The sequence below is a fragment of the Rhinolophus hipposideros genome (genome assembly GCF_964194185.1).
Source record: "Rhinolophus hipposideros genome assembly, chromosome: X".
In the NCBI taxonomy this organism is placed as follows: domain Eukaryota; kingdom Metazoa; phylum Chordata; class Mammalia; order Chiroptera; family Rhinolophidae; genus Rhinolophus; species Rhinolophus hipposideros.
Window position 1 is genome coordinate 51,590,739 of NC_138046.1, and position 288,358 is coordinate 51,879,096.

A 288,358-nucleotide genomic window follows, 5' to 3' on the forward strand; every position below is an offset into this window, starting at 1 on the left:
GGACATCAACTGCAAAAAGAATGCAGGAAAACCCACAGATATGTGGAGATTAAACAACATACTTTTGAAGAACAACTGGGTCAAAGCAGAAATAAGAGGAGAGATCAAAAGATACACTGAAACAAATGAGAATGAAAATACATCCTACCCAGATTTTTGGGATGCAGAGAAAGAAGTTTAAGAGGGAAATTTATATCATTACAGGCCTATCACAAGAAACAAGAAAAATCCCACATAAATAACCTCTTGTTACACCTTAAAAAACTAGAAAAACAACAAATGAAACCCAAAGTCAGCAAAATAATGAAATAATAAAAATCAGTGCTCGCTTCAGCAGCACATATACTAAAATAATAAAAATCAGACCAGAACTACATGAAATAGAGAACAAAAATTCAATAGAAAAAAATAATGTGACAAAAAGCTAGTTCTTTGGAAAGATTAATAAAATTGATAAACCTTTGTTTAGGCTCACTAAGATGAAAAGATAAAAGACACAAATAAACAAAATCAGAAATGAAAGAGGGGAAGTTATCACGGATGCCACAAAAATACAGAGGATCATCCAAGAATACTATGAAGGATGATATGCTACCAAATTCAATAACCTAGAAGAAGTGGTCATGTTCTTAGAAACATATAGCCTTCCTAGGCTGAATCACGATAAATTGGAAAATCTAAATACACTGATCAATAGCAAGGAAATTGAGTCAGTAATCTGAAACCTTCCCCAAAGCAAAATGCTGGGACCACAAGGCTTCACTAGTGAATTCTACCAAACATTCAAAGAGGTTCTATGACATGCTCTACTGAAACTCTTCCAAAAAATTGAAGAAGAGGCAATACTCCTTAACTCATTTTATGAGGCCAACATTGCCCTGGTACCAAAACTTGTTAAGGATAGCAGACAAAAATAAAATTACAGACCAATATCTCTGATAAATACTGATGCAAAGATCCTAAACAAAATTCTAGCAAGCCGAATGCAACAATGCATTAAAAGGATTATACATCATGACCACGTGGGGTTCATCCCAGGGGCAAAAGGATGATTCAACATATCCAAATCAATTAGTGTGATATACCACCTAAATGAAATAATGAACAAAAATCTTATGGTTATATCAATAGATGCAGAAGGAGAGTTTGACAAGATGCAACATCCATTTATGATTAAAGCACTTAATAAAATAAGTATAGAAGGAAAATACCTTAACATAATAAAGGCTAGATTGGACAAATCCTCAGATAACATCATAATTAGTGGTAAAAAAACTGAAGCCCTTTGCTGTACGTTCAGGAACATGACAGGGCTGTCCCCTATCACCTCTGCTTTTCAACATAGTATTAGAAGTCCTAGCCAGAGCAATCAGGCAAGAGTGAGGAGTTAAAAGCTTCCAATAGGGAAAGAAGTAGTTAAATTGTCACTTTTTGCAGATGACACGATGCTCTATATAGAAAACCTAAAAAACCCACTGAAAAGTTATTAGAAACAATAAACCAATACAACCAAGTTGCCGGCTATAAAATAAATATGCAAAAGTCCATTGCATTCCTATATATTACCAATGAAACCTCAGAAAAAGAAATTTAAAAAAGCCATCCTTTTTGCAATTGCAACAAAAAAGAATAAAAATACCTAGGAATAAACTTAACTAAGGATGTGAACCACCTATATACTGAAAAGCATATGACATTTTTAAAAGAAATTGAAGACACAAAAAAGTGGAAAGATATTCTGTGTTCATGGATTGGAAGAATCCATGTAGTTAAAATGGCCATATTACCCAAAGCAGTATACAGATTTAGTGCAATCCCCATCAAAATCCCAATGATATTTTTTTAAAGAAATAAAACAAAAAATCATCAGATTTGTATGAAACCACAAAAGACCATGAATAGCCAAAGGAATCCTAAGAGAAAAGGACAATGCTGGAGGTATCACACTCCCTGACTTCAGGCTGTACTACAGGGCAACAATAATCAAAACAGCATGGTATTGGCAGCAAAACAGACCCATAGACTCATGGAATAGAATTGAGAATCCGGAAGTAAACCCACATAAATATGGACAGATAATTTTTGACAAAGAAGCAAAATACATACAATGGAGTAAAAACAGCCTCTTCTATAAATGGTGCTGGGAGAACTGGAAAGACACATGCAAAAAGATGCAACTAGACTGCTATCTGTTACCATGTACCAAAATTACCTCAAAAGGGGTTAAATACCTGAATTTAAGACATGAAACAATAATCTGCATAGAAGAAAACATACGTACTAAACTTATGGATCTTGGTTTAAAGAGGATTTTGTGAATTTCACTTCAAAGGCAAGAGAAGTAAAAGCTAAAATGAATGAATGGGTCTATATCCAACTAAGAAGCTTCTGTGCAGTAAAAGAAACCATCGACAAAATAAAGAGGCAACCAACAGACTGGGAGAAGATTTTTTCAAACAACGCCTCCAATAAGGGGCTGATATCCAAAATATATAAGGCAATCATACAACTCAATAACAAAAATACAAACAATCCGATTACAAATGGAAAGGGAACCTGAATCGACATTTCTCCAAAGAGGACACAGAAATGGCCAATAGACATACGAAAAAACGCTCAACATCGCTAATCATCAGAGAAATAAAATAAAAACAACAATGAACTATCACCTCACACCAGTTTGAATGGCTGTCATCAACAAGACAAATAATAACAAGTGTTGGAGAAGATGTGGAGAAAAAGGAACCCTCATTCACTGTTGGTGAGAATGGAGATTGGTCCAGCTGCTATAGAAGGCAGTGTAGAGATTCCTCAAATAATTAAAAATAGATAATGATTGTCAACTATAATTGTATGTATATGTATATATATATATATATATATATATATATATATATATATATATATATATATATACATACATACATATATATATACACACACACACAGTCACAAGGAAAGGAACACAGCATAAGGAATAGAGGCAGTGGAAATGTAAGGGGTCTATGCGATGTCAGAGGGGTAGTAGTTTGGCAGAGGGGGGTTATCACTTTGTGAGGAGTGTAAATGATAAATGTCTAACTATTACATTGTATTCTACTCCTGAAACTAATAAAAATAATAATAATTAAAAATAGAATTACAATACAGCCCTGCAATCCCCCTCTTGGGTATCTACCTAAAAAATCTGAAAACATTTATCCGTAAAGATATATGTGTTCTGATGTTCATTGCAGCATTATTTATGGTGGCCAAGACCTAGAAACAACCAGTGTCCTTTGGTAGATGATTGGATAAAGAAGATGTAGTATATATACTAAATGAATACTATTCTGCCATAAGAAAAGGTGAAATAGTTTGTGACAACCTGGATGGATCTTGAGGTTATTATGCTAAGCGAAATCAGGCAGAAAAAGTAGAGACCCATATGATTTCAGTGATATGTGGTATATAAAACTGAAAATAACAGAAACAAGAACAACATATGAAGAAAGAAAAACACATAGACACAGACAATAGTTTAGTGGTTACCAGAGGATAGTGGGGTAAGGGGATGGTAGATGAAGGTAAAAGGGATCAAATATATGGTGATGGAAGGAGAACTGACTCTGGGTGGTGAACGTACAATGTGATATATAGATGATGTTTTGCAGAATTGTACACTTAAAACCTATGTAACTTTACTAACAATTGTCACTCCATAGATGATGTTTTGCAGAATTGTACACTTAAAACCTATGTAACTTTACTAACAATTGTAACTCCATAGATGATGTTTTGCAGAATTGTACACTTAAAACCTATGTAACTTTACTAACAATTGTCACTCCAATAAACTTTATTTTTTTAAAAAAAACAGTATGTGATTGAAGTTGTCACTCATGTGGTATATAAAACTGGAAGCCGCAAACAAACAAAAACTCATAGACACAAACAACATTATGATGCTTACCAGAGGGAAAGGAGGTAAGGAGAGGTTGAAAAGGGTAAATGGGGTAAAATATATGGTGACAGAAGGAGACCTGACTCTGGGTGAGAACATACAATGCAATATACAGATGATGTAATATAGAATTGTACACTTCAATTTCATTAGCTAGTGTTCACGCCTATAAACTTAATTAAAAAAAGAAAAAGATATTACATGCAAGTGGAAACCAAAAGAGAGCTGGGGTAGCTATAGGTATATCAGACAAAATAGACTTGAAACCAAAAATGATAACAAGAGACAAACAAGGTTATTATATAATTCTAAGCGAGTCAACTAAACAAGAAGACATAACAATTGTAAATATACGCACACCCAACATCAGAGCACTTAAATATATTAATCAAATACTAACAGACCTAAGAGAAAAAAAGGCAACAATAAAATAATATCAGGGAACTTCAATACCCCACCTCCAGCAAAGGATAGACAGAAAATGAATAAAGAATCACTGGACTTGAACCATACTTAAGACCGAATGGACTTAACAGACATACAGATATAAGCTGCGTAACAATGTTTTAGTCAACAACACACTGCACATATCATGGTGGTCCCATAAGATTTTAATGGAGCTGAAAATTTTCTATCACCTAGTGACATTGTAGTTATCCTTGTAATTTTGTAGCACAGTGCATTACTCATGTGTTTGTGGTGATGTTGATGTAAACAAACCTACTGCATTGTCAGGTGCATAAAAGTATAGCACACACAATGATATATAGTACATAATACTTGATGATAAAGTACTATGTTACCAGTTTATGTATATATTATACAACACATTTTATCATTATTTTATAGTGTACTTTTTCTACTTATCAAAAGAAGTTTGCTATAAAACACTATGCCCAGTTATGCCAGCAGCAGCCTCATCGTGTTTACCATTCCCTTTATTGCATCATTTTGTTTTGTGTTTGATTTAATCTCCTGTTATTTTGTTCATTATGACGCTTAAACACACAAAATCCACTGATAATGTTGCCAGTAAGAGACTGCATTAATTGATTGACCTGGAAAGAAAATTAAAAGTGATTAAAGACTACAAAGGTGGAAAATCAGTGATGGTTATCACCAGCTAGTCAGGCATGTTCCATTACACCATATCTATAATCTTGAGGAACAAGAACAAAGTGATTAAATCTGTTAAAGGATCTGCTTCATTGAAGCTAATGGGACTAACAAAAATTTGAGATGGGCCCATATCAGACATGGAGAAACTTCTTTTTTTTAAATTAAAAAAGAATTTTATATTAAAGTTTATTGGGGTGACAGTGGTTAGTCAAGTTACATAAGTTTCAGGTGTACAATTCTGGTGTATCTGCTATGGAAGGCAGTGTGGAGGTTCCTCAAAAACTTAAGAATAGAATTACCATATAGCCCAGCAATCCCTCTCCTGTGTATTTACCCCAAAAATCTGAAAACATTTATCCATAAAGACATATGTGCTCCGATGTTCATTGCAGCTTCATTTACAGTGGCCAAGACATGGAAACAACCAAAGTGTCCTTTGGTAGATGATTGGATAAAGTAGATGTGGTATATATATACTGCCATAAGAGCAGATGAAATAGTGCCATTTGAGACAACATGGGTGGATCTTGAGATTATTATGCTAAGCGAAATAAATCAGACAAAAAATTGTCGAGAAACTTCTAATGACCTAGATTGAAGACCAGACACAGAAGTGCATCCCTTTCAGCATCATGGTAGTCATAGCCAAAGCAAGTTTGCTTGTGATATTGAAAGAAAGGCTGAACCCATCTATGATATTGAATTTACTGCTAGCTCTAGTGGTTTAAATGATCCAAAATTCATTTCTGATTACATAGTGTTAAAGTAAATGGTGAATTTGCTAGTGCTGATGTAATGGCAACTGAAGAATTTTTGGAAACTCTTGATAAGTTGATTGAGGAGGAAAATTACTTGCCAGAGGAAATATTCAATATAAATGAAACGTCCCTCTTTTGGAAAAGGTGCCTGGAAGAACTTTCATCTATAAAGGTCAAGTCAATGCCAGGGTTCAAAGTTTTTGTTTATGCAGTTTATCACATTGATCAATTTGCATATGATTAACCATGCTTGTGTCCCTGGGATGAACCCCACTTTGTGGTGATGTATAAGCTTTTTAATGCATTGCTACATTCGATTTACTAGAATTTTGTTTAGGATTTTTGCACCTGTATTCATCAGAGATATTGGTTTGTAATTTTCTTTTTTGTATTATCCTTACCAGGTTTTGGTATCATGGCAATGTTGGGATGTAAATGAGTTAGGGAGTATTGACTCTTCTTCAATTTTTTGGAAGAGTTTGAGTAGGACAAGTATTAGATCCTCTTCGAATATTTGGTAAAGTTCACTAGTGAAGCCATGTGGTCCTGGAGTTTTGCCTTTGGGAAAGTTTCAGATGACTGATTCAATTTCCTTGCTCTTCATCAGTCTATTTAGATTTTCAGTTCTTCATGATTCAGCTTAGAAAGGCTATATGTTTCTAAGAATTTGTCAATTTCTTCTAGGTTATTGAATTTGGTGGCATATAGTTATATGGTGATGGAAGGAGAACTGACTCTGGGTGGTGAACATAAAATGTGATATATAGATGATGTATTACAGAATTGTACACTTGAAATCTATGTAACTTTACTAACCATTGTCACCCCAATAAACTGTAAATTTAAAAAAAGGTTTTAAGAACAGAGTAACAGTCTTCCTTGGGAGAAGTATTGAATGCTAAAAAATGAAACCCTCTGTGATCTCCACAGTGAGAGCCACAGGGCCTTCAAGCATATCAATAACCACACACTGTCAGTTTACTGCAGGAATAATAAGAAATTGTGGATGACCCAGCTCCTGTCCCACAATGCCTTCTTGAATTGTTATGCCAGTAAAATGGAGAAGTACATTTTGGATAATATATTTCGAGATTTTGTATATTCTTGATTATTTTACTTTACATCCTCATTTTATTGGTCATCTTCATCCCAATATCAAAGTGATGTTTTCCTCTCCAAACACCACCTCTTTGATTCAACCAATGGATCAAAGAGTTGCAGCATCTTTTAAAGCCTGCTACTTGAGGAGGATCTTTGCCCAGGCTATCGCTGCAGGAAAACACTGAGGAAAACACCGAGAAGACACTGATGCAATTCTAGAATTATTACATCTATGAGTGCATCAAAAACCTTGATTGGCTTGGGGTGATGCCAGAAAGGAGAGTATGAATATCATCCGGAAGAAAACAATCAAGAGATTCATCCATGACTTCAAAGAATTGCTAAGGATTAGGAGATTGTACAAGTCAAAAGGGCTGTGGTTGAGATTATAAACAACTTTCACTTGGGTGTGGATGAGGATGACATTTAGGAACTCCTAGAGGTGGTTACTGAAGAATTGACTAATGAGGGGTCATTGAAACGGGAACCGGAATTCATAGATGAAGAAGAGGCAAGAGAAAAGGAAACTGCAGAAGTAAATGAAGAACCCTGAAGAGAATTCACAATGAAGGGTTTAACAGAAGCTTTTGCAGACTTCAACAAGGTCCTTAATATGTTTGAAAACATGGACCCCAACACCAAAAGGTTTTCATTAATAGAAAGGAATGTTCATGGTGCATTATCTGCTTACAAGCTGTTCTATGATGTGTGTGTGTGTGTCTGTGTGTGTGTGTGAGAGAGAGAGAGAGAGAGAGAGAGAGAGAGAGAGAGAGAGAGAGAGAGAGAGAGAGAGAGAGAGAGAGAGGCGCAAACCACCATGGACATATTTCTAAAAAGAACTATACCTCCTCAAGAAGAACCTCAGGCAGGCTCTTCAGGAGGTATTCCAGAAGACGGCATTGTCATCATAGGAGACGACAGTTCCATGCATATTATTGCCCCTGAAGACCTTCCAGTGGAACAAGATGTGGAGATGGAAGACAGTGGTACTGATGATCCTAACCCTCTCTAGGCATAGGCTAATGTGTGTATTTGTGTATTAGTTCATAACAAAATTTTAAAAGGAAAAAAAACAAATTTTAAAAATAGAAATAAAATCTTACAGAACAATGATATAAAAAAGAAAATATTTTTGTACAGCTTTACAATGTGTTTGTGTTTAAGCTAAGTGTTATTACAGAAGAGTTGAAAAGTTAATAACTAAAAATTCTATAAATTAAAAAAGTTACAGTAAGCTAAATCTAATTTATTATTGAAGAAAGAAAATATTTTTTATACATTTACTGTAGCCTAAGTATACACTGCTTATAAAGAGTATAGCACTATACTGTAATGTTCTAGGCCTTCACATTCACTCACCTCTCACTCACTGACTCACCAGAGCAACTACAAGTCTTGCAAGCTCTATTCATGGTAAGTGCCCTATGTAGATGTGCCATTTTTATCTTTTATACCATATTGCACTGTACCTTTTCTATGTTTAGATATGTTTAAATACACAAATACCATTTTGCCTTCAGTATTCAGTACAGCAAAATGTGGTACAGATTTGTAGCCTAGGGGAAATAAGCTATACATATAGACTAAGTGTGTAGTAGGCTATACCATCTAGGTTTGTGTAATTTCACTCTATTATGGTCAAACAACAATGAAATAGTTTAATGATACATTTCTCAGAATGTATCCCCATTGTTAATGGATGCTTCACTGAATACAAGACATTCTGCCAATAAGAGCAGAATACACTTTTTTTTAAGAATAAGCCTCTTTATTGTTAGTTTTGTCTTCCATTCAGTGCTTGAGAATATAGAATCATCTCTAAAAGTTTATGCTTTATTAACTTCATGAGGCACCAGAAAAATTCTTTCAGTATCATCAGGTTAATTCAGCGCCGGTACCTTCAGTGTCTTAATATGATTCTCTGACTCACTCTTTTCTTTCTTTCTGTTCTTTTTTTAATTTATTAGTTTCAGGTCACTCTTTTCTTTCTTGAAGTGCTTCATCAGCTCCTGGATATTCTGTTTGTGTTTGGTTTTCACACTTTGCAGTCATGAGGTGAGATCTTCCAGCTCCCTCTGGTGAACATCTCTTTCCAGCTTTAACTGTGTAATGATTTTAGTCGTTTCTTCATCTTTGGATTCGGCCTGTGTCTTGAGGTCAGAAAGGTTTTTGAGCACCTCTTTCCTGGCTCTCTGTTCCTCAGCCAATTTATTAGCGAAATCTGCCTGGATGGCACTCAAGTCCTTGATGGCCTCTTGCATCTTGAGAAGTTGAGCTTTGTCCTTGGCCTGGCTCTTCCTCAGCTCTGCCACTTCTTCCTCCAGGTGAGCTTTCTCAAGTTTCATCTGGCTTTGAATCTTATTTTGCTTTTTCAATTCACTTTCTAGCCTATGGATGGTGGCCAGGGAATCCTTGACTTCTAGTTCAAGGTCAGCTTGATGAGCCAGAACATCACTTAGTTTCTGCTCCTTACAGTAAGTTCCTCCTCTTGAAGCACACATTTCGTTATGACATTGTTCAATACCTTCTGAAGATTCTCGATTTGTTGCAACACTGCATAAAGCTGGCTTTTCAATTCATCATTTTCTTTGAGAATCTGCAGACTTTGGGAAAGAATCCACTTCCAAGTTCATTCATGTTGTTGGAAAAATTTAGTTCTGTGAACTTAGGGCTTGGGTCCCTGTTTCCTTGTTAGCTTTGGCATTGTTCGGAGCTTCTAAAGGCCACCCACACTCCATGGCTCATGGAATCCTCTGTCTCTGAAGCCACCAACAACACAATGAATCTTTCCCATACTTTGAATCCCTCTCACTTCCCCTTCTCCAGAATACACATTTGTATCATGCATGTGTAGAATATTCTCCAGAATAAATCACATGATAAGCCATAAAACAAATCTTAGCAAGTTTAAAAGATTGAAATCATACTCATTCTGAAACTGGAAATCAAAAATAAGAAACTGGAAAAAATTACAAATATGTGGAAATTAAAAAAAAAAAACGAAAAAAAAAAAAAAACCACACTCCTGAATATCCAGCAGGTCAAAGAAGAATTCAAAAGTGAAATAGAAACATATCACAAAATACATGAAAATGGAAAAACAACATACCAAAACCTATGGGATGCTGCAAACATAGTTCTAATAGGGAAGTTTGTATTGATAAATGGCTATATTGAGAAAAACAAAAATCTCAAATAGACAATCAAATTCTCCAACTCAAGGAACTAGAAAAAGAGAACAAATTGAGCCCAAAGTTAGCTGAAAGAAGGAAATAAATATCACATCATAAAGTGATGAAATAGAGACCAGGAAAATAACATTAAAGATCAATGAAACTAAGAGCTGTTTTTTTTTTTTTAAGATAATATGATTGATAAACCTTTAGTTAGGTTATCCATTAAAAAAATGGAGGACTCAAATAAATAAAATTATTAATGGAAGAGGAGACATTACAACTGACTCCACACAAGTAAAAATGATAATGAGAATGCTATGAATAATTATATGTCCCCAAATTGGATAACCTACATGAAATGGAAAAATTCCTACAAACATACAATTTACCAAGGCTAAATCATGAATAAATAGAAAATATAAACAGACCAACAGTGGGTATAGAGATAGAATCAGTAATCTAAAACCTCACAACAAAGAAAAGCCCAGGACCTGATGGTTCCACTGGTTAATTTTACTTAACATTTAAAGAAGAATTAATGCCAATCCATTTCAAAATCTTCCCAAAAATAAATAGGAGGGAATACTCCCTAACTCATTTTCAAGACCAGCATTACCCTGGTTCCAAAGCCATATAAGGACACTGCAAGGAAAGACAACTACAGATCAATATTCCTGATCACCACAGATACAATAATTTTCAACAAAATATTAACAAATCAATTTCAACAGAACATTAAAAGGGTCATACAACATGATCAAGGGGGATTTACCCCCGACATGCAGGGGTCATTGAACATGCACAAATCAGTAAATGTGACACAACACATTAATAGAATGAAAGAAAAAATCACATGATCATCTCAATAGATGCTGAAAAAGCATTTGGCAAAATACAACACCCTATCATAAATAAAAACTTTCAACAAGTTGGGTAGAGAAAGACTATATAATTCAACACAGTAAAGTCTACATATGACAAACCCACAGCATCACACTCACCAATAAAAGGTTCAAAACTTTTCCTCTAAAATCAGGAACAAAGCAATGGTGACGACTCTCATAATTTTTTTTAAAGTTTATTGGGGTGACAATTGTTAGTAAAATGACATAGATTTCAGGTGTACAAATCTGTTACATCATCCATAAATACCATTGTGTGTTCATCACCCAGAGTCAGTTTTCGTTCCATCACCATATATTTGATCCCCCTTACCCTCATCTCCCACCCCCCACCCCCCCTACCCTCTGGTAACCACTAAACCATTGTCTGTGTCTATGAGTGTTTGTTTCCCATTTGTTTGTCTTGTTCTTTTGTTGTTTTTAGTTTATATACCACATATCAGTGAAATCATAGGGTTCTCTGCTTTTTCTGTCTGACTTATTTCGCTTAGCATTATACTCTCAAGATCCATCCATGTTATCACAAATGTTCCTATATCATCTTTTCTTACCGCCGAATAGAATTGCATTGTATATATATACAAATAGAATTGCATTATATATATATATATATATATATATATATATATATATATATATGTATATATATATATATATATATATATATATATATATATATATATATATATATACCACAGCTTATTTATCCATTCATCTATCGAAGGACATTTTGGTTGTTTCTGTCTTGGCCACAGTAAACAAAGCTGCAATGAACATTGGAGCACATGTGTCTTTATGGATAAATGTTTTCAGAATTTTTGGGTAGATACCCAGGAGAGGGATTGCTGGGTCAAATGGTAATTCTATTCGTAAATTTTTCAGGAACCTCCACACTGCCTTCCCTAGCAGCTGCACCAGTCTGCATTCCTACCAAGAGTGTATGAGGGTTCCTTTTTCTCCATAGCCTCTCCAACACTTGTTACTATTTGTCTTGTTGATGGTAGCCATTCTGACAGGGGAGAGGTGATATCTCATTGTGGTTTTTATTAGCATTTCTCTGATGATTAGTGATGATGAGCATTTTTTCATGTCTATTTGCCATTTGTATGTCCTCTTTGGAGAAATGTCTCCTCAGGTCGTCTGCCAATTTTTCAATTGGGTTGTTTCTTTTTTATGTTGTTGAGTTTCATGAGTTCCTTGTATATTTTGGATATTAGCCCTTTATTGGAGGCACTGTTTGAAAAAATATTCTCCCATTCAGTTGGTTGCCTCTTTATTTTGTCGATGATTTCTTTTGCTGTACAGAAGATTTTAAGTTTAATATAGTCCCATTCATTTATTTTAGCTTTTATTTCCCTTGCCCTTGGAGTCAAATTCATACTATGCTCTTTGAACCCAAGGTCCATAACTTTTCTTCTATGCAGTTTATTATGTCAGGTCTTATGCTTGTCTATGATCCATTTTGAATTAATTTTGATAAATGGTGACAGATAGCAGTCCAGTTTCATGCTTTTGCACATGGCTGTCCAATTCAGCCAGCACCATTTATTGAAGAGGGGGTCTTTTCTCCATTGTATGTTTTTTGCTTCTTTGTCAAAAATTTTCTGTCCATATCCATGTGGTTTTATTTCTGGGTTCTCAATTCTATTCCTTTGGTCTACGTGTCTGTTTTTCTGCCAATACCAAGCTGTTTTGATTATTGTAGCCCTGTAGTACAAGCTAAAGTCAGGGAGTGTGATACCTCCACTATTGTTCTTTTTTCTTAAGATTGCTTTGGCTATTCGGGGTCTTTTGTGGTTCCAAACTAATATGATGCTCTTTTGTTCTATGTCTTTAAAAAATGTCATTGGGATTTTGATGGGGATTGTATTAAATCTGTATACTGCTTTGGGTAATCTGGCCATTTTAACTATGTTGATTCTTCCAATCCATGATCATGGAAAGTTTTTCCATTTCTTGGTGTCTTCTTCAATTTCTTTAAACATGTCTTGTAGTTTTCAGCATATAGGACTTTCACATCTTTGGTTAAGTTTATTCCTAGGTATTTTATTCTTTTTGTTGCAAATGCAAAATGAATTGTTTGTCGTATTTCTTTTTCTGAGATTTCATTGTTCGTATATGGGAATGCAATGGACTTTTGTACGTTGATTTTTGTAGCCGGCAACTTTACTGTATTTGTTGATTGTTTCTAATAGCACCTTGGTGGAGTCTTTAGGGTTTTCTATATATAGCATCCTTTAATCTGCAAAGAGTGACAATTTAATTTCTTCATTCCCAATTTAATGCCTTTTATTTCTTTCCCTGCTCTGATTGCTCTGACACGGACTTCCAACACTTTTGAAAAGCAGAGGTGATAGGGTCAGTCTTGTCGTGTTCCTGAACGTAGAGCAAAGGGCTTCAGTTTTTCACCATTAATTATGACATTAGCTGAGGGTTTGTCATATATGGCCTTTATTATATTAAGGTATTTTCCTTCTATACCTATTTTATTAAGTGTTTTAATCGTAAATGGATGTTGTATCTTGTCAAATGCTTTTTCTGCATCAATTGATATAATCATATGATTTATGTCTTTATTTTGTTTATGTGATGTATCACATTGATGGACTTGCAGATGTTGAACCATCCTTGTGCTCCGGGGTTGAACCCAACTTGGTCGTGACGAGTAATCTTTTTAATGCATTGTTTTATTCAATTTGCTAGAATTTTGTTTAGGATTTTTGCATCTGCAGTCATCAGAGATATTGGTCTGAAGTTTTGTTTTTGTGTGTTGTCCTTCTCTGGTTTTGGTATGAGGGTAATGTTGGCCTCATAAAATGAGTTAGAGAATATTGTCACTTCTTCAGTTTTTTTGGAAGAGTTTGAGCAGAATTGGTATTAGATCCTCTTTGAAGGTTTGGTAGAATTCACTAATGAAGCCATCTTGTCCCGGACTTTTGATTTTGTGAAGGGTTTGGATGACAGATTCAATTTCCTTACTGGTGATCTGTCTGCTTAGATTTTCCAGTTCTTCATGGTTCAGCCTCGGAAGGCTATATGTTTCTAAGAACTTTTCCATTTCTTCTAGGTTTTTGAATTTGATGGTATATAGTCCTTCATAGTATTCTTGTATGATTCGATGTATTTCTGTGATGCCTGTGATAACTTCCCCTTTTTTATTTCTGATTTTGTTAATTAATATCTTCTCTCTTTTTAGCTTAGTGAGTCTAGCCAAAGGTTTGTCAATTTTGTTATTCTTTTCAAAGAACCAGTTCTTTGTCACATTAATTTTTTCTGTTGTCTTTTTGTTCTCTCTTTAATTTAGTTCTGCTCTGATTTTCGTTAGTTCCTTCCTTCTTCTGAACTTGGGTTTCATTTGTTCTACTTTTTCTAGTTCTTTAAGGTATAACGTGAGGTTAGTTGTTTGAGATTTTTCTTGTTTCTTTAGATAGGCCCGTAATGATATAAATGTCCATCTAAAAACTGCTTTTAGTACACCTGCAAAATTTTGGTAGGATGTATTTTCATTGTCAATTTTTTCTATGTATCTTTTGATATCTCCTCTAATTTCTTCTTTGACCCGGTCGTTCTTTAAAATTATGTTGTTTAATCTCCATGTATTTTTGTTTTTTCCTGTTTTCTTTCTGCAGTTGATATCCAATTTTAAAGCCTTGTGATCAGAGAATATGCTTCGTATGATTTCAGTCTTCTTAAATTTGCTGAGGCTGAGTTTATGTCCCAATATATGGTCTATCCTTGAGAATGTTCTATGTACACTAGAAAATAATATATAGTCTGATGTTTTAGGATGAAGTGCTCTATATATGTCAATGATGTCCATTTCATCTAATGTGTCATTAAGGGCTGCTATTTAGTTATTTTCTGTTTGGATGATCTATCCATAGCTTTCAATGATGTATTTAACTCCCCTAGTAAAATTTTGTTTTGGTCAATTTCTCCCTTTAGTCCTGTTAGTAGTTGCTTGGTATATTTTGGTGCTCCCTGACTGGGGGCATAAATCTTGATGACTCATATGTTTCCTTGTTGTATAGTCCCCTTTACCATTGTGAAATGTCCATTTTTGTCTCTTGTTTCCTTTTTCACCCTGAAGTCTGTTTTATCTGACATCAGTATGCTACACCTGATTTTCTCTGGATACCATTTGCTTGGAGTGTCAATTTCCACCCTTTCAATTTGAGTCTATGCTTGTCCTTGTAGCTGAGATGTGTCTCTTGGAGACAGCATATGGTTGGGTTTAGTTTTTTGATCCAATCTGCTACTCTGTGCCTTTTTATTGGTGAGTTCAGTCCATTTACGTTTAGGGTGATTATTGATATGTGAGAATTTCCTGTCATTCTATCTTTAGTTTTCTTGTAAGGCTGTGTCTGCAATGTTTTTTTTTTCCTTTTTGTTGTTGTCTATTATTTTTGTGTGGTGGTATTCTATGATGTTTCCCTCTGTTTCTTCTTTTACTACAGTACATATTTCAGTTCGGGATTTTTTTTTTTTTTTGAGGGCTTGCCCTTAGGTTTATGTAAAAGAAAGTTTGATATTTAGAGTATTCCGTTTTCTTCAGCACACTTACTTTCTCCATTCCCATATTCCGGTTCAGGCCTTTACTCTCCCTTCTTTTTTTTTTTTTGGTTTTGGTTGCCACAAATTGTCCCTGTTGATGGTGGTTGAATAGTCTCCTTTAGTATTTCTTGTAGTGCACATTGCATATTAGGAAATTCCCTCAGCTTTTGTATGTCTGGAAAGGTCTTTATTCCTCCTTCATATCTAAAGGATATCTTTGCTGAGTATATTATTATTGGCTTATAATTTCTCTCTTTCAACAGTTTGAATATTTGGTTCCACTCGCACTAATTGCAATGAATAACCAAGGCAATAAGATCAATTGAACAGAATTGAGAATTCAAAACTTAATCCCTACAGATATGGTAAACTAATTCTTGGTGAAGGACCCCAGAATACTGAATGAGGAGAACATACTCTAAACAATAAATGGTGCTGGGATACCTGGATAGCCACATAAAGAAAAAAATGAAGTTGGATTGTTATATTACACCACTCCTCTTGTGAAGGAGGAACTGTTCCATGTTGTAATTGCTGCCAGACACACCAGCTAAATCCTAGCCAGAACAGAGATTGCTTCCTGAAATATCCCCATAGATCAACCCTTACTCTGTGCCTCACGGTGCTGGTTTATGCTGTTTCCTGGAATAGGCCATTGCCCTGCCCCAGATAAGCATGTAAGGTGTTTTCTCCTTATCTGGGGCAAGTCATGCTCCAGTACCCCTATCCATCCTTCACTGTCAAATATAAATCCTTAGCTCCTACCACATGGTACAAAGGATCTCCATTGTGTCTTGCTTTCACCTGAGACAAGCCTCTTATGTAAGTTACCTAAAATTCATAATGTAATGATGGAGTTGTCAAAGTCTTCCTAAGGTCTCTCAGCCCCAGTAAATTTTACATACCGTGTTTCCCCAAAAATGAGACCTAGACAGACAATCAGCTCTAATGCGTCTTTTGTAGCAAAATTTAATATAAGACCAAGTCTTATCTTATCTTATCTTATCTTATCTTATCTTATCTTATCTTATCTTATCTTATCTTATCTTATCTTATCATATTACATTATACCCAGTTGTAGAGTAAAATATGACCAGGGCTTATATTAATTTTTGCTCCAAAAGATGCACTAGATCTGATTGTGTGGCTGGCTCTTATTTTCGGGAAAGCATGGTAACAATTGGTGGTTCAGCCAGAAAAATGAAAGAATGGGTTTTAAGAAAGAGGCATCCAACGTCATCAAAATGGTGGCATGAGGTGAGCCTCTGTAAATCTTCCCTGGAATTTACAACTAATCAAACAACTATAACTCCACAAAGGATTCCCTGCACAGCAGAAAGGCAAGATGAAGACGCGCACTACTGAATTCACCTAAAGGTGGGCAAATCGAGCAATCAGGGGAGGAGAAAAGGGAAAAGTGTGGAGACGGAGTCGGGCGGGCACAGGACGCAGACCTCACACAGTGCTCCAAGGTCACTGGATCCCGGAACTACCGAAGCTGAGGGAAAGGAAAGACGTCGCACTCCTAGGGCTCCACTTATGGCCCACAGGGCTGAGGGGACAGCATATAACATGGCCGAACCGAACGCTCACAAAAGAGACCACAGAGAAAAGACTGAGGGAAGAAGGCTGAAAACAGTTTAAGCTCTCACTGCCAGAGAGTACTGAAGCCTTAGGCACTGAGACTGGCCACCCCCTCCCTACCCTCACAGAGCTTGCCCTGCCTCCACCTGCCCAGTGCTAGAAGTGGAAGAGTAGCAATGTCAGATCAAAAGAACAGAATATTTGCTGTTCTGAGAATTGTGGACCGCACACACAGATTCGCAAGCCAACTAGTTCCGGCAAAGGGGAGGGAGCTGTGGAAGCAGGACGGGCTGTGGTGGCAGTCCCCGCCATTGCTCTGGGCCACCTGTCGCAACTCATCCCGCTGCTGACACCACCTATCTGGGCGGATTCCTGCAGGAGTAAACAGAACTGCTGAAACATAGGGGTACTGAATCGGGTGAAGGAAGAGCTTTCGAACTTCAAAAACTCTCCGCATACACACACGGACACTGCGCCTGTGACCCAGGGGAATGATTAACAGAGGAGAACCTCGTCTCCCAGGGAATCCCCCCATTGTACGAGAAGCTGGAATAGTACAGAAAACACATAGCATTACCGTGTGAGAGAGAAAAAATGGCTATAGATGGAGAGAAAATAAAACATTCTACCAACAAGAACTGGAAAACAAAAGAAAGACCTCTTCCTATCAACCTGTTGCAGAAGCCACTCCTGTAGATGTCTAGGAAGAGAAATAATAAACCAGTAGTTGCAATGAATAACCAAGGCGACAAGACAGCTCAGATAGAAAGTGAAAAGTCTCCAGAAAAGGATCTTAAAGATATGGAAATATGTGACTTAAATGACAGAGAATTCAAGATTGAAGTTCTGAAAAAAACTCAAAGAAATGGGAGAAAACACAGAAAGGCAGTTTCATGAACTCAGAAACACAATCAAAGAACAACATGACCATTTTACAAAAGAAACTGAAATTTTACAAAAAGAACCAAATAGAATTTCTGGAGATTAAGAATTCAATAGAAGAAATTAAGAATGAAATAATCTGCTTAGGTAGTAGAGTTGACCAGACGGAAGAAAGAATCAGTGACATCGAACATAGAAACCTGGAAATTACACAGATGGAAGAAGAAAGAGACTTGAGACTTAAAAGAAATGAAAGAATTCTACAAAAACTTTCTGACTCTATAAGAAAGAGCAATAATAGAATAAAGGGCATCCCAGAAGGAGAAGAAAGAGAGAACGGAACAGAGAATGTATTCAAACCAATTGTTGATGAGAACTTCCCAAACATGTGGACAGAACTGGATCCTCGAATCCAAGAAGCAACTAGAACACCTAATTACCTCAATCCCAACAGGCCTTCTCCAAGGCACATTTTATTGAAGCTGTCTAAAATCAACGACAAAGAAAGAATCCTCAAGGCAGCCAGGGAACAGAAGACGGTAACCTACAAAGGAAAGCCCATTAGTTTCTCATCAGATTTTTCAGCAGAAACTATACAAGCGAGGAGGGAGTGGAACCAAATATTCAAACTAATGGAAGAGAGAAATTATGAAACAAGAATAATATATCCAGCAAAAATATCCTTTAGATATGAAGGAGGAAAAAAGACCTTTCCAGACATAGAGAAATTGAGGAAATTTTCTAATACACGACCTGCACTACTAGAAATATTAAAGGAGGCGATTTGACCACCATCAACAGGGACAATTTGTGGAAACCAAAACATAAAAAGGGGGAGCGTAAAGGCCTGAAACGGCATATGGGAATGGAGACAGTAAGCGTGGTGAAGAAAATGGAATACTCTAAATATCAAACTTTCTTTTACATAAACTTAACAGTAACCACTCAAACAAAATACAGAACTGAAATATATACTGTACTAAATGAAGAAACAGAGAGAAACATCATAGAATACCACCACACAGAAATAATAGACGACAACAAAAAGGCAAGGAAACAATGGAGACACAGCCTTACCAGAAAACTAAAGCTAGAATGACAGGAAACCCTCACATATCAATAATCACCCTAAATGTAAATGGACTGAACTCTCCAATATGAAGGCACAGAGTAGCAGAGTGGATCAGAAAACTAATCCAACCATATTATGTCTCCAAGAGACACATATCAGCTACAAGGACCAGCATAGACTCAAAGTGAAAGGGTGGAAATTGACACTCCAAGCAAATGGTACCCAGAGAAAATCAGGTGTAGGCATAATGATGTCAGATAAAACAGACTTCAGGGTGAAAAAGATAACAAGAGACAAAGATGGACATTTCATAATGGTAAAGGGGCCTATACAACAAGAAGACATAACCAGTCATCAATATTTATGCCCCCAATCAGGGAGCACCAAAATATATGAAGCATCTACAAACAGAACTCAAGGGAGAAATTGACCAAAACAAAATTATACTAGGGGACTTAAATACATCATTGACTGCTATGGATAGATCATCCAAACAGAAAATAAATAACGAAATAGCAGCACTAAATGATACATTAGATGAAATGGACATAATTGACATATATACAGCACTTCATCCTAAAACATCAGACAACACATTCTTTTCTAGTGTACATGGAACATTCTCAAGGATAGACCATATATTGGGACATAAAATCAGCCTCAGCAAATTTAAGAAGATTGAAATCATACCAAGCATATTCTCTGATCACAAGGCTTTGAAATTGGATATCAACTGTGAAAAGAAAACAGGAAAAAACCAGAAATACATGGAGATTAAACAACATACTTTTAAAGAACGACTGGGTCAAAGAAGAAATTAGAGGAGAGATCAAAAGATACATAGAAAGAAATGACAATGAAAATACATCCTACCAAAATTTTGTGATGCAGCGAAAGTAGTTTTAAGAGGGAAGTTTACATCATTACAGGACTATCTCAGGAAACAAGAAAAATCCCAAGTAAATAACCTCATGTTACACCTTAAAGAAGTAGAAAAAAAAGAACACGTGAAGCACAAGGTCAGCAGAAGAAAGGAAATAACAAAAATCAGAGCAGAACTAAATGAAATAAGAAGAAAAAGACAATAGAAAAAAATAATGTGACAAAGAGCTGGTTCTTTGAAAAAAATAACAAAATTGAGGAACCTTTGGCTAGATTCACTAAGATAAAAAGAGAGAAGACACTAATTAACAAAATCAGAAATGAAAAAGGGGAAGTTATCACGGACACCACAGAAATACAATAGCCCATTCAAGAATACTTTGAAGGACTATATGCCACCAAATTCAATAAACTCACAGAACTGGACAAGTTCTTAGAAACTTATAGCTTCCCAAGGCTGAACCATGAAGAACTGAAAAATCTATACAGACCGAACACCAGTAACGAAATTGAATCAGTCAACCAAAACATTCCCAAAAGCAAAAGTCCGGGATCAGATGGCTTCACTAGTGAATTCTACCAGACCTTCAAACAGGATCTAACAGAAATCCTGCTCAAACTCTTCCAAAAAATTGAAGAAGAGACAGTACTCCCTAACTCATTTTATGAGGCCAGTATTACCCTGATAACAAAACCTGGTAAGGACAACACAAAAAAAAGAAATCTACAGACCAATACTTCTGATGAATACAGATGTAAAAATCGTATAAAAAATTCTAGCAAATTGAATACACCAATGCACTGAAAAGATTATTCATCACGACCAAGTGGGGTTCATCCTCGGGACACAGGGATGGTTCAACAACCGCAAATTCATCAATGTTGCACATCACATAAACAAAATAAAGGACAAAAATCATATGATTATATCAATTGATGCAGAAAAAGCATTTGACAAGATACAACATCCATTTATGATTAAAACACTTAATAAAATCGGTATAGAAGGAAAATACATTAACATAATAAAGGTCATCTATGACAAGCCCTCAGGTAATCTCATAATTAATGGTGAAAAACTGAAGCCCTTTGCTCTACATTCAGGAACACGACAGGGCTGTCCCTATCACCTCTGGTTTTTAACATAGTGTTGGAAGTCCTTGCCAGAGCAATCAGTCAACAGAAATAAATAAAACGTATCCAAACTGGGAATGAAGAAGTTAAATTATCACTCTTTGCAGATGACATGATGCAATATATAGTAAACCCTAAAGACTCCACTAAAAAGTTATTAGGAATGACGAATACAGTAAAGTTGCTGGCTACAAAATCAACGTACAAAAGTCCATTGTATTCCTATATACTAACAATGAAATCTCAGAAAAAGAAATACAAAATACAATTCCCTTTGCAACTGCAGCAAAAAGAATAAAATACCTAGGAATAAACTTAACCAAGGATGTGAAGGATTTATATGCTGAAAACTATAAGACAATTTTGAAAGAATTTGAAGAAGACACAAAGAAATGGAAAGACATTGCGTGCTAATGGATTGGAAGAATCAACATAGTTAAAATGGCCATATTACCCAAAGCAATATACAGATTTAATGCAATCCCCATCAAAATCTCAATGGCATTTTTAAAGAAATAGAACAAAAAATCATCAGATTTCTTTGGATCCAAAAAGGACCCCGAATAGCCAAAGCAATCTTAAGAAAAAAGAACAATGCTGGAGGTATCACACTGCCTGACTTTAGCTTGTACTACAGGGCTACAATAATCAAAACAGCATGGTATTGGCATAAAAACAGACACATAGACCAATGGAATAGAATTGAGAACCCAGAAATAAAACCACATAAATATGGACAGATAATTTTTACAAAGAAAATAAAAACATACAATGGAGGAAAGACAGCCTCTTCAATAAATGGTGCTGGGAGAATTGGATAGCCACGTGCAAAAGAATGAAACTGGACTGTTACCTGTCACCATGTACCAAAATTAATTCAAAATGGATCAAAGACTTAAGGATAAGACCTGACACAATAAACTGCATAGAAGAAAACATAGGTACTAAACTTATGAACCTTGGGTTCAAAGAGCATTTTATGAATTTGACTCCAAAGGCAATGGAAGTAAAAGCTAAAATAAACAAATGGGACTATATGAAACTTAAAAGTTTCTGCACAGGAAAAGAAACCATCGACAAAATAAAGAGGCAAGTGACTGAATGAGAGAAGATTTTTGCAAACAGTTCCTCCGATAAGGGTCTAATATCCAAAATATACAAGGAACTCATGAAACTCAACAACAAAAAAACAAAAAACCCAATTGAAAAATGGGCAGAGGACCTGAAGAGACATTTCTCCAAAGAGGAATTACAAATGGCAAATAGACATAAGAAAAAATGCTCAACATCACTAATCATCAGAGAAATGCAAATAAAAACCACAATGAGATATCACCTCACCCCAGTCAGACTGGCTATCATGAACAAGACAAACAGCAACAAGTGTTGGAGAGGCTGTGGAGAAACAGGAACCCTCATACACTGTTGGTGGGAATGCAGACTGGTGCAGCCGGTATGGAAGGCAGTGTGGAGGTTCCTCAAAAAATTACAAATAGAATTACCATATGACCCAGCAATCCGTTTCCTGGGTATCTACCCAAAGAATTTGAAATCATGTATACATAAAGACACATGTGCCCCAATGTTCATTGCAGCTTTGTTTACGGTGGCCAAGACATGGAAACAACCAAAATGTCCTTCGATAGATGAATGGATAAAGAAGTTGTGGTATATATACACAATGGAATACTATTCGGCGTTAAGGAAAGATGATATAGGAACATTTGTGACAACATGGATGGATCTTGAGAGTATAATGCTAAGCGAAATAAGTCAGACTGAAAAAGCAGAGAACCCTATGATTTCACTGATATGTGGTATATAAACCCAAAACAAGACAAACACATGAGAAACAAAAACTCATAGACACAAACAATAGTTTAGTGGTTACCAGAGGGTTAGGGGGGTGGGGGGAGGGAGATGAGGGTAAGGGGGATCAAATATATGGTGATGGACGGAGAACTGACTCTGGGTGGTGAACACACAATGGTATTTATAGATGATGTAATACAGAATTGTACACCTGAAATTATGTAATTTCACTAACAATTGTCACCCCAATAAATAAATTTTAAAAAAAAGAAAATTGACTAATTCTTGGCTAGACTCACTAAGATAAAAAGAGTGAAGACACTATGTTACAAAAGCAGAACTGAAAAAGGGAAGTTAACACGGACACGAGAGCAACACAAAGGATCATCCCAGAATACTATGAAGGACTATATGCCACCAAATTCAATAACTGAGAAGATATGGACAAGTTGTTAGAAACATATAGCCTTCCTAGGCTGAACCATGAAGAACTGGAAAATCTAAACAGACTGATCATCAGTAATGAAATTGAATCAGTCATCCAAAATCTTCCAAAAAGCAATAGTTGTGGACCAGATGACTACACTAGTGAATTCTACCAAACCTTCAAAGAGGATCTAATACCAATCCTGCTCAAACTCTTCCAAAAAATTGAAGAAGAGACAGTACTCCCTAACTTATTTTATGAGGCCAACATCACTCTGATATCAAATTCTGGTAAGGACAACACAAAAAAAGAAAACTACAGACCAATACGTCTGATGAATACAGATGCAAAAATCCTAAACAGAATTGTAGCAAATCGAATACAACAATGCAGTAAAACGATTATTCATCACGACCAAGTGGGGTTCATTCCCAGGGCACAAGGATGTTTCAACATCCGCAAATCCATCAATGTGATACATCACATAAACAAAATAAAGGACAAAAATCATATGATTATATCAATTGATGCAGAAATAGCATTTGACTAGTTACAACATCCATTTATAATTAAAACACTTAATAAAATAAGTATAGAAGGAAAATACCTTAACATAATAAAGGCCATCTATGACAGGACTTCAGGTAATCTCATAATTAATGGTGAAAAACTGAAGCCCTTTGCTCTACGTTCAGGAACATGACTGGGCTGTTCCCCTATCACCTCTCCTTTTCAACATAGTGTTGGAAGTCCTTGCCAGAGCAATCAGGGAAGAGAAAGAAATAAATGGCATCCAAATTGGGAATTAAGAAGTTCAATTATCACTCTTTGCAGATGACATGATGTTATGTATAGAAAACCCTAAAGACTCCACCAAAAAGCTGTTAGAAAAAATCAACGAATACAGTAAAGTTGCTGGCTACAAACCAACGTGCAAAGTTCCATTGCATTCCTATATACTAACAATGAAATCTCATAAAAAGAAATACAAAAAATAATTCCTTTTGCAATTGCAGCAAAAAGAATAAAATACCTAGGAAGAAACTTAAACAAGGATTTGAAAGACCTATATGCTGAAAATTATAAGACATTTTTAAAAGAAATTGAAGAAGACACAAAGAAATGGAAAGACATTCTGTGCTCATGGATTGGAAGAATCAACATAGTTAAAATGGCCATATTACCCAAAGCAATGTACAGATTTATTGCAATCCCTATCAAAATCCCAATGGCAATTTTTAAAGAAAGAGAACAAAGAGTTGTCAGATTTGTTTGGAATCACAAAAGACCCCGAATAGCCAAACCAATCTTAAGAAAAAAGAACATACTGGAGGTATTGTTCTCCCTGACTTTAGCTTGTACTGCAGGGCTACAAAAATAAAAACAGCATGGTATTAGCTGAAAAACAGACACATAGACCCATGAAATAAGTCAGAAAGAAAAAGCAGAGAAACGTATGATTTCACTGATATGTGGCATATAAACGAAATCCAACAAAAGAACAAGACAAACAAATGAGAAACAAAAACTCATAGACACAGACAATGGTTTAGTGGTCATCAGAGGGTAAAGCGTGTGGGATGCGGGAGATGAGGGTAAGGGGGATCAAATATATAGTGATGGAAGGAGAACTAACCTTGGGTGGTGAACACACAATGAGATTTATAGATGATGTAATACAGAATTGTACACCTGAAATCTATGTAATTTTTCCAACAATTGTCACCCCAATAAATTTAAAAAAAAAGAAAGAGGTATCCATGGGAGAAATCCAGAGTTTGTCATCTACTTCTATGTGGGGAGGAGTGGCCTATCTGGTAAATATATGTGGAGTACCAGATGAGCATCGAGATGCACCAAAAAGTGTGGCTGAATTTATTTATTTGTTTAAGGTAGTATGCATTATTCACTACGTCAAGGAAGGAAAAGTACATGGCTACAACTATGGTCTGGCCCCTCTTATTGCAGTTCAGCTGGATACTAATGCCCAGCTACAAGCAGAAGCCAGGTTTAGAAAATTAGAGGAATAACTGAAACTAATGTGTATATATAAATATAGATATAGATATAGATATAGATATAGATATAGATATAGATATAGATATAGATATAGATATAGATATAGACATAGACATAGATAGACAGATAGATATAGATAGATATCTATATATATGTGTATACATATAGATATCTATATATAACAAATATATATGCAAATATATGTAACCTGCAAATACATTGCATATGTTATATTATATCATATTATATTATATATTATACATATTATATTATGTTATGTTGTTATATTATATTATATTATATATTATATTATATCTAGATGCATACATATATAGATCTATATCTATATATAAATAGATATATAAATATAAATATAAACATAAATGTATAGCTATAGATACATAGATATACCGAGGGTGCCAAAAAATGTATACACATTTTAAGAAAGGAAAAACTATAATAAAATTGTAATACTCAATATATACGAATATCAAAAGATGAATACAAGTCACGTTTGACTTCTGCAATTACAGGAGGTGCTCAAAGTGGTTACCATCAGCAGAATTTTTATACAGTATTTTTCTTAAAATGTGTATACTTTTTTTGGCACTCTGTGTATGTACACAGGGTGTGCATATACACAAAAATGTATGCATGAATGTTCATAGTAGCATTATTCCTAATAGTCCAAAGTGGAAACCCATAATGTCTATCAACTGATGAATGGATAAATAAAATGTAGTATATCCACACAATGGAATATTATTCAGCAATAAAAGGAATGTAGTACTGAAGCATGATACAACAAAATATCTCAAAAACATTTTGCTAACTGAAAAGAGTCAATTACAAAAGACCGAATGATGTGTAATTCCACTTACATGTACTATCCAGAATAGGCAAATTTACAGAGACAGTATATTAACAGTTGTTAATGGGTGGAGGGGTAACAGTGCGTGAATACTAAAGGATATGAGATTTCTTTCTGGGGTGATAAAATGTTCTAAAATTTGTTTACTGTGGTGCTTGCACTAAATGTAAATATATTAAGAACCTTTGAATTGTGTATTTAAAGCAGTGAACTTTATGGCATGCAAATCACATACCAATAAAGCTGTTTTTTAAAAATGAATATATCATGTAAGCAGTAGGTTATGTGAGTCTGGATCTCAAAAGAGTGTTTCAGACTGGAGATAACTATTTGGATGTTGCCAGTGCATACATGACATTAAAATGCATGAGAATAGATGTTATCATTTAGAAGAAATTGTAGATAGAAGAGACATAAGGTACTGGAATCTATCCCTGAGGCATTACGAAATGTAGAGAGGAGAGAGATCAGAATAATACAAAAGAGAAGAGTGGAAGAAATGAGACCAGTTAGCTGAGTTGTATATTTTTCTATAGCCACAATCAACTGCATTAGCGATACAGGAGACAAATCAGGAGAAAGTAGTACCCCAGAAGTCAAGAGAAGAAACTGTTTCAAAGAAGAGGGAGTGTGATCAATTTTGCCAAACATTGCTGATATGTTAAATAAAAGAAGACTGAAAAGAATTGGCACTGTATTTAACAATGTATAAGTCACTGATTACATTGACAAGAGCTCTTCAAATCTTTCCCTGGAATGGTGAAGATGAAAGTCTGACTGGAATTAATATAAAATTGATTTGGTGAAGAGGAGTTGTAGAGACTCCATTTGATACATGAGTGGATAATGTGGTGGGAACTACTGACTGTTTTTATTTTCTCAGTGAAGTAGAATGCAGGTCATTAGGTGAGAATAAGAATGAGGGAGAAGGTTTTAGAGGATTAAGGACAGAGGAGAGAATATGAATTTTTCATCTTCCTAAACGTAAGTGGGAAAAATGAGTGATCTAGGGAAATGGAGTATAAGTCACTGAGTGGTTTTCAGTCATGAATTAAAAATGAGACCAGTTGACACAGGTGTGTATTTTCCATAGCTACAATTAGCTGCACTGATGTGGTGTGGAGGAGATAAAGTCTTCAATTACAGCAAATTTGTGATTTTTCCAAGCTAAAGAAAAGCATTGGAGTAAAGGGTCCATGCAATGGGTTATGTTGATACATAATGAAATATTGTCTTAGAAAGTAAGAGATTGAGAACATTTTTGGGTGAAGGTGATGGGCAGTAAAAAGGTGTTAGGATGAATGAATTGTGGGTTCATATGAAGTCAAAGAATTGTTTTAGTCTAGTGATAGAGTCAGCTATTAAAGTGAAGGTGGTGGTCTGTAAGTGGGACGATTGAAACTGAGCTTACGAAAGAAGTATTGGTAATGACATAGCAAGAGATTCGAAAGTGGGGGATTATCAAGGAAAAGGGAACAATTATCTAAAAGAGACAATTGCTTGGAAGCTACAACAGGGCACAAAGGAAAGGATCAGGGTACTGAGGAAGGGATTGTAGGGAGGTTAATAAGAGATGGTTAGGAATTTCTGGACTTAATCACAGCAATAATAGTGCTTTGTGTTTCAAAAATTTCATTTCTTTGATTACATTAAGTTGATTTTTTTTTCATGTGTAGGTGACAGGATAACTAATTGTGCTCTTAATTTGTTCTCACTGAATTTCCTCTTCCCAACTTTATGGAGGGTTCTTTTCTTGGGCAGGTACAGACTGCAGGTTACATACTGCAACTTAAAGCAAAAATTGTCTCAAAATCTCTTGCAGGATTTTTTTTTAAGCGTAAACTCTTTGACACAATTATGTTAGGGCCTTCTCATAAAGGGAAGGGAAAGATGTAATTACATGTTATATCGAATGAGGTGGGGATAGAAGAACAAGAACTTAGTGGAAGAGAAAGATTCATCAGGAATAAAGGATATGAGGAACTGTGCTTACTAAAGCAGCAGGGACCTGTGCCCACCTAGCACCCAGAGAGGCAGTGTGATCACAATGGAGTTGACCCTGGGTATCTGAGCTCTGACAGATTTCCATGGCCACACATGACACAGAGGTCTGAGTCACTGCAAGACACTAAAGTAACAAACAATGAGTGTATTAATGTTGACCAATGTAGACTATAGACCAGTGGTGTATATCCCTGAATTTTTTGATCTCACAAATCTCCATACAAACCTAATGGATGGATGAAGAATGTCCAAATAATAATTAAGATTAAATTTCCTCTCAGACTGGTGGAGTAAGAAATGGAGTTCAAGTCACAAATGCTCCTATATCATCTTTCCTTAACGCCGAATAGTATTCCATTGTGTATATGTACCACAACTTCTTTATCCATTCATCTATCAAAGGACATTTTGGTTGTTTCCATGTCTTGGCCACCGTAAACAAAGCTGCAATGAACATTGGCGTACACGTGTCTCTATAGAGAAATGCTTTTATATTTTTGGGGTAGATACCCAGGAGAGCGATTGCTGGGTCATATGGTAATTCTATTCGTAATTTCTTGAGGAACCTCCACACTGCCTTCCATAGCGGCTGCACCAGTCTGCATTCCCACCAACAGTGTATGAGAGTTCCTTTTTCTCCACAGCCTCTCCAACACTTGTTACTATTTGTTTTGTTGATGAAAGCCATTCTGACTGGGGTGAGGTGATATCTCATTGTGGTTTTCATTTGCATTTCTCTGATGATTAGTGATGTTGAGCATTTTTTCATATGTCTATTTGCCATCTGTATATCCTCTTTGGAGACAACATGGATGGATCTTGAAAGTATAATGCTAAGTGAAATAAGTCAGACAGAAAAAGCAGAGAGCCCTATGATTTCACTGATATGTGGTATATAAACCAAAAAGGACAAGACAAACAAATGAGAAACAAAAACTCATAGACACAGACAATAATTTAGTGGTTACCAGAGGGTAAGGGGGTGGGGGGTGGGTGAAGAGGGTAAAGGGGATCAAATATATGGTGATGGAGGGAGAGCTGACTCTGGGTGGTGAACACACAATGGGATTTATGGACGATGTAATACAGAATTGTACACCTGAAATCTATGTAAATTTACTAACAATTGTCACCCCAATAAATTTAATTAAAAAGAAAAGAAATGGAGTTCAAGTAATCATTTTTTGCTTTGATTTGGTTTCTGCAAATTCAGGTTTGTGGAGTAAAATTCATAAATAGTTTTTGCATTGTCAAAAGTATCACCTATTTTCTCAGCCTGTCATACAATATTGATTTTACTTGTAGGGAGAATATTTTCATTTTTGTGTAGTCCAATTTACTTTGAATTTCATTATATTTATTTCACACTGTCTCAACTTGTTAGACTTAATTTCATGGTGTTGCATGCTTGCTTTTAGACTTTTGGAAAGATGGTCCCATTTGGCATACATTATTTTTAATACCAAGTCTTTTTATTTTGAAATAATTATAGATTCATAAGGATCTGTTAAAATAGTACAGAAAGGTCTCATGTACCTTTCACTCAATTTTCCCCAGTGACAGCATCTTACAGGACTATGCATTTTAATGGCTACTGTTCACCTGTAAGTCAGATACACTCTTTTATCTGCTAACAAATACCTCAGGGAATGCCTGCAATTAGGTATATCTGTTTGTGGGAACATAATTTAAATTTCTGGATCAAAAAGTATGTATTATCAAGCTTCGATGACTGACCACTAAAGCTATCTCAGGATGCCACAACATAGTTAATCTTGTGACTAAGAATCATATTCCAACATTTAAATCATATTCAAATGTTTGTACAGAACAGCCAGTTGAATGGCTTGTTTTGTGCTTTTCTTATTATTAAACAATCTTTGTTATTACTCGTGACTCTTCGGTAATTACTAAAGAGGCCAACTGGACTCTTACATGTTGCTTTTAAAGATAAACAAAGCTTAACAAGGAACTATTTTAATTTTATTTTGACCTATCCTTTGTTTCTTTTCAGATTTATAGGGTTAAATCATTTGAAATCACCCAAAATAGGTCATTACCCTTTGGTCACCAGACACAGACGGTACTTTGATGAATATAATGGATTTGTGAATTTTAAACTGTTGTAAATAAAATAGCAATAAGGACAATCAAGGTAAAAAGAAAAAGGCCCATTTCTCCCTTTCAACTCATGTTTTTATTGAGCCTTTTTGTATGTTAAGCACTAAATGAGGCACTTTGATATATAGGGTAGCAAAACTATCAAAGGAAACCTGATTTTTTATTCATCGACAAAGTAGGCAGTGGACTAACTTCTGAACATGTAAATCCATATAGAATCAATTTTAGTCCCTTAGGAATTATTCTTTTCGAATTAGTTGACATGGTTGTTAACAACATAATATGTGACATGATTATTTTCTGAAACATCTTTGGCCTTTAATTCATTAGCTGTTTCCACTCAATTTTTGGAATTAAATAGCAGCCATACTCAACGGCCTTGTTACCTCCGGGAATCTGAGTATCCTTAAATAAGGGCTAATGACCCTATAAATAAAAAAGTGCTATTATATTGGAAATCACAGTGTTGGAAAAAGATTCAGTAAATAGACTTGCAGTATTGGAGTTTATAAACCCACTGCCCCCTTAATTGTGACTCTTACTCATAACCTACCCTTCCCCATCTTTGGTAAATGATCCCTAGGGCAATGTCCTCTCTCAGCCTTGGTGCATCATCTTGCCCATTTTAATTTCAGTCTGTGATATTTTTGCTCCTTGGCTCATAAAATTGTCCCTTAAAAGTCTTTTAAGTATGTGAGCCTTGAATCAAGCTGATTCACTCAATTTGACTGCAATGAAGCAATTTGAATTTAGCCTCTAAAAGCCTGTACAAGTTTGTCTGTGTAACTCAACTCCTGAATGCCTGGACACACTTGACAAATTGGGACCACACCCAGCTGGTCCTAATGGGAAAGCTTGATGAAATCACTCCAGAATGTTCCAAGACAATAGATATTCATGGGACCTTGACTCTAATGATTTTGTGACCTGCTGAGAGAAGCGCTGCTCCTCTTATGGCCCCAGTTAAAGGGCTCAGCTTCCCTGACAACCTACCATGATTATTTCATCTTCCATTTTCCACCATTAGCTTGCACTAAATCCTTTCTTAAATGCTAAGACATTATAAATCTATACTCTTCTCTTTGGATAAGGTTAACCTTTGGATAAGGTTCCTTTTTTCTCCACTGGAATTCAGGACACTGGGGTGGGATGGGAAGGAAGTGAGCATTAAAACATTCTTGGGTTTTACCCACACCACACGAGTCTGTACATCTGTAAAATTCCACACATTTAGAGTAAAATTAATCTGTTTCTAATCCCACCACTGAATCCAGAAATATTTTTAGCCAGATTAATATATACCTACTTGGCCAGAATTCCTTATGGAACAACAGGTAGAATCTCTAACACCTTCCAATTAGCACATTATTACATACTTTAAAGAAACGAATATTCCTTGAATGAGTACTAATTCTGAGGCATTAGACATATGTATTTCAAATAATGACATCAATCAATAATTTTAAAAAATTTATTTTTAGAAGTTGAACAATGATTCATTGCAGACTTTCTGATGAAACAATTAGCAGTCTCAAAGATGATTTCAATAATTTTGAAAGAGCACCGTGTGAACACAAATCAATTTAAATAGGCACATTTTTTAAAAGAATTGGAATACATAAAAGATCCCATGGAAAACACGTGGTGTTATTCCTAGTTTTATGGATACTGTGTTAATTAAATAAGTCCTGGAAGAAAATACTTACTGATAAATTTATCTATAAACTGGTAGCACTGACAATATTAAAATTTACCTATTTGTATGGTGTGTGTTTGTGTGTGTGTGTGCGCACACATGCACATGTTTGTGATTTTTGCTTTGCTTATTTTACTGTTTTTATGATTATCCTTTCTTACTGTTTCCTCTGAGCATCTTACCTTACTTCAACAGACCAAATCACTCAGAGCTTTTCTTGACACTCCTTTTCACACATCACTTTCCAGTTTTCAAATATTTCCAACAATGCCTTTTATTTTGGACAAGGACTTTGGTGGAAAAAACTGAAGTACACTAAAATGAAACTGTACTCTATCCCAGTTCTACTCACAATCTACCAGAACTTTAATGCTTCAAACTAGGGCTAGGGAAATTAGCTTGTCAAGAACCCCTCCACCACATTTTTGTGATGGCCCGGGGCTTCCAGGTACTGCTGCTACAAGGTGAAGTGTAGATATACTTTCTTCTATTATTGTGCACTAACTATGAAATTTGATTGTCCCTTCACTTTCTTGTTTCAGCTGGCAAAGTATATAAAAATTCTAGATGGATCGATACCTAAATAAGAAATATTCATTACCTACAAAGCACTTTAAATATTTTCAGTCCTTTCTATTTGACTAACCAACATTTCAATGTCCCTTCTTAACATAGGCCCAGCTTCCTTTCTTTATTAACACCTTGTCCTTTAAAGGTCAGTTACACATTTTGCAATCTCTCTAGCTTATTTACTTTGGGACATCTCTGTAGATGTAGCTCACCGTTGTCTATGTTTACTAGAATAACAGCCACAAAGCACAATGGGAGTTGACTTCCTAATTACTCTCTTATTGCCTTAAAAATATGATTTTAAGATAAAGCTTATTTTTGAATCTTAACTTTGAGTAAATATTATGAAGAAAAAATGAATTCTTAAAAGACTTTATTCTACATACTACTTAAATGAGAAAATTTTCTGAAATTCAAACATAGCAAGCTCCATTTGCTCAGCAATGAGGTACTTGCACAAAGTTCCCCAAGGCCTTTTTGGTGTACAAATTTATAATAATGAAGACTACTTCTAAGGAAATAATTTGACATAAAGTTTTTTTCTCTTTAAACTACTGCATTTAAAAAGTCATTCGAGTTGTAAACACTCAAGAATAAACCAGTTTTAGGATCACATTATTGTGTCACAGTAACAGGAATGTGAATCACATTTAATTCTTTAATTCATGGATTCAGGTTCTCCTACATTCTCATTATTGAGCTACTAAACTCTTGATATCAGTTGCTAGGAAAATCCAAATCATCATTCCTGGCACCAACGTGCCAAGAAAATAATGTGTTATCATGAAAACACATATAATCAGCTGCTTTTGTATTTTGGTTAACCAGGTAGTTTGAAAATTATGATCCCACCAGCACTGTCTTCAGATTTTAGAAGCAGAACTAGAGGAATTATACTGAGGTATACTTTGTGGTAGTTCTGTTGCCTCTATTGCCCCAGAACTAACCATGTTATTGAGGATGGATATGCAGAAATTATGCTTTATACCAGGTAGCAGTTACCATAGGTGACCACAAACACCACTTGTGTATGGCATCTGTAACACATAGGGGTGAGAAACTAGCATGATTTTTACTACTCTGAATTTGTGGACTTAGGTATTTGAGTAAATTGTATTTTTTTCAAAATCTCATTTTTTTAAATTAATTTCCGATCTTACAGAAATATAAACATAAAAAACAAACAAACAAAAACAAAACCAAAAAAAAACCACGTTTTAGTCACCAAAGTTATTTGTTACTTTTTTAAGGGAAATTTTTATATAATTTAATCTGGGATTGGGAAAATATTTAACGCTATCTGATAGTCACACAGTTGGCCAAATAAGAATTTTGATAAATCAACTAATCTGTCCTTGCGGGTAGAATTTGACGCCTACTTTAAAGTATTAAACAAAACAAAACAAAACTAACTCTATAGTACATGTGTATAGGAGTTCAGTATTGTATTCAGGCTTGCAAGTGTATTATTTGGTGGTTTTCACAAAGCTATTGCACATATATAGGGGTTCTGAGGAAAATAAAGCTTCTGAGGTTTTCTTCCTTTCTTCTTACTGGGAGAAAACCAGCTTAACACGGGGTGAGAAAAAACACAACTGGTCGCCAACTGTGGGCTTAACTGTCACGGAGCAATGAGAAAATACTTTACTACTTTAAAGGCTTTTTCCCCTTTATCACTGTGGTTTTCTCCAGGCATGCAGGTTGTTCAGCTTTAGCCTTGTTTATAGCATAGTCCTATTATTTTCATTTCATAATATAAACTTTGGTTCTTCACACTTTGCAATTTCGTATATGGTTTGCTGCTATTTTTATTTTTTCTGAAAAACCTCATTCAATGCCAATTCTTCTGAAAACTCCTTAAAATCTAACTCATTACCGGGTTCTTTAATCCATGTTATAAAATCTGAATACAGATACTGTCCAAACTGTCCAAAGAATAATGTTTGAATTCACAGTAACAAAAGTTACAAATTTTGTGCAAAAGACATTGTACACCATTGGAGTACATAGAGCTTGCTATAGTTAATTTTATATATAAAGCTGCATTTCTCATTAAAACTATTCTGTGCTACATTAAAAGTAAAGTATCTGATTTAATTTTTCCTTAATAATAAAACTGAATGCTCATTTAATGTCAGAAAATTTAAGATGCAAATTGCTTATTTATGATGTTTGTAAATGTTGTAATAAATCATTGGAACCTTTTAAACACCATAATTGCTTTGGAGCTCTTCAAGTTTTCCAAGGGTCATAAAGTAAACCCGGCTGTGGCGATTGCGCAGGGTAGAGGTAAAAAACAGCTTTAAAAAGAGAGAAAGAGACTCCATCAGTAAATGTTTAATATATTGTAACCTGATATTTAATAGATGCAACTATAATTTCAATTTATCTACATCAACAAATTAATATATTGAGTCATACTGTTTTTCAGAACAGGAGTTCCTCAAATTAAAGAATAAGAATTTAAAATAGTATGTAGTCTAAGTTATATATTACAACATTTGTTCATTTTAATTTTATTAAAATAAAACTAACATACAATATTATATTAGTTTCAGGTGTACAATTTCATGTGTACAACATTTACATACTTAAAGAAGTGATCACTATGATAAGTCTAGTAACAATCTGACACCATACAACATTAGCATTGCAATATTATTGACTATATTCCCTATTCTGTACATTATATCCCCATGACTTATTTTATAAGTGAAAATTTGAACCTCTTATTCCCTTTCATCTTTTCCTCCCTTTTAAAAAATTTTCAACTACAGTTTTCATTCAATATTTGTTTCAGGTGTATAGCATAGTGGTTGACACAAATTCTAGCACATAATTAGGTGGTCAGCAAACATAAGTACTTTTCCTTCTTCTGTTACTGGAATATGTTAAAAACTACAAAAGGCAGATTTACTTAATCATTTTGTTTCAAATATATTAATATGAACATAGACAATAATGGATTTTGCACCCAACAAAATAACCGCTAAACTTTGAGGTTATAAATATCAGTATTTTTAATTTTTCTGAAAAGTGTTTTCTTTTTTTTTTAAATTCCATCATTTGCCAAGTCAATGTTTCTACTGCCAAATGAAAAATTGTTCTTATCCAGAGACAGTTTTAGGGACGCAGAGAAAAAACCGAGAGTGGTTAGATGGGTGTGTGGGAGGGGGTTGGGGATAAGGGGAAAGGTGAAGGGATTTGGAAGCAGCTGGTAACCACAAGATGGCCTCAGGGATTTTTGAAAATTAATTTGGGGAAGGTATTCTATAATGTTGTAAAGATTTTGTTGGGTATCTGATGGACATGCGTTCTATTTGGGAGACCACCTCAGGGATACTGTGGATACCTGATCATGGCATTGTACACCAGAAGCTAAACATTAATGAATGCCAACTATAATTTTATATATATAATGTGATGGTTCAGTGTGAGGTCGGAGGGATAGTGGATGGGGGGAGGGGGGTTCACAGTATGAGGGATATAAATGATGAACGTCTAAGTATTACCTTGTTTTGTACACCTGAAACTAATAAATAAATTAATTAATTAAAAAAAAAAGAAAAATCGTTCTTATCAATAGTATGCCAATTTGGAAAATATAGCATAAATATGTTTATGGTCAGAAGGAAAAGTATATAAATTTCCTTAATTTTCATTGCTTGCTTTATTTTTTTCTCTAACTGGAGGATGTAAACTATACCTTGTCACCTCGGGTACACAGAAATCTCAGCTTCTTAATTGACCTGCGCTTCAGTTCACTTTCCAAAAGACTTGATTGCAAAGAGCGGACTTCAATTGCCTTTTGCCCCCATCCTGTGGTTCGCTGTGTACACTCATAAGCTACAATAAAAAATTAAAAATCAGAAATTCACTAAATATTTCTATCAGTGATAGAAAATTATAAGCACAGTCAACATTTGATTATTAAGGAGCTGATTATTACATTCTTTTTTTCTTCTTTCTATAGTCAGTCATTTAGCCATTATGCTGCCCAGCAGTGGTGTTAAAACCAGATATCTATTGTCAGCATTGTGACCAATACTGAATAACTAGATCTCAGTTAGTTTTTTGTATTCATATTATCCAATACCACAGACAAAGCTAAGAGTTAATTTTACCCTGTTTGTAGAAAGCCAAATCTACCCACAGCTATTCTTTATTTTACAGTCTAGTTGAGGTATAGCATTCCATAATGGTTTGGAATTGTGCTCAAGTAACATACATGGAAACTTGACAAACATTCAAAATCAAAACTTAAAAAATGACTTGCTTAAATAATGATTTTAGCAACTCTAATGCAAGTCAATGAATTACTATATTATAAAAAGAAATAAAAGTAATTTGGACTGTTAATGCTCTCTCTTGCTCAGGAACTTTTTGTAAGATTTCAACTTTTGTACTCTGGTTTATGTTACTAGATGACAATAAAGATTATACAATTGCTTAAAAGCAAAAAAAAACTAATTATGTAAATAGACGTATAGTTAGCTAGTGCTATAAGTTATTTTTGACACAGGTAACAGTATTATTGTTAAATGTTTAACTTTCAAGTTGATATTCTTTATGTACCTTATGGGGAGGTAAATTTCCATCAGTAAATACAATCCTGTACTTAAAATAACATTGAAATTTTGAGTCAAGTTAAAATAATCTAGAAAACAAGGCACCTTCATTCCCATATTAACATGACTAAAATTAGAATTCATTTCATTAGACTTTCCCTTTTCTTCTATTATAAAGGCAATAAACTCTGCATTGATATAATTACATTATAATTAATTTTTTTTCCCTTATTTTCTCAAAGGTACTAGGATGCCTTTGTTTAAACAAAATCTACCTGGCATACACACACACACACACACACACACACACACTCATATGTATATATATACATATTAAATATGCATAGAATAACTCATGAAAAAATTATTAACCTTTTATAAAAGTGAATTTTTATAAGCAGTGTGAGCCATTTTGAATCTCTCAATTAAAACTTGCCACACATTTATTTCTTGCTTCCTTTTACATTACAATTCAAAATATTTATGTGTATTAAATTGACGCAAAATTGTAATTAAATTACAATCATTTTATTCAAATAATGGATGGAGACTTTATAAGTCCAATTGCAGACTAGAATTAAAATCACTCCAGATATAAGGGAAATAAGTGGAATCCATGGCCTGAGTGATGGGAATGAGTAATAGATTTTGTCTATCTAGATTTGAATTTTTTCACCTATGTGAATACATCATTAAAATGGAATTTTAGTTATCAACCACACAGAGTGAAATTTTCTAAACTTAATGCCCAGGTGACTTGCTGAGTCCAAGAACTCAGTTCATATGACATTACAAAATCTCCACCTTAATTCTAAAATACACCAATCTGCCACTTAACCTAGCTACTGAGCTAGCTTACTTATGAGATAGAATCCAATGATTTAGAGTGGGAACACTTAGTTTTACTTGCTGTGATTGTTAAGCCTGTATATATATTTTTGAACATCCAGAGCAACAATCTTATTATTGAAAACATTTAATATAACCTAAGGAAATGTAAATTTCAGATTGAGGAAATCTGGATCTTGGTTAGTTTTAACTAACAAACCAATTGTTTTTAGACAGAACAAGAAACTAATTGAATATGGAGGTATCTCAGGAATCTGAAAATGGAACTACCCTATGATCCAGTAATTCCACTCCTAGGCGTCTACCCGGAGAAATCCAAAACGCCAATTCAAAAATCAGTATGCACTCCTATGTTTATTGCAGCACTTTACACAATAGCCAAGATATGGAAACAACCGAAATGCCCATCGGTAGATGACTGGATTAAGAAGCTGTGGTACATTTATACAATGGAGTATTACGCAGCCATAAAGAAGAAAGAAATCTTATCATTTGCAACAACATGGATGGATCTAGAGAACATTATGTTAAGTGAAATAAGTCAGAAAGAGAAAGACAAGTACCATATGATCTCACTTATATGCGGAATCTAAAGAAAAGAATAAGTGAATGAACTAATCAGAAACAGTTTTGGGCACACAAAGAAAAAACCGAGAGTTGTTAGATGGGCGGGGGGTGGGGGGATTGGGGATAAGGGGAAAGGTGAAGGGATTAAGAAGCAGCTGGTAACCACAAGATGGCCTCAGGGTTTTTTGAAAATTAATTTGGGGAACGTATTCAATAATGTTGTAAAGATTTTGTTGGGTATCCGATGGACATGCGTCCTATTTGGGAGACCACCTCAGGGATACTGTGGATGCCTGATCATGGCATTGTACACCAGAAGCTAAACATTAATGAATGCCAACTATAATTTTATATATATATATATATATATATATATATATATATATATATATATATATATATATATATATATATATAAAACGTGATGGCTCAGGGTGAGGTCGGAGGGATAGTGGATGTGGGGAAGGGGGTTCACAGTGTGAGGGATATAAATGATGAACGTCTAAGTATTACCTTGTCTTGTACACCCGAAACTAATAAATTTAAAAAAAAGAAACTAATTGAATTCCTTAATACCAGTGTTATACTACAGTCTTTAATATACTCTCAGAATAGCCTTAATACACAAATCAAAATATCATGTTCAAATAATGTTATAATTTATTTTACACATAAAACGGTGGTTTTCAAATTCTAGCAACTTAAAATAGCTTTTTGTTTTAGATCCAAAGTTGTGCTAAGGACAAGAGCTGTACCAGATGACTTATGATTGTCTAGTAGCATACATATAAAGGTTTGTTGAGTTTCCGATTTGAACTGAATTTTCTTATTCTAACTTTTGATTAACACATTGATCAGAAAAGTACCAATTTAATGGTTAGATCAGGATTCATTATTTTCAGATTTTATTCCTCAAACAAAGGTAATTTGTCACTTAAAATGGTTTTAAACCCTCTGTGAGTTCTTACATGTTTGAAGAAATTGGAGGTTTTCCCAAAAATCCTTAACTATATGCATGCAAAAATAAATGATTCTAAAGATGCAGTGCAAAGTGTCATCACCCCATAGTGAAACAAATTTCCATTAAAAGTCAGTTCTTTCAAACTGGACTTACAGCCACGTGAGGATTATATTTAACCATTTAGTAAAGATTTCAGAAGCTTCTGGCTTCTCTATTGACAAACTACCTCTCTCTCTCACGCCCTCCATTCCTCCCTCCTTATCTTTCTGTCTTTCTCCCCTTTATTCTTTATTTGTTTCATTATACTCCTCCTCCTTTCAGGAACATTTATCCTCCATCAAACTATTCTAGTCTAATATTTTTACTGTTCATATGCATTTGGTTCTCTATCTAGAATAACTTCTGTAGTCACCAAGCCTCAGAGACATATAGACGAATCTTAAGTTATTCAGATTTCCCAGATCTGCAGTCCTGCGTTGGTCAGGAAGAAAAAAATATCCTGGCTGATGACTGGCCTGATGAAGATGAATAGGCAGTTTTCTTCATGTTGCCATCTGGGTGCTACCTATTAGGCATTCCGGCCAGTAATATTTATCTCTTTTGTAAATGAAGGATGATGAAATCTTAGTGACAACCAATATATCATATATTCAGTTTTTGTATTTAATTATTCATAAGAATATTACTCATTAAACATAACAGTATTCACTGTATGAAATAGAACCATTTTGCTCTGCTTTTATGACTATTTGTCAGTCTCCTAAGAAAAAGTTAAATCCCAAAATCAATGTGATGTCATGAAACATTTTCAATATCTGCAAGCAAAAAGAATGAAAATAAAATTGTACATCATTGTGGAAAGGAATTCCTTCCTATTTTAATGATATGATTATTGCAAATAAACAAGACAGCCAAAATCAGTCTCTTTGTAGAAGCCTGTGGATTTGTTAAGCCTATGACAAGGGAACAAATATGTAGTATCCCAAATTAACCATACGCCTACAGAAAATGTAATACTTCAGGAAACAGAAGCTTCTATGAGATCATCTGAAAGAGGAAAAAAAATTATACATACCTACTGAAGATGGTATGTCTTTCCACACTTCAAGGATCTTCTTGAAGAGTTGTTCATTTGCTTCCATAGACAGGTCTTCAGCATTAAAGGTGAGCATCATGCCAATTCCCAAGGAATTAGGTAAAATGATGATATTCTGTGGTATAATGATTTCCAGGGGTTGGAATTATGTTTCATAAGGATTTATATGTCCAACATTTTATCACTACTAATTTAATTGAATCAGATTGGTTGAGCAATAAAGATCAAAAAGGGGTTCAAAGTACAGGGAAGAAGAAAGAATTCTATCTCAATATTAAACAGTATGGTATCGAACCCTTAAAAAGAGCCTTGCTTATGTCATAAAGTAATCACTGTTTAGTATTCTCCTTTATATTTAGGAGAAATCTTTTCTTGAAAATACAGAGATATATTTCCAACACTGAGAAATTCATTAAAATTTCACAAAGTATTACGTAGAATGATAGAAGAAACATTACGTGTTTCAGAGTTTGATTTCAGTACATTAATGAATACTTTAGTAATGAATGTGTGAATACAGTAAAAAATACACAATCACTGGTTATCAGAAATAAAAAAAATAATTTAAAAATAGCTTGAGCTTGAAATTTTTACAAGGTGCAGCTTTATAATATTCTTCACTGCTTGAAATATGTTGCCCTCCCTTTAGAAAAAAATATAGGATTTCTTATCCAATTTATGTAATCTTAAAACACCGTCAATATACAAATTTGGAGACATATTAGGTAACATAATATTAAATACTAAGAAATATCTAAGAATTTCTAAATTTCATGATGCATAAAACAATGTGAAAAAATTTGCTTAAACTGCAGTTATCGCCATGTTAATACTATTTCCCTGAGAAATGAACAATTATATTCCTCTATCATTTCTCCTAATTAGCAAGTTACGGGAAAAAAAAGGTCAGAAACTATACTTGCCAAACCCAGAGTACTCAGGCTAAGTGCTTGAGGCCATGTCTCAGCAACAACAATCCTTAACACTAAAATGGGGATCCAGAGGTGAAAAGCAATTTTTATGCGTTCCCTGGGCACTCGCATGAGCAACTGAATCAGAAAAGAGATGAAGGAAGAGAGAAAAAGAAATTGCAAGAAAGAAGGTTGTCTCAAAAAAAATCTATTTAGAATAAAGGTGGACTTCTGTAAATCCAGGCAGCCTGAGAGGTAATTCTCTTGCCTCTCAGATGGTTCCTGAAGTAACCAGATATTCTTTAACACATGTGGCTACTTTGTAGCATTATAGCTTTTCTAATCTAGCAGTTTTGAAAAAGTATCATTTTTAGTATATGTTGTTTCAGAAGACACTCTTCCCTTATATTAGAGTCTGTTCTCTTTTAATGGGTCAAGACACTAGGGTGTTTAGCTAAAAATACAATTTTTGAATATACTGAAGGTATCCTAATTAGGTCAGACAATTTAAAAAGAAAAAAAACTCACCTTCTCTCCTTGCTTCCACAATAATTTCCTGATTGCTTCAAAAGGAAATAATTCTCCTTGCTTAGTAATCAAGTGGAACACAGGGTTTAATCTTTCTGAATAACTTTTGAAATAAATGTAAACTTGGAGCAATGCTGCAATGGTCAATACTGCACTAGCTTCAAAATAAAGCTGTCTCACATAACATTCAAAAATAAGATGCAGGAAGCTATGAGACACTCCAACTGAAGAATACTATAATACTTACATTAAAATTAAACTGATTTCTAAGTGTCTTTGGCTTGGCTTGGTTCAGTATTTTCTACATTATGAACAGGGTGATTTCTATATAATCATAGGTGACAACTGAGTGATCAGTTAATTATATTGTTAATTATATTGTTACTATGACCAAACTTTTTTAAATGACTCCACTAATGATTTTACAATGGCTCTATGTAATTGTCAGAGATGTATGAGATAATCCTGCAAGTTATGCAAAATATCACATTAGTGATTTAAAAGTACAAAATGTTCTCTCTTGGACTTTTGTATAATGTTAAACTGCTAAAATTTTAGTTGTTGACAAACAGGAATTAAGAAAGGATAAAATCGATTTGTTGTTTCAACCCTTCCTTTTAAATATAATTTTCAATAGGAAAACATGATTGCCACCAATAAATTTGAGACACAGGCAGAATTATATTTTGTATGGTGTGTGGGGGATGGGTAGTACTATATTATGTTTCAGCTCTTTATAGAAATGATGCATACAGTATTTTTACAAATAACCATTTCTTAGATGTGTCATATTTTCATTATTTATAATTATTTAAGAGTTGAGATGCATTAGCTTTATAATGCTGAATTCCTTGATCAGAAATTTTAAGTATAGTTGATATTATAAGAGAACACTTTATGATCATTTCCTATATATCACAGTTCAAGTACTATAACATGGATAAAGGGAGATGTACATAAAAATGCTGCAATCCTGGTGTATTTTTAAAGAATCTGCTAATAAATTATGGGGTGCAGGAGGATTAAAGCAAGGAATGCAAAGTCATATGCCTATTAGTGGAAGTCATTATAAATACATAAAGGTGAATGGATACAAGATGCATAGCATACTCCATGTAAAAGGAGGCAGGCACAAAGCAGTTCCATTGATAACGGCTAGTTGGTAACGTGTGCCTGGTGTTGTCAGATCTTTTGTTTATCAACCGAAGTCCCGATTAAGTGTAAACTCTACTCATTTAAGAACACACAAAAAGCACTGTGCCAGACCAACACTATTTATCTGTAGCACAGAATCAGCTGTCTGGACTATGAAGCCATTAGTGATTTTTGTTTATGCATTTTACTTTCTGGCACTCTAGACTTACCTTTTAGGTCTCAGTTCTAGTATAGCTATTGATAATCATATTTTTAATCTTTAAGAGTTTTGACAGTTGTTGAAAACTCAAATTGTGGTAAACAATAATTTCCAGGGATCTTACGTTATTTGGCAGGGTCACATCAGACATAACCTCAGATTCTGCATCAATGATGTGATATCCATCTGCTGAGCTGAAGAAAATCTTTAGTCTTTTTTCAGAACCAATAGCCAGGTCAACTGTCACTGGCTTATGACCAAATGTTGGAAATACCTGTAAACATAAAACCAAATAGAGCGAAAAGGCCAAAAATGACACTCTAAGGCAAAAATTCCCCTGCCCTTTTGTTTAACAGGTTTATAAAACCCAGATGATTTTTAAAAAATTACACCATGTATTTAGAAACTTATATATTACAACTATTATTAGGTCTGGTACTACAATAAGAACATACTTATATTCAGGTTCTCAATAATATTGACTTTCCCTTCAAAGCCCAAATCTCTAATAATCATAAGAGACTTGTATGGCCCTGAACCCTGTTTGCTGTTTTTAAATTCCTTGCCTTGAGCTTCAGCAAATGAAGGAGCTCATCTGGTCTCTTAAAACGGTTCGCTGGATCAGCTGCCTGTATTTTTGCCAGTATTCGTATATAGGCTTCATAGGACATGTAGTCTCCTTCAGAGTCTGCTGATTGATCAATGCATACTTGGTGGGGAATGAAAAAGGCCAGACACGTTAACCTACCATAGATTGGATGTACTCTAGGCTCCTATGGTTCCTAGTCCAAGGAAACAAAAAGCCAAACAGGATTCACTGCTAAGTTCAGGTCACAGTAGAGGACTGGGCATCACAGGATTCACCATACTGTAGCCATGAGGTAGGATTCAAGAACTGGAGTGAGGACTTGGACGAGGAACTGTGTATCAGGCTAGACAGAGTGTTGGTACTTATCTTCTTTGCTTTCCAGCTCCATACCAGGCAGCTCTGACCAATCAGCAGACACCCAAGAACAAACCCATATCCAAATACTGACAGCTGACCCAAGGCCCAATTTAGGGAGATCAGATCAGGGATGTGATTTATGTCAGGGAAGGCCCAGATTGTCTGTATAGTAGTCTATGCTAGTTATAAAATAACATATTTATTGTTCAAATAGACATTGACGGGTAGCCGTAAAAATTAGCTCATCTTTATTGTATACATATGATGTTTTGGCATACAATATACACCATGTGAACAGATCTTGACTTAAGACACAAAAGAATTTCATGAATACCTTGCTGAGGTCCATCATGATGTGTCCTTATCAGCACTTTGTAAAAACTTGTCCATGGACCACCTAGTTCAAAATTACCTGGGACATTTGCTAAAGATTCCCAGGCCACACTCCAGACATATTAATTTGGCCTGGGGTTGGGTCTGAGATTCAAACTTTCAACAAACGCTCCAGATGATTCTTATGCATGTCCCAGATTAAGACTCTATATAATGCTACCAGTTCATTAATCGGTCCTTACTATGGAATAAGTATAATACAATCTTATTTATGTGGAATTCTGAAGCATTATAAAATGATAATACAGGTAAAAAGAGTCCCCAGTTTATGAGATGTGGCTTAAAAAACCATCAGCAACTTAACTGTTTAGGATGCTAAATTGTTACCTTAAGAGGCTGATCCATAGAAGTTCAGTTAAACCATAATAAAGATGGAAATAGTACTGGTAATCCAAATAAGCCTAACCACCATTCCTTGCAATAGTTCTAGAGAAAAATGTGTTTAGAGTTCCAGCTTGGAAGGAATATACACCCACCTTTTCCTCCCCACCCCCATCTATTGTAGCCCTAGTAATTAAAGGCTTTCTCTTCCTTCATTCTTCTATCATTGGGTTCCCCCCTCTACCATTGCCACACCTTTCCTTACCTTCCCTCTGCTCTCCACCCCCACCCCCCCGCTCTAAGATTGAACGAGGACTTTCTCAACTTCAAGTCATTGGAGTGGCACCCAAGGCCTGTGTTGGGGCTCTAGAAGAGAAGGTCTCCGTGTTGACTACAGGTATTGGGAGTGAGGAGCTGGTGGGGAGGTCCTCTAAGGGAAGGAAGGGGTCAGGGATTTTCCTCACATTCTCCCTTGCTGTGAAGCCTGTGAATTGTCTAAAAAAAGGGTTAAATGATAATTATTGAGATGGCATATTCAAATTACATTAATTGTAGAAGGTATATATTTCTGCTATTATACACCAAAATATTTTTTGCTTTACAATTTCTCAAAATGAAAAACATATTATCAAAAGGAAAAGGAGATCACTTACTTTAATAGCAGTGCTTTCATCAAAAGACTTTGGTGCCCAAGCATAAAGGTGAATTGAAGATTTCAAAGCAATTGCAATATATGTTGTTTCTTCATGTTGGACTACAATGATAAAATACAAAGAAGTAACAATGCCACAGAGTTAACAAGAACACTCAAGTATTTGTATTTGTCACAGAAGTCTAATAACCACAGCGTAAGAGCACAGATCACATATTTTTAGAGAAGTTATTTGGTTACAATTTGATGCCCCACCCAAAGGCAACAAAATTATTATACAGTTTAATGGAATGTAAGCATTAGCCTTAAAGAGCACTTTAAGTCATACACTGCAAACTGTAGACCACTGATCAAAGAAACTGAAGAAGACCTAAATAAACGTAAAGACTTCTTTTGTTCATGGATGAGATTTAGCATTGTTAAAGCGCAATACTATCCAAAGTGATCTACATATTCAGTGCCATCTCTCTTAAAATTCCACTGACTTTTAATGCAGAAATGCAAATGCTGATTCTACAATTCACATGGAATTTGAAGAGGCCTCACATGGCCACAACAATCTTTAAAAAGAAAAACAAAGTTGGAGGACTCACACTTCCCAATTTCAAAACTTACTGCAAGCTCCACTAATCAAAACAGTGTAGTACTGACATAAAGACAGGCATATAGATCAATGGAGTAGAGTTGGGACTTTATAAATAAACCCATACATCTATGGTCAATGATGTCAAGATCATTCAACAGAGAAAAAAAATAGTCTCTTCAACAAATGGTACTTGGACAACTGAATATCCACATACAAAAGAGGAAAGTTGGACCCTTTATCTTACATCACACATAAAAAATTAAGACAAAATGTAAGAGCTAAAATTATAAAATTCTTAGAAGTAAATATAGGAATAAATCTTCATGGCAATGGATTCTTATATTTGACACCAAAGGCATAAGTAACAAAAGAAAAAAATGTATTAAATCGTCTTTGAATGCTTGGTAGAATTCACTTGTGAAGTCATCTGTTTGGTTTTTTTGTTTGTTTGTTTTTACTTAAAGATTACAGGAGTGACAATGGTTAGTAAAGTTACATAAGTTTCAAGTGTACAATTCTGTTATACATCATCTATATATGATGATTGTTTCAATTTCCTTGCTGTTAATTAGTCTATTTTGGTTTTCAAGTTCTTGGTGATTCAGTCTAGGAAGGTTATATATTTCTAAGAACTTACCCATTTCTTCCAGGTTATTGAATTTGGTAGTATATAGTCTTTCATAGTATTCTTCATTGATCTCCTGTGTTTCTGTGATATCTGTCATAACTTCTTTCATGATTTTGTTTGTTTGTGTCTTTTCTCTTTTTTGTTTAGTGAGTCTAGCCAGGGGTTGTCAACTTTATTAATCTTTTCAAAGAACTAGCTCTTTGTTGCATTAATTTTTCTACTGCCTTTTAGTTCTTTATTTCATTTAATTCTGCTCTAATTTTTATTATTTCTTTCCCTCTGCTGACTTTGGTCTTCATTTGTTCTAATTTTTCTAGTTCTTTAAGATGTAATGTTAGGTTGCTTATTAGGGATTTTTCTTGTTTCTTGAAATAGGCTTGCAATGATACAAACTTCCTTCTTATTACCACTTTTGCAGCATACCAAAATTTTTGATGTGTTTTATTTTCATTCTCATTTGTTTCTATGTATCTCTTCATCTCTATTTTTTCTTTGACTCAGTCCTTTTTTAGTAACATGTTGTTTAACCTCCACATAATTGAGATTTTTCCCCCAATTTCTTTTCGTAGATGATCTCTATTTTCAAAGTATTGTGGTTGGAGAATATGCTTGGTATGATTTCAATATTCTCAAATTTGTTGAGGCTAATTTTGTTTCCCAACATGTCTTCTATACTTGAGAATGTTACCTGTGCACTAGAGAAGAATGTATAATCTGGTGTTCTTGGAAAGACCCTGTAAATGTTGATTATGTCTATTTTGTTTAACGTATCATTTCAGGCTGATATCTCTTTATTGATTTTCTGTTTGGATGATCTATACCCACTGTGTATTTAGGTCCCCTACTATAAATTGATTTGTCAGTTTCACCATTTCTTCTGTTAGTAGTTGTTTTATATATTTCGGTGCTCCCTGACTGGAAGCATATAGATTGATAAGTGTTATGTCTTCTATGTTTTGTCCCCTTTATCATTATTAAATACCCATCTTTGTCTCTTGCTACCATTTTTCAACTCTTCCAAAAAATTAAAGAAGAGGCAATGTTTCCTAATTCATTTTATGAGATCAACACTACCCTGATACAAAAACTTGGTAAGCATAACACACACACACAAAAACAAACAAACAAACAAACAAAAAACAAAAAAAAAACTACAGACCAATATCTCTGATGATAACAGATATAAAAATCCTAAACAAAATACTAGCAAATCGAATAAAACAATACATTAATAAGATTATACATCATGAGCAATTTGGGTTCCATCCAGGGGTATAGGGTTAGTTCAACATATGGAAATTGAACAATGTGGTACATTACATAAACAAAATAAAGGATAAAAATTGTATCAATAGATGCAGAAAAAGCATTTGACAAGATACAAATTCCATTTATAATTAAAACACTTAATAAAATGGGCATAGAAGGAAAGTACCTCAACACAATATACCATATACAACAAACTCTCAGCTAATATCACACTTAATAGTGAAAAACTAAAAGCTTTTCCTCTAAGATCAGGAACAAGACAGAAATGCCCTGTGTCACCACTGTTATTCAACGTAGTATTGGAAGTCCTAGCCACAGCTATCAGGCAAGAGAAGGAAATGAAAGGCATCCCATTGGGAATGAAGAAGCCAAATTGTCACGTTTTACAGACGACATGATTCTTTATAGAGAAAATCCTAAAGACTCCACCAAAAAACGATTAAAAACAATAAACAAATACAGTAAACTTGCAGGATACAAAATCAATTTACAAAAGTACATTGTGTTCCTATAGACTAACAATGAAATTTCAGAAAAAAGAAATGAAAAAAGCCCATTCATTCTACAATTACAAAATTAAAATAAAACACTTAGGATAAACTTAATGAAGGATATGAAGGACCTACACACTGAAAACTATAGGACATTATTAAAAGAAATTAAAGAAGACACAAAGAAATGGAAAGATATTCTGTGTTCATGGATTGGAAGAAACAATATAGTTAAAAACTGCAATATTATAGATGATGTATTACAGAATTGTACACCTGAAACCTATGTAACTTTACTAACAATTGTAACCCTAATAAACTATAATTTGAAAAATGGTAATATTATGCAAAGCAATACACAGATTTAATGCAACCCCCAGAAAAATCTTAATGACATTTTTTTAAAGAAATAGAGCAAAACATCATCAAATTTGTATGGAATCACAGAAGATCCCCAATAGACAAAGCATTCCTGAGAAAAAAAAAAACAAGGCCAGAAGTATCATACTTCCTGACTTCAGAGTATTCTATAAAGCAACAATAATCAAAACAGCACGGGACTGTCAGAAAAACAGACATACAGACCAATGGAACAGGACTGAGCACTCAGAAATAAAACCACATATCTATGAGCAAGTAATTTTTAAAAACAGGAGTTAAAAACATACAATGGAGGTAAGAAAGCCTCTTCAGTAAACGGTTCTGGGAAAATTGGAAAGCCACATGCAAAATAATGAAAATAGACTGCTATCTGTCACCGTATACCAAAATTAACTCTAAATGGATTAAAGAGCTAAATATAAGACAGGAAACAAAATATCACATAGACAAAAAGACAGGCACTAAACTTATGGACCTTGGTCTTAGAGAGGATTTTATGAATTTGACTCCAAAGGCAAGGGAATTGAAAGCAAAAATAAAGGAATAGGACTATATCAAACTAAAAAGCTTCTCTACAGCAAAAGAAACCATCATCAAAACAAAGAGGCAACCAACCAAATGGGAGAAGATATTTGCAAGCAATGTCTCTGATAAAGAGCTAATACCCAAAATACATAAAGAATTCCGACAACTCAATAATGAAAAAAGCAAACAATCCCATTTAAAAAAAATGGGCAGAGGATCTGAACAGACAGTTCTCCCAAAAAGACATACAAATGGCCAACAAATATATGAAAAGATGCTCAACTTCACTAGCTGTTAGGGAAATTAAAATCAAAACCGCAGTGAGATACCACCTCACATCTTTTAGAATGGCTATCATCAACAAGACAATTAATAACAAGTGTTGGAGAGGTTGTGGAGAAAAAGGAGCCCTCATAAACTGCTGGTGGGGATATAAATTGGTACAGCCACTATGGAAAACAGTATGGTAGTTCTTCAAAAATTTAAGAATAGAGTTACTGTATGATCCAGCAATCCCTCTTTTGGATATCTACACAAAAAATCTGAAAACATTTATCCATAAAGATATATGTACCCTTATGTTCACTGTAGCATTATTTAAGACAGGGAAACAACAAAAGTGTCCTTTCATAGATGATTGGATAAAGAAGCTGTGGTACATATGTACAATGGAATATTACTCAGCCATAAGAAAAGATGAAATACTGCCATTTGTGACAACATGGATGGATCTTGAGACTACCATGCTAAGCGAAATAAGTCAGGCAGAAACAGTTGAGAACCATATGATTTCACTCATATGTGGTGGAATATGTAACGGAAAGCAACAAACGAACAAGATAAATAAGCAAAAACTCATAGATAAAGACACCAGTTTAATGGTTACCAGAGGGTTACCAAGAGGGAGGGGGAATGTAGGAGAGGGTAAAGGGGGCCAAATATATGGTGATGGAAGGAGATTTGATTTGGGGTGTTGAACACACAATGCAATATATAAATGATGTATTATGGAATTGTACACTTGAAACCTACATAATTTTATTAACCAGTGTCATCCCAATTAACTTAATTAATATTTAAAAAAATAAAAAAAAATGTAGATAAACCAGATTTTATCAAAATTGAAATGTTTGTGCATGAAAGGACACTGTTAGAGAAGTGAAAAGGCAACCTATGGAATGAGAGAAAATCTTTGCAAATCATTTATCTAATAGGGGTCTAGTATAAAACGATTGCTTAAGATTCAACAACAAGAAGACAAATAACCCAAGGAAGATACACAAATGGCCATTAAACACTGACAAAGATGTTCAATGACAGTAGCCATCAGAGAAATTCAAATTATAACAATGAGATGCATGCAACATTTCACCCACTTGAATGCTAGAATCAAAAGACAGACAATTGCAAGTGTTAACAAGGATGAAAAGAAAATGGAGCTTTCATACTTATGGCAATGTAAAATGGTGCAGACACTGGAAAACTGTCTGAAAGTTCTATCCAAGAGAAAGAAATCTTTTATTCTCATGTATAAAAACATGTATGAAAATGTTCATACCATCATTATTCCTAACAGCTAATAAGTGGAATGAGTGTAAAAGTATAAATAACAGATACATTAAAAAAATGGATAAACCGAAGGTGATATATCTATAAAGTGCAATACTAGTCAACAATAAAAAGGAAGCACTGATACATGTTGCACAGGCTACACAATGGATGAACCTTGAAAATATGTTAAGTGACAGAAGCCTGTCACAAAAGACCTCATAATGTGAGATTCCATTTAAATACATTGTCCAGAAGAGACAAATCTATAGCAAAAGAAAGTAGATCAGTGGTTACTGTGGACCCTGAGAAAGAAGATATCTACTGAGAAGGGTACCTGGTGGCTAAGTGGGCTGAAATTTAAAAGCAGAGCCTAGCAGCCATTTCTAAATAGGGGCCTCTTACATAAACCATACTTCAGGGAGAAGCCTGCACTCAACTGCCTGCCTCCCACAGTCAACTGCCTGTCTACTCTGTTTCTGTTAGCTGAGCTAGCTCTTATAAAGGAGTTCCTGGAATTGTATTTCAACCAATAGGACTGAGGCTTTCCTCATCCAATCCAAACTGTGCAGCTATATCCCCAACAACATCTTCACCAACTCATCAGAGTGCCCCATTGTGACTAACCAGGACAATGACCTTCAGACCAATCAAACTATGAGGATTTGAAGTCCTCATTTGCATGAAGATGAACCAATCAGGGACCAGGGGTGGGGACTTCTGCCTACTATATAAGTCAGCTCCCCTCTGTCTTAGACAGTGCACTTTCCTTTTCCATGGAAGAGTAAAGCCTATGTTTCCCAACTAGATCTGAAACACCAAATACATCTCACTAGAATAGAGTGGAACAGACCAGCACAACACAGAATGTTGTGCACCGGTCTGGAGAAGTGGAGCAGACCAGACAAGACCAAAGCAGAGCTGTCTAGCCTGAGAGGGGCCTCACCACAAGGCCAACTCACAGCCAAGCTGTTTCACAGCCTTGCTGCTTCATACTTGAGCTATAATACTTTTGAGCTGTTACACAGTTGCACTGTATCACAACTGAGCTGTTTGCATTGAAAACAGTTTCCTTCTTTACCACATCCCTATTAGGGATTCCTATTGGCACTGGAATTGGCACCAACGACCATCAGTTGACATTACCTAGGATTGTGAGGGGAATAATGTGAATGTAAGAGGCACTGAATGTGGAGTGACTGCTAATGGTGGTCGGGAAGATGAAAATTAAATCACGGTGATGGTTGCACAATTCTATAACCATAACCATTTAATTATATACTTTTAAATGGGTACATTTTATGGTATGCAAATTATTTCAATAGAGCTTTTACTTAAAGAGAAAAATGAATAAAATAGTATATGGTTTTCTTTCTAGCTAGACCTTCTGTATCTTATGGGATATATTGTCCTACCTTCTAGATTTATACTTTGTACTAAAACCTCTCTTACTTCACGGGGACATTGCCTCTGTCCTCTCTAGCCAGACTTATCTGAAACCAATATGTAAGGTCTCTCTCTCTCTTCTAGCTTACACTTTTTTTCCTTTGCACTGTTCCCAGATGTTCAAAGAAGCATGATTAACTTGAAACCTATATAATTTTACTAACCATTGCCACCCCAATAAATCTCATAAAAATAAATAAAATAAACCCCCAATAAGCGAAGTAATTCTACTGTTTCATCTGTCAGTAGGACAAATGTTTTTCTTTAATATGAGAACTGGGTTGGGTTTGAATAAGGTCAGCCAGGAAAACTAGACTTAGCTAGTCCTAGCTCTTCCATCTACCAAGAGCACAGATTTGCAAGATGGTTATCTTTGTAAACTCTCTCTTATTGAACTAAAAAATTTGCAAGTTGGTAGGAAACAATTCTCCTATATGAATTCCTGGGTTAACATCTGGGGATGTCATTCACTTCTGGCTACCACATTTACATAATATGACTTGAAGGAAAGTGGTGATACATGAAACTAGAAGAAAGTAGTATATTTAATGTCTAATTTGGGTGTTCATTTCTCTCTTCAATGGTGTATGTGTACATATGTACACACATATGGAAACCTATCATAGGAAAACCTCTTTATATGCAGAACAGACATTGTCAGTCAGAATAGAAATATACTGATGCAACTCATATTATGTGATTCTAGCTATCTCTTACCTGTATCGTTAGTTCTGTCTGATGGGGCAACTAGTGAAGAAGAAGAAAAATGAAGGCCTAGAATAGGGGGATTTGCTTCAGAAACAGAACAGAATGGGATAACATTATTTCCCAATTGTTAACAGATGAAAGCAAGATTCTGAAACTCTGGAGTCATTACTCCATTTCACAGTGGATGGTTGTGAGGAGACAGGGGATATGAAAACACTCTAATAAGACAGGAAATATTTAGCAGTTATATTCATGAATCTGGACAGTGGGAGTGACAGCCAGCAGATCATAGAAGAATTTTCCTTTTGATTCATCGTAAAGTTTCCTGGTCAGTATCAAGAGGGGTTTTGCAATTAAAAATAAAAAGAATTATTATGTGATTTTATTTATTGCTGTTTCAAAGAAAGATGTCATACGAATCACTATTCAGGTTACAGAAGATACATCAAGGATATTTATATAGTTGAAGTTAATAAAGAGACCGGAAAATAATATCAGTTCATCTGGATTAATTAGAGTGACTGGGGAGAAAAGAAACGAGAGAAAGTAAACCAAATTTAACTTCAATAGCTATTTAAATCAATCAATATTTTCCTCAATAACAGCCATAACTGTGGCATAAAAGACCTGGAAGATGTTTCAATAAAATTCACTCATTTTTGTATATGAAGTTACATTTTTTTTCTTTCTCTACTTTCCTTTCACAACAATGTACTTCACCAAATGAAGGGAAGCAAAATTTGTCAACCTATATTCAACATGAAATGGGACTTACGAACACTGAAGTGCTCACAGCCTGTCAACTTATCAATAGCTTTGCAGGCTTCCTCTGTCTTTAGCATTTCCTCTTGTCTTCTTTTACTTTCTGGATCATTATTCAAAATCTTGTTCCTCAACCAGGTCAAATGATACACCCGAAGTCTGTTCTTACGTCCTGATAGATAAAAAAGAGAGTGTTTCAATTCAGTCTAGTTTGCATATGTTAGAAGAATAAAAAAGTAAAGGTATTTTGCCTTTTAAAGAATTTTTTTTTGCTAAAGTTAAAGGCACTTACACACACTTTCTTTTACATAAACTTAAGGGTAACCACTCAAAAAACATCCAGAACTGAAATATATACTGTAATAAAAGAAGAAACAAAGGGAAACATCATGGAATACCACCACACAGAAATAATAGACAAAAACAAAAAAGGCAAAGAAAGAATGCAGACACAGCCTTAACAGAAAATTAAAGATAGAATGACAGGAAATCCTCACATGTCAATAATCACCCTAAATGTATATGCACTGAATTCACTAATAAAAAGGCAGAGAGTAGTAGATTGGATCAAAAACTAAACCCAACCATATGCTGTCTCCAAGAGACACATCTCAGCTACAAGGACAAGCATAGACTCAAAGTGAAAGGTGGACATTGACATTTCTAGCAAATGGTATCCAGAGAAAATCAGGTGTAGCCATAATGATATCGGATGAAACAGACTTTAGGGTGAAAAGGATAAGAAGAGACAAAGATGGACATTTCAAAATGGTAAAGGGGACTATAAACAAGATGACATAACAGTCATCAATATTTATGACCACAATCAGGGAGCACCGCAATATACCAAACAACTACTAACAGAACTAAAGGGAGAAATTGACCAAACACAATTAAACTAGGGGACTTAAATACATAATTGACAGCTATGGATAGATCATCCAAACAGAAAATAACGAAATAGCAGCCCTAAATGAAACATTAGATGAAATGGACATCATTGACATATATAGAGCACTTCATCCTAAAACATCAGACTATACATTCATTTCTAGTGTACATGGAACATTCTCAAGGATAAACCATATATGGGGACATTAAATCAGCCTCAGCAAATTTAAAAAGATTGGAATCATACCAAGCATATTCTCTGATCACAAGGCTTTGAAATTGGATCAACTGCAAAAAGAAGCAGGAAATAAAAACAAATACTTGGAGATTAAACAACATGCTTTGAAAGAACGACAGGGTCAAAGAAGAAATCACAGGAGTGATCAAAAGATACATAGAAACAAATGACAATGAAAATATATCCTACCAAAATTTTTGGGAAGCAGCGAAAGCAGTTTTAAGAAAAAAATTCATATCATTACAGGCCTATCTCAAGAAACAAGAAAAATCCCAAATAAAAATCCTCATATTAAACCTTAAAGAACTAGAAAAAGAAGAACAAGTGAAACCCAAGGTCAGCAGAAGAAAGGAAATAACAAAAATCAGAGCAGAACTAAATGAAATAGAGAACAAAAAGACAATAGAAAAAATTAATGTGACAAAGAGCTGGTTCTTTGAAAAAATTAACAAAATTGACAAACCCTTTGCTAGACTCACTAAGAAAGAAAGAGATAAGACACTAATTAACAAAATCAGAAATGAAAAAGGGGAAGTTATCACAGACACCACAGAAATACAAAGGATCATCCAAGAATACTATGAAGGGCTATATGCCACCAAATTCTATACCCTAGAAGAAATGGACAAGTTCTTAGAAACATATAGCCTTCCAAGAGTGAACCATGAAGAACTGGAAAATCTAAACAGACTGATCACCAGTAACAAAATTGAATCAGTCATCCAAAACCTTCCCAAAAGCACAAGTTCGGGACCAGATGGCTTCCCTAGTGAATTCTACCAAACCTTCAAAGAAGATCCAATACCAATCCTGCTCAAACTCTTCCAAAAAATTTAAGAAGAGACAGCACTCCTAACTCATTTTATGAGGCCAACTTTACCCTGATACCAAAGGCTGGTAAGGACAACACAAAAAAAGGAAACTACAGAGCAATATCTCTGATGAATACAGATGCAAAAATCCTAAACAAAATTCTAGCAAATCGAATACAACAATGTATTAAAAAGATTGTTAATCACAACCAAGTGCGGTTCATCCCTGGGGCACAAGGATGGTTCAACATCCGAACATCCATCAATATGATACATCACATAAAGAAAACAAAGCACAAAAATCATATGATTATATTAATTGATGCATAAAAATCGTTTGACAAGATACAACATCCATTTATGATTAAACACTTAATAAAATAGGTATATAAGTGATATACCTTAACATAATAAAGGACATATATGACAAGCCCTCAGCTAATCTCATAATTAATGGTGAAAAACTGAAGCCCTTTACTCTATGTTCAGGAACACGACAGCGCTGTCCCCTATCACCTCTGCTTTTCAACATAGTGTTGAAAGTCCTTGCCAGAGCAATAAGGCAAGAAAAAGAAATAAAAGGCATCCAAATTGGGAATGAAGAAGTTAAATCATCACTCTTTGCACATGACATGATACTGTATATAGAAAACCCTAAAGACGCCACCAAAAAGCTGTTAGAAACAATGAACAAATACAGTTAAGTTGCTGGCTACAAAATCAACGTACAAAAGTCCATTGCATTCCTATATACTAACAATGAAATCTCAGAAAAAGAAATACAAAAAGCAATTCTTTTTGAAATTGCAGCTAAAAGAAATAAATACCTCGGAATAAACTTAACCAAGGATGTGAAGGACCTATATGCTGAAAAGTATAAGACATTTTTGAAAGAAATTGAAGACGACACAAAAATGGAAAGACATTCCGTGCTCATGGATTGGAAGAATCAACATAGTTAAAATGGCCATATTACCCAAAGCAATGTACAGATTTAATGCAATCCCCATCAGAATCCCAATGCCATTTTTTAAAGAAATAGTACAAAAAATGTCAGATTTGTTTGGAACCACAAAAGACCCCGAATAGCCAAAGCAATCTTAAGAAAAAAGAAAAATACTGGAGGTATCATACACCCTGACTGTAATTTGTACTACAGGGCTACAATAACCAAAATAGCATGGTATTGGCAGAAAAACAGACACATAGACCAATGGAATAGAATTAAGGACCCAGAAATAAAACTACATAAACATGGATAGACAATTTTTGATAAAGAGCTATAAACATACAATGGAGGAAAGACAGCCTCCTCAATAAATGGTGCTGGGAGAATTGGATAGGCACATGCAAAACAATGAAACTGGACTGCTATCTGTCACCATGTACCAAAATTAATTCAAAATGGATGAAAGACTTAAGCATAAGACTTGACCCAATAAACTGCATAGAAGAAAACATAGGTACTAAACTTATGGACCTTGTGTTCAAAGAACATTTTATTAATTTGACTCCTAAGGAAATGGAAGTAAAAACCTAAAATAAATGAATGGGACTATATTAAACTTAAAAACTGCTGCATAGCAAAAGAAACCATCAAAAAACTAAATAGGCAAGCTACTGAATTGGAGGAGATTTTTGCAAACAGTGCCTCCGATAAGGGTCTAATATCCAAAATATACAAGGAACTCATGAAACTCAACAACAAAAAAACAAACAACCCAATTGAAAAATGGGCAGAGGACCTTAAGAGACATTTCTCCAAAGGGGACATACAAATGGCAAATAGACATATGAAAAAATGCTCAACATCTCTAATCATCACAGAAATGGAAATAAAAACCACAATGAGTTATCACGTCATCCAGTCAGAATGGCTATCATCAACTAGACAAATAGGAACAAGTGTTGGACAGGCTGTGGAGAAAAAGGAACCCTCATACACTGTTGGTAGGAATGCAGACTGGTGCAGCTGTTATGGAAGGCAGCGTGGAGATTCCTCAAAAAATTATGAATGGAATTACCATATGACCCAGCAATTCCTCTCCTGGGTATATACTCAAATAATCTGAAAACATTTATACATAAAGGCACGTGTGCTCCAATGTTCATTGCAGCTTTGTTTACGGTGGCCAAGACATGGAAACAATCAAAATGTCCTTCGATAGATGAATGGATAAGGAAGTTGTGTTATATATACACAACGGAATACTATTCGTCAATAAGAAAAGATGATATAGGAACATTTGTGACAACATGGATGCGTCTTGAGAGTATGATGCTAAGCGAAATATGTCAGACAGAAAAAGCAGAGAGCCATATGATTTCACTGATATGTGGTATATAAACCAAAAACAACAAAAGAACAAGACAAACAAATGAGAAAAAAACTCATAGACACAGACAATAGGTTAGTGGTTACCAGAGGGTAAGGGGGTTGGGAGGTGGGAGATGAGGGTAAGTGGGATCAAATATATGGTGATGGAAGGAGAACTGACTCTGCGTGGTGAACACACAATGGGATTTATAGATGATGTATGGAGAATTGTACACCTGAAATGTATGTAATTTCACTAACAATTGTCACCCCAATAAATTATAAAATTACCCATTTCTTTTTCTATATAGTAAATTAATATTCATTTTTAAGGTTCACGACTACAATATTTCCAGGCCGAATAATAGGATTCTTACTCATGTGGGAATGTGAAATACAATTTTACATGACATGTTTTGAAACTGCTAGAATTCAGACATCAATGTCTGTTGCCATTCTAAAATGGTAAAATAAGTTTGTACTCTAAATTAGGCATATTTCTACACTGATGTTCTCAGTACGATTTGATGAAAACAATAATCCACATTTGAGAGAATCTTAAGCATTAAAAAGGGCGCATTTGGGTTAGAGAAAGCACATCCACAGAGGATTTTCTCCTCTAACCAAAACTTAGTGAAAGCAAAGTTAATCATATTTAGAAATATGCATAATCATTAATTAATGTGCAATACTGCTATTAGGTGTGGACAGGAAGTATGTAAACATATATAGATGACTATGAGTAGCATCATTTTATTCTAAAGTCAAATCATTTTTTTTTACTTTCCCATACTTTCATCTGTCATGTTTTAACTATTGTCAGCTTTAATACTAGCGTTTTCCTGATACCAAGTACTGTTTAGTAATCACAGTCATTGCTAACATCCATTTACTTGCTCTCTTACCTTCAAAGGTTCATGCTCTGACTGACCAAAGCTGAGAAATTGAACTACTACTGTGTTTCCCCGAAAATAAGACCGGGTCAATTACCGTATTTCCCCGAAAATAAGAGAGGGTCTTATATTAATTTTACCTCCAAAAGACGCATTAGGGCATACTCTCAAGGCATGTCTTATTTTTTTTCATGTACAACAATCTACATTTATTCAAATAGTCATGTCATGTTCTTTTGGAACATCGTCATAATGTACTAAATGCGTCCATCTGGCTGACAATCTTAACTGGGGCTTATTTTCAAGGTAGGTCTTATTTTCCGGGGAAAATGGTATGTGGGAAAAGTAGAAAGGCCTTAGGGGGATCCATTCTTGCTACTAACCCTATCAGTAGGCCCTTATAATAAAGTTGTGTCAGGGACAGAAAGTATCAATTTTATCCAATTAGTGTTCACTCCGTTCTTTGTGATGTTGGCTATATCATAAAAAAAAAGTGTATTGTGGATGTTAATGTGGTCTTGTGTGCATAGGTGGGTGAAATTGTGAGTTGTAAAGTAGTAGGTAGCTATTCAGAAAAGACTTGAAAGAATGCAGATGGCATGTTTTTTTTCTTATCACTGACCTAGGTTAGGTATATTACAATCAAATATCCAGATACCAAAGGAGAGTCAGAAGTTACTTTAAGTTGTAAATAGGTAAGAAAATACAAGTTGGAAAAAGCCTGGTGTCCCAATTAAATGTTTTATTTAAAGTGCTTTCCTATGAACACTTTCACCTGAGAAAGTCCTTAGCCCAGTTTGCAACCTAATTAATCTATATAATTACTCAGCTAATTTTAGTTCTTAAACAAACCGGAGATGGTAATCAGCAAATTGAGTGGCTCTACAACTTGAATCTGACGGAATGGTCTTCTTTTTATAAGTTTAGTAATATCTGCCTTTCCGCTTCTGTCCATCAGATACAGATTAGATCGGGTTCCCAACAGCAAATTCACTCCTGTTCACATATAAAAAGAAAAGTGCTATATTAGGTCAGATTACATTTTTGTAATTGAATTTATGTTAGTATTGTTACTATTTCTGCCATGCCAATATTCTGATGTATGTAAAGGTGACTTAACATTTTAGTCTAATGTTAACCTCATTCTGTATAACAGTGGAATCTCTACCAACAGAACAAAATTTCATTGAAATACATAAAAATATAGGAGATAAACTCTTGGAAATAGTCTACTGGCTAGTGTCTAATGTGCCATGTCACAAATAAAACTTTATGCATATATCAGCACCCTTTAGTAGTATCCCGAACTTTATAAAAATCAATCAACTTTTTTGAAAATTGCCATTAAACACTGAGGATGTTTAGCATATGCAAAGACTTTGATTCAGTTGATTTCTCATTCCTAACTATAACTAAGGACTTTAATGCTTTTAAAGTAATTATATGTAAACTGATTTTAAATTGAGTGATTCTGTGTTCATGAATACATTTAAAAACTGATATTGCTAAATGCCTATGAAATTAATTCCTATTGTTATGTATTTAAATTCCTATACTCTATTATTTGTCTGCTGGCCCTATTCACTCAAATATAAGTACTGTTTTAAAAGACCAGAAAGACAGGACTGAAACAGGAGATCAAAGTAAAGTCAGAATATACTTTACACCAGTGTAGGAGTTTCCCCCCATATCCTAAGACACAGGAGAAAATCAGCAAAGTCATGTAAGAGAGAGTACTTCAGTATCTTCCTTCTACTTGGAGAATGCAGAGGTTGCCAAAAAATATATACACACTTTAAGAAAGGAAAAAAAAAACTTTATTAAAATTGTAATACTCAATATATACCAATAACAAAAGTTGAATACTAGTCATGTATATACATTTTTTTTGGCATCCCAGTATTTGTGCTCTAAGGTTGTAAGGAAGAAAGACAAGGGTCTCTGGCTTCATTTTCCCACTCTGTCCTTTACCAGTTCTCTAAGTAACAGCCAATGACAGGTTTATGAACTGTGTATTCCTCCCACAGGGGAAGCAGAGAGGGAGAAGGAAATGCAGTAAATTTTGACTATAATCTTTTATTTTTCAAAAGAAATTTTCACAAGTTATGAGTTATTGGACATAAACTGGGTAGTTGCCTAACTGAAATGATAATGAAGTAAACTTGGCTTTCTTGTAATCTGACACATTACCAGAACCTTGAGAATGACGTGTTTTTTCCTAAATTGTTCAATCCATATAACTATGTCTGCTACACTGCTCTATTTTTAATTTGAATTCTATCCCTTGTTCAATATACAATAAGTAAAATCTATGAAATTGCAAGTTGGAGGTTGGCATTTACTTTGGATTTCTCTCCTCCTTGTGTTCATTTATTGTTTCATTTATGACACAGACTGGCTTGACGTAAAATATTGTCTCAGCACTACCAATGTTATTATAATTCTTCTGGAACAAAGGATTGAAAATGTCTATCAGAGTTAAAAGATTATAGAAGGAACTTCCTTTGCAAATCCTCAAGATTATTTTAAAATAAGAACCTGCAGAAATATTTCTTATAATATCTCATTAGGTATTACATGCTGCACATGCCCTTAAATTAAAAAAACACTAAGCTCAAATTTTCAAAAATCATAACAGTCCAATTTTATATGTTAGCCCAGTTTATTCAGGTTAAAAATACAAATAGAACAAAAAGGGGGGAGGGAGCATCAATTTAATCATCAAACTGCATTCAGTCAAAATAAATCAACAAAAAAAGAGCAAATTAACCCTATAAATACCTACAAATACACACACACACACACACACACACACACACTTTCTTTTTGGTAATAATGAACAAATATTTTACATCTTTGATTTTTCACAACATTGCTACATAGATAAAATATATTCTTTAAAGGACTATATTGTTGTATAAAACCAAACTCACCCCACAAAGAACCACAGCATATCTCAGAAGTGAATTCCTTTTCATACATGTGGATTAGTGGTTTTTTACATGCAGGAGAGACATACAGTGGGTTAACATTCACTTCAGAGGGTTTCTTAGGTGATTTCTCAGTTACTTCCACTAATCCAGCATATACTGTGAAGAAGTAAGGGAAATATATTTAGAACAATTACTAGTGTATACACCATACGTGTTGAGTGTTTCCACAAATGAGACACAGCCTAGAAAAGTTTCTTTGCCTTTATAGTATTTTAATTTTTTACTGGAGGTATCATTTGTGTAACTCCTAAACCAACAGATAACATATGTCATGATGGTTAAAATATATCAGAACATGAATGTATCTCGTTTCTATGATTAGATTGCAAAAATGACCCAGATGAGGGACTCAATTTCTCAACTGTAGTTCAAAAATGTAGGCGCCATAAAGACTCAGTAAAGAGGAGATTTTTAAAGCACATATCCATCTGGATTTATGTCAACTAAGTATCAGAATGATTTGATTCTTTTCAGATTATGAACCAGTGGTCAAACACTGTATTTAATATGTGAACAAACTGCATTTGGAGGCAATATTAAAAACACTTACAGGTGGCACTAGCAAAGTCAGCATTTGCAGCCCTCCCAGAAACGTTGGAAGGAGATGAGTGGCTGGCAGAAGAACCCGATTCTGTTGATGCTTCCGATATGTCTATACTGTCATTCTCACCATCAGGTGCTGTACCCACAGCACCTGAGGTAATGACATTTGAAGCCTCACTTCTACCAAGTGACTCCTAAAAATGGAAAATTGATTTTGACTTTATTAGGAGACTAACAGTGAGAGAAATATAATATGCTTAGGGGCCATTTGAAAAGTAGAATGAATTTTACTAACAATTGTCACCCCAATAAACTTTAATTAAAAAAAGAGAAAAACAGAATGCAAAATTTGTAATATCTATAATTCTGCACCATTATAAAATCCACATTTACCAGATAAACTCAACAATGTCATCAGAAGATACAGAAATAATCTATATTGAGACAATTTGATATCAGAGTAGAAATTCAAGGAGCTTAAAAGTCCCTACCTGTACAATTTGGGGACCTAACATTTGTGGAATTTTTACTATATACGATGTGTCCTGCTGAGCATCTTACTTACAAATCGTTATCAATCCTTACAACAACCCAAAAAGTAAGTATAATTATTTCTATTTTATTTATAAAGAAACTAAAGCTTAGCAAACTTGAATGTATTCAAGGTCACAGAGATAAGTAAGGGAGCCAGAGATTGAAACCAAAGTCTGATTCCAAAGCTTACATTCAGCTATGCTATGCCCGACAACCATTTGAAAATATTAAAAGCACCAGTTTTGGGGGTATCAGTTCCAGTTTGTGAAATGGCAAAACTACTGATGGGAAATCAACCAACACAAACTCAAGAGTGTGAACATGCTTCACTAAAAATGTAGCTGGCTTTCATTAACTTACAGGGAAGAAATTCAAGGATAAAAGCCACAAAATGTGACAGATTTTATGTGGAATGCTATATCCTGTGGAAAAACATACCAACTGTTTTTGGTAAGCCTGTCTGTTGATAAGCAATTTGTGTGTGTGTGTGTGTGTGTGTGTGTGTGTGCGTGTGTGTTTCTAAACAGGGATACTTGGCTTTGAGAGAGTTGTGCTGCCCTTTCAAGATTTGTTTTTATGACTTTCCAACCACCAAAGGTCTCTGTGGCAACACATCCTTTTTAAATTAAAAAGAAAGTAAGATACAATCACTCTGTAAATGTCAAAAACATTCCTTAATGTAACTGGAGGTACACAGGTGTGCTGTGAAAACTATGTTGGGACATCCTGTTTTAATGTCTTTAATTTAGATTGGTAGGTAGGTAGGTAGATAGATAATAGATGATAGAAGATGATAGATAGATAGATAGATGGATAGATGGATAGATGGATAGATAGAAAGGTAGATGATAGATAGATATAGACAGAGACAGACATACATTCCCACTGATACTGCTTTCCTATTGGAATCCATCTAGGGAATTTCCTTCCTGCCTTTCTTCTTTGTTTTCTCCCTTCATTGATTTGTTCCATAATTATTATGTGCCTATCATAGACCAAACCCTAGGTTGGACCCTGAGATTGGATGAGTGGGTAAGGAAAAATAATCAAGGATAGATTAAACAGTGTTTCTGCATTTTAAAAGTTCACAATCTACTATGACAGAAAAGCAAGTAAACAACCAAACTATAATGTCATAAGCACTAAAATGAAACTATGGGCAACATTCTAGCAAGCACAGTGGAAGGGGTATATAATTCTACTTTGGGAAATCAAAGATATGAATTAGATCATGAAGGATGACTAGTTCACTAAGCAGAGAAGAGGTGAGGGGGCAGCCTTATGAACAAAGTAAACAGCTTACATAAGGGCACTAATTCATGAAAGAGAATGGTATCTTCTAAGTCTGTTTGTGTGATAGGATACCAGGCTTGGAAAGTAGATTGGCATGATGTTTCCTCTGTCTGGAATCTTACCGTGTTTGCAGATATCCAAGTACTCCTCACTTATCAAGAATTAATGCTCCAGAAAATGTTCTCTGTGATAATTCCTATTGATCTAGCAACTATGAAGCTACTTGAGTATTTTTAGACCTATTTATAAAGCTAGTAAAGCTTTTGTAAATGACAAAATCATTATCTAAACATAGTTTGTTACTTAGGTTTTATTGTATGTGTTAATAGTACTCTAAAAATTAAAATAGAATCTAGCAATTCCATTCTAGCAATTACACATCTAGACATTCCATTCCTAGATATACTCATATAGCCCAAATAATTGAAAACAGTAACTCGAACTATACTTGTTCATGAATGTTCACAGCAGAATTATCCATGATAGCAAAAAGGTGAAAATAACTCAAGTGTCCATGATCACATGAATGGATAAACAAAATGGGATGTATTCACATAACAGAATGTTATTGAGTCTTAAAATGAAAGAAAATCCTGACACATACTACAACATGGATCAACCTTGAAAATATTATGCTAAGTTAAATAAGCCAGACAGAAAAGGACAAATACTGTATGATTCTGATTATACAAAGTACCTAGACAAAAAGTAGAATAAAGGTTACTAAATATTGGGAAGCAAGATAATAGCGAGTTAACTGTTTAATTGTTTGGGATGATAAAATATTTCTAAAAATGAATAGTAGTAATAGTTGTACAACATTTTAAATGTATTTAATTTCACTGAATTGTACACTTAAACTAGAAAATCTTATGTAATGTATATTTTACCACAATAAAAATGTCCTAAGAAAAAGGTGTGTGTTAAGAGACACTATCTCAAACATGTGATCTGAGTAATAAAGGAAAACAAGGAAGATAGTTTTGTTCCTCAAAGTAAAATAGGAACCATCCAAATGAGAAGATGTAAAGATCTATCTACAGCTACAATTCAAAATATTTAAGACTTTGGGATAAAAGTTTAAAACATGGAATTGCTGGAAATGTGACATACCACATGAAGAAACACATTCACAACGAGAGGAGCTAATTCTTTTCAAATGGTGCATTACCTCTTGTTCATGTTCGAAGTCCTCAGATGCTGGTCTCTCCAATTCTGGACCATCTCTCTCTGAGCAATTTTCTCCTTCATTGAGTTCAAGGGCATCACTCTCTTCATTGGTTTCACTGACTCCTCTACCCCCATCATCCTTTTTGCCTCTTCTTCTGCTTCCTATATTGGCTCTATGACCTTCTTGGTCTCCAACAGTTGCATTGCCACCACTGGCTGCACATCTTCCATGGCTTCTACTGGCTCTCTGGCTTCCATAACTGCTGCAGGTTCCTTCTCCTCCATCACTCTCATCTCTACCATTTTTCTTCCCACCTCTGCCATAGCTTGGCCAGACAACAAGATTCAGTTAATGACTGGGTGAAAACCATTCAGTAAAAACACATTTGAAAGTCATCAAATTAAACAGAATTGGGATGTGTCTTATACACATTACCATCTCTAAAAGATTTTTGCTCTATGTGAACACTACTTCACATAGATATGATAAAGATGAGAAAAATGCCCCTATGTCCTTTCAACCTTAGATATTGAGTTAACCCCATATCCATCGTCAATCCCCTGGCGACATTTGGATGGCAAATGGGAGTGAACGTGAATCCTTTATTAGGAACACATGTTAGGTTGGTAGCAAGAATATGTATTTTTTCTTAAATAATAGATTATTTCATGCATTAGCAACTTCATAGCCACATGAATGAATAAGCCTTCTTGGCTCAACCACAACATATTTGAATAATTCTTCTTGTAATATATCTAATTTACGCTAATGTTAACACGTGCCTTGATCTTTTAGCACGTGTATTGACTGCTTTGCTACAGAATCCCATTGATTGTTCTACTACCATCACGAAGTTCAATAATATAGATCTTATTAAGCTAAGATAGTGATTTAGTTAGTTCCTAAGAACAGCAAGCTTAAAAAAATTCTCAGTGATGTTTTGCATAACAGACATCATAAACATGTACTTATTATAATTCTAAAACAGAATTTATTTGGCTATGGAATTCCTGGTCAATTTTTAGTTCGCAAAAAAGAAAAAAAAAGTTGAATTATCTATATTCTGTTCTGTCACGTATATCCCCACCAATAACATTTAAAAACAATATGTAGATTTCAAAATTATAGAGCAAACAATTTTCCCACTGTTAATTATTTTTTCTAAATCTGGAAAATATATTATGCAACTAATCTTCTGTAAGAGCAGTTTAAATACAAACCATGAGCATATGTAAATAAGAATACACTGGCTGTTTAGAGTAGGAGCAAGGGTCTCTCTCTCTCTCTCTCTCTGTATATATATATATATATAAATATATATATATACACATATATACGTATATATATGTACACACACACACACACACACATATATATACACACACATTATACAGCAGACAACTGTTGGTGTGTCAAAAACACTACTTCACTAAATATTATCACTTTGGGCAGCTACTCTATAAGAAGATAAAGTTGAATGAGTACTGAATTTAGTTACAGCATTTTTCAGAATTCCAAAAATAATGCCATATTTGTAAGTTGAAGCTTAAAAAATATCAAGTGAAAGTCAAGTTAGCGATCATTTTTTTTCCAGCAAATTTAGAGATTCTGTTCACAAATACTAGGGCTTCCTCTTACAGTTATTAAGTAGCACACTACTAAATTTGTCACCCTACTTCTCATACTCATTGCAGTTTTACAGGGTAGGCTGATTCAGCAGCATTGATTCTAACAGCAGCACCAAGACAATTCCAGTTCTAAAGAGCCTTACAAATATTTGAATAATAATAAAATACTATACACAAAAATGCAAAATAAATTGTTTTGTATAAAAAAATAAAATATATTATTGAAACTTAACCATTTACCACTATGCAAGTGCAATTCCTTCACCCTCTTAGTAATACATTTTGAAAGTAAATCAAAGATGCATATAGTGCTGAAATTATAAAACATGGATAGTGCAAGTAATGGATAAAAACCAACCTTGGCCAACTAGTAGCATCATCATGATTATTGTCTTTGTCATCAACAGCCTCATCATTGCCATCGTCACTAGGGTCTTCATCAACATCATTAGCCTGACCAACTTGTATATCCAAGGCATCACTGCCATTGTCATGGTCATAGCTATCTTCATACACATCATCAGAATCATCATCATCACCATCAGTATCAACGCCAGCATCATAGACTTTAACATAATCACCATTTTCTTCAGGGGGCTGAATGACAGGTGTGGGAGTTAACCAATCATTCCGGAAGATTTCAGAGAGTGCATTATAGCCTTCCCATTCATTTGTCAAGTAAACTGGGGGTGATATTTTTCCTACTTTAAATCCATCTGGAACCTGTGTACAGAAGAAAGGTTAATGTAGTCTCTAGTCGCCTTCCATTTTCTTCTAGATTGGAAAATTTCTGTATACTCACATAGCAATGAAAATCTATCTGTGAAGGATTAATTTAAAATTAAACACTTTAACCCTCCCTTCAAGTAAATATTAAAATATGTAAATCAAAAGAAACTGAAAATGAAAAAGGACATAAATGTGTTAAGAGTTAAACTAGAAACCTACATGGATGTCAAGCAGCAACTTCTGATCAATAGTAGAATAAGGCGGTGACGACTGGGACCTTCTCCCAATTACAGGACTCTCTTCCTCAGAAGATTCTGTGGAATAACCAGAAAACATTAGTAACAGTGGTGATCACCACTATTGCCTTCATTTTTATAGCGTGCCAGTTCTATCCCTTGGTATTTTTTCTTGTAGACTCTTTCCATTCAAGAAATATCACCTGATAAATTCTCATGGGGCCAGAATCCTAGGTTCTATTTTCAGTGGTAGTGACAGGCTCAAGGTTTTTACTGTCTGTAGAACTACATGACTTTTCTGTTTTCAATATTAAGGATGCACTAGCTAAGTATTTCTATTTGTGTAAGAAGGTACACAGTGAGATGGGTAGACCAATAGTTCTATTAAAAATATTTATATCAAGAATAGGAAGGGCTGAGTGGTACCAATGGCCTCCTATACTAACCAGAAAAAAAAACAGCCCAACAATGTATTAGAAGATGATAGATTAGACAAAATTCTCAAGAGGAGAGTTGACTCTGCATTCTTAATCACACAATTCCCACTCAGGGATGTAGCCATAAGCATTTCAATACAGTTGAAAAGTGAACTAAAAACAGACAAAGCTGAGCTCTTTTTATAAAACAGGGAACCTTTCCATAGGGGCATTGTGCAACAGAACTTTCTGCAGCAATAGAAATGTTCTGTATCTTTACTGTCTAATACAGTAGCAACTAGCCACACATGACTATTAAGTAGTGTGCCTGAGGGGTTGACTTCATAATTTTATTTAAATTTCATTTTAGTTTTAATTTTAATAGCTACACATGGCTAGTTGCTATCACAATGCACAACTCAATTTTATAGTGTAAATACTTCCATTAAAAGTGCAAATTTGTCTGGATGGGAAGTTTGGATTTTTGATGTTAAGGTTTGTGTTACAGTAAGTAACACCTGGCATTAAAATGCAGTGGGAATACTTAGATCTGGGTGAGTGTACTTAGAAAAAGCTTCACTAAGGCGACAGGTCCCCGTTCACTGTTTTTGTGTGCTTGGATTTTAAAAATAAATAGTACTATCCCTCTTTTATTTGTATAGCCTTGGTAGATATAGTCAAAGTATAGGGACTACAAATCCAGAATGCATGTATTTGGATACACTGCTATCATTTGAGAATATTACACTGCACACATCCTACAATTTGTGTCCACGTCTTCTGGCACTATTGTACTTTTTAAATTAAATTTATTGGGGTGACAATGGTTAGTAAAATTATGTAGGTTTCAAGTGTACATTTCTATAATACATCATCTATATATCACATTGTGTGTTCACCACCCAGAGTCAGTTTTCCTTCCATCACCATATATTTGATCCTCCTTACCCTCATCTACCACCCCCTCACCCCTTACCCTCTGGTAACCACTAAACTATTGTCTGTGTCTATGAGTTCTTGTTTGTCTTGTTCCTTTATTGCTTTCAGTTTTATATCCCATATGTGAGTGAAGTCCTGTGGTTCTGGACTTTTTCTGTCTGACTTGTACTTTTGCAGTTTCTTATCTTTCTGCAGCAAACCATTTTCTCTCAAATCTCTTGTTGTGTTATTAGGCTAAATAAGAAGTTTGGGTGAGTGTTTGAGATTTGGAGCACATTTATGGTAAGGTGTTGTGATTTCCTGCATGATGAAGTATGCAATCTCATGGGAAACTTCAAATGGTCTATGTAACACACATAACAAATAACAGAATTTTAGAACTGCAAAGATCTTTAGCTACATAGATGCTATCCATCCCATGCTCCCTCTCACTGCTGTTCATGACTGCTTTGGGACCTAATGCAGAATTTGCTTATTAAAAAAAAAAACAAACAATGTGAACAAACCTTAAATTTTTAGTTGTTTGCCCAGTATTAGAGAAATTGCCTCAGGTAAAATTCTTAAAGCGATTCTTCATGCAGGCTTATCTTATTTCTCAAAAGATAATATTTATGCAGGAGGGGTCACTACTATTTAAAAGAATTTTGCCATTATCTAAGTCTCCTAAGAAGAATGGGGTTTTTAACTTCAGGTCTGTCAGTATGTGATTTTACACCTATACATCCTTTTTTATTAACACTTAAATAAAATTGCTATTAATTATTAACAATCTACTAATTGTTTACTAATTAATTGTTAATTAGTTTATATATAGTACACCTATATATTTTATAACTATCATTTTAATTAAATCTGTATGCTACATTTTTACAGAAACTTGGGGACTTTGCTATTTTATTCTTGCTTAACATACTTGGGTTGTTTAAAGGTAGATAACATCAGATTTTATGATCCAATGCACAACTTTTGGCTTTGTTTATCCAATATTTCACAAATCTATAATTTAAACTCTCTCAAATCATGTCATAAAACATTTTTTTGAAATTAATATCACAATTAGTTAAGCTATTTTCTATGATTTTATTAATTTTTCATGTATTTTGAGTAAAAACATCAATTTGCAACATTTAGAAATGTTTGTGAGATACTGTATATCTTTTTTTCAGGAGGTTAAATAACAAACTGATAAATAAAACACATGCTTGCAAGTATTTCATCTAAAATTTCAACATTCTAAACACAGCCTATAAATTTTCGCCCATTTAGCAGCTTCTCCCCAGTTCCTTTCCCATATTTTTCACACATTATGGAAACTAAAGTTGACACACTCCACCTCCCTAGACACATTCCCAGCTACTACTCAACTGAAAGAAGAAACTTCAGAAAAATTATTTTCCATTTCTCATAGGTCACCAATGACCACTGAATTGCCAAATCCAGTGGCCTCCTGGTTTTAATCTTACTTGGCCTCGCTGACACTTTTGAATAATTCCTTGTTGAACTTTTTTCTTGACTTCTAATGTAAATTGTGAAACATTAACTCCACGTTTTGACTGTTCGTGCTTTTAATCACCTGATATTGCTGAACAATTCTGAGGATTTTGCGAACTCCTTTGTCTGGTGTCAGTAGGCTTCTGAGCTTGTTCCAAAGGAGATCGCTGAGGAACACTAATGAAAAGACAGAAAAAAAAATGTGTCATGTCCTAACATTCATGTACAACTCAACATCAAGGCCAACAAAAAGTTTTAAGCATATAGGTATATATCAAACTGAAAAAAAAAAGTAGAACTTAAGTAATATTTTCCAATTTCCATTTTCCCCATAACTGCTATTTTATCTAGAACAAAGAAACAATTTCCAAAATATGAAAATGTATTTCCATATAGTACCGTGTTTCTCCGAAAATAAGACCTAACCATAAAATAAGCCCTAGAATGATTTTTCAGGATGACAGACCCTGAACATAAGCCCTAATGCATCTTTTGGAGCAAAAATTAATATAACACCTGGTCTTATTTTCGGGGAAACATGGTATAAGTTTTTTCACATATCTTATTTATTTCTAAAAATTCTTATAAACTTTCTTTAATCTAATATTCAGACATTATTATTACCTGGATAACACAGCAGTAAACATAATTTTATAGAGATGTGAGGATTTCTACATGATAAAAGAGTTAAGTAATTGTTATGTCAGATATTCCACTACTATTATCCTGATTTCAAATGCTTGGAATCCATATTTCTTTAATGTTCTATTTCTGATATAGATAGATACTTAGATGGACAGATAGAACACTTTAGTTTTTACTATTTAAATTCAGGGACTTTGTAGATTTTTTTTTTTTTTTGACCACTGCTGCTAAATTTTATAGTTGCTTTAGAATTTCTGTGTAGGAAGGATGATGGTTATTGACTTAGGCTTGGAACAGACAAGAGTCTTTTCTATGACACAAAATTTCAGAGAAAGACTCAAGTTGCATTTAAATCAATTTTGTAAATTTTACCGTATTTAAAGTTAAAATATTTGCTAGTCATAAATTCAAAAATACTTTGGTGACATGGTCAACAAATTCCAGTTTAATAGCAATATCATTTTTTATATATTGGGTTTTATTGAAGTCATACTCCATGATACCAAAAACAGATACACAAAACTAAACTAGTATCGTCACTTTGTGGTCAGAATGACCATGACAACTCATTCATTGAATTCAGAGGAAGAGGAAATCCCCAATCTTGGTTTCAAATTTTCCAAAATTTCTACACACCATTTAAATCTAAGGACATAAATATATGGACTTTTAAAATATATCACAGTAAGAATATGCGTACTACATACTATCAACTCTAAGCCAGTTGGCCATACAGCCCAGTATCTTGAATATAGTAATTACTCAATAAATATTCACTAAATAACTGTGAATGAATATAGCCTATGTTCTATTCATTATTAATTGGGGCTGAGAGTATGATTTTCAAGGAAAATATACATAAAAAATTAGCTTTTAAATATAACACATTGCATTCAATATCGAAAATATGAACCATAACCTCTGAAAATTACTGAAGATCACCAATATTACAGAGATAAATATAAAATGGCTGGCATAAACTATCACTGATATAATATATAGCTTTAGGTTTGATTTTCCCTATAGACCATTTCAGTCTTGCACATTCTGTGGCATTAGCTTCTGAGGTTAGGGATTATTTTTGTGTGTGTTTTATCATGTATTGCATGAGAAAATGTGTAGGTGAAGTACATGATACACATGAAATCACACTTCTTTTTATTGTAAATTACTATTTGAAAGCTGTTAAAGAATTCATTGTTGTGGATTAAATTGTGGATTTTCATTAAATTGTGGATTTTACGATCTAATCATCAAACTAAATGACACTAAGATTGCATATGTCCGAATATGAAAGATCTGGTTAATAATGGATTGTTGCAATTAAGGTTTTAAATATGGGACATTGATGACAATGCTGTTATTAATATTTTAATTTTGACTTTACACATAATTTCGTGTCAAATAAATAAGCTTTAATTTTCCATGTGATAGTAAACTATGAGTAATTTGAATACAAAATTAAAGACAAATACCTTGAAGAGAACTTGACGTGGTGTGCACGATCCTGGTTGTAAGACATAGAAGTAGATCTTTCTTGGACCTCAAAGACACAATGTGATACTTCTATAGAATTCTCCATCATAAATCATTTTGAGTTATTAATATACGGGAAAATGCCTTTCTTCAGATAGAGATATTTTCTTAAAAATACAACTTATAAAATCTGATTTTTATAAATACGAGGTCCGACAATTAAGTTCGAGAAGTCATCCTAGAAAAAGTGCTACATACCTCATTGCTGAATATCACTATGGTCACCTTTGAAGTACTCCCATTGGGAAGCTATGCACCGACGCCAGAGCCTAGTTCACCCTCAAAGCAATTTTGGAACTCTCTTTCTGGAATGGCCATCAGAGCTGTTGTCCTATTACCCTTGATGTCCTGAATGTCATCAAAATGTCTTCCTTTCAATAATTCCTTTATCTTCGGGTAAAGAAGGAAGTCATTAAGGGCCAGATCAGGTGAGTAGGGAGTGTGTTCCAATACAGTTAATTGTTTACTGGCTAAAAAGTCCCTCACAGACATTGCTGTGTGAGCTGGTACATTGTTGTAATGCAAGAGCCATGAATTGTTGGTGAAAAGTTCAGGTCATTTTCGTCTAACTTTTTCCCGCAGCGTTTCAGCACTTCCAAATAGTAAGTCTGCTTAACTGTTTGTCCAGTTTGTACAAATTCATAATGAATAATCCCTCAGATATCAAAAAAGGTTAGCAACATTGTTTTGACTCTTGATTTGGACTGATGGAACTTTTTTGGTCGTGGAGAATTGGCTGACTTCCATTGTGCACTATGACGCTTTGTTTCAGGGTCATATTGACACACCCATGTTTCATCACCAGTGATAACATGGCCCAAAACATCGTCTTGTCTCTCCAAAGGTCTTGGGAAACTTCGACTCTCCTTTACTTTTGTTCATAGGTGAGCTGCTTTGGGATCATTTTTGCGCACACCTTTCTCATGCCAAGATTTTTAGTTAAGATTTTCCTAACGGTTGCTCTATCAATGTTTACTTGTTTTGCTATGCTTCTCACAGTCAGCCGACGATTTTGGTGCTCGATTCGATGACTTTCTGCAATGTTTTCATCAGTTCTGCTCGTTACTGGCCACCCTGACCTCTCTTCATTAGTGATGCATTTTCTCCCTTCAGAAAAACGTTTAATCCATCTGTACACCGCCATTTTCTTCATAGCATTATCCCCATAAACTGGGACTAACATGTCCCTGATTTCACTTCCACTCTTGCCAAGTTTAACAAGAAATTTAATGTTTGTTCATTGCTCTAATTCAAGCTCAGACATTCTTATGATGGAACACAAAAACACGCAACAACATAAATGAATGCCACTCAGCAAGACACCACCACATGTTGACCCGAACACAGCTAAGAGACACTGATATACCAAGGTTATAAAACCTTACAGAGCTGTGTGCACAGTGCTGCCAATGTAAGTGCACGGTGGAAAGTTCGCAAACTTAATTGTCATACCTCATAGATCATATTTTCATAATTACTTATAACATTAGAACTGCTTAACCATAACTTCTAATGATATCCTTGAATTTTAATATAATAACAGTTTCTGGAGATCATATAACCAAACACTCTCATTTTATTGAGGAATCTGTAGCCCAGAGAAGGAAAATGACTTTCTAAAGAATTTTACATCAAGTCAAAGAATATCTATAATGAGAATGTAGGGCTCCCAACTGCTAATTTAATGTTCTTTTTATGTTTTTGTTTTCCTTTTTATATCAAGTCCAAATGTCTCACTCAGAATTTAATTTCAAACTTCTCTTTCACTTACCCTTTTTAGGTAACTCTAGATTTTCAAAAGGTGTAATACATACATATACACATCATTAAAATCCCTCAAGAGTAAAAAATGTCCCATCTTAAAGAAAGTATTTTTCACTTTACAATTTGACAGTAATGTCAGTGTTCCAAATATGTTTTTCAATTTTAAAGAATTAATCTGAATTTTATTAATTATTCATTCATGTAATACAGGAAAACACTTGAAAAAGAGCCCATGTAATAGGTAAGCTTCCATCAGTGGGGCACGTTTATTTATTTATTTATTTTTTTTCAGTAAGAAAAAACCCTTCGCATTGCAGTTTTTTATTTTCCTTTTTTTTTTAATATGAGTTTTTTATATTAGTAGATAGGACCATGGAGTGTTGCCTTACCTCATTTAGTTTTGTATCCCTCGGTTACTGTTCAAAATAGTTTTTAGCTATCCAAAAAAATAGATCATTCTGCTTTTCAACAAGGCAGTCAGACTAGATTCTTTAGAAAAGAAAATTTAACGTGTGACAATTTTTTAAAAATCTGGGATTTTCATGCTGATAATGTCACTCCATAGTTTCTAGAAACTATACTAACCTTACTATTTATTTTTCTATGTAGTGACTTATCAAGATTATTTTGACACTCCAACAAACAGGTAAGAAATGAAAAATGTTGTCAAGCATTCACATGTTTTGCTAATGAGTATTTCCAAATATAACCAGATGTTTGGCAGTATGCAGGATAAGCATCATACTGACTTTTTCCACTTTCGATTCAGATAGCTGGCATGATATAGCCCCAGTCTAGGCCTCTTGGTTTATGAAGATGACCTCAGAAAGTTTATTGGCAGTAGTAAACCAGAGGCCAAAACTGCTTGGTATAGATAAATGCCCCAAATAAGAAAGGATAATACCTAATATGAATTGTTTGTATTTGGTCTGAAAATGGGGAGAAGAAAATGACTAGTAAGAACAGCATATGCTAAGGCAAATGATGTATTCCAAACCAATCAAACACAGCTCATTATATTTCCTACTTAAGGTGCCATGCTTACCGTAATAACTACTTTGAGAGTAAGAGTAAAATCATCATTTAATAAGGCAGAAAGGGAGAAATATTACCAATTGTAACTAAGTAATACAATCCAGCTTATGTTTCTTCTGCCAGTGGTTACTATTTACAAAACAGTATTCTATTATTCTCTTCAGAAAACTGTTAGTATCACAAAAAAATATATGCATTTAAAAAGGATAATTGTCCACGAAAGACATCACAGAAGACTACTATGAAGCATTTTGAAGTAAGAGATATAGCGATCTGGGGCCCTTGTAGTGATTAAGAACAATAATGAGATTCCTGACCCACTATCAGTAAGACAAGAACTATTTTTTTTGAAATTTTTATTAAAATATAGCTAACATACAATATTATATTACATTTATATATTATTTAACATTTATATACCTAAAGAAGTGATCACCACGATAAGTCCAGCAACCATCTGACGTCATACTTTGCTATCACAATATTATTGACTATATTATCAATGTTGTACATTACATCCCCATGATGTATTTGTTTTATACCTGGAAATACCTGGACCCCTTATTCCCTTCACCTTTCCCTTCCATTTTTATTTTTTCAGTTACAGTTGACATTCAATATTATTTTATATTAATTTCAGGTGTACAGTATAGTGGTTAGATATCTATATAATTTCAGAAGTGATCCATCCCCCTGACTAGTCTAATATCCATCTTGCACTAGACATAATTATTACCATATAATTGACTTTATTGCCTATAGTTTACTTTACATCCCCATGACTATTTTGTAACTACCAATTTGTATTTCTCAATCCCTTCACCTTTTTCACCCAGCCCCCCAAACCACCTCCCATCTATCACCCTGATAAAACTAGTATCCATCTAACACCATACAATAGTTATGATATTGTTGACTGTATTCCTTATGCTATGCCCTACATCCCCATGACTACTGGGTAACAACCAATTTGTACTTATTAATCCCTTCCCCTTTTTCACCCACTCCAATCCCCTGTCTATCTTGCAACTATCAAAATGTTCTCTGTATCTGAGGTTATTTCTATTTAGTTTGTTCATTTTGTTCTTTAGATTCCACTTATAAGTGAAATGATGACATTTGTCTTCCTCTGTCTGACTTACTACACTGAGCACAATGCCCTCTAGGTCCATCCATGTTGTTACAGATGGCAAGATTTCATTCACTTATTATGGCTGAGTAATATTCCACTGTATATATGTACCACTTGTTCTTTATCCATTCATCCATTGATGGACACCCAACTTGCCTTCATATCGTTGTTATTGTAAATAATGCTGCAATGAACATATGGATGTACATATCCCATAGAAGTACCACTTTTCCCAAAGTGGTATTTATCTTCGGATAAATACCAAGAAGTGGAAATATTGGGTCCTGTTTTGGTTTTATTATAGCCTTTGTTTTAATGTCTATTTTGTATGGTATAAGTATTGCAAACCAGCTTTTTTTCCATTTCCATTTTAAAGAAATCTTTTTCCATCTGTTTACTTTCAGTTTGTGTGTCTTTCAATCTGAAGCAAGTCTCTTGTAGGCAGCATATGTATGGGTCTTGTTTTTTTATCCATTCAGCCACCCTATGATTTTTGATGAGAGCATTTAATCAATTTACATTTAAAGTTATTGTTGATAGCTATGTAGTTAATGCCATTTTATTATTCATATTTTTTATCTTTTTTGTCTTAAATGAGTCCCTCGAAGATTCCTTGTGATAGTGGTTTGGTGGTGATGAACGCTTTAGCTTTTTATTATCTGGGGAGCTCTTTATCTGTCCTTTGATTCTAAATGATAGCTTTGCTGGGTAGAGTACTGTTGGTTGTTGGTCCTTGTTTTTCATCATGTTGAATGTTTCCTGCCCCACTCTTCTGGCCTGCATGTTTCTGTTGAGAAACCAACTGACAGTCTTATGGGAGCTGCACTGTAGGTAACTAACTGTTTTTCTCCAGCTGCTTTTAAGATTCTCTCTTTGTGTTTAATCTTCGGCATTTTAATTATGATGTATGCTGGTGTGGGCTTTTTGGGTTTATTGTGTTTGGGACTCTGCACTTTCTGGGCTTGAATATCCATTTCCTTTGTCAGGTTAGGAAAGTTTTCCCTCATTATTTCTTCAAATATAACTTATATAACTTTTAAAATACCATTAAATATCATTATTTCTGACTGGTTCTTTTTTATGTTTTCTATCTCCATTTTAATTCCTTGTTCTCTGTTTTTCTTCTGATACACTAAGGATGAGAATGTTGATACACTTGATGTCCCAGAGGCCCCTTAAACTGTCCTCGTTTGTTTGTATTCTTTTTCTTTTTGCTTTTCTGATTGGGTGTTTTCTGTTACCTTATCCTCTACATCTCTGATTCAATCCTCCGCTTCATCTAATCTACTGTTCATTCCTTCTAATGTATTCTTCATTTCAGTTATTATATTCTTTATTTCTGACTGTTTTTTATTAGTTTCAGGTGTACTAAGCAACAGAATAGACTTTTTGATCCCTTATAAAGTGATAATTCCCCTCCTCCAAACTACTACCCCTCTGACATCTTATATAACTTTTACAATACCATTGACTATCTTTATTTCTGATTGGTTCTTTTTTATGTTTTCTATCTCCATTTTTATGTTTCCTATCTCTTTGTTGAAATTCTCCCTGAGATCACTGAGCACACTTCGAATCAGTGTTTTGAACTCTGCGTCTGGTAGATTGCTTGTCTCCATTTTGTTTAGTTCTTTTCCTGGAGCTTTGCTTTGTTCTTTTATTTGGGACATCTTTCTTTGTCTCTCCATTTTGGCTGCCTCCCTGTGTTTGTTTCTGTGTATTAGGTAGGGCTTCTACGTCTCCCAGTCTTAGTAGAGTGGCCTTATGTAATAGGTGTCCTGTGGGGCCCAGTGGCACAATCTCCCTGATCACCAGAGTCAGGAGTTCCAGATGTATCCTTTGGGTGGGTTGTGTGTGTCCATGGGGTTGCTGTTTGTATGTCAGTGGGAGGGATTGACCTTCAGGCTGACTGGTTGTGAGGACTGGCTGTGACTAAAGTGGAGGAGCTGTTGTGCAGGGGCTGACCCTACAGCACAGGATTCACTTTAGCACGGCTCTGGTCCTTGTCCAGTGTCACGTTTTGGTGTGCCATCCTTGGAAGCAGTCAGGTGATGCTTGGCTGGTTCTAAAGCTGGCCATCGGGCATGTCAGCCCGGGGGCCTCCTAAGAGAGGCCCTATCACAGACCCAGTTCAGCCACAGCCTATGCCCTGCCTAGGGTCACCTGGAATAAGCCACAAAGCAATCTTCAGATGGCTGCCATCTGCACTGTACTTGGATGTGCCTCAAGAGGCCAAGCTGTGAACCAAGGCTGGCTGTAGCTATTGTCAGGTTTAGGGCTACTCAGCCAGAAGTATAGAACATGCTGAAGCCAAATGCTGCTTGTTTGGGTTTGTGAACCTTTGAGAGAATTTAGGACAGTCTGTAGCATGAGTCAAGAAAGGCCATTTGTATGGAAAAGTCACTGAAAGCAGCTTCGGTGTGCCAGAAAGTTGGATGTTGCAGGATCTCAGAATCACCAGGATGGGGTAAATAAATGGTGTTAGCTAGGCTGATGAAGACTCAGATATGGTGACTTCCTGCTTCTGCATGCCAGGTGAGGAATGGGCTCAACGAAGAAATAATAGATTCTTTCAGACTATCTGTCTGGAGAAAAGCTGATACTTGAGCCCTCACCCTGAAGCCAGATATATGTTACTCCCTGTACATCCCTGGCCTTTTTCAAGCTGCTGCCCCAGTGATGGAGCTGAGAGTGAGTGAGTCTGTCAGCGAGTAATTCCATGGATGGGCCATTTAAGAGAAGCACCTGGTACTTCACTCACACTTTTCTCACTCAGCCACCATGTCTGCTGGTTTTCACAGCCAGAAATTATGAAACTTCTGTCCCAGGCACTGGAACCCTGGGCTGGGGAGCCTGGTGTGGGGCTTGGACCCCCCAACTTCTCGCTGTTTATCTCCACAGCTGAGATATCCCTCCCAATTTTTAATGATCACACATGAGTGTCGGACCAGTGTGTACCATGTCTCTGTCCCTAGTACCAGTCTCTAGGTGGCTTCATCTGTATCTCCTTAGTTGTAGGGCTTTGGGTTCAGCTAGACTTCAGGCAATTCTCAATGATGGCTGTTCTGTAGATTAGTTGTATTTCTGATGTAGTCGTGAGAGTTTGCATGCACAGCATTTACCTACTCTGCCTTCTTGACCAGACATCCAGGCAAGAATGTTTGAGTTCTTCAGCCATCCACCTAGTTGTCTTTAGTGACCAAGTAACTTTTAGATGGCTAGCTGTTAAAATGCTGTCCATGATGATACTGCTTTGTCCACACAGTACTGAAACTGTAACTTGAGCCTCACTAGTATCATGTGCTAAACAGCTATTAATATAGTCATGAGTATAAAAGCCAACCTAGATACCAGCACTGACTTGATTATTTCATACGTGTAAGAAAATAAATCACAGATTAGATGAACCAGATCCTGTCATAAATTACATCATAGAACAGAGACAATCAATGAAAAAGTTATGTGCAGTTGAGTATAAAGAGATCTTGAGATCAAAAAGTTTAAGAACTACTGCTTTAGGCACTTATTAATGTTAGAGCAACACATATTGAAAAACTTACCTCATTTCCTTTAGGATTTTGGAAGTATGGCTGCAATGGTTCTATTTGGACTTCAGCCTGAATTGAATGAAATACTTCATCATTGTCTGATGATTCATCTTCTTTGTCCTTTTGAAAGAAAAGGAAAATAAGTATTTCAATTGTTGTTAAAATGCAAATTATAGGAGCAACCCCATAATCCTGATATATAAAGGAGTAACTTTCAAGTATTAAAATTTAATTAAAGCAGTAGTTTTTAGTAGTTTTTGGTTCTGGATCTCTTTTAGAATTTGAGGAATGCTACAGATTCTCCATAGAAAACTTTATACAGACATACTTGTCCACATATATTTTCAGGGGGATCATTGACCACTTGCAACTCATCTATTAGACCCAGGTTAAGAATCTCTGGTCTGAAGCTTAATTCATAACCCCAAACTGCACATTTACTATGCAGTTGTAACTACAAAGTTTGGTCCTCTTGTGCAGTGGAAGATCTATAATACAGGGCTCTCCATAATTGAGCCCTGGGAGTTTACAAAAGTTTGTTTTCCCATTTAAGCCAATCAGTATTTTTCTTCTACTCTAAGAGAGTAGTGAAAACATGTTTTCTTTGCCCCTGGTGAGTTGAAGCACTCATGTATGTCTCTAAACTCTAATAAATTTTCAGTTATTTCAAAAGACCTATGACTTTTACTATAGTATCAGTAATTTACTTTCCCTTTAAAAGTGGCACATAAAGAGAGGAATGCTTGTATAAGATCCTGTGGTCATTATTAGTAACTATTAGATCCTGTGATTAGTAACTATTATTTATTGATTTTTTCTTCAATGTCAGAGTGACTTTTCACATATACAATATATTCAAAACATTAAATAACAGTAACTATGTGCATGCTACTAATACTATGAGTTTTGAACGGATGCATAAAGGTATTTTTCACAAATGCAAAACCCATTAGATCTAGTTGTTACTAGAGCTCATTGAGAATAGTCATTAGCATTTTAAATGCCCTAATTACAGGCAAATATCACCATTCTAGACCCATACCTCCCCTTTTCTATCTGGTCTCTTTCTTTCCCTATATCCCACATTTTAGGGGACTAGACATCCACTTCCCATTTTAAGACTTTCTTCTCTTGATGCTTTTACATTTCCTCATACAAAATATGTCAGGGAAATAGCATTTGTTCAACTGACTCAAAGACATACACCAAAAGACTTAGAGGTTAGAGGAATGAAACCAAGTTTGTTTCTGTCTTTATTTTTAATAAGTTACATCAGAAATTTTGAACTTTGAAAGTAATTTTTAAAGATACAAATAATTATTTTAAATATGCACATGGTGTCCCTTTATTCATTAAGGAAATAATAGGTAGAAAACTAATAATTAAAGGTGTATCTCCACAGAGATATTAAGCAACTACCTGTATCATTCAAGCATAATTTTCTTTCTCAAACTTAGTCACAATTATCTGGAAATTTCAGGATAATTTATCTGAATCATAAATTATTTAGTTTATTTTCTCTGGGATGCAAGGAACATTTATTTCATTTGGTTTTACAGAGGGAAAACGTAAGTATGAACTAGCACATTTTCTCTACAAATTTGATTCAGTGAAAATATCAAAATCTCTTACATTTGCAACTTGTTTCAAGTCTTCCTCATGTTGATTAAAGATATCCTCCCATCTGTGTTGGCGCCTTCGCCTGTGGGCTTCTAAATCTGAGAGCTCAAACTCTTCCGGTCTCCGTGATAACTTTGTCCGGAACCTCTTTGGTGATAGTCTTTTTGCCAGTGCCTGCCTTAGACTACAAACTTTTGATTTTTTCTTCTGAGCCTGTTCTGGTTGAGAGTAAAACATGTTTGATGACAGGTTTTCCATCAGGGTTTGCAGTGGACCAAGTGGCTTTGAGTTATGTGAGTTTGGTGCTCGAAGTAAGTCTCTTGATAGCCCCTCTATCAGTGCTTGAACTGAATCAACTGCCTGTGGGGGCTCTAGTGCGCAGGCCTGTGCCTGGGGTGACCCTTTGGTTTGCCCCTCTACTGGAATGAGTACCTGAGTATCTAAATGTAGTGGCAACAGCACGTGGTGGTTCTGTGACAGTAGGGGCAGGAACACCTGCGCATGTACTCGTAATGACTCAGGTTCCTCTGCCTCAGTCTCTGCCTGTGTGGGCTCAGCAGCCTGTTCCTGTAAGTCTGGCTGTTCAGGTACAGGGTTCTGCTCCAGATGCTGTTCAGGTACCTGGTTCTGCCACTGCTGTTGTTCAGGGGCCTGGCCTTGCCTTTGTTGTTCAGGTTCATGACCTTGCCCCTGAAATTCTTCTGGTACCTGGTCCAGATCCTGAGGCTCTTCTGATGCCTGGGCCTGAGCCTGCTGCTCTTTGGGTACCTGGGCCTGTAGCTGTAGAGGCCTCGGTGCCTTAACCTGAGCCTGTAGTGGCATGAGCATCCAGGCTGCCCTCCGTAGTCGTGGAGGTGTCTTAATCGTCATCTGTAGGGACCTAGACGTCTTAGCCTTAACCTGAGCCTGTAGTGGCATGAACACCCGAGCTGCCCCTTGTAGTCGCTGAGAAGCCTGGGTTTGCCCTTTTAGACACCTAGGTGCGTTGTCCTGAGCCTGTAGTGGCATGAACACCCTGGCTGCTCCCTGTAGATGCTGAAGTGCCTGGACCTGTGGCTCTTCTTGATCAGGTAACCACCTTGGCTGAGAGGGTTCTCCATGTAGGACTCTAAGTGGTCGACATCTACTGCTAGTTGGCAGTCTCAGAAGCTCATGAGTACAAGAAGGTCCTCTAGAAATAAAGATACAGATGTTTGCTTGCCATACAGTTAGAATTGTGAGTGGAGTGAAGCCATTCAGGGGAAATGCTTTATTTAAAAAAAATGGGTATTTTCTGCTATTAAGATATTTTCAGTAAATCTTTCTTGAAACATTCCTATAATGTCTAAAATCTTATTTGTATTAATACCATATTCACTATTAATGGTCTAACAATCGACTTGATCATTCAATTGCCAGAAATTAAGGAATCTTTTAATAGTAATAAAAACATTTCCGTCAACATTTCCACTCAAATATCTTTTGAAAGTAGAGATCTGTTATTTGTTGATGAGAAAGGATTAAATTTTTCTGAGTCCAGTGCGGAAACTGACTATCTTACAGGAGTTGCTAACATCAAATTCTATTTGTAATTTGTCTAACGCACCTGAATCTTCTCATGGTGTACTGCTCCTTAATAGCTTCTTCTCTTTCAAAGATCAGAGGTATTCCTTTATATGAAAGAAAAAATAATGCGTAACCATCAGCATATATTAATTTAATCTGGCTTATCCAATTTCCACCTTTTATTGCACAGGATATTGTGTGAATTTACACAGACAAGAAGTAACCTTTCATATAATACCTGGTTGGTACCGTAGAGAATATCTTAGTTCCTAGGTCCATTTTTGCAGCTCAGTGCAGCTATTTAATACAGACTAACTTCTCTGAGCATAGGGAAGAAAATTTAGCAATCTGATTGCTACAGTTTTAAATAGAAAGAATTGAGAAAGGCAAAGGGAGAAAGGGACAAGAAAAACTCAAGATGGTTGGTGAACATGGCTTATAGGTGTGTGCTCTAGATGTAAGGATTTTATGGCTTGGGCTCACACCTATCTTTGGCTGTTTCAATGAGAAGGGAAAAAAATCTAAATTCTGGGTTTTACAGTTAGCACATTGAAACTGTTCAACTTCTTTCCTGTCAGCTGTTCAGTACTGTAATATAAACACAAACAAAATAGTACTCTTTTGAATTCTGTATATTAAAATGTTTAGGGCAACTATATTTATGTCTTCCATGTGATCTCCATGTAAACGTGACTTCTTGTAGGTAACATTCTGGAAAACTTGCAACTCTGGGAGTTAGCAAATTCTCAAGTAGATGAAGGATCTTTCTATACCCATTTGAGACTGGCTGGCTTTTGTGATGTTCATCCAAGGAATTCTCTGCCATGGCTAAATAAACTAATTCCTGCTGCTTCTGACTCTAAAATAGAATACATATCATTACACAGATTGAAGAAGCTCCACTGCAATCAATCCTGTAGCTAATCTGAGAATACCTGCTATCTTTTTCAGGTTCCCCCTTTTCCATTCCATCACCACTCTCAACCCTGTCTATAGTGCCCCAAATCAAATGTGAAATATGCCATACAACCTATAAGGTAGAAACAACCTTCTGTGCAGTTTCCTTTGGATTTGATGAAAACCCATTCTGTCATTTTGGCATTAATATATAGAAGCTTACTTTTATTTGTATAAATTAATTCATTTAATTATATCTTATAGTTAGAGATTAGTACATAAAACAAACTTTGTATGGTGCATAGACTTCAAAATTTAAAGTCAATAAATGGTTAATCACAAATCCGTTTATCTCTTTGGAGTTAAAATGTCAGCCAAAAAAGAACCGGAAGATAAAGACTTTGTTATTTTATTTCTTTAGTTAGGAGTTTATTTTTTAAATAAAATTGGCACATCAAATAATTCTTCTTGAGGCTTTGGAGGTCTTTGTAAATATGAATACTTACCACTTGTAACTGGCAATAATTTATAATCTTATAAACATATAGGTGATCAGGTGAGAGATAATGAATTAAGTGCACATGATATATTAGTGGAAACACTAAGTATCAAGGGCTTCAGAATTTTACTTACAACCTATTTTTTTTAAAAAAATATTTTTTCCTGAAAAAGCAAATAAATTCCATTCTTATCTGAATATTCATTCCAACAAACCAAAATTTCATGTATTCTACCTTTTTTCTGTCTCTTTTTAATGATTCCAGTAAGATGCTTCTTTAGTGACTCAACAACATGTCCTTCATTTTTTATATTCCTAACAAATGGGTGATGAAGCATGTTTGCAGAAGTAGGACGAAATAGGAAATTTTTTATCATGCACTTTTCCATGAAATTGTGGAACTTGCGGGACCTAAAATAAATGAGTCAAAGAAATTAAAGAGCATTCTCAGACTTTCCACACCTCCGCCCACCCCTACCCACATGCCACTCTGAAAGTCATGTTTTTGGAGAGAGTTGCCTCTAGTTACAGGTGTCTTTTCAATTGCCAAATATCCTGCAGCTCAACAACATACATTGCACAGCAATGCTATTCAAACATCAGAGGAGATAAGTAATTGGCATTTTTTTTACCCAAATGATAGTAGAGACTTCAATGAGTTCAGAAGTATGTACATGGTGGGATGGCAATTAAGTAGTAAATATGATATATGTAGACCATGAAACTAGATTGGTCAGCCCATAGCAGTCACACATTGAGGCCTGAATGCTTCACTTGACTAAACGCACTTTGAACTAAAGAGGTATAGATATAATGATCCAAAAATGGGTGTTATTGGGCCTAACTAATCTTATAAAATAACCCATGAAAACAGATGTGACCAGAAAGACTGAATCTGTGGTGTTAAATGGAATCACAAGCAAGAATGTCAGCAGTCAAATCGTAGTCACCACTTCTACGAGGGCAAGCAGTAAATGCTAAGAATAAGCAAGAACATCAAGTACTAGATCAAAAAGCTTTATTGAGAAGGGTTCCCAAGCTTAGTTGGCCTGGAGCACCCTGGGAGAACAAGTCTTCTTTTCCAGTTCTGTCTATGGATGTTTAGTTCAATGGGTCAAATAACGGGCTTATCTATCACAATCACTGACTACCTACCTAGGTACAGTGAAAAATGTTACAAATAATTTCCATTGGTCCATCTCATCACTGGAGAAAAACTGAATATGCCATTAATGCCAGGGCAGTAGTGTCATCATAACATATTCGTACTCTAGAGGGTATTATTCTAGTCGGCTAGCTAGCACTTAATGAAAACTAATCATTTAAACCCAATGCTTAAGGCATTGGTTATTTAGGAAATATTGCCCAACAAGGATGTTGAAACAGGACTGACCAAATTAATGAAAACTTCTTTGCTACATGAAAAAAAAAAATGCCATGTTAAAAAAAAATGCCATGTTAATGTGTTTGGGATATTAAGTCATTTGTCTTTACCATCCACTGGATTTCACTTTGGGAGCAGATTCCCGCAAAATAACGAAGAGAGCTTCCAAGGGTTGAAGGTTACACAGTGCTGCAAAGGAAAATAGGTAAATTTAGAATGAATGAGAAGGGTAACCACAGAGAATACTCCTCATTCCACAGTCTTCTCAGTGTTCTTTCACATACTGTGTTGAATAGATACTAAGGAATAGAAAAAAAAAAGTAGTTACAGGAAAAGCTTATTTCAATGCAAATGGCCATTTATAAAAGATCCTAAAGCTTCACTATTGCCAGGTGTGACACATCAATAATAAATTACACTAGATAAAATTTTTGAAATGTGTGATTGATTATTTATATCTAGAGAAGTAAACCAAAAGTGGAGACTAGCACTTTTCTGTGTTTTTGTATTGCAGGTATCTATAGCTGTAAAAATAGAATAGGTAATTATAGACTGGAAAAGTCAATCAGATTAGTACCTAAGCAAAACAAGGTATAAAAATAATTTAGTATTCTAAAAAGATGAGAAGAATCTTTTTTGGAAGCTGACATTCCTAGGAAAATGTAGTCACACAACAGCCTAGCCAACTTTCCTTAAGGAAAGTTGTCTTTCCTTAAGGAAAGAAGAGTTTGTGAGATTGTGCCTTTCTGGGACTCTGTTCCATCCTTGTGTTTACACCTTAAGTCTCTCTGTCTGGTCCCCAAAAGATGGTTTGCAGCCAAAGACGCGTAAGATATCTCACGGGAGATACAACCTAAGCCAGGCGGAACCAAGTGGGGATCCCAAATGAGCTGCCTTGGACAGGTATGGGAAGGGGCCTTGCCTCCCCTTCCCCCTGCTTGGGAAAATCTATTGCCGGCTCTGGCTTTCGGCCTGCACCTGTTTCCACTTCTCTCAACTGAGTTGTTACAATGTGAAAGACATGATCCTGAAAAGGTACATGCTTTAAGTAAAAACATCCTGGGACCTTGTGCTTCTGCTGTTTAAAGACAAAGGGTGATTGGAATAAACATTTTCTGTTATGAGGTCTGAGCCTCACAGATCGTGTAAGAAACAATGTTGCTTTCTTGTAGTTGTAGACCTATCAATGAAAACCTCCAGCCAGCTCTATTCTGGGCTCCAGTCCTCTGAGACTGAGAGACCCCTGGACTTCGGAGAGATTTAACTGCATTAAGTCTCTGTTTGTTTCTTGATTAAAAACTTAACCCAAACTGCCCTTGTTGCACAGGACATGACAGGAAAAGAGGTAGATATAGTAAAACTATTAAGGACATACCCTCTAGGCTAAGAACACTGGGTTCAAATCAGAGGTCTGCCTTTGTGACCTTAGGCAGAGCTCCGATTTAAACCTATCTGTGCCCCACTTTCACAATAAACAAAACAAAACAAACAAAACAAAAAACACATAAAAACGAAAACGCAATGGGAAATATATCAAGAATTCCTTCAAAGATTTGCTGTGAGGATTAAATAGAAACCTACACGTAAAAGTGCCTGGTACAGAGTAGGCACTTAATAAATATGAGCTAATGATATTATAATAAAGATTTTAACTGTATGGCATTTCAAGTCTGTGCCAAATTACTGGACTTTCATTCCTTTATTCAGAAACACAGCCCCACAAAGGAAAGCCTATTCCAATATGTGCTATATAAATTCATTACCTCATTGGTTTGGGAGTTCTGGGCTTTTCTATAAGTGTTTAAGTATGTGTCTCACTTCAATTACTTCCTCTTGTGTTTTGATTAAAGAAAACTGGCAGTGCAAAAAATTCCCAAAGGAGAGCCATAGTGTAAATCTCACCTAACACTACATGTGTGTCATTCATGTGAGAAAATTTGATATAAATGCCTCTTTAAAGTCATCCTTCCTCTCCCAAAATACATCTCCTGAAAAGCTACAGTGCCAAACTTGCCTGTCATAGCAGTAGAAAAATACTCCCCAGAGTAGTTTCATTATAGTGATATAAAAGCAATTGTCCAAAGGTCAGGGTTTTGTTTCAAATACATGGTATAAATTAATAGAAAGTGTAGGTTTATAATTGAGGGAAGAATGAACCCCAAACTGCAAAGCTCAGGATCATATTTGACAGCATCCATACCCTTACTGTGTCCAATCAGCCATTAGATTCTGTCCTTTAAAAATATTGGAAGTGAATTTGCACAATATTATGCAATTGTTACTTATTAACATCTGAGAACCATTCAGTCAACTAACATCTTCAGGAGTCAAGCGTTAGGGCATAGACTAGGTAAGTTTTCATTCAGGGACAGGAGAAGACCACAAAACAATGGAGTACAAAGTGGGTACAAAAGCTATGGTAAACAGCAATTGTGGAGGTTTCCTATAGGGTTTAATTTCAGGAATGCCAATAAATGCCCTTTTCACACCATATCTCCTAACACTGCCTACATTTTCAACATTAAAGGATAATTCATTTAAACCTCCTTAAAAAATACATATCTGGATTTCTGGTCAAGATGGTGGAGTAGGTAATGCTGTACTTGCATGCTCTCATGACCACTTCAAAATTACAACTAAACTACAGAACAACCATCATTGAAAATTGCCTGAAATCTAGCTGAAATTCTACAACAAAGGATATACAGAAGTCACCAAGAAACTAGCAGCAACATTGGAGATGTGGAACAGTCTGGTCCGACACCCACATGTGGCATTTAAAAAACTGTGAGGGATATCTTGGCTGCAGAGGGTCCCTTTAGGAGGGAGTGGTCCCAGCCCCAGCCCAGCTCCCCAGCCCAGCTCCCCAGCCCACGGTTCCAGTGCCAACGAGAGAAGTCCCCGCAACTTCTGGCTGTGAAAATCAGCAAAGATTGTGGCTGAGAGAGGCAAGGGCGGCTGCAGTCCCAGGTGTTCCTGTTAAAGGGGCCATACGTGGACTTACTCACTGACAAACTGACTTCCTATGAGCTCCAGTGCTGGAGCAGCTGGAAAGGTCATACAGGGAGGAAATGAATTGACTGGTTTCAGGAGGAGGGCTAGTGGGGCAGCTTTCTCCCAGGGAGAAGGGTGAGCAGAAGCCATTATTTCTTTGTTGAGTCCTCCCCACTCCTGGCATGCAGACGCAGGTGGCTGCCATATGAGTCTCCATCAACTTGACTAACACTGTTCACCCTGCACTGGTGATTCCCTGAGACCCACCTAAAGCCACTTCCAGTGGCTTTTCCATACAAAAGGCCTGTCTTGGCTCATGCTTCAGGTTTTCCTAAAATTTCTCAAAAGTTCACAAGGAGCATCTGGCCTCAGCACGCCCTGCACCTTCTGTTGTGCAGCTCCAAAACCTGCACCAGTGGCATCCACCCTTGGTTTGCAGATTTGATTCTTCCAAGCACCTCCAAGCCCAGCGAGAGTGGCAGCCATCTGTGGATTGCTTTGTGCCTCATTGCAGGTGGCCCTGGACAGGGCACAGGCTGTGGCAGAACTTGACCTGTTGCGGGACACTTCCCATGAGGCCCAGGAGCCTGCACGCCCAGTGGCCAGATTCAAACAGAGCCAGAGTACCACAAGGCTGCCTCCACAGATGACAAATACAAAGGGAAGATTAGACAGGTACCAGAGCCCTGCTAAAACAAATCTGGCTCTGTAGGGTCAACCCCTACACAACACTCCTCCACTGTAATCATGGTCAGTCTTCACAACCAATCAGCTTGAGGATCAATCCCTCCAATTGATTTTCAAACAACAACCATGGCTCAATTACAACAGGAGGGCACACAACCCACACAAGAGACACACCTGGAGCACCTAGCTCAAGTGACCTATAAGACTTCACCACTGGGTCCCACAGGACAACTCCTACATAAGGACACTATACTATTACTAGGAGACTAAGCATCTATACTATGACTAGGAGACAAAGGACACTATACTATGACTAGGAGACAAAGCATCTCTACCTAATATATAGAAAGAAACACAGGGAGGTGGCCAAAATAGAGAGACAAAGAAACATGTCCCAAATGAATGGAAAGAACAAAGCTCCAGAAAAACACACACAACTAAACCAAATGGAGACAAGCAATCTACAAGACGCAGAGTTCAAAACCCTAGTAATAAGGATGATCAATGATCTCAGGGAGAACATCAACAAAGAGATAGGAAACAAACATACAAACAATGCAGACAGAAAACATAAAAAAGAACCAGTCAGTAATGAAAAACACAATAACTGAAATAAAGAATACATTAGAGGGAATCAATAGATTAGATGAAGCAAAGGATCCCATCAGCAATTTAAGATAAGGTAGCAGAAAACACAAATCAGAGAAGCATAAAGGAAAAAATATCTAAAATCATGAAGACAGTTTAAGGGGCTTCTGGGACAACATCAAGTATACCAACATTTTCATCATTGGGATACCAGAAGAAGAGAGAGTGCAAGGAATTCAAAAACTATTTGAAGAAATAATGAGGGAAAACTTCCCCATCCTGGTGAAAGAAATAGATATACAAGCTCAGGAAGGACAGAGAGTCCCAATCAAGATAAACTCAAGGAGCGCACACCAAGAAACATTAATTAAAATGCCAAAGGTTGAAGAAAAAAAGAGAATCTTAAAAGCAGCAAGAGAAAAGCTCCCTACATGGAAGCCCCAATAGACTGTCAGCTGATTTCTCTACAGAAACTTTGTAGGTCAGAATGCATTGGCATGAAATACTCAAAGTGATTAAAAACAAGGAACTACAACCAAGATTACTCTACACAGCAAGGCTATCATTTAGAATTGAAGTACAGATAAAGAGCTTCTCAGATAAAAAAAACCAAACCAAACCAAACAAAAAAACAGTGACAACAAAAACTAAAATTGTTCATCACCACCAAACCAGTATTACAAGGAATTTTAGAGGTACTTTTTAAAAAACTAAGAACAAGTCATCAAAATGGTGGTGTGAGGTGAGCCTCTGGAAATCTCCCCTGGAATTACAACAAATAGAAAAACTATAACTCCAAAGGACACCCTGCACAGCAGACAGGCAAGATGAAGACTCTCACTATTGAACTGACCTAAAGGTTGGTAAATTGCGTGAGAAGGAGAAGGGAAAGGACAAGTGCGCCCACAGAGCTGCTCAGGCACAGGATGCAGACCTAGCTCAGTGCTCCAAGCTCCCTGCATCCCAGCACTACCACAGCTGTGGGAGAAGGAAGAACTCGGACTGCTAGGGCTCCATTTATGGCCCACAGGGCTCAAGGGACAGCATATAACAGGGCTGAATCCAATGCTCATGGCAGAGACCTCGGAGCAAAGACTGAGGGGAGAAGGCTGAAAATGGTGGTTTAAGCCTTCACTGCCGAGCAGAGAACGGAATCCTTAGGCACCGAGACTAGCAGCTCCCTCCCCACCATTCCAGACCTGGGTCCGCCCCCACCTGCCCAGTGCTAGAAGCAGAACAGTAGCACTATCAGATCAAAAGAACAGAATATTTGCAGTTCTGAATACTGTGGTCCACAGACACAGATTCACAGCACACCAAGTTCCAGCAAAGGGGAAGGAGCTGTGGAAGCAGGACTGGCTGTGGTGGTGGTCCACGCCATTGCTCTGGGCCACCTCTTGCAATTCACTCCACCCCTGGCCCCACCTATCTGAGCGGATCCCTGCAGGAGTAAATAGAACTACTTGAAATACATGGGCTCTGAATCTGGTGCAAGAAGAGCTTTGTAACTTCAAAACCTCTCTGCATCCCCAAAGAAACGTGGTGCCCTAAGACCCAGGAAAACTGGTAACAGAGGAGAAGCCCGCCTACCAGAGAATCCCTCTATTGTGTGAAAAGCTGGAATAGTGCAGAGAAAACACAGCAATACGGTGTGAGAGAGGAAAAAAAAGGCTGCAGTCAGAGAGAAAATAAAACATTCTACCAACAAGTACTGGAAAACAAAAGAAAGACATCTTCCTATCAACCTGTTGCAGATCCCACTCCTGTAGATGTCTAGGACGAGACATAATAACTTATTAATTGCCATGAAAAACCAAGGCAACTAGACAGCTCAGAAAGATAGTAAAACATCTCCAGAATTTGAACTTAAATATATGGAAATATGTGACTTAAATGACAGAGAATTCACGATTGCAGTTCTGAAAAAAAAACTAAAAAAGATGCAACAAAACACAGGAAGGCAGTTTAATGAACTCAGAAACACAATCAAAGAACAATATGAACATTTTACCAAAGAGATTGAAATTTTATAAAAGAACTAAATAGAATTTCTGGAGATTACGAACTCAATAGAAGAAATTAAGAAGAAAATAGCCAGGTTAGGTAGTACAGTTGACAAGATGGAGGAAAGAATCAGTGACTTTGAAGATAGAAACCTGGAAATGAAATGCATGGAAGAAGAAAGAGACTTCAGACTTAAAAGAAATGAAAGAATTCTACAAGAACTTTCTGACTCCATCAGAAAGAGCACTATAAGAATAATGGGCATACCAGAAGGAGAAGAAAGAGAGAAGGGAACAGAGAATGTATTCAAACAAATTGTTGATGAGAACTTCCCAAACTTGTGGTCAGAACTGGATCCTAGAATCCAAGAAGCAAATAGAACACATAATTTCCTCAATCCCAACAGGCCTTCTCCAAGGCACATTTTATTGAAGCTGTCTAAAATCAACGACAAAGAAAGAATCCTCAAGGCAGCCAGGGAAAAGAAGATGTTAACCTACAAAGAAAAGCCCATTAGATTATAATCAGATTATTCAGCAGAAACTCTACAAGCCAGGAATGCATGGAACCAAATGTTCAAACTGTTGAAAGAAATAAATTATGAGCCAAAAACAATATATCCATCAAAGATATCCTTTAGATATGAAGGAGGAATACAGACCTTTCCAGACATACAGAAGCTGAGAGAATTTTCTAATACACAGCCTGCACTACAAGAAATACTAAAGGAGGCTATTTGACCACCATCAACAGGGACAATTTGTGGCAAAATAAAAAAAGGGAGAGTAAAGGCCTGAACCGGAATATGGGAATTGAGAAAGTAAGCATGCTGACGAAAATGGAATACTGTAAATATCAAACTTTCTTTTACATATTCTTAAGGGTAACCACTCAAAAAAACCAGAACTGAAATATATACTGCAATAAAATAAGAAACAGAGGAAACCATCATAGAATACCACCACACAGAAATAATAGACAACAACAAAAAGGCAAAGAAACAATGGAGACACAGCCTTACCAGAAAACTAAAGATAGAATGACAGGAAATCCTAACGTATTAATAATCACCCTAAATGTAAATGGACTGAACTCACCAATAAAAAGACACAGAGTAGCAGATTGGATCAGAAAACTAAACCCAACCATATGTTGTCTCCGAGAGACACATCTCAGCCACAAGGACAAGTACAGATTCAAAGTGAAAGGGTGAAGTTGACAGTCCAAGCAAATGGTATCCAGAGAAAATCAGGTGTACCCATAATGATATCAGATAAAAAGACTTCACGGTGAAAAAGATAACAAGACACAAAGATGCACATTTCATAATGGTAAAGGGGACTATACAACAAGAAGACATAACAATCATCAATATTTATGCCCCCAATCAGGGAGCACCAAAATATACAAAGCGACTACTAACAGAACTAAAGAGAGAAATTGACCAAAACACAATGATAGTAGGAGACATAAATACATCATTGACAGCTATGGATAGATCATTCAAACAGAAAACAAATAATGAAATAGCAGCCCTAAATGACACATTAGATGAAATGGACATAATTGACCTTTATAGAGCACTTCATCCTAAAACATCAGACTATACATTTTTTTCTAGTGTACTTGGAATATTCTCAAGGATAGACCATATATTGGGACATAAAACTAGCCTCAGCAAATTTAAGAAGATTGAAATCATACCCAGCATATTCTCTGATCACACGGCTTTGAAATTGGATATCAACTGCAAAAAGAAAGCAGGGAAAACCACAAATACATGGAGATTAAACAACAAACTTTTAAAGAACCACCGGGTCAAAGAAGAAATTAGAGGAGAGATCAAAATATACATAGAAACAAAAGAGAATGAAAATGCATCCTACCAAAATTTTTGGGATGCAGTGAAAACAGTTTTAAGAGGGAAATTTATATCATTACAGGCATATCTCAAGAAACAAGAAAAATTCCAATAAATAGCCTCATGTTATACCTTAAAAAACAAGAAAAAGAACAAATGAAACCCAACGTCAACAGAAGAAAGGAAATAATAAAAATCAGAGCAGTACTAAATGAAATAGAGAACAAAAAGACAATAGAAAAAATTTATGTGACAAAGAGCTGGCTCTTTGGAAAGGTTAACAAAATTGACAAACCCTTAGCTACGCTCCCTAACATAAAAAGAGAGAAGACACTAATAAACAAAATCAGATATGAAAAAGGGCAAGTTATCACGGATGCCACAGAAATACAAAGGATGATCCAAGAATACTATGAAGGACTATATGCCAGCAAAATCAATAACCTAGAAGAAATGGTCAAGTTCTTAGAACATATAGCCTTCCTACGCTAAACCATGAAGAACTAGAAAGTCTAAACGGACCGATCTCCACTAACGAAATTGAATCAGTCATCCACAACCTTCCCAAAAGCAAAAATTCGGGACCACCTGTCTTCATTAGTGAATTCTACCAAACCTTCAAACAGGATCTAACACCACACCTGCTCAAACTCTTCCAAAAAATTGATGAAGAGAGAGTACTCCCTAACTCATTTTATGACACCAACATTACTCTGATACCAAACCCTGGTAAGGACAAGACATAAAAAGAAAACTACAGACCAATATCTCTGATGAATATAGATGCAAAAATCCTAAACCAAATTCTAGCAAATGGAAAGCAACAATTCATTAAAAAGATTATTCATCACAAACAATTGGGGTTCCTCCCAGGGGCACAAGGATGGTTCAACATACACAAAGCCATCAATGTGATACATCACATAAACAAAATAAAGGACAAAAATCATATGATTATATCAATTGATGCAGAAAAAGCATTTGAAAAGACACAACATCTATTTATGATTAAAACACTTAATAAAATAGGTATAGAAGGAAAATACTTTAACGTAATAAAGACCATATATGACAACCCCTGAGCTAATCTCATAATTAATGGTGAAAAACTGAAGCCCCTTGCTTTAAGTTCAGGAACACCACAGGGCTGTCCCCTATCACCTCTGCTTTTCAACATAGTTTTGGAAATCCTCGCCTGATCAATCAGGAAAGAGAAAGAAAAAAAAGGCATCCAAATTGGGGATGAAGAAGATAAATTGTCACTCTTTGCAGATGACATGGTCCTATATATAGAAAACCCTAAAGACTCCTCCAAAAAGCTATTAGAAACAATCAACGAATACAGTAAAGTTGGTGGGTAAAAAATCAACGTGGAAAATTCCACTGCATTCCTATATACTAACAATGAAATCTCAGAAAAAAAAATTCCTTTTGAAATTGCAGAAAAAAGAATAAAAAACGTAGGAATAAAATTAACGGAGGATGTGAAAGACCTATATGCTGAAAACTACAAGACATTTTTAAAAGAAATTGAAGACACAAAGAAATGGAAAGACATTCCATGCTCATGGATTGGAAAACTCAAGATAGTTAAAATGGCCATAATTACCCAAAGCAACATACAGATTTAAGGGAATCCCCATCAAAATCCAAATGGTATTTTTAAAAGACATAGAACAACAAATCATCAGGTTGGTTTGGAACCACAAAAGACCCCAAATAGCCAAAGCAATCTTAAGAAAAAAGAACAATGCTGGAGGTATCATACTCCCTGACTTTAGCTTGTACAGGGCAAGCATAGTACAGGTCATCAATAATCAAAACAGCATGGTATTGGCAGAAAACCAGACCCATAGACCAATGAGAATTGTGAACTCAGGAATAATCCCACATAAATATAGACAGACAGTTTTTGACAAAGAAGCAAAAACAATACAATGGTGAAAGGACAGACTCTTCAATAAATGGTGCTGGCAGAATTGGAAAGCCAAATGCAAAAGAATGAAACTGGACTGCTATCTGTCACCATGTACCAGAATTAATTCAAAATGGATCAAAAACTTAAGCATAAGACTTGACACAATAAACTGCATAGAAGAAAACATAGGTACTAAACTTATGGACCTTGGGTTCAAAGAGTGTTTTATGAATTTCACTCCAAAAGCAAGGGAAGTACATGCTAAAAAAAATGAATGGGACTATATCTAACTTAAAAGCTTCTGCACAGCAAAAGAAACCATCGACACAATAAAGAGGCAACCTACTGAATGGGAGAAGATTTTTGCAAACAGTGCCTCCGATACAGGGCTAATATCCAAAATATACAAGGAACTCATGCAACAACAAAACCGAAACAACCAAGTTGAAAAATTGGCATAGGACCTGACGGGACCTTTCTCCAAAGAGAACATACAAATGGCAAATAGACATATGAAAAAATGCTCAACATCACTAATCATCAGAGAAATGCAAATAAAAACCACAATGAAATATCACCTCACCCCAGTTAGAATGGCTATCATCAACAAGACAAATAGTAACAAGTGTTGGATAGGCGGTGCAGAAAAAAGAACCCTTACACACTGTTGGTGGGAATGCAGACTGGTGTAGCCACTGTGGAAGGCAGTGTGGAGGTTCCTCAAAAAATTATGAATAGAATTACCATATGACTCAGCAATCTCTCTCCTGCGTATCTACCAAAATAACCTGAAAACATTTATACATAAAGCCACGTGTGCTCCAATGTTCATTTCAGCTTTATTTACAGTGGCTAAGACATGGAAACAACCAAAATGTCCTTGAATAGATGAGTGGATAAAGAAGTTGTGGTACATATACACAATGGAATACTATTAGGAGGTAAGGATAGATGATATAGGAACATTTGTGACAACATGGATGGATCTTGAGAGTACAATGCTAAGCGAAATAAGTCAGACAGAAAAAGCAGAGAATCATATGATTACCATATGATATGTGGTATATAAACCAAAATCATCAAAAGAACAAGACAAACAAATGAGAAACAAAATCTCATAGACACAGACAATAGTTTAGTGGTTACCAGAGGGTAAGCGGGGAGGGAGGTGGTAGATGAGGGTAAAGGGGATCAAATATATGGTGATGGAAGGAGAACTGACTCTGGGTGGTGAACACACAGTGGGATTTATAGATGATGTAATAGAGAATTCTACACCTGAAATCAAAATAGACTTTAAAACAAATTCTGTAACAAGAGACAAAGAAGGATCCAGTCATCTCACTTCTAGATATTTATGCAAAAAACCCAAAATGTTCCTTTGAAGGGATGTGTGCTTCCATATTTTCATTGCAGCATTCTTTACAATAGCCATGTTGTGAAGGCAACCTAGGTGTCCATTAATGGTTGAGTGGATAAAGAAGAGTTGGTATGTATGAGTATAAACATGGCATCACTATGGTATATACCTGAAACTAATATAATATTGTATGTCAATTGTAATTGGAAAATTAAAAAAAACAAATACATTAATTAATTATAAAATATATTTCCTGATGGGTCGGAAATATTAAACTGGGGTAAATTGAATTAGTTTAAATAATGTGGTTCATTCATAAAATATGTTGAGATTTGAAGAAATCTGAATACTGAACAAATGGTTCTCCTGATGGGACGGTAGTAATTTTGAGTCACGAGACACTAATGTAAAGATTTATGCTTGTGTACGGGACGGATACTATAGGAAATAGTATTAGGAATATAAACATGCATGGCTGACAGTATTAAAAATATTCTATACCTCACCCAGTAGAACACTAAAATAGGTAAAGATATGATTTAGATTAAGGTTGAATTGGCTGATGTAGGTCCTTAACAAGGAAGGAGAGTTAGAACAAAGTGTCAACACTGTTCTGTTTCTCCACCAAACAACAATGCACTTTTCTATAACATTTAGAGAAACTAGGAACTGCCATCTATTCAGTATTAATTGGCCTATGATAGTCTGATGTTTAGGTAACTACTAGCAATGTTCTGGTCTTGGTTTGAAGGAAGACCTATTAAGTTTGAATTTCTACACAGAACCTAAGGATTTAAGAAGATCTTGGTGAGCAGTGGTCCAGCTCTTCTGTCTTCTGAGAGCCCCTACAGCACCCTTTCAGTGAAAAGTTATTCTCCCTCTTTTTACTTCTTTGAGATAGACTCACCAAAGAAAGAAGGGAATTTTGTGACCTGGAGCTCAGAGGCATTTATCACAGAACTACCACATTGGAAGGCCAAACACTCTGAGATGATAATTATCATAACCTGAAGTATTTCTGCAGTGAAACTGATGTCAATAATTTCCATAAAAAGTTAATACTTCAGGCAATAAAGGAGACTTGTGAAAGACTCATTTTTTTTAGCAGTGTGGCTATTTCAAGTTGCTCATGACCAAAGTTGCACCATTCCAATCACTTACTCAGGCATGCTGGTCCTATTTTCTCTCATTGTGAATTAATAATCTCCTGGTCCTCACCCTTCTCTTGCAAGAAGTTTGCCATTTGTTTACTCTGTGCAAAACTCCTTGTCCACATTCCTGTGAGCTTGCTCATTACCATTGTTTTCTCCCATGATTTAATATTTTAGAATAAAATATGAAACCAAAAAAGTGAACCAAGAAGTACAAATCTGCAAAATGTAGAAAGCTACTTTTTGAGAAGATGTTTTCTGAGGAATGCTCAGAAACAATAGAAAATAAAATGTACTACTTGATGCAGCCATGAATCCTAATCAAATACATGTATCATACTAATATGAAGTACCATATTGTGTATTTAGAGAGAGAGAGAGAGGAAGCGAGAGGGAGGGAGGGAGAGACGGAGGAGGGGAGAGAGAGAGAGACAGAGAGAGGGAGAGAGAGAAAAGAAGAAGGATAAAAAGGAGAAGGAAAAGGAGAATGGGAAGAGGAGGACGAGGAGGGGAAGCCGCTGCTCAATCTAACGTTATCTAAGCATATTTCTTTCACAGAGAAATAATCTAGCAATGATGAAAAATAATATGCATCTTCACAGTCTCATTTCAATTTTACATATGTAGCATGTATAATTTTCTACATCATTTATTTTTTACTCATCCAACATAGGCACTTTGTAGACTCTTTGGACACTAGAAGAAAAGCAGTGGTAATCTGATCTCCACACCTATCCCAGCTTTAATCCTAACCCCTACTGTGAAATTCTAAAGGACACCAGTAATTCTTAAAAATTATATTACTAATATTTTACTTCCTTGAAATTGCCCCCCATTGGCATTGAAACACAGTACTAAGATAGTCCAAACTTATAAAGCTTGGTGTGTGGACACTGCACACAGATCATGCAGGAACATGGGGACCTACTGGATTTGCTTGGAGAGGGAGAAGCAAAGCAATTTTACTCCCCTACCGTACCCCCATCACACACTCCAGGCATTTCTCTCACTTCTCATCCAACAATACCAGGAGTGTGTTTTTCATTTACAGCTTTGCATTTAGGTAATTAAGACAGCAAATGTGCTCTGCTTATGGGGCCATACATTAAATGGCTGTCAATCATTTATACCCAAGTTCACATTCCATTTTCGCTTTCCTACCAGAAGGCAGTAGCTTGAAACAGGATGCTGACAGGTCATTTAAATGATTGAGAGGAGGGGTAAACAAGAGGAAATGGAGCCTTCTGAATTATTAAGGGTACTGGACTGACTGAAAAGAGCAAGGAAGGCACCAAAGGTAAGCTGGATTTACTCCAAAGGGAAAAAGAAAGCTTACTTTCCAACACTATTGAGGATTGGCTCAATTTCAATGAACCACTAGAAGATTTTCTCAACTGTCACAGTCTGAAATAGTAATAGTGTATGACTGTAAATGTTCTAAATATTCCACCAGTCAATATGTATCAGAACACTTTTAGATTCTTCTTGGTCAGGACCAAATACTATTGTGGCTAAATTTAAACAACACTCAATCAGCCTAAAATAAGATACATAAAAGAGAAAAAGCACAGACTTTTTATAGACATATCTGGCCATTCTGACTACAGCATTTGGTAATCACTGAAAAGGCCATCATTTACAATTTGGCAGAGTGTGGCACCTGTGTGGCCAGTACAAGCTCACTGGTACAAGTGGCAGATTTGTACATGTTTTTTTCAATTTTAATTCATTATTAAATGAATTAAAATTTTAACTTTTTAAAAAATATTAGTTTCCGGTTTACAAAACAACATAATGATTAGACATTTATACCCCTCACAAAGTGATAAGGCTCCCTCCAAGTCTATTAACCCCATCCCGTGATTATGCATACACACACACACACACACACACACACACATTTAATTATAGTTGACATTCAATACTATTCTACTTTAGCTTCAGCTGTACAACACAGTGGTCAGGCATCTATACAATCTATGAAGTGATCCCTTGCTAAGTCCAGTACCCACATGGCACCCTACATACTCTTTACAACATTATTGATTATATTCCCTATACTGTATTTCACATCTCCATCAGTATTTTGTGACTGTCAATTTGTACTTTCCAATCCCTTCACTTTCTCCCCCATCCCCAACCCCCCCTTCCTGTCTAGCAACCCCATCTGTTTTTTCTCTGTGTCTCTTAACCTATTTCTCTTACCATTTGCAACAACATGGATGGACCCAGAGATGTTAAGAGAAATAAGTCAGACTAAGAAAGGCAAATACTATATGACCTCACTTATCTGTGGAATCTAAAGAACAGTATAAATGAGCAAACAAAACAGAAATAGCCTATGGTATTCCCTAACTTTTAATAAATATCAAACATTTTTACTTACGAGGAGCGCCTTCAGCCATTTCAATAGCAGTGATTCCCACGGACCACACATCACTCTGCAAAGGAAAAGATGGCCCCCACAATGTGACTTAAAATGGGAAATTTATAGTATTTAGAATCTCAAAACAATCTTTTGCTTGGGGGGAGTCAATGCCAGAGCTGTTTTATGGGTGTTCTATAATGAAGCTTTATTACAGACTGATGTTATAGGAAGACATTATCTGAGCTTGTGACCAGCTTGTATTGTACTACACAATTTGATATGCGATGGGGTTAAGTGAGAAGAAAATTTATCTTTGATGTATTGCTATTGTTGATTTAACTGAAATACCAAAAGGAACTTGTTGTAAAGAAGTCCTTCCTATCACATAGACCTACTACCTTTGCCATCTTAGATAAATGATTTAACTCTCTTTCAATTTCACCCTATGTAAAATGGAGATAATAATGGTATCCACTTCATAGTGCTGGTATAAATTTTAATTAAATTATATGTATACATTCAGCAGTTGTTTGAATATAGTAAATTGAGGATAGAATTATTATAATTTTAGGAAATTATATTCAAGGAGGCTCTAGGAAATTATCCTTATGACTATTAACTGTACTTTGTTTTTTAGAATGTGGAAACAGCACAAGGCTAGAGGTACACTGTCTGGCTGGATGACTCCTAACCAGGTTAATTGAATTATTAGAACCTCATTTTATAGATCTCTTAGCTTCAAAAGTTTGTTGTGATCTAAGTTTAAGCTTTCTTTCAGTTACATGGGGCTAAAAATTAAAAGTAAATCATTAATATGGGTGAAAATCCTTGGAAGACTATAAGAAAGTTACATCTACAAAGTATTATTTTTACAGAAGGCCACTTAAACAACATTATGCTTCTATAGTCTCCATAGCTACTAATAGCACTGGACTATACACTATAGAAGCTTTCAATAGATCTGCTTGCAGATCAAGCAGAGGGCATTTAAGGGAAAAGGGAAAGAGATGAAACTTGAATTAATCAACTTCAAGTATCCAGTCCTAGGTTCCACACAACAAAACCACAGTGAATTGTTTGGATGACTTATGATGCGGAGAGTGAGTGTGGTTTTCCAAGTCTATAGCAAATGGAGAGTTTTCCTTCCACATCAGCTTTTTGAAATGTGTACATAGATGTATATTGTCCAAATTTCAGCTTCAGTGGAAATTTTAATAAATAGCATGAATTATTACTTAATTTGTATATTCCACTGATCTTCTGTGGTTAGAAGGTGAACCATGCCAAGTATTTTCTCCATTATCCGTAGCAATCAAATTATTATTTTTTTCTTTTTGGAGCTAGGTGACTGTGGGGATTAATAATTGACTTTACATTTATACATTTTTAAGTTTGCAAAGCCCTCTTTCCCTGAAAGTTAAATTCCATATAAAGCCACATAATATTATATTTTACCAAGAAATTGCAAGCAACATGAATTAGACATTCTTCCTCAAATACGGGTAACTCCCAATTGTCTATTTTGTCTACATTCTTAGAAAATGTTATTTTTATCCATGTAATCAAACCACATATTGGAATAGTGGTTAGTTTTCTCTTATTAGCGTTTAATGTGAAAAGAGTTGCTGTCTGAATTTTAACTCTTTTATTTTATCACTTTAAAGTAAACATTACTCAAAAGTCCTTTCCAAATTTTGATTCCCACTATCTAAATCTTCACACTTACTCTGTAATCATAGGAACGTCTTGGGTCCTCGTCACAGTCAATCACCTCAGGTGCCATCCAGTATGGTGTCCCGATGAAGCTATTTCTCCTCCCATTAGTTCTGCTCACCTGGGCACTCACTCCGAAATCCACTGCAAAATTCAGCATATGTCAAAATAATTAATCAGTAACAAAAACTCAATAAGTTATTGCTTTAACTTGGAAAGCCAATACAAAAGCCACAATGGATAACAGATTTTTATTCCAGCCCAGCAAACTTTACCATGAAGCCTACTCCAGGAATACTGGGAAATAGGCCTTTTCTGATATTTATTTTGGAAAGAGACTCAGCAGTGCTATTATAAATCTACAGTAGGTTTGGCTGAATGTTTACCATGAATATTAAAAATAAAGTTCCATCAGTACACTCTGAACCTCAGAAGTGATAACATATGTAGTATTTGGACCTGCCACCAAGCTGGAGGAAGACCAACACTATAAGCAACATCTAAGAAATCTAAAACCTAGTAATACTTTATTAGGAAGCCTCACTCATGACATTAGACATTCCTATCACACCGATACTATAAATGAGTTTTTTGCTAGAATTTAGTTTAAGTTCTTCTACAGATCTTTTGAATCAGATGCAAATATTTACTGTGGTATTCATATCTTAGCTTAGAGTATAAAAGTTCAGCCTTCTATTCATCTGTGGGATACATTATATGAAAATATTTAGTATGGTATCCTCAGAAACAGACAGAAAATGGCTAAAGTAGACTGGAGTTATTTAGTCCAGAAAAAATAAGACAGGGATAAAAAATGGAGTATATTTTCTAATTTAGAATGGTTTCCAGGAATCAAGAAGATGGAGAACAACAATGACTAAAAAGTAACTTGAAGGATTTAGGAGAAGAAAAGAAAAATTAAAAAAATTAAGAGCTTATGGAGACAGTGGAAATGTGATGGCTCGGTGCGATGTCAGAGAGATAATGGATGGGGGGAGGAGGGTCCACAGTGTGAGGGATATAAATGATAAACGTCTAAGAAAAAAAAAATATATATATATATATATAAATCTCTAAGAAAGTCATACCCATTAGAATGGCCACTATATACATATATATATATATATCTAGATAGATAGATAGATAGATGTATATGTATACGTATCAAATGTATATGTACACATATGTATACAAATGTATACATTTGATGTGTATACATATATATGTATATATGTATATAAACTGAAAATAATATATTGCCAATGATGTGGAGAAAATGGAACCTTTGTGCATTGTAAGTGCGAATGTAGAAAGGTATAATCACTACGTAAAACAGTATGGAAATTCCTCAGAAAATTAAAAATAGAATTACTGTATGACCCAGAAGTCTCACTACTCCTGGGTATGTACCCAAAAGAACATAAAGCATGATTGTGAAGAGGGGTTCCACAGCCACGTTCACAGCAGCATCAATCACAGCAGCCAGGAGGTAGAAGCAACCCACGTGTTCACAGATGGATGAGTGGGTAAAGAAAAGATGGTATGTACACACAATGGGATATCATTAAGCCTAAAAAATAAGGAAATCTAGTCAGGTATTACAACATGAATGAAACTTGAAGGCACTAAGTGAAATAAGCCGGTCACAAAAAGACAGATAATGTATCATTCTACTCATATGAAGTCTCTAAAGCAGGCAACTCAAAGAAACAGAAAGTAGAATTGTGGTTGCCAGAGGCTGAGGGAAGGAAGAAATTCAGAGTTGATTAATGGGTATAGAGTTTCAGTTTTGTAAGGTGAAAAAGTTCTAGAGATCTGTTGCACAATGTAAGTATACTTAACACTATTGAAATGTACACATAAAAATGGTTAAGATGGTAAATTTTATGATGTGTGTTTTACCACAATTTTTAAAAAAGTTCTATGTATATCTGTCTTTGACATTACAATACCACATCGAGAAATGTAATATAAAAATAACTATAAATGGGTGAAGGTGGTCAAAAAATGAAAGAAAGAACTATCAAATATACACAAAAGCATGGCTAAAAAAAATAAGAGTTTAAAACAACGAAAAATCCATAATATGTTAACACCATCATTGGGTGTTGTACAATCTCATTATCTAGACTATTTTTGTGTTTTTTTTGTTTGTTTTTTTTTCTTTTTAAATTTATTTATTAGTTTCAGGTGTACAAGACAAGGTAATACTTAGACGTTCATCATTTATTAGACTATTTTTGGAGAACAGGTTAAGTCAGAACTCAGCATTTTCACTATTCCTGAAGGCCAACTTTAAGGAGCAATGAGTACCTATGAAGGCCATAAGTTGATATGTGACATTCATGGAAGGAAATGAAAGGAGAAAAGACCAGAAGAAACAGTGATCACTGGAAGAAAGGGTGGGGGGGAAGAAAAGTTGAAATTACAAATAGAGATGAGACCTCCACAGCTGCATAATTTAACCTTTTCTTTAATGATGTAGGGACCAGAATATGAGGATAATTGGTCAATTGCCATTTCAATACAATCATTTTCCAATCTCCTTCCTTTCTGTTACTCCCTTTGACTGTCATTGGAGTTGCCCTCTGCAACCTTCTCTTTATAAAACGTTGCTTAAAAATATGCTGGAATCTGAGAAATCAAAAATCACATGTACAAGAGTTATGTGTAATACAAGCCTGATTAAATTCTAATCCAATGCTAAAAGGTCTCTCCTACAGAGTAAAGTAAATGAGCTTTAGTGCATGGACTTTGTGACAGATTTTTCAGTGGCTTTTCACTTACTTACAATTTCTCCTCCGTGTTGCAAATAGTAGGGCTGGCCAGCAACTTGATCCAAATATACGGGAGTTCTACCACATGTAAACATAGTGTGTAGCCTTGTGACAGAATATCTATCCTGCACATTTGAATGTGAAATTCAAATTCTCCTCATGTATTTTAACACAGTGTCTTAAAATAGTTTCTAGTTTTTTAGCTTTTAGACATAAAAGACATAATGTGTTTTCTTGAAAATACTTTTCACTTATTTCAAGAACAATTACCTCATGTTTCTTCTACAAATATTCAACGAAAAACATTCTCAATGAATGAACAAAATCTATTCTGGTTGTATTTGTTTAGCAGGAAAATGAGAACTATCCTAAGGTCATGCTAGAGACATGGTAGGCAAGAACTGATATGATTAAAAAATAATATAGAATTTGATACCAGTGATTTATGTTTGTATCGATGAAGTTATCTGCCACATGGTATTTAAAAACCAACCAACAATATTTACTTTAAACTTTAAAAGATGTAAAATATTTTTTCCTATATGACTGTGTTGTTATTTTCCAATAACAACGTGTGTTGTTATTTTCCAATAAATTATGTCATTCTGAGCCCTGGAATAGAAGGCCAGAGACTTTCTGGTCTTCTGATTTCTAATTCTGAATTTGATTTGGATATTACTGAAGCATCATTTCTAATTGATATTAGTTCTTTAAATATCTGAGGGAAATTCCAAAGAAGCAATTTGTGCTTAAGTAATTTAAAAGTTCTTTGATATTCTTTGGAAAGTATGGCTCTGTGATATGGAAGAATTGTCTTTTTTGTTTGATCCCTGCCCATGGTGTGGAAACTTGCACATGGTAAATTCTCAATTGAACTGTTGAAATAAATATAACAGGTAGGTCTGATAGAGGGTAAAGCAATGATCAAATGTAAATCTCCCATTATAGTTTAAAAGTTGTTTTTATCTACATGATTTCAGAGAAGCAGTTAGGTGCATCTTTGTCTTATCCCACCTGCCTTCCCAAATAAATTTTCAAATTTTGACTGGTTTTGCAGGCAGCGAAGACACAACTTAAATAAGTAAAATATATTGTTAGTAACATGATAGGAAACACAATTACCTCAAAGAACTTTTCTACATTAAGTTATTTGGACTTCACTTAAAGTATTGCAAGAATAAACTTACCTAGTTTTACCTCAGCATTATGAGTCAATAGCACATTCTGACCTTTGATATCCCGGTGAATTACGCGGTGTGCATGAAGATGAGCTAAGCCCTGCATAAAAGATATTTGTATTTTTTTTAAACAAAGCCACAACAGTATATATATTTTTCTCTTTTTCTCATCCTGTTCTTAGGATTTTTTGAAAAACTTTTGGTAATAAAAATGGCTCAGATTTGCATTTTTCAGACAAAATTCTTTTTTTAGGCTGGAATTACTAAAACCAGTTCCCAGAAACACTACTTTTGGCTATAAGGAAAGGAAAATATATCAGGAACCCATGAAAGAAAAAGAACACCAAAAAGCAGTATTTGTGTATACCTTGGGCCATTTACCGTTCTTTCTAGTCTCCATAATTCCAACTAACCCTAAGAGTAAAAATATGGACATCTTAAATATCATAGCTCAGCCATTGTTTTGCTCTATTCCTCACCCAACCATTTATTTAGTCCAAAATATTTTCTGGTCAACCTTGTAGGCTGAGAATGTGGGGAAATTTGGAAATTCATTTTAAAGCATTTACAGTTTGTATTGGCCTATCACACTGGCTTCACTAAAACTAACCCGTGACCTGGCTTCAGTGAGATCACTCCAGATACTAACTGGGAATTAATAATAGCAGTAACTGTAAAAACAGCTAATATTTACTGAGTTCTTATTCTTTGCCAAGCACTATGTTGAGTGCTCTACATGGAAGAGATTATTAAATCCTCAGAGCAACCACTTGAGGAAGGTGCTAAATCATTCCATATTCCAGATGAGAAAGGTAGGATTTGAAGAAATTAAGTAACTGACTCAAGGACACACATCTGATATATGTTGAATCTGAATATAAACTCGGTCCAGAGTTTCTACTCTTACCACAAGGAAATCCAATTAAGATGGGAGGAAGGACATTTTAACTTTGTATCAGTAGTGCTGTTTAGTTCTGCTCATATCCTTCCTGGGTGACCCTAAGCACTTAAGTCACAGGAAAAATTTGAGTTTGGTAGATCAAGAAGATTGTCACTCTCATACAATTTGGTTTTCAAAATAAAGAAAGTTTTAAAAGTAGGTAATTTTTCTAAGAGGATATCTGTCTGCAAAATGATTTCAGATGGTTTGGGGCCATTCTATAAAACATTGCCTTTCTGCCTCACCTTCATCTTAGTCTCTAATAACAGTGCTATGCTTAAAAAAAAAAGAGCTCTAACAAGCATAATAACATAATAAACACTCCCAGTGGTTTTGTCCATGGCCTTCTGAATACAATAATCTGAATTTGACGGAGATAATAAAGACCACAATCTGGAAGAATCTGGTTACAGATCCATGGTCCATCTTAAAGGACATCACCTGAAAATCTGCTTGGTCTTTTTTGGTATCCTGATTCAGAGGTTATGTTTAGAATTATTCCACCATCCTACATGAACAGTCGTAAGGTACATTGTATATATTGCTCCCAAGTTTTTTCAAGGCCAGAAGAGACTGTATGAAGACTTACCTGAAGGATTTCTCGGCAGATATAAGCAATCCAATCTTCTTTCAAACTCTGATTTCTGGTCATTCTCACTACATCGGTGACTGAGCCTGCTGCACATAACTCCATGACCATCTGCAGGGAAGCCAGAAAAGTATCAAGAATTAAAAAGTAATTCTCTGAAAACAGCTGGAGAGTTTTAGTCCATATGGCTTGTATTTATACACTATGTTTAGAGATTAAGACACTGCAAAGACTAGCTCAATTTTCTGGTGGAAGACTCCAAAGGCTAGTGGAATTAGAAAGAGTTGGGAAAAATCCAAATATCTGTGGAGGGAGGGAAGGCAGAAACTACACCAGGGATACTTAAAGAGGAGGTGGGGTTTGATCCAAGACTTAAAGGATACATAGTTTTGGATATGCTGAGAAGGAAGAATATTCAGTTTATTGAAAATAGAATGAGTACATGCCTTTAGAAAGAAGCTCGTGCAGGGGAGAAGCCTGAGTGATGGTTGTTGTGGAACAGAAACTGTTTTGGTTGTGTTAGGCTGTTTCTTCTTTTCTATTTAGATTGTTTGCACTTAGGTGTAAGACAAGCAATAATATCAGTTGTCAACATATATAAATTAAGGGGGTAATTTTATGAAAAGAAAATCTTAGTATTCCAAAAGGAAATAAGGTAGATTTTTCGAATATTCATAATTTGGGGTTATCCTTTTGCTTCCCTTCATCTATGGAAGTAATTAACTTGCCTATAGTTTAAAAAATACATCTTTTGTTCTATTGATAAAGCAGTTTTGACATGGGCACTAATGCATGAACCCATACTTAAAGTTTGCTTATTTAATTATAATAATAGATTATTCTCCTTCATGTCAGTCAGTCCTCTACTTAGTAAATGTATGGAAGCAAATTTACTAGTTGGGCACTTGATTCACTGTTGGCAGAAATAAATTTTCTGAGAAACTGAGTTATAAAGCAAAATCTGAATGAGACACTGTCAAAAATGTTAGCCTTAAACATTTCTTACAAATAAATAATTTGGGAAAAATAAATGGCCCATAAGAATGCAATTGATAGTTTTTCCTTTTGAGTTGTAGTTTGGAGAAAAATAATCTAGAATTCGAAAATAAAAACAAAACAATTATAAAAAATAAATAAACAATAAGAATAATAAATCTAGTCTTAATGTTGAAATGTAAATTCTTTTGAGATCTTCCCTACCCTGCTTCTCCACCTGCAATCAAATTGACTCAGTTCAAGGAAAAGTTTCCCAAGAAAGAGTTTCTCATTCCCCAACTTAATTTAGATTTATTTGTTATTTGCCTACATAGAATAGAGCATTTAGTTAACTGGACATTTGGGAGAAAATAGGGTTAAATTAAAGACCTCTAAATTTGCTGGTTATCAAAGTGTAGTACCCAGACCAGCAGCATCAACATCAACTGTGAACTTGTTAAAAAGTACAATTTTGCGGACCCACAGCCCAGAACAACTGAATCAGTAACTCTGTGTGTGGCTCAGCAACTTACTTTATCAGGATCTCCAGGAGATTCTGATGCATGATAAAGTTTGAGAACCACTGTTTCAAATTTAGTCTCTTGTTGAAGATCTTTCTATAATGTCCACTTTCCTACTTCCTAAAGCCCATTATATAAAATGTAACAGAATCTTTCCTTGACATTTGAAGATCCTGAAAAGTCTCAGTCATTATTTTAGAAAAAAATACTATTTCTTGACTTGAACTGCAAAAGGAAATGTAGCAAGTGTACACTAGGCCCTGCTTATGTTTTAAATGTTCTTTTTCAAATAAAGGTATCCTTGACCAAAGCTCATTTTCTTTTGATTTGACTTTTTATTGTATAGTGGAAGGCAGAAACAATTCTGGTAACTGTAGTGTGGGTTTCAGTTAGCTTTTAAAATACCTCATTGATCCATAATTTGTGATACTGTAGGCATGATGACTAAGAAAAGGGTAAGTCAACTAAAAATTTAGAAAAGAATTTCTAGGAGTCATATTTAAACATAAGTGCATATACTTAGCAAACACTTAAAATGCACCCATATGCTCATATCAAATGCTAATTAGAATTGATACTTATCAAGTCATTATTTCCATCAGGCAGTCTCCTTAGTCATATCTCTAATTTACCAGCAAATTAATAATTACATAAAATTAAAAGCAGCAAAACTATATTTGAAAAGAAATATGTTAGACACTTCCAGTGTTCATTTGATTTCCCCCCCACCACCCTGACCATCCTACTGCCAAGCCCCTTGCCAGGTACTTAAGTTATTTTTTTTTCATATTTTATCCCTCCCATCTCCAGGAATTACAGAACATTTTGTCATACTATTTTGAGAAGTTGAATGCTTAACTTTCCCTGTAAGTGCACAAAAGGGGCATCTCAGTTTATGAAAGTATATGTCCTCAAGCGACAGCTAGTCTTATGGAATAACATCAAAGTAATTAAATACATACCCAAAGTTGGTGCCTCTGGCCAGGGGGACTTAGCTTGAAAAATGCACCATAGAAAGACACAATGTTTTTGTGAAAAGAGTACTTCTTCAAAAGGTTGAGTTCAGTCCTGAGATCTTCTTCCTCATCCTGCAGAGTAAGAAGAAAGCTCCTAAACTGCCATTCAATGACAGGGGGAGTCTAAATTATAAAGGGGGAATCCTATGGCAACCTATTATGTCCCACAGCTATTTATAATAAAATCTCAACTAGAATTGTCAGAGAATGGAGATCTCCAGTTCTGGGAATTTGGAGAAAATAAAGGTTAATTTGAAGTCTTTTAATTCAGCGGTTCTCAAAATGTGATCCCTGGACCAGCAGCAATGATCATTGTATGAAGTTTTCACTGAATGGCATCATTACAATTTTGTTTGTGTGTTTTGTAACAGTTTTATTGAGATATAATTTATATACCATAGAATTCACCCATTTAAAGTATAGAATTCACTGCTTTTTAGTATACTTACAGATTTATGCAACCATCATCACAATCAATTTTAGAACATTTTATCACCCCCAAAAGAAACCCATACCTTTTAGGTATCACCCTTAAATTCTGCCACACACATCTGAGCTTTAAGTAACCATTAATATTCTTTATATCTACAGATTTATCTATTCTGGACATTTTATATAAATGATAATCACATAATACATGGACTTTTGTGACTAGGTTTTTTGCCAAGATTCATCAGTGTTATCGCACATAACAGTAGCTCATTCTTTATCATTTATCATTCATTAAATGATGGAAATTTAGGTTATTCCGACCCTTTGGCTATTATAAATAATGCTATTATGAGCATTTATATAAAGTTTTTGTGTGGTTCTGTTTTCATTACTCTTTAGTATATGCCCAGGAGTGAAAACGTTAGGTCAAATTCTAACATTTTGGTAAAATGCCAAACTGTTTTCTACCGTGGCTGTATCATTTTACATTTCCAAAAGCAATGATAATTCCAACTCCTCCATATCCTCACAAACATTTATTATTTTATGTTTTATTAATATGACCATCCTAGTGGGTGGAAAGTCATACCTCATTGTGGTTTTGATTTGCAAATCTCTGATAACTAATGATGCCAAGGATCTTTTCACATGTTTCTTGTCCATGTGTATATGATATTCAGAGGAATGTCTAATCTAAACTCTTTCCCCCTGTTTCTTAATCAGGTTATTTGTATTTTCATTACCGAAACGTAAGTTTTACTTATATGTTCTAGATACAAATACTTTATGTGGAATATGATTTGGAAATATTTTCTCCCATTCTGTGGGTTTTCTTTTCACTTTTTTGATAGTGCCCTTTGAGGTACAGTTAAAAAAATTAATGAAGTCCAATTTATCGATTTCATGTTTTGTTGTTTGTATTTTTGCTGTATTGTCAAATATAAGATCATGAAGATTTACCCCAACATTTTCTTGTAAGAACTTTATAGTTTGGGCTCTTACATTTAGGTCTTTGTTCCAAATTTAGCTAATTTTTGTATTAAATAAGTGTCCAACTTCATTCTTTTACATGTGGATATCCAGTTTTCTTAGTAATCTTTGTTGAAATGACTATTCTATACCCATGAATTATCTGTGCACCCTTTTCAAAAATCAGTTTACAGTACATATACATATATATATATATATATATATATATATATATATATATATATATAAAGAGTTCTATTCGATTTATCTATATATCTATATCTATATCTATATCTATATCTATATCTATATCTATCTATATATATGCCTGTCTTTATAGCTGTACCACATAACCTTGATTAGTTTGTGATTCAGTGTATTTTAATCATGGCACTGGTTTGATATGTGCTGATCTGTTTTAAAATATATGCTTCAATTCTGGTCAAGGTGATGGAGTAGGTAAATACTGTTCTTGCATCCTTTCACAACTACATGAAAATTACAACTAAACTATAGAACAGCCATCATTGAGAATCACCTGAAGTCTATCTGAAAAGAAGTTGCATAACTAAGGATATACAGAAGAAACCATTTGAAACTGGTAGGAGGGGTGGACACACAGAACTGGCTGATCCCCATACCCACATGTGGAGATTAAAAATCAGAAGGGATATCTTGGCTTCAGAGGTCCACCTGAAGAGCAAGGGGTCCCAGCCCCTCAACAAGCTCCTCAGCCCAGGTTTCATTGCTGAAAAGAGAAGTCCCACAACTTCTGGCTGTGAAAACCAGCAAAGACTGTGGATAAGTGAGACAAAGTGCTGCTGGAGTCTCTGGCATTCCTCTTAAGGGGCCAACACAAGGACTTACTTGCTGACGGATTCAGCTCTCAGCTCCATCACTGGGGAAACCACTCAAAACGCACCAGGGACATACAGGGAGGAACTGAATTGTCTGGATTCAAGGCAAGGGCTGGAGGAGCAGCTTTCTCCCAGATAGAAGTCTTCACGGAAGCCATTATTTCTTTGTTGAGCCTTAACTTCTCCCAGTGTGCAGACACAGGTAGCCACCATATCTAAGTCTCCATCAACCTAGCTAATACTGTTCACCCCATACTGGTTCCCTGAGACCCTGCCCCAAGATGCTTCCAGTGACTTTTCCATACAAAAGGCTTATATTGACTCATTTGAGGACTTTCCTAAAATTTCTCAAAGGTTCACAAACCCTAAACAATCAGGATCTGACCTCAGCATGCCCCTACCTCTAGCTAAGCAGCCCCAAGCTGGCAGCCAGACTCTGTTCGCTACTTAGCCTCTCACAAGCACCTCCACATCCACGACAAGTGGAAGACATTTGTGGATTGTTCTGTAGCTCATACAAAGGGGCCACACCATAGCACCATCAGGCAACCTCCACAGACAACACACTCAAAGGGCAGAAAGGGCAGGCACACTGCTAGAGTGAATCCTGCTCTGTAGGGTCAACCCTTGCATGATAGCTCTTCCACTATATTCATAGCCAGTCCTCACAACCAATCAGCCTGGGGAAAAAACCCGCCCACTGATATGCAAACAACAACCAAACCTCAACTACAGCAGGTGGGCACACACAACCCACACGAAGGACACACATGGAGTAATGGGCTCAGGTGACAAGGAAGACTGCTACATACGGCCACTTACTACATAAGGCCACTCTATAAGAATGAGAGCCATTGGAGCTCTACCTAATACATAGAGAAAAAAAGGCAAGTAGCCAAAATAGGGAGAAAAGGGGACATGTTCCAGGTGAAAGAACAGAACAAAGTTCCAGAAAAAGAACAAAATGAAACAGAGACAAGCAATCCACCAGATGCAGAGTTCAGAACACTGGTTATAAGAATGCTCCATGATCTCAATGAGAATTTCAAGAAAAAAATAGAAAACACAAAAATGCAGATAGAAAACAAAAAAGAACCAGTCGAAATGAAGTACACAATAACTAAAATAAAGACCACATTAGAGGGAATCAACACTTTGAAACAGCAATTTAGAAGATAAAAAAGCAGAAAACACCCAATCAGAACAACAAACAAAAAAGAATCCAGAAAAAGTGAGAATAGTTTAAGGGGCCTCTAGGAAAACAGCCAGCATACCAACATTCGCATCATAGGGGTACCAGAAGGAGAAGAGATGGAGCAAAGAATTGCAAGCCTTTTTGAAAAAAATAGTAATAATAATGACAAAAAAGTTTCCAAACCTGGAGAAGGAAATGTATATACATGTCCATGAAGTACAGAGTCCCAAAAGAGATGAACCCAAGGAGGCCAATACCAAAACACATCATAATTGAAATCCAAAGCCTAAAGGGAGAGACAGTCTTAAAAACAATGAGAAAGGCATTTCGTTACCTACAACAGAGCTCCCGTGAAACTATCAGCTGATTTATCACCAAAACTTTCAGGACAGAAGTGATTGGCGTGAAATTCCAAAGTGATGAAAGCAAGGAACGACAGCTAAGATTACTCTACCCAGCAAAGTTATCATCTAAAATTGAAGGAGAGATAGTTTTCCAGACAAGGAAAAGCTATAGGAGTTCATAAACACCAAACCAATATTACAAGAAATGCTAAGGGGAATTCTTTAAGAAGAAGGCGGAGGAGGAGGAGGAGAAAGATAAAAATTATGAATAATAAAATAGCAATAATTACATTATCTATGAACAATTACTTTAAATGTAAATGGACTAAATGCTCCAAACAAAACACATAGGTTGGCTGAATGGTTAAGAACACAAGATCCTTACATATGCTGCCTACAAGAGACTCACTTCAGATTGAAAGACACACACAGACTGAAAGTAGAGGATGGAAAAAGATATTTCATAAAAATGGAAACAAAAAAATCTGGAGTAGCAATACTTATATCAGACAATACAGACTTTAAAACAAAGGGCATAGGATTTTCTGGTCAAGGTGACCGTGTAGGTAAACACTGCACTTGCCTCCCCTCACAATCACATCAAAATTAGAAAAACTACAAAACAATCATCATTGAGAATTGTCTGAAGTCTAGCTGAAAAGAAGCCCTACAACTAAGGACATACAGAAGAAGCAAACTCAAGACAGGTAAGAGGGGCAGAGATGCAGAACAGGCTGGTCCCATACCCGCATGTGACCATTAAAAATTGGGAGGGATATCTCGGCTGCAGAATTCCCTCTCCCCCCAGAGGAGCAAGAGTTCCCAGCCTTACATCAGGCTCCACAACCCAGGGTTCCAGAGCTGGGGAGATACGTTCCCACAACTTCTGGCTGTGAAAACCAGCAGAGATTGTGGCTGAGTGAGACAAGTGCAACTGGAGTAACAGACAACTCCTTAATGGACCTGTGCATGGACTTACTTGCTAACGGACTCACTTGCACTGAGCTCCAGTGTTGAGGTAGCAGATCGAAAGTTGACAGGGACATACGAGAAGGAACTGAGATTTCTGGCTACAGGGTGAGCACTGAAGGGGCAGCTTTCTCCCTGATGAGGGAACTGGTGGAAGCCACTGTTTCTTTGTTGAGCCCTCCCCTTTTCCTGGTGCAGAAGAAGGTGGCCTCCATATTTGAGTCTCCACCAAACTGGCTATTACCGTTCTTTTACCCTGCCCTGGTGATTCCCTGAGACTCCACCCTACTCAAATTTTGGGCACACCCAAGCCACTTCTTGTAACTTTTCCATACAAACGGCCTGTCTGGGCTCATGCTACAGACCTTCCTAAAAATCTCTCAGTGTTTCACAAAACCCAGACAAGCAGCATCTAGCCTTGACCTGTCCTATAAGTTTGATAGAAAAGCTTGAAGCCCAGTGCTAGCTATAGCTGGCCTGGCCTCGATTCACAGCTTGGCCTCTTGAGCCACCGTCAAGCCCAGCACAGGTGGCGGCAATCTGTGGATTGTTTTGTTGCTCATGCCAGGTGGCCCTGGTCTGGGAATAGTCTGTGGCTGAAGTTGTCTTACATTGGAGACCCTCCCTGGAGGCCCTGGGGCTGGGACACCTAGTGACCAGATTCAGACAAACCCGGAACATAACATGGCCACCTCCACAGATGATATACCCAAAGGGAAGACTGGGCAGGCACCAGAGCTCTGCTAAACAAATCCTGTTCTGTACGGTCAGAACCTTCACAACAACTCCTCCACTGTAGTCATGGCCAGTCTTCCCAACCAATAAGCCCAAGGACAATCCCTTCCACTGATGTACAAACAGCAACCAAACCTTAACTACAGCAGGAAGACACACACAACCCACACAAGGGATACATCTGAAGCACCTAGCTCAGGTGACTAGGGAGTTTGTGCCACTGGGCCCACAGGACACCTACTTCTTAAGGCTACTCTACTAAGACCGGAGGCATAGCAGCCCTACCTAACACATAGAAACAAACACAGGGAGGCAGCCAAAACAGGGAGACAAAGAAACATGACCTAAATAAAGAATAGAACACAGCTCCAGATAAAGAACTAAACAAAATTGAGACAAGGAATTCACCAGATGCAGAGTTCAAAACACTGGTTATAAGAATGCTCAGTGATCTCAATTAAAATTTCAAGAAAGATGAAAAACATAAAAATTCAGATAGAAAACATAAAAAAGAACCAGTGAAAAATGAAGAACACAATAACTGAAATAAAGAACACAATAACTGAAATAAAGAACACATTAGAGGGAATCAACATATTAGATGAGACAGAAGGTCAAATCAGCAATTTCAAAGTTAAGGTAGCACAAAACACCCAATCAGAACATCAAACAAACAAACAAACAAAACACAAAAAATGGATATAGTTTAAGGGGCTTCTGGGTCAACCTCCAGTGTACCAACATTTGCATTATAGGGGTACTAGAAGGAGCAAAGAGAGAACAATGAATTGCAAACCTATTTGAAGAAACAATGACCTAAAACTTCCCTAAATTGGCTAAGGAAACAGACATACAAGCCCACGAAGTAGAGTCCCAATCAAGATGAATACAAAGAGGCCCACATCAAAACAAATCATAATTCAAATGCCAAAGGTTAAAAACAAAGAAAAAAATCTTAAAAGCAGCAAGAAAAAAAGCAGTTAGTTACATACAATGGAGCTCCCACAAGACTGTCAGCTGAATTCTCAACAGAAACTTCGAAGTCCTTAAGGGATTGGCACAAAATATTCAAGGTGATGAAAAACAAGGAGCTCCAACCAAGATTACCCAGAAAAGATATAATTTATAATCGAAGGAAAGATAAAGATCTTCCCAGACAAGAAAAAGCTAAAGGAGTTCCTTGCCACCAAATCAGTATTACAAGGAATCTTAGAGGGACTACTTTAAGATGAAAAAAAAAATTAAAAAATATGAATAATAAAATGGCAATAACTACATATCTGTCAACAATTACTTTAAATGTAAATGGATTAAGTGCTCCAATCAAATGACATAGGGTAGCTGAATGAGTAAGAAAACAGGACTCGTACATATGCTGCCTACAAGAGACTCACTTCAGATCGAAAGACACACAAAGACTGAAAGTGAAAGGTGTGAAAAAAATATTTCATGAACATAGAAATGAACAAAAAAGCTAGGGTAGCAATACTTAAACCACAGGAAAAAGACCTTTAAACAAAAGCTGTAACAAGAAACTAAGAAGGACCCAGTAATCCCATTTGTGAGTATTTATCTGAAGAAACCCAAAACATTACTGTGAAGGACATGTGCTTTCTTATATTCACTGCAGCATTATTTATAATAGCCAAAATATGGAGGCACCTTGGATGTTCATCAATGGAAGCAAAATAGATTAATCTGTTCCAGACCTATACAATCAACCCCAAAAACTTAGCGTGAATTTTACTATCTAATGATATCACAGATCCATAAAATTCATGGTGTTCGTAAACCGAAATGTTCTTCAACGGAGGCATTCGAAAACCGAGGTATCACTGTACATTTTTTGGTGCCCTCTGTATGTATGTATATATATATATATATATATATATATATATATATATATATATATATATATATATATATATATATGAAGTTATATATACTTTCATATATATATATATATATATATATATATATATATATATATATATGGTCTATTCTCACTGAACATTTCCTCCTACCAATGGTAACAGTTGAGTGTATATTTCTCCACACATTTCTTATTATTTATTTATTAAATTTAGTGAGACATCAGTTAGTACAATTATATAGGTTTCAAGTGTACATTTCTATAATACATCATCTATGTATTGCATTGTGTGTTTACCATCCAGAAACAGTTTTCCTTCCATCACCATATATTTTATGTCCCTTTCCCTCTTCTGCTATCCTCCTCCCCCCTTACCCTCTGGTAACCACTAAACTGTTGTCTGTGTCTAAGTGTTTTGTTTCTTATTTGTCTTGTTCGTTTGTTGCTTTCAGTTTCATATCCCACATATAAGTGAAGTTACATGGTTCTCAAGTTTTTCTGATTTATTTTGCTTAGCATAATAATCTCAAGATCCATCTATGTTGTTGAAAATGGCAGTATTTCATCTCTTCTTATGGTTGAGTAATATTCCATTTTCCACACATTTTTATATGCTAATGCAGTAGTTAGAGATGACAGATAGAGATAAATGGGTAGAGATATAATCAACCGGTATTATCATCTAAACAAGCTCATATTGTTCTCATTATTCCACAACTTACATGTTTTATTCAATAACTATAGAGCACCTTTCTATATTAATGAACATAGATGCACTTCCTTTTTATGGACGCATAGAATGGAGATATGGGTCTGTCACTCAGGGGTCAGGTCAAGGCTAGAAGTATTGTTTTTGAGGATTATCTATATAGTGATAATTGAAGCCGTCCTTTTGGTTGACAGCACCAAGTTAGAATACATAATTTTAAGAGATATTTCCAGGTATTTCACAATTTCAATAAGACAATGTAATCTCATCAGAAAAGATCATCTACACTAAGCATTCGGACATCTGTGCTTCAGCACTGATAGCCAAGAGTTGGAAATTCACTTAGTCTTCACAAGATTCAATTTATCCTCAGAAATCTGATGGAAGATGACAACCATTACCTATCTTCATGGAATGTTTGTGGAATCAAATGGGATAATATACTTAAAATTCTTTGAAATCTTTGGAAGAATATTATAAATGTAAGGTATTATATAATATCATTACTTGACCTCATTTGAATTAGTCAGAGTGCTATCAGATCTCTATACCGCTCTCCACTTCTTACCTCAATCTACAAACATCAGCAAATTTCATTTCCTGCACATTTCTTACAGTGGAGTGAAACGGGAAGCAACTGTCTTTCTCTAATATTCAAATACGTCTGCTTGTACCATGACTACCAAGTTGTTTCTATAATCCTTCTGTAACTCTTCTTAGCTAATCTAAAAAAAGCTCTTCAGTTCTTAATAATTTGAAAATCATCACACTTTTTGTGTATACAAGTGTAATGCACTAGAGAAAAAATATCTTAAAATATTACTTAAAAAGGTAGCTTAAGTAGTTAGGAATTTCCAATGAACGTATCATTGGTTTGTGCACTTAAGTGTCATAGTCCTAAAACGAGGGAACTTGCATAAAGGGAAATAAGATTCACATACATGAATGAAACAACTGTTAACGAATACAAGACAGTGCATGATGAAATTGAGGATGATGTGAAAATGACTCAGGAAGTGATCCTGCACTTGACAAATGGATCATCACCAGGGTCTTTTGAATCCCTATGAACTCTAAATTTCATTTGATTATAATTTTAAAAAGCTCTCCTACTGTATGTATAAAAGTTCAATTTATTTAACCTATTCAGGATGCTCTTATTGTACAGTGTGAAACATATTAATATTAATAGTATTTAAAGTAAGCGACACTTAAAGATACAGTTGAGATACAGTTGAACTCCTAACCTATTGAGGCAGGTTAGTTAGCATGACTTCAGGCTGTCAGGAATTCCCTGGTAAAATGAACAAGCACAGTCACATCTGCAAGGTCCTTGCCCTGAGAAACATCATTAGCACAAGACAGCTGGTTTGTTTCAAAAAGTCCCGTTCAAAAAGTCCTGGTTTGTTTCAAAAAGGCTTCTCAGAAGCCCCCTCAAGGCTGAGGTGATAAAAATGTACCAGTAGGCGTCAGCTTTTCTCCTTAGATTCATAAGAAAAAGTATAAAAACAAGTGTCATGCAGTCTCTAGTCCTGCACCCCGCACAAGAACGCCGGATATGGTGAGGCCAAAAAGGAACACCAACGGAATTATAGATAGGGGAGTCATACCACTATATTCTTGATGGTGGCTGGTCGAGACACAAAAGCAAACATCTTCCTGTACCCCAATGAGGGGTCTTCCTGTACCCCAGTCTCACTGGCGGCCTGGCGAGACACAGGAAGTAGAATCCACATGATCAGCAATCCGCCATCTGCTTGCTACCACACTTGCTAGCCATGATCTGCTGTCTGCTTGTCTGCTTGTCTGCCTGCCAACCAACCAACCCACAACCCTTGCTAACTGCAATCTGCCCTTGCTAGCTCAGCCACGGCAGTTGTATCAGTGGCCAATGGCTAACTGGTTACAGCTGATGACCAACTAGTAACAGCTGATGGCCATCTACTACCCAAGCCAGCACCTTTACACATGAGGCCGAGAGCCTGGAAACTGCTCTCTGGAACTCTGTTCCCACAACAAGTCTTTGCGTTAGCTAGTGGGCATCCCAGCTTCGGGTACCTCCGCCCGCTCGGGAACTGTAATTCTTTACTTTAATAAACTGTCCTCTTCTGCAACCTCTCCAGTGCATGCTTCCATTCTTCGGTTTCATGAGACTACGATCTTGGTGCACATAACATAGCATCAGAATCCTACATCATTTATTGGGGGCTCGTCTGGGATTGAAACAGTTAATCACACTGCTTCTGCTACTACTTGCCTGGCTTCAGGCTTCCATTTTAATGACTCTCAACAAAACTGGACCTCTGTAAGCCACTTAAAAGTGAATAGCACAGCTATTCGGCAGTGGGTCCCGAAGGCTCCCTGGGTCTTCCCCTGGCCAGACTGCCCAGAAGAGTGCTGTTCAGAGGCTCTCCCTTCCCCTCTCTGCTACTTTCTCCTATTCCTCTGCTGCTTTTTTCCTTCCTGCGAAGAGGCTGAATACTGGTGTGTGGCCATGATTGTGGGCCTTTGCAGACAACTGAGGGGCTCTGTCCGTGGGTACACTGTGGTGAGTCCCAAAGGTCTCTCTGGTCCCTTCCCAGCCTGACCGCCCGTAAGGGTGCCAGGTGGATGACTCCTCCATCTATACTGCTATTTTTCATCCTGTTACCATCTCTCCTCAGCTCTTGAAACGCTAGTCCAGGGTCTCTTCCCTGTGAGACCTCCTCAACATTCTCCACCAGCCTCAAGACATCTTAAGGTAAGAACATGCATCTCTGTCTCAATAGAACATCTCTTGTTACTCAGGATAAGATTTCCTGGCATTTGGCATACCGTCTCATATCATCCTATTGGAATCACCTCCACGTTTTAAAGTACAAATGGAGGTGTCCTGACATTCACACTAAACATATCTTGTTTTTGTAACCTTCCCACCCATTACTGATTTTTCCAATAACTGTTTAGCAGCCCAAGTCCATCTAGGACAGCACCCCTGGGGTCCTGAATTTCTTGCTGCTTTCCTTTTACACCTTTGTTTTGAGAACCATCAGACAACATCCTTGGGGAAAGCAAACATATTCCAGAGTTGCTTTTCCTTAAGGCAACTGCCTTGTCCGAAGCCTTTTTGGGCTTCTAATACGTTGCTGTGCCCCCTAACACATTGGACTGCATGGCCTCCTTCCACACCCTTTCATCCAAGCAAGGTACCTTCTTTACAGACTTTGAGCATATACTCCCTTCTTAACTATCTTTATTTGAAAGGCCAACAATACTTTAACAACACCATCAATTTTAGAGACACCCAGAGTTGGACAAAACACCCCTCCACTTTAAGACACCTCATTATCAGCCACTGCCTTTATCGGCCTGTGGGCCAGCACCAAATATTCATTCGGGGGCACACACGGATTTGGGTAGTCGCCCACTGGGGACACAGGCCAGGCAGCCCAGGTAAGTACAACTAACCCTGGCACGGCGTGTCTCCCTACGTGCTTCAGAACAGGTCGTGCAGTCTCCTTGGCCCAAGCTTCTAGGGGATGCCCTAGACAAGGTTATTGGGAGATGAATTGCAAAGGGATGCCTTTCTTTTCGCCCTCCCCTTCAGATGGGCAATCAGCCTTCATGTGCCTTCAGCCCCCTGAATTGCACCTTGAAACACTGAGACAAATCTGACCCTCAGACTCTGAAAAAGTAGAGCCTAGTCTTTTTTTGTTCCAAGGTTTGGCCTCAATACAAATTAGAAGATGGGGAAACTTGGCCTTTGGATGGAAGTATTAACTATCATACTATCATACAGCTAGATCTGTTTTGTAGATGGGAAGGCAAATGATCAGAAGTTACATATGTGCAAGGTTTTTTCTCTCTAAGGGACAACCCAGACTTCTGACAAAAGTCAAAGTTGACCCATCTATTTTGGCTGTGATTTCTTGTCTCCCTCCTCTAAAGAAGACCCATTCAAAGGAACCTCCAACGGGACCCTCCTCTTCAGAGGAAGTCACCTCAGTAGACACCCAGTCAGATGACTGTCCCAAAATTCTATACCCTACCCTTCCTCTTTAGCTGGCTCCTGTCTCGGCTCCCTCTTGTTGCCCTCCATATCCAGGAGCTCCTGTACAAAAGCACCCCAGGCTAGGAGCAAATGTTCTTCCCTTACAGGAGATGACAGGAGAATTTGAGCCTGTCAGGGCTCAAGTTTCTTTCTCTCTACAGGATCTCAGACAAGTAAAGGGAGATCTAGGGAAGTTTTCAGACGACTCTGATAAATATATAGAAGTTTTCCAGAACTTAACCGAGGTCTTTGACCTCTCTTGGAAAGATGTGATATTATTTGTAAATCAGACTCTCACTAATTCTGAGAAACAAGCAGCCTTACAAGCTGCTGAAAAGTTTGGAGATGATCAATTCCTAGCATATCATGATGAACAGGCAGAACGAGACTCCATTTGGGAGTCTTTTTCCTACAGGGAAGCAAGCAGTACCCACTAACGATCCACAATGGGATCCTGATACAGCCATGGGAAATTGGCTGAGAACACTTTCTGGCATTCATGTTAGAGGGACTGAAGAGAACTAGGACCAAACCCATCAATTATTCAAAGCTGTCTACTATTAGCCAAAATTTGGAAAAAAATCACCCAGACTTTTTAGAAAGGCTCAGGGAGGCCCTCATTAAATACACTCACATTGGGCCAAACATCCTCAAAGGGGAAATTCTTCTAAAAGACAAATTTATAACTCAGGCTGCCCCAGATATCTGCAGGAAATTACAAAAATTGGCTATTGGCCCTGAAGGTACCTTGGACCAGTTACTCAAGGTAGCCAACACCATCTTTTACAATCAGGACCAGGAGGAAGCCCAGGACAAGGAGAGGAAAATAAGAAAAAAGGTGGAAGTATTGGTGGCTGCCTTACAGGTTACAACCCAACAGGGTACCCAGGGAAAGTCCGATTGCCACCATTGTGGACAGTCTGGTCACTGGCGAAGGGAATGCCCACGGTGACTGGAGCCGACCCAGAGACCTCCATGGCCCTGTCCCAGCTGTGAAGGGGATCACTGGAAGTCAGACTGTCCCCGGAGGCCTCTACCCCCAAGGCCAGCCTCACGCAGCCAGACTCCCACACAGGACTGAGGGGGCCCGGGACTTCTAACAGAGGCTTCTTCATCCCATCTAATCATCGGGACTCCTGAGCCCTGGGTAACCCTAGAAGTAGAAGAAAAATCTATTGATTTCCTTCTAGACACAGGAGCCACCTTCTCCATCCTCCTCTCCAACCCAGGGAACCTCTCTAATCGAGATGTTACTGTCCAAAGAGTAATGGGCAAGCCAATTACTAAATATTTTTCCCAGCCCTTAGGCTGCATATGGGGTGACCTAATGTTCTCCCATTCTTTCTTAATCATTGCAGAAAGCCCTACCCCACTACTGGGAAGAGACATTATGACTGAGATGGGAACTATTATTCTCCTAGTTTCTGGAAGTATTCCTAGCTGCCTCCCAGTAATGGAAGCCAACATCAACTCAGATATTTAGGTCTCACAAGGGGTAATTGGTCATGTCTTCATAGCTACTCCAGTCCACATTCATCTTAAGGACCCCACTCTATTTCCTTGCCAGAAACAATACCCTCTAAAACCCGAGACACGGAAAGGACTAATACCAACCATTAACAATCTCAAATGACAAGCCCTTCTTAGAGAAAACAGCAGTCCTTGCAATACCCCCACCTCAGGAATTCCCAAACCAAATGCGGAATGGAGACTAGTTCAAGACCTCCGGGACATCAACGAGGCAGTTATTCCTAGACACCCTATAGTTCCAAATCCTTACACGCTCTTAGCCCAAATATCTGAGACTGACAGATGGTTCTTGGTGTTAGATCTAAAAGATGCCTTTTTCTACATACCCATACACCCTGACTCACAATATCTCTTTGCCTTTGAGGACCCTGAAAACAAGCTTGTCGTATCTGGCCCTCTTGTTAGAAAGTCCTGTAATCCAAATATGGACCTGCTCCACCCTCAACTTGGCCACATTTCTCCCTAAAATGGAGGAAGAATTAACTCATAACTGCCAACAAGTCTTAATGCAAACCTATGTTGCTAGAGCAGATTTACAAGAAATGCCCCTAGACAACCCAGATAGAAATCTTTTCACTGATGGGAGCTCTTTTATACAAAATAAAACTTTTCTCATTTTTATTTTATTAATTATTAGAGGGATTATCTCATGTTGTTGCCTACAATGCGTCTCAGCTTTGCGTCTGAGAGAGAGCAATGCGTCTCAACCTAATGGCTGGCTATGATGAGTCTACAAGACAACATTCTCACCTGGACTCGTTCATCTACCAGGGACCTTTAGATAGACCTCTAGACAAGTCATAGCTGCTGGTCTCTCTATCCCCCTCTTCAGTCTGAAGTAGCCAGAATGGTCATCACCCCTACTCCCTAATGGCAGTTAGGGTTTCGTCTTCAGAGGGAGGATTCAGGCAGGTTAGTTAGCATGACTTCAGACTGTCAGGAAATCACTGGTAGAATGAACAAGTACAGTCATATCTTCAAGGCCGTTGCCCTGAAAAACATCATTAGCACAGGACAGCTGGTTTGTTTCAAAAAGTCCTGTTCAGAAAGTCCTGGTTTGTTTCAAAAAGCTTTCTCGGAAGCCTCCTCAAGGCTGAGAAGTTGATAAAAATGTACCAGTAGGCATCAGCTTTTCTCCTTAGATACATAAGAAAAAGTATAAAAACAAGTCTTTGCTTTAGCTAGTGGGCATCACAACTTTGGGTAGCCTCTCCTGCTTGGTAGCTGTAATTCTTTGCTTTGATAAACTACATTCTTCTGCACCGTCTCCGGTACATGCTTCCATTCTTCTGTTTCATGAGACTATGATCCCAGTGCACATAACATGACATCAGAATCCTACATCATTATGAAATCCAGTGAAAATGGATACCATTGACTTCATTTGGGCATGAATTAGAAAAAGGCCAGTTGGCATGAAAAGTAATAAAGGGGTTAATTTCTACCTATCATTAGTTCTTCCTAGAATTTTCTTCATTTACCTTGACTTGATGGCCTGGGGTTAGGGGGAAATACATCTTTCAGCTGAAATGAATAGTTAACCGAATATATGCGTATCCAGTCAGTTATTTTCCTTCCTTGTTAACTTATTTGCTTCGACTGAGTAGAAAAAATGGGCAATTTTCATATTTAGCTATACTATGGCTGGGATTTAAAAATAGTTCTAAATAAATATATGGCAATGCACTAGGTTTTGTAGTATCCCCAAGTATTCATAATATATCTTGTAAAAAAAAGTTCGAAATCTAGGAAAATGGTTGGCAGATGCAGAACATTATCATTTCTCCAGGATTTTCCAGTGGATTTACTCATAAACATTCACCTACCAGAAAACAAATTAGACACCTATTTGTCTTTAGGGGAAGTAGATGGTGCCTAATTTCTCCAATTGGAAACCCCACAGCAGGTTCTCTGCTTGTATTCATTGTATAATAAAGGCATGCATGAATAAAACAATCAACTTGGAGTAAGGTTTCTGGGGGCGAATTCCCTTCTGCCCGTTCTTGGGAAATTTTTTTGCTTTCCCATTCCTGAATCCCGAAAATGTTGGTCAGGAAATTGGGAAAATTGGCTCCTTGAACCCAGTAATATCCACAATGGGAAATAAATGTACTACTCACAATGTACCTCTTAGACATTTTCCCTATTTATCCCTATCTAAAGTTACATTGTGTTACAATGTTACATGCCACTAGACATGCAACACCAGAATCAGATATCCCGTGACCAGCTAATTTTAGCTCTTATAAATCGAGCACATTTTATCATGGAGAACAGAAAACAGTTTGTATCTACACAGAGAAATATTTACTTTCACAACACAGGATTTGACTACAAAGTCATCTTCAGGTGAACTAAGGAAATCTAAGGTAGTGTACCTTAATATGACATTGTAGTCAAATCATGGGTTGTGAAAATAAATATTTCTTTGTGTAAATACAAACTGTTTTCTGTTCTCCATGATGACTCATTTCCACAAAGTGATGGCCAATACTACAAACCACATTCGATCAGTTTGTTTGAGGCTGACGATTGTGATGTATGTGTGTTCTTGGCTCTCTCAGCTGCTGTGGGTAAGTCAGTCTATTTAAAAATAACTTGCACTGCTAATATTTTATTCCAATATTACAATAATTTCCAATCTCACATCATAATGTTTTGTGGCACTTTTTAGCTATAAATATTCACTGCACAATATAGGTCTTTCTTAATTTTTTCTTAATGCTTTTAAAGGAAATAAAATTTGAATTGGTTAAATGTAGAGATCTTGTGTCTTTACACAAGAGATCCTGTGTCTCTCACAAAATACTTGAGCAATGTTAGTTGTCTATGTGAACTGGAAGAGGATGAATTTGTTGCCTTGTCAAATAAGAATGAAATTGCACGATTGGCGAAGTCATTAATGGAAAGACTTTTTAAAGGAACATTTACAGCAGAAGTTCCAAAAGAAGAAATAAAGGATCTCCTTACTGAGAGCTCTGACATTAAATCAGAATCTGATCTGAAGTGTGAGTTGACTAAAGCAATGTCAATTTCTTTTTTTTTTCTTTTTTTGCAATATCAATTTCGACATCAAAGTCTATCCCTATGCACGCAGACAAAATGTTTGCTTCTTTAAGGAAGGAAATGAGCTTATGTGAAGCAACGCATTCTCTCACTCCCAACTTGAAGATGCTTTTAGATGCACTCATAACAGTTCGACCAACATCTACCGAAAATGAAAGAAATTTTTTCACATCAAGTGTATTTGTTACAAAGCAAAGATGACAATTGTCTGATTGGGCAATTAATGCTCTATGTTTCTTCAAGTTTCATTTTAAAATGACAAATAAAAATGATTTGAAGTATTTTTTTAAATTTTCAAATGAGTAATATTTCATTTGTTTTCTACTAATGTTTAATTTAATAAATAAAATATTTAAATGTGACTGGGAATGTTAATACATTGTGTGATACATGTAAAAACTCACTGTATACAATAAGGTTGGGTTAAATAAAGTTTGTATTGATTACATTGTTTGTATTTTGAGAAAACCTGAAATATAACAAAAACCTAGCCAAAATGATACCGTAGTGACCCCTATTTAGCACTCAGGGCAAGAGATGTGCTAGTCATTAAATTCCGGTCGACCTCCATTTAGGAAATTTTATTTACCCAAGTTTTGCATTGATCTTTTACATACAGGACTATCTTGAAACCTCTGAAAGACTGCGCTGGGACCACGAACCCCGGTTGCCCCACCTTCTCTATGGCTTTTCTGTTTATTAACATTTACTGTTTCAGCCATTATTACAGATGATCAATGGAAATTAAATTAAAAAGATTATTTCGGGAATTCTCGAGAATTCTCGGGAAATACAATTTCCCGTTCTTGATTCCTGAAGGTTCTAAAATGTTGGGAATTTGGAAACCCTAAGTTGGAGTATGAGGATTATATGGAGGTTCAGGTTCCAGTCTCATCCCAGCCTCTAACAAATTCCTATTTAATTCGCTTTAACTGTTTTCTACAAAAAAGTTGATCTTTGTGGCTTTCATACTTTCAATGTAGGACCCTTAAACTCTACTTCCCTTGTGATGTGGCTCTCCTTTGAAATGGTAACAGTATCTGCCATCACATAGTGATAAACCTCAGGCAGTAGTAATTCTGTATGTACTTGGCACTCTCAGTTCCTAGTAAGGCCCAGAGTTCTGCTGAGAGGAAGATACATTCATAAAGAGTGCAATAAATAGAAAGGAGATGATGGTGTGAGGATAATAACACAAAGAGAAGCAGGAGCCAGGTTAAAGAGAAGCAGGAGCCAGACTGAATCCTTTGACTTGTGTGGTAATTTGATATCAAGGACCTTCCTTTTCTATATGGGTTATAAAGCTCACACCCCTAACCAAGCACAGGATCATGGCTGGGCTCTAGATACCATGTAGGTGCATCTGACCATACTGTTTAACCATGTTTATAGGCAGGCCACATATTCTGATGCCATTTTATCTATGAGGAACCTGAGGCCTAGACAGGTAAGACCACTTTTCCAAGTAATTCTTGGCTACTTAGTGGTAGACTTGGGATTTAAACTCATGTTTCTGGACTTCCACATTATTGCTATTTCCATAAACTTCTGACTGAGAAAGATGTGTATGCAAGTCACAAACTTCTGTGTGTTTTTTTAATTAAAGTCTATCGGCACGAACTTCTTATCCCAAGGGATTCAAGATGATTTAGAGATGCTAACTGGCTGATCTGCTAGCAATTATTTTTCTTACTAAAATATATAATCAGATGATTCGACGTTCCCAACTATAAAAAAAGTTTAAGATTGGGTTTCCCACATACATGTAAATTCCCCCAAAACCAGCGAGATCAGATATGTTTGTAAAGCTTTAATGTGTTTGCCATTCTCAATTAACAGGAAGTTGAACTTGTGAGAAGCACGTATGTACATTATATCTATCAGGCCAAGTGGGTAATTTAAAACTCTCACACATATCTCAGTAATATGATGCTACAGCATTTCCTGGCTCAGGACCAGCTGATCCCAGAGTGGCCCGAATATCCTGCTTTTTGTCAAGAAGTTCAAGAACACCAAAGAACACCAAAACTTCCTTTGTAATTTCACCCAGTTCCAGAAACAAAATTTTTTTCCCTCTGTAAAGTATATCAGAGAGTGTTTAGGGAAGATTTTGTTAAACGGGTTTATTTAACACAAATGTTTGATAAAAACAGAATTGGTCAATTAGATTTTTCACACATTACCTTTCACAGCTTCTTGATCTACCAAAGCATATTATTAATGAGTACTACCTGTTCCATTTGGATATGCTCTGCCTCCCAAGATACACTGTAAACAAACAGGAGCCTAGTAGTTAATAGATGAATCATGAAGCTGTTTACCAATATTTTTTTATAATATAACTAGAAAGTTTTTCTGAGTATGACTCTGTTAATGAAAAAAGTTAATTCTAATGTGCCTGAGATCATATTTATTAAGACACAAAAAGTTGAAAGTACTTGAATTCCTGATAGTTGACCGCAGGGGAGAAAAATAAGAAAAACAAATATCAATATATTTTATTGATAAGAGAAAGGGTTCTGCTTTTAGATCACAGAAAACTTTGATAGGCCACCAGCATCTAGATCATCAATATCTACTGGAAAAATTTTTTCTTTGCCCGATCTTATTCTAGAGCCTGCAAATTATTGGGGTCATAGAGACTATATTGTAAGGCAGTTAAAAAGGTTCAAGTAGAAAACATCTTCACAGTCCCTCATGTATTTCACTACTGTGCCAGATATTTGAAGACTTTTAAGCTGGGTATCCAGTTAAGTTTCTGTCTGCTATCGTTCTTGCAAAAAAGACGGTAGCCCTCACTTGGTTCATATACAACGGCGATGATTCTTAGAATCATAATGGGGGGAAAGCCAGTCCAAAATATGATGTAGAAGGTGTGAAAGAGGACCTTGCTGAGGCCAATTTTTGGTAAAAGTTGCTCTCTGTCCCATCATGCCCTTTGTCTCTACTCAGCTAGAGGGCTCTATGCTGTGTAGATTGTCCTTCATGGGCAGTCAACACTTACTTATTCAGGGAACAGTTTCTTCTAAGTTCTGCTTTCTGACAGATGCCACTGTTCAAATATGATGATTGAATCTATGCGACTATGTTAAAAGATGAATATGTTATCCCTTCCAGACAAGAACATTTTTTAATAGTGGCCTTCTAAAGGTAACGATACAATAAAAAGGAATTAGTTTAAAGTTGAAAACTAAAGGTAAGACTATTTGAGGACTTTCAGTACTCACGCTGTATCTCCATCCCACAGACTTTTGATATTTATTCACTCTCACTCGCCTTCCTATTTCAGGTAAAGGGGTCTGCAAAACCAAGTACAAGATGTTATTAGATCCACTGGTACATTCTGAAAATAAGTGATTCTTCAGTACTTTGTGCTCTTTGAGTACTAAATGGAAGAATAAAGTAATATTATTCCTCTCTCAAAATTTGCTAATAGTTTTAATAAAAAATCATATATATGATTTTTTATTTAAACTATTAGCACAATTTGAGAGATTATGTGTGTGTGTGTGTGTATACACACACACACACACACACACACACACACACACACACACACACACACATATATATATATATATATATGGAGAGAGAGAGAGAGAGAAACTTGGCACCAAATTCACAGTAACAGAGTTAACTGTCATATTAATGAGAAAATTACAGTTTAATGTAAGTAAAGTTCTATTTCCCCTTACAAAACAAGGTAATTGACACGATCAATGGGCTCAATATATTGTTTAAGTATTTAAAAAGTTAGAGTATCTAACAAGTAAACTGAATGAGGAGCAAAGTCTCTTAAGTTAAAACAAGGAAATAAGTATTTTGGAGAGTGTTATTCAAATAATGCTAGACTGATTATTTGAGAGTCATGGTTTGTAGGACAAAATAAATCCATAAAACCTCAAAACCCCTTGAAACTCACATTGGTTTGCAACATTTGACGTTTACTAACAAGGCAAAAAGCATGCAACTCTTTAGTTTCAGCAATTCACTGCCTGCACAAATTGTAAAAGAACAGTGGATGGCATTGACAACAATTCACTGAACATGTATAGCTTTTCAAATACAACCTTTGAGAATTTTCCTTTAGGGTATAGCAAAATGAAAATTTTGTGACCTTTGCTATGTTCATGCTAATATTACCTTGAGAAAGTGAGGCACTCATGCTAAAGAAAGAGGTAAGAAATCAGTACTTAGCAAATTCTATGACAATATGTTATGAACCGTGACACAACTTTATGAATGTTATCAGGAACAGTGTCAATTAAATTGTCTCAGTTGCTCATCTGTCAGAAAATACAAGAAAACTTTGCATCTCTGACAAGTTCTTTCTACCTGTCATTGAGTATCTAATGGCCTCAATTCTCAAAAGAAATAGTTGGAGAGGGAAAAGAATACGATGGAACACAGAAAGATTAGCACAATATTAGAAGGAATTGCCCCTTTGCCATCCCTGGAAACAGATAATCAACTAGAAATAGAAATACAGATAATTTCTTTATTCTTAGAGAATAACAAAATATGTCAAACTTTCACTGTGAGTAAAGAATTTTATGGGTAAATATAATAAATCAAAAATAATAAAACACACTAATGATAGAAATAATACTAAATGATAAATATAATAAATCTAGATTCATATCATTATAATTACATACTAATGATTTAATAAACAAAATAATATTTTATGAGCTATATATCACAAGACCATAATCCATTAAGAGAACAGAATACAGAGAGTACATAATATTACCTTACGAGCATTCATCACTTTAACAGCTGTAAATGCACCCGTCTTTTCATGGAGTCCCTGAAACACAAGATAGTAAAAAAACATCAAATGCTGCTTATATAATCAAGCAAACAGGAAGCAAAGTGAAAAATATTAAAGTTCAATAAGATGAAACACTCTAGCCTACCATGAAATATAAAGTAGTATATAAAGAGTAAATATAAGGTATGATATAGAGAATAGAAACATTACATTATGAACATTATAAAGAAATACCAAATATTCCACTCAAAAATATCAAGCATATTTATGGAGTAAGTTTTTTTTCTCCTTTTTATTACAGTATTCTTGAAAAACAACATTACATTAATTTCAGGTGTACAACATAGTGATGTAACATTTATATACCTCACAAAGTGATAACTATGATAAGTCTAGTCACCATGCACAGGGTACAAGTTATAAAAAATATTATTGACTATATTCTCTATACTGTACAATACATCGCTGTGACTTATTTCTTTTATAACTAGGAATTTTATTTTTTTATTATATTAGTTTCAGGTGTACAAAACAACATAATGATTAGACATTTACACCACTCACAAAGTGATAACCCCTAAGCCTACTATAATTTTAAAAAAATACAGAGAGAGAGAGAGACAGAGAGAGAGAAAAAGAGAGAGAGAGAGAGAGAGAGAGAGAGAGAGAGAGAGAGAGAGAAATGCATACACATTTTAAGAAAGGAAAAACTATTAAAATTGTAATTCTCAATATGTACTGATAACAAAAGATGAATACAGGTATATTATCATGGGATGTAAAGTACAACATAGAGAATATAGTCAATGGTATTGTAATAGCTATGTATATACGATGTCAGAGGTGTAGTAGACTTGGGGGAAGTTTGTACCTCTTATTCTCCTTCACCTTTTTCACCCATCCCCCAAACCTCTTTCATTCTTGCAACTGTCAGATTGTTCTCTGTATCTGTGAGTCTGTTTCTGTTTTGTTTTGTTTTGTTTTGTTTTGTTTTGTTTTTCAGATTCCACATATAAGTGAAATCATATGGTATTTGTCTTTCCCTGTCTATCTGAGTTATTACAATAGCATAATACCCTCTAGATCCATCCATGCCTTTGGAAATGGCAAGAATTCATTATTTCTTACGGCTGAGTAATATTCCATTGTGTATACATACCACATCTTTCTTATCCATTCGTTTATCAATGGACACTTAGGTTGCTTCCATATCTTGACTATTGTAAATAATGCTGCCATGAACATAGAGGTGCGAGTATCTTTTCAAATTAGTGTTTTTGTTTTATTCAGATAAATACCCAGAAATGGAATTGCTGGATTCTATGGTAGTTTACTTCAGTGAATTTACTTTATTATTTACTGATTTCTACTTATATTGGACTTTATTTTTAATTTTTTGAGGAACCTCCATATTATTTTCCATAGTGGCTGCACGAATTTACAATCCCATCAATAGTGCACAAGTGTTCTCTTTTCTCCACATCATCACCAACACTTGTTATTTGTTGTCTTTTTAATAATAACCATTCTGACAGGAGTTAGGTGGTATCTCATTATCATGTTGATTTTAATTTTCCTGATAGTGAGGTTGAGCATCTTTTCATGTGTCTGCTGGCCATCTGTATGCTTCTTTAGAAAAAGGTCTGTTCAGATACTTTGCCCAGTTTTTTAATCAGACTGTTTTTTTTTATGTTGAGTTTTTAAAACGCTTTATGTATTTTGAATATTAACCCCGATAGGATGTACCATTTCCAAATATATTCCCATTCAGTACGTTGCCTTTTTGTTTTGTTGATGCTTTCCTTTGCTATGCAAACACTTTTTAGTTTGATGTGATCCCATTTGATAATTTTTGCTTTTGTTGTTATTCTCTGAGGAGACAAAGGCAAAAAAAAAAATACTTCTAAGGCCAATGTCAAAGAGTTTAATGCCTGTGTCTTCTCTAGGAGTTTTCTGGTTTCAGGTCTCACATTTAAGTCTTTAATCCATTTTGAGTTTATTTGCATGCATGGTGTAAGAAAGGGTTGTAGTTCAATTGCTTTTTCATAGAGATGTCCAGTTTTTTTTTTTAACATCATTTCTTGAACAGACTGTTTTTCTCTATTGCATATTCTTACCTCCTTTTATCGTAGATTGGCCATATGAGCATGGATATATTTCTGGGTCCTCTATTCTGTTCCATTGATCTATGTATCTGTTTCTGTGCCTTTACCATACTGCTTTTATTACTATACTTGGCAGTATAATTTTAAATCAGACAGCATAATACCTCCAGCTTTGTTCTTTCTCAAGATTGTTTAGGCTATTTGGGGTCTCTTGTGGTATATACAAATTTTAGTATTATTTGTTTTAGTTCTGTGAAAAAAACGCCATTGGTATTTTGATAAGGATTGCATTTATTCTGTAGATTGCTTTGAGTAGTATTAACATTTTTTTATTAAAGTTTATTGGGGTGACAATTGTTAGTAACATTTTAAGTATATTAATTCTTCCAATCTATGAACATAGTATATCCCTTCCATTTATTTGTGTCGTCTTCAATTTTTTGATCAATATATAGTTTTAAGAGTACAGATTTTTTAGCTCCTTGGTTAAATTTAATTCTAGGTATTTTATAATTTTTCCCCTTTTTTATTTTTTTATTTTATTAGTTTCAGGTGTACAAGACAAGGTAATACTTAGACGTTCATCATTTATATCCCTCACACTGTGAACCCTCCTCCCCCCATCCACTATCCCTCCGACCTCGCACCGAGCCATCACATTATATATATAAAATTTAGTTGGCATTCATTAATGTTTAGCTCCTGGTGTACAGTGCCATTGTCAGGCATCCACAGTATCCCTGAGGTGGTCTCCCAAATAGGACGCATGTCCATCGGATACCCAACAAAATCTTTACAACATTATTGAATATGTTCCCCAAATTAATTTTCAAAAAACCCTGAGGCCATCTTGTGGTTACCAGCTTCTTCCTAATCCCTTCACCTTTCCCCTTATCTCCACCCCCCCCCCGCCCATCTAACAACTCTCGTTTTTTTCTTTTTGTCCCCAAAACTGTTTCTGATTAGTTTATTCACTTATTCTTTTCTTTAGATTCCGCATATAAGTGAGATCATATGGTACTTGTCTTTCTCTTTCTGACTTATTTCACTTAACATAATGTTCTCTACATCCATCCATGTTGTTGCAAATGATAAGATTTCTTTCTTCTTTATGACTGCGTAATACTCCATTGTATAAATGTGCCACAGCTTCTTAATCCAGTCATCTACCGATGGGCATTTCGGTTGTTTCCATATTTTGGCTATTGTGTAAAGTGCTGCAATAAACATAGGAGTGCATACAGATTTTTGAATTGGAGTTTTGGATTTCTCTGGGTAGATGCCTACGAGTGGAATTACTGGATCATAGGGTAGTTTATAATTTTTGATGCAATTGTAGATAAAATTGTTTTCTTAATTTCTCTTTCTGAGAGTTCATTATTAGAGTACATAGACACAAGTGACTTCTGTATATTTTGTATCTTGTTATCCTGCGAATTAACTGAATTTGTTTATTAGTTCTAATAGTTTATTGATGGAGTCTTTAGGGTTTCCTATATATAGTATCATATCATCTGCAAATAGTGACAGTTTTACTTCTTCCTTTCCAATTTGGTGCCTTTTATTTCTTTTTCTTGTCTGACTGCTGTGGGTAGGACTTCCAATATGATGTTGAATAAAAGTTGTGAGAGTGGACAACCTTGTTTTTTTCCCTGATCTTAGACAAAAGCTTTTAACTTTTCACTATTGAGTATGATGTGGTTATGTCATATATGGCATTTGTTATGTTGTGGTATGTTCCCTGTGTATCCACTTTGTTGAGTGTTTCTTATCATTCATGGCATTTACATGATGTCAAATGCTTTCTCTGAACCTACTGAGATCACATTTTTATCCTTCATTTGCTAATGTGATGTATCATAAAGACTGATTTCTGGATATTGAACCATTCTTGCCTCCAAGGAATAAATCCAACTTGATCATAGTTGATGATCCTTTTAATGTACTGTTGAATTTGATTTGTTAATATTTTGTTGTGAATTTTTGCATCAATATTCATCAGTGATATTGGACTGTGACTTTTCTTTTTTGTAGTGTCTTTGTCTGATTTTGGTATCAGGGTAATACTTGCCTCAGAATAAGTTTGAAAACATTCCTTCCTCTTTTATATTTTTGGAAGAGTTTGAGGATATGTATTAATTCTTTTGTAAATGTTTGGTAGAATTGATCTGTGAAGTCGTCTGGTCTTGGACTTCTGTTTGTTGGGAGTGTTTTTGAATAGTGATTCAATTTGATTACTTGTAATTAGTCTGTTCATATTTTCTGTTTCATCCTGTTTCAATCTTGGAAAGTTCTATGTTTCTAGGATTTTATCCATTTCTTCTAGGTTGTCCAATTCGTTGGCATATAATTGTAGTATTCTCTTATGATCCTTTGTATTTCTGTGCTATTGGTTGTCACTTCTCTTTCATTTATGGTCTCTCTCTCTCTCTGTCTGTTTCTGTCTCTGTCTCTATCCTGGCTAAAGGTTTATTATTATTATTTTTATTATTATTATTATTATTATTATTATTATTATTATTATTTTGCAAAGGACCAGTTCTTAGTTTCATTGATGTTTTCTATTATTTTAGTCTCTGTTTCATTTATTTCCACTCTACTCTTTATTATTTCCTTCTTTCTACTCACTTTAGACTTTGTTCTTTTTTTCTAGTTCTTTGTGTATAAGGTTAGGTTTGTGTGTGTGTGTGTATGTGTGTGTGTGTGTGTGTGTGTGTGTGTGTGTATGTCGGTGTGATTTTTCTTGTTCCTTGTGGTAGGCTTGTATTAGTGTAAATTTCCTTCTTAGAACTGCCTTTGCTGTGTCCTATGGATTTTGGAATACTGTGTTCCATTTTCAGTTGTCTCAAGGTATTTTTCGATTTCCTCTTTGATTTCTTAGTTTGTTGTTTAGTGTCATGTTGTTTAGACTGCATGTGTTTGTGGTTTTTTTGTTTGTTTGTTTTTGTTCCAGTTTTCTTCTTTTAATTGATTTCTACTTTCATACCATTACGGTCGTAAAAAATGCTTGACATGATTGCAGTCTTCTTAAAATGACTTATTTTGTGGCCTAAATGTGATCTATCTTGGGAAATCTTCCATGATCACTTGAAAAGAATGTTTATTCTGCTGTTTTGGGTTGGGATGGAATGTTATGTATGTTCCATTCATCTGATCTAACATGTCATTTAATTCCAATATTTCCTTGCTGATTTTCTATCTGGGTGATCTATACATTGATGCAAGTGGAGGTGTGAATAGCCCCTATTATTACTGTATTACTGTCAGTCTCTCTCCCTTTATTTTTAATATTTGCTTTATGTATTTGAGTGCTCCTATGTTGAGTGCATAGATTTTTACAATTGCTATAAATTCTTGTGATTCGATCCCTTTATCATTATGTAATGCTCTTCTGTCTCATGCTATAGTTTTTGTTTTAACATCTATTTTGTCTGATATAAGTAAAGTTTTATCAGGATTCTTTTCATTTCCGTTTTCATGGTATATATTTTTTGCATTCCTTCACTTTCAGTCTGTATGTGTCTTTAGACCTGAAGTAAGTCTTTATAGACTGGATATGTATGATCTTTTTTTTAAAAAAAAATCATCCACATTATATCTTTTGATTGTAGCATTTAGTCCATTTACATTTAAAGTGATTACCGAGGGAATATACTTATTACTTTTTTTGTCGTTTTTCTCCTGCTCTCTTCCCTTGTGATTTGATAACTTTCTTTAGTGTTGTTTGGTTTTCTTTCTATTTATTTATTTATCTTTTTTTTTGTGTGTGTATCTATTATAGGTTTTTGGTTTCTGGTTACCATGAGATTTACATATAACAACCTAGGTATACAGAACTCTATTTTAAATTCATGTTTGCTTAAGTTCAAACATATTATAAAAGCTATAGATTCTTATTCCCCCTCCTACGTTTTATGTTTTTGACATCCTATTTTACATCTGTGTGTGCGTGTGTATATGTGTATCCCTTAATTAACTATTGTAGATATACTTTTATTAGATCCACTACCTTTACTATATGTTTGATTTTAACCAGTAAAATATTTTTTGAATATATTTTCTTATTTCTAGATTTGGCTTTTTCTGTTTAAAAAATCCCTTTAACATTCTTTCCTTCCTCCCTCCCTTCCTCCTACCCTTTTTCCTTCATAATTCTGGTTTACTGGTGGTGAACTTTCTTAGCCTTTGCTTGTCTGGGAAACTCTATCTCTATTTCAATCATGAAAAATAACTTTGTTGGGTAGAGTATTCTTGGTTGTAGTTTTTGTTTGTTTTTGTTTTCATCATTTTGAATATATTGTGCCATACCATCTGACCTGCAAAGTTTCTGCTGAAAAATCAGGTATCTGACAATCTTACGGAGGTTCCCTTATAGATAACTAGTTGTTTTGGTCTTGTTGCTTTTAAGATTCTCTCTTTAACTCTTGACAGTTTAATTAAGATGTGTCCTGCTGTGGGTTTTTTGTGTCATCTTGTTTGCCATCTTTGATTCAGGGCTTCGATGTCTGCTTCTTTCACTAAGTTAAGAAAGTTTTCAGCCATTATTCTTCAGGTAAGTTTTCTGTAACTTTCTCTTTCTCCTTTCCTTCTGGGACTTGTAAAATGCAAATGTTAGTACACTTGATGTTTTCCCAGACATCCTTTAAACTATCCTCTTTTTTTTTTTTTTAACTGCGAGAAATTCAATGCTGCCTTCCCTTTGGAGAGGAGGGAAACCAGAGTTTGTTGCCCCAAATACACTTTTGGGATATTATTTTTTTAATTAAAGTTTACTGGGGACACTATTATTAATAAAGTTACCTTTGTTTCAGGTGTACAATTCTTTTTTAATTTATTGGGGTGACATTTGTTAGTAAAATTACATAGATTTTAGGTGTACAATTCTGTATTACATCATCTATAAATCCCTTTCTGTGTTCACCACCCAGAATCAGTTCTCCTTCCATCACCATATATTTGATCCCCCTTACCCTCGTCTTCCAAACCCCACACCCCCTAGTTTAGTGGTTACCAGAGGTGTACAATTCTGTAATACATCATCTATATATCACATTGTGCTAACCACCTAGAGCCAGTTCTCTTTTCGTCACCTCATATTTGATCCCTTTTACCCTCATCTACCAAGCCCCTCCCCGCTTACGCACTGGTAACCACTAAACTATTGTCTGTGTCTATGATATTTTGTTTATTCATTTGCTTGTTTTGTCCCTGTGTTGTTTTCAGTTTCATATACCACATATCAGTGAAATCTCATGGTTCTCTACTTTTTCTGTCTGACTTATTTCGCTTAGTATTATAACCTCAAGAACCATCCATGTTGTCATAAATGGTATTATTTCATCTTTTCTCATGGCAGAATAGTATTCCATTTGGTACATATACCACAACTTCTTTACCATTCATCTATCGAAGAATACTTTGCTTGTTTGCATGTCTTGGCCACTGTATATAAAGCTGTAATGAACCCTGGAGCTTGTCTTTATGGATATATGCTTTTTTATGGATATATGTCTTTATGGATATATGCTTTCAGATTTTTTTCGGCAGATACACAGGAGAGGGATTGCCAGGTCATACGGTAATTCTATTCTTAATTTTTTGAGGAACCTCCACACTGCCTTCCATAGTGGCTGCACGAGTCTGCATTCCCACTAACAGTGTATAAGGGTTCCTTTTCTTTCACAGCCTCTCCAACACTTGTTATGATTTGTCTTGTTGGTGACAGCCATACTAACTGGTGTGAAGTAATATCTCATTGTGGTTTTTATTTGCAATTCTCTGATGATTATTGATGTTGAGCATTTTTTCATATGTATATTTGCCATTTGTATGTCCTCTTTAGAGAAATGTCTCTTCAGGTCCTCTGCCCATTTTCTAATTGGATTGCTTGTTTCTTTGTTGTTGAGTTGTATGACTTCATTCTATATTTTGGATATTAGCCCCTTTCAAGAGGTGTTGTTTGCAAAAATCATCTCCCATTTGGTTGGTTGCCTCTTTATTTTGTTGATGGTTTCTTTTGCTGCAGAAGCTTTTTAGTTTGATATAGTGCTATTCATTTATTTTAGCTTTTACTTTCCTTCATTTGGAGTCAAATTCATAAAGTGCTATTTTAACCCAAGGTCCCTAAGTTTAGTACCTGTTTTCTTCTATGCAGTTTATTGTTTCAGGTCATAAATTTAGGTCTTTAATCCATTTTAAGTTAATTTTAGTACATGGTGACATACAGCAGTCTAGTTTCATTCTTTTGCATGTGGCTTTCCAATTCTCCCAGCACCATTTATTAAACAGGCGGTCTTTTTTGCATTGTATGTTTTGGGCTTCTTTGTCAAAAATTATCTGTCCATATTTATGTGGGTTTATTTCTGTGTTCTCAATTCTATTCCATTGGTCAGTGTGTCTGTTTTTCTGTCAATACTTTATGGTTTTGATTATTGTTGCAATGTAGTACAAGCTGAAGTCAGGGAGTGTGATATCTCCAGCATTGCTCTTTTTAGTCAGGATTGCTTTGACGATTTGAGGTCTTTTGTGACTGCATACCAATTTGATCAATTTTTTTGTTCTATATCTTTTAAAAATGTCATTGGGATTTTGATGGGGATTGCATTAAATGCATGTATTGCTTTGGGTAATATGGCCATTTTAACTCCGTTGATTCTTCGAATCCATGAACACAGAATGTCTTTCCATTTCTTTGTGTCTTCTTCAATTTATTTTAAAAATGTCTTACAGTTTTTATTGTATAAGTCTTTACTGTATTTGATTATTGTTTCTAATATCTTTCTGATGGAGTCTTTAGGGTTTTCTATATATAGAATCATGCCATCTGCAAAAAGTGACTATTTAATTTCTTCATTCCCAATTTGGATGCCTTTTACTTCTTTCTCTTGCCTGATTGCTCTGGCTAGGATTTCCAACACTATGTTTGAAAGCAGAGGTGATAAAGGACAGCCCTGTCATATTCCTGAACATAGAGCAAAGGGCTTCAGTTTTTTCAGCATTAATTATGACATTAGCTGGGGGTTTGTCATATATGGCCTGTATTATGTTAAGGTATTTTCCTTCTATACCTATTTTTTAAGTGTTTTAATCATAAATGGATGTTGCATTTTGTCAAACGCTTTTTCTGCATCAGTTGATATAATCATATGATTTTTGTCCTTTATTTTGTTTATGTGGTGTACAACATTGATCGATTTGCAATGAAAAAACCTTGTGCCCCTGGGATGAAACCCACTTGGTCATGATATATAATCTTTTTAACGCATTGTTACATTTGACTTTCTAGAATTTTGTTTGGGATTTTTGCCTCTGTATTCATCAGAGGTATTCATCTGTAATTTTCTTTGTTTTTTGTTTTATCATTACCAGGTTTTTGTATCAGGGTAATGTTGCCCTCATAAAATGAGTTAGGCAGTATTGTCTCTTCTTCAATTTTTTGAAAGCATTTGAGTAGGAAAGGTATTTGGTCCTCTGAATGTTTGGTAGAATTCACTAGTGAAGCGATCTGGCCCCAGACTTTAGCTTTTGGGAAGGTTTCCCATGACTGCTTCAACTCTCTTACTGGTGATTGGTCTATTTAGATTTTCCAGTTCTTTGTGATCCAGCCTAGGAAGGTGATAGGTTTCTAAAAACATGTCCATTTCTTCTAGGTTATTGAATTTAGTGGCATATAGTCTTTTGTACCTTTCTTGGATAATCATTTGTATTTCTGTGCCATCCGTGGTAACTTCCCCTCTTTCGTTTCGGATTTTGTTTACTTTTATCTTAGTGAGTCTAGCCAAAGGTTTATCAATTTTATTAATCTTTTCAAAGAACCATCTCTTTGTTGCATTAATTATTTCTATTGTCTTTTTCTTCCCTATATCATTTAGTTCTGCTCAGATTTTTATTATTTTCTTCCTTCTGCTGACTTTGGGTTTCATTTGTTCTTCTTTTTCTAGTTCTTTAAGATGTAATGTGAGGTTATTTACCTGGGATTTTTCTTGTGGTTTTTTGTTTGTTTGTTTGTTTTTTGAGGTAAGCCTGTAAGGATACAAATTTCCCTGTGAAAACTGCTTTTGCTGCATCCCAAAAATTTTGGTAGGATGTATTTTCATTCTCATTTCTTTCTGTGTATCTTTTGATCTCTCCTATTTCTTCTTTGATGCAGTCTTTCTTCAAAAGTATGTTGTTTAATCTCCACATATTTGTGGGTTTTCCTGCTCTCTTTTTGCAGTTGATGTCCAATTTCAAAGCCTTGTGATGAGAGAATGTGCTTGGTATGATTTCAATCTTCTTAAATTTGCTGAGGCTAGTTCTGTTTCCCAATATATGGTCTATCCTTGAGAATGTTCCATGTAACTGGAAAAGATTGTATATAGTCTGATGTTCTAGGATGAAGTGCTCTACAAATGTCAATTATGTTCATTTCATGCATGGTGTCATTTAGGGCTGATATTTCTTCATTATGTTCTGTTTGGATGATATATCCATAGCTGTCAATGATGTAGTTAGGTCCCCTACTATAACTGTGGTTTGTTCAATTTCTCCTATTATTTCTGTTAGTAGTTGCTTGGTATATTGGTGCTCCCTGACTGGCAGCCTCAATATTGATGACTGTTATGTCTTCTTGTTTTATAGCCACGTTATCATTATGGAATGTCCATCTTTGTCTCTTGTTACCTGTTTTATCCTGAAGTCTGTTTCATCAGATATCAGTATATGTACACCAGCTTTTCTCTGAATACCATTTGTTTGGAATGTCCACTCTGTCTAGAAAATAGAAAAGTTTTCACCGTTTCTATTTGAGTCTATATTTGTCCTTGTAGCTGAGATGTGTCTCTTGGAGGCACATGTGGTTAGGTTCAGTTTTTTTTTTTTTTATCCAATCTGCTATTCTGTGCCTTTTTATTTGTGATTTCAGGCCATTTACATTTAGGTTGATTATTGATATATGAGAATTTCCTATCAGTCTATCTCTGGTTTTCTAGTAGGACTGTGTCTCCATTGCTTCTTTGTCTTTTTGTTGCTGTCTATTATTTCAGTGTGGTGGTATTCTGTGATTTCCCCTCCCCCTGTTTCTGCTTTTATTGCGTTATACATTTCAATTCTGGATTTTTTTTTCAGTCACCATTAAGTTTATGTAAAATAAAATTTGATATTTAGAGAATTCCATATTCTTCAGCATACTTACTTTCTCCACTCCCTTATGGAGGTTCAAAGCTTTACTCTTCTTCCTTTTATGTTTTTGATGTCACAAATTATCCTTATTTATGCTGTGAGTTGATTCCTGCACTGCAGTTGCAAGCTGTATTTCCCCTCTTTTTCTTCGTTTTTTTCTTCTTTACCCTGTATGTTATGTTTAAGTGTATAGTGTCCTATTTGTTGTAGGTGTTACCATTTCCTGGTTCTGTCTGTCTGTTCATAATACTACTCATGGTTTTGTATTCTTTTGCTTTTTTGTTTCAGGTCGAATAGTCTCCTTCAGTATTTCTTGTAGAGCAGGTCGTGTGTTAGAAAATTCCCTCAGCTTCTGTATGTCTGGAAAGGTCTTTATTCCTCCTTCATATCTAAAAGATATCCTAGCTGATATGTTATTCTTGGCTCACAGTTTTTCTCTTCCAATAGTTTGAATATTTGATTCTACTCCCTCCTGGCTTGTAGAGTTTGTGCTGAAAAATTCTATAATTTAATGGGCTTTCCTTTATAGGCTACCGTCTTCTTTTCCCTGGCTGCCTTGAGGATTTTTTGTTAATTTTTGACAGCTTTAATACAATGTGTCTTGGAGAAGGCCTGTTGGAATTGACATAATTGGGTGTTCTATTTGCTTCTTGGATTCGAGGATCCAGTTCTTTCCACAAGTTTGGGAAGTTCTCATCGACTATTTGTTTGAATATACTCTGTGTTCCCTTCTCCCTTTCTTCTCCTTCTGGTATGCCCATTATTCTTACATTGCTCTTTCTGATGGAGTCAGAAAGTTCTTGTAGAGTTCTTTCATTTCTTTTAAGTCTCAAGTCTCTTTCTTCTTCCATCCGTGTCATTTCCAGATTTCTATTTTCAATGTCACTGATTCTTTCCTCCATCTGGTCAGCTCTATTACCTAAGCTGGCTATTCCTTCTTCATTTCATTTGTTAAGTTCTTAATCTCCAGAAATTCTATCTGTTGCTTTTTGAAAATTTCAATCTCTTTGGTAATATATTCATTTTGTTTTTTCGTTGTGTTTCTGAGTTCACTGAACTGCCTGTCTATGATTTCTTGCATCTCACTGAGTTTCTTTCAGCATGCAATCTTGAATCCTCTGTCATTTAAGTCACATATTTCCATGTCTTTAGGTTCATTTTTCTGGAGACTTGTCAGTTTCTTTTTGAGCTACCTTGTTACTTTGGTTATTCATGGCAATTTGTGAATTATTATTTCTCTTCCTAGGTATCTATAGGATTTAGTTCTGCAACACGTTGGTAAGAAGAGGTCTTTTCTTGCTTTCCAGTAGGTGTGGACAGAATGCTTTATTTTCTTTCCAAATGCAGCCTTTATTCTCTCTCATGCCGTACTGTTATATTTTCTCTTCACTGTTCCATCTTCTCAAACAATGGGGGGATTCCCTGGAAGGTGGGCTTCTCCTCTGTGAGCAGGTTGCCTGAGTCTCAAGGCATCTCTCAAGTCACTTGGGAGATGTGAAAAGCTTCTGAAGTTCCTAAACTCTTCCTGTACCAGATTCAGGGCCTGTTTGTTTGAGTGGCTGTGTTTACCCTTGCAGGGATCCACCCAGATAGGTGGGGCCGTGGGCTGTCTGTGTTGTGAGGGGTGGCTGTGAGTAGTAGCGGTTCCATAGGCACAACCCAACCTGCACCCAGGATTTCCTACTCTTCGCCAAAACTAGTTGACGTATGAGTCCATGGCTGTGGGGCTGCAGTTCTCAAAACTGCAAATACTCTGTTCTTTCGATCTGACACTACTACTATTCTGCTTCTAGCACTGGGAGGATGGGGTTGGGGCGAGTTCTGGGAGGGTAGGCTAAGCTCCGTGCCTATGTCTTCCATCCTCTGTTTGGCAGTGATATCTTAAACTGCTGTTTTCATCCTTGTTCACTCTGTCTTTGCTCCGAGGTCTCTGTCGTGAGCAATTGGTTCATCTGTGTTATATGCATATCCATAAAGGGGGTGCTAGCAGTCGGAATTCTTCCCTCTCCAGCAACTAGGATAGCTCTGGAATGCAGGGAGCTTGGAGCTCCAAGTTCCATTCTGTGCCTGTCCTGAGCCCACGTGGCCCTTCTCTCTGCACTTCCTATTTCTGTCCTCAACCACTCACTTAATTTGCCCACCTTAAATGATTTCAGTTGCATATCTGTTAGTTTTGCCTGTCTGTTGCACAGGGAGTCTTTTGTGGAATTAGTGTTGTTCGTTTTGTTTTAAATTCTGGGGGAGATTTCAAGAGGCTTACCTCATGCCACCATTTTTATGACGTCATCCTGGGATGTTATTTTAATCTGTTTTTTTAATCCTTAATTTTGAAAATTATGTTTTATTTTTATTTTTGCTTTTCCAATTAGGTGATTTCCACTAGTCAGTCTTCCACATTACTGATCTGTTTCCATGTATCATCTAATCTGGTGTTGATTCCTTCTAGTAAAAATTCCACAAATGTTAGGTCCCTAAATTGTACAGCTAGGGACTTTAATATTTTTCATTTCAGTTGTTGTATTCTTCAGTTCTGATTGTTTTTATTTTGTATTTTAATATTTTCTAACACTTTGATGGACTTCTCACTGTGTTGATCCATTCTTTTCCCGAATTTTGTGAGCATTTTTATCATGCTCTTTATCTGGTACACTGCTTATATCAATTTCATTTAGTTCTTTTTCTGAGTTTTTGTTTTGTACATTTATTTGAAACATATTCCTTTGTCTCTTCATTTTATGACTCTCTGTGTTAGTCTCCATGTATTAGGAATACCTGCTACATCTCCCAGTCTTAAAAGAGCAGCTTATGAAGAAAATATCCTGTGGGAACGAGTGGTTCAATCTCCCCTTGTCACCAAAGCCAAGTGTTCTGAGGTATCCCCTGTGTGGGTTGTGTGCAAACTCTTGTGGTTGGGCCACAGTTGCCTTGTGTGTGCACTGCTGGGTGGTGTTGGTTCCCAGGCTTACTGGCTTTGAAGCCTGTCCACGAATATTGCAGATATTGGTGGGCAAGGCTGGTCCCTGCTCAACTATCTAGGAGGAGGCCCAGTTATGACTATTGTGGGCATACTGATGGGTGGGGCTTGCCTCACCCCTGCTGTCTGTGAGGCTCTGCCTCAACTCCTGTGGGCAAGGTAGTGTGTGGGGCCCAGACCCCTAGAGTAGTAGCTGCTTTGGAGAGGTGCCAGTGCTTGCTGAAGTCACCCACTGGATGGGATATGGTGGAGGCCACTATAGAGGGCTGCCAGTACTGCCTGAGCCCACCTTCTTGGTGTGGAGGGGTAAAAGCTGCACCAGCCAGAAAGGTCTTGTTAGTTGGGGGTAAGGTTCTCAGGAGAATGCTGAGGTGGGGCCACCAAGCTTAGCAAGTTTAATGGAACATGTCAGAAATGGTGCCCGCCTGTGCTGAACCAGCTAAGGGAAAGGACAGTAAAAAAGAGAAAAGAAAAAATGAAACCCACAAGCACTTTTGTTCCTGGAGATAGTTCCAACAGATTCCTGCCTATCTGGCACATGCCCTAAAATTAGTCAATGTATCTTCTTCACATATGACCCAGACACTTGGAACTGCTGCCTCTTTGCTGGGACTCAAAGTGAGTGATTTTATGTGCTCCTTTAAGAGTGGAGTTTTGGTTTCTAAACAGCCCTTTGCCTCTCTTGGACATAAGTCCTGTTGGATTTCAAATCAGATGTTACGGGCTTCTCTTCCTAATTCAGGTACCCCAGTCCGGGGATCCCAATGTGGGGGTCAGACATCCCGCTCCTCAGGGGGGACCTCCATGATTGTGGTATTCCTTCCATCTTGATGGTTGCCTCCCTGGGGGGGTGGGTCTTGACTGGCCACATCTCTGTCCCTCTTATCTTTCTCAATATGGCTTTTTCTTCATTTCCTATCATTGTAGAAAATCTGTCCTGCTAGTCTTCAGGCCATTTTTAGAAATAGCTGTTCTATATGTACTTGTAATTTTGATGTGTCTATGGTAGGAGGTGAGCTCATGATCTACCTACCTCACTAGATTGACCCCATTCTTCATTTTGCTTTTTATATTGGTATTAAATATTGGACATGATTGGTCATTTGAAGACACTGCTTTCTTCGTACATTTAGTCTAGGTTTATATGGCACCAACACATCCAGATGAAAAGTACAATTTTCAGATTTGGGATGGGGAAACAGAAGAAGTTCTGCTGAACATTTTTTCATCTGATTATGTGCAGACATATCTTTCCACTGCGTCCCCCTTCATATACTAAACAAGTTTTTCCATAAGGGTCACAGCTAAGAGTGATATATAATTAATTAAATGGCCTCTAATCCATTTAGCATGACCTCAGTTATATAAACCAAAGACATTCGTGAAAGGAAAAGGTTCTGAAAGATTATTTCTTATTGAAAACATTATGAGTTCTAAGAACTTAGTATTATCCTAAATGCAAGTATAACTTACAGATTTATAATTTTCAAAAATGAATATAGAGGTTTGGAATCAGCATTCTTGTTTTGTAGCTGGTGCTTTTTAAAGTATTTCAAGCTGTAGTCACAGAAAAAAAATATGTCTGGTGTTGACATGAGTAAGTCTTCACCTTAAAACAGAATGCCTTCTCTGATAGTTCTCTAGCAGAAGATTTCATTCTTGGCCTGTGCTGAGTTAGATAGTGTCTCTTAAAAATTTAGGTTCATTCATAACCTCAGAATGCGGCCTTGAAAAAAACAGGGCCATGGCAGAGGTAATCAAGTTAAATTAGCTCAAACTGGATTACAGTGGTCAATGACTGGTGTATTTATAAGAGAAAGGGATTGGAAATTTGGACACAGAGACACAGACACTACACAAAGGGAAGATGGCATTGTGAAGACAAGAAAACTGGAGTGATGGACCTATAATCCAAGGGATGCCAAAGATTGTTGTCAACCACTAGAAGCTAGGGAGAGGGAAGAAAGGACTCTTGTCTAGAGTATTCAAAGGGAGAATGGTCCTGAAGACTTCTAGCCTCAAAACATGTAACAAACGAAATTTCTGTTGTATTCAGCCACCTAATTTGTGGATTTTTTTTTTTTTTTTTTTTTTTTACTTATAGAATGATCAAATGAATAAGAGTCGGTGTGTCTGGATAGTATTGTTAATACCTTGGGTAACCTGTCCAGTGAGTAAATATGCAAAAGATTAAGGTTCCTTGACTTCGAGAAAATGATTAACTATATGGCTTGTTGGTTGTCAAATCTCTTTTATATAGAATACACTTTGAAGTATATGAATACTGATTTTAGATGACGACATTAAATACCTACAGGTTTTTCTCATCAAAATAAATCCAACTAATAATAGAAAATCAAAAGGGAAAAAAAGAAAAAAAAAACATCTACTGTTACTACCAATATTACATGCTACATATAAATGCTATCATTTCTCCACTTTTCCCCACTGATAAAACTGATAATATTTAATGCCATTCATTTAAGTTTATTTAAATTCTATTGAGCAAGCCACTGTTTGTAAATGGGGTCATGTGTCAGACACTGATCAGAAGACTTTCTAGGAAATATGGTAACTCTAGCAACACAACACCTTTACTTAACTCCAGTTCTTGCCAAATAATTAAGCATTAAACTTTTATAATTAATTATAATGATTATAATTACATGATTATAGTGCTGATGGTAAGTGGCAAGGTTTTCTGGTTTCAGTTTATGGAATCAGGCCTGAGAGTGTCAGGTCAAGGTATTTTGTGTTGAATTGTATCCTCCAGAAAGATATGCTGAAATTCTAACCACTGGTACCTGTAAATGTGACTGTTTTTGGAAAAAGGGTATTTGCAGATGTCATCAAATTAAGATGAAGTCATATTGGATTACGGCAGGCTCTAAAACCAATGACCAGTGCCCTCATAAGATGTGGGAAATTTGGACACAAATACCCAGTGAAAATGCCGTGTGATGACAGAGACAAGAGATTGGACAGATGTATTTACAAGTCAAGGAATAACAAGGATCACCGGCAATCACCCAAAGCTAGAAGGGGCAAAGAAGCCTTCTTCACCGGAGCCTTCAAAGGTAGAATGACCCTGCAGAAACCTTAATGCTGTAATTTTAGCCTCCAGAATTGTGAGGGAATAATTTTCTTTTAAGTCAGTTTGTGGTAATTTGTTATGGTAGCCTTAGGAAACTAGTATACAAGGCTAGAAGGATAGAAACTAAGCAAGGAAATGGGCTGGGCTTTGGATATGGTTTAGAAATTACTGATAAAGAGACAAGAAAATGTCTAAAATCAGGTAAGAAGTTTTCAGTAGAGCATGAGAACTACCAAAGACTAGAATTTTAAAGTTGTAAGTTATTGACTGACCAGAGAAAAGTAGTTAATATTTTAGATATAACCCCTTATCACATAAACGGTTTACAAATGTTTTCTCTTATCCCATAGACTGTTTTTTTTTTTTCTTTCTTCATTTTGTTGATAGTTTCTTTTGCTGGGCAGAATCTTTCTAGTTTGTTGTCCCGTTTAATTTATTTTCACCTTTGTTGTGTGTGCTTTTGATGTCATAGCCAGGAAATCACCACCAAGACTAACGTCAAGGTGTTTTTTCCCCCTATGTTTTCTTCTAGGAGTTTTACAGCTTCAAGTTATTTAAGTCTTTAATGTATTTTTGAGTTAATTTTTGTGAGTGGTGTAAAATTGGGTTCTAATTTCATTCTTTTGCATATGAATACATGAATATGTTAGAGACTCCCACATTCATTTACATCTCTAGATAAAAATATATATTAATATTTTTATTTATTTAGCCCTAAATCGTGACTTAGGAAGTATTGATTTCCTGTTTATTCATATAACTCTTTCTAGTCAAATTTTTCTCACATCTGTGTTCACAAACACGACATACTGGAAACTGGTTCTCACACACCCTTTAAAGGAGTTACATGTTTACTTTTTTGATCCTAAAACGTTATTTATGGGCCAAAATACTATTGTGTACAACACAAATATTTGGCATGGTAGCAAATATATTAGCTGTATGTTATCTTATTTTTTAATTAAAGTTTATTAGGGTGACAATTGTTAGTAAAGTTACATAGATTCCAGGTGTGCAATTCTGTAATGCATCATCTATATATCACATTGTGACCAGTGACGATTAAGCATATATTTTTTTAAAAGTATGAAGTACACAGCCATCATACTCATGACACACATTAGTGAGATAACTGGATGTCTTTAAATTGCCATCAATTGGATGGCCATCAATTGCCATCAAACTGGATGTCTTTAAATTGCCATCAATTGCCACAGAAGGAGGGGAGAATCAACTAAGTTCTGCCTTCATTATCTGTGATTTATTCTCTCACTTGAAAACGGGACAAAACTATTTTGTCAGACAAGGTATCCTAATGTGGGGTTTTGGAAAACACGCTCACTGTGTCCATAGAGGAAATAAACCTCAGATCTTGGAACCATGTACTGGGTTAATATACCTAACCATTTATTCAAGCTTTCATTCAAGCTTTCATTACCCATTTAATAGATAAATGGAAAATTGCTGCTTGTTAACCTAGTATTACAGAGAGTTGTCTCTGTATCTTGACTTTTTAATTTATTTATTTTTATTTTGAAATAATTTTAGACTTATAGAATGGTTTCAAAGCTAGTAAAAAACATCCCTGTGTATACTTCACCCAGCTTCTTTTAATGTTAACATCTTATATGACCATGATACAATTGTCAAACTTAGAAATTTATATTGGTCCAATACTCTTACAAACAACAAAATCAAGAGAAGGCTGAGACTTGCAAGGACAGCACTGAAAGCATTAGAGAAGATCACCAAGAACAAAGATGTGTCATACAGACCACGACTAAGATCTTTCACACCCTTCTATTCCCTATTACTATGTATGGATGTGAAAGTTGGACAATGAAGAAGGCTGAGAGGGGAAAAAATGTATTCATTTGAAACATGGTGCTGGAGGAGAGCTCTATGGATACCTTAGACCACCAGAAAGAAAATCAAATAGGTCTTAGAGCAAATTAAGCCAGAAACATTGCTGGAGGCAAAAATGAGAAAACTCAAGTTGACGTAATTCAGACACATCACGAGAAGGCAGGGTTCTTTGGCAAAGATAATAATGCTGGGAAAAATAGAAGGCAGCTGGAAAAGGGGAAGACCAAATATGAGATGGATTAAATCCATAAAAGAAACCATAGGCATGAGTCTACAGCAGCTGAACAAGGCTATTGAGGACAGGATATTGTGGACATCACTTATTCATAGGGTCACCACGAGTCAGAGCCCTCTCAACAGTATGTAATACACTCATAATACTCTAAACTATATTGTAGTCTTTATTTGGATTTCTCCAGTTTTTACACTAATGTCTTTTTTGCAGGACCCAAACTGGGATTCCACATTCCATTTAGCTGTTATGTCTCCTGAGGCTTTTCCAATCTGTGACAGTTCCTCAGTCTTCTTTCCTGTTTTTTCATGAACTTGACACTTTTGAAGAGTACTGGTCAAGTATTTTGTAAAATGTCCCTCACTTTAGGTTTGTCTGATATTTTCTCATAATAAGACTGAGGTTAGGGGTTTGGGGAAAGAACACCACAGAGGTGAAGTGTTCAACTTATCACATCATGTCAGGGATAAATGGTATGACCATGACTGATCACTGGTGGTGTTAACCTTAGTTTGTTTAAGTGGTTTCTGCCAGGTTTCTTCACTGTAAAGTTACTATTTTTCTCTTCCATACTTTATTCATTAGAAGGCATTGACATTGGCTTTGAAAAGGGATAACACAATTTTTAAGCATTTATCTAGCGAACTTAGAAGTCATCTTGAGATTAACTAATTGGTCAATGATGCCATCTTGTGGTTCACTAACTCTATAGAAGCTGTTTTGTGATCCCCTTAGCTGAAGATCATGTCAAAAAAACAGATTGCTTCGCTAATGAGATTTTGAACCAGGACCAGCAAATCCAATTTCTAGGATGTACCTTTTTTTTTCCAATTACAATGTGTGTTTTATAGCAAATTAATTTAAAATTAATTTGCTATTTACTGGAAACACATAGAGAATGCTAAGAAAAAAGTTTGTTTCTTTTTATTCTAGAGTGAGTGTTAAATAACCTCACAGTTCCCACCGGTCCTGGTGAATATTATAGAGGAAAATCACAAGGAAATCGCTAAACTATAAATGTGGGGAATTTTGTCTGTTTTTTTCTACCATGAATATTAGATCTAATGTCATACAGAGCCACTAACTGCACTGGATTAACAATGTTTCTTAAATAGAATTTGGGTGCAAAGAATGACTTTTTAATTGTCAATCATCACAGAGCAAGGAGCATAAAATTCTCCTAGCTTTCATTCCTATCACAAGAAAAGAAATGTGAGATATAGATAATGTATTACAGAATTGTATACCTGAAATCTATGTAATTTTACTAATATTGTCACCCCAACAAACTTCAATTTAAAAAAAGAAACTGCTGCAGAAATATTTTGTATAAGTTCATAGGTCCTCTCATATTTAAGTAACAGAAGATGGTATGTTATAAAAATGCTTTGTAGCTATTCCTGATTCTAGGCTCAAGCCTACTGACATTTGGAATAAAGAAATCTGTATCTTCACCTCAGGCAATTCTTTGTCTTGTCGTCAAGCTCATTCAAATTATTTAATCTTAATTATTAATAGATGCAGCTCATACGATATGATTTTAGGGGCAACTTTTAGATTTTAGGTCAACTACACCCAAAACCCCTCCCTCCACCCCACCACCCACTATAAAGTATGAAAATCATTCATTATGTCCTCAATTTTATTAAAGTAATGAAATTCCCTGGTTATTCAAATGTTAGCTGAGAGAAAGATACATTTAGTTATTTGTCATTAACACTTTAGCATGAGTTAGATGATAAGATTAGAAATCTGTAAGAATAGCAATAAATAATTAAGTGTTGATGGAAGCAGAGGTGGAGGAAGGAAAGGACTAGAATCTGAGGAGTTCCAGGAGAGGTCGTTCCTCAGCCATAATGAAGGTAGCAGGTGCCTGGAATGGAAAGCAAGGCAAAGGTGAGTGAGAAGGGATTCTCAAAGTGTGAGGGTAGTAAAAAAGTGAAGGGGGAGGGAATAGAGAGGTGAAAAGACAAAATGTGCCAAGTCAAACTTTTATTGGAAAAATTTACAGTTTTTAAGATATAAACATCTGAAACAATCAGAGGACAGAACCAAATGAAAAAAAATAGTTAACAATATGAATTTGTGGGTACCAAATTCAGTCTACATACAGTTTGAAGGGTTCAAGAGAATGAATATATGATACCATGTGAAGGTCTCCAACAAATTCTTAAAAACCTTCCCTAATATATGCTTTTACGACTAACTATTGTCTAGGGTTGTACTCTAAAATATAATAATTAGGACAAACATGTATTCTTTTTTCAGAACCATTTGAAATTACCCGGGAGAGAACATACATTCCTCAATGTCTTGGTTTCAATTTGGCAAAGATTTGTGTTCTCAATGAATTAATTTAGGTAATCAAATAAACAGCTTACTTAGTCTGCTTCCCCCAGGAAAAAGAGAGTTTATTACGGTGCTGTTCAATGGCTCTGAGCTGAATATTAGCATTCTGAAGCATGTTCCTGAATTTAGGATACCGGTCACATATTAAAAACATTGTTAAAAGGTATATCTGCCTGCTTCAAACGAAAACCAATCCAGAAAAATATTGATATACATGACCAAGAAATGAGGGGACAGTCATAAAATAACTCTCTAGTTTAGCAATGAACTTGTACCAGTTTTCATTAAACATCAAACTCCTTAAATGTATTTTGGAAAGTCAAATTACCAAATTTCAGATTACTTCTAATTTGGGGGAACATCTCAAAAGTAAGAAAACAAGGTCAACTTGTACATTGGGGATCCAGAATCAAACTATGGGTTACCTAATAACTGCAGAAGAAAATTAAAAATCATCAGTATCCTGGTCACTTGCAACTTATCCTTGCTGACTTCTAACTGACCAGGCAGTCCACCATACTTCCTTTTAGCACACAGCATCTTCCAATTTCCACTTTTGATTTATAGGTCTGTCCTCTGCTTTGGGGCCTTCTCGAATGGCAATAAATGGCTATTCCAGTCATTCATTATAATTCCTGTTAGCAAATCTAGGAGATACATGGGGATGTGGATGGTAGAGCAGAAAGTAGGTGACAGCATTAAGTGGGCTCAGTCTTCTCAAATCCTTTATAAAAACAGAACTGCACTGACAATGATAAGCGAGTTACATTGGGTAAATTAATTACATACAGAAAATTATAATGGAAAAATACATTACGGCAATCAAGTCTACTTATCAAACATATCATTATATCAAGGATTTAGCCACTCCATCTATAAAATCAGGTGAAACATAAAAATTCTTTAAGTTTGGAAATGTACTTATTTCATTTGATATCTCTACTGCCTAGTACAATGGCTGGTACATAAGACCCTATTAATGAATACTAGTTGGGTGAATGATGAATAGAGCAACAAGGAAGGTTTCCAAAAAGAAGTAGATTGTCAATTGGACCATGAAGATGATGTAGAATTTGAACAGATTCTGAAGTGTACAATGGACCCAGTGACTTACAAACTATGAGCCAGGGCTATGAGATAATGTTGAGTTTGAAGGCATAGCCATTGAAGAAGAGAAGACAAACTGGGGGTGGACATAAAGAGAAGAGAGATGAAAAGGAGAGAATGAAAGAGTGCATCTGTTTATATCATGCCAGAAATTTCAGTGTAAAAATTCTTTAAATAAAATCATATTTAAAAGAAGACAGAAGTGATCCTTGAGAAATTACTAGTTTAATAATTTATGACTGGCTTTTGTTCATTAATGGTCTGATGCAAAACTCAGGGTGGTTAAGGCACTGAATACAGTACTGAATTGCAGTAATGATCAATTTCTTGGGGATTACACATTTTAAACCATAACAAATGATTTAAAATAACAGTTGTGACAGCTGCGTTGCAAAAATCCATCATTCTGAAGCAGTTAATTACCATGTTTTTCCCCAGAAAGAATACAAGGCAGTCCTTGATAGCCTTGTACTTTTGATTAGGTTAAAAACTTTATTTTTAATCATGTAGTTAATGAAACTGTTGTGGAAAAATTGCTGACTATGCAGTAGTTTCTACATAGTCCTTTTAGTTATTTGCTATGCCTTCTGTTGGCAAAGCTAACCCACATAATCCCCAGGGAATTCTTTCTGTCTTTTCAATTGGTTTTGAGGTGGCAGGAGGCCACAAGGCACTCACCACACACATGTCCATTCAGTAACCTTGTTTTTCATTCACACAGTTTTGTTCTTCTAGTTATTTGTTTGGATTCCAGCTTTCCCCTAGCAAACAAACCAAGTGATTCTTCAAGGCCATCAGGAGTGCAGCCATAAACAGCATGCAGAAGTACTTTGTGCTGTGCTGTGCTGTGCTGTGGCGGGATGAGACAATGTGGATAGCAGGACAGTTTTTGTCAACATTGTGTCTATGCCGAAAAATGACATGGTGCTGGGGAGGCCTTAAAGGTTAGCAAGTCCATATCCCTGTTTCCTAGCAGAACCTTTCCTAAAGCAGTGCTTGAGATGGGAAGTAATGGTGGTTTGGTTCTTATTTTGGAAGTATCTTCATTGTTTCCATTTTCAGTCCTCATCACCAACAGCTCAACAACACCAAAGGGATAAATGGATCAGAGCAGTAAGGGACTGGAGGTGTGACCAAGACTGGGGAGAATCTAATCTAGTACAGACTGGTAGTAGCGGTGGGTAGGTAGAGTTGGGGACATATTAAGGGAACATGTCAATCACCCTCCATCTCACACTTTATCCATCAGGAAAATTTACTTATATCTAAAGATTGACAAAGGACGAGATACAGCCTGTTTGGGGAGCTTGTTAGAGGAATTCGACTTGAACTTTAGATTTGCTTTAAAAATATTTCAGGAACTCACAGGTGTGTAGGTGTTTCTTAAGTGCTATTTGATAATTGGTGAGATTATTAAGATGGATATTTTTTATAACTCCCATAAAGCATAGTATAGGGCTAGGCCAAAAAAAAAATGGTGCTCATTACATTTGATCGAGGGGTAATAGTCGTTTGACTGTCAAAGGGCACTAAAATTCTCTGATTCGATATTTGTATAAGCACCTTTTCCTCACAAAGTTTTTGTCAATTTATTTCAACTGAAAAAAAAAAAAAAGCAAGCTCACCATTACTCCTACCACCCAGTCCTTGTATCTGGCAACCACTAATCTGTCGTTGTATCTATGTGTGTGTGTGTGTGTGTGTGTGTATGAATGCACATATATATATATTTAGATTCCACATATACCGGGGGTGCCAAAAAATGTATACAAGTGGACACTTTGGTCAATGTTGCTCAAGCAGTAGTTTGCCGTAATCAGAAGTGTCTGGACACTGATGGTAACCACTCTGAGCACCTCTTGTAATTGCAGATGTCAAACATGACTTCTATGTATCTTTTGTTATCAGCATATATTGAGTATTACAATTTTAATACTGTTTTCCTTTCTCAAAATGTGTATACATTTTTTGCACCCTCTGTATGTAATTATAGTTTTGATGTTGCTTTTTTCTGCATGTATTGAGATGATGATATGGTTTTTATTCTTCGTTTTGTTAATGTATATCACATTGGCTGATTTGTGGATATTGGACCATCCTTGCATCCTAACTACCGTGGAGTAAACGCCACTTGATCATAATCAATTATTCTTTTAATGTTTTGTTAAACTTGGTTTGTTAATATTTTATTGAGAATTTTTGTATCTATGTTCCCCAGGGATTTTGGCCTGTGATTTTCTTTCCCTGTGGTATCCTTGTCTGGTTTTGGTATCAGAATAATGCTGGCCTTGTAATATGAGTTTGGATAAGTTCTCCCCTTTTCTTTTCTTTCTTTCTTTTTTTTTTGGAAGCATTTTAAAAAGATTGGTATTAAATCTTCTTTAAATGTTTGGTAGAATAATTCACCAGTGAAGCTGTCTGGTCCTGGACTTCTGTTTGTTGGAAGGTTTTTGATTATTGATTTAATTCCCTTAGTAGTGATCAATCAGTTCAGAGTTTCTATTTTATCATGATTCAGTCATTAGGTTGTATGTTCCTAGAAATTTGTCCACATATTCTAGATTGACCAATTTGTTAGTGTATATTTTTTCATAGTTTCTTATGATCCTTTTTATTTCTGTGGTGTCTGTTGTAACATCTCCTCTTTCAGCCAAGTATATCAAAGTTGGAAAATTATTTTTGAGTTCAACTTCCTCCTTCTGGAGAGAACTCACAATAAGCAGGAGCAGCTATTTCTGGCTTTGAGCATATGGAGCCTAGAGTCGAATAAATACTGTAATATTTTAACCTTGACACCTTAGGATTGGAAGTTTCTATAACCAAGGTGCCACAACTTTCAAGTTAAACACTTCATCATGGGGGTGGGGAAAAACAGGAGCTATGCTTCTGTCAACAATAGTAACAACGAGATTATTGCTAGACTTCATAAATGTACATATTTTTATGACACAGTTGTTACTTTTAGGTCACTACAAAGAAGTATCATCTCTTTTTAAATATATCATGAAAATAAATTTGCATTCAAGTTATTTTAGCAACATAAATGAAACATTATAAATTGGTACTTTATGTTCCTAAGGCTACATAAGTTCCTTTTACCTAATTAGTCTATTTACCTATGCATTTTAGCTTTTAGACTAGCAGCTTTCAAAGGGCAAATTTCCTCTCTCTATATCTTTAGTGTACAATGCCTGGCACATCATCAGCACTAAGTAAATATATGTTAAACTAAACCAAGTAAATCTCCACATAGGCTCGAAATTAGGGGAGGGGATGCACGGGCAAAGCTGTGTATGCATATGTATGTGAGATAATGGGGGGGGGCACAAGGATACTTTGAATGTCAAGTTATATGGATGAAGAATTAGAAGGAGACCAAAGTCCAATGTGCCCCATGATACACTCGGGTTTCCTGATAAAGACTGTGAAATGCTGCATTACAGCAGAGTACTCCAAGAATTGAAAGGCCATTATTTATCCATAGGTGAATTTCATTATTTTGACCCTATAATCATCTTGCAGTCCTATTGTGAAGTGATTCAAAGTTCCCCACAACTCTCTTTAGTCAGAAAGCCTCACAGGAGAAGATATGAGCTAGTCAGAAAGCATGAGCCTACAAAAGTAATGTAAGTGCCAAGGCTCCTGCCAAATTAGTACAAGTTTGGTTTCTCAGTTGACATTACCTAATTCTTATCCATTCTTCTGCTAACCATGGCTACTACTCCCAAAGCTTCTTCCCCAACGTTCTGTTGTTTATAGCCCTTTGTGGCTATATCAACTATGAGTACATGAGATGGTAAGAGCTCCAAGTCCTTCACCTCTTTTTTTCTGTAACAAACCCCCAAATTACCCAAACCCTGGCTAAATGTAACCAAATAATATATATCGAAACAGAAATTTTATAGCTAAAAAGCTATTGAACCACCACCATAATCCAAAAGAATAATATTTTTCCTCATCCAGAAATCTGGTACAGTCATGGTCATTCTTAGAACTGTGAAAGGAGTCGGAAGTGGGCCTTCGTGGTTTTGGTGGCTTTGTAGCTTAGAAACTGCCTTGTAACTGAGGCAGTTATGTGTGCTTATACAGCAGCTACAACTCAGTTTTATTAACCTTGTTATTACTCCTGCAGGAAAAAAATATGTCAAAATATATAATAACATCATTTGCAAATGGAGCTCCTTTCTATTGCTCTACAGCATTCAAACAGCAAATTTCACAAAATGGACAATGAAGCTCAATGTTCTTGGATGCAAGACGCATACAACATTTGCTGGAAATAAATGAATAGCTATTAGTAGGCAACTAAAGGAAGACATTAACGCACTGCTATGTGACAAGCATATTCCCTTCTAAGGGGGAAAAACTACAAATTTACTGAGGGTTGTTGCTACAAATGGGTGACATCATAAAATCTTCAATGCTGGTCACAAATTCAAATTAAAAATCATAGTCTATAAGTGTGCTCATGCTGAGGAAACTATATAGGAACTTTGTGAGACTAGGGCCCACACTGTGTCAAAGGATCTGAAAACAATTCCAAGCAGCTTTACTTATAAAATATAGTGAAATCATGGTCAACTAAGAAATGATGATTTAGTTCTCCATGTGTGAAATTTCCCAATGATGTTTTCCCCCTATGAGGGCCCATACACTACAAACATAAAAGGGAACTCAGCTACCAGAAGCCACTTTTGTATCCGGATTTTTTTCCCTTCATTTCCCATTTTCTCCCATTCTTACATATAGTATATATTTTTTTCTTTAAGATTTGTCCAGGCTTGACCATGGAGCAGTGGGTAAGGGTGTAGAAGGGCAAATAATCAAACCCTCTATAAGCAAACAGGTTTCAGTACACAACAGATAATGCTTCATTGCAATGTCACAATGTTTTAACACAGACTGTTTCTTTATGCAGTACATGAATCACTTAACACTTACGCAAAATCCATTCCATCTACTCAGACAGATGTAAGCTGCTGTGTTTCCAGTTCTATCAAACAGCACAACTAGTTGAAAGACAAGCACTGAGACAGAAGGGTGATAGGTAAGGAGAGGGACTCAACCAAAATAAGCAGCTTTGCCTCAAAGTCTACCCAATCAAAACAAGATTCTCAACTCTCCCAGTTCTGTTTACAGAGGTACAAACACAACAGTTCTTAGCATGAAGCTAAGGTGGAGAGGATGTTGACGCTTTAAAGGAAAAAAAAATCCTTATACATTGAATTATCTCTACATCTACATCAGTGATTAGCAGTTCTCAAAGGCATCTTGGAAGTAACTATTTTTTTTACTGGGATATACACTAAGACTTGGAGAATTAGAAAAGGAGGAGGGAAAATAGAAAAGAAAGAGTGAGGAAAATAAGAGAAGAGGCCAGGAGTAGAAAAGATTGAGAAAGGAGATGAGGCGAAAAAAAAATGGCTTCCATTGAAGATAGGCCAAAAAATACCAACAGCTTTCACAGTCTAGTTGATGTTCTAAAGCATAGATGTGTGAAGAAAGTAAAGGACATTTTTCATCAATATCAACTTGGTAATTTAATGTTAACTCCCAAGACCTGCCGGCCTGAAAAAGTTTGGGAGTCTTCATTCTAGTTGCTAAGTTGACTTAAAGTTACTTCTCCTTGAATTGACCTTGAATTGACCTTTGTGGGTAATTCTCCACATCACAGAAATTTACTCCCTTAACGCTATACTCTGCTGCCCCATTCCTTCAGGATCTTGCTCTGGCCTTTTCAAAGTCAAGGCATTAGCTAACCTTCCCTTACTTATGTAGTGACCTCCTTTCTCACCAAGGTACTACATGTGCATTTTAACTGGAGTTATCTGCTTTTTAGAGAGCCTTTTTACTCTTAGGAATTAACTAGGCAGTGGGAATTTCAGCACGTTTTGGCTACTATAGTGCTGGATTTGCCATTAACAGGCTATTAACATCAAACCTACAGAAATGGTATATGAAGAGTGTGAAATCAACTAAAAGGCTCAAAGTTAAAGTAAACCTTCAGTGTTTCCCTCACTGTTATGTGGCAGACAAAAGTGGGTGGTGGGAAAGGACAGTAGGATATTACCACCCATACAATACTGAGCTGAAAACTACAGCATGACGAAAGGAGAATGATGCTGGTGCAGAGGAAAATAAAATCCAATTACAGGAAGATCTTAGTTAAGGCTATCTATCCAAAAGCAGAAAGTCGCTGTCAAATCTAGCAAGGAAATATGGAAGACTAAGAGACTAAGACGATAATAAAGCTGAATAATAAGGCTTAAAATAAGGCTGTAAACGTACATTCATATCAAATATATGGTTATATCAATAAAATCTGTGTATATGTGGGTGGAGTATTAGTGGGGAGCAGTGTGTGCATAGCAATGATGATTCCGAGATTTGGAGGAAAGGTACAAAAGACATCTAAAGGATCGTGGGAGCATATAGAAACCAACTTTTCCTTCTTCACAATTTTTAGTTTTCTGTTTTTAAAATAGTTTTGCCTTTTCTTCCTGCTGTGTTTTCCACCACTAGTCCCCCAGATTAGTAGCATAGCCACAATTAAGCCCAAGGCTCCCTTCCCACTCTGGTGATCTTTTTACTCCTTCATACAACCTTTCACATTTAAGAATATCAAGTCCCACTTACATGATAGACACCAGGCAATGCATTATAAAAATTAGTTACAGTCTCTTCTAAGGAATTTTTAATACTAACAAAGATACACAAATTACCATAATGCAGGACAATGTGGGAATTTTTATAAGAATGGTGCAAATGAAAAGTTACAAGGTCTTTGAAAATATTAGAATGATATGTAAGATTTTCCTGTTGAAAATACATCACAACTCCAGACCAAAATTCCCCCAAATCCGTGAGATTCTATATATTTGATTATTCCCAGTATATATTTGAAATCATAAGTAACAGCTACATTTTTTTTTCAGGTCATAGGTTCTATATAGTCTCATATTGATTATAATGATACAGACGAGGTCTGACAATTTCACGACTCATCCTAGAAAAAGTGCTACATACCTTATTGTTGAATATCACTTATGGTCACCTTCAAGGTACTCCCCTTGAGAAGCTATGCGACAACACCAGCGTCTAGTCCAAAAGCAATTTGGGAACTCTTTTCCTGAAATGGCCATCAGAGCTGTCGTCATATTAGCCTTGATGTCCTGAATGTCATCAAAATGTCTTCCTTCCTATATTTCCTTTATCTTTGGGTAAAGAAAGAAGTCATTGGGGGCCAGATCAGGTGAGCAGGGAGGGTGTTCCAATACAGTTATTTGTTTACTGGCTAAAAACTCCCTCACAGACAGTGCCGTGTGAGCTGGTGCATTGTCGTGATGCAAGAGCCATGAATTGTTGGTGAAAAGTTTAGGTCATCTAACTTTTTCATGCAGCCTTTTCAATACTTCTAAATAGTAAACTTGGTTAGTTGTCCAGTTGGTACAAATTCATAATGAATAATCCCTCTGATATGAAAAAAAGGTTAACAACATTGTTACAACAAGTTCACGAACTTAAATGTCCAACCTCATACATGTTACTGTTATAATCATAAGCTTCAGGATGGACCCATGATTCAATCCAATGGAGAAAAGTGCTAATATTTGGACACAAGGAAAACAGGTATAACAGGCTAATCAATATTTTTTTATGTTTTAATTTCTATTTACAATGAAAAAGAGAGTTTCATCTATAAAAATTTCAGTAAATTGAAATTCAGGTACAAATGCACTATTCAAATATTTCCTTAACCAGTTAAGTATTTTTCTGACAATGCTGGGAATTATTACAAGATAGAGGTATGTTTAATGAGCTTTAGTATCAAAGTGGGCTTGTGTAAATCAAGGACTAGGGCCTAATTATTAATCATATTAGGCCACTATGTTTAGGTGGCCTATCTATAACCTTAGCAATCTCAGCTTGGCTAATCATCAAATCTTTCAAAAACCATATATCTACACCTGGCATAGGATGAGAGTATGAAGTCCAGAGAAAATACTTTATACACACCTGCCTTGAGCAAGAGAGCATTTCTAAGATGTAGCTTTGAGAGTCACTTTATCTTTTCAAACGTTAAAACAACTATACCGGGGGTGCCAAAAAATGTACACACGTGACTTGTATTCATCTTTTGTTATCAGTATATATTGAGTATTACATTTTAATACAGTTTTTTTTTCTTTCTTAAAATGTGTATATATTTTTGGCACCCTCTTTATTAATATTCATTAATTTAGCAGAATTTTCAGGAAAGCCAATCTGAATGACTTCAAAATCTAAACTGAAGTAACTTCAATATATTGACCCAAGTTGTCTAATAGGAAACTGTAAGGAATCTACTGTAATGATGAAGAATGAGTTTTCAATTAACTCACGAAGGCTATACGAAGTAATAGTTTTTCACTGTTTTCTACTGTATACAATCCAACAATAATTAAGCAAATGCCTGTTTGCAAAGCATTGTGCTAGTTAGTATGATAGAAGATCCAGTGTTGCCAAAGAACTTGAAAAAACTGTTATCCTAAACAAATTAAAGATCTTCTTATGATTGTCTACCATATGAATTTGCTTAATAACACTTTGTTTTCGAGTCAACCAACAGGTATTTATGAATTATTATGCTATGAGTTATTTGATATGCATGGGAGGTTCCAAAAGTTCTTTTCTTAATTGAAAGTATTATTAGATTGGACAATCTAATTGAATATTATCAGATTGAATAAATGTTTGAGTATATATTAAATATCCATTTCTCTATGAATTACTTGCATATGCATGTATCCAATTTCTAAATACATGAGGATTTTGTCACCATTTTGCTGTTGCTTCCTAAACGGTATGGAATTTTGTTCATAGTACGTTCTGCAGGGTGTGGATCCTTTAGTATTCAAGATTTTCTTTATAGCCCAGCATATAGTCAATTTTTCAAAATTTCTATTATGTGTTAAGAAAGAATGTTTATTCCCTGGTAGTTGGTTGCAGAGTTCCACATATTTCTAAGAAACTGAGCTTGTTAATGTAGTTTTATTAATTCTTTTGTCAACTTGATCTATAAAAATTATTCTATTGTGATTGTGTATGGATCAATATTTCCTTGTATTTCTGTTACTTACTTTTAAGGTATATTTTTATATGCATATGTAGAGAAGTTCTGTTATTTTAGTACTTTACCAATAGATTTGTAATTGTATCATACTGCAATAAACTTCTTTTTTCACTAATAAAAATGTATTTAAGCCAAGAAAAAATATTCATTTGGGACCTCATAACAGAAATTGAAACCTATCATGCAAAAACGCACTGACTTTTATTGGTTACTTTTTGTGGCTTTAAGTGCCTGACTTACATTTTTTGAGAGCTACGCCACCTACAGTACTCCCCAGGCCAAGCAGTGTTTCACTGAACTGACTGTCAAATGGCTGTGTTGGCAAAATATAAATAAGGAAAAGACTATCTTTCCATAACAATGCCTACAAAGCTATAAGACCAATATCTTTTTCCTTAGTAAGTCTTTGAAAGATAAAGAAATAGAGCCAGAGACCTGCAAAGAAAGGTCATCATGGTAGTTTTTCTTTTTGTATTCCAATTTTATTTATTAATACACAAAACCCAATTCCTTTCAGGCCCAAATTGTAATGTTTAAATAAATAATCGGTCAGCACCCTTCACCACTTATGTGGGTTTAAACATTAGGTGCACCCATTAACAGTTGCTCAAACATTGCAGGTTTCCACTTCAGGAAGATATATGTATATATGTATGTATATATATATATATATATATATATATATATATATATATATACACACACACCCAGGAAGTATATTCAGGAAGATATACATATCTTCCTGAATACATACATCTATAAATATAAATATAAATATATATATATATATATATATATATATATATATATATATATATATATATATATATATCCCACTATCTCTCTAAGCCTACGCCTATATTTCACAAAATTAAAACACTCTGGTTTCAAGGGTCTTCATTGGTGATATGGTCATGAGTCAGTACCAGTGAGGTAATTTAGAAGTTGCACTTATTTATAATACACTATACTTTTATTTCATTGCCAACTCTGAGAAGTCAAAAAATTCCAATACCTTTATGGGACAGTACCAAAAGAGTATGAGCTGAGGAGCCTCCTTAAGGAGGACATGGTACCTGTCAAAATTAAGCCTTCCTTCCACTAACTCCCCTCCCATTCTCCTCAACCTACCACTCTAGGTGTGGACTTAGAGAGGTAGTGAGATTGTTTTATAATTGTCTTGCTAAAATGGAACCCTGGCAGTATGTTTCAGCCCCTGTTAAAGAGTGCAACAAGCATTTAAATGCAGGGAGATTCACAGATTAAAGTAAAAACCAAAGGCAGTCTTGAAGGGGAAAAAATATCCCAAGGAGAGCGTGAAGCCTGGATGTGCAGGAGAACAGAGGAGTAGACCCAAGCACTTTGAGTGGGTGGCAATGGAACTATTGATGGGATGATTAGCTGTAGGAAGCCTTCGTGCCCAAGCTGGAGGAGAGATGAGGGAGGAAGGGAGGGAAGAATGGGGGGAGAAGGGTGGGAGAAGGAGGAGGAGAAGAAGGGGGAGGTGGATGGTAAAGGCTAACTCTCCTTTGATTGTGGACAAAGTGTGAAGCCAAAGCAATTCATCTTACTGGTCCTTTTTGCCTAGCATCTGTGAAGTTTACTAGTCTCACAGCAAAATTCAGACACTCTAACTGACCTACTTTTATTCTCTCAAATTTACTCTGGCCTGACCAAGTTTTGCCATACAGGAAGCAAAATGGGAACTGGTTTTCCTACTCTGACAAGTTTAACTACCAAATTACATCAATAAGATTATTCAGGTATTGAGAACCATACGAGATCTGACAATTAACTTTGAGAACTTGCTGCAATGATGTTGCTAACCTTTTTTGATATCAGAGGGATTATTCATTACGAATCTGTACCAACTGGGCAAACAGTTAACCACGTTTACTATTTGGAAGTGTGGAAAAGGCTGCGTGAAAAAGTTAGACAACCTGAACTTTTCGCCAACAACGCATGGCTCTTGCATCACGGCAATGCACTAGCTCACAAGACACTGTCTGTGAGGGAGTTTTTAGCCGGTAAACAAATAACTGTATTGGAACACCCTCCCTACTCACTTGATCTGGCCCCCAATGACTCCTTTCTTTACCCAAAGATAAAGGAAATACTGAAAGGAAGATATTGAAGACATTCAGGACATGAAGGGTAATATGATGACAGCTCTGATGGCCATTCCAGAAAAGAGTTCCAAAATTGCTTTGAAGGGGACTAGGTGCTGGCATCGGTGCATAGATTCCTAAGGAGAGTACTTCGAAGGTGACCACAGTGACATTCAGCGATGGAGTATGTAGCACTTTTTCTAGGATGAGTTTGCTACCTTAATTGTCCTCGTAGATGTGTGTATGTGCACGTGCATGCTTAACTTAATAGTTACATATTCATTAAACTTTGGACAGCTTGATACGTCTTTGCCCCCAGCTAAAATAAATTGTGATTTCTATAAGATCTGATTTCATCCTCTACTTGGTATATTTGATGTTTTCAGAAATTTTCCACTAATAATCATTTTATTCCTTTTAATTCTAAAGGATTTAGAAACTTCTGCTCAAACAACAGGAGGAGACTTTTCTAATAAATAGGGTGAGTAAATGTGCAGAATTGGCCAGTTATAACTGGGTAGTGACACATATATGTTTTAAGATACCTATGTTTACAAGGTAGCTACATATACTACACAGCATTATCTGTTTTTTTGCCTGGGATCCATTTAGATTTTTGAAATTAATTAGCACCGAGTACGGTGGGATCCTTTCTATAGGGATTTGTAACTCTACACTTTGCCCTTTCAGATGTATAAATTACACTCAGCATATCCCTACAGTATCCATTCCAAATAAAGTTATAGCAATAGAGAACAAAAAACTTTTTTAATCTAATATTTAAGACTCCATCCGAATGAAAACTTTACATTGTTATGTATGACACTGTATGACCATAAACAAAGGAAAACTTGGAAGGTGATCCTCTTGAAAAAGTGACTCAATTCAGTTAAATAATTATTCTCCTGGGTTAATGACCAAATTGACTCCAATGACAATAGCCTTTGAGAAATGCCTGGGCATAAGCTTTGCTTATATAGTTTTCAGATATGATCATACATTGTGAGAAAATAAAAAAAAAACAGTTTGAGAAGTGTCAAGGTGAGAAATGAAAATCTTCTAGGTAGAATTCTGAGACAGCTGGGTTCCATCTTTCATCTGAAAAAAAGTACATAAAGTGCACACTCTCCTGAAGGGACTGTACTTAAGCCAATTTGAACGTTATTATCTTTTAAAGAGAAAAATACTCTTTACAAAGAATAGCAGAAATGATTGAAGTGATGGTAAATTAATCTTTCTAGGAAATTTTAGAGATACTCGGGTTGTTAAGCTGAGAGAAAAGAATGCTTAATGGTAACCTGGAAAATTGTCTTCTAATATGCGGAAGGTCATGAATGCCTCTGTGGCTACAGGAAATTGATAAAAAGGAAATAAGCTTTAATTAAAGCAGGAAAGATTTTGACTAAACATCAGCAAGAAATTTTGATAATTAGAATGGTAACACATGGGAATAAATTACTTTCTTTTCATAGAGACTTTTAAAAACTGTGTGTGTGTGTGGGGGGGGGGGGTTGTAACTATGTAACCTGAAAGTCTGAAGTTCAGTCAGTCTAAAAAGAGGGTGTTGGAACAAAATGCTCTATTCCCTGGTAGTAATGGTATTGAATAATACAAATTCCACCTTAACTTTTGAGACTTCAGCACCCTTGAATCATCCCTAATGTTCCATAGTGACTTTCTTTCTTGCTTTTGCCTTCCAGGAAATGCAATCAACGTGATACAGAAGCCTGGACTATGGTTTCATAAAGATCATATATCATAGCACCCCATAGCGTAACTATTCCTTGTCCACCACTCATACAATATTGGTTTTGTTTTTCCCAGGCCTATCCTGCAGGATAAATGGAATATAATCTTTCCTGCTACTTTCTAACATTGCAATGACTAAAATCCTAATCTCAAAACAGCCATTCACCATTTGGAAGATTCAAGGACAGATGAAGTACGAACTTGCTAAGTATTATGTAGGACCTCTCTGACACAAATGTATTACCTGCTGGAAACACATTTAATCAACTTGCTGAGATGCATTAAGAACACAATAAGCACAAGCCCCTCCACCTTGGTTTTAACATCTGTCACTAATTGTATCCATCGTAAATGTTGCCTAGGAAATTTAAAGCCACAAACACCTCCATTTTAAAACCAACTTTTTCTCTGTATAGTTTGTACATCAAATGATCCACGCCATAGTACCAAAATATTCTGTCACCCATTGCTATTCTTCAAAACAAATCTCTGGATAATCTCAGCCAAAGGAAAATTATGAGAACAGCCATACAGAGGCTAGAAAATGTGTCTCTTCTTCATTTTTGAGATGAGTAAGAACATTCCTTTCATTCTTATTTTTAATGCCATATTTCATTTATATAGGCTAATTATCTGGCTGTTTCTTTTATTTTTCCCTTTGTAATTTTAGTGGCTAACCAATAAGAAATTCCCTTGCATTTAATAGGAGGAAGTCAATGATGGCATTTATATATTACCTTATTCAAAATTAGCTCTTGGGTAATCCATTTCACAGTTAAGGTTAAACTATAGTAGAGAATAATTTACTTTAACAAAGACCCAAGTATAATTATGTTCAAATATCTTATCACTGCCTCATTTTGTGTGAAGTTCACTACCTAAATCAAATTCATGGCAGACATCATAAAAAAAAAAAAAAAACTTTGATAACTACCGTGTTTCCCTGAAAATAAGACCTAGCCGGACAATCAGCTCTAATGCAACTTTTGGAGCAAAATCTAATGTAAGACCCAGTCTTATTTTACTGTAATGTAAAACCAGGTCTTATACAATATATGATATAATATAATATAATATAATATAATATAATATAATATAATATAATATAATATAATGTAATACCTGGTCTTATATTATTTTTTGTTCTAAAAGACGCATTAGACCTGATTGTACGGCTAGGTCTTATTATCGGGGAAACACGGAATATGAAAATAAATTGAACAGACTATTACATTTATGTTTATTTACCATAAACATGACTGTTGACAACAGTGTCAAGACAATTATTGAGAAGGAATAAGTCTTTTTCACAAATGGTTTTGGGACAACCTGCAAAAGATTGAAGTTGTACCCCTCCTTCATACCATGTATAAAATTAACCCCAAATAGACCAGCTACCCAAATGTAAGAGCTAAACCTGTAAAACTCTTAGATGGAAACAGAAGTAAATCTTTGTGGCATTTGATTAGGTAATGGTTTCTTCGAGCAACTAAAAAAAATATACATAAATACTGAAAGCAACAAAGGAACAAGACAAACACAGAAACAAAAACTCATAGACATACACAATAGTTTAGTGGTTACCAGAGGTTAAGAAGAGAGGAGGGTAGTAGATGAGGGAAAGGGGCATAAAACATATGGTGATGGAAGGAGAACTGACTCTGGGTGGTGAACACACAGTGTGACATACAGATGATGCATTACAGAACTGAACACTTGAAACCTATGTAACTTTACTAACCATTGTCACCTAAATACATTTTATTTTTTTTAAAAATTAGGCTTCATCAAAATTAAATGAAAACCCACAGAATGGGTGAAAATATTTGCAAATTATATCAGGGATTAATATCAACAAAGGATTTGAATAGACATTTACCCAAGGAAGTGATCAATAAACACATGAGAATATACTCAACATCATTAGTCATTAGGGTAACGCAAATCAAAACCAAAATAAGATACCACTCCATATCCACATATATATTTTATAATATATATTTTTTAATGGAAAAGAGTGCTGATAAGAATGAAATCAGACTTTGAAACACTGTTAATGAGTTGGAGAAATAGTGCACCCATTTTGGAAAACAGACTTGTGGCTCCTCAAAAAGTCACAAATACTTACCATATGACCTAGCAATTCTATCCGAAGGTGTATACCCACTAGGATTAAAGACATATTCTTGCAAAAACTTATACATGAATAATCATATCAACCTTATTTATAATACCTCAAAAACTTGAAACAACTGAAATGTCCAGCAAAACTGAAGAATAGATAAACAAAATGTGTTCTACCCGTACAATGGAATATTATTTGGCCATAACAATGATGTACTGATTCATACTACAACATGATGAACCTTGAAAATAGTATGTTAAGTGAAAGTAGCTAATCACAAGAGGTCACATATTGTATGATTCCATTTACGTGATATTTCCAGAATATGCAAATATTCTGAGACAGTACATTAGTGGTTGCCAGTAAAAGGGGAAAGGGGCGATAGGGAATAATTGCTAATGGGTACAAAGTATCTTTTGGGGGTAATGAAAATATTCTGGAATCAGATAGTGGTCGTGGTGGTACCAATTTGTGAATATACTAAAAACCACTGAATTATACATTTATTTTTTAATTAATTAAAAAAAATTTCAATTAGCGTTGACATACAATATTATGTTAGTTTCAGGTGTACAACACATGAATTATACTCTTTGAAAAGGTGAATTTTATTTCAATAAAGCTGTTATTTAAAAATGAAAATATTATTAAGTCAGATAATGACTATGGGAATGCTAAGTATGAACTTCCTCAAGTCTTAGCTGAACAATTTAGTAAAAGAAACAGCTTAACAATAATTACTAACATATTAGATGGACACATTATTTGGACAATAAAGCAAGCTTTGGTATGGTATAAAGAGTGTGTCAGAATTTCAGCTGTTTACCATTATGTGACCAACTATTAGGCAAGTTACTTGACCTCTCTGAATCTCTGTTTCCTCATCTGTAAAATAGAAATGGTGATAACTTTCTCAAACAAATGCTTTGGAGATTGAAAGAAATAATGCACATGAAAAGAGTAGCATTGTGCATGACACCCATTAAGCACTAAAAATATATGAAACACAACAGAACTAACTCGTTCAATGCAAGGTGCTGGACTTGAGCTTCAAAAACAAATTAAGTCAAGGACTTCACCTTTAAAAAGTTCAGGGTCAACGAGGCTATTAAAAATTACCATAAACCAGTTTTATTATTCTTTCCAAGCTTCCTGTGTGGTGAGGGATCACCAACTACCCATTTGCCTCTTCAGAAGCTTTCTGTACCATCCCATCCCCCTCTGTCACACATGATTATGGAAACATCAAATCAGGTAGCACAAAGAATTCTACTTACGCATATCCCTGTTGAATGAACGCTATAAAGCAGTTCTCTCTCATTGGAGATAGCTACAACATATAGTTCAAAAGTATTTTACTATAGAAAGCTAGCTTCCATGCGCTCTGTCAAGGAACACATTCCAATGTGTTCCTGAGACTGCACAGTCGGTGCTCTCGAGGCTCAGGCCACATTTCATCTCAACTACATACTTGTTGGCTCATGAGTCATTAAAGTCATGCTGATACTGCTTATATACAATTATTTGACAAGCCATTGACATAAAAGTACTCTAATTTGTCACAGGAGAATCTTACCTGACAGATTCCTTTTATAGATACTTTTCATAGGCTGAAAACAATCAAGTTCAACCAGAGAACATGGTTTGATTTACTCCTATTTTTTTTTTCAAAATCATCATCTTATCAAGTTTGCTACTTTATGTAGATCTAATTGTGCTTAAAAATGGAAATTCGGGTCTCCCAAACATAATCAGGTTATATTATAGCACATGTCAATACTGCTCAATGAATTACTCTTTCATATTCTATACTGAGTCAATCAATACAAGTTTTTCTCATTTCTTAAATTGAAAGAGATCTATTCAAGCAAGCAATTACAGGAAAGCAAGACAGCGAAATATTTATAAATAATACCTACTCATCTTAGGGGCAATCTTTATTTTCCTGGGTATAATTCTCGACACTCAGAATAGCTTCAAAAATTTACATTCTCTTCCCCCACTAGCTCCAAAAAATCCCCAGTTCTTAGAAATTAAAGAATGTGAAAACAATCCTAAAAACTATAAAACTGATAATAGTCATTTTTCACTCTGACCAAAATGTCTTGGGTCAACTAGATTCTGATTTCAGTAACCTGATACATTACTTCAACCCAGATGGCTCCATCTTGACCCAGACGTTGCTATAGGCAAACAGATGTTTCTCAAATTTCACATGACATTATCCATTCCACCTGTTTCTGTGACAGATGATTTACTTTCTGACACTTAAACAAATCTCCCTAACTGTTCCACCCTCCCCCCAAATCAGGTCACCTCAACAGATAATAGCCTGAGCTTAATGAGATTCTAGTCCAACCCCTTAAGTTTATAAAAGAGGCAGAAATAACCTCCAGAAAGGGAAAGTAACCTTACTGATGTCACTTGGAGAAGGGGTGCACCCAGTGGTGTAGCTGAGCCTGAAATTATGCCTCTGAGGCCTCTCAGTCTTTCCTGTAACTACACAGTTTTATCTATATAGCATTTTGGACATCTATCCATTCATCCATCTACATATCTTTCAATCCTTTCCATTTCTGATACCAAGAAGAAAAAAAATGGAGACAGCACATTTTTTGTGGGGATTATTGAAGTATAATTTACATTAGTAAAACTTACCTGTTTTACTGTATATTTCTATGAGTTTTGACAAACACATGCAGTCATGTAACCACCATCACAATCAAGATATAGGCTAGTCTCATTATCCCCAAAAGTCTCCCTGGGTGGCACTTTATTCTTACTATTTTGATAGTGACTGTAATGGACTTAGAAGTTAATAGAAAGTTCTATTTGACTAAATGTTTAGCTTAACTGTGAGGTAACCAAAACATACATTTTATCCCACTTTTTTTTTCTGCAAGGCTTTCTAAAATGCCAGAGTCTGTCTACTGCCTTATTTAAGGAGAGAAGCGAATGACAGAATATATGAGCCAATTTACTTGATCAGGTAGGGTTCCTCAGGTGACAAGCCTGGGAGGAATTCTACCAAATCAAAGAAAGATGGAAAGAAGTAAGGAAGGGAGGAAAGAAAGGAGGAAGGAAGGGAGGGATAGAAGGAGGGAAGATAAAGGGAAGGAAGAAGCACCAAAAGAGGTAGGGGAAATGACAAAGGAAATTTGTTTATTCATATATTTTGCAGTTAGTCTTGAAATCTAGACAGATTTGTGAACCCCTGCTGAACATGTGCCCACATGCTAGAAAATGCATGGAAACAGTTTTCTGTGCTTGTTTTATTATTTTCCTCATTGTCCTAAAAGTTTTTTATGTAACAAAATCCACAGTAAATAAAGTCTCCCTTTGGTTTGGCTTAACCAATTAAGATATATGATTGCAACAAAATTAGTTTTCTTTCTTTTAAAAGATATAGTTCTCTACAAATTGATATAAATGCCATCATAGTTTTGGGGGTGGCTTTTCTTTTTCTTTTTGGCCTCGAATGCCAGGAAATCAAGATCTTTATTATTCAACTGAACTCATTTTCTTATCTTTGATTATTGTGATAATTATCTTCATTCTTCTCCTAATTAGTTTGTGATCTCTCACCTTGGTCTTAATAGTGCATTTTCACATTATAAATTACCTCAAATCCTCTGACAAATGGTGAGGTTTAATTTGTAAATTATTTACATCTTGCTTGCTTGGTAGCTAGCTAAGAGAAATGTGGAACATGGACCTGTACCAATATTTTACTAATTACCCGATAGCCCATATTTTAAGAAGAATGTGATTCTAATCAAAGATTACAGAGCAATACTATCAATAGTAGATAAGAGCAATAACAATAATGATTGCTTAAAAAAAGGAAATGACTCAATCTCAATTTCTTCAATATGTTGGTTATTGTCTCACCATTAATCGAAGGTAAGGAGCCATTAGACTCAAATAACTAATGACAATGTTAAAAATAAATAGTTTTCAGGCGGGTTTCTATGTACCAGGTTCTAGTCTAAGAGTTGTTACCTATATAAACTCAGTTAATCTTCACTACTGCCCTATGGGGTGAGTAGTATTATTATAATCACCGTATAGATGAGAAAATTGAGAGGTCATATGTCAAAGTAACAGATATTTAGGTGGCAAAGCCAGGATCCAAATTCAGAAAATCCAGCTCCCATGATTTTAAAGATTATACAATACTGTCTTTCATTATTTGTTGAGTCAAATAATTAACAATCCACTTACTAATCAAACTGACTTGATTTAGCATCTGTTTGCAATAGCCTCATACACATGGATAGTTCGATTTAGCTACTGCTGTATCTAAGGAAATCAGGCCTTTTTATTTCTATAAGTGATCCTGAGGTCCCTATTTCTGTCCCTAAATAGTTAGTGGTCCTGTGGCACTGGTATCCTTAACCAGATACATTATTTTTTTCCTATTTTATTGAAATTGGAATGCCCTGCAAGCATAATAACAATGATATTGTTTGTTACTGCTGTTCATCCATGAAGATTCTTAAATAATAATGTGCCAATAGGCACATTGGCAATATGCAAGTGATGCCAGAACATTAAAATGTTTAGTCAAATATCCAAATGTTTAGCACCTTATGTACATGAGCACTAACCCTATGACATAATAATGAACTAAAATGAGATTTTTCATGACATTCAGGAGCATTAGTGTTACTTTATTACTGACTGTTCACATTCCAATGAAGATCAACGGGCAAAAGTGACGAATAAACACAGTCCCAGAATTGGGGATTCCTTTAAGTACAAGAATTCTAGTGGAAGTTGTTAGGTATCTGGGTCCTTCCTCATCAGTTTTCTCATACATTTCTTGCTTTTTAAATTTGTTATAAGCAAATTATTAATATGCCTAAATAATAGATTTAGATATATTTTCATAAGGTATAAATCGAAGTCTTTGATAAACTATCCAAAAGTTTTTTGTGTGTTTTATTTTAATTAAAGAAGGACTAATTACAGGAAATAGATCAGTAGAAGCAACAAAAATGTTATTAACCTAAATTTTCCTTTTTGAGTATGGTTGATAAACATAAAACTTGAAAAAAAGTGGTTAAAATATTAGGCAAAAATTATTTTCGTGGATCAAATAGCTCACAGGAAAACTATATTGTTCATTCAGTAATAGCTATAGTGACTATTCGTTTAATGATCCTTAGTTTATTTATTAAACTTATTGTTCCCTTAATTTTCGGTACATTAGAACAATGTTAAAATAAAATGAGCCATGAGGTGATACCTTAATTACATATTTTATCTTCCACAAAAAATATAGTATCTGCAGTGGTTTACTAGATTTCATTTTCATGTTATCTGCTTCCTTTCAGTGTCAGAGCAGTATTTTTTTGTTTTTGTTTTTGTTTTTTTTTAAAGTGAGGCATGGATATCTATAGGTCCCTGGTGCCAAAAACTTTTCTTTTTTTGTTTTTTTGTTTTATAAGTTAGATAAACATCATCATTCAGGAATAGTCACCTGAATAGATGATTAACTGTGTATGCTGCAAATATACACTTGTCTCTTGGCTAGAGGAGGTGAGAGGGCAAGAGGAAAAAGCTTCCAGAAAATCCCCCATCCCCAATTTTCTCAATAAGAATAATTTCAATATGTCTCTCCTTCCTTGTCTCCCACAATCCCCCACTAGCGATCTTTATAGTACTTACTACAATATGCACTGAATTATTCCCTAGTTAAATTATATGATGATGTGTTTTCCCTCCTCTTTCCAGGTCTAGTTTTAATTTCTTTCCACAAAATTCTGTACTTCCATTTTACCATTTGGCATCGTTTCTGCCATTGAATCAAAACTCTTTTTAATCCTTGTTATTAAATCAGAGTACAGGCATGCCAACCTCAGGCCCTTCACCTTCTCTTCCACTATGTTCAGCAGCTTATGTATTACCATGCATACAATTCATAACTGAATCTGTCAGGAAGACAAACAGTATGTTCTCTCCAGGTCACTAGGACAACTCACTGTTATGCTTCTTAATTAAGATTATATTCTCAAATGTAGATTATTTTGTCCTCAAAGGGGGTAACTAGCATTTACTGAGCACTTCTTAAGTACCAGGCACTGTATCCTGTGAGGTAAGAATTATCATCTGTAATTTTGCTAGTAAAGAAACCTGAAGTTCAAATAGGTTAAGTAATTTGACTAAGGTCGCACAGAAAGTAGCAGACTTAGGGTTGAAACCCAGGTCTGAGTGACTCCAAAGCTCATGCTTCCTGCAATACACTATGTAGCTCCCCAAGGCAATCTGGGTTTTATAAATAAACAAAACCTTTATTTTTAAATAAAAATAAGAATAAAGAGCTAATATAACTGAGGATGCCTTTGTAAATACGTACCCACTGAAACCCAACCTCAGAGAGAGTACAACATTTATCATCTGACACGTTGTCATGCAGAGTCTCATGCGGGGTCTCTGGTCACTCTCCCCACATAAGAATGCAGGATATGATGAGGCCAAAAAGGAACACCCACGGAGCCATACATACAGGGATCATACCACTATATTCTCACTGGCACCTGGGTTGAAGACACAGGAAGCAGGATCACACGATCTGCAACTCCCCATGCTAACTGCAATCCACTCTTGCTAGCTCAGCCACCATCTTCTTGCTAGCCCCCATTTTTCTGCTAGCGTAGCCACGGCAGTTATATTAGTGGCCAATGGCTCACTGGTTACAGCTGACGGCCAACTAGCCACAGCTGATGGCCATCCAATCACAGTTGATGGCCATTTACTACCTGAGCCAGCACTTTTCTATGTGAGGCCAAGAGCCTGGAAACTGCTCTCGGGGGCTTTGTCCCCACACTCCACCCCTACAGGGTCTCACCTCACAATCTACACGACAAGCGTCTTCCAAGAGGGGCCCTGTGCGAGGAGCCTGGAAGTGAATGCAATATCCTAGACACAGCCAGGCTCTCTGGACACAGCCAGGGCTTCTCAGGGTACCACCAGTGCTTCTGGGCACAGCCAGACCTACTGGGCTTCTTAGGGTACCACCAGTCTCCACAGACACAGCCAGAGTTTCTCAGGGCACCACCAGTGCTTCTGGGCACAGCCAGACTTACTGGGCTCAGCCAGGGCTCTCAGGGCACTGCCACTCTCTCTGGGCACAGCCATACTTCCTGGACTCAGCCAGGGTTCTCAGGGTACTGCCACTGTCTCTGGGCACAGCCAGACTTCCTCACATATTCTCCACGGTGGCTGGTCGAGACACAAAAGCAAACATTTGCCTGTTCCACTACACGGTGGTTTGTTCCCAAACAGTCAAGTGGTCCATTAAATTAGGGATGGAAGGCAATTCCCCATAGTCCATAGTCATTCGCCAGGGCTGTCCTGGGGGTGAGGGATGACCTTGACTTCACCCACATCTCCCACGGAGGACTCAGCAAGCGTTTCCTCCTCGGACTACAGGTCCCAAATCCGGGCTACCTCAGCAAGAACTTCCCAGCCCACAGGGCAGCAACAACCTTCGCTTTCTCCGGCCTATTCTGGTTGGAGAGCCATCCACGTCTTCTCACCCCTCAACGGGGTTCCAGCTCTCTGGCAGCTGCTTCTCCTGGTCTTCCTGAGACTGAGTGTTCATGCACACAAACTGTTCCACTGCTCTTCGGGGAGCTTTAGCCGGCATCGTACCCTGCTCACTGCGCCATTTGTTGTGCAGGGAGGCCTGTGGGGTCTCTGCTCCCGCTCCGCACATAAGAACGCAGGATATGGTGAGGCCAGAAAGGAACACCCATGGAGCCATAGGTAGGGGAGTCATACTACTATAGTCTTGCTGGAAGCTGGGTTGGAGACACAGGAAGCAGGAGCCACACTTTCTGCAACCTGCTGTCCACGTCTCTGCAATCTGCAACGCGCACTCTGCCGTGCTAACTGCAATCCGTGCTTGCTAGCTCAGCCACCATCTTCTTGTTAGCCCCCATTTTTCTGCTAGCATAGCCACAGCAGTTATATTAGTGGCCAATGGCTCACTGGTTACAGCTGACAGCCAACTAGCCACAGCTGATGGCCAGCCAATCACAGTTGATGGCCATTTACTACCTGAGCCAGCACTTTCCTATGTGAGGCTGAGAGCCTGGAAACTGCTCTCTGGGGCTTTGTCCCCACAATCCTGGACACAGCTAGGCTCTCTGGGCACAGCCAGGGTTTCACAGGGCACCACCAGTCCTGGGCACAGCCAGACTTCCTGGGCTTCTTAGGGTACCACCAGTCTCCCCGGGCACAGCCAGGGCCTCTCAGGGCACTGCCACTCTCTCTGGGCACAGCCAGATTTCCTGGGCTCAGCCAGGGTTCTCAGGGCACTGCCACTCTCTCTTGGCACAGCCAGACTTCCTGGGCTCAGCCAGGGTTCTCAGGGCACTGCCACTCTCTCTGGGCCTCTCAGGGTACCGTGCTGGAACAGCAGCGGCTCACAGTCAAGGTGCTTACGTATATTCGATGGCTGCCGGTCAAGACACAGGAAGGAAACATCCACCAGTTCCACTACATGGTGGTATGTTCCCAAGACCAACCATCATCTGAGCCTTCAGCAAGTCATAATCTCGTGTCTCCTGGTGGAAGTTGCGTTAAACTTTAAGCTATAGTGTCACGCAGGGGGCCCTGCTCACTGTGCCACTTGTCATGCAAGGCATCCGGCGGGGTCTCTGCTCCTGCTCCCCACATAAGAACGCAGGATATGGCTAGGCCAAAAAGGAACACCCACGGAGCCATAGGTAGGGGAGTCAAACCACTAAAATCTCACTGGAGGCTGGATTCACACGACGTGCGACTTGCTGTCCGCTTTTCTGCCTGCCAACTGACTGACTCGTTATCTGCAATCCGCACTTGCTAGCTCGGCCACCATCTTCTTGCTAGCCCCCATTTTTCTGCTAGCGTAGCCACGGCAGTTATTTTAGTGGTCAATGGCTCATTCGTTACAGCAGACGTCCAACTAGCCACAGCTGATGGCCATCAAATCACAGTTGATGGCCATTTACTACCCGAGTGAACACCTTTCCACGTGAGGGCGAGAGCCTGGAAACTGCACTCCTGGCTCTGTCCCCACACACGTGCACTTACAATGTTATGTACCAGACTATAGCGTACCTGAGTTTAGTCAGCTTGGGTTCAGGTTAAAAGAAATGTAGGTTAGGTTTACTAGACTTCAGGTGCTAGACTAGGTTTAGTGCTTCCTGTGACTCAAATGATTACATTTCATACGAAGCCCATTCACCAAATATAAAATCATATTCATGTGGCTTGCAGGTGTTAGTGTTTCTCCCGCTTCCTACTAGGAATATATCAAACTTAGGCTGTGTCTTGAGGCTACATGTCTGTAATGAAGTAACCAGCCATATAGTTATTCAAGAGCAAATTTAGTCAAACAACTAGTTTGACAAAGTTTCTTTTTTTATTAATAAATTGATTGACGAAGTTGACTAGAATAGACCAATCTGTTTGGCAGCAAAACAATGAAAGTTCTCAAATCATCTGCAAAGTATCTCACTCTGTAAATCCTACCAGGAGAGGGGATCATACAGCTCTCTTCATTACTATTCTGAACTTCTGCCCTTACTGAGAAATCTTGCCCAGGTTTCCAGATCTGAAAGTTCTGCAGAAACATTTAGTGAATTCTAAGCCATCATCACAGGCAAATTTACTGCAGAATGCTGTTATAGTACTCCAACCCATGGCACTAATCTGCCACCACTAACTTGCCAACAAAGAACTTTGTGAAGACAGCCACAAAATGCTACTCAACTGTGTATTAAGATGTAAGGAACAAATTGCTTAAGTTTCCACTTCACTAACAGGATACATATGCAAAGCAAGGAAAAGTAACTAAGTCTATAATCAAAACCAGGGCTACATGTATTCCTAAACTTTTAGGGATTTGTGGTATGGGAGTGGGGGAGTCAAAAGATTTGCTTTTATCGATGCTCAAGGACATTTTTCATAGTTTATAGTTTATTTTTATTGTGAAAGACAGTCTTGACTACCTTCCTCAAATCTATATAGTCTAAGAACTTAATCTGGAGGATAATCTATATAAATGCATATGCCTGACATGGGGACATTGTAGTATATGCAATAGAGGCACAAAAGAGTACCATCAAGGATGGAATATAATTATGGAATATACTAAAGCAGTAGCTCTCCAATTTGGTGCATGTCTCTGAGCTGCCCAACCTGTTCAAATACAGATTGCCTGGCCCCACAAACTGGTACTCCTTCCCCAGCGTTTAGGTTTCTGATTTTCTAGTTCTGGGGTGGTAACCAAGAATTTACACTTCCAACAAGTTCCTGAGTGATACTGATGCTGCTGGTCCAGAGACAATACTTTGAGAACCACTGCACTAAGGATATTAACACGTGAAAGTGGAATCTGTGAAACTACCACTCCAAAAGGCCGTAAAATGGAGACTAAATAGTCATTTTAACATGGCACTGGACATTACAGGAAGAAACTGTAGGCCAGAGGAAGAAAAACAACTAATTTCATTTCTTGGTTGATGGATTTGAAGTTCACAAAAGTATAATAGAGTGTTTTCTCTCTCTCTCTCTCTCTCTCTCTCTCTCTCTCTCTCTCTCTCTCTCTCTCTCTCTCTCAATTTTATTAATTAATTTGTTTGTTTGTTTTTTAATCACAACATCCCACCTTCCTTTGCCACCAAGACTGCTAAGGTCTTTGGGGAGTTTGAGCATATTTCCAGCAAATCCATATTAACTAGATTTTAATTCCACTATATTATCCACCAAGTTTTCAGTCCTGGCTTCCTGGCTTCTGGGCTTCCTTAAGAAAGTGGTCCCCACTCATGCCACTTCTGCTGGTTTACTTAATTAAAAACATTGGTGCTGCTTTAAGAAATGGATGCTAACTTGGGTGGGGGTGGGGGTAAGAAAGCTGGTTCATGAGCTTAGCTTGGTTTAAATCCTACTGCTTAGGTTTGATATGTTCTTTAATCCCCCTTTTACATGGCCAAATATAAGACAGAAAAAATAATAATGAAAAGTCCAAGACTCAAGTCATCTGACCAAAGAGCAACTGAATGATCCAAGAGTAGATGAATCAAAACCACATTTTTTAAAGGAACATAGTGTCTAAACTATATACTGCTCAGAACATCTGGACTAATGGGCTTTATTGATATTTAGAGAGATTAAAAATTCATAGCAGAATTCATGTCTAGCGATGTCACAAGACTTCTTTTCCAACCAAGACCAGAACTTTCACCATTTCACTATTTTCCGGTTAACTTTAAAACAGCCAAATCTAGATGACCATTTCCCCCTTCCCCTCTATTCCACCTTCAGCCTAGATCCCTGCACATGCCTTTTCAGCATATTGAAAAGCTCTGACAGTATTTTTCTTTCACTCAAGAGTCAGTTTCCCTACCCACCAGAGGACTGAGTAGGACCCACAGCTCTGGCTGACGTTCAGGTAAGCAAATGGAAAATGGCATTTGCAAAACAACTGAGAATGTTGTTTGTCTATTTGTCTAACATCACTTAACTGTTTTTCATGAATTGATAAATAAACTCAAAGAGTTTCTTTGAGTGTGTGTGTGTGTGTGTGTGTGTGTGTTTTCACTGAATAGGCCAAATCAATCAGCTGTTTTAATACTTAAATCTCTCTAGGCCAGGGGTGTCCAAACTTTTTTCAATGGTTTTCACCAAGGGCCATATGCGGTAAAATACACAAACAGCCGGGCCACTCACTTGAGGTGAAATACGTATTGCCTCACCTGGTTTATTTGAGTAAACTAAATATATTTTCGCAATTGGCCCGCGGGCCGCAGTTTGGACACCCCTGCTCTAGGCTTTCTCCTTTTGTTGCTCTGCATTTGAATGAACCACGGTTAGTGGAGGGTCATTCTAAGCAAGAGAGACTTTAGCCTGTAAGAGTGAGGGAGGCAGGCTCCCTCCATCAAGGGCAATTGGATAACATCTGGCAAAGTGTATTTTGCATTCATCTCCTGCCCCTTTCACTAACCCCTCCCATTTCACCTGTAAGACTCTCTTCTCTAACAGAGATGTGAAACCTGGCTTTGTTTTCCTTGGAAACAATTCCCCATGTTACAAAATTCTCCCTCTCCCCTCTCTCACAGCCATCAAAAATAATTTACCTGCCTTGTACCTCATTTCCCTTGAGATTAAGGTGAGAACTAATCTCATCTGTGCTAAAGTGTTAATTAGTGGTTTAATGTATTAGTTAATTTACAATATGCAAGTAAACAGGTGATTTCTGGTAAGAAATCCAAAGGACTGACTCTCTCATAATGGGGATTTCAGGAATGTGGCACACGGCTGTGGGACCTGTTTTTGGTCTGGGGTATCATTCCTGCAAATAACACCATATTGAGTCAAATCTCTGCTCTCCCAGAATGTATGCTTCATTTTTTTCCACTTCTGGAAAACGTAATAAACTCTCTCTGAGATTTCTAATTCCCACCTAGAATCTCAAGTTCAGCGAGGCAGTGGTCCCCAACCATAATCTCTTAGAGTGGGTCCTGAGCATTTGCATTTTCAAAGGATTTCTCCAGAGGATTTTGATATGCACTCCTGCTTGAGAACCATTGCAATATGGAAAGAAGGGCATTCTGCTCCATCAGAAGGCAGTAAGTCCAGGCCTGATACTGTCCCTTTTCACAATATTGCTCAAACAGTTTCTCAGTTCATTTTAAGTTCTGGATTGTTCTTGAAAGAATGCAACATTGAGATCTGTGAGTATATATTCTTTCATTCATTTTCTCTCCTTCACTACCTCAAGCCCCTTTGCATATCTATTATCAGTGGTTAATGTAAATTGAATATCCGTTACCCATAGATATAACTCAAGAGTATGGAAGTACACTTCAATTGCCATTTCTGATTTCAAAAACAGTATGGTTTCACTACTATAATAAGACAACAGTTATTACTATAGGCTTGAATCATCAGTGTTTTAATTATTCACAATCTAGTATGAGAGAAAAATGAGATATTTCATCCTCAGCTCCCTAGTTAAAAAGTGGGATACTTAGGGGATGACTATCTGAAAATTAGAGTATTAGTTAATATCTGGAAAGCCTTGAAAGACTGTGTGGTAGCACAGGATAGGGACATGGTATTTCTAAAACAAAGTGAGGCTTTACACCTTAAGTCACTTGATGTTAGGCAAGTCACTTCCCCTCTTAGAGCTTGTGTTTTGCCATCTGTAAATATTATGACATCTAGGGAGTCTTTCCAGCTCTGTCCTGCAGTAGAGTTTGATTCTTCCTCATGTTCCTCATGCAGTGAATATTAAAATAATCTTTATACTAAAGAAAGGTGTTCCTCCATGAATCCCCTCACTCTCAGAGGTAATAACATTTTATGTTTTCAGTATAAATAAAAGACTTTTATGCATGTTCTCTCAAGGGGATAATAACAGCTACTCGGCATAATGGGTTTTATTGTCCCAGTTATTTTTGTGAAACTGAGGCTTAGAGATATTAATGACCGTAGCTCCTGGTCACTCACCTCATGGAGTTAAATTCAGATCTGTGTGACACCAAAACTCCCACTGCCACTGTGGCATGGCAGAAGACTAGGCAGACTTGATTAAAGGATGGAAGCTGTATACTTCAAACTTATGTCAAAATAAGTCCCTACATGATTTTTTAGGTGACTACTTAGAATCTATTTTATGCACCTAAACTGATACCTCCTTGGCCAGGGCTCTCATCAAAGAGATTTGTCTTTTAAATAGTATGTGTCTACTGTCTAGTTTTTTATTTGTTTGTTTGTTTGTTGAGAGAAGAGCTTTCCTTCTCGAAACTGCATAGCGCAGTATCGATAGCATGTCTAATTTATTTCTGTTCCGGTTGGTTCTTAAAACTATACTCCATACCAGACAATTTGCTGCTGAAAGATTTTACATAAAATTTATTCTTAAAAATAAAAAGCTAGCTCTCAGTAAGAAAATTTAATTGAATGCTTCTTAAATATTTACTCTTCAGAATAGGCACTTCCTAAATGGCTAATTATTTTCTCATGTAGCTTCTAATATTTGCCATAAAATGTTCTATGTAATTTGGCTTTGTGAATTGACTGAAAAGATAATTCTCTAATTCTTTCCGTCTTCATAAAGAAGACACAGACTGGCTGGAGGAAAATAATAATGCTACTAAAACTGGGATAGCTGTATATAAGCTGGAACGTCATCATTAGCACTTCTTAGGTGCTTAGGAACCACTTTCCAGTTTCTCACCGATCCAACCATACAACCATATCATGTACTATTTTGTACTTGATAATCCTTTGTAGTTTTTTTGTTTTTGTTTTTGTTTTTGTTTTTGGTTTTGTTTTTTTTGGGGTTTTTTTTAGCATAGTAAAAAGTGAAGGCTTTGCAGGCCAGAAACATCTGGTTTCAAATGTTGGCTTAGCTACTTACTGTATAGACAATTTATTTAACTTCTCTATGCCTTAGTTGCATATACAGAATGAAAATAACATTTATAAAAACTACTTCATGTGATGTCTGTGAGGATCCAATGAGTTAAAGCCTGTGATGTAGATGCGTTAGTGTCCGGTATACAGTAAGTGCTTGGTAGTAACTTGAATTGTTATTGGCTAGAATTCAAGACTGATTTATTTTGCATCTATGTGTTACAGTACATAGCCTTCCCAACTTCTTGTTTAGAAATTGCTTTTTCCTGAAGTACTAGAAAGAATTAATGATAATAGAAGGTCCAGCAAATGAAGTCCTTGAGAGAGGTGGGAGACAGTGATATTGTTTCAGGTTCTATTTTTCTCTCTACTAGGACTCTTAGCAAATTCAGAGAGGGCATAATTAACAAGGCCACATCAACTGAAGACCTCCAGCATATTGCTTCCACTTTTGGAATCTTCTTAAAATCTACAGAAGCATACTTCCTTTGCAGATTATCAGTTGTCCTTGAGGAAACGTTATTTACAAAAGGGAGAAAATAATCAGTACATTCTCTGGGCCATCCTGAGGGAATTGGGAGCAGCATGGTATGCTGGTTGGATTTAAACAGTTCTGATACCAGTTTGCCTCTACTTGGCACTGGAATCACTCACGCCCTATGTATCCTTCCTTAAGGTCCCAGTATGACAGATAAAATGAGTGATTTAATTTACAACTCAAAAAGGAAACGGACCATGTGTAACAGGCTCTAAACAACACAAACAGTCTTTCTTTGAGCAATCTCTAGATTGAAGGCAGTGATAGCTTGGCCCGTGAAACAGAAGAACATAAGGTCTTTCACCAAACAAACACACAAACAAGTCAACAAACAAACACAAAACAACACTGATTGATATTTATTGCAATCACACTAGATGCATGGACCCATATGAGGCACAGTAAAACTGAAAAGTGACCAATTAAGTCATCAGCCCAGAGTCCTTCCACTTTGGGAGTGAAAAAAAGAGATAACAATTCAAGTTACTACCAAGCACTTACTGTATACCGGACACTAACGCGTCTACATCACAGGCATTAACTCACTGGATCCTCACAGACATCCTATGAAGTAGTTTTTATAAATGTTATTTTCATGTCAAAGAGAAAACTCTCCTTTCCCCTACTCAGCCAGTCAGCAGGAGAGAATTACTTAGGTGGACACAGCAGCCTCTACAGCTATTAGCAAAGCAGCTTTGTTCAGGAGCTCTGAAAGCGGCACCAAACATTTGCCAGAAAAAAAGCAGGGAGAACTAAGGAGCAGCTGTTGTAGGACAAGACAACCACCTCCTCCCCACTCTTTGGCAGCTTCTTAGATTGGCTGAACCAGCATTCTGTGCCATACCAAAACAGGTGGGAGAGACAGTTTCTCCCTCTTATTTCTTAACACAGCATTGGCAGTTGGCAAATCTGTGACCCAGGTAAAGTTAATTCTAAATAAGGTTGGAAGATAAAATACAGGACAGGCCTAGTTAAATTTGAATTTCAAATAAACAAGTAATTTCTTAATATAAGTATATACTATTGGGACATACTAAGAAACACACACACAAAAAGACAACAACAAAACAAACAAACAAACAAAAAAAAAACCCAAAAACTTTCTTTATCAAAATTCATGTTTAACTGGGCAGACTGTATTTTTATTTGTCAAATCTGGCACCCCTAGGTACTAAGGTCCCTTTTACTCTTCTATTTATGTTGGTTTTTTTCTCTCGCCATTTCTCCCACTCCCCTACATGATCATTAGGGCACTGCAATGTAAGATTTTAATAAGGAAAACCACAAAATACAGACTTAACCAATAAAACTTGAATCAGTACAGTGCTAGTACAGGGAATATTAATGAAGCAGTGTATATTATCTAATCCATGCCCTCACAGCCTTTTTAGAATGAAAAGTTTGATTGGGGTCAAATGAAGTTTCTTCAGTCCACATCTCATTCCACAGGTTGTAATGCAAATAAATAGAGGGCAAGTGGCATCCTTAAAGACTCAAGTGACTTTTGTTTCTATATAATCCTGAGACACATCCTCAGCTACTAAATCTCTGTTACTGTAACTTATTCAAACTGTATTATAATTCTCTACCAAGTACATAATGATACATAAAATGTGAGTAAATGGCAGGACAATTCACAGCACCAACAGAATGCAAAAGAAATGAGCATTTATAAGAGTTCAGAGCACATTACTATGTTTACTAGTCACTGTAGAGAGGCAGATCCTCTGCCTATTTAAAAAAAATAATACAAATTCTCCTGATTTGTGAAGAGCAAGGAAGATTTTACAACTCAGCCTTAATAGAATCATAGAAATAGTTACTTTGCAATTTATTTTTTTAAACAAATTATCTTACATAAATTAACTGGCCACACAATGTGATATATACGAGTAGAGGATGTATTACAGAACTGTACACTAGAAACCTACCTAATATGACTAACCCATTTTAAGAGAGAGAGAGAGAGAGAGAGAGAGAGAGAGAGAGAGAGAGAGAGAGAGAAATTAACTGGCCATATTCTAATTGACTTCTGTCAACCCTCTTCCAATCCAACTTACCTGTCACTCATGCCTCTACCAGATACAAAGAGGTGGAGAGAATGGGGGGAGGTTACCTGGAAAGTTCTGGCCTCACACCAGAGCACCCTATCTTAAGAGCCTCAGGGAGGTAGGGTGACAGTGAGTTATGCTTCTCTCATCTCCTTCCCTCAAAGTCCGAGCAGTAAGATATACCTGAGAAGTCCCTTCTAAAAACCATCTTGGATGAGATGTAAAATACCCAGTTTCCATTTTAGCATGGCTATGTGTAGATACCGACAAACATTTTTGTAATTCCCTTTAAATAACCAATCAATAAATTCTGTCTGTATATTTTTGAAGGTGGGAGACGGTGGTGGTGAAGAAATCAGTCAAACCAATTTTCACATTGCACTGGCTGAGGTAAACACAGACTCTGCACTTTTCAAACATCACCACTCTGTTTTCCACTTCTCTTAAACTAGTTTGCACATTTCTATTCACATCTGTTCTGCCTTTAGTGCAGCTGAGGGGAAGATATAACAATTTCTTACTCAATATAATATGTTGCTCAAGTATGAAAAGGCACAAATTCAGCATATACGAGTATATATGGATGCCAAACTGTTGGAAGTCTTTCAGGAAATGGGACTACCCAACAAACCAAGGCAAATTATATGCATATATATACATATATATATATATATACACACACACACATATATACACATATACACACACACACATATATATACATATACATATATACATATGTACACACATATATACACACATATACATATACACACACACACGAATATATATGTATATATACGTATATGTATATATATATATATGTATGTATGTGTGTGTGTGTATATATATATATATATATATATATATATGCCCAGGGTTGCCAAAAAATATATACACATGACTTGTATTCATCTTTTGTTATCCGTATTTAAATTTTAATACAGATTTTTTCCTTTCTTAAAATGTGTGTACATTTTTTGGCACCCCCAGTATATAAAGATAGAGATGTAGAGATGGATATAGAGATACAGATACATAGATATAGATATGATAGTGCAGGACCTGAGAAATCCACATTTCTAAACCTTTTAGATTTTAATATTTTACCATTTGGGGGCATTTTATTTTTTGAAAGCCACTAAAGCTTAAGGTAGTTAAAAACAAAACACAACAAAGAAACATTACAGCACCTGGCAAGCATGGGTAGAAGGCTAAGAGAAGCAGGGGTACTTGTAGGCTCTTATTTATGTGTTTTTCTTTCTAATGGCTGCCAATCCTCCAAGTCAGGAAATATTTGCACATGTTCTAGACATCTTCCTGAAGGTATGAGGCTCTCTTGAAACCATCCTTACATTAGGCCGTGCCAGCAACACTACAGCAAACTACAGTATCCTAAGAAAAAAATATACCCTTTCAAGCTTCCTAAATGACTCATTCAGCAGAAAGTAAAAAAAAAAAAAAAAAAAGTAAGGCTAATATTTCCATCCTTTGGAAATATTTATCTGTACACTGTGCCACCTTTTTTTTATAGTCACAGTAGAAAGTTACTTAGGTGGTATAATTTTGAAAGGCCAACCTGTCTCCAGCATTTGCTTAACAGGGTGTCATTAGTCAATCCTTCCATCAAGGTACATCTGCAGAGAGCCCCTGTTAAAACATGTCATTTGGGAGAAGAGGTCACTTTTGCACACATATTTTTAGTCCCACAAAAAATTGTGCCAAGCACCCATATGTATAAGCATTCTGCTAGTCCAAAAATTTTACAAAAGTAGTGATAGATTTTTCTGGACACACCTATTTTTTTCATATTACCTACTTGAGAATGACAACGCTGATAATAAAAGGAGAAAATGTGTGTGGGCAATAGTAAACATACTAAGACATCTACATTGACATTTTTGCTTGCCCTGTTGACCTTGTGCCTACTATGTACAGGGTGCTTTACTAGATGCTCGGGAGGTGTAGCTAAAATGAAAACATCCTGGCCTCCATTCCTGAAGAAACTTGTGAACGAGTTTTAAAGACTAATGAAATCTTAGGCATCTACCCAAAGCCTTGTAGCTAGTTTTCTATGGTCATTGCAACACTTTATTCTGTGACAAGGTGGGAGGAACTTGGCTGCTTGCAAAATTCTTGTAGAGGTTAACCACCAGGAAAGCCTTAAGCAGTAAGTTCTGTTGAAACCTGCAACCCCATATGATGAGACAGTACAAGGAGAAATTTACTTAAGCAGAACACCTGGTATATACACCTCCTCATCTCCTCATCATCTTAATAATGCCAAACCTGCATCCATCCACCTGCTTAACTCATTTCCTCTGCCAACCTCTAACCTTCCAAGCTGTAGCCACATAGCCCCTCCAGGTAATTTATTCCAGCCTAGATTCTGGGAGAAGTTCTGTTCTTAAGTAGTGAACAAACAACAAGGGTTATAATTAATTCTATATATATACAAAATTAATGCTCCTAGAAATGCATCTATTAGAAAATACATAAATTATTTTTTATCCATGCTTCTAGAAATGCATCTATTAGAAAATAAACAAATTCTTTTTTTTAATTTGTTAATTTTTAAAATCACCACCATTCAGAAACCAATCATCTACAAAGGAGACACTGAAGTCCTGTTTCATCTTTTAGAGACACTAACTTTGAGTGATCCTTTGTTGCCTCCCACTTCCCTGGGGCTCCCAGTAGGAGCGCTAACTGAAGCAAAATGCCTCTGGCCCTGGAGACAGGCTCCTGCTTACTAGAAGAGAGTAAATGAGTGACAGCAAGCACTCCCCTGCCTTCCTAGGGCTTTCAGGAGTCTGAATAGGAATTTAGCCATAAGCTTCAAGTGTCCTGTAAAGCCCATCTGCTTGTCCCGGTCCACTTCTGAAATTCTACCAAGTCCCAGAAAACATCACTCAGACTACAGTGTGCCTTAGTGGCCGTCATGAAGAAATGTACTGAAGGGACACATCATGAACCATCTTCATCACTGACCTCAGCTCACCAGTTTCCTGTCAACTTTTGTACTTGGGCAGATATTTCTTTCAACTGGCTGATCTAGTTGAATGCTTTTTGACTCCGGCTTGCACATGTTGGGCTGAATATAATACAGTAAAGAGCACAGACCTAGGGGCCAGACAAATTTTGGTTTGACTCCTCACTTTGCAACTTACTAGCTTTGTAAACTTGTTCAGTAACTCAAGTTCTTACACCCTAAGTTGTCTAATTTATGAGATGGGAGGATGATAATATAATGGTACCCACCTCCTTATATCTCTTATGAGATATAAGTGATATAATGTAAATTAATGACTAAACACAATGTTAATACTCAGTAAACATTACCCATTTTTAGGAATTTGAACTCAGTATCTCTAAAGTGGCTAACATTTTATTCTCTATCTTTTGTTTTCTCATCCAATTTGTATACCAGATAATTTTATTTAATTTTAATTTTATTCTCAGCATCAAGGAAAGCTGTCCTTTTCCTGAGGACTTTTAGATTTGTCCTTTTTGATCATGGTCATGTTTCTGTTTTATTTTGTTTCTCTTCAGAGTTAATGATTTATGCAAAATGTTACTGGCAGTGCTTAGAATATAATCAATCTTCTTTTCCCTCAGGGGACCCTGAATAATCCAACCTCCTTTTCCTAGTCATAAAGGAACTCTACCTATAAATGACATACCTGAAAAGAGGTTTCTTATTTTTCCAATACAAATTACACATAAACCATTTCATGTCATTATTTCTCCAATTGAAATGACACAAAATTTATACCTTATTGTTTCTCTCTCCATGCTCTGGTAGAGGAGAAATTTGTTATAAGTTCGGTGTAGCTGAATAAGGAAAACAATAACACTGTAGGTTAAAGAACTGCTTATATATTCTGATAATTCTTTGATATTTTAGCATAATTTTATTCATAGGTCTCTTTCTTTTTAAGAGCCTTCTTTCAGTGTAGCCCCAGAAACTTAAAAGTGTAATGGCTTCCACTGTTCATTTGACACCTGCAGACAGCTACAGTGGCACATTAATTTCTAAATGTAACTTTGGCATCACCCACAAAACTACCTTAGATACAGACACACAAATATAGTAGAATATTAGAAAGTTCTAAAATCAAGTTAGGACTCATTCTTATTTCAAGTTTTAGAACTGCCTAAATGCTATTTTCCAAAATGTGGTGAGGACCTAGCTAACTAGGTTTTAGTGGTCAACTACTAGATCAAGGAAAGCAAGAACTCTTGATATTTTAACAATCAACCACCTTCACTGAATTTACTGAGAATCTGACCACAGTCATTCATACACACACACACACACACACACACACACACATATATATATATACACACACACATATATGCGTATATATACGTATATATGTGTATATATATAAACACACATACATATGTATGTTTCTATATAGTATAATTTATAGTATATATACATATACATGTATTTTGTGTATATATTTATATACATACATGCGTGTACATATGGACATACCTATACGTACTTTATATATATATGCATATATATGCAAAATAAAACAAATGTTAATTTTCTATATATTAGACAAAGAGTACATTAGTTTTTCTAGCACTGCTCCAACCCACTCCCACCGCTCTATGAAATGGTTTATAAAAGCTTGTCCTCAAACTGTTATTGAAAAATAAGTTTAAAAAATTTAAAGCTTGTTCTCATAAATTTTCCTAAAATTGATATATTAAAAATGAGCTTTAAGTCTATAAGCTAAGCATCAATTATGGAATTTTGCATATCTGTTTTTAGTAATTGTAACACTCCCACACACAGAGAGATTTATACTTATGTTTTATTAAAGAAATATAATTGGGATGCTTTTATATGATTGACCAAAGCCACCACACTATAGTTTATCAGTATTCACTTCTGTTTAGCAATACGTGTCTTCTTTATACATTTAAATTTGTCTTTTCTGCCCCTGGAACAACTTTATAAAAATCAACTGGACTAAGTATATGAAGATACGAGATATTTGCATTACCCCAATATACCCAAGCACTGAATTTGAATATATTTCCATGTATATCTGTGACCTTATTAAACAGATTAGTGTTGTGGTGAAAATGTTTAAATGTGGCCTCTTGAGAGCACAAATCTCACATATGACTTCTACTTTCATCTTTTGTTCCTATCAGGCTATTGCTTCTTCCTTAAGATTTATCAGGAGGCAGAAGTAAATTTTGGTGTAACAAAAAAAGGAAAAGGCAAGCCTGTAACTCAGAGCCTGGGATATATTACACAGGGCCCTATGTTTGCCCCCTTTGCAAATATTCAATCTCGGTTCTCTTACTGAGGAAAACCTTGTTCCTGGAGTCTCAGACACTTCATTAGACCTTCTACATCCAGGAAAAAATGACAACCCTTTTTCGTCCTTCCTTTTTCCCAGTCTCACAATAGCTCTCCCTCTCCTTCCTGTTACCCATCACTCCCTCCTCAAATGTAGAGGCCACAATCATAGTGAAAACCTCCTTCCTTATGTCTACTAAAACTAAATCAATAAAAAATGACCAACCCACCTCCCCCACAAAAAAGTGTTTTCTGATCATCTTAACTAGTTCCTAGTATCTAACACAGTGCTTGGAACGTAGTAGGCATTGGATTGATATTTAATTTTTTTATTATAGAAAAATTTAAACATTCAAGAAAATATTTTCATTTAGTGGATAAATTTAATGTTTCCTACTGTAGAGCAGCTAGAGGGTTACTTAAGAAAGACTAACCCTTACTTTTGAAGCCTATTATCACAAGGGGGTGATGTCACGGGAAGAAGATGGAACCAAGAAGAGAGCTATGGACTTACGGTACTGTGTTAGAAGTCATAGCAGCCTGATAAGCAGGTGGCCTCAACTCAGCTTTAGCTTGAATTCCTGCTTCTGAGGCTTGTGATGTATGATGAAATGCACCATCTTATGCAATTTATGGATTCTCAAGCAATACTTGTTGGCTGAATTAATTGAGCTATATTTACAAAATGGCAAGGATGTGAGGAAACTTTATTACCTAAAAAGAAAGCATTCACATTGCTAGACATTTGATAGGCAAATAAACAATATAATTTCAGCCTAAAAGGAAAAATACTCAAACCCCTATCCAATAGGCCTAGTGGCTAGGCAACCCAAAAGTCAGCACCATATTTCTGAACCTTAATTTAAAATACCATACATTGTGTGTCATCAACTTCGAGGACATTTCTTTTGTGACTTTCTGTTCCCACTCCCTACTCAACTTCAAACGCAGAAAATGTAACTAGTAAAACCTAACTCTCACCTGCCTGGTGAGATTTCCAAGTAAAAACAACGTTTCAAGCAGTTACGTAAAAAAATCAAATTTAAGAGTGAAGCATTAGACAGTGTTTTGAAAAAAAATCCATATTTAATGGTGCACTTCCAGAGTACAAGCAATTCAGGAATTTTGATCATGATTGTAATGCCACACCTTCATATATCTGACTTAATCTACTGACTACCAAAGGACAGATGACTGCTCTAATATCTTTCAAGAATGGTTTCGTACTTATGCCCTGGATGTGCATGTAAGTTTTAGAACAATGAGATATTTTCGGTAGTCCTTTCCTTCCATCAGCATTAATTGATTTCCAACTAGGCATCATGCACATGTGACAATTAAGCTGTAGACCCAATTGTAGAGATTTACCCTATTTCAGGTGAAGTTTTCCTTTGCTCGAAATGGTTGCCTTGAACCTTTTTCCACTCCTATTTCTGTCCTCACCACCTGCAAATGGCAATGTGGGAATGGGTGACTGAGGTTAAGGGTACAGTCAATACTTTATTAAGGTCAAGGCAAACTGATTCTTTTTGGAGATTCAGTTCATTGTCTTACCTTACTAGTATTCTGCTTAATAAAATGGTGTTAGATAACAGTAACATATGATGAAGGATCTTGCCTTCCCAATTTATCTGCTACCAAGTTATACCTTTGCTTTGGGTATCACAGTAGTTACTGAGCTAAATATCAGGTCTTACTATCAGATGGCAAAGTAGAAGAGAGAATAGAAAAACATGATGAAAATAATTTTATTTAATGTAATGAGGACTACTCCAACTAGTAGCTAAAATCAGTTTCTATTTTGCCAGGTGCTGAAGGGACTATAAAATAGTTATTAATATGCTGATGGCAGTAAGAACAACAACAGCTTACTTTTTATTACATTCCGGGCACTATGTTAGCTGTATTGCCAAAGAGCCAGAAGAAACCCTGGACGTTATCTAACACATTTATTTTATAGTTGAGGAAATGGGCCCAGAAAAGTCAAGTTATATGTATAGTGTCAGTTAGTGGGAGATTCAGGTTGCCACCACCCATTGTGCTACCCTAAAGTGTGTTGGTCTCTTACTTAATATTTCATAAAATAACTGTGGTTTCTAGGTGTTCATTTTTCTTTGGGAAATTAATTTTTAGTAGTACCATTACAAAACAGTTAGAATCTGTTTTATTTTTGCTCAGATAGTCTCACATGGGCAAATTCTAAATATTCCTTCAATTCAAATGACAACTCGAAAGACATTAGCAGCTAAAGATGAAGAGAAAGCTATGTTTTATCTCTATCAGGATTAAAAAAAAGAAGAATGGTACTTTCTTTTAAAACAAGAGAGAAAAATAAAAGCCACTACTTTAAGTGAGGTTTCTACTGGCAGGAGGTAGGAGAGAGTAGAAAGATAGGCAACTAGTTAAAAGAAAAAGAAGGAAAAGAAAAAGGTTTATAATGTGGAGTGTGCAATTCGGCCTTTATTTCAATGTGCATAGACCTCAGCAGACAGCTGGAAACCTGCCAGAGAACAAGGCCTTGGAAACAAGCTGGAAGACATTGGAGAGACTTTAACCAAAACAAACACCAGTAGGGGATGTGGTTGGCAGCAATGAAAAAGGAAAGGACTCTATGAGTCATTCTGACATTAATTTTGAATGGTATCAAGCTTCCATTTTGTTGTACAGGGTTTGGTACTGTCATATATGTGTGTACACATGTGCGTGTGTCTATATATATATGTATATGTATATATATATATATATATATATATATATATATATATATATATATAGAGAGAGAGAGAGAGAGAGAGAGAGAGAGAGAGAGACACACGCTCATGGTTTAACAATTAAGTTCATGAACTTTGTTGCAACAATGTTGCTAACCTTTTTTGATATCGGAGGGATTATTCATTATGAATTTGTACCAACTGGACAAGCAGTTAACGAAGTTTACTATTTGGAAGTATTGAAAAGGCTGTGAGAAAAAGTTAGACGACCTGAACTTTTCACGAACATTTCATGGTTCTTGCATCATGACAATGTACCAGCTCACACGGCACTGTCTGTGAGGGAGTTTTTAGCCAGTAAACAAATAACCGTATGGGAACATCCTCCCTACCTACCTGATCTGGCCCCCAATGACTTCTTTCTTTACCCGAAGATAAAGGAAACATTAAAAGGAAGACATTTGGATGACATTTAGGACATCAAGGGTAATATGGTAACAGCTCTGATGGCCATTCCAGAAAAAGAGTTCCAAAATTGTTTTGAAGGCTGGACTAGGCGCTGGCATCCGTGCATAGCTTCCCAAAGGGAGTAGTTCGAAGGTGATCGTAGTCATATTCAGCAATGAGATATGTAACACTTTTTCTAGGATGAGTTCGCTAACCTAAATGTCAGACCTCACACACACACACACACACACACACACACACACACACACACACACACACCGTGTTTCCCAAAAATAAGACCTAACCAGAAAATAAGCCCTAGAATGATTTTTCGGGATGACATCCCCTGAACATAAGCCCTAATATATCTTTTGGAGCAAAAAATAATATAAGACCTGGTCTTATTTTTGGGAAAACTATATATATATATATAACTTAGGTTGTATATTGTGTGTGTGTATATATATATATATATATATATATATATATATATATATATACACATTCATTATATAACCTAACTAATATAACATTACAAAGAAATAGATATGTGGAATAGAAAAAATATAGAATAAAAATTATACCTAGTATCTCACTATTCACTATTTTTCATGTGCATCTTTCCACATAGCTGTAATCAGAGTGTACATATAATATGGAATAGTTAACATCTTAAACTTAAATGTTGCTAGATATCTTCATAAACATTACTTTTCAGAGCAATGATATACTGAATATAAGACAGTTTACTTCATCTTAACTATGATTTTGCTAAATTTATCTTTTTATAAATAATAGCAACAGTAATAATGATATTGATAGCTATCTTTAAAATATATCAACCATATGACAAGCATTTTATTGACATTATTTTTAAATTTTATCAACTATTGCAATGTAGGTATTATTAGCTCCATTTTATAAATAAGGAAAATATACTCAGAGTTTTGTGACTTGCTCAAGGTCATATCTAATGACCAAGAAAGCACTGAATCAGTCTCCAAAGAAGGCCTCCTTTTCACCATAATATACCTTTCTGCTAAAATGAATATTTTATGCTTTTTCTTTATGTTTGGTGTTTATAATAGATTTCCACACGTCAGATTACTGATGTTAAGTGTATGAACACTTTAAAAGCATTTATTACATTCTCAAGATTATTTTCCATGAAGAAAGTATTCATGTATATATAGCACCATCCCAAAACTTTTTACAGAGGGAAATTAACTTGAAATAGACAAAAAGCATTCACGCCAATGAGTGACAAAGGAAAATCTGTCTAATGAAATAAAGCATCTGTAATCATCTATCCCTATCCTAACAACAAAAAAGCTGAATAATCTACAAAATCATAATTTTTCCTGAACCCAGAAAAAAGTCTCACAGCAAGCACTTCAAAGGAGACATGGGATATGAGCACTGGCTCACCTGTGCTTGCAGAAGGAAAACATTCACCATAGAAGCTAGTATAAAGAATCCAGCTATATGTCATCAAAATGGCGGTGTGAGGTGAGCCTCTGTAGAGCTCTCCTGGAATTCACTAGTCGAGCAGCAATACCTCCACAAAGGACTCCCTGCAGAGCAGACAGCAAAGACAAGGAGGCCCACTAGTGAATTCACCTAAAGGTGGGAGAGTCGCGCGAGCAGGGGAGGTGGGAGGGGAGAAGTGAGGAGACTGAGCACTGTGGGCACAGGACGCAGACCTAGCTCAGTGCTCCGAGATCCCTACATCCCGGAACTACTGCAGCTGCAGGAGAGGGAAGGACTCGCTCTGCTGGGGCTCCGCTTGTGGCCCATAGGGCTGAGGGGGCAGCACATAACACGGCTGAACCCAAGGCTCATGGCAGAGACCTGGGAAAAAGACTGCGGAAAGAAGGCCTAAAACGGCGGTTTAAGCCCTCACTGCCGAGCAGAGAATGAAGCCTTAGATACTGAGACAAGCCGCCCCCTCCCTACCCTCCCAGAGCTCACCCTGCCCCCACCTGCCTGGTGCTGGGAGCAGAACAGTAGCAGTGTCGGATCAAAGGAACAGAATGTTTGCTGTTCTGAGAACTGTGGACTGCAGACACAGGTTCGCAGCCCAACTAGTTCCAGAAAAGGGGAGGGAGCTGTGGAAGCAGGACCGGCTGTGATGGTGGTCGCCGCCATTGCTCTGGGCCACCTGTCACAACTCACCCCACCCCTGGCCCCACCTATCTGGGCGTATCCCTGCAGAACTAAACAGAACTGCTGAAACACACATAAGGGTTCTGAATCTGGTGCAGAACGAGCTTTGGAACTTCAAAAGCTCTCCGCATCACCACAGGGACCTGGCGCCCTATGACCCAGGCGAACTGTTAACAGAGGAGAAGCCCGCCTCCCAGGGAATCCCCCCCATTGTGTGAGAAGCTGGAATAGTGCAGAGAAAACATAACACTACTGTGTGAGAGAGGGGAAAAAAAGGCTGCAGTCGGAGAGAAAATAAAACATTCTACCAAAAAGTACTGGAAAACAAAAGAAAGACCTATTCCTATCAACCTGTTGCAGAAACCACTCCTGTAGATGTCTAGGAAGAGAAATAATAAATCAGTAATTGCTATGAATAACGAAGGCAACAAGACAGCTCAGAAAGAAAGTGAAAAGTCTCCAGAAAAAGAACTTAAAGACATGGAAATATGTGACTTAAATGACAGAGAATTCAAGATTACAGTAATGAAAAAAACTCAAGACGATGCAAGAAAACACTGAAAGGCAATTTAATGAACTCAGAAACCCAATCAAAAAACAACATGAGCATTTTACGAAAGAGATTGAAATTTTTAAAAAGAACCAAATAGAATTTCTGGAGATTAAGAATGCAATAGAAGAAATTAAGAATGAAATAACCAGCTTAGGTAGTAGAGTTGACCAAATGGAGGAAAGAATCAGTGACATCGAAGATAGAAACATGGAAATTACACAGATGGAAGAAGAAAGAGATTTGAGACTTAAAAGAAATGAAAGAACTCCACAAGAACTTTCTCACTCCATCAGAAAGAGCAATATAAGAATAATGGGCATACCAGAAGGAGAAGAAAGAGAAGGGAACACAGAATATATTCAAGCCAATTGTTGATAAGAACTTCCCAAACTTGTGGACAGAACTGGATCCTCGAATCCAAAAAGCAAATAGAACACCTAATTACCTCAATCCCAACAGGCCTTTTCAAGGCACATTTTATTGAAGCTGTCCAAAATCAATGACAAAGAAAGAATCCTCAAGGCAGCCAGAGAAAAGAAGACAGTAACCTACAAAGGAAAACCCATTAGATTATCATCAGATTTTTCAGCAGAAACTCTACAAGCCAGGAGGGAGTGGAATCAAGTATTCAAACTATTGAAAGAGAGAAATTATGAGCCAAGAATAATATATCCAGCAAAGATATCCTTTAGTTCAGAAGGAGGAATAAAGACATTTCCAGACATACAGAAAGTTAGGAAATTTTCTAATACACGACCTGCACTACAAGAAATACTAAAGGAGGCTATTCCACCACCATCAACAGGGACAATTTGTGGCAACCAAAACATAAAAAGGGGGAGAGTAAAGGCCTGAACTGGAATATGGGAATGGAGAAAGTCAGCGTGCTGAAGAAAATGGAATACTCTAAATATCACACTTTCTTTTACATAAACTTAACGATAACCACTCAAAAAAATCCAGAAATAAAAGAAGAAACAGAGGGAAACATCATAAAACAACACCACACAGAAATAATAGACAACAACAAAAAGGCAAAGAAACAATGGAGACACAGCCTTATCAGAAAACTAAACATACAATGACAGGAAATCCTCACGTATCAATAATCACCTTAAATGTAAATGGACTCAACTCACCAATAAAAAGGCACAGAGTAGCAGATTGGATCAAAAAACTAAACCCAACCATACGATGTCTCCAAGAGACACATCTCAGCTACAAGGACAAGCATACACTCAATGTGAAAGGGTGGAAATTGATACTCCAAGCAAACGGTACCCAGAGAAAATCAGGTGTAGCCATAATGATATCAGATGAAACAGACTTCAGGGTGAAAAAGATAACAAGAGACAAAGATGGACATTTCATAATGGTAAGGGGAGTATATAACAAGAAGACATAACAGTCATCTATATTTATGTCCCCAATCAGGGAGCACCAAAATATACCAAGTAACTACTAACAGAACTAAAGGGAAAAATTCAGCAAAACACAATTATGCTAGGGGACTTAAATACATCATTGACAGCTATGGATAGGTCATCCAAAGAGAAAATGAATAACGAACTAGCAGCCCTAAATGACACATTAGATGGAATGCACATAATTAACATATATAGAGCACTTCATCCTAAAACAGCAGACTATACATTGTTTTCGAGTATACATGGAACATTCTCAAGTATAGACCACATATTGGGACATAAAGTCAGCCTCAGCAAATTTAGGAAGATTGAAATCATACCAAGCATATTCTCTGATCACAAGGGTTTGAAATTGGATATCAACTACAAAAAGAAAGCAGGAAAAAACACAAATACATGGAGATTAAACAACATACCGTTATGAACGACTGGGTCAAAGAGGAAATTAGAGGAGAGATCAAAAGATACATAGTAACAAATGAGAATGAAAATACATCCTACCACAATATTTGGGACACAGCGAAAGCAGTTTTAAGAGGGAAATTTATATCATTACAGGCTTATCTCAAGAAACAAGAAACATCCCAAATCAATAACCTCATGTTACACCTTAAAGAACTAGAAAAAGAAGAACAAGTGAAACGCAAGGTCAGCAGAAGAAAGGAAATAACAAAAATCAGAGCAGAACTAAATAAAATAGAAGAAAAAAAAGACAATAAAAAATATTAATGTGACAAAGAGCTGGTTCTTTGAAACGATTAACAAAATCGACAAACCCTTGGCTAGACTCACTAAGATAAGAAAAGAGAAGACACTAATTAACAAAATCAGAAATGAAAAAGGGAAAGTTATCACGGACATCACAGAATACAAAGAATCATGCAAGAATACTATGAAGGACTATATGCCACCAAATTCAATAACCTAGAAGAATTGAACAAGTTCTTAGAAACATATAGCCTCCCAATGCTGAACCGTGAAGAACTGGAAAATCCAAACAGACAAATCACCATTAACAAAATTGAATCAGTCATCCAAAACCTTCTCAAAAGCAAAAGTCCAGGACCAGATGGCTTCACTAGTGAATTTTACCAAACCTTCAAAGAGGATCTAACAACCAATCCAGCTCAAACTGTTCCAAAAAATTGAAGAAGAGACAGTACTTCCTAACTCATTTTATGAGGCCAAAATTACCCTGATACCAATCCTGTTAAGGACAACACAAAAAAAGAAATCTATAGACCAATATCTCTGATGAACACAGATGCAAAAATCCTAAACAAAATTCTAGCAAATCGAATACAACAATGCATTAAAAAGATTATTCACCACGACCAAGTGGGGTTCATTCCAGGAGCACAAGGATGGTTCAACATCCTCAAATCCATCAATGTGATACATCACATAAACAAAATAAAGGACAAAAATCATATGATTATATCAATTGATGCAGAAAAGGCATTTGACCAGATGGAACATCCATTTCTGATTAAAACACTTAATAAAAAAGGTATAGAAGGAAAATACCTTAACATAATAAAGACTATATATGACAAGCCCTCAGCTAATCTCGTAATTAATGGTGAAAAACTGAAGCCCTTTTCTCTACATTCAGGAACACGAAAGGGATGTCCCCTATCACCTCTGCTTTTCAGCAGAGTGTTAGAAGTCCATGCCAGAGCCATCAGGTAAGAGAAAGAAATAAAAGGCATGCAAATTGGGAATGAAGAAGTTAAATTATCACTCTTTGCAGATGACATGATGCTATATATAAAAAACCCTGAAGACTCCACCAAAAAGCTGTTAGAATCAATCAACGAATACAGTAAAGTTGCTGGCAACAAAATCAACATACAAAAGTCCATTGCATTCGTATATACTAACAATGAAATCTCAGAAAAAGAAATACAAAAAACAATTCCTTTTGCAATTGCAGCAGAAAGAATAAAATACCTAGGAATAAACTTAACCAAGGATGTGAAGGGCCTATATGCTGAATACTATACGACATTTTTTGAAGGAAATTGAAGAAGACACAAAGAAATGGAAAGACATTCCGTGCTCAGGGTTTGGAAGAATCAACATAGTTCAAATGGCCATATTACCCAAAGCAATATATAGATTTAATGCAATCCACATCAAAATCCTAATGGCATTTTTTTAAAGAAATACAACAAAAAATCATCAGATTTATTTGGCACCACAAAAGACCCTGAATAGCCAAAGCAATCTTAAGAAAAAATAACAATAGTGAAGGTATCACACTCCTTGACTTTAGCTTGTACTACAGGGCTACAATAATCAAAACAGCATGGTATTGGCAGAAAAACAGACACATAGACCAATGGAATAGAATTGAGAACCCAGAAATAAAACCACATAAATATGGACAGATAATTTTTGACAAAGAAGCTAAAAACATACAATGGAGGAAAGACAGCCTCTTCAATAAATGGTGCTGGCAGAATTGGATAGCCACGTGCAAAAGAATAAAACGAACTGTTATCTGTCACCATGTACCAAAATTAATTCAAAATGGATCAAAGACTTAAGCATAAGACCTGACACAATAAACTGCATAGAAGAAAACATAGGTACCAAACTTATGGACCTTGGGTTCAAAGAGCATTTTATGAATTTGACTCCAAAGGCAATGGAAGTAAAAGCTAAAATAAACAAATGGGACCATATGAAACTTCAAAGCTTCTGCACAGCAAAAGCAACAATCGACAAATTTAAAAGGCAACCAACTGAATGGGAGAAGATTTTTGCAAACAGTGCCTCCAATAAGGGGCTAATATCCAAAATATACAAGGAATGCATGAAGCTCAACAACAAAAAAACAAACAACCCAATTGAAAAATGAGCAGAGGACCTGAAGAGATTTTTCTCCAAAGAGGACTTACAAATGGCAAATAGACATATGAAAAAATGCTCAACGTCACCAATCATCAGAGAAATGCAAATAAAAACCACAATGAGATATCACCTCACCCCAGTCAGAATGGCTATCATCAACAAGACAAATAGTAACAAGTTTTGGAGAGGCTGTGGAGAAAAAGGAACCCTCATACACTGTTGGTAGGAATACAGACTGGTGCAGCCGCTATGGAAGGCAGTGTGGAGGTTCCTCAAAAAATTACGAATAGAATTACCATATGACCCAGCAATCCCTCTCCTGGGTATCTATCCAAAGAATTTGAAATCATTTATACATAAAGACACGTGTGCTCCAATGTTCACTGCAGCTTTGTTTACGGTGGCCAAGACATGGAAACAACCAAAATGTCCTTCAATAGATGAATGGATAAAGAAGTTGTGGTATATATACACAATGGGATACTATTCGGTGGTAAGAAAAGATGATATAGGAACATTTGTGACAACATGGATGGATCTTGAGAGTATAATGCTAAGCGAAATAAGTCAGACAGAAAAAGCAGAGAACCCTATGATTTCACTGATATGTGGTATATAAACCAAAAACAACAAAAGAACAAGACAAACAAATGACAAACAACAACTCATAGACAGACAATAGTTTAGTAGTTACAAGAGGGTAAGAGGGGTGGGGGGTGGGAGATGAGGGTAAGGGGGATCAAATATATGGTGATGGAAGGAGAACTAACTCTGGGTGGTGAACATACAATGGGATTTATAGATGATGTAATACACAATTGTACACCTGAAATTATGTAATTTCATTAACAATTGTCACCCCAATAAATTTTAAAAAAAAAGAAGTTGTGGTATATATACACAATGGAATATTTTTCGGCAGTAAGAAAAGATGATATAGAAACATTTGTGACAACATGGATGGATCTTGAGAGTATAATGCTAAGCGAAATAAGTCAGATAGAAAAAGCAGAGAACCATATGATTTCACTGATATGTGGTATATAAACCAAAAACAACAAAAGAACAGGACAAACAAATGAGAAACAAAAACTCATAGACAGACAATAGTTTAGTGGTTACCAGAGGGTAAAGGGGGTGGAGGGTGGGAGATGAGGGTAAGGGGGATCAAATATATAGTGATGGAAGGAGAACTGACTCTGTGTGCTGAACACACAATGGGATTTATAGATGATGTAATACTGAATTGTACACCTGAAATCTATGTAATTTTACTAACAAATGTCACTCCAATAAATTTTAAAAATGTAAAGGTACAGAACATCAATAGTGTATGTAACTAGTGAATGAGGAGAGATTTGATCTATTCTAGCGTATTTTCTGAATATTAGTATTATTTTAATAGAGAGTTATCAAGCGTTAAAAAAGTGAATCCAGCTAAATTTTCAATAAACTGATAAAGGCCAAGTTTGGGCTAGCATGAGAGTACAGTACCCTTGTGAGTCACAGATACAAGAGAAATCTGTACACACTTGTAGGTTTTTCTCCACAGATTTACAGTAATGACCTGGTGGAGAGGAGAAACCCTTGCATAGGAAAAGCATGCAACTATGTCCAATTGCTTCCCTTCTAAGGAATAAACACCTTAAGCTGCAGGTGAAGGGCAGCAAACCCTGCTTCCTCCCTTCCATGGTATAGATGAAGACCTCCTGCAGCTGAGAGAAATGTAAAAGAAAATGAAGTCCTCTTCTTCTTCAAAAAGGGCAGAAATTAGTCCTGTGACTAGACCATTTAGAAGCGTCCTACCACTAGCAGAAGGTCAATATAACTAATAAATTCCCACTTGCATGACTCAGAGACACAGAATCTGCTTAAGACTGAAGCTGAAACAGGAAAACAGGGAAATCCTCCATGCCCCCCACACCACTAGGCTTTCAATCACTTACTATGAAGCAACAGCAGTATATCACTAGGGGAGGCACAAGAGCATGGAGAGAGAATCTGAGACAAAGATACAAAGGGAAAGTCTAAAACAGAGGGTAGAGAGGGAATATTGAGAAAAAACATTCAGCAGACAAACCCTAATGGTAACCAACAGGTAATAGAGGAAATTTGAAGGTGGTGGTGAATTGAGGGTAACCATAGCAAAAACTAATGGGCATAGCTCATCTTCTTAGTTTGACTTAACCTCCCATATTATTGACCTAGTAGAACAAGTGCACCCATTTTAAGGCATATACTTCAACCTCTCCTGTTGTACATACTGTGTTTGGCATTCAAACCAAATTTTTGAGAAACAACAAGCAAGGGAAAAAGAAAAGCCCACTCTCAGACAAAACAATCAATATAACCAGCCTCATAGATGACTTGGAGATCCAAATTATGAAACAGAAAATTTAACGTAACTATGATTGATATGTGAAAGGCTTTAGTGAAACATATGGAAAATATGCATGAACAAATGGAGATTTCAGCCAAGATGTTAACTATAAAAAATGAGTGGAAATGCTGGAAATGAAAAACAGTAAAAGAGCTAAAGAATGCCTTAGACAAACTCATCAGTAAAATCAACAAAGCTGAGAAAGGAATCAATGAAACTGAAGACAGGAAAAAAAATTGACCCAAACTGACACACAAACAGAAAAGAGAATGAAAACAAATAAACACGTGTGTGTGCACGTGTGTGCACACACAGACACACACACACACACACACACACACAAATGAAAAACAATACGGGGCATCCAAGATCTGTGGGTTAATACCAAATGGTCTAACACATATGAAACTAGATTTACACAAGGAGAAAAAAGAAAAAGGAAGAAGAATTATTTGAAGAGATAAAGGTCAAGAATTTCTCTCAAATAATAAGACATGTCAAATTACATATACAAGAAGCTCAGAGAAACTCAGGCATGATAATAAATACCCCACCAAACACACACACACACACGCACACACACACACACACACATTTCACATTTAAACTGCTGAAAAATAAAGGTAAAGAGACAACTTTTAAAGGCTGTCAGGAGAAAAATACAAAGGAGCAAACACAGGAAGACAATAGAGTGGTATCTTTAAAGTTCCAAACGAAAAAAATAACTGTTAACCCCAAATTCTATATCCAGTGTAAGTATTTTTCAAAAATTCAGGAAAAACGTTGACTTTTCATGCAAACAAAAGCAGAGAATTCTTTACCAGAAGCCCTGAGCTACAGAAATGTTAAAGGAAGTTCTTCAGGCTTGAGGAGTATCACACCCAGATAGAAACTTGGATTTGTCCAAAGAAATGAAGATTCCAGATGTGGTTCAAATGCATATCAATATATTTTGTCTTTTTAATTGCTCTAAAAGATATCAACTAAATAAAAGGTAGTAATAAGAAACAAAGTAGTACTGTGGAATTATATCATATGTAAAAGCAAAACGTATAACAAACATAACCATAGTACACAAACTGGGGAACCACACACAGTGAAGTAGTAGAATATTACTTGAAGGTATATAATGTGTAATTTAAGATGTATATTGACAAATCTTGATTCTGGTGTTAGTTACATGAATTAATGTTTTTGTGTAAACTCAGAAAATTGTACATTTGAAGGGGTAAATTTTACCAAATATAAACTGCAGTAAGTTGTCACTTAATATCGATAGGTTTAATGACTTTTGACAAAACGACGTATAATGAAAACCAATTTTACCATAAGCTAATTGGTATAAATGAGAGTTAAGTTCTTAATGGCATCTCATCAACATTATAACAAAATAATATTGAATGTAACAGCATTATTTGAGGATCTGCTGTACATCTCAATAAACCCTACTTAAAAAAAAAAGAACTATCATGCACAACTCACCTTTTTAACCTCTTGACTTTTCTTGTTTTTATGGTATCACAGTTCTGATGACCGATGACAAGAACCCATTTTTTTGTGCTATCTAACCTTACCTTTGCTTTTTACCTTATATAACTGAAGTTTTTAATCCTAAAATCTGGTGGTATACAGAGCTCTATACCTTCAAATCAAAACAAGTATACACACACATGCGCACACACACACACTTAAATACACACCCCTCAGGAATTAAAATGTGATAGAGCCATGGAGATTACAAATGTGCCATAAAGAAGAGGAACTTCTATGTATAAGGTATGGGTATACTTATGTATAACACGGCAAAATTCACCTAGATCACACACATGTTAACTCATCATTCAGTCTGGAATGCAACTGAGTTAGCATAAACAATATGCTTGTATCTGTATCACATCACTGTTTATAGGTTGCTGGTTCTATTAATAGGTAAGACCAAAATTGTTTGAAAAATTTTTGTTATGAATATTTGCATTCTTGCTGTTACCTACAGTCACCAAGGTTCTTTCTGCTTTTAGGACCCTTTCACAATGCTTCTACTACTCAACATATATGCTATAAGCACTTTTGGGCAAATTTTAAACATCTCCCCCAACCCAACCTGGGTAGATAAATGAATAAAGGAACCCCTTCTGGGCAGATGCAGCCCTAAAGGCACCAGGCTTGGCAAACACAGGGCATCCTTGTCTGAATTAGAAAGAAGCCCTTCCGTTGGACCTAAACCAGGGCGCCTCTACACCACTCCCATATAGAGGACCTGTGGTCAGTGGACAGTAAGGATCAGCCTAGGGACAGTGATCTGGTTTTTGAGGGGACAGACCTTGGAAAGAGGAACACTGCATTTGTATAGAACCTTATACAAGAGGAGAAAATGTCTATTCTTTACATTGCAGAGTGGGGTAAGGGCACCTGATCAAGATGATAGGGCCACTAAAGCAACACCATCTCCCAGCCAGCCTTTAACACTACCCTGCTTCTGCCTAGATGGCATGAACATAATCTACAACCACACGTTTGCTTGGTTATCCCATAATTTGTTCTCCTGGTATCAGTTAACCAAGCACTTCCCCAAGAAGACCAAAGCTGACCCTTCAATCTAACTTACGCCCTCCTGTTCTATGCTTTTTATATCACTAGGAATTTTCTTAGTGAGAATATACTACAATTGCAATTACACAGTTATTTGTGTGCCTCCCTCAACCCTTCCCATGTACTCATGTGTAATCACTTACACATTTCTAGACCATCAGCCCCAGAAGAACATGGACCATCTCTTTTGTTCATTGCTTTGACAGTTCAGAGACTATCACAGTGCCTGGCACATACTTTGTGCTTAATAAATAATCGCTAAATAAATGCAGAGTTTTTCTTGTTCAATTCTTTGGCCAATTCTGTCACACACATGAGCACTCTCACGTACAGTATGATAGAGAATGCTATGGAAATTTTCCTTTTTATAACACTCAGTTTAAAAGCTGAAATTGAGTAATTAGAATGGTATGGATATATAAATATATAACAAGTTATATTTTAGTTGGGGACATCTTATTTGAATTAGTTTCCTTTTCCATTGGTGATTTTATTAATTTTCTTCTAATAATTTTTAGACCTTACGTTTGGTTGGTTGTTTCACTATAAATTCGCAATGCACTCCTTTTGTAATAATTCTTACAGATGTCGCTGAGCTATCTTAATTTGATTCATCTCTCAAAGTTTGATGTTGTGTTTTGACATTATTTGATTTTTGATGTAGGGTTTTGACTTGCAGTCACAATTGTTATTAGAAACTGAGGAAAGAATACATAATCTATCTCTACTTACCAAATAGATTCTTCCATAAGTACCAAGGCCAATGGTTTTGTCCAGTGAGAATATTCCAGTTGGATCCTGAAAAAAATGCAGAACAAAAATTGTCAATCTATTGAAAAACAGGCAAACATTCAACTGTCTAGAACAGCATTTCCAATCTGTTTTGCTACTTTAGAATTTCCATGGGAAGAACTTAAGTGTCATTTATCAAAGAACAGACATGTCACAATCCCCTTGGACAAAGTGTAATCATTTATAAAAAGGAAACAATGATATTGACACTAAGGAGTTGTATAATTATCACAAAGCTGTAAAATGCATACAATGATGTCTAGTTAAGGAATATTCATAATACAATTAGAAATAATATTAAAACAGAAATAAGTTCATTGCATGCAATTGAAATACTCTTTTAATATGCATTTTCTGAGTGCTAACCAGACAGGCAGAAGGTTTAGCTTAGAGCAATGATGAGTACATATTAGATATAAAATCTAGATAGCTTATGCGTATAAAATAAATTCTTAAGAAATAATATCATCTCTGAATGTAAATAGCAAAGCAAAATCATGGCATTAAAAGAGCGTCATTTTAAAAACTAGACAAAGTTGTTTTTGTTTGTTTTTTAAGTTAGTCTTTGCATATCTTTTCATGGCACAAATTCACTGATATTTTCTTTGTCTTAACCTACATGTTGCATCGTAGCAGACAAAATATATTTATGGGAAGATTCCTAAGGCTTCCATATTCATCCTTAAACATTGTTTCCTTATATGTTAAAATATGGGTATTTCTTTCTTGTTCACCACAAAACATGATTTTTGAATTTTATCACTACTTACACTTTTAGTGTAGCAGCTTATTTTGCTATTTTAGCAAAACTTATATGAGGTATCGGTAGATGCCAGTTTATATACAAAGTAGTAGCACCATGGGCGAATTCTTGGAAATTCATGTACTTTATAGAAAGCACACTTTATATACACAAACATTGTTTGACCTTGTTTGAAAACATTTTTATTACTGTGACAAATGTGAGCTAAACAGAAAAACTATTGAGCATATGAAATATATATATATATATATATATATGTATATATATATATATGTACTGAAATTACAGACTCTTTAAAACTGGTGTGACATTTGTGTAATCTAGCAAAACTGTCATAGGAAAATGACACAGCTCTGGGATTACTTCAGTCAACAAGTATTCAACCAGACAGAGTCTGGAGACTGGAGTTTCAGCCCCAGCTCTGCCATTAATTAACTATATGACTCTGGGTAAGTTATTTACTCTCTCTGGGACTTACTTTTCACATATATAAAAAGAAGGTGCTGTGTTAGGTGATTTCCTAGCCCTAGCTCTAAAATTCTACGAGAAGAAAATTATTCCAACATTCTAAAATCCAGATGTTTCTACTGGATTGACACAACTGTTGTCAGAAAAAAACAGCAGCCTACTTTCTGAAAATCATCAAAATCAATGTTGCAATGTGCTCAATATCATTATCAGCAAATAATTCAGTGAATATACTCCCAGTGAAATTATGAGTTATTTAAAATGACAATTTTGAGGATTCAAGAGAAGTAAAAATGTATTGTTATAGTGGCCTTGATATTAAGCATGTCATTGTTGTTATAATTCACTGAAAAATTTATGGGGAAAAGTTAGCCAACAATGGAGTTGCTAAGATTCAGCTTGAAGAGTTTATCACTTTAGCATATTTCTTTGAAGAATATCATTGAGGGGTTTATATTAGACATTATTAATTCTGGAGAAACAGCCTCCAGCCATCTGTCAAAAGAATCAGATAGTTTAGCTGGTTCCTATGGGTAAATATTCTTTGTTATGGTTAAGGCTGAATTTTAGCTGAAAAAGATACCATATATTAGAGAATTACTAAAATATCTGAACAACTTTATAGTCTTAAATTTCTTTAATCTTTTTTTCTACCCCTCAATGACATAAGTACCTTGCTCATATTTGATTTCAGGTATCTAATTACTCAAAAAAGACACCAAGGAAACGGACAGGGACAATAAAATGCCTGTGGAATTCGTGGAGGCCTTATTCTATCTATATTCATATTGTCCAGAAATTTTTTCCTGCTCACATGTGACCAAAAACATCTTAATTCTCTTCATGCTCACATTAAATAAAAAGCTTTTACATTTTTTCTTCTGTGTTTAAAGGCAGCTCAGCTTAGTATGCATGAATTATAAGAGTATTTCTCATTAGTTTTATGCGATATTTCTCATTATCCATATTCACACTAGTATCTTTCAAGACTGAATGACAAACTGAGGGAAAAGAGAGCTATGCTAATTACTAGGGTAATATTACTCAATTTCTTATATCAGATTTTCCCACTGAATTATAGTCATAGAAAGTTTATTCTGGGCTCCCATGAAAGGAAGCATTAAAAATGAACCTCTTTTTTTGATGGGGGGTGGGTGTCATTGTGAAATTTAAAAGTCTATATCAGAGGGAGCTCCATAATTACTTTGTCCTTTCCTCTGTAGTGCCACTCCAAGACAGGAAAACCAGAAGAGGAAAGATCTTTATATCTGTGACAGCAATATCAATTTGAATATTATTTGGTGGTTCAGTATGCTTTGGTGTTCCATTTAGTAAAAATAAATAAACAAACAAACACACAAATAAAGTTCGTGATCAAGAAACCCTAATTCATAAAAGCTTTGCTCAAAATAGATTACTAAAACATTTTTGAACCTAAAATGTTGGGCAAATACTTTATACTTTGTTAAATTTTTCTATGTATCTAAATTATTACCTGCAATTTAAAAGACCTAGACTGGTTGCCCCCAGAAACCTAGTATTTTGGGGAGTTACTTATGTCTTCTGAATTCAAGGAGAGGAAAAAATAAGCACCTTGATGGACAATTTTATTAAGGGCAGGGGGTGGGGATGGGGGTAACAGGAAGAAAAAGAACCACTAGAAGGCAGTGTTTACTGGTCATGGAAGAGACTCAGAAGCAGAGGCTGAACCAAATACAGCAGAAATAAAGAACAAAAGGGAACCGTTAAATGGTCAATATGGGTAGTGATAAATTTTAGATTTAAGGCAGTAAACAAGGAGAATTAGGGAACACATTCCAGTAGTCAGACAGCTAAAAGAACAAGATTACACAGTACTTACAAGGAATAACAGAGACTTTTTCCTTTTGTTTTAAATATTAAAAATAGCAATTTTATCAAAAGACTTCATGGAGAGAACCTGAAAATGGTGGATATAACAACGTAAGTGCCAGAGTGAGTTTCAGAGGTAGTTGGAAGAAAGGGCTTCACAATTCAAATGGAAAAACTTAGAAAAAAAAATTCCTCTAGACCACTGTTTCTCAAATTGTGGACTGTACAGACTCTCCCTACATGAGAACCATCGGGGAACTCTTGTTTATTAAAATACAGATTCCTTGTCCCTACCAAGGGTTTATGAAATCGGAATTTCTGGGGATGAGTTCTAAGATCCCCAGAAGATGTGTGTGTAGTATTCTTGCACACTAACATAAAACCCACTGTTCTAGAAACTGGACAAAAAAAAAAAAAAGACTGGGAACATAGACTGAAATACAATGTGTTGCTGAGGTGATGCTCTATACTATGTAATGGAGGATATGCTGAATGTTTCAATTTTTGTGGACTAGAAAGTAAAACTGCTTCAAAACGGGGGCTAAAGGATTCTGTAAAATGGGAAGGTTCTAAGGACTGAGTGTGGGAAGCAGGCTTGGTCTGGGTGGTGGAAGACTGGGAGAGCTTGCATTTATATTTAAATATAAACTTAATGTAATTCAAATATAGTTTTTGGATCATATGCTATTTCAGATCACCTCTGCCACTACTGTCCTCCAAGCCTGTCTAATCCTGACCCCAATATAGATTAGGACTACACATGGCAGTGTCAAATACCAAGGCCACAGCCGTGAGGAATGTCATTATCATACTGGGCACAGAAGGCAAAGGGGACTATCATAGTGAAGAGATGCCAGATTTGGAGATGAAGAAATAGCTTTCAGTCCCAAGGATTGAGTGACATAGGCATACTAAGAAAATATATGTATGTATACATATACAGACACAACCCCAGGTATTGCAGGCAGGCAAGGGGAAGAGAATACACACACACACACACACACACACACACACACACACACACACACGTAAGGCTTTGCAATTCTCTGTTAAAAGAAAGTGCAAACCACAGATCTCAGTATTTTCCTTTTTGTTTTGTCACATATAGAAAATATTTATTCAATAGTCAGTCAGGAAAAATTACAACCGCCTATTAATTAACAAACAAAATGTAGTTGACTTGTCATTCTCTGGTTATTATGTTGGCTGTCTTATTTTATGTCTGTAACTTCAGGGTATTATGCAAAAAAAAAGTTATACAATTCCTTCTCCCCTTCCAGCTTCCCCAGTTTTCACTATTGCTTACTATTTTAGGTTTAAAAATAATATCTGTGTAATAACAAAAAAGACCAACAGATCCTCCACCACTTTCTTTAAATCCTAATTTGCATAGCAAGCCTGACCTCTCTCAAGGATCCTTGTCTTGTGGTCATTTAGCTGGCCAGACCGACAAAGGACATAATATATCCATTTTAAAATGGACCCATATTTAATTATTCTATACTCTGCAAGATTTTCTTTCTCAATGTGAAACTCCAAGATCTGAATTACCCCTCGTTATTTGGCTGTTGCCAAATTGGTATACTTGGTGTTGACAGATGCCAACTTTGTCACCTTCACATATATCCTATTGAGGATAATTATCACAAGGGTTCCCATCACATGCAGGTTTATTTGCTTGATCATCTCTACTTTTCATCAAAATGCAAAATTCTAAAGCGCTAACTTAGATACCTCTTGACCTCTTCATTTACTTTTACTTCTTCAGATATTCAGAAATAAGCCAAATGCAAAGAAATCCTAAAACACTAAAATATGCCTCATTGACCAAAGCAACAGTGAATTTTTTGTGTCTCTAATAAAATGATATAAAACATTGCAAAGGGGATGCTACTTTTTTGCTAGATTTCTTAGGGTTTAGACTTTTATGTTTGGGGAGAGAGGATAATCATGTATAATTTGTTCAGATGATGAAGACCTTTACAGTGAGATAAAATTACTCCTGTATGATAGAAATTTAGAAATTGTTAGAAGTTGAGGACTTTATCAGACTTTTATGAAGTCTGTAAAATGGGGTCAAGCATCAGTGCCCTGAGGTTTTGTGTCTTATCCCTACTCTTACATTAATAACCAGCTTCATCTTTCTCCCCTCCATACCACCACTAACCTCCAGAAAACTAATATTCCACTGAACTGCAATGTAAAGATCACAGCATTTCTCCTTATCTACTTGGCTCTCACCAAGTTCTTATGTCTCGGGGCCATGACCGGGTCAGCTAGTCTGGGCCATTTCCCCCCATTTTTTTTCTGTGTGGTAATAAAACCTTTTCTTTTTCTTTTTTCTTTTTTTTTTCTTTTAGCTTGGGTTTGGAATTCCCTGCCCTATCATTTCTATGAGGTCCTTCCCATTCCTCTCTGTAGCCAATTTTAGAAAACACTTTTTTTTTTCAGTTTGCCCATGTATGGTTTCACATCATTTGCCCTAGTTTAATTTTTTTTCTCTTTCCCCCACCATACACAGAGAATGCTGGAGGAGGGTAACATTTAATTCATTGGTTTAACGCTTTTGCTTGGGACCAAATCTAGCTGAAATACGAAAGTTTTGTTTAGAAAGGAAACCACCAATTGAGTCCTCCATATATCAGAAATATCATGTATGCACTGGGTGCATGCCAGGTGGAAAAAAGATTTAGCCTTTAAACATCCTTTGACTTGATTTATGAAGCTGCATCAATAACCATAATGCTAATATTTTTAATTCAGCATGTTTTTTTAAAAACTGAGAACAATTTGCTAAAATGTTACCCACATGCATCACCTCTTCCTCCACACCATTCTAGTGTAAAATTATATAGGTGAGCTTAGGGAATGTCCCATTTTTGAGGGGTTAGGCATCTGCCATCATTAAGAAGACAATCTTTACATGCCCAATATGTATAAAATTAAGACACTAGTACTTTGAATAGTCCTATAACCTCAAGGTTAATATTTAGCTTTTCCCAAAGCAAGCAGGCCACTGCCCTGAACTACAGTTGCCTGGTGATCGTTCTAGCACATGTATGCTTATTCCCTTTCAGAAAGTCCAGGGGCCCTTTGCATTCAAGAGAGGGGGCGAGTGAAATGCCAGTCTAAAAAGAGAACTTAAAAAACGTATTTGGGTGGGATCCAGTATCTGCCAGAAGGCAAATGCCAATGAAATAAATGGCGCTGCTAAAATAATAAGTCTACTAATAATAACGGCGATAATAGCTCACCAATCAATTACAACTCTGGAAGAAAGCTGGACATTCAGAAAAAGGAGAAACCACAAACGACCACCACAAGAAAAGGCTAAATCTGGTTAGCTAGTGAGAGCAATACTTTTTTCTTTTTTTTTTTAATTGGGGTGTGCAGAATTCACTTCTTCCCCAAGTGGCGTCGAGTTCTTTCGCTCCTGCAATACTAAATCTGTAACAGTGCACTGGCAGAATAAGGTTTTAGAAAGGGAGAGAAGTGAGACTCCAATGCTTTAATTTTCTAGCCCACTGTCACCTACAAGTAATCCTCATTCCGTGAGTGGGCGTCTCCGCTGGAAAAAGAAGCAAATGACGGGGCGGTGGGGTGACAGGGAGGAGTACTGTAAGGAAACCATGCGTCCTTGCGCTCTTTGGCCTCTCCTGGGGCCTCTCTAGGGCAGGTACAGGAGCGCCACTAGAAAAAAAACGGACCACTTTTAGAAAATGTCCCACTCTTTAGGGCCCGCACCACCGCTACCTATTCTCCCCTGTCCCTTTGCTTTCCAGTGAATTTGGCGTGGCCTGGGTGCCCAGGGGACGCCTCTTCCGCAAGCCCGCTCTCGGGATCCCCTACAGCACCCGCGGTCCGGTTGAAGTTCTAGCCTAGCCCAGCTTGTGGAAGTCCGTCCCCTTTCAAGGTGCTCAGAGCCCAAAGAAGAGAACCCTTTGGGGGCGAGGGGTCTTTCCTACTCACCGGCAAGTGGCCCAGATCCGTGACCTCCTTGTCCCTCCAACCCCCAGGTCCCGCCATGGCTTCGAGCGGAACAGGAGCGGGCGTATATGTTAGGCACGCTCTAAGTGTCTGAGGTGGAAGCGGACACGAAGTTGAAGGGGGGGAGAAGAGAAGGAATAGGGCGGGGAAAACGAATGGGAGACCGGGGTTTGTGGCGTGGAAGACAGGAGAGGGGAAAGTGGGAAAAGAGCTAGGAGTGAAGGAAAGCCTGAGTTTTCGAGGCGGGAAAGCAAGTTTGGCTAATGCGAGAGAAGAGCCTGAGCTTCCGTCTTGGAGACCAAGAAGCTAGAGGGGTGCTCCGCTGGCGAGAACAGTGTCTGCCCCGGCGGGTGCGCCTCTTTCAGGGTGGGGAGGGGGGCGGCGCAAGGAGGTGGGGGCCCCCAGGAGCAGCTCGAAGGGGATTGGTGAAGCGTAACGTCGCCAGGTGGGCAGCTGCGCCGCAGGGAGGCGGGCTGGGGGGGGGGTCAGTGGAGGAGGGAGGTGCTGAAGGACTATAACGGTTTGCGAGCCGCCCCCTCGCGGCCTCCCTCGCCCTCCTGCCCCCTCCCCCTCCCTCTCAAGTCCATGGCTGCACCCGCTGCCCCCGCCCCCCTGGCGAGTGTTCCACAGGAAACTTTTTCGAGGCAGCTGCCAGCCCGGGAAAACCGGTCCCGCTCCGCACCTCTCCCAATCTGGGCCCTACAATTCTGCCACAGTCTAAACAGCCCGCGCGCCCCCATCTCCCCACGAAACACTTGTGACTTTTCTAGTTGTCTATTTTCTCTTTCTGCTCCTTGATTTTATTGTTCCATTTATTGCAAAGACCCATCAAGTTAGATAAGGAAATGACTTGGGACTGGGTTAGGGATCAGACCTAGGCGAGCCATTGTGCGGGCGGGGAGAGAGCACTAAGTACGCCACGGGGTTACCACAGTTCGTCTTTCGAAGCCAGTAGTCCAGGGCAGCGCAGCGTGAACAGGGCCGCTGCGAAGTCTCCTTGAGGTGGGCCACATCTCTTCTGGCCTCGGGCTAGTTGGTACTAGGCCCTCACCGCTCAGTGGGAACCGCACCTGTTCTCAGGTGCTAGGAAAAGAGACTGAGTTTCTGAAACCCCAGCTATCCCAGGTCAAAAGTTTGTAGTTCACCGTCTTCGCAATGCCCAGAGAAAGCCCCAGCGTCCTTCCCAGTCTCGGGCTTTAGGGCTGGGCTTCATTCATTCGCTCATCTGTTGCAAAAACGTTTTCAAGCGCCCAGGCTATTCGCCTCGGTTCACCAACAAAGCGCAGGGTGTCTGAAACAACGGTTTAAAAGAATCTGACAAATGCGATTTACCCTTGAGAAGTAAGATGCCTTTTGAAGACTTTATGTAAAAGGGAGTCGGTGCGTAAAACTGACCGCATTCTAAGCTATTCTTGCACTTCAGAGAGCACTTTAGAAAAATGTCCCGAAGCTGCTTACTTATCCTGGAGCTCACAGACTGCGTTCCGCACCCGCACTCCGGGGTTGGAACGCGATGTGAGGGGTTTATTTCCTCTTTCTTTTTTAATTAAGAAATTTCACCTCCTCTAGGAAGATTTATCCAAATAATTTTTCCCAGCGACCTGGAGCTCACCATTTCTGACTCACGCTTCTAACTTTTGTAATTATTCTCTTCATATATTGGTGGATTTTGTTTGTTCCATGTCTGTTTCGGCTTCTGAGTTTGACCTCTTTACATTCCTTAACCTCCGGGAGATTCAGGGAGCTCTGTAATCACCAGTCTCTCTGAGGAACCGGTCTCACTAAATAAAGAAAATTCTCTGTTAACGGGAGCGGAAAAAAACAAACTGCCATCTCCCTCCAAAAAGAAACTGGTGTTCGGGATCGTATTTTCGTGTTGACTTATATATGATGTAAACCATACAGAAATTACATTTCCCAAGAATTCAAATCTTGCCAACTCCACTGCACAAAACATTTCCCTTTTAAAACACAGTTTAAGAATTTCTGGATGGTCAGAAACTTCTGGATCTTGCAAAACATGAGTCTGAAAATAACATTTCATAACTAGAGATGGTCAGGTGAGCTAGTTAATAGAAAGTAATGCTTTTATATACACACCTTGTTTTTAGAAATCAAGACACTGAGTCAAGAAATACAACCTTTAAAAAAAAACTCTGAAGAGATTCTTTGCTAAAGGGAAGAAATATTCATAAGTTAAGATTTTTTATGTTTGACAATGTGGTTTGCTGAAGGTAGGGTGTGGGGAAATGCCCCGTGGCCCCCAGTGGCAGAGACTGTTTTAGCCTGTCTAAGGGGACAAGTTCAGACCAGGCAAAAGATTCCAGGCTAGATCATTGGACTCTCTAGTTGCAAGGCTCAGTGGGAGGCTAGCAGCTTCAGGACTCCGTAGGGAGTAGCCACATCCCGCCCCCACCCCCTGTTTGACCCCCATGGTTGGGGGAGGAAGGGGAAGCTTAGGTGTTTGACCAGAACTTGACAGAGAACCTACACACTTTAAGTTATTATTTTCAGTGAAAAGGAAGCATGGAAGAGCATGTGAACTTTGCCTTGTAAATTGGCATTATGGGGATTTTTGTGGCCAACTTGGGGAAGGTCAGTCCAGTTAGCAGACCAAAAGGCAAATAGATGGCCCCCAAGCATTAGGCTCAGCCCTGAGAGAAATCTTGAAATAGGGCACTTGTTTTCCAATTTCAGGACTTCTTTTCCCTTCACCTCACAAACATCACTTCCCTTCCCCCCTTCCAAAGTGTTCTATTTTTCTCTCTTTCTTTCTTGATTTTAAACTGCATAAAAATTACCGTAGTCCACCCAAGGTCTAGTAACTTGTCAGATTGTGTCTTCCCCAGAAATAATTTATCTGCCAGCATTCTATGTACCATATTTATTCTAACCCTTTCTCTTCCATTCCATTCAGTTATCTTAAGGTCCTGAGTGCTTTGTAATGTTTGACTGTTGGTATTTTTTAATAGCTAAAACTTATTGACTGCTTGCTACATGTTCCGGACTAGGTGTTTTTTATACATCATCTAATTTAATTTTGTCAAAAATTCTTGTAGGTTTTTAATTATCTCCATTTTATGGGCAAGGAAATTGAGGAACAGAGAGATGAAGTACGTTTTCAAAAGCCTCACAGCTAGTAACTAGAGGAGCCTGGCTTCCAACTCAGGCAGTCTGACTCCAGAGCCCACTTGTCAATTTCTGTTGAAGGACCAGTGCATATTTTGAGACTGTGTGAAGAGGAGCCAAATTCAAGAAAGCCTCAGGGTAAATGAGATCAGATGACATTAGCTAGGCCCCTGAGCTATCCAGTTCCCTTTTCCCCCTTTCAGCCCTCAAGCCCTCCGAACAGAAATAACAAGAGCTTTATAAAAAGAAATGGAACCCAGTTATACCCCAAGAGTAGCCAGTGACCTGCCTGAGCAGATTACCAAGTGGATCACCTCACAGGGAAAAATGGATTTTAAGCTTAAGAACCTTCCACAGGAAAAAAACAACCCAGAAATTTTCAATGCTTTAAAAAATATTAAAATCCACTTCTATTCCTTTCAGAGAGTTTTCTTGCCTGAGAACAAACCTTATTCAGCGATGATTTGAAGGAGGCTTTGTTTTTGAGCAGTTGTTCTTAGCAGACCTGAGATGCTAAATGGCAAGGTTACAGCCAGTCATCTCAGTTGGTAAGAGTACTGCAGACGTGGTGCTGAGGGTATGTATGGGTTTGATCCCCCAGAGGGACAGTGTGCATCTCTCTACACTTTGGCCCTTGATGGCACCTCCCCTGTGGCCAGCAAGCACTGCCTTTTTGCCAAAACAACTCCAAAATCAGTACTTTTGTCTTTGAATACAAAGAACTGCATATTTATTTTTTTTTCCATATAAATTGCTCATCATCACAATCTGGAGAAATTATTCTGCAAGAGCACGTGTGTGCTATGGAAAATATAGATTCAAAAAGTTCTAGGCTGCTTTTTTTTCATTTAAACATTTATGATTGGCAATATGTATCTTCAAGCTTTAAAAAATGAATCTCATAAAATGCTTTATTAAGCATTTGTTAAGCACTTAAATACTTAAAAAAAGTCTGTCATTCATTGTTTTTCCTCTACTTGGACACCTCATGTATGAAAATAATATCTTACAAACTTCTGTTGGGACAAGTTTGCTATCTACATTACTGGTCCTGGATGGGAATAGTAAAATTAGATTACATAGCAATCTTCTTGAAAAGGTACTTTCACACATTTGTGATTGCAAACACTCAAGGTCCAGTATCTTCCAGTATATCTGTGAGAGGCTAGGACAGCTTATCTGAAAGAGACTCAGGAAGTCATTGTTGAGTTAGGAACCTCCTTAGGGAACTACTGGGCTAAAGGATATTCTTAAACTTTACTTTCTTCTTTATGGAGACATCTTTGCAACTGTAGGATTTCTGCCACAGTCCCCAACCCTCTTACCATCACTCCTTTTGATTTCTTTTTATGTGCTACCCTTCTGGAGATAAAGAAACAAGGCACCTGATGTTTCTCAGGCTAAAGGTCATGAAATGTGCTTTCTGACCATAGTTTGCAAACCTTCTGTCACTTGTCATGGAATGCTCTTAAGCTCGGCATGATTTGAGCTATGCTTGTTTCTAAAATGGGGCCTGGGGAAATCTGATCCTAGCTGAACACAGGTCTACTTGCTATTGAAAACTGGAGTGCTACTCTATAAAAAGACAATTGTTTAATAAAGAGAACTAAAACAGGGGAATTAAAACCAAAAGTCAGATACATTTCTGAAATTGATAATAGACTTCCTTTCTTAAACTCAGTCTTTTCCCTCTTTGGAGGCCCTACCATCCTAGTCCTGGAATTCCCAACCAAGCAACTTTAGGTTATCCCCCTCAACTGCCCCAGCACAATCAGCAAACGGGAACACATTTACCTTGATGCTAATGAAGCTTATGCTTCAAGACAACTCACTTGCACTCCCAAGGGCCTGGCAGTAGCCCTAGTAATTCTGTATTGACAATTTTGCATTCATTTTCAAAGTGGGCTCCACAAATTATAAAAGCTCCAGATCCAACAAAACTTGGATTTGACCCCGCGTGCATAATGTGTACATAACATAGTAAAGTTGAAATATGTGTGTGTATATAATCTCCATAACATCGCTGAGGCTTGACAAAATGAGAGTTGTGATTAGCAATCTACAACTAGAGACTGTGTATTTTGAAAATAGAAAACTCAAAGGAGAAAAGGAATAGCACTGAATTTTAAGAATGTATCCATCAATGTAGAAAGAAACACATCACATAAGCTGGATAGGTATCATTTTGATTGGTATAAGAAGGAAAGAGAAAACACGTGTTGTTATGGGAATATGCTAGAGACTGATGACAGGTACTATAATGGGTAATACTTTCCTAAATCTAGGTCACAACACTGCCACTGGGGGAGGCAGTAACAATGATAGAGAACATACTTTTAATGTCTTATTGTATGAGAAAATTTCATAAACTTAGTATATACTCATTGTAATAAGTCAAAAATTTCAAAGGTGAGTACAGAAAAAGGAACCAGTCTCTAAATTCTACATCCGATCACACAACACCAATATCACTCCATCCCTCAAGATGTTAAAAATTCGGTACATCTATTTCTACACAATTCTCCATGACCATAAACTTTATGAAAATTCATACATGTGTGCACACACACGTGCAAACACACACACACAGTTTTCCTTAATCTTTTTTCACAAAAATGGGACCATGCCATATATACTAGCTTGCAATTTAACAACATACGAGGTGTAATCAAACAATAATGTGAATGTTTAAATAAAAAAAAATCGTTACAGTGAAAGACACATTGCCATTAATACCCATAAAAATACTCCCCCTCACTTTGAATACACTGATTCCCTCCTTCTTGCCACTTTCTGAAGCAGTTCCGGAAGTCCTCTTTCATGAGTGTCTTTAGTTGCACTGTCGTGGCTGCCTCGATGTCCTGAATCATTTTGACTTTGGGGAAGAGCCAGAAGTCTCATGGTGCCAGATCTGGTGAATAAGGTGGATGAAGACCCATAGTAATGTTCTCTTTTTTTTTTTTTTGATAAAAATCGCCATATATCAGAAGCGATGTGTGACATAGAGTGTTGTCATGATGGAGGATGATTTACAGCACACTTTAAAACACACATTCTCTCAACCATAGCTCACACCTGACTGACTGCACTGAACAAGTTGAAACTTGTCACACACTGCTACTAAGGTTTGACATGCCACTTCCCATATTGAAGATCTATGCCTTTGTATTGGATGGCACTTGGCAGCAGCATTCACCATATGTTTTGATCACAACGGAAAGGTTCCATGTCATACACTGCTTCTGGAACATCAATTTCTGTCTAATAAAAACATTACTGTGTGTCACCATCCACCTTATTCACCAGATCTGGCACCCTGCAACTTCTGGCTCTTCCCCATAGTCAAAATGACCATGATAGGTAAACGTTTGTATCGATTCAGGACATTGAGGCAACCACAACAGCGCAACTAAAGACTCTCACAAAAGAGGACTTCCAGAAGTGCTTCAGAAAGTGGCAAGAATGGTGGGATAAATGTGTTCAAAACAGGAGGGAGTATTTTCAGGGGGATTAATGGCAATGTGTTTTTTACTGTTATATATATATATATATATATATATATATATATATATATATATATATATATTTAAACATTCATTGTATTTTTGATCACACCTTGTATATCAATAACAACTATCCAGGTTAAATATATAGATATAACACATTCTAAAATTATTTCCTTAGATTTCTTTTTAAAGAAAAATCAGAATTTGATAATTTCTTGAATTGCCATGCTGATGATTTCATGTATTGGAAGATAAAAGAAACAATGAAAAAAACTGCTACTTTTGATTTAATTCGGAGCAATGAAGAAAAACTAGTTGGTGAAAATCTGTATGTATATATATATATATATATATATATATATATATATATATATATATACACATATATATGTATGTATATGTATCAAGAAGCTTGGTTCTTGTTCATGGTTCTGTTTTGCAAAGAGCAACATATATGCACACACACACACAGAGAATCAAGAATGTTCTGAAAGAATATTAGTTCAACAAAAATGATTGTGACACACTACACAACAGTGGAAGAGAGGAGAGAAGAGAAAATTGATAGAGCGTACCCAGTTGCTGTGCACAGAAGCAAATATGCAGGCTCAGAAAAGTGACAGACTTACAAAAACAGAAATAGTGCAGGTGTGATTGTAGTGATCTTGGACACAGAAGTGCCACAAGTTTGAAAAGAGGAAAAATTCAAAATTTCAATATAGAACAAAAAGATGGATTCCAGAAACTATAGATAGACTACTAAACTTGATGTTGGGCAATTCTCACAGAATACAATACAGATATACAGATGGCTCTTAGGAGATGCTTCCCAGAATCAAGCAGAGATACACTAACGACAAGCTAATTTCTGTGTTTTTTTTAAACTGGTTTATTTCACTTAGCATAATTATTTTGAACTTCATCCATATTTCTGTCCATATCAGTAGTTCATTCCTTTTTTTACTGCTGAGTAGTATTGCGTTGTGTAGATGTACCAGAATTTGTTATCTATTCACCCAGTGAGTATTTTTTCCTCTATGCTTTCATTTCTACATATGTATACATCACTAAACAATGTGTAGTGTTACCTTTTAACAGTGGTATTTTTTGTATATATTTTTTTTAGTTTCAGGTGCACAAAACAAAGTAATACGTAGACGTTTATCATTTATATCCGTCACACTGTGGACGCCCCTCCCCCCATCCATTATCTCTCTGACATCGCACTGAGCCATCACATTTCCACTGTCTTCACTCCCAATGCTGTACTCCACCTCTTGTAAGTATATACATACATATGTATACATACATACATATATATATATATATATATATATATATATATATATATATGTATAATTATAGTTGGCATTCATTATTGTTTAGCTTTAGGGGTACATTGCAGTGATCAGGCATCTACATCTTCCCTGAGGTGGTCTCCCAAATGGGAGACATGTCCATCAAATACCCTACAAGATCTTTACAAAATTATTGATTACGTTCCCCATATTAATTTTCAAAACCCTGTGGACATCTTGTGGTTACCGACTGTTTTCTAATCCCCTCACCTTCCCCCTTATCCCCACCCCCCCACGCATCTAACAACCCTCAGTTTTTCCTCTTTGTATCCAAAACTGTTTCTGATTACTTCATTCACTTATTCTCTTCTTTAGAGTCTGCATATAAGTGAGATTATATGGTACTTGTCTTTCTCTGTCTGACTTATTTCACTTAACATAATGTTCTCTAGGTCCATGCATGTCGTTACAAATGGTAAGATTTGTTTCCTCTTTATGGCTGTGTAATACTCCATTGTATAAATGTACCACAGTTACTTAATCCAGTCATCTACTGATGGGCATTTCGGTTGTTTCCATGTCTCGGCTATTGTGTATAGTGCTGCAATAAACATAGGAGTGCATAAAGATTTTTGAATTGGAGTTTTGGGTTTCTCCAGATAGATACCTAGGAGTGGAATTACTGGATCATAGGGTAGTTCCATTTTCAGATGTTTGAGATACCTCCATACTGTTTTCCATAGTGGCTGCACCAATCTGCAATCCCACCAACAGTGCACAAGCGTTCCCTTTTCTCCACATTCGCGCCAGCACTTGTTGTTTGTTGATTTATTGATGATAGCCCTTTTCACTGGGGTAAGGTGGTATCTCATTGTGGTTTTTATTTGCATTTCTCTGATGGTTAGTGAGGTTGAGCATTTCTTCATATGTCTTCTTGCCTTCTGTATGTCCTTTTTAGAAAAATATCTCAAGTCCTCTGCCCGTTTTTTAACTGGGTTGTTTGTTTCTTTGGAGTTGAATTGAGTGAGTTTTTCATAGATTTGTGATATTAACCCTTTATCAGATATATCATTGGCAAATATATTTTCCCATTCAGTAGGATCCCTTTTTGTTTTATTGATGGTTTCCTTTGCTGTGAAAAGACTTTTTTCTTTGATGTAATCCCACGTGTTTATTTTTTCTCTTACTTCCCTCGGGTGAGGGGATATATCAGTAAAAATCTTGCTCCGGGTAATGTCTGTGAAGTTTCTTCCTATATTTCTTTTAGGTATTCTATGGTTTCAGATCTCACATGTAAGTCTTTAAGCCATTTTGAATTTATGTTTGTATATGGTGTGAGGAGGTGGTCCAGCTTCATTTTTTTGCACGTGTCTGTCCAGGTTTCCCAGAACCATTTACTGAATGAACTATCTTTACCCTATCATACATTCTTACTTCCATTGTCGTACATTAAATGACAGTATAGGCATGGATTTATTTCTGGACTCTCTATTCTGTTGCATTGATCTGTGTGTCTGTTTTTATGCCAGTACCATGCTGTTTTGATTACTGTAGCCTTGTAGTATAATTTGAAGACAGGTATTGTTATACCTTCCACTTTGTTCTTATTTCTCAAGACTGCTGAGGCTATCCGGGTCTTTTATGGACCCATATAAATTTTAGGATTATATGTTCTATTTCTGTGAAAAACTTCATTGGTAGTTTGATAGCAATTGGGTTGAATATGTATATTGCCTTAGGCAGTATGGACATTTTAACTATCTTAATTCTTCCTATCCATGAACATGATATGTGTTTCCATCTGTTTATATCTTCTTTCATTTCTTTCTTTAGTGTCTTATAATTTTCTGAGTACACATCTTTTACTTCTTTGGTTAAATTTATTCCCAGGTATTTTATAGTTTTTTGGAGCAATTGTAAATGGGAGTTTTTTTTTAATTTCTCCTTCTGATGTTTTATTATTGGTATATACAAATGCAACTGATTTCTGAATATTAATTTTGTATCGTGCTACTTTACTAAATTCATCTATCAGCTCTAATAGTTTCTTGGTGGAGTCTTTAGGGTTCTCTATATATAGTATCATATCACCTGCATATGATAATTTTACTTCCTCCTTACCAATTTGGATGCCTTTTATTTCTTTTTCTTGTCTGATTACTGTGGCTCGAACTTCCAGCACTATGTTGAATAGAAGTAGAGATAGTGGGCAACCTTGCCTTGTTCCTGATCTTAGGGGAATGGTTTTAGCTTTTCCACATTGAGTATGATGTTAGCTGTGGGTTTGTCATATATGGCCTTCATTATATTGAGATATTATTCCTTTATTCCCACTTTCTTAAGGGTTTTTATCATAAATGGCTGCTGGATTTTATCAAATGTTTTGTGTGCATCTATTGATATGATCATGTGATTTTTATTTTTCATTTTGTTAATGTGGTGTATCACATTAATTGATTTGCAGATGTTAAACCACCCCTGCATACCAGGGATGAATCCCACTTGATCATGGTGTATGATCTTTTTAATGTATTGCTGAATTCTGTTCACTAATATTTTGTTGAGGATTTTTGCATCTATGTTCATTAGAGTTATCGGCCTGTAGTTTTTTTGTTTTTGTTTTTGTTTTTTTTTTTGTGGTGTCTTTGTCTGATTTTGGGATCAGGGTGATAGTGGCTCTATAAAAAGTGTCTGGGAGTCTTCCCTCATTCTGGATTTTTTGGAAGAGCTTGTGGAGAATAGGTGATAATTCTTTTTTGAAAGTTTTGTAAAATTCACCTGTAAAGCCATCTGGTCCAGGGCTTTTGTTTGTTGGGAGATTGTTGATTACTGATTCAATTTCCCTGATGGTAATCAGTCTATTCAGGCTTTCTGTTTCTTCTTGAGTTAGCCTTGGAAGGTTGTAAGCCTCTAGAAAATTGTCCATTTCTTCCAGATTGTCAAATTTATTGCCATATAGTTGCTCATAGTAATTTCTTAATTTTTTTTTTTTGTATTTCTGCGGTGTCTGTTGTTACTTCTCCTCTTTCATTTCTGATTTTATTAATTTGGGTCCTCTCTTTTTTTTTTTTAATGAGCCTGGGTAAAGGTCTGTAAATTTTGTTTATCTTCTCTAACAACCAACTCTTGGATTCATTGATCTTTTGAATTGTTTTTTCTGGTTTCTATTTCATTTATTTCCACTCTGATCTCTATTATCTCCTTCCTTGTACTCCCTTTGCGCTCATTTTGCTGTTCTGTTTCCAGATCCTTTAAGTGTGAAGATAAACTGTGATAGTGAGTTTTCTTTTTTCTTCAGGTAGGCCTGCAATGCTATGAATTTCCCTCTTAGGACTGCTTCCCCATAGATTTTGGGTCATCGTGTTTTCATTTTGTTTGTCTCGAGATATCTTTTGATTTCTTCCTTGATCTCCTGCTTGACCCATTCATTATTTAGTAATAAGTTACTCAGCCTCTATGAATTGCTGTGTCTTCCAGATTTTTTCCTGTACTTCATTTCTAATTTCATAGCACTGTGATCAGAGAAGACAATTGGTATGATTTCAATTTTTTAAAATTTATCAAGACTTGTTTTGTGGCCTAACATACGGTCTATCTTGGAAAATGTTCCATGTGCGCTTGAGAAAAATGTGTATTTTGCAACATTGGGGTGAAATGCTCTGAAAATATCAATTAAATCGAATTGGTCCAATGTATCATTTAAGGCTGTTTTTTCTACATTGATTTTCTGTCTGGAGGACCTGTCCCTTGTTGTCAGAGGTGTGTTGAAGTCCCCTACTATGATAGAGTTACTGTTGATTTCTGTCTTTATGTCAGTCAGTATCTGTTTTATATATTTAGGAGCTCCTATGTTGGGTGCATAGATGTTTACTAGGGTTATGTCCTCTTGTCGGATCGATCCCTTTATTATCATATAGTGCCCATCTTTATCTTTTAATATGTTCTTCATTTTAAAGTCTATTTTGTCAGATATAAGTATTGTGACTCCAGCTTTTCTCTCATTTCCATTTGCATGAAACATCTTACTCCAACCCTTCACGTTCAGCCTGTGTGTGTCTTTTGATCTGAGGTGAGCCTCTTGTATATAGTATATACAAGGGTCTTGCTTTCTTATCCACTCAGCCACCCTATGTCTCTTGATTGGAGCATTTAATCCATTTACATTTAAAGTGATTATTTATAGGTACACAGTTATAACCATTTTTAAATTTGTAGTTAGATTGTTGTCATATTTATTTTTCTATTTACAGAAGTCCTTTTAGTATTTCGTGCAATGCTGGCTTAGTGGTAATAAATTCCTTTAGCTTATTCTTTTCAGGGAAGCTCTTTATCTCTCTATCAACTTTAAATGATAGCCTTGCTGGATAAAGCCATCTAGGTTGTAGGCCTTTTTTTCCATCACTTTGAGTATCTCTTGCCACTCCTTCCTGGCCTTCAATGTTTCTGTAGAAAAGTCACTTGATAATCTTATGGGAGTTCCCTTGTATGTAAGCCTCTGTCTTTCTCTTGCTGTTTTTAGGATTCTCTCTTTGTCTTTAAGCTTTGTCATTTTAACTATAATGTGTCTTGGTGTGGACCTGTTTGAGTTTATCCTGGCTGGAACTCGCTGCACTTCCTGGGCTTGTATGTTGGTTTCCTTCATCAGGTCAGGGAAGTGTTCAGACATTATTACTTCAAATATGTTCTCAATCCCTTGCTTCCTCTCTTCACCTTCTGGTATTCCTATGATGTGCATGTTGTTGCGCTTGATGTTATCCCAGAGGTCTCTTAAACCATCTTCATTGTTTTCTATTCTTTTTTCTTTCTATTGTTCTGTTTGGGTGATCTCTGCTAACTTGTCTTCTAAGTCGCTGATTTGATACTCCGCTTCATCTAACCTGCTGGTAATTCCTTCAAGTTAGTTCTTCATTTCGGTAATTGTGTTCTTTAGTTCTAACTGGTTGTTCGTTGTGATTTCTACATCCTTCTTTATGTCTTCTCTAAGCTCCTTAAACATTCTTATCACCAGTGTTCTGAACTCTGTCTCTGATAGGTTGGTTACCTCTCCTTCATTTGGTTCCAATTTTGGAGGTTTATTCTGTTCTTTTATTTGGGACATGTTTCTTTGTCTCCCCATTCTGACTGACTCTTTGTGTTTGCTTTGATGTATTAGGTAGATCCCCTAGAGTACTAAGTTCTTTCTGGGTTATCTTTTGTAGTATGTGTCCTTAATATTTGACTTGCACTACTTCGTTCTTCTCCTCTGCCTATGCTCCAAAGGTTACTCTTGTGTTGTGTATATTGTCCTTCAAGTAATCCTTCCACGAGTCTCTTAGGAGTCCCTTAGCTGTTCTGCATGATGAGCAAAGAATTGTTTGATGGATTATATGTCCCGTTTGTAATAAGATCCAGAGCAGAACTCAGAAAGTGTGCCCCGCTGCCGCCATTCCTGTGACATCCTCTAATTTCTGTTTTGAATAGTGCGATATCAAGCCTTTAAGGTACCCCCCCAATGAATCAGACATTTTGTTATTCATGGCACTACCTTGTGTGTTCTCCTCACACAGTGAATCCCGGCTGGCCTTGTTGTGACCAATAGAATATGGAGGAAGTGATATTGTATGACTTATAATGCTAGGTCCTAATACACATTGAAGCTTCTAGCTAGGTCTTTCAGATTGCTTGATCTGGGGCGAGCCACTTGTCAAACTTTGAAGACATTGAAGCAGGCCTGTGGTGAGAACTACATGGTTAAGAACTGAAGCCCATGGACAATAGCCAATATCATCTTGCCAATCTTGTGATGAACCACTTTGGAAGTGGATTCCTCAGCCCTATCCAAGCCTTATGATAGCAGTGACAGACAACATCTGACTGCAACTTTATAACAGATTCTGAGCTCCCAAATTCCTATCCTACAGAAAACATGAGAGAAAAGAAAATATTACAATTTTAAGTCATTAAATTTGGGGATGTATTGTTACAAAGCAATAAATAACCAATCAAATGAGTTGTTCACCAAATAGACCAGGATACTACTACAGTTAATGTATTTTTATTTCAGCAAAGGATCATATAATATCCTCTTAGACAAGAAAGACAAATGTGGTCTGGATAAAGCACAGACAAGCATACTCATGAACAGTTGACTAATGATGAATCAATAGGAAATAGGAGAGAATTTGTAATAAGTTTGTGCTGAGCATAATCAAATATACATTCTGAGTAGCACCATCCTATAGAATTTTTTGTGATGGTGAAATTATTCTATATGTGCACTGTACAATATAATAGCCACTAAAAACATGAGGCTCAGTTCTTGAAATGTAGCTAGTACAACTTAGGAACTGCATTTTAAATTTTGTTTACTAAATTAAGGTTAATTTAAGTTTATATTGACACATGTGGATAGGGACTACTGTATAAGACAGTGAAACTCTCTATGATTTAAGAAATCAGATTTGTTAAAATTTAGAGAAAAAAATAAAATAAAATCTTAAGGACAGAAACTCAAAAAGGAACGTGATACAGATTTTCAGTTTTTGTCTCAGTGTTCAACTTATTTATCGATGGTTTAGCTGACAACATAAAAGACATGCATATAACTTTTTTGATTAACCCAAATTGGGAAGAATTAATTATTAATATATAGGTTGACAGCATTGTTCCTGGTCCTGACACTCCGAGGTCAGAACAAGAAAGGAGTAGAACTAGGGAAGTTACTGGGCTGAGACATAAGGTACTCTTCAGGGTTAGTACAAAGGAAAGGTTCCCAAGGCCAGAACAGGTTAGAGGAGAAAAGCAATAAATTGGGCACAGGTTTGGGAGGCAGTGAAGCAGACAGGCTGAGAAGATAAAACTAGAGATGAGACTGGAGCTGACAGGAAACTAGAATGATGAATGACCAGGAGGTTAGGAAAGGGAGGCAGGGAGCAATTTGAAATGGGGCAAAGAAAGCATATATGAAGGCCAGCTCTTGCTGGCCTTTGGCTGCCTTATTCCAACTGTTGTTTTTGCTTATGGCGTTTTGCATTCCCTCTGTGCATGGGCTAGAGCATTAAAGTCACAGGGCCATTCTGTAGAGAATCAGACCATGCAAGAGCCTGCAATTATTGGCCTCAACCAACCAGATGACATTTTATAGATATAAGTGTGAAACTTTGCACCTAAGTTTAAAACAAACAAGCAAACAGCCAAGTCTATAAGCACAAGAAGTGAGAAACTAAACTTTAAAGAGTAATGTTAATCTAGTATTGCAGTGATACCAGAAAGACCAGTAAAATATCCAAATCAAGGACAATTTTCTGAATTGCACCCTATACCAGGTAAAGACATCTGAAGTGTGATTATTTCAAAGTATTATATTTTAAACAAATTAAATAGTCACCAAACCAGAGAAAGCAGAGTGATGAATAAATCAGAAATCATGACATTTGGAAAGGTTGAAGGACTGGTTATCTGTAGCCTTTTAAGGAGAAGGTTTAAGGAGATGGAATAGCTGTCTTAACATATTTTTAGTGTGAAGTCACAAGGAAGAAGGATGAATGGATAGAGGTTCTAAAAAGGTAAAACTCATAGCAATTTAAGGAAGAACACTCTAATAATTATCACTGTAAAGAATTAGCTGCTTTATAAAGGAGAGAACTCTCTTTGACTAGAAGTATTTCAAATGGAGACTAGATGATCGTATATCCTGGATTTGTACAAAGAACACATGAGTTACAAGATAGATTGAACTAATGCAACTCTACATTCAAGTCTGAGAAACTTTGAAATTACCATTCTTTTCCTCTATATATTGTGGTCATTGGTTATTTACCCAGAAGATATTGCTATTCTGTTTCTAACTTAGGGACATGTACTATACTTAAGTCACATCCATGAAATTATATTTTATATAAAGTCACAGAACAAATTCTACACTTGGTCAGAATGCAAAGACATAACTAGCTATTTTTGTATGTGGAGCAAGTGCCAAGCAATGCAAACATTGCCACCACCCCTTTCCTCTCCCTTTAACCTCCTCAGGATCCTAGCCTTATGCTGCAAAGTGTACTCTCATCACAATCTGCAGATATCTACTTCCATCTCTTCTGTTTTTCTCCTTGTGATATTGAAATGTTAAAGAGCATTCTTTAAGGTGAGGTAGTGTGTGTATGTGTTGGGGAGGGATAGTGTGTTACCTTTGGGAATGTATCTGAGTGATTGTGTTACTTGCCTAACTATAAGTTATGGAACAAATTCAGTGACTTATTCCTCTTGCAGTGCTTTCAAGGGGAATCTGTGAAACAAAGTGGTGCTTGTCTTACATGACATACATTCTCCTCCAAGGAAGATGCTGAAAACATAGTGATGGTATTCTTTAAGATTTTTATTACCATTTATTGGATGCTATAAAATTACAGTAATCATATATAATTACTGTAACAAATCAAATCATTAGGGATGTGAAAATAAAAAGTTAACAATGGCCTCTCCCTTCATCTCATACCACTGAGATAATCAATGTTAACAGTCTGAGTTTTATCTTTCTATTTATTTGTCTTTACTCATACAAATATATGCAAACATTCACAATCTATTTTCCTCTATATTTTAAAAATAAGAAGATAGGATCATACTATACATATTGCTCAGTAACATGCTTTATTTCACTTAATATGTTACAGACTTCAAAACATAGATTTAACTTACTGTTTTAAGAGCTGTGGGAAAATACTGATAGTTTTGATCATAAAAAATCTAAAAAAATTCAATGAACTTGGAAAAATATTTGCAAAATATGTGACTAACAAATGGCTACTATCACTAATAAACAAGGAGCTCTTACAAATTGATAGAGAAAAAGAAACTATCCAGTGGGAAAATGGGCAAAAGCTATGAATGAGCAATTCACAGAAGATATACACATAACCAATACATATATGAAAACATGCTCCACTTCATAGTAGTCAGGAAATGTAAATCCAAAGAAAATGCGTATTTCATTAAAATTATGAAAGTAATAAAACCTCATTGTAAAAATAGGGTAACAGTAAAACTATATAGAAATACATAAAGAAAAGCATAATAGTCCCACCTTCATCCTCATGGTCTCACTTCCCATGAGTTATCCATATTTACTATTTACCACACAATAATCCATGCTCTTAGAAATATAAACAAACACATAAAAAAGCCTATTTTAAATAAAATTAGGTTCTCCAAAATTTATTACCTTGCACTCTACTTTTTTGTTTTTAGTCATTTCCATGGACATCTGCCTGGTCAATATGCAAACATCCAACCCATTGTTTTAAATAGCTATATAGCATTCCATAGGATAGATCTATTATGATGTATTCAACTTATTGGTGGACTTTCAAGTAATTTACAGATAGTATTTTTAATAAATAACCCTTCAATAAACATGTTATAGATGTATCCTATGTGCTGATGTTTATACTCTCAAGTACAGATTTCCAGAACTAAAATCTCTGTCTCAATGGGCAAATGCATTTAAAATTTTTAGTAGCTATCACCACATTACTTTCCAAATGTTTAGTAGCAAACACATTCCCACTAGCTCTTTACAAGGGTTCTCATATTTCCACACACTTGCTCCAACAGATGATGCCAGTATTCTCTCTTTTTTTTCTTTGCTTTTTAAAATAACAATGGAATTTCCATGCTGTTGGGTTCATGAAGAAGTACAATCCTACCAATGTTCATGCATATAAATAAGTTTTCTGATTTTAAAACAAATAAAATACAGCAGGTTCTTGTCAACATGGGGGAGTAGGTAAACACTATGTGTGTCTCCTCCTATGACCACATTAAAACTATAACTAAATAACAGACAATCAACCTGGAGAACCACCTGAAGAGTAGTTGAGTGGAACTCCTATAACTAAACATGTAAAGAAGAGGACAAATCGAGACAAGTGGAAGAAGCAGAGACACAAAACAGGCTCGTCCCACACGCATGTGTACCAGTTGAAAATCGGGAGGGATATCTCGACTACAGAGACCCTCACTGAGGACTGAGAGAGCCAAGCCCCACACCAAGCTCCCTATCCCAGGGATCCAGTGTCAAGAAGAATAGTCTCCACAACAGCTGGCTGTGAAAATCAGTGGTGATTCTGGCCCAACCCAGTGAGATCAAGGGCTGCTGGAAACCCAGACGCCATTTCAAAGGGCCCACATACAGACTCGCTTACACACAGACACTCACTCTCAGCTCCAGTGAAGGGACAGCTGCTCAAAAGGCACCAGAGACTACCAGGGAGAAACTGAATTGAGTGGCTTCAGGAGAAGGGCCACCATCGTCCTTGTGATGAGCCCTCGCCCGACCCAGCCTATGGGAACAGGCAGGCTCCATATCTGACTCTGCATTAACTAGGTAAACACCACTAGCCACACCCTGGTGACTCCATGAAACCCCGCCCAACCCAACTCAGCTGGAATTCCCTCTGGGTAGGAGGGAGAGCAGTTAGAAACCTAGACTTCCTCTTAAAGGGCCATGCACAGACTCACTTGTTCACAGGCATTCATGCTGAGCTCCAGCAAAGGAACAGCAGCTTGAAAGGTGCCAGAAGCATATGGGGTAAAACTGAATTGTGTGGTTTAAGAGTGAGGGTCACAGTGTTTGCTGTGTTGACCCCTCTCCTTATAAAGCCTGCAGAGGCAGGCAGGAACCAAATCTGAATCTGTATTAACCTGGTGAACACCAATTACCCCACCCTGGCTACTCTTTGAGACCTCACTCCACAAAACTCGCAAACTGCTCTTGGCTCTTTCGGTGGCTGTACCTTATGGGCAGCCTCTGCCCATACTGCACGCTTTCTTAAAAACTTCCCAAGTTTTGCAGGTCCCAGTAAGGTGGTGCCTGGCCTTGGTGTGCCCTGTGCCTTTTGCTGGGTAACCCCAGGCACAACTTAGGTGGAAGCCAGACTTGGGTACCAATGTGGCCTCTATCACATGCCTCCAGTCCCAACACAGGCAGCTGCCAACCACTGATCCCTTTTCAACTCAGCCCAGGTGGCCTTCTGCTGGGAAGAGGCAGTGGCTGACCTCAGCCTGCACCAGAACCCCTCCCAAGAGGTCCCAGAACCAACAAATCTGGTGGCCAGCCTCATTACACAACATAGAATAACCCAATTAGCTCCACAAATTGCATACACAAAGGATGATCTAAGCAGGCACCAGAACCCTTTTGGAGCAAATCCCACTCTTTCAGGAGAGCTCCTGCTGTGTTCCTGGGTAGTCCTCACAGACACTCAGCCCAAGGATCATCCCCAACCACTGAAGAAAAAACAGAAAACAAGGCTCAACTACAACAGAAGTGTATACATAATCCACACAAAGGACACTCCTGGAGTACCCGGGTCAGGTGACCAGGGAAACTGCACCACTGCACCCCACAGGACACCAACTATATAAAGCCACACTGCCAATACTGGGAGACATAGCAGATCTACTTAATACATAGAAACAAATACAGAGATACAGCCAATACGAGTAGACAAAGAAACATGTCTCAAATGAAAAAGCAGTAGAAAAGTCCAGAAAAATAGCTAAATGAAATGGAGGCAAACAATTTACCAGATACAGAATTCAAAACACTAGTTATAAGGATGTTCAATGAACTTAGGGGAAGATTAGATCTACTCAGTGAGAACTTCAACAAAGAGGTAGTAAATGGCAAAAAAAGGACATAGGAACCATAAAAAAAGAACCAGTCATAAATGAAAAGCACAATAACTAAAATGAAGAATATACTAGATGGAATCAACAGCAGACTAGATGAAGCAAAGGATCGAATCAGTGATTTGGAAGACAACATAGTGGAAAACACACAACTAGAACAGTAAAAAGAAACAAAAAGAATCCCCCCCAATGAAGATTGCTTAAGGGGCCTCTGGGACAACATCATGAATACCAATATCTGCATCACTGGGGTACTAGAAGGAGAAGACAGAGAGCAAGGGATTGCAAATATATTTGAAGAAATAATGACAGAAAACTTACCTAACCTGGTGAAGGAAATAGACATACAAACCCAGAAAAAGCAGAGAATCCCAAACAGTATAAAACCAAAGAGGCCCACACCAAGATATATCACAATGAAATGCCAAAGTTTAGAGACAAAGAAAGAATCTTAAAAGCAGCAGGAGAAAAGCAGTTAGTTATCGACAAGGGAACCCCCATAAGACTGTCAGCTGATTTCTCAATAGAAACATTGTAGGCCAGAAGATATTGGCACTAAATATTCAAAATTATGAAAACCAAGGTCCGACAACCAAGATTATTCTACACAGTAAGGCTATCAGAATCAAACCACAGATAAAGAGCTTCTCAGACAAGAAAAAGCTAAAGGAATTCATCACTACCAAACCAGAATTACAAGAAATGTTAAAGGGACAAGAAAAAGAAAAAAAAGAAGAAGGAGGAGGAGGAAGACAAGGAGGAGGAGGAAAGCAAGAAGGAGGAGGAGGAGGAGGAGGAAGAGGAGAAAATGTAAATATGAATAATACAATGACAATAACTACATACTTCTCAATACTCACTTTAAGTGTAAATAGATTAAATGCTCCAATCAAAAGCAAAAGACATAGATTGGCTGAATGGAAAAGAGAACAATACCAATACATGTGCTGTCTACAAAGGACCCATTTCAGATGGAAAGACACATAGTAAAAAGACACACTAAAAGTAAAAAGACATTTTAAAAGTAAAAGTAAAAAGATATCTCATGCAAAAAATGAAAAAGAACCTGGGTTTGCTATACTTATATCAAAAATATAGACTTTAAAACAAAAGGTATAACAACAGACAAAGAAGGACACTACATAATGATAAAGCCATCAATACAACAAGAAGATATAACTGTTGTAAACATATATGCACCAAACATAGGAACAAGTAATGCAATAATTGTAGGAGACATTAACAGCCCACTGACACCAATCAACAGATCTTCCAGACAGAAAATCAACAAAGAAACAGTGGCCTTATATGACACATTACACTGGATGGATTTAATTGATATTTTTAAGAGTGTTTCACCCCAAAGCAGTAAACTATACATTTTTTAAAATGCACATGAAACATTTTCCACAATAAATCACATGTTAAGCCGCAAAACAAGTCTCAATAAATTTAAGAAGATTGAAGTCATGTCAAGCATCTTCTCTAACCACAATTGTATGAAACTAGAAATCAATTAAAAGAAAAAAGGTGAAAAACACACAGACACTTGGAAGCTAAATAACATGCTATTAAACAATGAATGGGTTAACAGTGAGATCAAGGAAAACATCAAAAGATACCTAAAGACAAATGTAAATGAAAACGCAACAACCTAAAACCTGCAGAACATGGTGACAGGAGTCCTAAGAGGAAAATTTATAGCAATACACGCCTACCTAAAGAAACATCAACAACAAAATTCAAATGAACAATCTAACCTTATACCTAATGGAACTAAAAAAAGAACAGCAAACAAAACCCAAAGATAACAGAAGGAAAAAAAAATAAACATCAGAGAGGAAATAAATGAAACAGAATGTAAAATAACCATACTAAAGATCAATAAAACCAAGAGATTTGAAAATATAAACAAAATTGATAAACCTTTTTTATTCTTTTAATTAAAGTTTATTGGGATGACAATTGTTAGTTGTTACATAGATGGATAAACCTTTTAACTACACTCATCAAGAAAAAAAGAGAGAAGACTCAAATCAGAAATGAAACGAGAAGTGACAAGGGACACCACAGAATTACAAAGGAGTTTGAGAAAATATTACGAACAATTATATGCCAACCAATTGGACAACCTGGGAGAAATGATTAAATTCCTAGAAGCATACAGTGTTCTAAGACTGAATCAAGAAGAAACAGAAAATCAGAACTGACTAATTACTACTAATGAGATCAAATCAATAATCAAACAAATCCCAACAAACTAAAGTCCTGAACTGGATGGCTTCACAGGTGAATTATACCAAACATTCAAAAAGAATTTAACACCAATTCCTCTCAAACTATTCCAAACAATTCAAATGGAGGGAAAGCTCCCACGCTCTTTCTACGAGGCCACCATTACCCTGATTCCAAAACTAGATAGACAAACACATTACAAAACAGGAAACTATAGGTCAGTATTCCTGATAAACATAGATGGAAAAATCCTCAACAAAATATTAGCAAACTGAATTCAGCAATACATTAAAAAGATCATACACCATGATCAAGTGGAATTTATTCCTTGGATGCGACCTTGTTTCAATATCCACAAATCAATTAATGTGATACACCACGTAAACATAATGAAAAATAAAGTTCATATGATCATGTCAATAGAAGCAGAAAAAAGCATTTGGCAAAATCCAGCACTGATTTATGATAGAAACTCTCAGCAATGTGGGAATGGAGGGAACATATCTCAGCATAATAAAGCCATATATGAGAAACTCACAACTAATATCATACTCAATGGCAAAAACTTAAAAGTGCTTTTCTTAAGATTAGGAATAATATAAGGATGCCTACTTTTACTACTTTTACTCAACATAGTATTGGAATCCTAGCCACAGCAGTCAAACAAAAGCAAAACAAGCCAACAGACAAACAAAGTCCCAAATACAAACAAAACAAATTGGAAAGGAAGAAGTAAAATTGTCATTATGTGTAAATGATATGATATTATATAGAAAGAACACCAAAGACTACACCAAAATCTCTTAGAACTGATAAATAAATACAATGAAGTAGCAGGATACAACATTAATATTCAGAAATTAGTTGCATTTTTATACACCAATAATAAACTATCGGAAAGAGATATTAAGGAAACAATCCCATGTGCAACTGGATAAAAAAAAATACAGTGGAATAAATTTAGTCAAGGAGGTAAAATACCTGTACTCAGAAAATTATAAGACATTGAAGATAAAAATTGGAAAAAGGAAGCACATACTGGGTAACAAATAGAAATAATTAACATTGTTAAAATGTTCATACTACTGAAAGCTATCTATAGATCCAATGCAGGCCCTATCAACATACCAAGTGGGCTTTCTCACAGAAGTAGAACAAATAATCCTAAAATTTACATGGAACCACAAAAGACCCCAAATAGCCACAGCAATCTTGAAGAAGAACAAAGGTGGAATAAATATTATATTTGTAATAAATACATGATATCAAACTATAGTACAAGGCTATAGAAATCAAAACAGCATCATACTGGTATAAAAACATACACATAGATCAATAGAACAGAATAGAGAGCCCAGAAATAAACCCACGCCTATATGGTCATTTAATCTATGACAAAGGATGCAAGAATATACAGTTGGGTAAGGATGGTCTGTTTAATAAATGGTGTTGGGAAAACTGCACAGATAAATTCAAAAACAAACAAAAATAAAATAAACTTACCCCCCCCAAAACTGGACAACCTTCTTACACAATACATAAGAATAAACTCAAAATGGATTAAAGATTTAACTTTAAGACCCAAAACTATAAAACTCCTAGAAGAAAACTTAGGCAGTAAAGTCTCTGACATTGTTCTCAGTAATATTTTTTCCTGATCTATCTCATTGGGCAAGGGAACCAAAAGAAAAAAATAAACAAATGGAATATGGAGCTAAAATGTCTTCACAGCAAAAGACACCATCATCAAAACAAAGAGACAAGCTATTGAATGGGAGATGATATTTGCCAATGATATATCCAATAAGAAGTTAATATTCACAATTTATAAATAACTCATATAGCTTAACACTAAAACTAACAAACAAACAGTATAATTTTTACAAAATGGGCTGAGGAAATGAATAGACATTTATCTGAAGAGTGCATACAGATGACCAATTGACATATGAAAAGATGCTCACAGTCACTAATCATCATAGAAGTACAAATTAAATCCACAATGAGATATCACCTCACACCTGTCAGAATGGCTGTTATCAATAAGTCAACAAACAACAAGTGTCAGAGAGGATTTGGAGAAATGGAACCCTCATGCACTGTTGTGGAATTGTGCATTGGTGTAGCCACTATGGAAAACAGTTTGGAAGTGCCTCAAGAAATTAAAAATAGAACAACCTTATGACTCAGAAATTCCACTTCTGGGTATTTATCAGAAGAAATCCAAAACACTAATTAAAAAAAAAAAATACATGCAGAGGAGGATCAAAATGGCTGTGTGAGGTTAGCCTCTGGAAATCTACCCTAGAATTTACAACAAATTGAACAGCTATAACTCCACAAAGGACTCTCTGCACAGCAGACAGGCCAGACGAAAGGCTCACTATTGAATTCACCAAAAAGTGAACAAATTGTGCGAGCAGGGGAGGAAGGAAGGGAGAAGTGCACAGACGGAGACCCGCTGGCAGAGGACTTAGACCTAACTCAGTGCTCTGAGCTCCCTGCATCCCGGAATTTCCACAGCTGCGGGACAGGGAAGAACTCAAACTGCTAGGGCTCCATTGATGGACCACAGGGATGAGGGGACAGCACATAACACGGCTGAACCCAACGCAAATGGCAGAGACCTTGGAGCAAAGACTGAGGGAAGAAGGCTGAAAACGGTGGATTAAGCCCTCACTGATGAACAGAGAACAGAAGCCTTAGGCACTGAGACTAGATGCTCCTTCTCTACCCTCCCAGGGCTCTCCCCGCCCCCACCTGCCCGGTGCTAGAAGCAAAACAGAGGCAGTGTCAGATCAAAAGAACAGAATATTTGCTGTTCTGAGAACTGTGTACCCCAGACAAAGATTCGCAGCCCAACAAATTCCAGCAAAGGGGAGAGAGCTGTGGAAGTAGGTCTGGCTGTGGGGGTGGTCTATGCAATTTCTCTGGGCTACCTGTCACAACTCACCCCGCCCCTGTCCCCACCTATCTGGGCGGATCTCTGCAGGAGTAAACAGAAGTGCTGAAACACACTGGCTCTGAATCTGGTGCAGGAAGAGCTTTGCAACTTCAAAAGTTCTCTGCATCCCCACAGGGATACAGAGCCTCATGACCCAGGTGAACTGTTAACAGAGGAGAACCCCGCCTTCCAGGTAATGGCCCCATAATATGAGAAGCTGGAATAGTGCACAGAAAACATAACACTACAGTGTGAGAGAGAAAAAAAGGCTACAGTCGGAGAGAAAATAAAACATTCTACAAACACGTACTGGAAAACAAAAGAAAAACACTTTCCTATCAACCTGTTGTAGAACTCATTTCTGCAGATGTCTAGGAAGAGAAATAATAAAGCATTAATTGCCATGAATAACCAAGGCAACAAGAAAGCTCAGAAAGAAAGTGAAAATTCTCCAAAAATGACGTTAAAGATATGGAAATATGTGACTTAAATGACAGAGAATTCAAGATTGCAGTTCTGAAAAAACTCAACGAGGTGCAAGAAAACACAGAAAGGCAGTTTAATGAACTCAGAAACATAATCAAAGAACGACGTGGAAATTTCATGAAAGAGATAGAAATTTTTAAAAAGAGCCAAATAGAATTTCTGGAGATTAGGAACTCAATAAAAGAAATGAAGAATAAAATAGCCAGCTTAGGTAGTAGAGTTGACCAGATGGAGAAAAGAATCAGTGACATTGAAGATAGAAACCTGGAAATGACATGGATGGAAGAAGAAAGATACTTGAGACATAAAACAAATTAAAGAAATCTACAAGACCTTTCTGACTCCATCAGAAAGAGTAATATAAGAATAATAGGTATACCAGTAGAAGAAAGAGAGAAGGGAACAGAGAGTCTATTCAAACCAATAATAGATGAGAACATCCCAAACTTGTGGAAAGAACTGGATACTCTGATCCAATAAGCAAATAGAACACCTAATTACCTAAACCCCAACAGATCTTCTCCAAGGCACATTGTATTGAAGCTGTCTAAAATCAATGACAAAGAAAGAATCCTCAAGGAAACCAGGAAAAAGAAGACGGTAACCTACAAAGGATAGCCCATTAGATTATCATCAGATTTTTCAGCAGAAACTCTAAAAGCCAGTAGGGAGAGGAAACAAATATTCAAACCATTGAAAGAGAGAAATTATGAGCCAATAATAATATACCCAGCAAAGATATTCTTTAGATATGAAGGAGGAAAAAAGACCTTTCCAGACGTACAGAAACTGATGGAATTTTCTAATACATGACCAGCACTACAAGAAATACTAAAGGAGGCTATTTCACCACCATCAACAGGGACAATTTGTGGCAACCAAAACATAAAAAGGGGGAGAGTAAAGGCCTGAACCGGAATATGGGAATGGAGAAAGTAAGCATGCTGAAGAAAATGGAATACTCTAAATATCAAACTTTCTTTTACATAAAACTTAAGGGTAACCACTCAAAAAAAAAAAAAAGATCCAGAACTGAAATACATACTGTAACTAAAGAAGAAACAGAGGGAAACATCATAGAATACCACAACACAGAAAAAATAGAAAACAACAAAAAGGCAAAGAAACAATATAGACACACACTTACCAGAAAACTAAAGATAGAATGATTGGAAATCCTCATATATCAATAATCACGCGGAATGTAAATGGGCTGAACTCACCAATAAAAAGGCATAGAGTAGCAGATTGGATCAAAAAACTAAACACAAACATGTGCTGTCTCAGAGACACATCTCAGCTACAAGGACAAGTATAGACTCAAAGTGAAAGGGTGGAAATTGACACTCCAAGCAAATGGTATCCAGAGAAAATCAGGTGTAGCTATACTGATAGCAGATGAAACACACTTCAGGGTGAAAAAGGTAACAAGAGACAATAATGGACATTTCATAATGGTAAATGGGACTATGCAATAAAAAGACACAACAGTCATCAATATTTATGCCACCAATCAGGGAGCACCGAACTATACCAAGCAACTACTAACAGAACTAAAGAGAGAAATTGACCAAAACACGATTATATTAAGGGACTTAAATACATCATTGACAGCTATGGATAGAGCATCCAAACAGAAAATAAATAAGGAAATAGCAGCCCTAAATGACACATTAGATGAAATGGACATAATTGACATTTATAGAGCACTTCATCCTAAAACATCAAACTAAACATTCTTTTCTAGTGTACATGGAACATTCTCAAGGATAGACCATATATTGGGGCATAAAAGCAGACTCAGCAAATTTAAGAAGATTGAAATCATATCAAGCACATTCTCTGATCACAAGGCTTTGAAATTGGATATCAACTGCAAAAAAAAAAAAAAAAACCAGGAAAAACACAAATACATAGAGATTAAAGAACATACTTTTAAGGAATGACCAGGTCAAAGAAGAAATTAGAGGAGAGATCAAAAGATACACAGAAACAAATGAGAATGAAAATACATCCTACCAAAATTGTAGGGATGCAGTGAAAGCAGTTTTAAGAGGGAAATTTATATCATTACAGGCCTCTCTCAACAAACAAGAGAAATCCCACATAAGTAACCTCATGTTACACCTTAAAGAACAAGAAAAAGAAGAAACAACGAAACCCAAGGTCAGCAGAAGAAAGGAAATAATAAAAATCAGAGGAGAACTAACTGAAATAGAGAACAAAAAGACAATAGAAAAAGTTAATGTGACAAAGAGGTTGTTCTTTGAAAAGATTAACAAAATTGACAAATCCTTCACTAGGCTCACTAAGAAAAATGGAGAGAAGACTCTAATAAACAAAATCAGAAATGAAAAAGGGCAAGTTATCACAGATGCCCCAGAAATACAAAGGATCATCCAAGAATACTATGAAGGACTATATGCCACCAAATTCAATAACCTAGAAGAAATGGACAAGTTCTTAGAAACATATAGCCTTTCTAGGCTGAACCATGAAGAATGGGGAAATGTAAACAGACTGATTGATCACAGGTAACAAAATTGAATCAGTCATCCAAAACCTTCCCAAAAGCAAAACTCCAGGACCAGATGGCTTCACTAGAGAATTCTACCAAGCCTTCAAAGGGGATCTAATACCAATTCTGCTCAAACTCTTCCAAAAAGTTGAAGAAGAGACAGTACTCCCTAACTCATTTTATGAGGCTAACATTACATTACCCTGATAACAAAACCTGGTAAGGACAACACATAAAAAGAAAACTACTGAATAATATCTCTGATGAAAACAGATGCAAAAATTCTAAAAACAATTCCAGCAAATCAAATGCAACAATACATTAAAAAGATTATTCATCACGGCCAAGTGGGGTTCATCCCCGGGGCACAAGAATGGTTCAACATATGCAAATCCATCAATGTGATACATCACATAAACAAAAATTAGCACAAACCTCATATGATTATTTATATTGATGCAGAAAAATCATTTGACAAGATACAACATCCATTTATGATTAAAACACTTAATAAATTAGATATAGAAGGAAAATACCCTAATATAATAAAGACCATAAATGATAAACCCTTTAGCTAATCTCATAATTAACGGTTAAAAACTGAAGCCCTTTGCTCTACATTTAGAAACATGACAGGGCTGTGCCCTATCACCTCTGCTTTTCAACATAGTGTTGGAAGTCCTTGCCAGAACAATCGGGCAAGAGAAAGAAATAAAGATCATCCAAATTGGGAATGAAGAAGTTAAATTGTCACTCTTTGCAGACGACATAATGCTATATATAGAAAACCCTAAAGCCTCCACCAAAAAGCTATTAGAAACAATCAACGAATACACTAATGTGGCCGGCTTCCAAAATCAATGTACAAAAGTCCAATGCATTCCTATATACTAGCAATGAAATCTCAGAAAAAGAAATAAAAAAATACAATAATTCCATTTGCAATTGCAGCAAAAAGAATAAAATACCTAGGAACAAATTTAAGCAAGGATCTGAAAGACCTATATGCTGAAAGCTATAAGACATTTTTAAAAGAAATTGAAGACACAAAGAATTGGAAAATCATTCCGTGCTCATGGATTGGAAGAATCAACATAGTTAAAATGTCCATATTACCCAAAGCAATATACAGATTTAATGCAATCCCCATCAGAATCCGAATGGCATTTTTTAAAGAAATAGAATAAAAAATCATCAGATTTGTTTGGAACCACAAAAGACGCCAAATAGCCAAAGCAATCTTAAGGAAAAAGAACAATGCTGGAGGTATCACACTCCCTGACTTTAGCTTGTACTACAGGGTACAATAATCAAAACCGCATGGTATTGGCAGAAAAATAGACACATAGACTAATGGAATAGAACTGAGAACTCAGGAATAAAACCACATAATATAGACAGATAATTTTTGACAACAAAGCAAAAACATACAATGTAGAAAAGGAAACCTCTTCAATAAATTGTGCTGGCAGAATTGGATAGCCACAGGCAAAATAATGAAACTGGACTGCTGCCACCATGCACCAAAATTAATTCAAAATGGACCAAAGAGTTAAGCATAAGACCTGACACAATAAACTGCATAGAAGAAAACATAGGTACTAACCTTAGGGACCTTGAGTTCAAAGAACATTTTATGAATTTGACTCCAAAGTCAAGGGAAGTAAAAGCTAAAATAAATGAATGGGACTATATGAAACTTAAAAGCTTCTGCACAGCAAAAGAAACTATCGACAAAATAAAGAGGCAACCAACTGATTGGGAGATTTTTGCAAACAATGCCTCCATTAAGGGACTAATATCCAAAGTATACAAGGAACTCATGCAACTCAAGAACAAAAAAGAACAAACAACCCAATTGAAAAATGGGCTTCCAACTTTTACAAATTGTACATAAATTTGCTGTAAACATCTGTGCACAGGTTTTTTTTAAGTTTATTCAGGTGACAATTGCTAGTAAAATTACATAGATTTCAGGTGTACAATTCTGTATTACATCATCTATAAATTACATTGTGTTCACCACCCAGAGTCAGTTCTCCTTCCATCACCATATACTTGATCCCCATTACCTTCATCTCCCACCTCCCTCCTTCCTTACCCTCTGCTAACCATTTAACTATTGTCTTTGTCTATGGGTTTTTGTTTCTTCATTCGTTTGTCTTGTTCTTTTGTTGTTTTTGGTTTATATACCACATATCAGTGAAATCCTATGTTTCTCTGCTTTTTCTGTCTGACTTATTTCGCTTAGCATTATACTCTCAAGATCCATCCATTTCGTCACAAATGGTCTATTTTCATCTTTTCTTACTGCTGAATAGTATTCCATTGCGTATATATACCACAACTTCTTTATCCGTTCACCTATCAAAGGATATTTTGGTTGTTTCCATGTCTTGGCCACCGTAAACAAAGCCGCAATGAACATTGGAGCACACGTGTCTTTATGTATAAATATTTTCTGATATTTTTGGGTAGATGCCCAGGAGAGGGATTGCTGGGTCATATGGTAATTCTATTCGTATTTTTTTGATGAACCTCCACACTGCCTTCCATAGCGGCTGCACAGTCTACATTCCCACCAACAGTGGATGAGGGTTCCTTTTTCTCCACAGCCTCTCCAAACCCTTGTTACTACTCGTCTTGTTGCTGATAGCCATTCTGACTGGGGTGAGGTGATATCTCATTGTGGTTTTTATTTGCATTTCTCTGATTGTTAGTGACATTGAGCATTTTTTCATATGTCTATTTGCCATTTGTATGTCCTCTTTGGAGAAAAATCTCTTCAGGTCATCTGCCCTTTTTTCAGTTGGGTTTGTTTTTTTTGTTGTTGACCTCCATGATTTCCTGGTATACTTTGCATATTATCCCTTTATTGGAGGCACTGTTTGCAAAAATTTTCTCCCATTCAGTTGGTTGTCTCTTTATTTTGTCGATGGTTTCTTTTGGTGTGAAGAACCTTTATGTTTGATATAGTCGTATTCATTTATTTCAGCTTTTACTTCCCTTGCCTTTGGAGTCAACTTTATAAAATGCTCTTTGAACCCAAGGTCTGTAAGTTTAGTACCTATGTTTTCTTCTATGCAGTTTATTGTGTCAGGTCTTATGCTTAAGACTTTGATCCATTTTGAATTAATTTTGGTACATGGTGACCAATAGCAGTCCAGTTTCATTCTTTTGCACGTTGCTATTCAATTCTACCAGCACCATTTATTGAAGAGGCTGTCTTTCCTCCATTGTACGTGTTTAGCTTCTTTGTAAAAACTTATTTGTCTATATTTATGTGGTTTTATTGCTGGGTTCTCAATTATATTCCATTGGTCTATGTGTCTGTTTTTCTGCCAATACCATGCTCTTTTGATTATTGTAGCCCTGTAGTACAAGCTAAAGTCAGGGAGTTTGATACCTCCAATATTGTTCTTTTTTTCTCAAGATTGCTTTGGCTATTCGGGGTCTTTTGTGGTTCCAATGTGCACAGGTTTTTGTGTGTACATAAAATTTCACTTCCTTTGGGAGTACATACCAAGTAGCATAATCGGTGGATCATTTGGTAAGAACATGTTTAATTTTGTAAGAAACCACCAAACTTTCTTCTGCATTACCACCAGCAATCCATGAGAGTTCTTATTGCTCCACGTTGTCGTCAGCGTTTCGTGTTTTTTGTGTTCTGTATTTTGTCAATTCTGATAGGAGTATATTAATTTTGTAGTTGTTTTTATTTGCAGTTTCCTGATGATATATGATGTGGGACTTCTTTTCATAAACTTATTTGCCATCAGTATATCTTTGGTGAGCTGTCCAGTAAATTATTTTGTTCATTTTTTTAATTGTGTTGCTTGTTTTCTTACTGTTGAGGTTTAAGAGTTTTTTGTATATTTTAGATAACAGTTATTTATCAGATGTGTCATTGGCAAATATTTTCTCCCTTTCTGTGGTTGTCTTCTTAGTCTTTTGACATTGTCTTTCGTAGACCAGAAGTTTTTATTTATTTTTTCTTTTTTTAATTAAATTTATTGGGGTGACGCTGGTCAGCAAAATTATACAAGTTTCAAGTATACAGCTCTATAATACATCATCTATATATTATATTGTGTGTTCACCCGCAAGATTCAGTTTTCCTCCCATCACCCCCCTTTTCTTCTCTTTCCATTTGACCCCTTTTACCTTTTTCTACCATCCCTCCTTAAAGAAGTTTTTAATTTTAAGAAGTCCAGCTTAAGTATCTTTTTTTTTCATAGAGTGTGTCTTTGGTGTTTTATCTAAAACGTCATCACTATACCTGAAGACTTCCAGGTATTCTCCCATGTTACCCTGTAGGAGTTTCGTAAATTTGCATTTTACACTTGGGTTTGACCTATTTTGAGTTGCTTTCTGTGATGGCTGTAAAGTTTGTACCTGTGTGTGTGTGTGTGTGTGTGTGTGTGCATATATATATATATATATATATATATATATATATATATATATATATATATATTTTTTTTTTTTTTTTTTTGCATATGGAGGACCAATTATTCCAGCATGATTTGTTGAAACGACTGTCTTTGCTCCATTACATAGACTGCTCCTTTGTCAAAGATCAGTTAACTATATTTACATGGGTCTATTTTTCAGCTTTGTGTTCTGTTCCTTTTATTTATTTGTCTCTTCTTTCACTAGTATCACAGTGTCTTGATTACTTTAGCTTTACATTAAGTCTTGAAGTCTGGTAGTGTCAGTCCTCCCACTTTGTTTTTCTCCTTCAATATCATGTTGGTTAGTCTGGTTCTTTTGCCTCTCCATATAAACTTTAGTGTTAGTCATTATCCACAAAATAACTTGCTGGGAGTTTGATTGGGGTTGCACTGAATCAATAAGTCAAGTTGGGAAGAATGGACATCATGACAATATTGAGTATTCCTATCCATGAACACAGGCTATCACGGCATTCATTTAGTTCTTTTTTTTAATTTATTTTATTCATCAAGTTTATGTGGTTTGCCTCATGTAGACCTTGTGCATATTTTGTTAGATTTACATTTTTGGGGATGCTAATGTAAGTGATATTTTATTTTAAATTTCAAATTCCACTTGTTCATTGCTGGTGTATAGGAAAGCCATGAACTTTTGTATATTAACTAGGTGTTCTTCATCCTGGTGGTGATCACTTATTAGTTCCAGGAGTTTTTCTGTTGATTCTTCTGGACTTTCTACTTAGATAATCCTACCATCTGCAAACAAAGATGGTTTTATTTCTTCTTCTTAATTTGTATCCCTTTTATTTATTTTTCTTGTCTTTTGCATTAGCTAGGACTACCTGTATGATGTTGAAAAAGAGCAGTAAGAGGAAACATCATTGGCTTCTTCCTGATCTTAGGGAAAACACTTCTAGTTTCTCACCATTGAGTATCATGTTAGCTGTAGGGGTTTTTTTTGTAGATATTTTATAACAAGTTGATTAAGTTCTCATCTGTTTTTCATTTTCTGAGAGTTTCTTTTTTTAATAAACAGGTATTGGATTTTATCAGTTATTTTGTCAATTATGGTGATGACTTTTTGGACACAATGTTTTTTCTTGTTATTTATATTTTTTTAACTTTTTTTCCTCCCCCATTGGTTGGGACAGGATAATTAGAATGGACTGAATTTGGAAATTTCACTTCCCCCAGGTAAATTAAGCTCTGATTATGACCTGGCAGGTTAGGCTCTGGTTAACTAGTTTCCCATGATGGTGGGCCTTGTTAAGAAGAATAGAGTGCCTTGGTGTGTTTCAAAATGGTTCATTTTACCTACCTCCTTGCTGGAAGCACAGTGTATTTTTCTCCAGTATTTACTGTGAGAACATGTTTAAGCACCTGGAGGTAAATTTCACAATATCATGGGGACCTCCCTATGACTGAGTCCCCCTTGGAGTTTTTAACTCTCAGACTTGTCCATGCTTAGCGTCAAACAATTTCTCACTTACAGTTCTATTTTTCCTACCCCGGCACTGGTTCCCATAGCAGTTTCTGCTTATGTGTCTGAATTCCTGTAACCTGCAGTTTTCTGTATTTACATTTCTTTCCAATATTTGGGGTAACAATTTTCCTCACATCTTCCTCTCTCTTATGGACCCAAGAAGAGTTGTTGATTTTTCAGTCCATTAAGCTTTTTTCTTGTTAGAATAGAGTGGTGACTTCCAGGTGCCTTACATACAGACCCAGGTCTTGAATCTGTTGATAGTTTTTCTGCCAAGAGTATGGATTTATGAGATGGGGTGATGGCGGTGGGGAAAAAAGTTGTTTAAATATAGCAAAGTATTATTATATTGAGGACTATCACTCATTTCACTTCATCTAACTCTGCAGAATTCTTTTTTTTTAATTAATTTATTTATTAGTTTCAGGTGTACAAAACAAGGTAATACTTAGACGTTCATCATTTATATCCCTCATACTGTGAACCCCCCTCTCCCCATCCACTATCCCTCCGACCTCACACTGAACCATCACATTATATATATAAAATTATAGTTGGCATTCATTAATGTTTAGCTTCTGGTGTACAATGCCATGATCAGGTATCCACAGTATCCCTGAGGTGGTCTCCCAAATAGGACGCATGTCCATCGGATACCCAACAAAATCTTTACAACATTATAGAATACCTTCTCCAAATTAATTTTCAAAAAAAACCCTGAGGCCATCTTGTGGTTACCAGCTGCTTCCAAATCCCTTCACCTTTCCCCTTATCCCCAACCCCCTCCCACACACCCATCTAACCACTCTCGGTTTTTTCTCTGCGTCCCCAAAACTGTCTCTGATTAGTTCATTCACATAGTCTTTTCTTTAGATTCCATATATAAGTGAGATCATATGGTACTTGTCTTTCTCTTTCTGACTTATTTCACTTAACATAATGTTCTCTAGATCTATCCATGTTGCTGCAAATGATAAGATTTCTTTCTTCTTTATGGCTGCGTAATACTCCATTGTATAAATGTACCACAGCTTCTTAATCCAGTCATCTACCGATGGGCATTTTGGTTGTTTCCATATCTTGGCTATTGTGTAAAGTGCTGCAATAAACATAGGAGTGCATACAGATTTTTGAATTGGAGTTTTGGATTTCTCCGGGTAGATGCCTAGGAGTGGAATTACTGGATCATAGAGTAGTTCCATTTTCAGATTCCTGAGATACCTCCATACTGTTTTCCATAGTGGCTGCACTAATCTGCAGTCCCACCAACAGTGCACTAGCGTTCCCTTTTCTCCACATCCGCGCCAGCATTTGTTGTTTGTTGATTTATTGATAATAGCCATTTTGACTGGAGTGAGGTGGTATCTCATTGTGGTTTTTATTTGCATTTCTCTGATGGTTAGTGAGGTTGAGCATTTCTTCATATGTCTTCTTGCCTTCTGTATGTCCTTTTTAGAGAAATGTCTCCCCAAGTCCTCTGCCCATTTTTTAATTGGGTTGTTTGTTTTTTTGGAGTTGTAACTCTGCAGAATTCTTGATTTCAGCTTCTTCCTTGGTGCCTGATAACCTTAACCCATCTGATAAACTGATGAGAAGACTTTCAACTAATACTGTCAATGTGCCAATTAAAATTTAGAGTCAGTATTGCTGCACACCGGCTAAACTAATGTGATAATTATCATTTCATTGAGGAATTGTTATCATTGTAGTGATATGTTTTTATGGAGATCACTGTGGAAATTAGCAATCTTCTAAAAAGAAGGTACCAGTGCTTAATTTGGGGCAAGAGAAAGAAGTGCCAAGATTGAATGCTTTTCCAGATTTCAGTTTAGAGCTTCTGGGTCAGATACCTCAATAAAACGTCAGAACTGGTACCTAATGTTCTTTCATGGCCCATACACCCCAGCATTTTGTCTCAGAGTCAGATAAGAATATTTGAAATAGTTTGATTTACTGCATGCTTAAATCATGAAAGGCACTGTGCTGATGTTTTACATTCATTATTTCATACGAATTCCATGAAAATGTTTTTAATATCCTTACTTTTGCATGATAAAATTGAGGCTCACAGAGATTAAGTAATTTGTTCAAGGCAGAGCGAGGGCTTCAACCCAGCTCTGTGAAACTTTAAAGCTACTGTGGTCTATGGCAAGGGTCAGTAAACTTTTTCTATAAGCGGTCATATAATAAATATTTTTTGGCTTTGTAAACCATGCAGTCTCTGTTGCAACTCTGCCATTACACCATGGAAGTAGACATAGATAATACATAAGCTAATGGGAATGGCTCTGTTCCATTGAAACTTTATGTGCAGGTACTGAAATTTGAATGCCTCATAATTTTCACGTGTCATGAAATATTGTTTTCTGTTTAATTCTTCAACCATTTAAAAATGTAAAAAACATTCTTAGCTTGTGGATCATACAAAAACAGGTGGTAGTCCGGATTTGGCTATGGGGCCATAGTTTTCTGACCCCTATTCTATGGCATCTGAAAGATTGCAGAGCCTACCAAACACATAATTAAATGACTTCATCAACCACCCTACTTTCCCTTAACAGTTCAATGTGAGTCAGTGATTCATATATACTTCTAAGCCTTTTTTTTGGGGGGGGGGATATTTGCCTATTCAGTACCATGTATGTACTAATTTTAGGTGGCACAAAGTAACCTTTTCCTAAGGATGTATTCAAATATTCTAGCATTCACTGAACAAACTTGTATTTATTGGAATTTTTTTTTAAACCCTGCTCTTCTTTATTTCACATACCATGCCAATGGTTTGCCCACCATGCCAATATTTGTTCTGTAGTATATTCATGCTCCAACAACTTAGGGGCACTTCCTACAGAACAATTAATGACTCATAAAAATTACAAATATGTAACCCTTTAAGTATTAAGAATTAAAGGATTATACTATTGTCAATGAATTTAACAGTAGACAGCTTTGCTAAAAAACTCTTAGACTTTGCACTACATTCCAAGAAATGCCCTTTTTTTCTTTCATGATCCTTTTAAACATTACTTTTTTGCACTGTATTCCTCAATACTGAGATACTGAGATACATACCACTAAAAGTCTTGCTCACCAGTTCCTAGCATAGTGCCTATCAGATAGTAGGCACTCACTTGTTAAATGACTGAATCATTAAACTTCCCAGGTTAGCTGGAAAATACACACATCCATCAGATCATAGACTCTGTTGATTTTGATGAATCACAGTATAAGATAGTTAATCTCTTCAAAAGGATTTATGGGTCTCCAAAATGTTAAAATATGAGGGATTTTTTTAAGCTTTGTGAGAGAGAAAAACGGGAGATGTTTTCAAGACTTTTTCTTTGTCAGAAGAATCCCTAGTAGGCCAAACAAATTACTTAAAAATGGAATACCTCATCTCCAGAACTTCCAGTGACTAATTGAGTAGAAGACCCCCTAAACTATTCTACAACTTGAAGATCAGCATTTGGGCCACAGTTACTGTCTGACAAGGGAAATTGAAAAGTTATGTCTTGGTTCCTATGTGCTTGGCGTTATGCATTCTATGCTGTGTTATCTGAATAATGTGGGAGGAAAAATGTTAATAAAATAAAAATTGTGATGCATTTTGCATGTGGGCCTTTTAGCTTTTGCTGTGCTCTAGAATTGCAGATACCAACACTAACCATTGTTAACTCTGTGGTATAACTATAGCTTTCATCACAAGATGAGAAGAGAGAGAGTGAGTGTGTGAATAGCTCAATACAAACCTCTCCCCACTATCTTAAGATAAGTTCAAAGCATAGGTCTTACCAGTGGTTGTTGGTCAGAAGTATCTGTTATCCTTGAAGAGATTTCTAAAGGGAAATGAAAGTAAGTGGGTAGTGATAAAAGATTATGATTTCATTCTGCTCACTACTCATAATGATGAAGAACAGCTCTTGAAGCCTAGTGTCCCTCAGTTTATATCCGTACTACATCAGTAAAAATATGATTTTTTGATCTTATTCATGAACAACCCATCCTAATTCTGTTGCTAAATTATACTTTTTGGAGAAAAGGAAAACTTTTTTTTTTCTCTAAAGAATTGCTAGCATATGTCCCAAGGTGTTTAAATCTGTATACCACTTGATACTGACCTTTCATTTGTTAACAACTTTTGAAAGTGAATAAACATTGCTCAGTTGTGCATTGGAATCTAAAAGTGTACTAAAGTCTACTTTTCTTGATTTGTAGGTCCAAATGACTTTGAATATTGTGCCATGATCAGTTTGCGGGTGAATGAAATATTCCTAATTCCCAGAATAATATATTAAATTCTGAATTGTGTGGTATAGCCCTGAATTTTGGGATCTTAAATTATACTGGGCTTGCAACAGTAAGGCGAAAAAACATTGGCTTTTTCTCCTCCTGGATCTATAGACAGAAAGAATAATGCTAATATGTTTGCCATTTAATATTACTTTAGGAGATGGTAATTTTAACAACTTGTATTTCTCTCAAATTTCTGAGTATATTTCAATGGATTCTTTCAAAAATAAATTTCACAAATTCTCTGTTTTTCATCTTCCCGAAGTATTTCCTATCGAATGAGGAAAGTTGGAAGAGGAGGGCATTAATACCTTTATCATATTGTACCCTTTGTTGCCTTAATCCCGCTAGTCAAACTTGAGCTCCAAGTCTTATTCACACCATTCCTTAGTCACTCGAAAAGGGACTCCTTGATGCTTTATTCAAACATCTTACCTATTTAATTTGTGCAAAACAGCATTTCTCAGCAATGTTTATGGGTTTCGCAGGATGGTCATATCCTTACCACATTAGCCTCCATGCTTAGTCTGTTTCATAACATCATAACTTTATTTCTCAAAGTAACACTGGTCATTGGAGGTTTTCTGTTTATATTTACAAAAACACACTCACACAGTGAATTTTCCTTTGGGGAAATTTTCAACAATGTTTGCATAGGCCTGTATGGCTACAGAATTCTTTTATTTTCTTACTAGGTAAAGATTTGGATTCCTTTGGTCTACGTCCTTTGCTTGGAATACTATTTCATCTAGGCATATGAGGACCCCAACTAATGAGACCTTTCTTTGTTTGCTGTTGGTGAATATTCTTCAAATATTAAGTATTTTAAATTAATAAATTAAAATTTTAGGTAATATTATTTAAATATTTTAAAAGGTGCCTTTAAAACAAACTATTTTGCCATAAAAGGAAATCGTCAAGCTCATCAACACAAATACTATATTTTATTGATTTCTAAAGAACAAAAAAGTACTCTTAGATTTATTTAATGCAGTTTCACTCTGACACATAGCTGTTTGTTTTCTATCATTCATGTTATGAACTTTCATTTTCATCAAAGAGCCAAGTGTACTATTATGTGACATATGTACTGTTATAGGATCTGGATAAACTAAGTTTCAGTGAAAGAAAAACGATCACTAATTACATGTCTTTGTTTTTCTCTACACATATATTTGGAATACATCACTCTGTTGTCTAATTGTTTTCTATAGAAATTCTAATGGAGAAATGTTATTCGTTTTTGTTTTTTGTCTATGAGATTTTGTTTCTCATTTATTTGTCTTGTTCTTTTGTAAACTCATAGACACAGACAATAGTTTAGTGGTTACCAGAGGGTAAAGGGGGTGGGGGCAGGAAGATGAGGGTAAGGGGGATCAAATATATGGTGATGGAAGGAGAACTGACTCTGGGTAGTGAACACACAATGGGATTTATAGATGACATAATACAGAATTGTACACCTGAAATCTGTGTAATTTCACTAACAAATGTCACCCCAATAAATTAAAAAAAGAAAAAAAAAGAATAATATGTTATTCTATTTTGTTTTTATTTTCAATTAAAGAAAATTATATTTTTTACCCCATGCAATTGGCTATTTTTGTTTTTCTGCCAATGTCATTTTGTATATGAACTATTTGGACAATTGGCTATCAGCAGTGTGATGGCAGCAATTTTATGAGGAAATGAAGGGTCCTGCTAATCCCCATCTTATCTGGGTACCTACATATTCTTAGCTAGCTGGCCTTGGAAGGTGTAATGAGAGGCCTGGCTCTGTATTAGATTTCACTGGGGACACCCATTTAAGGATGAGATTCATGTAAGTGGATATTATATGTGCTACATTTTGATTAATTATATGTCTTTGTTTTAACATCCTACTCTTGAGCAAAGGAGTTACCTTAAATCTCATGGCTCCCTGATTAAGTCTTGACTCAATATATTGCCCTCCTATAAAGAAATATTATCATTGTTATTTCTGTATTTTTTTAAAATCATGCCTTATTTTTTTCACTTAGATAAGCCGAATGATAAGAGATTACTACATGAAAGGGTTAGAGTGGGTATAGGTTCACAGAAGTAGAACAAGAACATTGCTCCAATGTTTCTTGACATTAGGTCTCTTCTCTGACCTAGAAGCTGCCCACTCAGTTTCCTTCTCTCAAATACTCCTCTTGTTGGTCTGTTCTTTTTTTTCTGCAAGTGCCAAAAATATATTGCTTATATGTGGTGGTGGGGACAGGAAGTGGTGAATTTGTGTTATTCGGAGATCTCTCTCTCTCTCTCTCTCTCTCTCTCTCTCTCTCTCTCTCACCTTGATTAGTATTGAACTTATAATTACTTCACTAATACAATGCTTTTAACCCTATTTTATTATTGTGTATATTTTATAGTGCAGCTTACCAACTTCAAAATGGGGCTATTTCTCTACCAATTGTACAATAAATACGTAGGCTACCATGGTGTGGGGACAGAGCCAGAAGTGCAGTTTCCAGGCTCTTGGCCTCATGTGGAAAGGTGCTGGCTCAGGTAGTAAATGACCATCAACTGTGATTGGATGGTCGTCCGATGTGACTGGTTGGCAGTTGGCTGTAACCGGTTGGCCAGTTGGCTGCTGATGTAACTGCCATGACTGCGTTGATTGGTTGGCTTGTTGGCAAGCAGAAAAAGGGGACAGCAGATTGTGGATTGTGTGGATCCTACTTATGTGTCTCGCCTGGCTGCCAGCGAGAATATAGTGGTGTGACTCCCCTATCTATGGTTCCTTGGGTGTTCCTTTTTTCACCTAACCATATCCTGCGTTCTTAATGTGGGGAGCGGGAGCTGAGACTCTGTGTGACACTCTGCATGACAAATAGTGCAGCGAGCAGTGTTTGGTGTCTGCCGAAACTCTCCGTAAGGTAATGGAGTGGTTTATATATATGAAAGCTCAGTTTCAGAAGGTGCGTGAGGAGCTGCGCCGGAACGGGACGCACAGTCTGCCTGGGAGACTCGAGCCTCCAGATGGTTCACTACCCTCTTGGCCATAGAAGGCGTCACCTTCCTCTTGGTAATCTGCTGCCATAGGCTCTGAAAGTTGCAGACATCTTGCACTGAGGCCTCCACCCAATCCGATGCCTGGCATGGTGAGCAGGATTCTGGCCAGGTAGGAATGGTGTCTGACTCTGGGCAGGAGGACAGGTAGCCTTCACAGTGTGTGGTGTCTGGTGGCCACTGTTCTTAGAAGTTGGACCCCCGAGGAGGGGTGGGAGGATATGGATGGCTCTCCGGCCAGCGTGGAGAGGGCCCTGCAGGCTCTGGCTGAATGGTTGCCGGAGGAGGAGAAGGCTACAGCCGGCCATGTGGGTTGCATGTTCCTCACCATCTTGAGTCATAACATGGAGGACGTGCTTAATGAAATAGCTCAGGTGCAGGACCAGCAGCCCTGGGGGAAGGTGCTGGAAGCTCTGAACCATCAGTTGGAGGAGGTTCTCACTGCAGTGCATCATAACTCGCAGGAAGCGCTTGCTGGAATAGCCCAGGTGTGGGACCAGGTGTCCTGGTGGGAGGCATTAGAAGCTTGGGTCTGTCTGTTAGAGGAGGAGCCCCACAGTGGAGACTCTGAGGTAGAGGCCGACAACGCAAGTGGAGACAATGTATCTTCCAACCCCCACGCCCGGCCCATTATGAAGCAAAAGGTAAAGCTTGAGCAACCTTTGGGCCCCAGGGGCATTGCTGCAGGCAACCCAGCTGTGACTGAGTTCACAACCTACATGCCTTACACTCCCACTGAGTTGCAGGAGCTGGGGAGGCGATGCCGACAGTGCCCTGGAGAGCCAGTCTCAGCTTGGCTATTGCGTTCATGGGAGGAGGGGCAGACAGCATTCTCTGCTCCCCAGGCCAAATGGAAATGGTAGGCTCCGTGAGGGGGCATCTGTCTCTGTGACAAAGGTTACAGAATTGCCATAGGTTGGCCCAAAACCATGGCAACCACACTCTAATGGAGTGGCTCATTGCTGAGGTACACACAGTATGGGGAGAGGCTGGCGAGCTGCCAGACATTGTGCATAAATGGCAATCGTATACTGAACTTACTCAAATTATCCATGAAATGGGTATGAGACATGCTATGTTCAACCCTAATATGCGGGGGCCGGATAATGAGCGTTTTACAGCCAGCATGACAGATCTTGTTTTGGACACTGCACCTGCGAGTGCTTTTGGATCCTTGGTTGCCATTCTTTCACCCCATGTGGGGGCGACGGATCCATGAAGTTACCATTGCCATGGCCACCCTAGGGGTGCTGAAAGCTGGTGGCAAAGGAAGTTAAGACTGGAGGTCCAAGAAGTTAAGGCCCGGAAGCCCAAGTCAAAAGTAAGGGGGGGAGGTCGTGAGCCTCAGAGAGTAACACGCACGTAGATGTGGTGTGATCTCGTGGCAGCAGAGGTTGATTGGGAAAAAATAGATGACAACCCAATGCTCTCTTTTTGGAACTTTGGAAACAGTTGCGTCAGGAACAGCAATTCCGGCAAAGCCTAAAGGAGAAATCCAGGAAAGTGTGACCCGTATCCCTCCAGGACTTCATGCGGCCGCTTGAGGCAGACTCCTTTCAGCTTGATTAGGGGTGGGGCCAATGTACCTGGTCAGAGGGGACAAGTGGGGACCAGAGGCCCCACGTGGAACTGTCCATACATTGGTCCCCTTCAAATGTGCAAAGGGTATTGGCCTTAGTTGACACTGGCACAAACTGCAGTCTTGTTTATGGGAACCCAGAACTGTTCCCGGACCAGCAATCTGCATTGATGGCTACAGGGAGACTGTGACAGTAAAAGCTGTTTCCTTACCACTGGGTATGGGAAGCCTACCTTCCCTCCCCCGTACCTACAGGGTGTATGTCTCCCCCATTCCAGAATATATTCTAGGAGTGGATGTGCTATGTGGCCTCAATTTACAGATGTTGGGAGAGTTCCGTCTCTGGATCTGGGTGGTGAAAGCGGTGACACGCGGGCATGCTCACTACCCTCCTCAGGTGTTGCCACAGCCCTGGCGCGTGGTTACAGTGCGACAGTACCGCCTGCCAGGAGGACAGAATGAGATTGGTTGTACAATTTTGGAATTGGAGAAGACACATATTGTGAGGCCGATGCACAGTCCCTTTAACTCCCCAGTATGGCCTATCAAGAAGCCAGATGGGACCTGGCGAATGACTGTGGACTACAGGGATTAAATGAGGTGATGCCACCTTTGCACTCTGCAGTGCCTTCAATTCATAATTTGATGGATCGTCTGACTGACCGCCTGGGAACTTACCACTATGTAGTGGACTTGGCCAATGCTTTTTTCTCCATTGACATTGTACCTGAGTGTCAAGAGCAGTTTGTTTTTACTTGGGACGAGCGGCAGTGGACTTTTCAAGTCCTTCCGCAAGGATACTTCCACAGCCCCACTATCTGCTAAGGGTTTGTAGCCCAGGATTTGGCACAGTGGGATCGCCCGTCCTCTGTGATCTTGTTTCACTATATGTTGATGATATTTTACTAACATCTGATTCTCTTTCAGATTTAGAGCAAGCAGACCCCTCTCTTTTCCACCACCTGAAGTCACGTGGCTGGACGATGAACGAGGAAAAGGTCCTGGCTTATCCGTCAAGTTTTTGGGTGTTGTGTGGTCAGGTAAGACAAAGGTCATACCTGAGGTGATTATTGACAAAATACAAGACTTTCTCTGGCTGACCAAGATTTCCCAAATGCAGACATATTTGGGTCTGCTGGGGTATTGGTGGGCATTTGTACCCCATTTAGCACAAATGACAAGGCCCTTTTATACCATGGTAAAAAATGGGGCCTTGTGGGATTGGACAGAGGCTATAGAGCAAGACTTTGTTGCAACAAAAAGGGGAAGTGCAGCAGGTACAGGCTCTGCAAGTAGTAGACTCTGGCCGCCCATTTGAACTCGATGTTCACGTGACACAAGAGGGGTACGGTTGCGGCCTCTACAACGGCAGGAGCATCTCCACTCACCAGTGGGATTTTGGTCCCAATTGTGGAAAGTAGTGGAAGTTCGTTACTCTCTAATAGAGAAACAGCCGGCTGCTGTGTATGCAGCTCTAGTGGCCACAGAAGCCATCACAGGAACGGCATGGGTGTTGGTTCGAACAACCTATCCCGTTCAGGAGTGGGTCTGTATGTGGACCCAGGGACCCAAAATGGGGGTGGCACAGACCACGACCCTCGCCAAGTGGGGTGCCTACTTGGAGCAACATTAGCACCCTTAGTTTAAGCCCTTTGAGCACAGAGCTACAACAGGTTCTGTGGCCTGTGGAGCTTGTAGCTCACACTGAGCCAAGTACTCTTCCTAGACTTGGGGCCCTTGCCATACAGAGAAGGACAGCCCCCACTAGCTGAAGATGCCTGGTATACTGATGATTCCAGCTGGGGAGCTGCAGCTGTTTGGATGGCTATTGGTGTGCAGCCCAAAACAGACACCATTTGGTTTGATAATGGGACGGGCCAGAGTAGCCAGTGAACTGAGCTACGGGCTGTGTGGGTGATAATCAGCCACGTGCCCGGGCCCCTAGTTTTTGTACTGATAGGTGGGCGGTGTTCCGGGGCCTAGTGCTGTGGCTCCCTACATGGAAACACTAAACCATGTGGCAGGACCTCTGAGACCTAGGGCACAGAAAGTAGGTGACCCTAATACATGTCACAGGTCTCTCCCCCTTAGTGTCCCCAGGTAATGATGAAGCAGATGCCTTACCATGGGTCCGATGGTTAGAACGGGCTCCTGCCACTGATGTGGCCCATTAGCTGCATAGGAAATTGCAGCACACTGGAAGCTGAACCATGTGGCAGGTGAGCAGATGCTGGGGTCTGCCTTTGAAATGACAGGAGATAGCAGATGCCTGCTATGACTGTGCCATCTGTGCCCAGGACAGTCCCCAAAGGCGGAGGCTCCCCTGGGAGACACAGCAGATTACGTGAGGGAGGGTGCCCCTCACTTGCTGGCAAGTGGATTACATTGGACCCGGGCCTAAGGACCGCAATGTGATATACGCATTTACAGCAGTGGACACTGCTAAGGGGTTGATATTTGCTTGGCCGTGTCCGGCTGCGGATCAGCAGCATACAGTGGTTGCTCTTACACGGCTGTGCGCCCTCTATGGGAGCCCCCAAGTCATTGAAAGTGACAGGGGTACCCATTTTAAGGGCAAGAAGTGCAGCGCTGAGCTGCCAGGATGGACGTGCAATGGTTGTTTCATGCTCCGTACAATCCATAAGCAGCTGGCATCACTGAACGCTACAACGGCCTTTTGAAGCAAGGTCTCTTCAAAACACCCTCCCATGTTGTGCGACTGGGCCTTATGTCTGTGGGATGTCTTGGGAATCCTAAATGAGAGACCACGGAAGGGAGGGCCCACACCAGTAGAAGCTCTGGCTCCCATTCAATTACTAGTTACCTCAAGTGGGACTCTGTTAAAGCCAGGCTAAGGCAGAAATGGAAACATTTTGCTTCCAGCACCCACATGCTTGAAAGCAGGGGAACGGCAGCAATGGACTTGGCCCTGGTGTGTCAAAAGACCCCACTGTTGGTGGTTGGGCCAGATAGCCCCATTGGGGGCTGGTTTGTCCCATAATTTGCAAGCGACACCAGGGGTGGTTGCCGAGTGGCCACCACAAGTGACTGTGGTACGCAGAGGTCCTGATGCCGGGACGATTTTGCCGGGAACCTATGCGCTCTCATTATGGCCTATTATGGGGTCCCCTGTTCTGTTATATGCTGAAACTATGCAAGGGACCCCAAGCACCGTCATAAAGGTGTGGTACCACAAACTGGAAAAGGTGCCAGTGGCAGCGACCCTCCTTTCCCAGGACAAAAAGCTAGCATGTATCCTTCCAGATGGAAGGGATTTGTCAGTCTTGTTTCCCAAGACTGCTATTTCTTTCCTCCTGTAGATGCCTATAGGCTAATACAGCGCAGCACCCCTCGCAAAAGACGCCTGTGGTGTACATTGTGATGTGAAACCCTGTAAGGGTGGAGTATGGGGACAGAGCCAGGAGTGCAGTTTCCAGGCTCTCAACCTCACGTGGAAAGGTGCTGGCTCAGGGAGTAAATGACCATCAACTGTGATTGGATGGTCGTGGACTTTGACTGGTTGGCTGTCGGCTATAACTGGTTGGCCAATTGGCTGCTGATGTAACTGCCGTGACTGTGCTGGTTGGTTGGCAGGCAGAAAAAGCGGATGGTGGATTGCGGATCATGTGGATCCTATTTAATGTGTCTCCCCCAGCCACCAGCAAGAATGTAGTGATATGACTCCCCTACCTATGGCTCCGTGGGTGTTCCTTTTTGGCCTCACCATATCCTGCATTCTTATGTGGGGAGCGCAGCTGAGACCCCGCATGACACCCTGCATGACTAATGGTGTGAGTTGAAAGTTGCTGAAATCCTTCTCTGCTCCCCAGTCACTCCCTAGTTAGACTGTACCAGTGCCTGAAATTCCCACCATAGATTATCCTTTCATCCCTTGGATTAAGTCTTTGTTTAAGTCTCCTGCTAAAAAGTGTGTATACCTGGGCGTTAATAAATCATCCTGAGCCTTTAATTCCTTCCTTAAATGATTTTATCTGATTATATCCAGAAGAAAACAGACTTCTAAAGGAATAAGACACAGGCTAAGAAAGACATGGGGGAAGACATATCCTAACTATTACTGGAGACTGGGGAGAAAACTGGGAAGCCAGGTTGAAACTCAACAATTTTGCTTATTTATCTCAATTAAAGCAAACACAAATGGCCTAACCATAGTTGAGTGGCAGCATGTTCCATTAAACTTTGCCTATCTCAATGGTTTCCACATTGTTGTTGTTGCTATTATTTGTTTGTTCTTATTTTACATTTCTTTTAAAAATTATTATTGATTAAAGTATATTTGACATATAATGTTATATTAGTGTCAAGTGTACAATAGAATGATTTGACATTACATACCTTATGATGTGATCACCACAATAAGTTTACGAGTCATCTATCATCATACCAAATTATTGTGGTAATAACTATTTTCCTATGCTGTACATTGTATCCTTATTACTTATTTTTTCATAACTGTAAGTTTGTACTTTTATTCCCCTTCACCTTTTTCACCCATCTACCTCTTCACAACAATTAGCTTCTTCTCTACATTTATGGATCCATTTCTGTTTTGTTTAATCATTTGTTTTTTTTATACATTTGTTTTGTTTATTTAGATTTCACATATAAGTGAAATCATATGGTGTTTGTCTTTCTCTGTCTGACTTATTTTACTTAGCGTAATGTCCACCAGGTGCACTCATGTTGTCACAAATGGCAAGATTTCACTTTGTACGGCTGAGTAATATTCCATTGTAATGTATGTATATAACATTGTACTCACATTGAGATATGACCTCACACCTGTTAGAATGATTATTATCAAAAAGTCATTCTTCTTTTATGCTTTCTTCCAGGGTTTTTTGGTTCAGGTGTCACATTGATGTGTGTGTGTGTGTGTGTGTGTGTATGTGTGTTACATTTTCTTTATCTATTTGCCTATTGAGGAACACATAGGTTGCTTCCATATCTTGGCTGTTGTAAATAATGCTGCAATGAGCATAAGGGTGCATATATCTTTTCAAATTAGTGTTTGTTTTCTTTAGTTAAATACCCAGCAATGACAATGCTCCATCATATGGTAGTTTAGTTTTTAAGGAAACTTCATACTATGTTTCATAGTGGCTGCAACAATTTACAATACCACCAACAGTGCACAATGGCTCCTTTTTCTTCACATCCTTGCCAATACTGATTGCTTGAGACTTTTTGTTAATAGTCATTCTAACTGGTGTGAGGTGTTATCTCATTGTGGTTTTGATTTGCATTTCCCTGATGATTAGTGATTTTGAACATCTTTTTATATCTGTTGGCCATATGTATGTCTTCTTTGGAGAAATATCTGTTGAGGTTCTCTGACCATTTTTAAATCAGATTGTTTGGTTTTGATGTTGAGCAACACATGTTTTTTATATGTTATGATATTAATCCCTGGTATATCATTTGCAAAAATATTCTGCCATTCAGTCTTTTTGTTTTGTTGATGGTTTTCTTTGCTGCACCAAACCTGTTTTACTTTGATGTAATCCCATTTATGTATTTTTGCTTTTGTTGCCCTTGCCTATCCAAAACCAACAACAACAAAAATACGGATAAGAATGATGTTAAAGTTTATTGCCTCTGCTTTCTTCTAGGGTTTTTATGGTTTCAGGTGTCACATTGATGTCTTTAATCCATTTTGAGTTTATTTTTATATATGGTGTAAGAAAATGGTTCAGATTAATTTTGCTTGCATATATCTGTACAGTTTTGGCCACAGAATTTATTGAAGAAATTGTCTTTTCCCCAATGTATATTCCTTATTCCTTGGATGTAGATTAGTTGATCATACATAAGTGGGTTTATTTCTGGGCTGTCCATTCTGTTCCATGTGTCTGTTTCTGTTCTAGTACCATACTGTTTTGATTACTATAGCTTTATAGTATAGTTTAAAATCAGGGAGCACAATGCCTCCAACTTTCTTCTTAAGATTGCTTTGTCTATTCAGGGTCTTTTATGGTTCCATAACTTTTTAGGATTATTTATTCTAGTTTTGTGGAAAATGCCATTGGTGTTTTGATAGGGATTGCATTTAATCTGTAATTTGCTTTGGATAATATGGACATTTCAGTTGTATAAATTAATTATCCCAATTCATGAGTATGGTATATCCTTCTATTTATTTGAGTTGTGTTCAATTTATTTCATCAATGTCATATAGTTTTCAGAGTACAGGTATTTTACTTCCTTGGTTAAATTTAGTCTTAGATATTTTATTTTTTGAAGCCATTGTAAATGTGATGGTTTTCCTAAATTCTCTTTCTGATAGTTCCTTATTAATGCATAGAATGTCTTTGATTTATGTATATTAATTTTGTCTTCTGCAACTTCACTGAATTCATTTATTATTTCTAATAGTTTTTTTGTGTGTGAAGTCTTTAGGGTTTATATATATATATATATATATATATATATATATATATATATATATATATATATATATATATATATATGTATATATATGTATATATATGTATATATGGTGTTATGTCATCTGCAGATAGTGACAGTTTTACTCCTTCCTTACACCTTTTATTTCTTTTTATTTTTCCTACTTTGCAAACCATTTGGATGAATGGTTTTCCTTCTTTATTTCTTCCCTTCTTCTTTCCTTCTTCCTTCCTTTCTTCCTTCCTCCCTTCCTTCCTCCCTTCCTTCCCTGTTTAGATTCTCTTTTGAAGACCATTTAAATCTTTTAAATTATTTTTCTCCTCAAATATTTTTTTTTAACTTTGAATAGACATGAGGTTAAAAGTCGTTTACTGACAGTTTAAGGCACTCAAATAAAAAATGAGAAAATTTCTGTTTTAAAAAGCTACTTTTTGCCATTTTTAAACCACTAAGAACTAGCATTGAATTTTCTTTATTTTCTCTTTTCCTGTGAAACAAGGGAAATTCTGTTTGTTATCCTTTTAAACACTGAAGTGAAAAGTTACAAGGTGCTTTATCTCTGCTCAAAGCTTTACATCTTTTCTACAATCAATAGAACTTACAATAATCAGGCTTACCTTGTAGTTTCCAATTTCGCACTTTTCAGGTCGTGGTGGTGTGGTCTACTTCCCAAGCTTCCTGAGTAGCACTTTTAATGGTAGTTAAGGAATGAGAGTAAGTGTTCAAAAAGAGAAAGGAAGAAGCAAGTTGAAACAAGGAGTGGAAGCTGGGAGGGAAACTTTTCACAGGAAATAGAAAGCATAACAGAAAAGGGCAAGGCGATGAACATTCCAGAAATATCTTCAAAAGAAATTTGTATTAAGGTTTGAGGTTATTTTTGGGAATACTAACATCTGCCTCATGGGGTTATTTTGGTAATTAACAGAGATAATATTGTATAAGCACTTTGTATTAAAGAATTACACAAATGTAATTAATTTTTAGAGGATTTTAAAATGTATTTTTTTAGTTTTTAATTAGAGTCGACATACAATATTGTATTAGTTTCAGGTGTACGACATAGTGATTAGACATTTATATAACTTACAAAGTGATCACCCAGGTTAACCTGGTACCCATCTGAAACCATACATAATTATTACAATATTATTAACTATATTTCCTATGCTATAGTTTACATCCTCATGACGTTTTCATAACTACCAGTTTGTACCTCTTAACCCCTTCCCACTTCAGTCATCCCCCAAAAACTCTTCTCATCTGGCAACCACTGAAATGTTCTCTGTATCTATGAATTTGTGTTTTGGTTGTTTGTTTGTTTACTTAGATTCCACATCGAAATGAAATCATGTGTTATGTGTCTTTCTCTATCTGATTTATTTCACTCAGCATAATACCTTCTAGCTCCATCCATATTGTTGCAGATAGCAAGATTTCATTCTTTTTTATGGCTGAATAATATGCCACTATATATGTAAGTGTTTGTATACGTGTGTGTGTGTGTGTGTGTGTATATATATATATATACATACATACGTATGTAGTCTGACAATTAAGTTCACAAACTTGTTGCAATGATGTTGCCAACCTTTTTTTGATATTAGACGCATTGTTCATTATGAATTTGTACCAAATGGACAAACAGTTAACCATTTGGAAGTGATGAAAAGGCTGCGTGAAAAAGTTAGATGATATGAACTTTTCGCCAACAATTCATGGCTCTTGCACCATGACAATGCACCAGCTCACATGGCACTGTCTGTGAGGGAATTTTAGCGAGTAAACAAATAACTGTATTGGAACACCCTCCCTACTAACCTGATCTGGCCCCCAATGACTTCTTTCTTTACCCAAAGATAAAGGAAATATTGAAATGAAGACATTTTTATGACAGTCAGGACATCAAGAGTAATACGATGACAGCTCTGATGGCCATTCCAGAAAGAGCTCCAAAATTGCTTTGAAGGGTGGACTAGGCACTGGCATCAGTATATAGTTCTCAAGGGGAGTACTTCAGAGGTAACTAGTGATATTCAGCATGAGGTATGTAGCACTTTTTCTAGAATGAGTTTTTTTAACTTAATTGTCTAACCTTGTGTGTGTGTGTGTGTGTGTATGCATGTGTGTGTGTGTATATAAATACCATATATACATGCACCATATATACATATGGCATTTATATACCATATATAAATTTATATTTAATTTATATTTAATTTATATTTAAATACCATATATGTATGTATGTATGTATGTATGTGTGTGTGTATATATATATATATATATATATATATATATATATATATATATATATATATAGTATTTCTTCCTTATCCATTAACCTATTGATGGAGACTGAGCTTGGCTATTGTATACAAGGCTGCAATAAAAACTACAGATGCACCTATCTTTTAGAATTAGTGTTTTAGGATTCTTTGGATAAATATCCAGAAATAGAATTACATGTCCTTCTTTGTGTCTTGTTATAGGCTTTGTTTTAAAGTCTGTTTTGTTTGGTATAAGTATTGCTATCCATACTTTTTAAAAAATTTTCATTTTCATGAAATATCTTTTTTCCATCTCTTTATTTTCTGTCGGTATGTGATTTATGATTTGAAGTGAGTGTCTTGTGGGCAGCATAGGATGCAAAGGTCTTGTTTTCTTATCCATTCAACCACCCCAAGTCTTTCGATTAGAACATTTAATCCATTTACATTTAAAGTCATTGTTGACAGATATGTAGCTGTTGCATTTTATTTTTCATAATTTTTGTCTTTTTTTATTCCTTCTTATAAAAGTCCCTCTATATTGTCAAGTGTTTTGGTGGTGATGAACTCCATTAGCTTTTTCTTGTCTAGGAAGATTTTGTCTTTCCTTCAATTCTAAATGATAACTTTGCAGGATAGAGTAATCTTGGTTGTAGGTCCTAGCTTTTCATCACTTTGAATATTTCTTGTGAGTCCTTTCTGGCCTACAAAGTTTCCGTTGAGAAATCAGCGAACAGTCTTATGGTAGCTCCCTTGTATGTGACTAACTGCATTTATCTTGGTGCATTTAAGATTTCCTTTGCCTTTAACCTTTGACATTTTGTTTATGGTGTGTCTTGGTGTGGGTCTCTTTGGATTTATCTTGTTTGGGACTTTCTGTGCTTCCTGGGCTTATATGTCTATTTCCTTCACCAGCATAGGGAAGTTTTCTATGTTATTTCTTCAAATATGTTTTCAATTCCTTGCTCTCTTTCTTTTCCTTCTGGAAGCCCTATGATGCAAATGTTGATATGATTCATGTTGTCTCAGAGGTCTCTTAAACTCTCCTTACCTTTTTTTTTTCAATTCTTTTTTTCTGTTTGCTGTTCTGATTGGGTGTTTTCTTCTACTTTGTCTTCCAAATTGCTGATTCAGTCCTCTACTTCACGTAATCTATTGTTGATTCCCTCTAATGTATTCTTCATTCCCATTATTGTATTCTTCATTTCGGTTTCTTTTTTATGTTTTCTATATCCATTTTTGTGTTTCCTATATCTTTGTTGAAGTTCTCACTGAGCTCATTGAGCATCCTTATAACTACTCTTTTGAATCTGCATCTTGTAGATTGCTTGTCCCAATTTTGTTTAGTGTTTTTTTTAATTTTTTCCCCCTGGAGCTTTGTTCTGATCTTTCATTTGGATCTTATTTCTTTGTCTCCTATTTTTGGCTGCCTCCTTGTGTTTGTTTCTATGTGTAAGGTAGAACTGCTATGTCTCCTGGTTTGTGTAGATTGGCCTTATTTATTAGTTGTCCTGTGTGGCCCAGTGGCACAGTCTCCCTTTTCACCAGAGCCAGGTGCTTCAGGTATGTCCCTCGTGTGTCATGTGTGCCCTCCTGTTGTAGTTGAGCCTTGATTGCTTTTGGCACCTCATTGGGAATGACTGACCCTCAGGCTGATTGTTTGTGAAGACTGGCCATCACTATAGTGGAGGAGATGCTGTGCAGGGGTTGGCTCCACAAAGCAAGGTTAATTTATTGGGGCTCTGGTGCCTGCTGAGGCTATGTTTTGGGTGTGTCCTTTGTGGAGGAGGTTGGGTGGTGCTCTGGTGTGATCAGAAGTTGGCCACTGGGTGTGTTGGTCCTGGGACCTCTTGGGGGACACTGTGAGGCAGGCCAATGTCAGCCACTATCTGTGTCCTGCCCTGGGCCACTTGGTATGAGCTACAAAGTGATCTACAGATGGTTGCCAGTTGTGCTCGGCTTGGAGGTGCCGGGGAGAGTCTAAGCTGCGAACTGAGGCTGTCTGCTTCAAGTGCCAGGCTTGGAGCTGCTTAGAAAGAGGTATGGGGCATGCTGAGGCCAGATGTTGTTTGTTTGAGGTTTGTGAACCTTTGAGAGATTTTACGAAAGTCTGTAGCATGAGCCAAGACAGGCTGTTGTATGGAAAAGCCACTGGAAGTGGCTTGGATGGGTTCACAAATTGGGTGGGGCGGGTTCTCAGGAAATCACCAGGGAGGGGTGAATGGTGTTAGCTAGATTGAAGACTATGAGAGACACAGATATGGCACCCACTTTTACATGCACACTGGGTGGGGGAGGTTTCAACATGGGAGCAATGCTTTCTGCCAGCAGTTCTGGAGGAGAAAGCTGAACAGGCCTTGCTCTTAAGTCTGGCAATTCAGTTTCTCCCCATATGTTCCTGGAATCTTTCAAGCTGTTCTTTCACTGCTGGAGTTCAGAGTGAGTGAGTCTGTCATCAAGTAAGACTGTTTTTGGACCATTTATGAGGAACACCTGGTCCTCCAGCAGCCCTCCCTCTCCCTTAGCCACAATGTCCACTGATTTTCACAGCCTGAAGTTATGGAGACTTCTCTTCCTAGCTTCTCAGTGGGGGACCTCTGCTGCCCAGATAGTTCTCCTGATTTTTGACCACCCCTCCTTCTGTGTCTTTGCCTCTCCTAGCAGTCTCAAAGTGGCTTTTTCTGTGTATCCTTAGTTATAGGACTTCTGTTCAGCTAGACTTCAGTTGATGTTTATTTTGTAGTTTAATTGTAATTTTGAGGTGGCCATGGGACGAGGTGAGCACAGAACCTACTCCATCATCTTGACTAGAAACTACAAATGTAATTCAAATGTCAATATGTCAGTCTTCCCCTCAAAAGAAACTGGAAAACAAAACAAAACAAAACAAAAAAGCAAACTTTTGTGGTTCTTCTTTGGCAGAGAATCTCACAGAGTGAACACTGATTCTGGAGTCAGGTAATCTTGGATTTGATTCTGAATTCTGTCACTTTCTCATTGTATTATCATTGGACAAGTCACTTTATGGGTCTTGACTTCTTGCCTTACAAAACAAAGAACATATCTATCTAACACAAGTATTAAGAGAATCGACTAAGATGATATATGAAAAGCACATGCATAGTACTTAGAATATGTTAGGTACTTAATAAATTGTAGCCCCTCCCTTACTGTTCCCATTGTAGGTGACCATTAAAAGAATTGAGAAAACTTTGTCCAAGTAGAACCTCTATTTTTTTCTTACTTATTGAATCCCATCTTTTCAAAATGGCAAAATTTCCTAAATGTCTTCTTCTGGATTTTGTATTTTGATTGAGATTATGACTACAAAGGAGGTAAATTTCCACTGAAATCTGGAATTATCAGGCTGCAGCATTGCTCAGTCCTCCTTGTGGATCTCTTGTGGAACTGCACACTTGTTGGAAGAAGGTGACCTTCACAGAGTGAGGCCTATGTTCTTTGATTAAGGTTACTGTAACAGCTGTGAACTCCTGTGAAAAGACTCCAAAGAAATGCATTGGTACTTCTGATAACCTTTTCTCAGTGTGATGACATATCTGTTGGCTTTGAGTAGCCCTTGATATTTTAATATGTTTAAGCACAGTTGATCGGTAATTTCCTAGCAAAGAAAGACTTAACTACAACAGAGCCTGTTAGTTTCCATATGTGAACCTTAATATATAAGTTATCTTCCAAGGTTTGCTTTTAGAATGATTGACAGACTCATAACTTTGTTGATATCAACTTCATCTGCCATTATAATTCACAAATGAGGTTTTCATGTTTCAGTGATATTCTTGCCCTTTGAACAAGGCATTATCTTCTAAGTATCCCATATGCTCTAGATTTTGTTTGTCTTTTAGCACAGTCTTGGAAGCATTGCCAGAATTAAGAGGCTGTCAAAATTCTATTACAAATATGGTTTTATTACTGATGTAGGGCAAAGTATAAAGAACATATCATAGAAGTTATAGCCAAATCTGAGTCTTCCTACATTGTAGTCCCAGTTATAAACATTTTTCTATGATGCTTATAAATATTAGTGACTTACATGTCCACCCAGCTTTTAAGCATAAATTTGAGGGATTTTAAAAAGCAACTAAGTGGAAGTGGTAAACTTAACATTCAGGAGTACATAGTCAGATTGATTATGGAACCTTTTGAATGTTTCCCCTTTAAACTATCTCAAGGATTTCACAGAGACCCTTATTTTCGTAAAAAGATCGTGCCAAGTTTAACCAGACTCAAAGAATTATTTTGGCCTCAGTTTGCTCAGTGGGCATAACAATGGACATATTTCAGGTTAAGACTGGAATTAATAAGGGGATAAAAAGAACATGAGTAAGTTTTGTCTATTTTCCTTTCCTTCTATCACACAGATGTGATCCCCACTCTTAGAAGAGGGTCATGCAAAAGAAAGAAAGGAAAGGGGAAAATATAAAGCACAGGAAAGGTTGGGGGGAAGAAAGAAGAAGGCAGAGAATAGATACAATAACAAGATAAAACCATGCGGGGTATCACATTGGGATTGGGGAGCAGAAGTAAATGGAAGTTGGAACCATCAACTCCAAGAGACAGAAGTGGTCTTAAGGGTCTAAGTGGCAAGGGTTTTAGTTAGTTAGGGAAGGTTCTGGGAATCATTAGACAATTAGAATTGGAAAATTTTGTGCAAACAAATTGTAAAGCCTAGTTTGGAGTCTTTGATTATGAAATTGTCTCTAAGTTTATACAGGACAGGACTTACCTTTTAAAATCATTTTCTTTTTCATCCCAGATATTCTCTCAGCTGAGTCTATTGAAGCGGCCCTTTGGGTGATCAAGACCATAGTTATTTCACTATTAGTCATTTCTTTCTTTCTGTGTTTCAGGAATCTATGTAAATTTTCAATATATCAAATAAAATATCTTGATCAGCTTAAATAAAATAAACATCAAAACCCCCCACATTTGGGGAGGATTACCATCACTGTACCTTTGGAAAAAAAAAAACACATCAGGTATGCTACCCTCAAGGAATTTACAATCCAGCTGATTTTTCACAGTACTTTAGAAACTTATAGAATCCCCCCCCCCTTTTTTGTTGTTGTTGTTATTGGCTAAGTCATGCTATAATAATATGCCAAACTCACAATGCTTAAAAATGGCCGAGATTTGAGCAAGTTCACACACACACACATCTGCATGGAAGCTTGATTCCTATTAAGCAGAGGGTGTGGAATATAAGAAAAACAGGAGGTACTTGCCCTCATACAATGGAAAATTAGGGTGATTGGTACTGTTCAAGAAGATTTGTTCCTTCTTTTAACAAATCAAGAAGATTTGTTATCTTCTTTGTTTTCTCTATTCAACCTAATTGGTTTTGTAACTCTGGAAAATTTGTTTAACAAAGGCTGAGTCTTAAAGTCCTTATCTGTATAATGGGGGTAATATTGCTTACCTTACAGGGAAATTATGATAATTAATGAGACACAACTTATAAAACATCTGTGGTAGAAACCATGAATTGTTTCCCAGTATTCTGTACTATTAGTCTTAGAAAGGTTATTTATTTATTTATTTATTTATTTATTTATTTATGTCAGAGGGCCACCTAGAATAAATACTTCATTTCCCAGGATCTTTCAATCTGGGGTGGCTACGTGATTAAGTTCTCATCAAAGGGATCAGATTGGAGAAAAAGGAACTGGTAAGGAATAGGGTAAACTCCAACCAACTGCCAGCAAAAAACTGAATCCTATCAACTTCCATGTGAATAAGATTGGAAGTATATTTGTCCTCAGTCAAGCCTTCAACTGAAACAGCTTCAATAAACACCTTGACTGTAGCCTTGTGAGAGACTGTGAGACACAGGACACAGCTAAGCTATGCTCACATTCCTGACCGACAGAACTGTGAGTTGTTTTAAGCTGCTAAATGTTACGATAATTATTACGCCTCAGTAGGTAATTTATACAGGGTTAAATGTGGGAGTGAAATGTGTAAATTCCAGAAAATGTTCTTAAAGAGAGAAGGTGTGCCCCCCTTCTGCACCTAGCTCATGGTAACTGAAATAAGAATATAATGGACTGAACTCTAGTAGCTATTTCGAATCATGAGGTGACAATAGAATAGAGGAATAAGTAAAAAGGAACCGGGATTCCTGAGATTATTATATGTAATACTGCTCTGGATCACCTACACCTACCTATACAAAAGCAAGAGCAATATAATTTTTCATTGTTTATTTTGGGTTATCGGTCTCTCGAAGAAAAATCTGGTACTAACTAATAATGGTGTCTGACACTACTCTTAATAACTGAAAATATTTAAGAAATACTAGGTTTCTTTCTGTACATTGGAAATAATAAAATACCCAGAAATAAATTTAACCAAAAAGGAAATAGAACTAAACTAAAACACAGTAATAAAAGAAGTTGAAACAGACAAAGGTAAATAGAAATATATTCCATATACATAAACTGGAAAAGTTACCATCATTTAAATGTTCCTACTAACCAAAGAAAACTGAAATTCAGTGCAATCCTTATCAAAATACCAACGCCATTTTTCACAGAACTAGAATAAATAATCCTGAAATTTATGAGAAACCATAAAATACCACAAATAGACAAAGAAATTTTGAGAAAGAAGAACAAAGCTGGAGGTATCATGCTCCCTGGTTTCCAACTATACTATAAAGCTATGGTAATTAAAACAGTATGGTACTGGAACAGAAACAGACACACAGATCAATGGAACAGAATAAAAGAGCCAGAAATAAAATGTTATGTGATCAATTAATCTACAACAAAGTAGGCAGGGATATACAATGGAGAAAAGACAGTCTCTTTAATGAATGATGCTTGGAAAAGTGGACAGCCAGTCACATGCAAAAGAATGACATGGACCACTATCTTACATCATACACAAAAATTAAGTCAAAATTAATTAAAGACTTGAATGTAAGACCTGAAGACTCCTAGAAGAAAACATAGGTTGTAAGCTCCTTGATCTTGGTCTTGGAGATGATATTTTGGATCAAAGGTAACAAAAGCAAAAGTAAACAAATAGGACTACAGCAAACTAAAAAGCTCTGCATAGCAAAAGAAAACATCAACAAAATGAAAAGGCAACTTACTAAATGGGAGAAAATATATGCAAATCATTTATCTGATAAGGGGTTAATATCTAAAATATATAAAGAGCTCATACAACTCAATAGCAAAACCAACAAACCAAAAAATCAAACAATTTTATTTGAAAAATGAACAGAAGATTTTAATAAACATTTTACCAAAGAAGACTTTCATATGGCCAACAGAAGACGCTCAATTCCACTAATCATCAGAGAAATGCAAATCAAACCCATAATTGATATCACTTCACATCTGTTAGAACGGCTATCATCAAAAAGACAATAAATAACAAGTGTTGGTCAAGATGTGGAGAAAAGGGAACCTTTGTGCACTATAGGTGGGAATGTAAACTTGTGCAGCCACTATGGAAAACAGTATGCGGGTTCTTCAAAAGATTAAAAATAGAACTATTATATGATCTAGCAATTTCACTTCTGTGTATTCATCCAAAGAAAATGAATACACTAACTCAAAATGATATATGCGTTCCCATATTCGTTGCGATTATTTACAATAGCTAAGATATGGAAATAACCTGTGTAATTGACAGATAAATAGATAAGATACATGCACACATACATACACTGAGGAATATTATTCACCTATAAAAAGAATGAAATCTTGCCATTTGTGACAACATGGTTGGTCCTTGAGGGCATTATGCTAAGTAAATAAATCAGAAAGAGAAAGAAAAATAATGTATGATGTCACTTACATGTAGAATCTAATGGGAAAAATAAGTTCATAGATACAGAGAACAGATTGGTGGTTGCCAGAGGCAAGGGGTCAGGTGTGGGTGGAATGGGTAAAGGGAGTCAAAAGGTACAAATTTCCAAATTTCATTTGTACAACAAATGAAACATGGGGATGTAATGTACAATATAATAATACTGTATTGCGTATTTGAAAGTTGCTAAACAAGTAGATCCTAAAAGTTCTCATCATAAGAAAAAAAGTTTGTAACTGTGTGATGACCTATGTTAACTAGACTTATTGTGGGGATCATTTTGCAGTATACGCAAAAATTGAATTGTTAATTGTATACCTGAAACTAATATAATGTTATGTCAATTATCCTTCAATAAGAAATAAGTAATAGTGTTCTTTCTCTGCCAAGTGTCATGGAAGAATGAATACAAAATACTTTGTCAGAAAGTTCCTGTTTTTCAGGAATATACTGTCTAATTTCAAAATGGTTTTAATCGTTTTGCTAAATTTTTCTCACTAATTTCTATCCCTAGCATGCTTTTCCTCTTAACATTGAAATATACCAGGTTCTCTAAAAAAATTCTGAATCCTTTGTTTTTCTGTAATGGGAAAATTTTATTCTGTGATGGCAATATTCGCCTCTAATTCTATGCTTGGTTAAAAAGGGGAGCTTTTTGTATTTTTGTTCTGTTTGAAGTAAGAATCTTTACATATGTAATTTGTATGAACTTGTCTAAGTCTCTCACAACATTAGAGCTTTAGAATCCCCACTGGCAAGAGAGGAATAATAATATTACCTTTTTAATAGTGTAGATTAAATGAGATTGTACACCTGAAATATTTAGTATAGTGCTTCACACAAGTAAACACTATATAAATTCAATTATCATGTTATTAGGAATGTAATTATTAGTACATTTCTCTGGGGTAAATTTTTTGCATTGATTCTGACCTTGTTTGTTAATATGTTGACTCTAAAAGAATGAGTCTAATATTGAAATTCTCAGGTACTAAGGTAGACTAATAGGGTAGATTTTTGTGTGTTGGGGGGAGGTGAGAGAGACTTTCCCAAGTATCCATCAAATTTATCTCCATGCAGGAAGGCATCATCTATTCTCATGCTAATAGTAGGCCCAGTGATGACAATTTTTTTTTTCTTGAAGAACTTCACAGGTGAAAACTTTCTCCACCCTACCTCATCTTTCTTTAGTCTTCCAGTATGGTTTCTTGTCTCTTAGATGTTCAAGAAGCTCTTCCTTAGGGCTTGAGTTATATATCTGGACTCATGGAAAGACCTAAATACCTAGAAGTTTCTTCACTAGTACCCATTAGTATCATTTACGACTTATGCAATGCATATATTTAAGGACAAAATGGTGCTCAACTTTTGGTTTCTTCTGTGGATTTTATTCTGCTTTTGGCCTTTGGACTCATCTGTGGGATAATTAATTTTGGCAATGTTTGTTGGCTTTGTGTTCTGGAAGTAAGAGATAGTCATATAATCTGGTTCCAGCTTCATATGAATTTCTTTACGCTGCTCATCCAGCTGCTTTGGCTTGCCAGAGACTGCTCAATACTAGAATTTTCATACAAAGCTCTTTGCTCTCTACCCCACCCAAACAGCTTAGTTTCCTCAGGGGTGTGATCAGAATTGAAATCACTGGAAAATTATTGTAGCTCTTATTGATGATAAAGAAATCCTGAACTGGCCCCAGAATTAATCAGGCTCAGATATTTTATAAAAATGAACTTTTGACAGAGTAAATAGCATCTATAGGTTTAATATTAATAAATAAATATATTTTTCATAGGGGATAAAGATATTCTAACTTGTCATCATGAGATTTGAGTGTGGTTTTCTTTTTTTTTCTTTTTTTCTGCTTGTGTGGCTAGATGTGGTTATATAATTTATGTATCCTCCTTTTGAATATTTTGGTTAAGGATATATACGTGTGTGTGTGTGTGTGTGTGTGCGTGTATCCAGAATGAAATTAACACATTATTTTCTTAAAAAGCATGATATTTGTGACTGATTGATGATCATGGTTTTCAGCAATGTTGCTAACTGTCCATAGATTTTTAATGCTTTAGGCAGAGACCAAAGTTTCCTCTAATTGATATGATAGCTCGCCAAAGTGGAATTGAAATAGATTTTCTCACCCTGTCTTATATTGTGGCAAATTCTATCTTATTCATACCCACTCAGATGGCCATAGCTAAAAAAATAAAAACCTGAAAATAACAAATGTTGTTGAGGATGTGGAAAAATTGGAATCCTCATACATTCCTGGTAGGAATGTAAAATGGTGCAGCTATTATGGAAAACAGTTTAGCAGTTCCTCATAAATTAACCATAGAATTACCATATGACCCAGCAATTTCTCTCTTAGTTATATACCCAAAAGAATTGAAATGGGTATTCAAAAAAAAATCCCGTACATGAATGTACATAACAGCACTATTCACAGTAAGAAAAAAGTGAAACAACACGAACATCCATCAACTAATAAGGGGATAAACAGAATGTGGTATATCCATACAACGGAGTATTATTCAGCCATTAAAAAAGAGACGTGTACTGATACATGCTACAACATTGATGAGCCTCAAAAATGTGATGCTAAGTGAAATATGCCATAAGCAAAAGGTCACGTATTGAATGGTTCCATTTTAATGAAATATCCAGAATAGGCACAAACATAGAGACAGGAAGCAGACTGTGGTTGCCAAGGACTTGGGGGGAGGAGGGGATAAGGAGTGACTGCTTAGCAGGTGTGGAGTTTTTTTTCGAGGTAATGAAAATGTTTTGGAACCAGATAAAGATGCTGGTGGCATAATATTCTAAACGTACTAAATACCACTGAATTGTACACTTTAAATGGTTAATTTTATGTTACATGAATTTCACCTCAAAAATGTTAAAAGAAACATTTTCTCTTATTGGTTTAGCAAGGAACTCTACTGACTTCTTGAATAGGAAGTAAGCAGTCACTATTCATGTTGCTTTTGTGGAAATATGTGTTTCAGCAGTGATATTCATATTTTGCACTCTGAAATGAATTGGGATTAGGGAGCAGAAGATACAGAAAAATATCTTTTTGATGTAAATGAATATATATATATATATATATATATTTAATTAAAGTTTATTGGAGTGACAATTGTTAGTAAAGTTACATAGATTTCAGGTGTACAATTCTGTATTACGTCATCTATAAATCCCATTGTGTGTTCACCACCCAGAGTCAGTTCTCTTTCCATCACCATATATCGGATCTCCTTTACCCTCATCTACCACCACCCCCGCCCCCTTAGCCTCTGGTAACCACTAAACTGTTGTACGTGTCTATGAGTTTTTGTTTCTTCATTTGTTTGTCTTGTTCTTTAGTTGTTTTCAGTTTTATATACCACATATCAGTGAAATCATATGGTTCTCGACTTTTTCTATCTGACTTATTTTGCTCAGTATAATAATGTATGTATTTTTAAAAAGTGGTGTTAGCCATTTGACAACCCCAATATCAAGTTAAAAGGCTTCTTAAGGTCATCTGGGTCAACTTAATCTTTTATTACAGATCTGTTGGATGTCATCAATAATGGCCACTGAAAATCAATGGGTCTACATAGACACAGATAGTTCCCAGATGGAAGGGGGTTAGGGGACTGGGTGAAAAAGGTGAAGGGATTAAGAAGTACAAATTGGTAGTTACAAAATAGTCACAGGGATGTAAAGTATAGTGTAGGGAATATAGTCAATAATATCATAATAATTATATATAGTGCCAGGTGGGTACTAGACTTATTGGGGGGATCACTTTGCAAAGTATGTAAATTTCTAACCACAATGCTGTATACCTGAAACTAATATAAAATAATATTGAATGTCAACTCTAATTGAAAAATTTAAAAAAAGAAAAATCAATGGGTCTGACTGAAACACTAACTTTGTTTGTTTAACTTGTCACATGTTACATACTCCAGTAACAGTATTTTGTTTGCATTTCTCTAAACATGCATGCTATTTTATTTCTTGTTCTCTTTATTTTCTATACTTTTTGCTTGTAATGTCCTTCTTCCACTTGGTCACTTAGCAAACTTCCATTCTTCTTTCAAGACTTAAATCAGAGTTTCGCTTCCTTAAGAAGATTTAGTTTCTCCTTTCTCTGCCCTACCTAATATCTTGTATATGCTTCTATTAATTCACTTAGGACACAATTATAATTATACACTTGCATTTTTATTTTCCCTACTAGACTGGGCTGTGAATTCCTTAAAAATATAAACCTTATTAAATATGCTGACTGTTGTATTCTTTCAACTTAGAAAAGTGCAGGGACTATAAGAGCAACTCATAAAAGTATGTTGAGACACTTAATTTTACAAAAGACAGTATGATGTTGCTTTTCCTGGAGACAGGAGAATAGTGAAAAGATCCTTGGAAACCTGGTGATATCTGAGGGGATTTCAGTTGCCATATAACTCTTTTTTGAGAATTTTAGCCCTGAGGAATACTATCTGAAAGCCTCAATCATCTGTCTCCTCCCAAGATATAATGTCTCTGTTTTGTTCCCAGCTTCTTCAGTTGAGAAAGGTTCCTAATTATTTGTGCTGGCAAGAGTATTTCCAGTAGATTCTCTTAATGTAAAATACAGCATTCTGAGACCATGGGATCTACACACTGAAGGACTTTTATTCTCCTTGTATCTGCTGCCATGGCTCAATTGTTCTGAAGACTTGGACCCTTTTTGTGACCTGATTTTCTCTAAAAAAGACAACTCCCTCATCCCTAGAGGCCTTGAAGGTCTCTAGAAGATTTAGCAAGGCAGATGAGTCCGCCAACTGCAGCACTCTGCCAGTTTCCATCCTGTACATGTTTTTAACCCTCAGGGTAGAGTGAATGCCTGGAGATATTCTTTCATAACACTTGTTTGGCAGGAAAAATAGAAAAAAAAATGATAGCAGCCAAGGGTCACAGTTTCTACATTCTGCAAGGATATCTTTAAGCATATTCTGCTTTTATTTTTGAAAAGTAAAAAGCTCAGTTTGTGAACAATTACTCTCATTATCTTTTTTGTTTTGTTTTGTTTCTGGGATGGGGCTATCACAGTTATAATTCTAGATTGCTTACATTCTTTGATTTTTTTTTTGTTTCACTTGAAAGTGTTAAGTTATATCTCCTACCCTTTCTCTTCTAATGTATCCTTCATCCTATGCTCAGTTTTCAACTTCTAGAGGAGGCACTCCTAATTTGGGGAGCACTGATGTTAATGGCACCCACTGACAGCATTCTTGAAATACATGAACCCTCTAAGATTGTGAGCTGAGCAAACTTAGGTATATTTGTATACGTGTGCATTTTTTTCCTGAGGCATAGGATTTATAAATTCCACCAGATTCTCAGCATGGTCCATGAGCCAAAAATATGTTCATAACTATCATTGTAAATAAACCTAGACATATCTGCTTTAAGAAAACTCTTCAGAGAATAAAATAAGGGTCTCCGGCCTCAAAAGAAGTTTCTTTTCAAGAGGAGTTTTCTCTTTCTTTAGGTAGTTCTCGTGAAATGAGACTAGAACTTTCTGCATTGTAAAAACTGTTTTGGGGATTGCACCCTCACACCTTAAGTTTGAGTCTCCTATTCAAGCTGCTGGAACTTACAGACTACTAGTTGAGCTGTTAGGAGTCACATAAAAATCACCAGTTGTAGCTCCTTAAAGGAGAAACAGCAAAGGAACTGTTGCAGGACTTATAAATCTTTTTCAAATATTTGAGGTCCAGTTGTTATTTGTAGGTTGCTGGAGAAAATGTTCCAGCATATTAATATCTGTGAATTTATATGTGTAAACCTGTGTACATTTCTTTATCAATCTGCATTTATTCAGCACTCTAAGATGATTTACACCCTCCCAGTCCCTGAAAACCCTGAGGACAGAGTGTTACACATACTCCCAATTATTTATGCATAAAAATATGAGGTTTGGCTATTGGACTCACTGACATAGCTAAACATTTTTGGCCTCCTCACAAGGTAAAGAGTGGAGATGTGGCGGTTTGTGGACTTACATTCCATAGTCTGCATTGGTCTGTGGGGGGAGTGAAAAGTGGGGAGAAAAAGAGCTCCTTCAACTTCTTCAGCTACTTTCTCAGAAACAGGGTTTCATCCATTGAGGCACAATATCAGAATTGGGATATTTTCAGGTTTTGTCAATCTGGAGCTCTCATTTCTGCCCTTAAGTCACCCTCTTCCCTACCGTGTTTCCCCAAAAATAAGACCTAACCAGAAACTAAGCCCTAGCATGATTTTTCAGGATGACATCCCCTGAACATAAGCCCTAATGTGTCTTTTGGAGCAAAAATTAATGTAAGACCTGGTCTTATTTTCGGGGAAACACAGTACTACTATTCCCTATGCATATGCTTGATTTAGTGTGGGGTTATGTATAAAGTGTTTATATTTCACACTTGGTACATTTTATGCCTTGTCTAGCATCATGAAAGCAGGAGCCATGATTTATACCTTATATACACAGTGCTCAGGATATAATAGATACTTAATATCTACTTAATAATTTCAAATTTCATGTTGATTAGCAATTTCTGATCATTGATGACTTAAAATAACATCTCTGGCTCTTAAAAATTAGGTGGTTAGATTTTTATTTAAAGGTATAAAGCAAAGAACAGAGCTCACTGGGAAAATGTGGCTTTGGACAGCCAAATTCAGTCATTTTGCCTTAGTGGTAGTCAACTTTTTTTGGATCTAATTAGAAAGGATAAGACTAGAAGCTTCCGGGACATACTTACATTCACACAATCATGGAAGATGAGCCTTCTAATAGGTATATTAAAGGAGAGGGAAAATGTCTAGTTTCCAAAAATGTTCCACCTGATAAGGTCAGTGTTGTTTAGTTCAGGTTATTTTGGTGGTATGTAAGAAATTTTATAGATGGGCAAATCAAATAAACTATTATTTCAAATCTTACTTTTTCTAGGAGTTTATTGGCCATCCATTAAAGTGTAAGCTCTTTGGGGGCATGCATTTGTATTTGTTTGGTTCCCTTCAGCATTCTAGTGACTAGAACAGATTCTGGCAGAGAAGGTGCTCAATAAAACTTTCCAAGTAGACTCAATCAACCAACAAGAGCTTACTGAACAGTAACTAACAAAGTGGTAAATTCTCTGAAATGCAAATGAAATTTTAAAAATTGAGCAGTCTTATCCTCCATGAGTTTAGAATCCACCTGAGATGAAATAAACAGATATAAAACAATTACATGCTAAGACACCCAGAGTAAGAACAGAAAGGTTGGAGTTCTCTTTATGACTCTGCTGCTCATTTGCTTTGTTAGCTTGGACAAGTCCTTTATTTGGGGGCATTATCATTTCCTCATTTGGAAAACTGTGGATTGCATACACTTAGAGATTGAAAATATGACAGTGTTATATTTAGAAATTCAGAGAAACATGAGACACTGTAATAGCCAAAGAAAGTCCAGGTGTACACGTGTCTCTATAGAGAAATGCTTTTATATTTTTGGGGTAGATACCCAGGAGAGCGATTGCTGGGTCATATGGTAATTCTATTCGTAATTTCTTGAGGAACCTCCACACTGCTTTCCATAGCGGCTGCACCAGTCTGCATTCCCACCAACAGTGTATGAGAGTTCCTTTTTCTCCACAGCCTCTCTATAGAGACACGTGTACTCCAATGTTCATTGCAGCTTTGTTTACGGTGGCCAAGACATGGAAACAACCAAAATGTCCTTCGATAGATGAATGGATAAAGAAGTTGTGGTACATATACACAATTGAATACTATTCGGCTTTAAGGAAAGATGATATAGGAGCATTTGTGACAACATGGATGGATCTTGAGAGTATAATGCTAAGTGAAATAAGTCAGACAGAAAAAGCAGAGAACCCTATGATTTCACTGATATGTGGTATATAAACCAAAAAGAACAAGACAAACAAATGAGAAACAAAAACTCATAGACACAGACAATAATTTAGTGGTTACCAGAGGGTAAGGGGGTGGGGGGTGGGTGACGAGGGTAAAGGGGATCAAATATATGGTGATGGAAGGAGAACTGACTCTGGGTGGTGAACACACAATGGGATTTATAGACGATGTAATACAGAATTGTACACCTGAAATCTATGTAAATTTACTAACAATTGTCACCCCAAAAAATTTAATTAAAAAAAAAAAAGAAAGTCCAGGTAAAAGATGGGCTGGAACTTGGCCTTGAAAGATGAGTAGCATTTCCCTTTGTGGAGAAAAAGATTGGGAGAATTTCAGGAAGATGTACAATAGAAACAAAGTTATGGAGTAAAAATATGAGTTTGACGTAGCTATGATGTCTTTAATAGTGCAGAATATATTTTGAGAAGAGGGAAAAACAAAGTTGGCAAGAGGCAGGAATTCGTATAGCAGGAGGTATAAAACCTCAGAAAAAAGATTTGGACCCAATGCAGAAGATAAGAAGCAGCCATATATAAAGTATGCGTGTGTGTGTGTGTGTGTGTGTGTGTTTGTGTGTGTGTGTGTGTGTACATACAGTGTTTCAAAAAATGCCCAGCACACAGTGAAATCCAGCAATTGTGTGTATGTGTGTGTGTGTGTTTGTTTATGGGGGGATAAGGGAGAGAGGAGGGAGGGGAGGGGAGGGGAGTGAGAGGAGGAAGAGGAGACAGAGGGGGGAAGAAGAGAGAGAGACAGAGAGAGACAGAGAGAGAGAGAGAGAGAGAGAGAGAGAGAGACAGAGAGAGAGAGAGACAGAGAGACAGAGAGACAGAGAGACAGAGAGAGAGAGAGAGAGAGAGAGAGAGAGAGAGAGAGGAGTGGCAAAGAAAATATGAGTAGAAAAATTAGTCTGACAACACTGTAATAGTGTTTAAGGTGGAGAAGAAGGCAAACCAGCTAGGTGGGTATCTCAGCTATCTGAGAATATAGTCATGGGGCTACAAAACATAGATCTGAGTTGGAAATATTCTTAGATATCAACTATTTTAACCTCACACTTAAAGTAGAAATCTTTTCATTCCCCCAGTCTCTGGTAGTTTCCAGTGACAGAGTTTACTGTTTTGCAAGGCAGCCCATTCCATTTATGGGTATTTTGTATCCTTAGATAGAGCTTTCTGATCCTGAGCCTAAATTTGCCTCCTCGTGCGTTCTACTGATGAGGTTCTCCCCTTGGGGCTACACTGAATGTGTCTAATTTTGCTTCCAAGTCACATTCTGGCTAAATTTTCTCTTTTTCAGGAAAAACACTTCCAGTTTCTTTAATCATCCTTCCACAGCATGATTTCAGAAATTTCGCCATCTGGACTTCTTTTCCTGAAATCTCTTCAGATTGGTAAAGTTCCTATTAGAATGTGGGTGCCCAGAAATGAACACAGCCTACCAGATGTGGTCTTACTAGTGCCGAGTTCCTCCCTTGAACTGGACATTCTATTTGTATCGCTCGATTATAACATAACATTTGCTTTCTAAGCAGCTACATCATCCGGCTATTGACTCATTTCAACTTGTGATTGCCTAGAAGCCACAACTATGCAATAACTTGTTGACCTGGTGAACTTTCTATTTATTATTTTGGCCTTTCAAACCTGTTGAGATCTTTGTGAGTGGAAAATCCAAGGGATTTGGCAGGTTGAAAAACTACTTCTTTCTAAAAAATATCTAGGTTTGTTATCATTTTGGGGGAGAGGGGAGTTTTGAGATAAAGTCACAACTCACCAATTCAAGAATAGTTGGATGATCTATTTACTGAATTAATGAAAAGTCTGAATCACTTTCTAACTTCAGAATGATATTTGAAATAAAAATAGTAATTGGAATAAAAACTATGATGATATTTTCAAGGAAAGGACATACTCAGTGCAGCTATAATGAATAAACACGACTAGTAATTAACAACACCTTTCCTTACATACATTTCATGGTTAAAATCTTTTAAAACAGTCCCTGTAATGCTCAATTTTGGGCCTTAATTTGTTGAGTCAACTTTTATTCCCCCACACAACAGAAAGGAAAATAAAAGTAACAGCTAACACTTTTATAGCATATACTATGTGTGAGGCTCTCTTCTAAGCACTTGACATACTCATTTAAACTTTTCAATAATACTGTGAAGTTGACGCTATTGTTATCAGCACCTCCTCATCTCTATTTTACAGCTGGGGAAACTGAGGTACTAAGAATTTATTCTACTTCTCCCATGTGAAATAGCCAGCAAATCAAATATGGAATTTGAATCCAGATGGTCTGGCTCCAGAGTTAGTGCTCATAGTGCTTTTCATATCCAAATACTCATTTCAATCAGAATAGTAGAATCCAAATAATGTCTTGCAATAACTAGAAAATATCTCCAACTTGCTTGAGATAAGAAGACCAAATTTAAGAGTAAGTGAAACTTCCATAGTCCAGACTAATATGCCTTCTGCCACACAAGTGGTAGTGGTGGTGGTAGTAGCGGAGGAAGTTTCATGATTCTTTCTGGTCCTTTTGTATATGTAGTATATTTGATGAAATGTTTTAGGAACTTACAAATGAATCCATGTGACATAAAGATGTTATAAAAGATTTAAGGTTATATGAATTGGCAAGACATTGGTTGCCCTTCACCTGAAAATTTAGATGGATGGATAAATATTATAAGAATCCAGTCTGTGAATTGCTGAGAACTTGACTGGGATAGTGGAAAGATGGATTAATTAAGAATCCTGGATTCCAGTTTTAGTTTTGTCACTAAACAGTTCTCTGGCTTTGGATAAGTCACTTAATCTTTCTGAGTCTCAGTTTCCCCACCTTTAAAATAAAAGGGTTGCATGACTCATCAGGACCCTTTCCTTGTTTTAAGAGATTAAAATAAACCAGTGGTAGAGAAGAAGAGAAAAAGTTTAAAGAACTGGCATAAATGAAGGAACAAAGTCTAGCCTTAGCTTCACCATTTTAATCATCCTAGGTTGTAACTGTAATTGAAAATGAAAAGGGAGATCAATGACCCTCATCCTTCACAGTGTTGCTTAGAACTGGGTTTGCTTACTTTAAAGGAAAGAGAAGGGAGGGAAGGGATGAGAAGGAAAGGGAAGGGAAGGGAAGGGAAGGAAAGGGAAAAACAAATCTTTAAACCCAATAAAGCTAATTTCATGTGAATTGGCATCAGTGCAAAATAAATTAGATGAGTAGTTTACAGTATTTCTCCCATAACAATCTGGCTTGTCTTGAAACATTGAGCTTTTTAAACAAATTTTACTGCCTAGTCTATGGCTTTGTGGTTCCATCATGCTCAAGAAAAATGCTGACAACTTGTTTTCTGTTTCCACTGGCAGCATTACTGTTTTTAAATTGAAATGATAAATGGTTGGGTATAGTGTAATGGTTGAATTATGTATTGATATTCTATATTGCTCATTAATGCACACATTTTAATTCCCATATAGATTTCCACTGTGTTAGACAAAATGGACATAATGTGATAATTGTAATCAGTAAACAATTATATGGATTTTGGTCTTAATACTTGAAAAAAGATGTGTCCTAATTTAAGTTTTTCTTCATTATATGGGAGTACTTTTGAGAAGAGTGGGGAACTCTGAGCATAAAATTCCTCTCTGTTTTCTCCACTTGGGGAAACCCAGGTGTGCACAGTATTTGCCCTTTTTTTATCCATGCCTTTCAAAGCATTTGAGAACAGTTGATTTGTATTTTCTCCACACATATTGCCAAAGATAATACTAGAAACCAAGAAAGACTCACTTTAATCTGAAGGTAGTTTTGTTTGTCATGTGCTTATGTAGTTGTGCTCTACCTAATAATGAAAACCAACTTCCCAAACTTGAATTTCATCCTTCAAGGTATTATTTGAGTCTTTGGGGGAAGGCTTACACTTTTATATCTTTATCTGTCAGGTGAGCTGATCCAAGTCTCAAACAACATTATAATCAATGATTTTTTTAAAATTCTTTTTATATCGGGGAATATTGGGGAACAGTGTGTTTTTCCAGGACCCATCAGTTCCAGGTCAAGTCACTGTATTCAATCTAGTTGTGGAGGGTGCAGCTCACTGGCCCATGTGGGAATCGAACTGGTTACCCTGGTTTCATGAGCATTGGCCTCCAATCACTGAGCCAAGTGGCTACCCACCAGTGGCTCAGCTCCAAGCTGAAGCCCATTGTCTCTCACTGGCCCATGTGGGAATTGAACCGGTGACCCTGGTGTTATGAGCACCGCGCTCCAACGACCGAGCCAACTGGCAACCCTTCTCAATGATTTTTAACCACTGTGGAAGATGGAATAATCGCAAAAGGCTGCTATTTGTGTTAAGTAATGTGTATATTAAAAAAATTATTTATAGGTGAAGCTCACTCATGTTGAGTCTTCTCTTTGATGTCCATCTAATTCACAGTCCTATCTTCAGCATATTCCCAGCATTCCTGTGTACCCAGTGCCTTCATGAATTCCAGAATCCTTCCTACTTTCTGTCTCTATCTCCTTCCATTTTTATCAAAACTTACCTAACAACTGCCTCATAACCGTAGGTGTCTGTATTCTGTCACTTGAGCATGTTACTTGGTTTCTGGGCCTCAGTTTTTCCAAAAATAAAATAAAGGGTTTGAAATAGATGACCTTTAAGGACCCATCCAGTTTTAAAATTGCATGAGTTTATACCTGTGTTAATACGGTATCTCGTAAATGTGCTTTTCTTTCTGATACAGGAGTTTGTTGGACACATAAAGGCCAGATTGTGTCAACTCCCTGGGAACATCATGATTTAACCTAGTTTAAATTATTTTAGAATACTGATGATAGGCATTTCAGGAACTTCCTCATGAATTTTGATTTCCTTCAAATCATACTCCATAAATGACTACCTATTTTGTTTTTGCCTATATCAGCTCTCCGTTGGTTTCCAGGTAGCAAATATCCAG

General features: G+C 36.6%; 1 protein-coding gene across 2 annotated transcripts; it reads right to left on the bottom strand.

Annotated features, from left to right (window-relative positions):
- Positions 1-31,825: 31,825 nt before the first annotated feature.
- NRK (Nik related kinase) lies at positions 31,826-216,614 on the bottom strand. Of its 2 annotated transcripts, XM_081043132.1 has the most exons (29): positions 216,261-216,614; positions 209,150-209,215; positions 132,949-133,005; positions 131,423-131,494; positions 111,433-111,558; positions 108,975-109,085; positions 107,455-107,545; positions 103,504-103,634; positions 101,796-101,850; positions 86,957-87,035; positions 85,698-85,873; positions 84,107-84,170; positions 82,534-83,692; positions 80,914-81,021; positions 73,362-73,429; positions 71,324-71,418; positions 68,379-68,473; positions 67,789-68,153; positions 65,803-66,127; positions 62,812-62,998; positions 62,202-62,357; positions 60,121-60,264; positions 54,131-54,289; positions 45,771-45,875; positions 44,028-44,170; positions 43,586-43,735; positions 40,648-40,783; positions 36,334-36,473; positions 31,826-34,927 (listed from the first exon to the last, which is right to left on the bottom strand). In XM_081043132.1, exons 1-29 carry the CDS (start codon positions 216,315-216,317, stop codon positions 34,832-34,834), a joined length of 4,716 nt encoding a protein of 1,571 aa, XP_080899258.1. In that variant the 5' UTR covers positions 216,318-216,614; the 3' UTR covers positions 31,826-34,831. The 2 variants fall into 2 exon arrangements, with proteins under 2 accessions (XP_080899258.1, XP_080899259.1); XM_081043133.1 differs by lacking the exon at positions 44,028-44,170 and having other exon boundaries at positions 45,775-45,875.
- Positions 216,615-288,358: the final 71,744 nt, after the last annotated feature.

Excerpts from the sequence above, each read along its gene's own strand:
- NRK (XM_081043132.1), bottom strand. The coding sequence starts at position 216,317 with ATGGCGGGACCTGGGGGTTGGAGGGACAAGGAGGTCACGGATCTGGGC. Across the intron at positions 109,086-111,432 it reads GCCAGAGGCACCAACTTTGG|ATGGTCATGGAGTTATGTGC; the intron begins GTATGTATTTAA and ends GCTTCCCTGCAG. Across the intron at positions 54,290-60,120 it reads TTTGCTGATTACCATCTCCG|GACGTAAGAACAGACTTCGG; the intron begins GTTTGTTTAAGA and ends TTTATCTATCAG.